This window comes from Canis lupus, chromosome 12 (assembly GCF_048164855.1).
Source record: "Canis lupus baileyi chromosome 12, mCanLup2.hap1, whole genome shotgun sequence".
Classification (NCBI taxonomy): Eukaryota; Metazoa; Chordata; class Mammalia; order Carnivora; family Canidae; genus Canis; species Canis lupus.
In genome coordinates, this window is record NC_132849.1 from 12,122,365 (window position 1) to 12,410,722 (window position 288,358).

Genomic DNA, 288,358 nt, shown 5'->3' on the forward strand with positions numbered 1-288,358 from the left:
TTGCTACCCCTGTCTTCCCCTCTATAATGTCTGCAAAGGGCTCTTATCTCATGCCATGATCCATGTTTTGTCAGTAACCCCCATCCCCACCAAATTTTGTCTCCCTTTAATCATACTCAACTCATCAGCAGTGGGATCTGTTTGAGTTCTGAAGCCCTCTATCCCTACATGGGAGAGGCTGCTCAGTCTTCATGTCTACCTTGGGAGATACTTCTACTGTGAAACTTTCCCTGACTCCCCCAAGGACAAAAGTTCCGTGTTACTTTGCTCATTTCTTTTACATAACACTCAACACATTTTATCCTTTAAGTGATAATTACAAAATTAAATCATTAGCTACTTATTCATTTCATTTAAATTCCCTTCCTGCCAGTTCCCTGCATAAAACCTCACAACAGAAAACTCTAGATAAACATGTGCTGAATTTATTCTCACTGTTGCAAGCCTGTCTACACAAACCTATAGTCCATTAATCATATTAATCCCAACCCTCTCACCACCCCCTTTCTGATCTCCTCTGTTTACTTAAACCCTACCCATCATTCATGGCTCACCTGTTTCTAAACTTGTGCATAGAATCCCAAAGGGCAAAGACCTGCCACCTCAATTTCATCTCCTTCTAGGACAAGATGATTCTAGACTGGATAATCTAGAATATGGGTAGGTTAGGGAATCTGACTTGGTAGTGAATATGATTACAATCAAGTGTTTGAAAAGCATTTCAAGATAGCCTCCAAGCATGGAAACAGAGCTAGATATTAGGATATACTACCTGGATAATATAACTAGGGCAATTAATAACTAATTGAATTATGTATTAGATGGATACAGCCCTCAGCCTTATACTTCAATTATGCCACAAATATTTATTGTTCCGTATTTTTATTAATGACTTAAATTAAGGTATACAAGTTATGCTTAATACCAATTGTCCTGACACAGGAAAGAGTATGGGAGGAGTTGGTCATGATTTATCAACAATGGATTTGAAAAATATCTAAGAGTTTTGACTGATATAAAACTCAATATGTCAGAATGAACGAAAGAAGAAAGGAAGGAGAGGAGAAGAGAAGAAAGAGGGGAAAAGAATGAAAGAGAGAAAAAGTAAGTAATTTCAGGTGGCATAGGTAGAAATCAAGCAGTGCTTTCCAAGGCTTTGGGCCACTAGGGAGGTTAACATGTGAAATTTTAACAAATAGCTCTGTGGTCAAATAAGTTTGGGAAACGCTAGGTTAGAAAGATCAACAGGTCTGCTCAGATCCTTCAGTGTTCTGAGTACATTCTAAATTCCTGGGAGATTATGGTAGTCCACAGGATTTCCTGAACATATTTGACTGAAACTAACTGACCACTCAGCCCTGACCCCCTAATCATGTCACAGGAGCTGGGATGAGTGAAACTCACTTTGAGAAGCAGAGAATTTCAGCTTCCTGGGCTGCTCAGAGCCTATCAAAAGGGCAGCATGCAGCTCTGGGTATCTCAAAGAAAGAGAAATAGAGATCAGTTGGACAGGATTAGGAAGGGCAGTTAGGCCGGCAAAAATATTCAAAACCATAATACCTGAGGAATGTTGGAAAAAAATTGACATGTTTTTCCTGGAGAAGAGCTGACTTGGCGGGGGGAAGGTGGGGGGTGAGATAATCACAGAAGGTTGAAGGCTTGATAATTGTAATTAAATATGTGAAGAGCTGGCATAGGAGGAAGGAATTAAGCTTGTTCATGTGTGATCTCAAAAGATAAAACTGAGACTAGTGGTTGGTATCCTAAATGAGTCATATTTTTGCTTATCTTATACAGTTTTCTTTATACATATTACTTTTGGCTAAAATTCTGGTGAGGTGTTTACTGCTCAGCTAGGAGTGTTCTATTCAGGAGTTTCCAACTTCCCTGCTTCTCATTCTTTTTTGTCTAGCAACAGGACTTGAGTCATGGGGGACCAAGTGGGGCACTCAAGTCCTATCTGAGGTAGTAAAAAATGATGAGTCCATGCATGGGTCCCAGCAAAGACTTAGAGGGAAATATAAGAGTCCAGCCAAGAAGAACAAAGAAAAACCCTAGTCCAAAGGACAGGAGACAATAAACAGGACCTAGAGCCAAGAATCAGGCCCAGGCAGAAAGAACACCGGAATGGGTGCAGGTCAAGAGCCTGGTCTGGGATCATTGCTGTGAATAGCAACTCATCTGTAGGAAACTAGCACATGAGATGTCAGGCTGGCATAAAGATACAGGATGGCAAGGGGCCCCAGACAGCCAAGCTGGGTGGCAGTGAGGAGTCTTTTTTTTTATATTTCAGGTAGATAATCTACCATAGATCATAAGCGGTTAAGTGACACTCATACTAAATAACAATATTTGCATAAATTTCATGGGTTTCCTTCAATTATTTTCCAAAGACTAATACTTCAAGAATCTTTTCATTAGTTTCAATTTCTTCAGGACTTGTACTAGTTGATCCAAGCTCCTTTTTTTACAAATGAAGAAATGGAGGCCTAAAAAAGGGCCATGATTTGTCACAGTGACAGAACTTGATAGATTATGGAAGGGCAGGGATGCCTGGGTGGCTCAGTGGTTGAGCATCTGCCTTTGGCTCTGGCATGATCCCGGAGTCATGGGATCGAGTCCTGCATTAGGCTCCCTGCAGGGAGCCTGCTTCTCGCTCTGCCCATGTCTCTGCCTCTCTCTGTGTGTCTCTCATAAATAAATAAATTAAATCTTAAAAAAAAAAAGATTATGGAAGGTCAGGGCTTGAACTATCATACTCTGAATCCCTCAGCCCATTTATGTCCCTTCGTATTCACCATGACACCTAATACAAAGATCAAGTCCCAGTCTTTGCCCCAAAAATGTTGGTTGAGGTACATTAAGTAGGCATGGTGTGTCAGGAACTAGTGTTGACTTTTCTATTTAAATAGCCAAAAAATGGAAGACTAAGCAACAAATGCAGCTTCTTCTCTGGATGAGGGTTGATGTCTCTGTTTGACACTAGGGAGTGAAGAGCCCCTGACTTGGCTCTCTTCCCCATAAGAGAGCTGGCCGGAACACTAAGCACTGGCCCAAGGAAAGCCCTGTGAGCCTAAATACACTGCCTCAGTTTCTGAAGTGATGCTGAAGAAGGACTCCTCTGGGGAGCCTTTGGTCCCTGGCTTGCCTGTAAATAAAGTACAATATTAAGTTGAAATATGGGCTATAGGCTTATCCTTGCCTGGCATTTGGGAATTCCCCCAGGCCCCCAGAGTCATGCCGCCAGAAGAAGCCATTAACTCCCACAGCTCAGGGGTAAGTGCTGCTTCCCAGCCAAGGCTCATAAAATTTCAAACAGAAACCCTCTGAACCCAGGAAGATCAGCCTCGTTGACAAGAAACACATGGGCAGAGCCAACACATGGAATGCATTTTGGTCTGAACGGCTTCTTTTGATGATGTTTCCAAGGACTGAGACTACAGCTCTCTGCACCTTCATGGCAAGTGCTCAAGTCTTACTTCTCTAGGCCTTGGCATCTTGTTAGAGCCCCCAGGCCCTGGGACTGTTGATTCTCAATGCCTTCATTGTGCCACAGGACTAGCCCCTGGCCCTTTGGGCATGGACAAATTGCACATTGTCAATATCTCAACCAGACTGTTTCCTCTGCCACAGACTCAGAGCTGTGAGTGTGGACTCTTAACTGTCTGATATGGAATGCTCACCCTTGCTTGTACTGAGGACCATTTTTCTGTTTGTTCCACTTCCTTAAATAAGTCTCTAGGCCTATGACGATGCATGACTTCTTTATCAGATTCCCAACTGCACGCTGACAGTTCCCACAATCCTTCTCTATTCTTCTAGCTAGCCCCCACCTGTCATTACTGCCCTCATTCCTGAGTGCCTGTTCCAAGTCCTAAGCCATGCCCACTGGCCCCTTCACCCCACCTCTGTGCCCCTTTTCTTCTATCCTGAGCACCCCTCCAGAAAACCTGCCCATGTGGACCTCACCTAGCCACGTTGTTGCCCTTCCCCTTTCATTTCCAGCCGTCTGGTCTTTTAGCCACATTATGTCAGCTTATATGCAGGTGGATGCAAGTTTGGGGCACATTACCACACTTACCTTCTAAAGTTGTCTCTACCGTTAAACCGTGGGTGAATGGATGGATGAATGGGTAAATGGATGGATGGATTAAAGAAATAGTGACTTCCACCAGGCCCTAGATTTTGTCTAACCCTAAATGTCCCATTTAGCACAAGAATCTTCAGCATAATACTCAGAAAAGTACTCAAGAAAGGGACTTTTCTCTGCCATGAGGCCAGTTTTTCTATCCCAGAACACTTCCCAATCTCAAGGTCCAAATCATAAAGTCTTCTTTGTTCTGAACAAAGCAATCAGAGGTCCTGGTCCTGGTCTATGTTTGGGTCACCATTCTCAGTAAGGATGAAGACTTATTCAGCTCTTCTTTCTGGCAATCACCAGCTACACCAAGTGGCCAACAATAGCCACCAAAAGCCTCCTGTCTTAGTTCACACTACTATAACAAAATACCACAAACCAGGTGGTTTATAAACAACAGACGTTTATTTTTCACAGTTCTATAGGCTGGAAGCCCAAGATCAAGGCTTCAGCAGATTCAATGTCTGATGAGATCTTCCTTCTTGATTCACAGATGGCTGCATTCTTACTGTGTCTTCACTTAGTGAATGGGGTGAAAGGAGCCCTCTCAGACCTCTTTCATGAGGACACAAATCTTATTCATGAAGATTCCATCCTCATGACCTAATAATCACCTCTCAAAGGCCCAATTCCTTGTACCATCACCTTGGGGGCAGGATTTCTGCATATAAATTTAAAGGGTTTACAGACATGCCAGCCGTAGTTCTTCCCAGGTCCCACTTACCGTAAAAAAAATTTTTGTATGTCTAACAACAATCAAATGTGTTAAATATTTTTCTGTTGGTATTTTTTAAGAATGAAGCTGAGTGGGGCCAAATAGCTCAACATCAGACATAAGCTGTCTAACCATGCCATCTAACCATAAAGGAGAGCAGAGAATTAAAAAAAAAAAAAAAAGACCCTGCCCAGAGGCTTGCCATGTAAATTAGACACACAGAGGGAGTGCAACAAGACAGGGCAGGCACCCAGAGGAATACAGGTGCCGGCCAAGGATAACTGTCTTTGTTCTTGGCCAGGCCAGCCTGTCATCTGCCACCTTTAAGGCAGCTCAAGGGAAGGCTCAAGAGAAGGGTTAAGAGAGAGGAGACAGTAGTGATAAATTACTTCCAATAATAACTGGAAGAGAATAAGTGGAATAAGGGCTGAGAGGGGTCCAGACATGTGGCTCCTGGCTCCTGGCTCCTGTCCTCCATTATGTTCCTATGTGTGAGAGAGGAGAAAGAAAGGACAGTCCTAATGAAACTGGTCTCCAACCCCCACAAGGCTAAGAGGACCAAATGGAGGGTGTCCAGGATTTGACACGGGCTTTGCTGTGTGTATGCGTAGGGATAAGTGTGTGTGTGTGTGTGTGTGTGTGTGTGTGTGTGTGTTTACCGTTCCAGTGTTGGTTTATTCTTCTATTAAATGTTATTGTGCTGAACCCTGTGTGTGGGTGACATCTTCCAGTCTCACCCACACCATAACCCTGCAGCGTTCGCTCTTCATAAATTCCAGGGCTAGAGCCAGAGGCATCTCAGTCCAACACATCTTGTCACATTGAAATAAAAGCAAAATTAAAGCTAGACATGGTGGAATGCCTCGTAAAGCTCCCCCAACACACCATTCAGGCTCAGATTTCCTAACATCAAGCTGCTGCTCCTAGGACAACCCTCTTAATATGCATGTGAAATATGTAGGTCAAGGATGGATTTCAATCCTTTTATTAGAAGAAATCACATCAGTTCAAGGCACAATATTGAAGAGTGTCTGGGGCAAAGTTGATGAAAGCTGACAAAGTCTGTTCCATATGGGACTCACCCTGGGTTCACTGAGGACACACTGGGACTTTGTTGGAGACTCATGACACCCATCTCCATCCTGTGAATGTCACATGTAAACTTCACCTCTCTCTGCTTGGATCAGCAATCTCGTAATAGAGAAGAAAAGCAGAAGCGTGTGAGCATCCAAGTCCTGGTCCTCAGTTTCACCTGACTCCTTCATTCCTTTGCAGTCACCCTCCATCTACGAAACGGCCACTCCCCCAATTACATATCAGTAAATTAGCAGTTTGTTGGAATTGAGTTCTTTGTATTTTTTGCTGTCTTTGCTGATTCCAAACCTGTTGAAGATGAGTGTCTAGGGTAAGCCAGCCAGAGGAAGGGAGAAGAGATTCCTAAGGTTTGACAGCTCTGATGAATGAATAATTAGAATGTCAGAGGCTGATTCCTCAGGAACCATGAAAATAGCTAGGAACCAGAAAGAAGCAAAAGCCTTTCTTGGAGAGAAAAGATTCTCCCTGATTTGTAAGGGGGGTGACAGCTTTCACCCCCTTCCAAGGTCCCCTACGGCATCAGGGATGGAAAGTGCTAAGACACAGGGAAAGAACATAGGCTCCCCAGAGGTTCCTGGGCCCTGAGGGCCAGCTTCCAGAGCTGAGGAGGGGCTGAACATGACACCCACATCCTCAATTCTTGAACGGTGTGGGGATAAAAAAGATAGAGCCACCCTGGGCCCGTGCTTCATTTCTCTGTGTCTCCCACTGTGAATAGGGGAGGTTTGGGGCAAGCCCTGATGTGTGCAATGAAAGCTGCCTTTCTGGATTTGCAAGTAGATTAATGAGGTTGAAGTTTTACAGAAAACAGTTTTCCAAACACATTAGCCATAGGCTAAACATCTCCTCAGAGGAATTTTATTCTTAGAAGAGCCTTAAAAGTATTTCCTTTACAGTACCTGAGACTAAAATCAATCCCTGTGACAACTTGACACTCCATTTACTGTAAACCTTTGGAGATCTTAGAGCTGTTTACCCCATCTCACCAGAGTTGAGGGCTCATTTGAGCACAAGAGTAAACCTCCCTCCATGAGGGCTGGGAGCAGAGAGGGGAGAGCCCTCCTTCCATTATGCTTATCAGTCTCCCACTTTTAAAGTTGTCTGCCAGAAAGCGCCAGATCAGAGAACCAAGTTCCTCTCTGGCTGTGTCACAATTTGAGGCATGTCACAACTTCTTCAAGTCTCAATTTTCCTATTTATATAAGAAAGAATTCCAAAAACCATTTCCTTCCTAACCCAAGAATTGCTTCCATAACCATGAAGACACACCGGAGGTTCTTTCAGCTTTGCAAAAGGCGCTTACTTATCAACAGAGATCTGAGTTGAATCATTTCTGGAGGTTTTATGTATAAAGTGAAAGCATTTGGGGTGACTAAGTGGCTTAGTCCATTAGGTGTCCAGCTCTTGGTTTTGGCTCAGGTCATGATCTCAGGGTCCTGGGATTGAGCCCCACATCAGGGTCTGTGCCCAGTGTGGAGTCTGCTTGAGGATTCTCTCTCTCCCTCTCCCTCTGCCTCTCCCCACAGCTCACTTTCACGCATGCACTCTCTCTCTCTCTAAAATAAATAAATAAATCTTTAAAACATTAATAAAGTGGAAAGCATTGTCATGATTGCTGTTTCAATTCTTTCAACAAACCTGTAATGTCTTATAGACGAGGAGGTTAGGACTTAGAGAGATTATGTAGTTTCTCAGTCCCAGAGCTATTAAGTGATAAAAAGGTAAAATTCATTTGTTTCTACTGCCAAAATTCCTCAGTATTTTCCAGTTGAATTCTTTGATCACAAAGAAGTTATCTGTCTCAATAGTTTAGTATTGAATCATAATTATAATAGTTGCTACCAGCTGAGATTCTACCATAAGCCATGTATTTGGATAGTCATGTGAATTAATCCCACAACAACCCCACAAGTAGTCAATATTGTCCTCATTTTATAAAGGTCAAATAAAAATACAAATATAAATGAAGTAAGGATTCAGATCTGTGCTCTGCTGCCTTCCATTCCACAATTAGGAGAGAAAGAATTCCATAGGTCTAACAAACTTTCCTATATCGCTAAGTTCTTGGGGACTTCAACTCAAGGTGCTTTTATCAGTGACAAATCTTTGAAACTCACTGAAATCTATTTGCTGTTGACTGTGGAACATCCAGAAGGTATGATAACTTCATAAGTCTTCTACGAAGGGTTCCTACCTGCGAGGGGAAGCTCACTCTTGTCCAGGGGAAATCCTTCCTTGTTAACCTTTTCCCTCTGACTACAGCACATTATAGCATTTTTTCAAAAGCAATTATTTGTGTGTTATTAAATATATCATTCTCCTCATGAGATTACAACTTTTGGGGTAACAGAGCAGATAGGTTATACTATATATCTTCCTTACCCCACATAGAATGTAAAGCAGGTCCTCCCTAAATACATCCAGCTGAGCTGGTGAATGGGTTGACTGGGGCTGCAGGAAAATTTAGGGGAGACTCCAGCTTATCTCTCCAGAATTATTTAAAAGGCTGTGTAAAGTAGGGGGTAGGGCACAAAGCTGCATTTGAAAGGAGCCCAAGCAAGCAAGGTGCAGACCATCTTATTAGGCCAGAGAGTTCAAGCTTATACTCACCCCAGAAGGGATAAAGTTAACATCAGAAACAATGTAAGAACAAGAGGACTTTTCCCCTTCAGATGTCTGGCAAAATTGCATCACTGCAAAATGTGGCTTGTTCCAGGTAACGAGTAGCAAGCATGCAGTCCCAAAGAGTGTCCAAGCTCTATTCTCAAGTCAGGTTCATAAACCACATGCTCCTAGAGTGGAGGGGCAGGACGGGGCGAGGGGCTTCTGTCAAAATTTTCAGAAGTCCACTAGTGCTTTGAAGGCTTCCTTCCCAGGAATATATCGATAAATTAATCACTCTAATCACCAACCACCTCCAGGATAAGGCTCATTCTCAGGGGCTTGAGAACCTACTTTGCATATAGAAGAAAGCCTGTTTTATTCCTACATCACCTAGAGAATTAAGAGGAATAGCAGCTTAACCAAGAGTTCACATCATATGCAATTTAAAAAGAGTACCCACATGTAGTAAACACCTCATTACATTTATGTAACTTCATTATTTCATTAATTTTCCACCCCATTTGCCGTAGCAGGGTGACAGCCCCAACCCCCACCCCGTGCCCACAAATGCTGCAGGGCATTCTCGCACCTGTCATTAGTCAGCAAGGACCACGGCATTCTTCTGTATTTTAATATCAACTAAAGCATGCATAGTACAGTTAAATCTGCTCTTTTCACTCCCCACCCCAGACACACACACACATACACACACACGTGAGCGCGCGCGCGCGCGCGCTAAAGCTAGTTATATATGATTTGGGGATTTTTCCAGAGCAGGGATAGTGTGCCTCACTGTTCCCCTAGAGTCAATTGCACTGTGGCATATTCTATTACCCTGCTTAAAGAAGCAGATCTGATATCTGGGCTCTGTTAGAAAAGGAAAAACAACAGGAATTTCACACAACTGGACCTGACCCCCAATGGCACAAATCTGGGATGTGTTAGGGATGTGAAAACAGCCCCACCTCTGTATGGTGCTTTCCATTCTCTAAGCTCAGGATGCATTAGAGATTTCACTGGGGCCTCACTAGCAAAGCAGCATCCTCTCCACCCATCAGCCCAAGCCTGACCACAAAAGGCCTCTCTGGCCCTCCGCAGGCTAGGTTGGACCACATCCCTGCAGCATTCCATTCTTCCAGGCCGAATTCCGAGCTGATAATCAAATCTCCATTGGTTTGCCTTCTCCACAAAATTTTAAATGGGAGATGTGCTCCTCTTCATTTCCTGTCTCACTCCCTCCACTGATTGTAAAGCAGTCTGCCACTTCCCACCTTGTGGAGATGGATGCCCTTCAGTGACCCACGGCACCACGTCAAGGTGCCATGCAAACTCCGGTTGGTGTGCTGAGCTGACAGCAGGAGTGGGGACCACAGGTGCCTTCTCCATTCAGAGCGAAGTCTAACCTATCGAGATGGAATCTGCTAGATCCAGAGGCAACCTCATTCTGAGCTGGAGATGGGGACAACTCCTGCAACCAGCTCTTTCCCCTTTCCACCCTGTACCTTCTCGCCTTCCCCAAGACTCACATCTTGGAGTCTCTCATGGTCTGTGCTAAGGAAAAGACAGGCATAATTTCCCGAATCACAGATTTGCTGATCACAAAGCGCAGGGGAGATAGAGATGGTGCCCTCCACATTTGTGGGAGATGAAGTGCACGCACATAGTTCCATTTTCGGTTCCTGGAAGGCAGGGTTCTTTTTTGGTTTGAATTCTCAAGGGAAGTGGCTATTTTGAAACCAGCCTGGGGGATATGAAGATAACTGACCATTCTCATTGTCCAAAAAGAGAGTGAGAATATCCAGAAGGTGAGAGGCCCTCTGTGGCTAGTTTGAATGCATTCTTTAAGTTTTACGTTGAACTTGATTCTTTTCCCATACTATTTCCATAATGTTCCTTTTCTTTATTTATTTTTCCATAAAAGCTATTCTCCTATACTCTACTATTGGTGACTCTCAGGGCTTATTCAAATATCTTCAGGATAAAAAACAGAGAACTCCCTCCAAGCATGTTATTAGTGCTCAATAATCTGAAACCTGAAACAAAGCTATAAAATAAGTTCAGTTTTTCTCCAACACTCAACATCTTCTACACTTACACACACATACACACACACACACATACACACACACACGCACACACTTTGCTTGCCTCTCTCCCCATCTTGATACCCCCTGCTCTCTCCTAGCAGCCTGGGGCATGCCACAGTGGCATAGTTTGCCCACCTACTTCCCAAGCAGCCCTGGTACCCAAGTTCACCTCTTGCCCCATCATTTAATTTTTTGAAATAATTCAAATGGATGTGTTAATGGACGATAATGGAAAATAACAATAACAACCTTTTACATTTGTATACAATAAGATACTTTTCAAAGCGATGGACAGTTTTCAAAGATTTTACACTAATTATTTCACCTGATATAATGTTTTTTCTATTGATTGGCCCATTGGGTATAGGGGGCTGAAATTTTCTGCTCTGTTTCATGGATGAGGGAATTGAGGGTGAGTTTAATGATTTGGCCCAAAATTACAGAGCTAGACAGATGGGGAGCTGGGACTTGGTCAGAGGGTTCTGGAACCTGGTTCCCACACTGACTGGATGGTTGCTCGTTCAGCCTGTGTGTCTCCTTTTTGAAAAGAACAGCTGAAATAGGCAAAGCCTTAATTATTTCTCAAGGCAAAGACATGCTTAGAAACATCAGGGTCCTTCCTCATAGTGCAGACTCCTAAAATGCACCTCAGACTTATCAAACTTGAATATTTGGGACTGGACCACAAGCCTGTAACTTCACATCTTAATTTCTAGGACAATTCTTAGGCACATTAATATCTCAGAACCTTTTTCTTGAGTCGAGGAACAAGATTTTGAACAGTGAAATTTCAGACTTCAGAGAAAAGAAGATCAAAGAGTTATTTGAGCAGTAGAAACTCTTATGTGGCAGGCACCTAGGTGGCTCAGTGGTTGAGCATCTGCCTTCGGCTCAGGTCGTAATTCTGGGGTCCTGGGATAGAGTCCCGCATTGGGCTCCCCACAGGGAGCCTGCTCCTCCCTCTGCCTATATCTTGCCTCTCTGTGTGTCTATCATGAATAAATAGAAATAAAATAAAATCTAAAAAGAGAGAGAGAGAGAGATTCTTAGGTCAAATGCCATTAATACTTTCTGAACACATGCTTATTTTGTGGTGGTCTGCACACCCCAAAATGGCCAGACTCTGCCTAAGTATTGTTCCAAGCCCTAACCCCCCAGCTCAAGGCTGCTTTACTCCAACCAGGAGCACTCAGTGTAGTTTGAAGAGAGGGGCCTGCCTTAGGCTTCTTCCTGTTGTCTGTCCTCCATCTCTGTGTTCTGCTTGATGTTAAACCCAGAAAGGAAAAGAAAACATAAAAGAGTATTTGGAAAACACTCTCTTCCTTCCTTTTAAGAATGTTTCTCTCCACCATTTTGCAAGAATAATACATTATTATCAAGAACTAATTCCCCACTGTGGCTACATTCATGTAAAATTCAAAAACATCTGGATAATTGATTGACTTTTTCTCTTTTTATTTGAATGTGCGGTATTGTGTACAACCAGCCTGTGTGTTCTCCCATGGGAACTGCTGAGGATGTAAATCCACCCCTCAGCTCTTTAATTAAAGTTATGAAAATATCAAGAGGGTCTCACCCTTGTAAACACAAGGAGCCTTTCCAGGAAATAGCTCTGCCTCTTGTGTTAACAGATGTCATGGGGCAGTTGGGTGGGAGAGTGTTGTTTTAAAATTCTCAATCTGCCTCACAAGAGTTTTTTCCTTAGATGGTTCCTGGATAGCATCACATGCTTTTCTCCTTTCAACTCTCACATCACTTCATGTAGCTTTTCTGCTCTGTCTCACTGCTATAGTCTGAGTGCTTGTGCCCCACCACCACCACACACACAAATACCTATGTTGAAGCCCCTAAGGCAATGGTGTTAGGAGCTATGATCTTTGAAATATAACCAGGTGATGAGAGCTTTGAGGGTCATGAATAGGATGCATGCCCTTGTAAAAAGACTCCAGAGAGAGCCCTTGCACCTTCCACCATGTAAGGGCACAGCCAGAAGTTGGCAATCTGCAGTCTGGAAAAGGGCAGTCACCAGAACCTGACTGTGTTGGCACCTTGATCTTGGACTTGCAGCCCATGGAACTGTGAGAAATAGATTTTTGTTGTTTATAAGGTTCCCAGTCTGTGGTATTTTGTTACAGCAGCCAGAACGAATTGAGACATCCACCTTGAGCACTTGTCAGGTGGACCAGAAATAATCCAAAGGCCAACTCCTTAGACCCATAAGAGTCATCATCTGCCATCTGATTTCCCTGGTTTGGGCCACATTCTCCTTATTTGCTTCCTGATACTGAGATAGGGAATAGCTTTGTAGTTATACAATATTGGATGTATCTTCCTGACTTTAAATACCTGGATGAAAAGTAGAAAATCCTTTCAGAAAATCAGGATGTTTAGCATCATAGTGACAAGGTTCCAGATACCTGCAGATTTATTCCTTCATTGAGATCCTTTTTTGGTTATTGGTTTCAATATCTCCTTGCATGTTGCTTTGTCAACAGTAAGCAGCCTTCCAGGCGAGCATTCTTCTGTTCCAAAGAAGGGCAGTAAGCTCTGGGAAGGAAGTGCTGAGCATCTTCACCCTGGGGGTAAATGGAGTCAGTACAGAAGAGATCTAAGAGAACACTGCAGAAGCAGGCAGGTGAGAAGACTGAACGTACAGGAGGTTGGAGTTAAAGATTTTGGACTCTTGCAGATAAGCAATTCTGAGTTCAGCCACGGTATAGTAATCAGTACTAATATGTGGCTGATGAGGAACTAAAGAGAACAAAGATAAAGATCACAGGAACTGACTCCATTAAGGAACTGGACTGGGAGGGCAGAGATACCTCCATATGGATGCCAAAGTCCCTGAGATGATACAGCATAATAACCTGTGCTCAAATCCTCAAGAACATCCATAGATCATCCACAAGATATCAAATGATAAAAGCAAAAGGCAGTAAATAGAATAGTATGAGAGGATTGGCCTTCCAAAGAGGTGTCGTGCCCAGAAGTTCAGAAATTAGATCCTAGACCTGACCATCACTAATTTCCTGATGACCTTATACAAGTCATTTAACATCTTTGAGACTGGGTTTAACTCATATGTAAGAGAAAAGAGCTAGTTTGGATGATCTCTATGGCCTTCCCTAGTTCTGACGACCAGTCCACTCTGGCTCAGGAAGGAGGGAGTTGAGGGAAGCACAGAGGTCCTAGATGATGGGTTATTGCTGCCAAAATCACCCTTTCCCCTCCCTCCTCCTGTTCTCTCATTGACATGCCCTTTATTATCTTGTTGTTGTTGATGTAGTGTTTTTTCCCACAGAGCTCTGTGGGATAGGACAGCAGAGAACACACAGAGCAGATAGGAAAGGAGAGCGGGAGTGGGAAAGGGGAGGAAGGACTTCTCCAGGATTCCCCAAGCCCCTGCTCTCTAGAGCCACAGGCCGAGGAGGCGTGTCTTCCAGGCTGGGAATCTGAGAAGGTGAAGATCTCTCAACATCCTCCAGCCCCTCCAAACTCTACAACCTTTTCCTGAGTCTTCCTGATTCCAGCACTAGATCACTGGCCATTGTCCTCCATCATGTTCTGTTTTCTTTCCAAGCTTCTTTGGAGGCTCTGGCTCATTCCTGTAAAGGCCAAAGAGCTGAATTGGTAGGATCTATAAAGCACAGTATACTTCTGGTAATAGATTTTTTTTTTGTTTTTGCTGCATAAGAAAACATGATAGAACTTAGTCATTTAAAGCAACAACCATTCTATTTACTCCAATTCTGTTGATCATCTGGGTGGTTATTCTGGTCTGGGATGGCTTGTCTGTGGCTAAACAGTCTAGAATAGAGCTGTCCAATAGAAATATAATACAAACCATGTCTGCAATTTGAAATTTTCTAGTAGCCACATTTAAAAAACTTAAAAGAAACAGGTGAAGTTAATTTTAACAATGTATTTTAAGTTAACCCGATGTCCAAATATTATTATTTCTATGTATAATTAACATAAAAATTATTAGTGAAATATTTTACATTCTTTTTATCATACAAGTCTTCAAAGTTGTGTGTATTTTACACTTAGAATACATTTCATATCATATGAGCCACATTTCAAGTGCTCAACAGCCACCATAAAATTATCTCTCACTCATATGTCTGAGGTGTCAGGTGGGTTGGTTCAAATGTCTGGAATGGCTGAGGCTTCTCTTCACATAGCATTTCATCCTCCAGGAGAGCAGCCCAGATTTGTCTGCAGGATAGAAGAAGAGTTCCTATCAGCAATAGAACCCTAATGCACAAGTGATTTTCAAACCTCCATCTGTTTCATGTTTGCTGAAGTTCCATTGGCCAGAGTGACACACATGAGCTAACCAAGAGTCAGAGTGGGAGGGATCTATCTGAGGATGTGGTTACCAGGAGGTAACTAAAGAGGCCATCTCCCCCTAGACCCTCAGGTTGGAGGGAAACATCCCAGTGCTGCCACTAGCCTCCTCCTCCTCCCTCCTTCTTAGGATATTTCCTTTAAAAAAGAAAAATTAAGATAATCTGTAATCTTACCTCCTGCAAATAACACAGATAATTCTATCTCCCACAAATAATCACAGATAATTCTATTTCTCACAAAGAATACAGATAATCCTATTTCCCAAAGGTAAAAGATACTTTTGCCTTCCCATTATTTTTTCAATGCATACATACACAGTCATTTTATATATTAGCAATCAAATCATAAAATACTAACTACTATCATTTAACAAAACATTTTAGCATTTTCCCACATTATTAAATATTCTTCTAAGAAGTGAATTTTAATGGTTTCATAACATTCTATTGAATGGTTATACCACAATTTATATAAACAATTCTTTATTGCTAAAGGATTATATTGTTCCCTAGTTTTCATACTTATAAATAATAAGGAAATTATCTTAATTCACACATTCTCCATTCATTCAAGCCATTTTGTGAAGAATGGATTCCTAGAAATAGAATTTTTAAGTCAAAAAATATTACACATTTCAAAATATCTGATTGATTGATTGATTTAACAAATAATTACTAACCATTATAATGCCAGACACTCTTACAGGTGCTGGGGATACAGCAGTATGAAAAACAGACAGAAATCCCTACTGTCTTGGAGGAAGTTACATTCCAATGGAGCAAGCCTTCAATAAGGAAAGAAGTATATTACCTCATATGTTAGAAAGTACTAAATGCTACAGAGAAAAGTAGATTGGAGATAGGGGAGTGTCAGGGTGAGAACAGGGCTACAAATATAAATAAGATAGTCACTTATGTAACCTTTGCTCAAAATAGGTTCTTTGGTTTCTTTTTTCAGAGTATATAAGATGGGGAGCACTGGGGAAATTACTAAACAGATGACCACAAGGTCAGAATCCAATTCATCTTCATCATAGGACTGGCCCAGGCTATTCTATTGGCCTTCACTTGTAAGCAACTGTAGGATTATAACTAGATCCCAGATAGTCAAGCTAGGGATGCATGGGGGAGGAGTCCCTTGCTGCTAGTCCCATGGAGATACATACACACTGGTACTCACATAACTCTTGGGGACAAATACAGCGAGGGAGATATTATGGAGCAGTGCTATCTTTGAGCCCCTGCCTCACCTCTTTGGTCAAGTGTTTCTTCTGATTGGCCAGAAACTTCCCAGAGGCTACAATCAGTACCCTTTTTTCTCAGAAATCTCAAACCACAAATATAAACCCTCTTCCACTATCATAGAAAGGCTTCCAGATATTAAACATTGATTATATGTGTTTGATGAAGGAATGGCAAATTAAATAACTGAGTGAATTTTTTGAGTTAAGAAAAAAGAAACTGCTTTATCTGAGGAGGAAGAAGAGTAGCAAACCTGTGGCATTAGGGAGGCAAAGTGAGATTTGAAAGATGATAGCAGTCTCATGAAAAAAGAACTTCAGTCTGGTTGTTATTCTACCACTGATGACTGCATTCATGTCCTCATAGAGTACTGATCTCTAGATATGCCATCTTTTTATCTGGACATAGATTACACAAAGCAGTATACATCTGTGCCGTTGAGGCCTGAGTCATGAAGGACATCCAGAAAGATCTCCCATAAACTATCCTTTGCCACTACTCACAAAAGCATTCATTCATTCAACCAGCAAACATTTATGATGTGCATGTTATATGCCAGGAATTTGTTCTAGGTATGCAGAATGACTGTTCTGGGTCAGAGATAAACAAGGAAGACCAGTCCAGATCTACATTCTATGGGGGGAGGTAAATATACAAGTATATGAATACAACCAGATAACAATAAGTACTGTTGAGGAAAGGGTGATGTAACAGAAAATGACTCAGTGGTTTCTTCAAGTTGGTGTTCAGGAAAGTCCTCTCTGAGGAAGTGACATTGAAGTTGAGATTTGAATGACAAGCAGGCACCAGACATGTGAAAATCAGAGACCACAAGGAGGCCCAAATGCCCTGAGACATGTTTAAGAAACATAAAGGATGACACCGGAGTAGTTGGAGTATGACAGGTGATGAGAAAATGGTGTGAAATAAGAGTCAGGTAAGGAAGCCTTATAGGCGTTTGGGTTTTAATCGAAAAGCCATTGAAAAGCTTTGAATGAGATATTGTGCATCATGGGGTGCCTGGGTGGTTCAGTCAGTTGAGTATCTGACTTTTGATTTTGGCTCAAGTCACGATCTCAGATTTCAACTCTGTCATCGCCATCTGTGTGGATGGGACCTTCCACAAATATGTCTTCACTCTTGATGGAAACTGCAACACAGAGGCTTTTGATGTGTACCTTGACATCTGTGATGATGATGACTTTTAAGGACACTGTGGAATGGAGCTCTGTGTCAGGCTCCACACCATGGAGACTGCTTAAGAGTCTCTCTCTGTACCTCTTCCTCTGTTCCTCCCCCCACAACCCCCATGCACACACACGCTATCTCTAAAAAAAAAAAAAAAAAAAGACACTGTGCATGTGTTTTGTGCATGAAAAATGGAGAAAGAAGTAGAAGGCAAGAGTGAAAACAGTAAGACCAACAGTAACTTTGATGAGAAACAGAAGAAGGATTCAGGTGGTAGCAGTGGAAAAGAAAGAAGTGGACAGATTTTGTTATATTTCTCAGTAGGTTACTGATGGACAAGACATTGGCTTCAACTAGAGGATGAATGCTGAGACCATTTACAAAAATGAAAAAGACTATAGGAACAGCAGATTTTTTTTGTATATTTTTTTTTATTGGAGTTCAATTTGCCAACATATAGTATAACAACCAGTGCTCATCCCGTCAAGTGCCCCCCTCAGTGCCCGTCACCCAGTCATTCCCCGCCCACCTCCCTTTCCACTACCCCTTGTTTGTTTATGGGAACAACAGATTTTGAGGTAAAACTCAAAAGATCTATTTGTCCCAGTCAGGTTGGAGAGGCCTACTAGACATCCAAAGACTATGTTATGTAGACATTTGGAAATGAGCCCAGAATTTCAGGTAGAGATCAAGTTTGCAAGTCACAAGTGTAAACTGGCAGGACATGGATGTGGTTCAGTGTAATCTTTCATTAAACTCCTTTCATTAAGGTGTCAAAGGATAAAATGAATGAGTAGTTGTACAGAGAGTAAAGAACACTAACTCAGCCTCGTAAAACCAGAACTGTTTGTCACTCAACAAGTCACTTCTTTGTGAAATGGAGTTAGTGGTGATATCTACCAAGAAAGATTGTTTTAGAACCAAAGGAGCCAACATTTGCAAAAGCACCAATAGAGTATACAGCACAACCTAGGCCTCTTTCAGCAAATGGCTGTCTGCTCTATTCAATCTGAAAAGCTTTCTAGAAAAATGCAAAAAAAAAAAAAAAAAAAAATTCAGGGACCACCCTCGGAAGGAGTCTACTCCATGCCTCACAGGCCCTTTTGTTGACAGCTTTGGTGAAGGCAAATCAACACTGTGCGGAGCCCTCACTTGAATCCTAAATCAGCTGCTTCTGAGGGAGAGGGGAACCCAGCAATGAATTTCTTGACAGCCATGCTATTTATCAGCTGATATGTATTTTTCACAGATTATTAGACTTGAGCCAAGGAAGCAACAGTAAAAATGCATTCTACAAATATTACTATTGCTTCTAAGTGGAGTTTTGTTTTAGTTTTCTCTCTCTTTCTCTCTCTCTCTCTCTCTCTCTCTTTTTCTTTAGGAAAGTGCCTGCATGGAGCTTATTTTGGGGGCTGGATTGAGCTGTTTTCCTGGCTGCACTCCAGGGAGCTTCATAGCAAAGGTTGCTCAAGCTGCAGATAGTGGTTTTGTGGGCTATTTGTTGCTGCTTTTAAGTGCCCAAAAGACCTCTCATTCCCACGTCTTCCTAGTTCAAAAAGGAGGTGCAGGACTCCTGACCACTAACAATGAGTGTAGATCCTCTGAAATCAAAGGGTTGAGGAGGGAAGGGGGAAGGGCTACTACTGAAGTCCATGGTCATCTGCTCCCTTCTCATGACAGTGGCAATTCTGCACTGGACTTGCTCCAGGATCCTGGTGGGAAAATCTGTAGACAAACTACCACAGCAAACAGCACCCTTGGGGAATGTTCCTGTGGTGTTTCTGTCATAAAGGGGCCATTTGCGCTCAAGAGGTTTCCACAGAGGACACTAACCCAGCATGGTGTGTCATGAAGGGGGCACAGGGCACGGGCCTGCTGTGAACCGTCTAAGCCTTCCACACAGGAGGTGGAGGCAGGGCTGTCGCCCAAGGCCAGGCGACCACAGGCCTGGACAGTCTGCAAACAGAGGCTGTTCAATGGCCAGCTCAACTGGGTACTTAATTCTGGGGGAATAAATTAAGCCTTCACCTGTCACAGACATGGCTTCTCCTGGAAGCACCAGCACCAAACCCCCACTCTGAATTTTCTGGGAACATAATAATCTCCCAGAGATTCTGTCCACATGGAGAATGCTTTCCTCTGAGATCTTTAGGAATGAGTCAGGTTAGGCCAGAAGGTGGGCGTCTCCTACTGGCAGCAAGTGGGGAAATGAGGAATAGGCAGGAAATTCAGGAGCCTAACCAGAGCCAACAGTTCTATGAGTTTTATCCTGATAAAGCATGCCCCTTTCAAGTGCTCCTGCTTTTGCCAATGTTTCATAAAGAATGCAGAATTACTGCTCAGGTAATCCCATGAATGCTAGAGGTCCTGATACATTCACAAACAGGAAGGGAAGGAATTCCTCACCTTACATTTTCACACTTTGAGTTGCCCTAGGGTGAACCTCCCTGACTACAGGGATATCTGTCAGGCACCAAGGTAAAACGGAAAGGGGGAGAAATCCATTGTGGAACTGAATCTGACTCTGGATTTCTCTGAGCAAACTTCATTCAGTTATTCAACAGATATAGATTGAGCTTCTTGCAAGTGCCAGAGATTTCCTAGAGGCAGCAATCCGGAGGCAAACTGCTTTCTGGGTTCATGCGTTAATGGAGCACACAGTAAGTACACCTCCCTGAGCCTCAGTTCTCTTGTTGATGGAGTGAGGGTAACAGCAACGGCATGGAAACACTGTAAATGACCAGCAGCGTATGAGTGCATCACGGGGTTATGATATAAGCTTGAGAATTCTATACAGCAGTGCAAACATATGAACTAGAACTACATTTGTCAATATGGATGAGTAAGGTAAGTGAAAAAAGCACACTGGAGAAGTATACATTAGTAGGATTATCCATATAAGTCTTAAAATGTGCAAAACAATAATATATTGTGGATACACCTCTTTGTAACAAAATCAAGAATTTATGCATGGGAATGGTATGTCAAATTTGGAAGAGGGTCTCTGGACTTATATATTCAGAAAACATAAAAGAGCTCTTGAAAGTTTAGAACATAATAGCAGAAGTTAAAAATTCAATAGAAATATGAGAATAGAATTAGAGAAAATTTTCAGAAAATATAGCAAAAATCCAGAGATGAAGAACGGAAGTGGGAATATACAAAGTTGGAGGACTCATCTAGGAGATCCAGTAACTGAGTAACAGGAGTTTACAAAAAAAAAAAAATTCTAGAGAAAATTAAGGAAAGGAAATTATTAATAAAATAAAAATCTCTAGAATTGGACTCTGAGTCTTTTGGAGCCATTATTTAGCCCAATTATTTAAAATAGGCTCACATCATAGCATATCCCAGGGAAATGTCAGAATATTGGTATATTTGTCAGGGTAATTAGTGCTGGCTCCAGCAATAGGCAACCTTCAAAAATCTTAGTGTTTTAACAAAACCAAAGTTTGTCACTTTTGCAAAGTGTGATATACTTTAGGTTGCCCAACTCTACCTTGTAAATATATCACCTGGATCAAGGGTACACTGAGGTAAGTAGTTGTAGGAGGAGAAAATAAGGTTGGAGAAGGTACACTGGCTTGTAACTTCTTAGCTTGGAGGGGACATGTGTCACTTCTGCTCTTACACCACTGGCCAGAACTAGTCACATGGTCCTAATCTAATCCAGCTAGGCTTGGAAACCTAGGAAAGGGCATGTAATACTTAAATGTTTTGCATATCAATATTTGGAAACAAAAAGAAGATCTTTATAAGTGGTCAATGACACAAGATCAAGAAGCAAAATGGCTTTGTATTTCTTTTTTTTTTTTAAGATTTTATTTATTTATTCATGAGAGACACAGAGAGAGAGAGAGAGGCAGAGACACAGGCAGAGGGAGAAGCAGGCTCCATGCAGGGAGCCTAACATGGGACTTGATCTCGGGTCTCCAGAATCAGGCCCTGGGCTGAAGGCAACGCTAAACTGCTGAGCCACCCAGGCTGCCCGGCTTTGTATTTCTCAAAACCAATACTGGAAATCAGAAGACAGTGGAGTGAAGCTTTCAAATATTTCAAAGTGATTTATAACTTAGAATTCTATACCTAACCAAACTATCAATCAAGGGTTAGTGTAGAATAAAGCCCTTGCAGACAAGATCTCTACCAATTTGCTTTCCATATACACCTTATTTGGAAGCAGCCAGAGAATGTATTCCATTATATTGAGAGAGAAAACTAAGCAGGAGAAAGATAAGGAACAGGACATAGGAGATCTAACACAGGAGAAAGGTGAAAATAATTCTCAGTACTAATGTGGGGGAGATCCTATGATAAAAGTGGGGCACCCAGCATTCAAGGAAAACAGAAGCAAGTGGGAAGACTCCAGGAGAGGCTTCTTCAAGACAATGCAATTGACAGACTACATGAAGTATCTGAATATATTGAGAGAAAAGTTGGCAATGATTTTGTTGCATTAATCATAGGTACTTAGGAAATAAAGAAAACAGGAAAAAAGAAAATTGTTAAATCCAGAGAAAACAAAAAGTTGCTCATGGAAGGAATTTAATTATAGCTTACTACACAGCTCAGCTGTGAATGTGCCCTGAGCATGTTAGAATGAAGGGGTGGGAAGAATGCATGGGGGAAGGTGGAGTGGGATGGAAGAAAGAGAGCCAAACTTCATCTTTTACTGTGGGAAATTAACAGATAATTCCTAAAACAAGCAAACAAAAACAAAGTAGCAAGCACGTTATTAAGAGGAAAGAGGCCAAAACCAAAAGAACAAGACAGAGGAACCAGCAAGTGATTGCTTATGGGAAGGAAGAAATGGTGGTGAGGAGGCTGGGGACCACTGTTTGACTTAATAAACTTTATTGGTAGTTGACTTTTCAAATTATGTGCTCATATAATGTTGTTAAAAAGTTAAAAAAAAAAAAAAAACAAGTTCTAGACTGATAGATATAGCCTGATACAATTTCTATGAATGCCACCGCACTATATTTTATAGGCACATACAATGTTTGTTAATGACTGGAGAGAGAGTCTAGGATATCCACCAAACTGGAAACCATTGTTCCTGGGGAGGTTAGCCTCTCATTTAAAGCTATGTATAATGTTTGATAGAGAATTTGGCTTTATTACCATAAAAATGTATTCATATGTTATCTCTGAAATTAAATGTAAATGAAAACCAAAATTTTATTATTTACAAAAGGCAAAAAAAGTATTTTAAGTCTGGAATGTAATAGTCTAATTAAAAAGCCCCATTTTGAACCTACTTCACTTTTTCAGAGCTGATGGTGAAATTGTCAACAGGGAGAGTCAGACTGAGCAAAAGGGCAACCATGAGAGGGAGTAATAGAAGTGTTATGGGGAAGTGGGACAACACAGGAAACTTGCACTGAACCTCATCACTATGTGTACCTGTGTGGCACTAGTTCAGTCCAAAGCCCACAGAGAGATCTACACATTTTCTTTCTTTTTCCCCCCATCCATTCTTCACTATCCTATTCATTCAATATCCATCTTCATTCATCATCCTTTCACCATCCACTTGCCATCCACCAGTCTTCCTCCACCTAAACATTAAACCATTCATTTACCATACACCCCTCACTACCTACCACCCAACTCCCATCTCTCTACCATCTACTCATGTACCATTCACCTTTCATACATCCATTTTCCATGATGTAGCTATCTATCATTTCATTACCAGTCATCCATCACCGAATCCTGTACCCACCACCCACCTTCCATTTGCACTTTCACAGGACACAACCCATTACTCATCAATCTAACAATCATCCATTTATTTGCCGTGTACTTCCTATTCATGCATCATCCAGCCACCACTTACTTGCCCACCACTTTCAGTTAGAAAGTCTGTTCAGGAGGAAGCTGATTGTTATTATCCTCATGTCCCAGGGAGTGAGGGAAAGCTGAGATATAGAGGGTGGGTGAAGGAGCTGCTTGGTGTCATGCACTGAATCAGGAAGGGTGCCAAGTGGCCCAGGAGTTACTTCCCAGGTAAAATTTCTCAAATGGTAAATACTCAGGCAACAGGACCTGGATTTGAATTCTGAGTCTCCATCTTATGGTCATGTAAGGTCTGCAAGTTCCTCAACTTCAATGAGCTTCAGTGACCTCTCTTAAAATGGTAATAATGCATGTAAAATCCTCAGTGATGATGTATCACATGCCTGGCATGTAGTAAGCACTCAGTAAATGTTGATAATAATAATTATCAGTACAAATCAGTAAGTCAAGTCTTTTATCTAGCCTTCCTCAGAAATTAAATGGCATGTTCTATACCCAAATAGGTATGCCTACAATTATTTGCTGTTTGGGTTCTCTATACGACTGTAGAATTGACCAATAATAGGGTTAAAAATTAATTATTCTTATGAGTACAATGTAGCATTCAATTCTTTTATTTCTATATATTTCAAACCAAAAGTTTAAATAATAAAACAAACACCCATGAACCTATTTTTTTAAAGATTTTATTTATTTATTCATAAGAGACACACAATGAGAGGGAGAGACATGAACAGAGGAAGAAGCAGGCTCCCTGCAGGGAGCCTGATGCGGGACTCAATCCTAGGACCCTGGGATCACGACCTGAGCCAAAGGCAGACACTCAACCACTGAGCCACCCAGGTGCCCATGGACACACCCATGGACCTATTAGCTCATTGAAAAGATAAAACATTTTAGGTTCAGTGAAAACTCCTGAGTGTACCTTCTGATAAACTCCTGAGTGTACTTTTCAATGCCTTTTCCTCCCCAGAGATTACAGTTTTTCTTTTTTATAAAAATCTTTATTTTAACATTTAAAAGAAGAATCACATGTTCATCCTGACAGTTTTACCAGATTTGGCCATCCAATAAGTTACACACACACGTAGCTACTTGGAAGGTTATTGCATGCGTCTTTCACTGATGGAGTCACGGCGAGGTGGCCACTCTCCCTGCAGTAGGACCCGGAGTGGGTCCTCCACAAGGAGGCCTGACTCGAAACAGGCTGTGGGGAGGTCCAGGTGATCCTCACCTCCAAATTGTGAAACTAGTGACACTGCCACAATTCCTGTGGCTACACTTTCACTCCTGAGCGTACTGTTCACTTAAGTAGACTCAGAGGGGGGAGGACGAGTAGGCCTTTCTCTGCAGCTCCCTCCCTCACGGGAAGGCCGTCAGCAGTATCAGCAGCCCTGCTTCTCAGATTTCTCCCCCTGCACAATCCTTAAAACTGTTTGCTAGTTGAGTCTTTGCTTTTTTGACTACTTGATGGTTTTGATGAGTTAGCCGTGATCCACAGGTACATCTCTGAGAGTTGGCCTTTGGCTGGGATTATGTTTCAACAGTCTTGAAATGAGATCCCTGGCTCCCTCCAGCACGAAGTCAGGGAATGTGAATTCAACTTGGAGTACAGTAAGTTCAGTCACAAAATGCAGCTTAGAGAAACAGTATGAATATTCAGCTCACAGCCAATGTTAAGGCTGATAAGCATTCTACCAGAAGCAACGGATCATTTCTCATTAGGTCTTACCTGTGATATTCTTTGTAGGTCTCTTGGTATGTGCTTGCCTCAAAAGGAGGCTTCCCAACTAGAAATTCATAGCAAAGAACCCCAAGGCTCCAGAGATCCACCTTCTCATCATGCATTTGGCCTTCAATCATCTCTGGGGGCAAGTAATCCGGGGTACCACATAGGGTTCTCCTGGAGGATGGAGCATGTACTGACTACCCAAAATTTGCAATCTTAAGCTTTCCAGCTGATCCAAGGAGTAGGTTCTCTGGCTTAATGTCTCTGTGAATTACTCTCTTTGAGTGACAGTAAGACAGGGCATCTGCCAACTCTGTGATATAAGTAGCAGTTCTCTGCTCATCATACTTTGACTGTTTCTGAAGTTCTCTGTAGACAGCTCCAAGAGGTGCATATTCTAGAATTAGGTAAACTCTGGTGGCATCATGGAAATAACCATACAGCCAAAGAATATTTGGATGCTTAAGGTGGGACTGTATTTCTACTTCTCTTCTCAGCTGATGCTCAACTCCTGCTTTCTCCAGTTCAGCTTTAAATAATACTTTAATAGCCAGGATAAACTTGCTTTGTTTTTCTCTTGCCAAGTAAACATTACCAAACTTTCCTTTACCCAGTGAACGGCCAATTTCAAAATCTTCCAAAGCCCATTGCCCTTTTTTTTTTTTTTTTTTTTTTGATTCTTCATTTTTCTGTTTTGTTGCCAGTTCCATTTCAGAATTATTTCCAGGGGCTGATGACGAGGGGTGCTCACTCTTTTGGGTATTATTCAGTGTCCTAGAGACTAGAGACAGGATGAGGGACACCAATTGCCTGCAATTGCTTCTGCTTCAGATTCTGAGCCGGTTTATGGCTGGAGACGAGCTTTTGTGTTTGTGGAGGAACTCGCTGGGAAGAATTTGAAGGACACAAGACCCGCTGGGCCTGGCCACTATTTGCAGGTAACGGATTCTGTGAAGGAACTTGCTGTGCCACCAGAACACATTTTGGACCATCACCAAGTGCAATTGTAGTCTTAACAGGCCCTGCAATGCAGTTTTCTTTAGATTTGTCCATCATGCCCATCGGCTCCTGCCTCCGACCCAAGCTGCCAAGTCCTCCAGAGAGCTCATGATAATAGTTTTTCTAAATTTGATATATCATTCCCATGCATAAATTCTTGATTTTGTTACAAAGAGATGTATCCACAATATATTATTGTTTTGCGCATTTTAAGACTTTATATGGATAATCCTACTAATGTATACTTCTCCAGTGTGCTTTTTTCACTTACCTTACTCATCCATATTGACAAATGCAGTTCTAGTTCATATGTTTGCACTGCTGTATAGAATTCTCAAGCTTATATCATAACCCCGTGATGCACTCATACGCTGCTGGTCATTTACAGTGTTTCCATGCCATTGCTGTTACCCACACTCCATCAACAGGAGAACTGAGGCTCAGGGAGGTGTACTTACTGTGTGCTCCATTAACGCATGAACCCAGAAAGCAGTTTGCCTCCGGATTGCTGCCTCTAGGAAATCTCTGGCACTTGCAAGAAGTTCAATCTATATCTGTTGAATAACTGAATGAGGTTTTCTCAGAGAAATCCAATCAGATTCAGTTCCACAGTGGATTTCTCCCCCTTTCTGTTTTACCCTGGTGCCTGACATATATTCCCTGTGGTCAGGGAGGCCCACTCAGGGCAACACACTGTGTGGAAATGTAAGATGGGAAATGCTGAATGAGGACTTAAAAAACTTGTTCAATTCATGAACAAAGTAGGAATTTAAAGAAAGAGATAAAATACTGAAAAGTACACAACAGAAATCATAGAGGTAAATAATATAATAACTGAAAGGAAAATTCAGTAGAGGAATTTAACAAGAGATTAGATCAAGCAGAAGAATCAGCAAACTCAAAGACAAGGCATTAGAAGTCATCCAATCAAAGAAACAAATGAAAAAGAGTAAAGATAGTTTAAAGGACTTCTAGAACACTAATGTATGCATTGTAGAGGTCTCAAAAGGAGAAGAGAAAGAAATGAGTAGAAGCTTATTCAAAGAAATGGCTAAAAACTTCTCTAATCTGGGGATAGAAATAGATATCCAGATCTATAAAGCCCAAAGAATACCAAATAAGGAGAACTAAAGAGAATCACACCAAGATACATTATAATTAATGTGTCAAGTTAAAGACAAAGAGAGGATCTTAAAAGCAGCTAGAGTAAAGCAACTTGTTACATACAGGGGAAAACCCATAAGACTAAGCATATTTTTCAGCAGAAACCTTGCAGGAATTGAAGAGAGTAGATGATATATTCAAAACCCTGGAAGAAAAAAACTGCCAACCAAGAGCATTTCACCTACCAAAGTAGTACTTCAGAATTGAAGGAAGGATAGATAAATAGTTTCCCACACAAACAAAAGCTAAAGGAATCCATCACCACTAGATTGGCTTAGACTAGTGTTACAAAAAATGTCAAAAGGAATTCTTCAAACTGAAATGACATCATGCTAAGTAGTAACATGAAAACACATGAAAGTATAAAACTCACTGGTAGAATTAAATTCAGAATAATCCAATATTGTGATGGTTGAAGGAAAATCATTTTTAACCCTTGTATAAAGGTTAAAACACTAAGATATTAAAATAACTAAACTAGGGATCCCTGGGTGGCGCAGCGGTTTGGCGCCTGCCTTTGGCCCAGGGCGCGATCCTGGAGACCCGGGATCGAATCCCACATCGGGCTCCCGGTGCATGGAGCCTGCTTCTCCCTCTGCCTGTGTCTCTGCCTCTCTCTCTCTGTGACTATCATGAATAAATAAATAAAATCTTTAAAAAAAAAATAACTAAACTACAATAACTCTTTAGTGTATATGCAATATAAATAGATGCAAATTGAAACATCAAAAACAGAAAATGTAGGGGAAGAGTAAAAATTTAGAGTTTTTACATGCATTTATAGTTTGTATCAGCTTAAAATAGGCAGTTAAAAGTATAGGATGTTTTAAGTAGGCTTCACGGTAACCACAAACCAAAAACCTACAGTAGATACACAAAAGAGGAAAGGAAGGAAATCCAAGCATCCTGCTAGAGAAAATCATCAAAACAGAAAGGATGATAGCAACAGAGGAAAAAAAGAACAAAAGAACTACAAAACAGCCAGGAAACAATTAACAAAATGGCAATAAGTCCATACATAACAATAATTACTTTAAATGTAAAAGGACTTAATTTTTAATCAAAAGACATGGTTGAATAGATATTTTTAAAAAGAAAAAAATAGACCTAAGTATATGCTGCCTCCAAGAGACTTCAGCTTTAAGGACACTTATAGACTAAAAGGGAAAAACATATTCCATGAAAATGGCAATCAAGAGAAAGCAAATTTATATGCTACTGCCTGATGTTTTATAAGGCCATTGTCCTTATACTTGAAGAAGAATGGAAAATTGCCCCCACACGCTTGGTCTGTTTCCTTAAGTAGCAAACCAACCTATCCTAGCAGCTTCTACCCCCAGGCAAAGGACTTCACTAACTAGAATGAATTCTTGCAAACTACTATGTCTCTTAGGCCTGAACATTTAACATTCTTCATCTTTCATTTTAATACCAAAGCACATTTTAAGGGCATGGCTGAGCAAGGTACTGTACCCAGCAAGTCAAGCACATGCAGCCTCTGTTGTCAAAGCAGAGAACACCATGAAGAGGGAATACAGATAATTTGACATAAACACTGAGTAATAATTCCTTTAAGTCTGTGGCCTACTGTGCCTACAGGATGCCAAACATCTGGATGGAAGATGCAACATTTGGTCAGGAGTTTCACTATTCTTCCAGATAATTGAATAGACTTTCATTGTGAATTGTATAAACCTAACAATTATAATAGTTATGCCAACTTATATTTCCATGATTTACAACTGCAGGATACATATATGTGTAAGTATGTGTGTGTGTTTATATAACTTCATTTAATTACCATATCCTTATGGAATAGGCTTAATTATCCAATTTTACAGATGAGGAAGTTGAGAGTCTTTGTTACACATGTATTGATCTCATACTCTGTGCCAAACACAAGACCTACAAAAAAGAAATAAAAAAGTTCCTGCCCTAAAGGTGCTCGGAGACCAAAGCAGAAGCTTGGAATTTGAACTTGACTTGCCCAAGGTCACATAACTATTTACTGTCAGATCTGGGACTCCATCCTCCATCCAATTTTTCTGGCACCAAATTCAGTGACCTCTTAACAGCTGTCATCAATAAAGTCCAGATGCAAGAGCAAGGAATAGATAGGATAAGGGATAAAGATGTGCTAGAGTTCGCTGGAATTGGAAGAGTCTTGTTAGTAACACCAAAATCAGAAACAAAGTACAAACAATTAAAGTTACAATTCTGAAGATTATGACCAGACATTAGAAAATGTTTTTGATGTAATGTTGGGTTAAAAAAACAAACAAAAACAAATGGCATGTGTCTACCCATGTTCACTTGGTACACATATGGACAGGTACAGGACAAGAGCATGCACAAATTTAAACAGCGAGATTTTCTTCATGTACCAAGGTAGTTAGTGGCTGAAATTTCCTTTCTTCATTTCCTTCTTTCTTTCTTTCTCTTTCTTTCTTTCTTTCTTTCTTTCTTTCTTTCTTTCTTTCTTTCTTTCTTTTCTTTCTTTTTTTCTCCTTCCTATTAGTTTATAGTTTTGTTGATGTTGCTAAAATACAAATTCTAGGTAGGAAAAGAGATAATATGGAAGTATTAAAGTTTTTGCAGCTGGGAAGACCTGGATCCAAATGGCAGTTTTGCCAATGACTAACTATACAATGTAGGGAAAGTTATTTAACTTCTCTGTGCCTCGGTTTCTTTGGCAAAGAATAATATTAATTTTGCAGGGTTATGCTAAAGATTAGTGATTGTGTCTTAGGACACTAAATAAACAAAGACCAACCACTCAACCTGTAATTTTTAAATTTATTTATTTATTTATTTATTTATTTATTTATTTATTTATTTCAGACAGAGAAAGAGAGAGAACACAAGCAGGAGAAGAGGGGCAAAGGGAGAGGAAGAGCATGAAGCAGGCTCCCCACTGAGCAGGGAGCCCGATGCAGGGCTTGACCCCAAGACCCTGAGATTAGGATCCAAGCCAAAGGCAGACACCCAACTGACTGAGCAACCCAGGCACCCCTCAACCTGCAATTATTTTATCATTATGATTATATAATATAAGCCAAGAAGCATGTCAGAGAACATGTAGACTTGCAGAGCCTACTCTGGGGCTCCGGTTTGGCCAAAAGTCTGCAATGACATCTTTAACCCAAAGAAGAGGAATGTGGAATCATCCTTAGCAGCAGCAAAAACACATGTTGAGCCAGGTCCTTAGAATACAAACATATAAAACACCACCTGTTCTAAAGGGATTTACCATCTATCTTTTTACCAACTCAATAAGCATTTATTATGAACCTCTTATAAGTCAGAGACCAAAAGAACAACCAGTGGTATAAAGATAAATAGGACTTAGTCCTTACCATAGTTTACCAGAAAGAAACAATCATGAAAACAGATAAATACAATATAACATAGAGAACATAATCACAAAGTTAGGCATTTGGAAGCATAGATAAACACACCCAACTGGAAAGGGAAGATTAGGGAAGTCTAGGAAGGATTTCTGGAAGCATTGGCCCTGGAACTAAGCCTTTAAGTATAAGCAGAAGTTGGTTAGAAAAAAGGGGACTGGGTGGGTGGCAGAAAAGCATCCCAGGAAGAGAGCAAGATATAAGGAATGACATGTTACATAACAGTTAGGTTTTTTTCCAGAGCACAGAATTTGAAGCAGGGGATGAGACTGGAGAAGAAGGTAGGAACCAGCTCAAATGAGGCTTCATATACCTCCAGAGGGTAGTGAAGAATTTAAAGCCAGGAAGGTGGGTGTCAAGGTGGTCAGCTTTACAGCTCAAATGAAGGCTCTAGAGCCCTGTAGAGGAAAGATGTGAATGGGACAATCAGGATGGAGGTAAGGGTCACCTCTAGGGGTTCAGAAGAAAGATGAGTGTGCACTGAGACAGAGATCGCTTACAAGGAGATGATGGTTATGGAAACCAGATGGAAGACAGTTCCTAACAATCCCAAGAGCCTGATGAGAAGTAGAAAGGAAGTACTTTCTTAAGCTTTGAGAAAAATTTTGTGACAGACTGTCTGGGAAAGCTTAGTAGAGGAGAGAGGAGTTGAGCAGCCCTTTAAACTTTAAAGAAGAAGAAGACATGGTGGAGAAAGAGGGCAGATCCCAGGGGAAGAAACAGAATTAACAAAGACAAGCATAATGTGTAGGTTGGGTTCACAAAAGAAGGTCAGTCAACAATAAGAATGTATGACCTTTGACCGGCCCTCTACATTGTAAATTCTCATCCCCATTACAGGGAAGTATTTGTGCCAGATAGATTATGTTTTCTCCCCCAAACTCCTACTTTCCTGAGGCATAAAGAGAGGTTATCATAAGCTCAAAGTAGAGAGATTCAGAAGTTCTTCTAGACTATAATCCAGAAAAGAGTCCCTCCTGATGGCATGAAACCTCTGGTGGTCTTGTGGTGACTCCAGGCTGTGGCCAGACAAGGGCAGAGCCTCCTTCTCCTGCTCTGGCTTTCTTATTCCCCACCTTCAGCTCCACTCCCTGCCATCCAATGGCAGACAGAATAGCTGACCAGTGGTGCCAAAGAAAAGAGAAAAGTGAGATGGGAAGAGGTGGGGAAAAAAACTGTTAAAGTGACCAAAGGGTCAAGGATGAAGGGAAGAAAGACAGTGTCAAAGGTGAGAGGTTCCTTTGCCAACCTGAATGCCATGGGAGTGCACAGGATCAGACAAGAAATATAAGACTTTGTGAGACATTCGCTCTTTGTCTCAACTTCTCATCTCTGCCACTTAGCATCTTGTGTCACTTAGCACAATTGGTAAATAAAGAAGCATAGCTATGTTTCAGTAAAACTTTGTTTTTGGACACTGAGATTTGGATTTCATAAAATGTCCACAAAATATTTGTCTTTGATTTTTTTTTTCAGTTAAAAACATAAAAGCCATTCTTAGCTCACATACTAGTACAGCCAGTGGGCTGGGTTTGGTGTGTGGAATGTGGTTTGCCATCCCTGGTTTAGAATAATGTTCTCACACAGAAGAGCTGGAATGGGTCAAGTAGCCTAGGGAAGTCATTCCTAAACCTACACTCCTGTGGGTTCTGACTGGGATGGGATATAGGGCAGAAAGTGAAGAACGGAACAGTTTCTCTACTTTCACTGGTGTCTCCCTAGATAATAAGTTATACAGTAACTGTACCACTCGTTTTCCCATCATCAAGGATGTAGCAGTGGGGTTTTATATTGTTTTTTATTAATTAAATTTTGAAATACTCCTTCCAATATTTCTATAAACCAAATCATGGTATAAAAAAAACCATAATACAACAATAGCCATACATATTTTGGCTATGATATGCTCCTCTGGATACTAAGGAAGTCAGGTTAACACCTAGAGGCATGCCCATGAACAGCTAGACCTCACGGCCCCAGCTGCCCATCTGGGCAATGGCAAAACTTCTTATGAAGCTGTGAGACCTGCTCTTGCCCAGCTGACTGCTCCCACTTGTAAGGTTCTCATATGTTCTGCAGACACATGATGTTTTATTGACCCTCCCAAGTCTCAGTGTCTTCCCTTACTAGATACTAAACAATCTATCCTAATTTCCAAAGATTTATGTGGCCTTGGTCGGAAAATACTTAAGAATCCTTGGGCTTTGCCTTTTCTCCCAGCAGCATAACTGAGGGGTAGCTGCGCATCAAAATAAGGTGATTAGGAAGATTGACATACGTGATTCTTGACAAAGAGCCCAATTTTCCTTGGCCTAGACATAAGTCTCCAGATTTCCTTAAAATAAATCATCAATATCATATCAAATTCAGATTCTAAAACACCCCAACCCCCACCCCCGTCCGAACCACTGCCCCCAGAATAAAAGGATCCATGTTGTTATACTTCCCTTCTTTTCTGCTCTCTGGAAGCAGTTATTCTTGCTTTTTAGAGAGGATGTTGGAGATGCTCCCGCTGACCTGTTGCTTTATCTATGCTCTAAAAGTTCTAACTCTGCAGCCACCAGCCCAGACTCTTTCTCCTTTGACACTCAAAATCTTTTAGAAGTGAAGACAAAAGGAAGGAGCAAAGGGAAGAAGAAAAGCCCTAGAAAAAATGAGGATACATATGGAGGTTTCTTGTTCCTGACACTCCTGACCTCAGCCAGCCATGATGGGTGGGAAAGGAGCCAGCCACACACACTAGTGTATGATCCACAGAACTCAAACCTGAAATGACCCTGCTAAAGGAATTTCATAGAACCAACCATGAAACACTTCGTTGGGTACATTTCCTACAAGTCAAAGCTCACAGGACTCACTTGGCTGGTAGTAGAGAGCCCTTCCCTCACTGCTAGGGTGTCAGGAAGTTGGATGCACTTCTCCCAACTACCCAGATACAGGCAAAAACCCACTTTCTGCCACGAGGCACAAGGGTGGTTCGGCTGGCTTCCCACAAATCTGGTTCTGAAGGAAGCACACAGCTCCTCTGAAAACACATTCACTCTCTTCTCCCATTTGATCTTTCTTCCACATGCTTTTTGGATTAATGCTGGCATTTTATTTCCATCTGTTTTCAACTCTGGGTTAGAAACGTCCGAGTCAGGCTCTAGCCTTCTATGTGGCTGGGGGATCCTTTGCAGGGATCTGCGGAAGATCCCTGCAAAGGAGCAGATCTGTGCTCCAGAGCAGGATCTGTGGAAGATCACCAGCATGTCTTCCTTCAAGTCCACAAACATTGAGTGAACACCTCCTATGTGCCAAGCATTGTGCCATTCATCAGGCACTTGGAGGTGCCATGTGCACCTGTGCCACTGTGCAAAATTCAGAACAGGTTCCCATGTCACTTGAGTAAAAGCTCAAGCCATTACAGTGATCAGCAATTCATAAGATGACCCTCCTTCCTGCCCACCATCCCTCTGATCTCACATCCTGCAACTTTCCTTGTGATGATCCAAAGCCATCCTTGACTCGTTGCTGTGCCGTGGCCATGCTTGCCACCTTCTGCCTGGGTGCCTTGGCACCGGCTGTTCCCTCCACTCCCCTCCCTGAATGCCCTTTGCCCACAGTAGCCAACTTCCTCACCTTCAAATCTTTGCTCAAATATCACCTTTCAACAAGGCCAATACTGACAATACTGCTGACAACTGCAACCCATCACCAGCACACCTGACACCACCTTTTACCCACTCTAAATTTTATTTTTTCTGCAGCACTTATCACCTACTGCCTTGGCCCAGTTCCCTGGAAAACATAGCTTAAAGGAATGCAATCCCAGGGAAGCAGACATGAGGGAAGAAGAGGTAAGGTATAGAAGCAGGGAGAGCAAACCTAAGGGAATATGTTTTCCAAATGACCATAGTATTGTAAAATGTGACAGCTGGGTCCCACAGGACATCTTCAGGGAGGCTAAGCAAAGCAATTCATCTCCGAACAATTTGCCCAGGGGAGGAGAGAAGAATGTACCCTTTGGTCGCTGCTCTCTCATTGGTCAAAGTCAGCCCCATGTGTGTCAACTCATACTTCTAAGTGATGTGAAAGCAGATGAGCCCAGAGGAGTTTTTCAGCTTCATGAGAACAGGAAACCCCAGTGTGGAAGGTGAGAATTAAACGATGGCAGGATAGGCACCAGGTGAGGGCTTCTGGGCCATGCCTGAGATCAGCCTAAAGGATGGCCCTTGCAGCTGGCCCCTTGCTGTAGGAGTGGCAGTGGTGGGTATCTCCAAGGACTGCACCAGTGTGCACGCATAAGTGGCTCCAGACTGGCAGGCACAGACGCAGCCAATGCCAGGCCTGCTCCCAGCCAGGCCAGGTCTGTGGATCTGGATGACATAAAAACTGAATCCTGTATAACCTTCCAACATCTCCCCCGACTAGAAATTAAACTCCTCAAGGCAAGACCTTTGTCTACTTGTGTTCCCCGATGCACCCCAGGAATCTAGGTAAAGGCCTGGCACATGATGGGTCCTCAGTACTTTTTGAAAGAACAAAAGGGCAGTGCTAATGAATGAGATAGAAACCCTGCCCTCAACGAGCTTACAGGGCCTGGGGGACACAGACAAGCAAACAGCTCAGTGCGGTGCCGAGTAGAAGTGTAGTGCTGGCGGTAGAACAGGCAGCTGCAGGAGCACTTGGCAGAGCTGTGAGTCCTGGTGAGTAGACTTTAGATGTGACAAGTTTTTCCCAGCCTGGCGTATCCCATAAAACAAGGACACTGGAACAGGAAGTCAAGATCTGGGCTCCAAACCCAACCTCAGCTGCAAATCAGCCGTAGGATCTTACGAAAATAATTACTATTTATCAAGTGCTCACTTTCCGCCAGATCACAGTGTGAGTAATTCACTGTCTCGGTCCGTTTGGGCTACTGTAACAGAGTACCGTAGACTGGCTGGCTTATAAACAACAGAAATTTATTTCTCACAGTTCTGGAGGCTGGGAAGCCAAAGATCAAGGCACCAGCAGATTCGGCGTCTGGTTCATAGATGGCTGTCTTTGTGCTGTGTCCCCACACGGCCAAAGGGATGAGGGAGCTCCCTGGGTTATCTTTCATAAGAGTGTGAATCTGGTACAGAAAGCAGAGCTCTAATGATTCCCCCAAAGGCCCCACCTCCTAACACCAAAGCCTTGGGTGTAGGATTTAACATATGAATTTGGGTCAGGGTAGGGATGTTTAGTCCATGGCATTTCCATATATTTCTTATGTCATTCTTGCAACAATTCCTTGAGACAGATATGATGGTGTTCATTTAATGGAAATCTAAACCAAATCCAGAAATGTTCAATGACTCTACCCAAGTTTTTCTGACTCAGAAATGGCAGAGCTAGGATTTGAACTCCCAACCTCCTCTGCCAAAGTCTAAGCTCCTAGTCACTGCCCTCTAACATTGTACAGCCAACTCTTAGTGCTCTCTTTTGTAAAATGAAAAGATTAGGCTACCTAATCTTTTTTTTTTTTTTTAAGGTCTATTTATTTCAGAGAGAGAGCACATGTGTGAGTTGGGAGAGGGGCAGAAGGAGAGAATATTCAAGCAGACTCCCTGCAGAGTGTGGAGCCTGACGCAGGGCCTAAACCCATGGCCCATGAGATCATGATCTGAGCCAAAAACCAAGAGCCAGATGCTAAGCCACCCCGATTACCCCATCTTTCCCATTAAGCCTCCTTCTAAACATGTCAAGGTCAAAGAGAAGTGATCCAGCTCAGACTTGGTGGCAAATGGTAGCATATTGTCCAGGACAAATACACTTATGGTGTACTGGGAGCGACCAACCAGATCTGGGTCACCAGGAGCCTCCTTCCAGCCCTGGACCAGTGAGCACAAGTCTATCTATGCTGCACATGGGGACACACACAGGACATCAGCCTGGCCAGGGAAGAGGTGCCACCTGACGGGACTTGGTGTGGGATCCCAAAGGTACACATGAAGACAGAGTGTTCCTACTATTCTCAGTTCTGGAACGTGATTTATGAAAGCCCACCCATTCACTCAATGCACAGCCTGAAGGGTGCAGGGCACCAGGACAAGTACACTCAAAGTCTATAACTCAGCTGAGGCATTGCAAAGTGTCCGTCATTGGTCCAGATCACCACTGTCCCACAGAAATGTACTATGAGCCACAAATGGAATTTCACGATTTCTAGTAGCCACACTTTAAAAAATAAAAATAGGTAAAATTAATATTGAAATGTATTTAGTTTAACCCAACCTATCCAAAATATTACCAATTCACAATGCAATCCATATAAGAGTTATTGAGATATTTTACATTTTATTTTTCATACTAAATCTTTGACATTGAGTGTATATTTTGCTGAAAGCACATCTTAATTCACAAGCCATATTTCAAGCGCTCAGTATGAATCAACATGAACCGTGTGAATGAATTGTGGCTGCTAAACTAGAGTGCCGGCCCCAGGGGCTGCTGGTGCTGCCGGAGAACACACACACGCATGCACACACTCACACCAAGCAGCATGGATAACGGAACTTTGTCAAATCCCTGCAGCATCAGGACCAGCAAATAACCCAAGTCACTGCCCTGCAGAGTGGGGGCCCAGGCGAAATGGATACCAACCTGAAATCACGCACATGGAATGCAGACAAATGAGAGGAAACCAGCCCTTCGTGGGGGAAACAAGACATCTGGCCTATTGCCCTTTGAAGTTCAGTTCACCTTCTGATATCAAGAGAGTAGCAGGCCAAGGGAAAAAAGTACTAGAGGCCTTTAAGCAGTTGAGGCAAGAGGTCAGAGTTCCTTGGTCAGTTCCTTAGGAATGAGATTCATTTGAGATCCGGGAGAGGGGAGAAAATTGCCGAAAAACCATCAAGTTAACAATTTGTCTATTTTGGTGGTGTCAAACCACAGGGGCCTGGCATCCTAACACATTAAGGAAAGCCTCAGCCTCATACTCATTTACACTGAAAAGTAATTGTGGCTCGAAACATCCACAGGAGCAAGGGGTAGCAGAGAAAATGTGTGTTTTTCAAAACTGAAGGACTTGGAGACTGCTTGGGGGAGGCGGGGGGATTGTGGTTTTCCAGGAATGGGCTGGAGCGAAAGAGATTTTTTTAAAAAGAAAGAAAGAAAAGAAAACATTTCCCAGCCTCCTTTGTAGTTCCCCAATGCCACCCCAACATGCAAAGCCCTGAAGGCAGGATGACTCCTCTGCCACCAGAAGGGAGAAGGCTGGTACCTCCCAGGGCAGACGTCCCCCGGGGCCCATCCTCCCAGCCTCTCCCTGCTCAAGAGCAAACCAGAGGGGCGAGGCCTCAGAGCTGCACCAGGAGTGTTTACTCGCCTGCGTTTGTGAGGCTGACACTGGAGCCACATGGAAGGCACATGCAGGAAGTGTGCTGTAATCATCTTATGTTTATAATTCTGAGAGAGGGATGGCAAAGTCGAGGATGGGATTGATCCGGTTCCAAATCGATTTCCTGGAGTCAGATTTAAAAGAGAGATGTGAAGGGCAAAATCTCTAATGATGCGGGTACGTCACAACAAGTTACAAGTTTATTTCTATTGGTGCTTGTCCTGATTTTTTAAATCTGTTGCTTTCTTCTCACACGCACTGAGCCAGCCCTGCCAGAGCTCGCAGAACTCTGAAAACTGCCTGCTCCGATACATCCTTATCAAATTCAGAAAATCGGATTTTCTAAGAGTTCATTTACAGAACAACAGACTCCTTTCACTGTAATGCCTTTATCATTTTCTTATTGTTATTGTTCAGATTTTAAGTGTTACCATCTGCCAATCTCATCCCTTCTCAGCGATGTTAAGCATCCGTCCGATCATAGTCTGGTTTCCAAATTTCTCCCTGAACAACTAAAGCTTACCACGGGTCTGCTCGCCTTCATTCCCTGGCACACCCATGTAAGACGTTGTAAGGCCAGAGGAGCCTCAGCAAAGCCTCTTGTCGGAGCGGGCCGCTCCCCTGGAGCTCCTCTGACTCATTGTTCTCCTTTGTCTCTCTCAATTAGGATGGGATGTTTTACAGCTCTTGCTGGGAAGTAGATTTTCTGGGCTCCCTAGCATTTCAGTCCTAGTCACATGCCCCAGGTAGGAAAGCTGCCAGGCAATGAAGGAAACAGGTGAGCTGAAAAACCGACTCTAGGGATGACGAAGAGTAATTCCTACCACTGGCACAGCACTTCACAGTTTACAGAGTGATTTTGCACATGATGTCTCACCTAACCTCGCAATCATCCAACAGTAGAGGCTTTTAACCTTCTCTTTACAGTGAGGAAACAGAGTCTGGGTTTGCTGACACATCTCCCTGAGGTCACACACGTAGCTCACAGTGGAGCTGGGAGTGGGAGCAGCTCTTCAGACAAGAAACCCAGCCCAGCTCTGTCTGTGTATCTTCTTCCCTTGGAGACATCAGCAAATAATCCAGGCAGCAGAGACCTTTTGGTTACTCAGTCAAACATAGAATAATAAGTACGAAATGTTTAATAGAAATGAACATACCTTTAAATTTTTTGAGGGTGGGGGGGATCCCTGGGTGGCTCAGCTGTTTCGCGCCTGCCTTTGGCCCAGAGCGTGATCCTGGAGTCCCAGGATCAAGTCCCGCGTCGGGCTCCTGGCATGGAGCCTGCTTCTCCCTCTGCCTGTGTCTCTGCCTCTCTCTCTCATTCTCTGTCTCTTAAATAAATAAAAATAAATCTTTAAAAAATTTTTTTTAATTTATTGATTCATGAGAGACACAGAGACAGAGGCAGAGACATAGACAAAGCAGGCTCCCTGCAGGGAACCCAATGTGGGTCTTGATCCCAGGACCCCAGGATCACACCCTGAGCCAAAGGCAGACGTTCAACCACTGAGCCACCCAGGTGCTTCTGAACATACCTCTCTTCCTTAGCATATTGCTGTGTCTCTTCCCTCATAGCTTTTTGATGGTGCTTGAGTAAAACCATTCCAGGGTTCATCCATAATGGATAGGAGGAAAAAAGTAAACCTTCAACCAACTACGTGTGGAGGGGATCCACTATGTGAGAAAAGACTTGATGCTCACTGTCTGGAAATTTCTATGGCTTGAGTAGAAAAGCTATAGATTGTTGATGACTCTCATTCAGGGTCCCAGAACCACAGCCATCACCTGGTCAAAGCATGAGATACAGCCTGGGCTGGGGAAGAACCACGGAGATTCTGTGGAGGAGGAACATGAGTAAGCCCTAGCCGGGACATCCCAGCTTCTCTAAAGACAGGTCACTAGGAGCGCTTGCTAAAGATACAGATTCCTGGATGCCCTAATCCTACCCCTCTCTTACATGTTTCATAACCCTTTTTTCGCTGTATTTTAATTTTGTATATTTTCTCATTTCTCAAATGAGACATGGAGTTTTAAAATTGAAAGCCCTAGTCTGAAAAAAGAAAAAGAAAATACAGATTCCTGGGCTTCCAACCAGAAGGCAAGAGAAAGGCCTGGTAAACCTGTGCCCCGGATGATCCCTAACTTAGAGAAGGCTGCGAGCCCTGGGAAGCATGAGTCAGCTCTGGAAGTGAGGGAAGGGCAGAAAATGTGGTGAAAGAGACTGAGAGAGGGGAGACTTACAAAGTAAGAGAAATACAGAAAGAAGACAGTGACAGTGAGAAGTAGGCAGGCAGCTGGACAGAGAGAGGGAGGGAAGGCTGGGGGAAAGAAGGACACCTCCCACCTGCCCCTGAGATGAGCTGAGAGGAGCCCTCACTTCAGGTGCCTTGCTTGCTGGGCTGTCCCCGTTTGTCCCCGGAGTCCATGCCAGGGACTGCAATCACCCCCCGCCCTCTTGTTTCCAGCCGAGGGTCCATCAGGGCAGCAGAGAGGTGTAAGTTGCTGAATGAACATAGGAGTTTGCTTGATACCTGATTTTCTTTTTCCTTTTCACTGGGATGTACCCATGATGGAGCCCTAGGAGACTCCAGGGACTTTGTCCCAAAGGCAACCTCTAGTAGCCATGGTGAAGGTGGGAAGGTTCTTGGCCTAGGGTAAACCTGGGCTCTAAGTCCACTTCCAGGAGAGCTTCATGGAGCAAAATCACATTTTGGTCCTTGGTTTCTTCCTAACACTTATATAGGACTTACTACTTGCCCATCATTGTTCTGGATAGATTTACAAGTTTTCGACCTTTGCATTCTCACAACAACCACGTAAGGAAGGTCCTGCTGTTGTCCCTGCTTCATAGATGGGAAACCTGAAGCCCAGAGAGTCTGTCTCTTGCCCAATAAGTAACTGACAGAGGCAAGATTCAAACCCTGGCAGTTGGACTCAGAAGCCCACACTTAACCTCTGTCCCTACCTCCTCTCAGAAGAACAACATCTGCCAACAGACAGAACAGGTGTGTGTGTACATGCGTGTGTTGGCATGTGTGTCATGTGACAGAGGAGAGTTGTTTTTTTTTTTTAAGATTTTATTTATTCATTCATGAGAGACACAAACACACACAGAGAGAGAGAGAGAGAGAGAGGAAGAGACACAGGCAGAGGGAGAAGCAGGCTCCCTCTGAGGAGCACAATGCAGAACTCGATCCCAGGACCCCAGGATCACAACCTGAGCCGAAGGCAGATGCTCAACCACTGAGCCACCCAGGTGCCCAGTAGATTCTGAGAGAGAAGAGGATTCTGGGCAGGGAGTGGGGTGGGGTGGGGGTTGGGAAGGCTTCAGGAAGCAAGTCTACCCACCTGACAGAGAAAGCCCAAAGGAGTGAAGAAGATGCCTCTGGATAGAGACTGGGAGAAAGGGGCCTTAGGGTGAAAATACGCAGCACCCGTGGGCTCGTTCGTTCAACTTGGTAGCTGTTAAGTGAGCACCCGGTGTATCCCAGACCCCAGGGCAGAAGCAGCAGGCACCTGGTGAGCAAACAGACCCCCTCCCTGTGTCTGCAGGGCTCAGAGGCTAGCAGAGGAGATGGCCAAAAAAGAACACCAACAAAGGACTGAAACTGCTAGAAAAGTGATGAACAGCACGGAGAGTAAGAATTAAGTGACTATTTTAGCTGGGGTGGAGACAAAGGCCTGGGGATGGTTGTCTCAGCAGTGACCTGAGGTGCAGGAAGTGGAAGATCAGTGTGACCAGGGAGCCCTAGATGAGGACAAGGTGACAGAAGAGAAGGCAGAAGACAGGCAGCTCCCCTCAAGGCTGCCAGGAGGAAGCTAGAGTGTCTTGCTTCAGGGAGACATAGCCCTTGGATCAGGAAACAAACACTATCCAATTCATGTTTTAAGAAAAACATCTCTGGTGGCTATCAAGAGAGTTACCCGCAGACACTCAGTGACAAGGGAGCTGCTGTTGTCCAGGCAAGGGCCGGTGGTAGCCTGACAGGTGGAGAGAAGGACCATGCCTGGAAGTGTACTTTAGAGGTAGAAGGGACGGACGCCTTGCCCCCACCACCATGGAAGACAAGTTGCATAGACAGTAGCAGGAATTAGACCCCAAGTGGGCGCCTTATTTACCAAGCAAAAGTCCAAAGGAGGTGGGCAAGAAAGACCACATCTGCACAGCGTGTACCGGTGGGAAGGACAGACAGACACAAAGGGACACCCTGGTGTTGGAACAAGTGGTTCTGTGCCACTCTGCAGGTATGCACCATGACTCTGAAAAATGGATGTGAGAGCCAGATCCTCTCCAGCACTTTCCAATGAATCGAATTTAGGGCAGTCATCCAAACAGGAACAATGGGTGCTCTGTGCAGGGCTGAGAAAGGTCCCCACGCTTTGCACTCAGGCAGACAGATAGTCACAGTGACCAAGGGTGTCCTGAGGCATGGAGCCAAGCCAGGAAACCCCAAGCAGCAAGCAGATTCACAGAGCCAGGGACAGGAGGTGGCCACCAGGGACAACCCAGCCGTGTGGGAGCTCAGGCCCAAGGGCTGGGTACTTGGTGCTCTCAGGGGAAATGGGGGTCTGGGGGCAACTCAATGTCTGTGGCTGTGGACCAGAGGCAGGGTCTTCTGCAAGTGGACTGCCATTGGACTTAGTATTTGCTTAGTAGTATTAGTATTGGCTTCCATTTTTAATAGAATTTTCCTTTTAAATAAAACCGGCAGTGTCTGAGCAAGGTATTTTGCTAGCCTCCTAATCTTACTCCTTCATTTATTTATTTAGTACACGGGTTTTTTTTTTTGTTTTGTTTTGTTTTAAAGATTTATTATTTTATTTATTCATAGAGACACAGAGAGAGAGAGAGGCAGAGACACAGGCAGAGGGAGAAGCAGGCTCCATGCAGGGAGCCCGACGTGGGACTCGATCCCTAGTCTCCAGGATCACGCCCCGGGCTGCAGGCAGCACTAAACCGCTGCGCCACCGGGGCTGGTACACGGTTTTTGACACAACGTTCTAGCCCAGAGCTTCTCACGGTTTTATACGCAAATGAATTGCCTGGACAAACTGGTTAACCTGCAGACTCTGGCTCAGTAGGTCTAGGGCAGGGCTTGAGATTCTGAATTTTTATTAGCACTCTGGGGACTCCGACCCTTACGATACACTTTGAGTAGCAAGGCTCCAGCCCAATCAGATGTCCCTTTCATCTTCCTTGAGTCCATTCCTCACTCCACTTCAACTTTAAAATAAAATTAGTCCATTCACTGTTTATCAGAGTAACGCTCTACAGGAGGCAATGGGTTGAGTGTTGAGAGATACAGAAACACACATGAGGCAATGTTACCTATAAGGCAAGTGCAAACTGGCTGGGTGGAGAGATGGGTGCTAACACAGAGTCTAGGGCCTGCCCTGTCCCACACCTCCTACTACAATGCAATTATAATGCATTGCCCCTCAGAAGCCTCACTGCACCCCAAAATAGGAATTGTCTCTATCTTTCAGAGAAGGAAAACTAAGCTAAGAAAAGTTAAATAGATTTTTCAAGTTCACACAACCATTGAAAAGCTGGATCTGCCTGGCCCCAAAGTTCAAATTCTTTCCATCAAACTATACCGAGGACATAGATCGAAGCAGAAATACACAAAACCCTGGGCATTATGTGATGCGTGCAAAACCAGAAGTAGACACACATTGCTACTAATTCAGCAAGTGGGGTGGCAGGTGACAGACATTTGGAGCGATAGTAAATTTACCAAATTGGACTGGGTTGCCAGAAAAAAAAAAGCGACAATGAAGACTTCATGTTGAAAACATTTTTTAACGTTGCAGAAGAGAGATCGGTTTCCTTGTTTGTTCATAAATTCTCCTTTTATGGACTGCAATTCTAAAGTCCAGGGAGCCGCTTGCCCAGCCAAGAGAAGCTGGCATCTCCGGCTCATGGCTCCAGATGCTACCCGGCATTTCGTCTGCAAACACCCGGAATGAGGGCTGCCCATCCCAGGAGCAATCTGCTATCACACGTCCAAACAGAGAGCAGAGGTCAGCCTAGAAACCCAGGACCTGAGCAAGCTTATTACCCGTAGTATTTGGCTAACTCTGTACCACGGTCACAGTGAGGTTTTCTTCCATTGTCACTCTCCCTTCTCAGGGCGCCTTGTCCCTGGTTTTGCCATCCTGCGTACACACAGATGCTCCCTCTCCTCCCGCCAGCCATGGCCAGCCGCCGGCTGACCACTAACAAGGAGGCCCCGGGGCAGCCTGTCTGGGCCTCAGAAATGACTCTGCTTTCTCTGCCGCTTAGTCATCGTTATTGGGATCGGGACAGGAAGACCAAAACCCATGAAAGCGCGAGTCTCAGTCACGGGGGCCTCCTTCCACTGCCACTCTCGGGACTCCACCTGAGCCCCATGTTCCTGGATGGTGGCAGAGTGATCCATGTCATATTTGGAACAGGAAGGACAAAGAGAAACAAGACAGTCTGTCATTAAACATTGAAATACCTGGAAGTCGGCGCCAGAGTCACAAGGAGGCTTTAGTCACATTTTCTATTTCCTGGATGCTAAAGCAAGCTTTCTATTTCCTGCAGAGAACAGAGGAGGCAGTGAACTGAAACAATGTTAATTAGGGAAAGCATCCCTGTAAACACTTGCAGACAGGCATTGCTTTCCCAAGGTCCAGAGCAGCCTCCTCTCTGGACCTGTCCCTGTCCCTGATCCCCATTCTGGGGACAGAAACCATTGCAGGTCACGGATGCAAAGGGCAGCTTGCGTGGAGGGTGTTCCCACATACCGGAGCACCCCCAGCCCAAGTTGTGGGGCCTCCCAGAGCTAATTCTGCAGTTGGACACACCCCCAGTGCCAACAGTACGTTTAGTCACCAAATAGTTGTAAGAGGGATCTGAAAGCACCAGCATTTCTTTTGCCAAACATTGTGGAGACACTTTCTGGAATCGCTGAAATCCCATTTCTTTCCACCAGCTGCTGACTACAGGGCCAAGGATGACACTTTAATACAAATTGAGCCCCTTCCATAATGAAACGAGCTGGGCTTTAGGGGTGATTTGTTTAAAAGCCACATCGTAAATCAGCTGTCAGTTCTTCTTTATTCCAGGCCTGGCAAGCTCACCTTTACACTGAATTAATCGCATCTGAAACTTGACCTCCCAGCCCCAGAGCCTGCTGGAAACAACATGTGTTCAACGGTTTCCAGTCAAAGCAGCAAGAACTTAAATTGTTCCACATTTTTAATAAATGGGCCAGGAACCCATGGGGTGATTCCCATTGACCTGGGTGCTCAGCATATTGATCTGATGAAGAGGATGGAGACAGGTCTGCAACAGCCAGATTTGCGAGAACATTTACTAACATTGGACAATGCCAATTCATGTTCTTAAGTACAACCAGAGTGAGTCTAAACCTGAAGAAAGGCCCAGAAACATTACCTGAATTGCCAATAACAGCTTGGCTGGGGGGGAGGGGTGAGTGGAAGTGCTGAGGAGTGAGTGGGGAGGCATTGCAGGACCACCTGCCAGGGAGAGGGGAGGGAGCTGGAGCTTTCTGTGAGGAGATGGGCCTTGGGGACTCCTTCCAGTTTCTTGATTCTCTGATGCTAAAAGAGAAATTTGAGATTATGCAGGAAGAAGGAGCTTTGGGGACAGGGCCTTGGAGTTGATGCTCTAAGTCAGCCTCAATAAGGAGCTCTTGCAAGCCAGGCCTGTGCTAACCCCTGCAGATGTGAAATAATGAAGGTAATAAGTTACATCCTCAAACATGAAAATAGATATGATGGGTTAATATGAGGAACAGCTACTACAAGCCAGTGCTAGTTCAGGGCTACAATAAAGTGCAGGATATAGAGCCCCTTCCCCCGAGATGCACACAGACCAGCAGGAACAAAGAGATGAAAACAGAAAGCAACTGCTCAGTGTGTATGATAGGGACTATGAGAAGGTGCCCCTGATGCCCAAGGGAGGGCCACCTGGACACAGGTACTCAGGGACATCTTTTCAGAGCTGAGGTGTTCAACAGAGGCTCAAGGATGAGCAGGGGCTAACCACGTGGAGTAGACGCACAGAGGAGGGACACGCAATGCTGAGGCAGAGATGAGAGGAGGCACAGCCCCTCGTGAAACGACAGGGAACATATGGCTCATGTAGGACTGGAGGAAAAAAATGTAGGGACCAGTGAGAGAGAAAGCAGGTGGCACACAGGGCCTCCATGCACAATGCACAGAGCACAACGCAAGCGCACAGCAGGAGCTTCATAGCAGCAGGATAGGTGAGCTGTGGGTTCACAGAGAAGCAGCCATGGAATTCCTTGAGGACCCCCTGGAGAAGCTTTCCAAACAAACAAACAAGCACACAAGAATGCCTCCTAAATGATGACCAGGCACTTAGCAGAAGAAAGGGGAAGACAGAAACCACTCTTGGCAGAGGAACCAGTGTGTGCAAGGGCACGGGGTGCTTTGAAAACCAACCCTATTCTCTCCCCCAACCCCAATGGGGTCCAGAATGAACAACACCATGTACCCAATTCTGTTCTGCAGGGTTGTATCAAGGTCAAGATTATGAAGCTCCAGAAAAAGTGCTGGGGGTGGGAGGGGGTGGGGGACTGGCAACAAGGAATACCTGCTTACTTAGGCTAAGGGCCCTATGCATGGGGACCCTCCGACTGAGAAGAGCCTACATTTCCGAGATCAGGAACACAGCCCGGCCAACTGGAACATTTCTAAGGGGAACTTCAGGGAATAACTCAAGAGGGAATCACTTCTTGATACCCTATAAAAAGATATTGCCTCATTAACAACATAAGAATACCCTCAAAACAAGAACCCTCTGAAATTATGCCAATTTAATCAGTGGCACCTGCACCAGGCACTGTGCTAATTGCTCCAAAGGCCATTTCAGTTCATTTCTTAGCAGCCTAATGAAGGGTTAAGTCTTCCTATCACTTTACAGATGAGAACACTGAAGCTAATGTCCTGCCCAGAGTCTCAGGATGGTTTATAAATGGCATCTGGGGAAGGACGAGGACTCTCCAGCCACATTTCCCACCACTCTGGCTCCCCATAGACAGGTAACAGCATCCCCAAACCACCTCGCTGCCATGCCACCGGAGGAAAACACATGGAGACCAGCAAGAGAATGATTATCTCATAAATGTGTATGTACCAAAGAGATTACTGTGGGGTTTACCTGAAGTTAAAGGCCTTTTATCTTCCCAAGCAGTGAAAGGCAGCCAACACTTCTCAATTTACTGAAGGTAAAGATGCCTCTCCCATGAGGGCATCTGGACCATCTTGCATGTGAGACCCCTTCACTCTCTTTGGCTTGTGTGTTCCTCAATATACCCATTATACAGGTGGGAAAATCAAGATTCAAAGCTGTTAAGTATCTTTTCTGAAGTCCGACTGCTCTTCTAGTACACGAGCCAGGACTCAAACCAGGCTTTGTTCAACTTCAGGAACTAAGCCTTCCCAAAGCACCTGCCACCTCAAGCAAAATGGAAGGGAATCGTGGATCTTCCCAGGAGGAGATTCCTCACAGCCAGTGAAATAAAGCTAAGGACCCACTATGCAAGGCCTTTCAGTAAAAGAAATTATACTTTACAAGATGCCGACATGTCTATCCTGCCAAACACAGGTTCTTCCACAAAAGAAAAAAAAAAAAGACAAAAACAAAGACAGTTAGCAGTGTCAAAAGAGAAAGAAAGGGAACACCTGCAGATGAATAGAATGCTTGCTCTCCCAGCCAAACTTATGGTTAAACTTTCCACTCTCAAATGCCACTGTTGGAAAGGAACTCTTACACTGAAGATCTTTATAATACAAGACAACATAAATAAGGGGCAGGGAAGGATGGGCCCCTAGAGACCTGGGGTGAAATTGCAAGACAGGTCACTTGGGGAGGGGAGATCTGCAGAAGGAGGAGCCCATCTGTGTACACTCGCATAGATGAAAGCTTCATTGTAGTTCATGCCCAACTGCATTGATTCCTGAGCTTCCTGTAATCTTGGACAGAGTGCTGAAATGTGATGTCAGAGAAAGGAGACGTGGGTTCAAGTCCCAGGCCCACCCCTATTTCGGGAATCTTGGAATCACCTCAGTCTCTCATTTTCTTTGTCTGAAACATGAAAAAAATCAATGATCTCTGTGACCTCTTCTAGCTCAAAAGCATGTGATCATGACCCTACCACCTTTCTCTCCACATTATTGATGTGGCCACAGAAGTGGGCCCCACCTGAGGGAGTATCCCACATAACTAGCACCATGAGAAGATATTACTAAGGATTTTGGAGCCTAAAGATAAGTTCTATCCATACCAAAGACCACCCTGTAGTCCTGCTATAAGCCCTGGTCACCAGACCTATGCAACACTGAAATCTCCCTCATGTTTGCAGCTATCTGCTATCTGCTGTGATGCTCTGTCCCTCCCTGTGCCTTCTGGACCAAAGAAGGTTGGGCACTTGGAGAAGCCAGAAGAGGAATGGCTCCACCTTGGGATCAAAATGAATATGCCTCCAAGAAGGCAGAGAATTTGCCCTGGGGTTGAGATAATACATGTGACCATTGAGAGCAGTAGGTTCCAGATGGACCAGGACTGTCTCTTACAGGCTTGTGATCTATGGGATTTCACCTCACTGAGCCTCAGTTTCCTGACATGTAACAGTGATGATGATAATATGGCCTGATGACAAATAGCACCCCTGGAACAGGGCTAGAGGCTGTTGTATGTGTGAAGTTCAGTACACACTTAACTGGCCCTTTGCCTACAAAATAGTCCCAAATTGCTACACATGTGATGGAAGGAAGAGGAATCTCTCTCTTCAGGTGGCAGGAAATGTGAAGTAGGTACATGGGAAAGGATCCAGCTACTCATGCCAGACTAGAGATCCCACCAGTCACCCACCCAGAAGCAAAAGCCCCATTGGGTTCTGGAGAGAGGGGAGTTTGAAGATGTGTCTCTTTCCTGACTGAACCAGCCTCCACAGAAAATGAGTCAGGACAGTCCCCCAAAGGAGGTCATAGGTCCCTGAGGGCAGGAGCCATTACCTGTGCACTGCTGGATCCCCAGCACCCAGCATGGAGCTGACACATTGTGGACATCGATTAAATATTTGTTGACAGAGTGAATGATTAGAAGTGGAAAGGCTGGTGGAACAGGAATCCCGGTGAGCAAATGAAATAGGGGGCTGAGGACCGAAAGTAGCAGGATTAGCCTCCACACCAGGGGTGTCCCTGAGGTTGGAGTGACCTGGAGAACTAAGGATAGTACTTGGAAAAATCAGAGAGAGGGTTACTCTGTGAGTCACCTGTCCTTCAAACCTGGGCTCTGACTGAGGAATGCACAAGCATTAGTCAGCAGGTTATCTGTGTCGCTACCTTCTGAGTCACTGCCTGACCCCCTGTGGCCCTGCCCTCGAGTGTGAGAGGGTGTGGGGGAATGTGTGTGGCCATGTGTTTATATCTATACCCACACACTCAGCAGACACCACCAGCCAGGATGAGTCAAGACTTTCTCTCACGTTTTATTTAAGCTATGTCCTAGGCTGTCCTGTCAGTGACTCACTGCTTACCTGCCCTCCCCCAGGAGAAATGCCTTCTAACAGAGGTGAAGCTTGGCATGCCTCACGGTGTGTCAGCGGCAATGAGATCTGCTTACTAGCCAGGTTCTGTATGTCTTCAGGAGCCACGTGCTTCCAGACTCTCTGTGGTGTCCCAGTGAAAATGAGGCCCAGGGCCAAAACTGAACATGGTGCTAACCTTAAGCCCTACCAGGAACTCTCTCTCCCTCCCCCAAAAGCCCTCCCTAGTCTGCCCTTCTTTTCCCCTTACTGCTACCTGCTTCTGTATTGTCTGCTAGGGTATAATTGTAGAGAAAGCAGCTCTTCCATGGCAATTGTGATCTATTGCTAGAAAATTCTTGAAGGCCCCAGTGCCTTCCCATTCCCTTCCCCCATCTTGCTAAAAGAATTTCTAGTAGGGGCACCTGGTGGCTCAGTTGGTTGGATGCTGACTCTTCTTTTCAGCTCAGAAGCCCTGCATCAGGCTCCGGGCTCATGAGGAGTCTGCTTGAGTCTCTGCCTCTGCCCCTTCCCTCTTACTTGCATGCACTCTATCTATCAAATAAATAAATAAATAAATCTTTAAAAGAAAAAAAAAAGAATTTCTAGTAAATCATCCCTCTCACCATTGAAGTCATTTCTGACATTACTACCAGATAACCTTCCTCAGATGTAGCTCAGTACTTAAAAACTCTCATCTCATACTAAATTCAGTAAAAATATCTCTTCCTAGCACTGTATAGTTTGTTGCCAACCACACATAGGATGAGGAGAAGGAACTTGTGGCAGCTATGTCTGCACCGTGTGGCCCTGGCCACAGCCAGGCGTTCAGGAGTGAGCCCCTGGCCTAACCTGGGCTGGTCTGAATCTCTTCCTGTGAAATTCTGAAAAGAGGTTCAGAAATTCCAATCCCACTCTGGACTAAAGGATTAAACAGGGGATGTGGAAAGACTCAGGAGTAGGGGTGCGAAGGGCAACTTTCAGAAAGAGAGTCCATGGTGAGAGCAGGATAAAGCTGACACCCACAGAGAAGCTAAGGTGAAAGGAAAATTTATTTCCCTGTCCCTTATAGCCTCCAGTTCCCTGGCCCAGTGCTACCCAAAATAGGTGATTAAGTATTTCTCCAGTTTTGATATATAAATATGGGGAGTAGTAAATGAAATAGTTAAATGCCCATGTACTGTAGAAAATTTAAATTAGAAAAATATTTAAATTACATGGTATATAAAATAATATTTTAGAAAAAAATTTCCATGGAAAGAAAGGAAGAAAGAAAGAAAGAAAGAAAGAAAGAAAGAAAGAAAGAAAGAAAGAAAGAAAGAAAGAAAGAAAGAAAGAAAAGAAAGAATAGAGAAAGGAAGGAAGAGAAGAGGAAGAAAAGAAGAAAGAAACTCATTCAACCTAATTTTACTGAGCACCTACTGCATACTAGCCAAGAATTCTGCTTCATTCTGTCATTAGAATTTCCAAAATCAGGTAGGCATGAGCCACAAATGGAGAGCAAGCTTGAAAGGAATGAAGGAAAGAAAAGAAAAGATGGGAAATTTTTAAAAAGAAAATGTATAGTGTCAGAAATGTTGTTTTTCATTCTTCTTGTAAGCAACTATTCATGATCTAAAAATGATCTTCAAAGGCCTTGTTTACAATTACATCCATCGCTTGCAGCTTCCTGCCTCGACTTCTTGTAGGAAAGTCAGGATGTCACAGGCATATTAACCTACTAACTGGATTTAACTCTACCTGGGAACCTGAATAATGGTTCATAATTTTTGCTGTAATTGAAATTTACATATTTTTAAGTTAATAATTGTCTCAGAGTTTAACAAAACTGGTTTACTATAAACAAATAAGCTCCCAGCCAAGATGTGAGGACCTCTGGAAACATCCATACTCTGTTTCTGTTTGTGTGTGTCTCTATCTCATGTTTTTGGTTCCCAGATGTGGAATCCTAGAAGGGAAGTAGGGCAGCAGCGGGGGGGGGGGGGGGGGGGGGGGGGGGGCAGGAACCAGAGGAGAAAAAAAAGAAAATTATGTTCTCTGAAAAGTCCTTTTATAATAGCAATAAAAAATAGCTAGTATTTATTGAGCATTTACTATAGGTCACTCATTGAGCTAGTTGCTTTGGGAATTTGTGTCATGCAATCCATACAAACAGCCTTAAAGGTGGTCATTATCCTCACACTCCCACAGAGAAAGAAGCTGAGGTCTGAGTCTACTCAGCTAGGAAGTGGCAGGGTCACTAAATTCAGAGTCTGGGCCCTTAGTCCCCAACTACACTGACTCCTATGGCCCATCTGGATGGCAGGCCTCAGTTATGACCAAATAGCATGGCCTGTGTCCATTAGCCCATCTAAAATCCAGGCCATGCAGTGGAGAAGGAATAAGAGTCATTGTGATTTGAGATGAAGAGAAAGCACATCACCACCTCAGAATAAAGGCCTGGGAGCTCAGACCTGAGCAACTCTCCTGCCATCCTTTTGTCAGGCACCTGACATCCTTTTGTCAGGCACCCACTGTCAGGCAAGTGGTCGAGTTTTTATCACTAAGATCCTGGAGTCTTGAACCCTCCCTCAGGAAGATCCTATAGGGAAAAGGAGCTGCCAACCAGGTGACTGTTCCAAAAGCCTTAGCCTAAATGAAATGGGTTAGATTGCTCTTGAAAAGCCAGAAACCAAAGTGACAGTGTCCCCTCATTCTCCATCCCCAGAGGCCCCTAAATGTCCCCAGGGAAGCAGGAAAAAGGAGCCACTGTGCCGAAGCATCTTGTTCTGATTGCACTGAAAACATCCCCGTCACAGGCCTGACCCTATGAAGACTAAAGGAGCATTCTCCACTCTGCAGGCAGAGCACAGGGCCGTGCAGAGAGCCCGTTCACTGCACTCGAGGGTATGACAGTCAAGAATGCTTTCATAGTTGCGCTTTGCTGCCTGATTCCTTCTGGAATGCACGGACTTTGTCCCTTTGATCTTTAATATGGTTGCGTGGAGGGGCCAGGATGTGGGCATTTGCAGCTACTTCTGTCTCCATTCTCCACCAATTGTGCCTCCACCCCAAGTTTTTGGACACAGTTCTGCAGCTCAGCATTTGGAGGCCAGTCCGTCCTCTTTCCCTCTCATCTCCCCCCACGCCTAAGAGTGTGCCCTCCCTCCAGACCCCTGACATCCTGCCGCCCTGCCAGGCAGGCCACCCGTGACCTTCCCCCTCTTCTTGAGACTGCTTCCACAGTGTTGCTTACACCCCCAAATACAAGGACCCAACATCTAGATGCTTAGAAACAAGCACCTGGTTTAACTGCCTGGGGGTTTTCTCATTTGTTTTTTGCTTTTCTTACAGATGTTGGTGTCATGTAGATCCAGCCTGGAAGTCCTGGGTTTTTTTATTATGATTCAGAGCAAGTTGTAATAACTAGAAGAAATAAGATGCCATTTGTCCCTTCTGGCACCATACCCAAGAACAAGACCTGGGGGCTTAATCTGCCCAAAGAAATTCAGTTGTGAAGATACCAATCTCTTTAAAAGGAGAAAAGAATGGGTGAGGTAAAGGCAAGATTCTGGAGTCTGCTTATAGTGGGACGAATGATGGCCCCAGAGATACCAGGTCCTCATCTCTGGAAAAATGTCTTTGCAGATGTGAATAAATTAAGGACCTTGAGATGGAGATGTCATTCTGGATTATCCTGGTGGGCCCCATGTGCCACCACATGTATCCTTATAAGAGGGAGGCAGAGGCAGACCTGATGCACACACAAGAGGAAAAAGCCATATGAAGACAGAAGCAGAAGTCGGAGTACTACAGACACACACCGGGAACGCGACAGCCACCAGAAGCTGGAACAGGCAAGGACAGAGGATGCCCTGCTGGCTTGGGTTTAGACTTTTGGCTTCTAGAACTGTGGGAGAATACATTTCTATTGTTTTAATCGACCAACCGTGTGGCAATTTGTGACAGCAATCACAGGAAATGAATGTGATGCTTATTTCCAAGAGCCACTGCAGACGAGCCTGGAGAGAGCAGTAAATGAAAGAGCACATAGAATAGACAGTAGGATCTACACTCGGACCTGGGTGAAGCCGGGACTCTTAGTTACAGCCTTGTCGATGGGCCCAGCAGTCTCAAGATCTGCTTTGGCTCAGCCAGCCCACTCCCTGTGTGTTCCTAAGAGAAATGGGAGCCCAAGGGAAAATAGCAAATGCAAGATCAACACACTTCTGTCTACACATCTAACTGGGTTTGGGCCTGAGATTCCACCGCCCACTCCTGATAAGCAGAGCTGACCCATTGTCCCAGTTGAATGGCTGAAGGATCTTACCACCTCTGGCCAGCTTCAGAGGACCAAAGTGATGTGCTCCCACAAACCTGTGTGAGTTGGTGAACACACCAGCCCATTGTCCTTAAAGTTCTACCCACGAGTAAATATGGCTCAATGTTCTGAACTGTGACTAACCTAATTAACAACTCATCTTCCCTGCCAGACACAAGAAGGGAAGTTGGAATAGAGCTAAGCTCATCCCTCGCTTACAAATAGGAATAATTTGGGAACCACAATTTCCCCAAGACCATTGATTGAGATCTCTATTTTGGGGTACAGATGATAAGAGTGAATCACCCTTCTGCCCATTTCAGCTTTCTTCTCTTGTCTCCCCCAAGGGAAAGAGACATCAAGCCAACTTTCCCTGGGTGCCTGTCTTATGCCAGGTACTATTTTAGGCATGAGCATAGAGCATTAACAGGACAGACACCATCCCTGCCTCCATTAAGGACATAAATTCTCTCCTAGGCTTACAAAGCCTTCACCACTCTGAAACACAGTGCCAGACAATTCACCCTAAGCTTAGTCCCTCCCAACTCCCCATCCCCACCAGATACACTTTCCATCTAGTGCCATATTGGTCTGAAAACCTGAGAACTCCAGCTCTTGAAAGAACCACGTCTTAAGAGTATGAGAACAGATAAAATAACCTTCTGTGAAGAGCATGAAACATTGTAAAATTACAAGGCATTTTTAATTGCAATCTATAACCAGTCAGGTCAGAGGATCAGAAAATTGTGCTGCTGAGGCCAAAACTTTGTGGTCTCATTAACTGCATTTATTCTCATGTCACATCCTGGACTTAAACCCCGAACAGCTGATTAAAACCAATAGAAATCAGCTGACTGCCATCTATCCTTTTTGAGGAGCAGCCAATAGCACTGGCTTCCTTTACAGAGGATGGCATGTTATTTTTGAAACATGAAGAAAGAACAAAAAGAGGACACTTTGCAAGGCCCAGGCAAATAAAATCCAGGAATAAGCAAGCTATATATCTAGGGGTGACAGAGGAGAAAGAGGAAGAGGAGGGGGAGGAGGATGAGGCAAATACTTCTAAGTGCACAAATGTTATGATATAGAGCTGAGAGCTCTGTGAGTGATCATTAAAGGAGACTTTGCTCTTTATTTGATCACTATATCCTTGAGCAAACACTAAAACTGAAGGTAATGGAAACCAAAACAGTTGTCCCAAAATGACGAAATATGAAAATTAAGTCTAATTGTTTAATGCTAGTCAAAACAAGTCAGTTTTGATGAATTCCGTGGGAAGTGGCACAAAGTTTTCCCGTCCAGTATCTGTGGTTACCTGGGTGGCACACAGCCAGAACCGAACGTCTTTGTTCTATTCCTTCAGTCCCAGCTCATCACTGACACTCATGAAGCTTCCCACGAGACCACAACACATTAGGAAGAACAACCATTGTTTGGGTCAACATGAGTGGAAAGGGCACCACAGTAGGAGAACCTACAATAGAGAAAAAGAAAAGAAAGAAGATGAAGTGACAGAGATAAAAACAGAGCAGGAACATGTAATTTGAAGAAAAAAGTGGGGACATGCCACTTCAGAGGTTTGGTTGACTGAATGAACTGAAGACAAAGGCCAGTGAAACATTCCCGTTACCCGGGGCTTCAACTAGGTTAATTATGTCCTCCCAGAACAGCCTGTCCAAGAGTTCACTGAGGTCTTTCACAATCCCTTCCTCACTCGCCCGCTCATTCAGTGAACAGTTATGTAGAGTGTGCAGGGCCCTAGGCTTAGTTCTAAGGAGGTAGATAAGGTGAGTACAAACCTGAAGGTAGAATCTTGTAGAGACACGAGACATAAGTGTAAATATACATAGCACTAGTGTAACCTTTAAATGGGAAGAGTAGGGATCCCTGGGTGGCATAGCGGTTTGGCGCCTGCCTTTGGCCCAGGGCGCGATCCTGGAGACCCGGGATCGAATCCCACATCGGGCTCCTGGTGCATGGAGCCTGCTTCTCCCTCTGCCTGTGTCTCTGCCTCTCTCTCTCTGTGACTATCATAAATAAAGAAAAGAAAAAAAATTAAAATAAATAAATAAATGGGAAGAGTAGAGCTGGAAGGGGTGCATTTTTAAAAATAAATATTTGGGGCACCTGGGTGGCTCAGTCAGTTGAGTGAGTGACCCTTGATTTTGGTTCAGGTCATGATCTCAGGGTCCTGGGATCGAGCCCCATATGGGTCTTCCCACTCAGTGGGTGATCTGTTTCTCCCTCTGCCCCACCCCCTGCTCATGCATTCAAAATGTAAATAAAATCTTTTTAAAAAATTTTTAATAACCATTTTATAATGTTTTTAGGTTTATGGAAAAATTGTGAAGAGAGCACAGACTTTGCATATATATCCCATACCTTAGTTCCTCATTTTAACATTTTACATTAGTGTGGTCCATATGTCACCATTAATGAAGCAATATCAATCAATCATTGTTAACATAACTCCATACTTTATTCAGATTTCCTTAGTTTTTTCTGAATGTCTTTTTTCTGTTCCAGGATCCCAGCTAGGATACCACATTACATTTAGTTACTGTGTCTCCTTAGGATCCTCATGACTGTGACAGATGAGAGTGTACATTTTAAAAAATTATTCATTTATTTATTTTATTTTAGAGAGAGAGAGAGAGAGAGTGGGTGGGGGAAGGCAGAGGAAAGGGGGGAATCTCAAGCAGACTGTGCACTAAGCATGGAGCCTGATGCAGGACTCAATCTCAGGACCCTGAAATCATGACTTGAGCTGAAACCAAGAGACAGACACTTAAACAGCTGAGCCATCCAGATGCCCAATGGCATACATTTTTAAAACAACTTTAGTTTTTCTTATGCTGTCTCTCCATAAAAGTTTAGTGAACTGGTCATTTCTCTGTCCCTAGGTAAATCCTAATCCTAAGCTGGCCCTAAAGCTTTTTCAGTCTCTCTCAAATAATACGTCCTATGAAATACAAAACATTATGCCCAGCACACTGTAACGATTGATCAAAATTGAGGGTGGGGAGACAGTAGAGGAATAAACAGAGAAGACACATACAAAGAAGCTCGAGGACACAGGAAAGTAGACTATCATGGAAGCCAGGAAAGAGAGAATCTTAAGAAAGAAAGGGCAATCAGATGCTGAAGTGAAGCCCTGATAGAGGAGGAGGAAGAGAAAAGGATTTGGCTGTCAGAAGTTCACTCATAACCTTCAAGGAAACCAATGTGTAGGGGCACTTGGATTGCTAAGTGGTTGAGCATCTGCCTTCAGCTCAGATCATGATCCCAGGGTCCTGGGATCAAGTCCTGCATCAGGCTCCCTACAAGGAGCCAGCTTCTCCCTCTGTCTTCGTCTCGGCCTCTCTCTGTGTGTCTCTCATGAATAAATAAATAAAATCTTAAAGAAGAAGGAAAGAAAGAAAGAAGAAAATAAAGGAAGAAAGAAACAAACAACAAAGAAAGAAACAAAGAAAGACCATTGTGTAGAGTGGCAAGAATGGAAGCCACCATGGAATAGGTTGAGTGAATATGTGGCCAGAAAATGGGGCTACTACCAATTTGAATCCCTCTCTTAGGATGCTGAGTGGGTAATATAAGGAAAAAAAAATATTGACATCCTAAGTGGGTAGCAGCAGATTTGAGGAAGGATTTGGGGTTGGGGTATATGGTAGGCAGCTTCTAAAATGTAACCCCCAAATCCCTCCTCCTGATACACTTCTGTTTAATCCAATCCCTGTGTACACAGGCCAGACTAGTGATTCACTTCTAACAAACATAATGCAGGAATGTTGGGATGTTATGTCTGAGATTAAGATTTAAAGGTCTGTGATTTTGTATTACTTACACTGTCTTCCCCTGTCTTTTCTCAGTTTGCTCACTCTGATGAAGGAAGCTGCCATATTATGAGCCACCTGTGGAAAGGGCCACATGGCAAGGAACTGAGAATGACCTCCAGCCAACATCCAACGAGGAACTAAGTGCTGCTATCAATGACATGAATGCACTTGGAAGTGGATCCTTCTCCGACTGAGCCTTGATGTGGACAGCAGCCCCAGCCACCACTCTCCAGCCTGTGAGAGACCCCAAAGCAGAGAATTCAGCTAAGCCACATTTTGAGTCCTGATCTATAGAAAACCATGAGATGAGAAATCATGGGTTTAAGCCCATGGGTTTATTTAGGGTTTGAGCCCCTAAATTTAGGATCATTTGCTACACAGCAATAGAGATCGAACATGGGATGGGGATCTTTGGTAAGAGATGCCTGGCCATGATTCTAGTTTCAAAATGTATTGTCCTTGAGAATTATTTGCGAGTCTGTCAAAATGCAGATTCTGGGCACCAGACCCAAAGATTTTTATTTAGGCACCGGGGGTGTGGCACTAACTGTGCCGCACCGGGGGTGTGGCACTAACCGGACAATACTCTTTGGAAAAGGATCCAAGGAATTGCACTTGTGGGAAATATCTGAGATGGTTGTGATGCAGGTGGGGGAAGAAGGGTTGCATCCAGTGAAACAAAAACACCAAGATATGCAATTCAGAGATTTGGGTCTTGATGCCCGAGAATAGGCAGAGCAAGAATCCAGAAACTATGGGGAAGTTGGCTTTCAAGTCTTGACTTCTTGCTCTGAAATAACAAGGAAGAACAAAATTAGGAGAAAGACACATAGGTATTTTGAGAGAAAAAGGAGGAAAAGCTTCATTCATCTCTGCAGGAAGGACATGGAGCCATCTACATAGTCTAAGGAAGTGGAACAAGTGTTCAAGATTTAAAGAGAGAAGAAAGGATTTGGAAGAAATTAGCTCCTTGAGGAAGCTTTGGTGAGTCAGTAAGAATGTTTCAAACAATAGCAAAAAGATGGTGAGGGCCTGAGGATGACTAATGAGTATAATCTGGAGGAAAATGAGGGAGCACGCTCACCTCACTCTCCTTACTCTGTGAGCCATTGTGAGAGGGAGGAGGAAGGTCTATGTTGGAGAAAGTTGCAGAAATAGTATCCAGAGAAAAGACTAGCTTCTGCTGTGACAAGGAGGCAGAAAGAAGGTTTTCAGGAAAGATGAGAGAAGATTTTGTCCTCAACAGGTTGCGGGTTCTCCTGGACTCAATGGAAGAGTCTCATAGGGGGAAGCAAAGGGTGAGAATGGGGCTGAACTAGATAGAAGGAGAGGACGACAGGAGACACTGCCTGAAGAGGTGAAGGCTGAAAATGGGCTAGAGATTCCCCATTATAATGGAAAGACAGAACTGATACCAGATAAATTCATTGATTTAACTCATCCCCATAATCTAAGATGAGTATTGATCTGTCTTCAACATTTATAGCTCCTCTAAGAGCAGATCCAAGATGAGGGCTGACAATGCAAGCCTCTTAGAAAGAGAGGCCTGTCTCTGAGAGCTGACCTATAGCAAGGTTCAGGTTTCAGGAGAGCAATGCAACATGTCCATATTCAAAATGTTTAAAGTCCTTTATCCTTTACAACTTCCCCATGCATCTCATAGAGGAACTTTCCTGTGGTTAAGCTGATATGGAGGAAAGATCTCTAGGCTAAGGGCTCAGAGACTTAGGTCCTTGTCCCAGCTCCACCCCGACAAGCTATGTGACCTTAAAAAGCCATTCACCTCCCTGATGCCATGTGTACAATGAGGAGGCTGAACCAGATGTTCCCTCAAAGTCCCTTCCAGCTCCAACATTCTAAGGGCCTGAAAACATGCAAACCTAAACCAGGTCTAGGAATCATATGGTTTCATTTTTGGAAATTTAGCTTCAAAAAAAGAAGGAAAGAATTCCTGCCCTTATCTGTCACCTTCTGGAGACTTCCTATTCATTGGTAGGATTCCCTGTGGGGAAATGTTTTGAAATAGTGGGCATTCATGAAATGAAATTCTGGGGATTAATCTGCAATAAGGGCTGACAATTTTCTGAGTGATTTTTCCCAAATGTATGAGAAATCTTTATCCAACTGGATGTGGGGCAGATTCTCTTCTGAAGCTTCCTGTTTGCATTCTCAAGGCAGGGTTTGGTAGGAAAAAAGCACTTAGGCCCAGATACCTTGCCACTTACTCATAAAGCTGCTGGGGAAGATGCATTGACAATGACTGGTGAATCACGTCTGGGTCATTTCGTGTCTAAGGTCTTAAACTATCTCCAAGTATTGCCACACACACATCTACATACACCTCACCACCAGAACCATGAGATGGATTGCGAAAGAACTCCTGTCACATGGACGAAGCGAAAGTGGGACTTTCTCCTGACCTCCAGCATCCCTGAGGAATGCTCTCTCTCACCATCACTCACTTCTCTGATGAAAATCTTGAGGTCATTTAGTCCCATCTTACATCTTGGAAACTCAGGATAACCAAATAGATGTCCCAACTCATATCCCCAAACTTTACATGAAAGAGAAAGGATGAAAAACAGACATGGAAACTTCTGATTTCCAAATGCGAGAATTTTGATTACCCTGGCCAAGTACTTAGGGATGTTGCTTACTTTTTCACAATATATTACCAGTAAAAATCAAAACACTCTTTACAATGGTACACTGTGTATTTTAAATATTTTATTCTTTTTTTCAATCATTTGACAAATACATATTTAGCATTTTGCTAGGTGCTGGGAGGGAACTCAGTATCTAGGCTATGAATTAACTGTAATGCAATGAAATAAACTCTATAATAGTGGCATGTGATAAGGGGTTTGTAATTAATTCTGCCTCAGGGTAGGGAAGCTGAAGAAGGTGAGTCTTAAACAGTAAGAGTTTGAAGATGAGTCAGAGCCAACCAGGTGATGAATGGGATGTGAAGGGCATCCAAGGCAAGAGAAATAGGGGTAAAGAAAAGACACAAAAATGTGATACTACCTGAGCAGTATTTGGCGACTCACTAGTAATCTAATGTGGCTATGGCATGGGGTTCAAAGCTAGAAAACAAAAGGATGTAGAAGATAAGCAGGTTTAGACCAGCCTGTGAAGGAACAACAGACTAAGGACTGGACTATGGTCTTCATTTTTTAGGCAACAAAGAGACAAAGATAATGATCATAATCAAACTGTATATTAGATAGGTCATTCCGATAGCAATGAAGACAACAGATCAGGAGGGAGAAAAGAAAGTCAGAGAAAGGTCATTGTAATAGCTAGGAGAGAAAGGATATATGTACAACATATCACATTGTACTGTCACTGTTTTTGTCTCCTCCAATTCCCACATACAAATAAGCTCCTGAAGACTGGTACCATGTCTTGTTCACCTTTGTATCCTAGCCCAGAACACAATGCCATGCATGTGGGCATGCAATAAATGCCATTCATAGGCGAATGAATGAATGGGAACTTAAAGTGGGCACTAACAGTAGAGATGTAAAGAAAGGGGCATATCCAAGAAATATTTTCCAGGGAAAATTCTGAAGAATTTGGTCTGAGGAAAATGGAAAAATTCAAAATTTCCATGTTGTGTGATTAATAAGGTCTTTAAGAGTTTTTAAATATAGAAGGCTGAGCAGGTTGAGAGAGAAAGGAAATGAATTGAGTTGAGAACACATTGAATTAGAGGTATCTGGGGGCTAGGGTCCAAAAGACAGCTGGAAATATGCATCAGGGCCTCAGAAGATAGTTTATTGGCTAATTTTTACTCATGACCATTCATATAAGCAGGTGTACCAAATTATTCAAAATCTAAGTGTTTTTTTTTAACATGTGCTGAAAACTTTGCTCCAAAGAAAAAGATAACTAAGAAAATAAAGACTGCATTCAAAGATCCCTGCTTCATGAAATAAAAGCAAATATGAGAGGAGAAGCCAGAGATAATTTTCCACACTTTGATCTTTGAATCGGTCACAGTGAAGTCCTCATATCTTCAAAATCCCAAGGAAAAAGTTCCCATGAACAGCAGTAGTTCTCCAAACATTAATTATCTGGAATACTGCAAAGCATTTAAAAAAATGAATTTTTCAGCAGAAAATCCTAAGGTTCTTCCCTTTGTTTTCTTCTCACACACTGCCCCTGAGAATGCTCAGGTAGAAGATGATTTCTTGAAGCCACAGAACATAATGGAACCCTAAGGCCATATGGTACCTGGAATGTGCACTGGATAAAGAGTTGGAAGAACTGGATTTAGTCCCTTCTCCACCACTAATTGGCCATGTGACCTTAGGCAACTCTCTTTATCCTTCTGAACCATGCTTCCTCATCTGTAAAATGAAGCAAGTCTTGATTTTCTGTGTGTGTGTGTGTGTGCGTGTGTTTATTTTCTTAAATATTTACCACTGATCTAGATCCTTCCATATATGTTAATCATTAACTTATCCCTAGAACAATAGAGTTTTGCAGGTGTGACTCCAACTAATTCAGGAACTCAAGTTGGAGCCAGATCATTCCACTGAAAGAATCAGTATGTGATATGCCAAGGCACTTCATTACTGTCCTTTGGTGAATTAGACTGCACCCAAGAAGACCTAAAAATATACACCTTCTAGTGTTTTAATTGGTGCAGCTTTTGGTACCTGGGAACAAAGTGCTGCCATAATAAAAACGAATTGTAGGAGTGGTGTGGGAACCAGTCAATGAACAGAGCTAGAATGGTTGTAAGGACTTTAAGGAAAGCACTAATGAAAGCCTGAGTTACCTTGAACAGACTGTCAGGCTCAGCTTTTGAGGAGGTAGCTGGTGAGATCTTAAAGAAAAGTGAGGAAAATCTTGTTAGAAACTTGGAAAAGGGGGGATCCTTGTTAAACATGGCAGAAAGTTTAGCAGCACTCTCTTCTGTAATAATGAGAAAGGTAAAAACATATACCTGATACACTAGCTTATTTAGCTAAGAAGTTTTCCGGCCATAGTGTTGAAGGTACCACCAGCTTCTTGTGGTACTTATACCAGCAGCTTCTTGTGACTGCTTATATTAAAATGTGAGAGGAGGGCACCTGCGTGGCTCAGTGGGTTAAGCAGCTGCCTTCGGTGCACGTCATGATCTCAGGGTCCTGGGATCAAGCCTCACATCTGGCTCCCTGCTCAAAGGAGCATCTGCTTCTCCCTCTCCCTCTGCCTCTCCCCCTGCTCATGCTCACAGTCTCTGTCCCAAATTATTTAATTAAATTGTTAAAAACAAATAAAAAATAAAATGTGGGAGGAGACAGATGAGCTTAAAAGAAGGACTGTTAAGCCGAAAGAAAATGAGATTTTCTGATTCTGAAGATTGAGCCTCCCCAAATGACAAATAATACTAAACTTAAATTGCTCCCACGCAAAGATCAAATCCAGGACATTCTCAGGAAACAATGTTCTAAAGGCAAAGCCAAGAGTATATCTGTAAAATCCTTTGTTAAGGCCTCAGAAAGTTAAAAGATGGGTCTTCAGGGTATTTTCAGACAGACAAAAGGCCCTCTAAAGAGTTCAAACGTTTGCCTCATGGCACCCATAAATAAAATAATATGGATCCTAAGAAACTTAAGTGCTTTGTCCTTCATCCACATTAGCAGAAGCCCAAAGTAGAGAGGATTTACCTCAAAGAGATTTGTAGGTGTGGGCTTGTCAAATGGAACAAACCTCGATGAGAGTCACAGGAGAACCACAAAGTTTGAGAGAATGTTATGGCCAGAAATACTGCCAGCTTGAACTGAAAAGGACAGAAACAGTATAAAATAAACAGAGGACTTGAACTCCAAAACTTCTACAAGCGAGAAACAGGCTGAGAAAACCACTCAGTTGTAAACACACAATAACTCTCATGAAAAGAAAAGGGTGATGCCAAAGGAAGACTAAGAGCCCAGAGAACAGAATCAACAACTACAGAAAGTCATTTCCAAGTAGAAGTAGTGTGGAGTCTTTATCAAGGAACTTACAACATTTGCCTAGCTGGATTTCAGAATTGCTATGAATTAGTGAGTCCTTTGTGCCTCAGTTTCCCCCTTTTCAAATGAGAGTGTCTATATTGGGTAACATCTGCTGTGCCAATATTATATGTTGTATGGGTAGAGGACCAATAACTTGTTTCCTTAGCTCATAAGTCTACAAATTGAGAGGAATTATACTCATAAAGCTGTATGAGGAATAACAGGAATAACACCTGAGAACCGTGATCTGCTTTAGAAGATGAAATTCTGAACTCAAGGCTGATGCTATAATGGGATGAAACTTTTATGTGCTTCAGAAGGGGGATAAGTATATTTTGCATGTATAAAGCATATGAATTATCAGAGGCCAAAGGACGACCGTGGTAGCCAGATCCCAAGATGATCATGTGTGATCTTACACTCCCTGGTATTCACATCTCACGTAGTCCCCTTGCACATTGTACAAAGGTTTGTATGTGTGATAGCATACAATAGCATATGGCAGAAGTGATAAGACATCACTTCTGAGATTAGATTATGAGCAACTTCCTCTCTTGCTCTTCCAGATCATTCATTCAGGGGAAATCCACGTCCATGTCATACTCAATTTTATATGTGGTAAGAAACTGAAGCTTCCAGCCAACAGCCACATGAGTGACCTTGGAAAATCATCTAGCCCCAGTTGAACATTTGGGTGACTGTAGCCTTGGCCAAGAGTTGACCACAGCTCATGATAGACTCTGACCCATAATTACCCAAATAAGTCATTCTTGGATTTGACCCTTAGAAACAGTGTTTGTTTGTTTTTTAATATGCTAAGTTTGGGGGCAATTCATTACACAATTGATAACTAATAAGATCAGTATTTAAAAATTTGTTGTATTTTTATGTTGTTAGAAAACAACTGGAAAATGAAATTTTGTAATATGATTTATAGTGGCATCAAAAAGCATAATATATCCTCAGGGATAAATTTGAAGTCCTACAGAAATTATACATTGCTGAAAGAAAATAATGAAGATCTAAACAAATGGAGAGATATACCATGTTCATAGTTGGGAAGACAATATTTTGAACACATCAATTTTTCTCAAATTGATCTATGTATTCAACAAATTCCAGAGTCCTTAAAGACTTCTTTGTAGAAATTGACAAGCTTATTCTAAAATTTATATGGATACATAAATAGCCAAAACATTCTTGAAAAAGAACAAACTTGGAGAACTTACTTAACCTGATTTCAAGGCTTATTATAAAGCTATCATAATCAAGACAATGTGCTAATAGTATGAAGATAGACAAATAGATCGAAAGACTAAACAGAGTCCAAAAATAGACCCATACTATACAATTAGTATCTTACCAAGGTACCAAAGCAAATAAATGGGGAATGGAAAATCTTTTTTTTTTTTAATGATACTGGAAAAACTGCCTTTCCGTGTCGAAAAAAACAAAACAAACAAACAAAAACTTAACCCATACGATGGATAGTATGCCTAATTGTAAAGCTAAAGCTACAAAGCTTTTGGAGAACAATACAGAAGGAAATCTTTACAATCTTCAGGTTTCTTAGATAGGACACAGAAAACATGAAGATGAAAAGATGAAATTGGTAGATTGGAAGCCAGAAAAGATGAAAATTGGTAGATAAATTTTAGCAAAATTTAACACTTTTATTCTTCAAAAGACACTTAAGCAAATGAAAAGTAAGACTAGAAGAAAATACGTATAATATGTATAATCTGACAAAAGACTTACATCAAGAATATATAGGAATATATTTTTCAACACACAACACAGTAATGAAAAGATAATCCATTTTTCTTAAAAATTGGCAGGAGACTTGACAAACAATGATCTATAAATGGCCAGTAAGTTTATGAAAAGATGCTCAAGATCGTTAGTCATCAGAGAACTAAAACTAAAACCATGAGTTACAAATATACCCACTGGCATGACTACAATTAAAATGAATGGCAATGCCAAATATTGTTGAAGATGTGTATGCAGCAAGTGGACTTCAAACATTATTTATTGATGGAACTGTCATTTAGCACTTTGGAGCTAAGTCTGGGAGTTTCTCGTAGAGTTAAACATACACCTACCCTAAGACCAAGCCACTCCACATCTAGGTATTTCCTCAAGAGGAATGAAAGCATATATTCACACAAAGACTTATATAAGAATGTTCAGATCAGCTTTATTCACAATAGCTCAAATTTTCATCAACAGGAAAATGGAAAATCAAATTGGTATCTCCATTCAGTGGAATACTATTTAGCAATATAAAAGAGAGAAGAACTACTGGTACACACACACACACACACACACACACACACACACAACAATATAGATGAACCTCAAGTATATTGTTAGATGGATTTTAACATTTTATGCATTTTACTGTTTATAAATTAAACCTTAATTTTAAAAAGGGAATGCCATTTATTAAATCTTTTAAAAAATATCAGATTCCTAGAAATTATTCTAATGAAAAACGTGTGAACCTTTTACAGAGAAAAAACGTAAATCATCATTGAGATAAGACCTAAATAATTGGAAGGATATTCCATGTTCACGGCTTGGAAGAACCATGTAAAGTTTTCAATTCTCTGTAACTTATCTTTAAAGTAAACACAGTTCCAATAAAAATTGCAGTTAGATAAAAAATTGCCAGAAATTTTCAGCTTTTAACATTCTTGGGCCCTGCCTGGACTCCCAGGGAAGCTATACTTTCGCATTTACCAAGGTCAAAATGACTCAGCAAAACCTCAAAGCACGGTCTCTATTTCTGCCCCAAGCACATAGTATATCGCTTTGTCAAGGAAAATAATCAAAAAAGGAGCATTCTGAACACAAAGAATAAGAAAAAGTAAGAAACTTCCCTGGTTCCCATAAGATTAAAGTCATACAGCCCTACATATACTAGAAACTTAAGAGAGGGTCTGCAACTTTCTGAAATGTTCTTAATCTAGGAATTTGTAACTTTTTATGTAAAAAATGTATATAACCCTACACCAAATGTTCCCTTGCCAGAGCACTCTCTTCTTTGTGAAGACTGGGTATCCTGCTGGGCAGCTATCCTAACTTGGACTTAAATAAAACTCTTTTCCTTTTTTTTTTTTTTTTTTTAGAAATGTTAAAAGGTTTGTTTATTTTGCATCAACAAGTAGGCTTTTGGGGTTTTTTTGGTGGAACTTAATGAGCTAACTCTAAAATAGAAGACCAAGGATAGCCAAGACACTCTTGACAAAGACAAAGAGGGAGGAGACTTATTCTAAAAATTAAGAGAGTGGCTTTGGATCAATGGAATAAAATAGCAATTTCAGAAATTCACACATATAAAAACACTTGATTTGTGACAAATGTGATATAGCAGATAGTTGTGGAAAAATATAATATTTTTCATAAATGGTGCTGTAGAGATTGGATATCCATATGGAAAAAAATAAACTGAACTCACTTCACACCTTACACAAAAATAAATCCCAAGAAAAATTCAGCTTCAAATGTGAAAGGCAAAATAAAGATTCTAGACATTAATAAACAGAATATTTTCATGATTGTGAGGAAGCATATATTTCTCAAGCAGAAGTTTAAAAATGCATCACCAAAGGAAATGATTGATAAAATGGGAATTAAAATTAAGAACACTAAAATTAAGAACATCTGTTCATCAAAAGACACAGTTAAGTCACAAAATAAACCAAGGTATCAGCAATTTATGTAACTGACAAAGGGTTTGCATTCAGAAAAAAAAAAAAGAAAAAAAAAAGAAAAAAATAAAGAATTCCTATGTATTAATTAAAAAAAGAAAAAAAATATATACGTATATATGTGTGTACATATACTGTATATATATGTGTGTATATGTATACATATACATATATATATACATATACATATACACACACACATATATATATACAGCCCAATAGAAAAATGTTAAAGAGATCTGAACAGGCACTCTACAAAGGGTAATAACCAAATGGCCGGTAAATAGGAAAAGTTGTTCAACTTTATCAGTCATCAAGAAAATGCAAAATAAAACTATTAACTGCTAGCTCTATATTTCCACCAGCATGACTACAATTTATGGAAGTAAAAATAATTAGCTTTGGTAAGGATTTGGAGCAACATAATTTCTCATACACTGCTGGTGGTTGTAGATTTTGGTAGAGCCACTCTGGAAAATAATTTGACATTAGGTAGTAAGATAAAGACACTGTTATCCTGTAACCTAGACATATACTCCAGATACATGGTCAAGAAGGTTCATATCAACTTTCTTAGCCTAAATCGAAAGCAACCCAAATGTCCATCAACAGTAAATATGTGTAAGTAAATTACGGTATATGTATACGATGCAACATTATGCAACAATGAGACTTACAAATCCCAGGTACGCTTAACAACATGAATGAGCCACAGAAACCATGAACATAAGAAAAATTAGGGTACAGTTCTAGCTAAATAACCTTCAAAACAGGCAAAACTAAGCTTATAGCATTAGAAGTCATTGGTTAACTTTGAAGAAGTCTCTAGTGTGCAAACAGATGAGTGGGCACAAGAAAGGTGCTAACAGTGTTCTATTTCTCACTTGGTAGCAGTTACACAGGTGATTTGCTTGGTTATAATTACCTGAGCACATTTATTTTCTATTAAAATGTATATATAGTATGTGTGTATATTGTGTGTGTGTGTGTGTGTGTGTGTGTATATATATATATATAAAATTTCTGTATGTGTTATATTTAATTTAAAAAGTTAAAATTAAGTGCCTGTCACATAACAAGGACTCAGAAAATAGTTTCTACTATTCTCTCAGCAGCCCCCTCTGCCCTGAGCATACACACAGACTTTGTTCTCCCAGGGGGCTCTCCAAGGAAAGTTACAAGCTGTCACAGGCAAATACTGACCTTCCTCTCCCTCTCCATTTGGGACCAGATTCCGGATGATGAGAGGGGCCCAAAAGCACATTCTACCAAGCTCAGACTAAGACAGGACTCACAAGCACCCTCATACGCCACTGCTATCTGTTCCACAACTTTGTAAACTGGTGCAACCAATATGGAGGGTAATTTAGCACCGCTAGTAAAGTCAAAGATGTACATTTCCAGTGACCCACCAATTCCACTTCTAAATATATATCTCGGAGGTACTCTTGCAGAGTACACAGGTACAAAGATATCTAACATAGCATTTATGTGTAGTAGCAAAAAGTAGAGAAGAAAAAAATCTGGAAGAACCTAAGTATCCATCAATCTAGCCATAGGTAAATAAATTACAGAGTAATTATGCAGTTGTTACAATGAGTGAACTAGATCTAATTTATTAACATGAATAAATCTCAAAAATATAGAGTGGAGTAAAAAAAGTTGTAGTAGGATGCAACTTATATACATTGATGAATTCAAGACAATCTATGTTGCTTATAAAGGTGTATCCATCGAAAGATGAATGGATAAAGAAGATGTGGTCTATGTATACAATGGAATATTCCTCAGCCATTAGAAACGACAAATACCCACTATTTGCTTCAACGTGGAGGGACCTGGAGGGTATTATGCTGAGTGAAATAAGTCAATTGGAGAAGGGCAAACATTATATGGTCTCATTCATTTGGGGAATATAAAAATAGTGAAAGGGAATAAAGGGAAAGGAGAGAAAATGAGTGAAAATATCAATGAGGGTGACAAAACATGAGAGAGAGAGAGACACCTAACTCTGGAAAATGAATAAGGGGTAGTGGAAGAGGAAGTGGGTGGGGGGTTGGGGTGACTGGGTGATGGGCAATGAGGGGGGCACTTGGCAGGATGAGCACTAGGTGTTATGCTATATGTTGGCAAAGTGAACTCCAATAAAAATAAATAAATAAAAAATAAAATAAAATTCAAAAAAAGGTGTAACCAATTTACAAGAGAGAACGAGAAAGTGGTTACTTATGAGATGGGAGGGTAATGGGATTTAGGGAAGATGGCTCCAGCTGAATCTCTAATATTTTATTTAAGTATCTGAAACAAATATGGGAGAATAGTAACAATCGCTTAAATCTGGTGGTGGGTATATTGGGTGTCTATTATATTATTGTGTGGTTTTATGTTTAAAATACTATCTAACTTTTTTAAAAATGATGGATATAAATCACCATTCTGCAAACATTCTCCAGGCTCCTTCCTCATTCACAAAGGATAAATTGTCTGATTCTGCCAGATTTTCTTCCTTCTTCAAAAGCAAATGGAAATTTATGGTGAACAAAAGTTGGCGGTAGGATCATCAACTCTCCTCCAGGCTGTTCCTGACAGAGAAGTGTCTCTGACCTGGGCAGACCTTCTCTCCACCCTGCTCTCTACCCTGGAAAGATGATCTGTAAAAATAACAGGCTCTTCACCTTTTGGCTTCAGATGGGGTTTGGTAAATGGGAAGCAGAAGCAAAGGTGGCTACACAGAAAGAAAAAAAAAAAAAGGGTCCAGGTATTTATTCCCTGACTTCCTCCTGTAAGCCTATATGTTGGAAGTGGTTGCATGTCTCTACCGAAGAGCACATCTCCTAAATGTGGGCCTCCCTTGGGCTTCGCTGTGGCTCTCACTGGGTTACAGCCACCCCCCACTCACCCCCATCTTCTTCAAGCCTGGGGTGTGCAGTGGCTCCTCGCTGTCACTAGCCAGTGCCTTCACCATCCCTTCTGGTTTCCTTCATTCTGACCACATCTTTATAAATAGACCCCTCCTTAAGCTCTCCTTAATTTCCCCCACTTGAATGTGCCTTCTCTTTCCCACTTGGCACCTGACCCCATGGAACAGAGGGAAGCTCATGAAGCATAAGAAGGACTGGGAGAGTCCAGGCCCTCCGGTGAAGTGCACAGATAAGGGTCATACTTGAGCAAAGGCTTGAAAGAGGAGCAGAAATTTGTCAACTGGTCAAAGAATGATGATGGAGGTGAGGGAGGATGACAAAAGCAACAAGACTGAGGGAACAGCTTCAGGAAAGGTTTTTATACTAGGATGACTGCAGGAAATTGCCAATTATTAGACCATTTTTTGACATACAAAAAAAAGTATATTTCATATGACTCCACCTAATAATGGGATTATTCTGTTCTATGACTTTGTACTTGTCTTCTTGAAAGGTACAATGACCTTAACAAAGGTCAGACTATGATGACTATGATGACCCCTTGGGGACGGCTCTACAGTAGCAGGAAGAATCAAAAATGACCCCGTCCCCATAAAAGTAGATGTCAAGGAAGGGTAAGGATAACATGATCTGAAGAGGATTTTGCTAAGAGGGATACAATGTGCTTTCTATGTTTTATTTCTTCAAATAGAACCTTGGATCTCTTTCTGTTCTCCTTATATCTGCATCTGCGGTCAAGTTCTTATAAAAGCGGTAGGTACATACAGATTTCCACATCTTGAGCCATAGCCCTGATATTCTACTTTCTCATTTTAAAGATTAAAAAAAATGAGGCACAAGAGTTAAGAGCCTTGCTCACTATCACACAACTATGTGATCCTCCAATTGGGTATCTTGATAATGGAAAACTTCTGGAAAGAATGAGTTTGGAAGGATTCCAATGACACAATTCTGTGGAGAGAGGGTGAAGATCATTACAGAGACAAGTCAAACCATGATAGAAATAAAGGAATACAAAGTTGCCCAGGGAGAGAGGCTGCTGCGAGCCAATTAGCTTGGCTGGAAGAGCAAAGAATGAATATGGCGGATGATCTCTTTTTATTAATCTTATCCTTGGACCCAAATTAATTTTTTCCTAGACTTTTCAGGCTGACCAAATTTATTAGATGTTTTCCCAGCTTTGGGGAGAGTTAAAAGATGTATGATATATTATTCCTGAGCTCATTCCCGGGTCCATAGTGCTGCTCTTCAGAACTAATATTTTGACATTTAACAAGCCAAGGAAATTAGGCCACAGGCCATGTAGTTGACATTAGCCAATTAAAAAAAAAAAATGCTGGTAATAAAGTTGGAGTTGTTTTCATCTCATAATTTCTCTCCTGACATTTGAGTTAATATATATCTGAAACCAGAGTTTCAGAAGCCTGTGTTGAGGGTGAGAGCAGCCTCTCTAGATTCCACACAGTTTGAACTTAACTATCCAAAGTCCAGACTTTATTGGAAGGTCCAGTGTGATGCAGCGCCTGGGGCTTTTGAAGCACTACTCAGACCATTATAAGCCAGGACTGTAGTGGAACTTTGCACTTTGAGAGTAGAGTAAGGTGACCTCTTATAGAAGCGGGGGATGCTGAGGGGGAATAGGGGATGGTGACTAAGCTCTCCCCCAGGTTGAGGAACTTGTAGACACACCTGTCTTGGTAGACAACTATGAATGTCAGCAGTATTCCCAACCAGGAAGAATGATAATGCAGTTTAAAGTCCTCCAGGAGGACATGACTCATGTGCCGGTCCATTGGCTCAACATAAATCGTCAAACCTGTTGTGGTGTTTATTGTCTCTGGGACTTATATTTCCAAGTAGATTACTGAGTTACTGATTTCATAACTAAATCACCAATCAGACTCTACTCCTAAGCCTTTGGGCAGAGCTGGAAAATGACCACAAGTCAACAAAATAATTGAAGAATTTTCCCCTAGACCTTGTTGACGACCTAGTTTTTAATCATCACCCTGAAAATGAGAAGACACAAGCCCAGGGATAGCTAGCCACTTGCTCAAGATCCTATAACTAGTAAGTACAGTGTTGCACTCCATCTCAAGTCTCTGACTAGGAGCAAGTCCTGGATCTTCCTTCAGTAATAGTCTACTATCTCACAAAGCCTAGAAACTTCTTCTTCATCCTCTTCTTTTATACAAATATTTTCCTCTCCTTTGATCGATTACTTCTATTCTATGACTTTGTGCCTGTCTTCTTGAGAGAGATTGTATGCATCTTAACATTAGTATTTCAATTTGCTGTGATTCAGATCACATTTATTCGGGATCTGTAAGTGCTAGGCCTATTAAGCACTCAGTCAATATTTATTAAAATGGACTCTACATGGGAAGCCATTCTAGCATCAGCACATGGAGGAAGAGAAAATGTGAGGAACAGTGAAGGGAAATATAACCATACTAGTGCACTGGTCATGACATCATTTGGTCTTAAAAGAAGATTATGGTCATCATGATGGGAATAAAAATCATAGAAAAAAATGTGGAATTCATTTCAGAGTAAAATTGGATTCAGATTATCTTTTACACATTTCAAACGTGAGGTACCAACTGGGCATGCATTTAGAGAAGTCCCACAAACAGGGTGAAATGTGAAGTGGGACTCAGGCAGGAGTCAAGGTCAGAGTCAAGAGAGAAGAGGGTTCAAACAGTGGAAGTAGAGCTTGCCTTTCTAGAAGTTAGCCCGTCTCTCTACTGAAATTCTCCTCCTGCTTTGAAATATTTGAACTAGATCAAGGACTGGCAAAGATAGCAAAAATAGACAAAGTGAATAGGACAAGACCAGTAGCCCATGCAGACTACCCCAGAAAGAAGGCCAGCCCTTACCCATTGGCCCCGCCAGCATTCTTTCTACCCATCATTGCAAATGCTCTGTCTCCTCCAGGAAGGCCTCCCATTTTTGATGAGTACCACTAACTTACCTGCCTCTTTTCCTAGATTTGGAAATGTCAGTCATCCTCATGTTTCTATTAGTGGTATACACAGGTACATCATGGTAAGTATTTCCTGGTCATGCTGATGGTTGCCAAACCACCCACACGCACATCACCCTTTCTTTAGCTGCCCATCCTCCCACTGTTGTGCCCTTTCTCAGCCCCTGCTCCCAATAGTCTTCTCCTCCAGGCTCCCTGGAGCTCTCCTAACTACCCTTGTTCTTCATAAGTTCCAGCAAAGAAGGAGTTTTATAAAACAAAATTTTTAAAACTGATTTATGTCGAAAAGGAGAAAGAAACCTGCTTAAAATAGGCTTTGGCTTTGTAAATAATCTGCAAATGTTACAGTTACTCCCTAAATGTGGCAAAGATCTCCATTTGATAAACCTCTAAACGCAATCTCATTATAAATATTTGTAAAATTTCCACTGGAACATGCAACAATGACTGGTGGCACCGATGATCAAAATAGAAGCAAGGAAATTGGTTGAAAACAGCAGACCACTCAGGCCACCCAAGCGGGGAAGCCAAACCACAGAGGAGCAGGAAACGTCAGGGACACAGCCCTCTGGGAAAAACCTTCAGCTTCCTCTTTTCCAGGACAAAACTGTGGTCATATGGTGGTTTAGCTTATCATGAAAGGGGTTCCCAGCCCAAATACTGGTAGGTCAGGGGCTTCATACACTGAACCCCAACAGCACCACAATTTACCACAACCATCAGTGTTTTGGAACTCATCACATGTAGTCTTCTAGATTACCCAAACCTACAAAATCTTCACCAACAATGTCCTGTTACTGGATCTTACAAGGAAGAACTTGAAATCTGAAACTCTCAAAGCCTATGACTCGAGGAGGTGTCCTCCCGTGTGCTTAACATTTTCTGGTTGGTGCATCACACCTGCCATGTGCCAGAGTGAAAGGAGCAGTTTAAGCCACCTCGAGCATTCTTCAGCTTGGCACTTTCATGAAGATAAGGAGCGTTCCCCACAGAACATTTCCCACCACCGCAGCTAACAATAGCATCTTGTCTCCTAAGGCAGCCCCTCCAGTAAGAGCCTGGGCCAGACCCCGCCACACCCAGTAATGGGAACTCCACTGACAAATGCTTCTCATCTGAACCCAATCAGTTTATAGGGTATTATAAAGAGCTATGAATGTATTCCATATGCGCTCCATCTCTGAAAATCTGAGGCCTCAGCCCCAAACCAAAATCATATTACTACCACTGTTGTTGTTAGTTAACATTTGTTCTTTTTTACAAGTGCAAAGTGTGGCCCAATTATTTCATTAGGGTCTTATCATCTGGAGCCCAGTCTCTGTTCACTGCAGACTGGCAACAGAGGTATTCTGGAGAAATGCACTGGTCCTGGTGTAGCCCTGGTATTCTTTCCTCACCCAACCCATCCACCACCCAACACCCCCTTTACCTTGCAAAGGAAAGGCTTGGTCTGAGGTCCATGCAAAGTTTTGTTCACGGAGCTGCCCTCATGCATAAATAAGAGATGGAAGCAAAAGAGCTCCAATCCCTCTAAACACCAAAGGGACTGGTAATGCTCACAACCCTTAGGCCACAACAAAGAGTGAGGCAGGAAGATGAACCAGAGTGCTCTCAATCCCTCTTGGGGAACATGTTCACCCATGGGGAAAAACGATGGTCTGTGAGTCTGTGCTTGTTGGAGAACCTTCCAAGAAGAGGATAACCAACTAGGTAATTTCTGGAGGGCAGTGGCCCACTCACAGCCTTAGCCCAAACAATTCCCAAAATCCAAGGGAAATAGCACCTTCTCCACCCCCGCCCTTACTTGAGCACACCCGGGCCAAGTTCATATGCCCATCACAGCATTTCAAATCATTTTGATAGTAACCTAAACAAAAGGGACCTGAAAGGTGAATTGTCTGCCTGTAAAATGGTAGGTTCTTTCAGAGTCTAAAAGAACAGATCCATCCTTTGGGATGAGCCCTCCCCAGTCCCCCAACACCTATGTCTACCATCCATGCTCAGTTGGCTCAGAATCCAGGTTCTGTGGAGGCTGGTGCCCCATGAGCATGCCTGCACTGCCCAGATCAAACACTAGCAGCTTTCTCAATGCTCTAAAAAAATGTGAACATAGACTTTTCTCAATTGTAGGCATTTCTCCCATAAATTTTTTCCACCCTCCATGCCTGTTACCACTTCCCTATTAGTGAGAACTAGCATAGGACAAAATAAATGAATGAGTAGACACTATAAATGAGAAACTCAGAAACAAACGCTCTCCTATCCTTCAGCAGTTTGTTTCTTGTGACCTCGGCGGCTGGTGTTTGTGGTTTAATACGATCGTGTTTGCTGGGGGAAATTGCTTCTTGATCATATGAAGGAACTCAAGAGATCGTAGTTTATGGCATTCAGAAAAAAACAAAACAAAACAAAAAAAAAAAAAAAACAAGGGTTTCCATGATAAGACATTGCAGAAGAGGATTTTGAGCCTGGTCTGGTTCCCACCGGAAGCAAGTGCTTCAACTGACTTGATCTCCCCAGGGTCAGTTTCCATATCAGCGAAATGGAAATAAAGAGTAAGCAATCAATGGAAAAATATTCTGAGGACTAAGTGTGACCATGCATTAACGTGACTGGTATGGGGCAGGCACTCAGTAAATGTTAGTGATTGTGATTATCAGGATAAATGAATGTGCATTTGAAATATCCCTAGCCCAATTCCTCACATTTGCAAGGTGATCCACAAGTGCCATGCCTTTCCCTTCCCTGTAGCCAAAGGGCTATTACTCTACAGCTGCTCTGTCCTCAGATCTTCCTGAGCTCTGGGAAGTGCTTTACACCACTTGGCTTCAAGGCTGGTTTGTGAGCTCCTGCCCAAAAGCCAACTCGTGATGGCCACAAACAGCCCCCAGAAAGCTCCAGGGAGCTGAGACTCAGGTACAAGTGAGGCCAGAGAGAGAGAAAGCGTCTGCACACCTACAACCAAAGGTGTCCTGCCCAGGCCAAACCCTGCTGTTTCCTCAAAAGACAGCCCAGAGCTCTCTCACATGGGGCCCACCTAGGCCCCAGTGTCACCCTCTTATAGCTTTGCCTGGACCAGACCCAGGAGTCTGGCACTCCTGGAGCTTTAATCAAATGCAAAAAAATGTAAATAGTCCTTCCTTAAACAAAGAAAAGTGCTGCCATGCAGAAAGAGCTAACCCCTTGGACATGCATAGCCTGGTGCTCATCACAAGGTGTTAATCAGTTGGCAGAAGAGCACAGATGAGAAAGGCTCTTCTTTTTTTTTTAATAATAATAAATTTATTTTTTATTGGTGTTCAATTTACCAACATACAGAATAACACCCAGTGCTCATCCTGTCAAGTGTTCCCCTCAGTGCCTGTCACCCATTCACCCCCACCCCCCACCCTCCTCCCCTTCCACCACCCCTAGTTCGTTTCCCAGAGTTAGGAGTCTTTATGTTCTGTCTCCCTTTCTGATATTTCCCACACATTTCTTCTCCCTTCCCTTATATTCTGAGAAAGGCTCTTCTTGAAGAGAGAAAAGCTGGCTGGGCAGGAGTGCTGGCCCCCGGCCCCCTCCCCAAAGTGGTTCCATTTTTGGCTTCCTTAAGATGACTCTAATTGTTTAAACAAGATTAAACAAGCATGGAATTTGGGAGGGAAAAAGAAGAAATTGAAAAAAAAAAAAGGAAGAGAATTTTTCTTACCAAAAGACCCAAAACAAATCTAAACTGTAAAAACAGTTTTAGCTCTTAGGAGCTAAAACAAAACAAAACAAAATAGAAAACAACAACAACAACAACAACAACAACAACTTCTAGGCTGAAAGTGTCAGTCTCCAAGGGAAATTAATTTCCTATGGCCAACATATTATAGAAGAATTACAAAGGAACGATGAACCCAGAGTCACCACCTTCACTTTGCTTTAAAACTAAGAAAGAAGAAAGGAAAGAAAGAAAGAAAAGAAAGAGAGAAAGAAAGAAAGAAAGAAGAAAGAAGGAAGGAAGGAAGGAAGGAAGGAAGGAAGGAAGGAAGGAAGGAAGGAAGGAAGGAAGGAAGGAAGGAAGAAAGGAAGGGAAAGAAAAAAAGAAAGAAAGAAAAGAAAGAAAGAAAGAAAGAAAGAAAGAAAGAAAGAAAGAAAGAAAGAAAGAAAAAAGAAAGAAAGAAATAAGAAGATTTCTAGTACTAATGCATTTCTACTTAGAACATCAGCATCAGCCACTATATAATACGAAAACCATGTGCTCTGTTAGAGCCCTGAAAACCTGATAATAGATCTACACAAAAGGATTCAGGATCAGACTCTTGATTCATACATTCATCAAGTTAGTCATTCAACAGACAGTTTCCAGACATCTATTCTGTGCCAGGTGCAGTGCTAGGCATTGGAGCTATAACCAGCAACCTGATGGAAATGATGCCTTCCTTCACGAAGCTTCAGGACTCATGGGGCAGAAGGCTTGTAAACCCACCACACTGGATGCTGTGCAAACAAAGGTAACACAATTGATTCTGCCCAGAAGGGTCATGGAGGTAGCATATTGCTTCAGATGAGAAGTGACATTTATCCTGGAAAGAGTAGGAGTTCTTCAGGAGGAAGAGAATCAGGAGCTCTAGGGACACAGAGGTGTCCCTAGGCATGCCATGTGCTGGGGAGGAAAGATGGCTATGTCCAGACTGCCAAAGCTTTATCTACCATTTTCCAGAGCTCCCACTTTGCCCTCTGCATGTTGGAACTTGTCAGAAGGCAAAATGACATAAAGAGAATACTGTATTAAGCACCAAGAAACCAAAGGATCTGCCATTTCCTAGCTGTGTGACCTTGCGTAAGGGACTGTCCCACTCTGATCCTCAGTTTCCTTTTCTGTCAAATTTTCATGAGAGACAAGTAAAACAAGCTGAGGATAGAAGCATGGTGTAGAAGCAGGTCATGAGGCTGTCCACTGGGAAGGTCCCCTTACCCCTAGGCCCTTCGACTATCATCTGAACCATGTGCATCCATATACATAACAATCCCACTCCTCCAATCTGTCCTCCATTTGCTCACCAAACAGCGAGAGGATTAAAGCGCTTCTAGGATCCAGAGCCCTGGTAGGGTAAAGCTAAAGCTCCTCAGCATGGAAGAGAGACTTTATATCTCCATAGTCGCACATCACAAATGTTTTAACTAGACATTCTGGCTCTAACTGTGCCTCTGATTCCCTGGCCCCAATGCCTCTAATACATGATGTGGCCTCACATATCTACTCCTTGCCCATGGGGCTTCATCTGTCTGGAATGCCCTTTCCCTACCCTTGCTCACTTGATAAACCTCTGTTCACTCTTTAAAACTTGCTCAAAAATGACCTCAGCAGGGGGGCCTGGGTGGCTCAGTCAGTTAAGCGGCTAACTCTTGATTTCAGCAGGTCATGATCTCAGGGCCATGGGATCGAGCTCCAGGTCAGGCTCTGTGCTCAGCCAGGCATCTGCTTGAGGATTCTCTCTACTTCTCCCTCTGTTCCTCCTCCCTTATTCCTCTAAAATAAATAAATAAATCTTAAAAAAAAAAAAAAAAAAAGAATGATCTCAGTAAAGCTCCCTCCTACCCCCACTCATCAGAGTATCTTGTACATACTTCTATCCATGCTTGGGACACTGGATGTAGCCACGGGCTTACATGACTTTCCCCACGGAAGATGAACTTCTCAAGAATAAGGGCTCCGAGAAAATGCAAATCAAAACTATGGTGAGACACCATTCTGGCTGGCATCAAAAAAGGTAAGAAATAACTAGTGTCAATGATATGGAGACAAACTTCATGCATGTTGGTAGGAATATAAATTGGTGCAGCCACTGTGGAAGACGGTATGGAAGTTCCTCAAAATTTTAAAATAGAATCACTATATGATCCAGAAGTTCTACTACTGAATATTTACCCAAAGAAAGCCAAAACACTAATCCGAAAAGATATATGCACTCCTATGTTCATAGAATTATGTAAAAAGCCAATATATGGAAGCAACCAAGTGTCCATCAATAGATGAATGGATAAAGAAGATATTATATATACACATACATACATATTACATGGTGGAATACTACTCAGCCATAAAGAAAAATGAAATCTTGCCATGTGCAACAACGTGGATGGACCTAGAGTATATTATAGTAAATTAAGTAAGTCCGAAGAAAACAAAAACCATATGATTTCACTTACATGTGGAATACAAAACAAACAAAAAACAGAAACAGACTTATAAATAGAGAGAACAAACTAGTGGTTGCCAGAGGAGAAGAGGGATGGATGAGATAGGTGAAGGGAATAGAAGTTCAGACTTCCAACTGTAAAATAAAAAAGTCATGGAGATGAAAAGCACAGCATAGGGAAAGTCAATAATATCGCAAAAACCTTGTACGGTGACACATGGTAATTATGCTTATTATGGTGAGCATCATGTACCAGAATTGTCAAATCACTATTTTGTGCACCTGGAACTAAGGTACCATTGCATATCAACTATACTTCAATGGTGCAATTTTTAAAGAACTAAAAGATTAAAAAAGAAAGAGCAAGGACTATGTCTCAGTGATTTTCATACCCCTAAGCTAAGCCCCTAGGACTGTCCCCCAGACACAGAATGCCTGCAGCAGACGTCCGTTGAGCTGATCACCTGCACTTTTATTTAACTGTTCCGACTGTATGCACAATATACAAGATGATCCTTTGATGGTCTTTTGGGAACCGGGGTCCCTGAGAGCTAAGTTAGACGCCAGAAAAGAACGACCCAGCATAGATTGAAGGCCCATCATCTTGTACATGCCCAACTTCTTACCAACTGCACATCAGACCATGGGAGGACATGGGTGAGAGTGGGACCCCTCACACTTGCCCAGCAATCTGTCATTTTCATCTCAGTTTCATTTCCTCGAAGCTATTGCAACCCTCTTCCCAGGGCCGAACACCTCTGCTATTCATCCAAATTTGACAGTCACACTCCGTTATGGGGGACCCTATCATATTAGGGACTGGTTAACAGAAATCACATCACTCATATAATCCCAGAGTTTCCTGTGCTCCTGTTGCAGTAACATCTTATTCCAGAGACACAGTCTTACAACCAAGAAGAGGTAAAGATGCAATTCAAAAAACAGCAAGGGATTTCTCAGAGATCATCAAAAAGCCATCAAGTAATCAACTATAAACAAGGTCTCACAATCCCCTTTCTATGTGACTCTCTTTTGATCTCCTACTCAAAGCAGATGACCCCCCCAAAAAAAATTTTTAACCATTTGAACCATTCCCAACAAGCCTGCCGGTGGACTGCAGCCTCTTACACAGCCCTCCCCCCACCTGCCCTCTGACTCTCGGGGATAATCTTAGCCTCTCTAGCTTTTTTTTTTTTTTTACTTTCTGTTGTTTTCTCTCTTAACCCCGCTCCCCAGATTCTGCACTACAAAAGAAAGCCCAGAAGCTTCCTTGATTTTGAAAGCACTGAAACTTTCTATTCCCCTATTATACTATTATACGGTGGTGGAAAGAACCACCCACTGATGGGAAACTTTCACATTTTCCCTACATCTTTTCTTCTGCTGTCTACATGGTCTCCACTGCTTCATCAGACACCTCCCCCAAATGCCACAACCATTCTGATCACCCTCCTTTTGATACCGTCCTTGGATAATTCCTATTGTCTATAAAAAGACGTGCCCATGACTGAACACAATCAGTCAAGTGTGGTTTCACAACACAGAGCACTGAGGAACTTTCCATGAAGAAAAACTCTATTAATGAAACAAAAGAATCCATTACTTTTTCAACATTTTCTACAAAATGAAAGTACCGCCCAATTCAAAACTAGACACTAGCTTTTGGAGGTGGCCACTACTCTCGGCACATAAGGTGAGCTTGGGATGTATGCTGATGGATGTGTACCTTAGCACATCAGAAGGGACTGAGCACTCATAGGGACCGTGGATGTGAGCGGAGGGGCTCCAAGGGCATCCCCACCCCTCCCACCAAACTGTGCCCATCGCCCACATACCACATGATTCAAAGGTATTGAAAGCAATTGTTAAGATGTGACAGGAGGGTGACACCCTCAAACTTTCTACAATTAGTGTCTTAGCTGGAGTGATTGCAGATGATTTTGGTTACCCCGAAAAGGAAGGAAAGAGAGGTATAAATGTGCCACAGTTGAGGGTTGTGGTGTCCATCCAAGGGAGCACGAGGGAAGGGAAAGGTGGTGAGAAATACAAAGGATGCATCTAACAGGAGTGACAGGGAGGCTGGTAAGGGCAGCACAGCTCCTGGGGAGAAACTAAGGAGGAGCCATCCTCTGCAGAGCTCCCCTCGAAGCACACGGCGACAGTGCCCTCTAGCGGAAGCAACAAGGGCTCACCGCCCTCAGCTCTGCACCCAGTGGCTTGGTCTATTGATCTGTCACCTTCCCTGGGCACTCATTCCACAGATACTGCTGGAATCTCCACCCCGTGCTAGCCACCACCATACACATGCAAGTAAGACATAATCACTCCATCAAGAGGGTTTGAGGCTGGCTGGGGAGGCTAGACAAGTCGTGGTAATTGTGTGTGTGTGTGTGTGTGTGTGTGTGTGCGCACGTGTGTCAAGGGCAGTGGTCATGCAAAGGCAGAAGTGGTGGCACAGGAAGGTCTTCCCAAGACAGGTGACCTTTGGGCTGAGATGTTTGCCAGACAGAGAAGTGGGAAGCAGGCCTTCCAGACGGAATAGCACACCCTGGAGGTGTGCTAGTCCTGTCTGGGAGAAAGAGAAGGTGGGGCCCGTGGCCAGAGGAGAGGCTAGAGAGAGAGGCGAACTGGGTCAGATAATGGAGGGTTTGACCTTCATCTCAAAGGTGATAGAAACCAGAGAGACATAGATCAGTTTTACAGATTTACAAGGATTTCTCTGGTAAAGAGGACAGAAGCTGAACCGCAAGGAAAAACCGAGGGCCTAAGCTGAGGCTGTTGATGGCACAGAGGAGGAGATGTGAAGGAAGGAGGGTTCACAGGCCTTGGCTGTAGACAAGGTGCAGAGGGTAAAGGACCCAGGTTATGTGATGGTGATGTCACCTGTCAAAGCAGAAACAAAGAGAAGGTGCAGATTGGGATGTGAGAAGGCAAGATCAGGTCTGAACAGGTAGGATCGGATGTGCCTGCAGGACAGCCCCAAGGAAAATTCTAAAAGGCAGCTGTTCACTGACTATGACGTCTGGAGCTCTGGGAACTTTGAGGGTTGGGAATAATCTGTGGCACTGGAAGAGAAGATGCCTCAAGGTGCACAGTCGATATGAAGAGAGGACAGACCCTTGGGGAAAGCTGATGTGTAAGTTGCTGGCAGAGGAAAAGCTGCCCCCGGGGAGACCCAAAGAGATTACTGAAGTGGAAGGAGAACCTGTGGACCGAAGCTGTGGAAGACAACTCAGGAAGCGTGTGATTGGCCTTGTCCAATGACCACCAGGACTATGTGTCTTGCAACAGGCGGTAGGATACCTGGAGCTGAGAAAGAGCATGGTCTTACTCCTCCATCTGGATTCTGAAAATATCAGTCTCTTTCCTTCTACTGCTCAGTGTCCAGGACTACCCAGGTAAACTGTTCCCTAGAGGATGCGAACCCTTGGTTTGATAACACTCCTTACAGGACTATAAGAATTCAATAAAACCAAGGCGCCTGGGCGGCTCAGTGGTTGAGCATCTGCCTTTGGCTCAGGTTGTGAATCCCAGGGTCCTGGGATTGAGTCCCACATCAGGCTCCCCACAGGAGGGAGCCTGCTTCTCCCTCTGCCTGTGTCTCTGCCTCTCTGTGTGTCTCTCAATTAATTAATAAATAAATATTTTTTTAAAAAAAGAATGCAATAAAATTATTCATGGAGAGCACCTAGAAAATCGCTCAGGACATAGTAGGCACTCAAAGCAAGCTCCTGGCCCCTACATTGATAAAACAATTAGGAAAATAAATCTAACAGAATACAGACCCACATTGGATTAGCTGGGGTCTAGGCTGACCAGGTCATGGCTCCCACCCCTGAACAGGGTGATGGAGAGTGGGCCCAGCTCACAAGGACAAGTCGCCACCAAGTGGACATTGCGGTCAGGTGGCCCACATGTTTAGCAAGGGGTCAGAAGTTGGGCCCTAGGATTTAGATCCATGAATGACCTGGGTGGCCCATCACAACAGTGGTACGAGGTGAGTGTTATCCTTGTTCCCTATGTACAGATGAGGACACTGAATTTATAAAGATCATGTAATTCTCCTAATGCCACACATTCTTTCTCAGGAACTGGGGTCTGTTTCTAAACTATGTCATCCCCAGTGTCCTTTTTGAAGATCTGGGAGGACTAGAGAGGAACATGCTCGCATGCATGCATGCACACACTGACTGTACCGGGTGACAGCCACTCTGGTGGAGCAAGGTCAGCTCTATAGCAAGGTCATTGCCTCACCCTTATTAAGCTCCTCTCATTCCTCAGTTTCACAATCTGAAAATGGGATGAAACAGTCCTATGTCTCCCGATTCCCTCCAGGGAGTGGCTCTGATGAGATCATGTCTGGATTTTTGCCTTGGACAGAAGGAAGGCCAGTCCTCCGGATGTGCAGACCGATGTCATAATGGTTGTCCAATCGCATCCCTCACATCTGAGGCCTAGAGGGAACAGGGACGTGGAAGGGTTGATCATGCTTCTCCACAATGAGCAGCAAGGAAATAAAAGCTCGATTTCAATGGCAAACCTTCAAGAGGAAAGGTGGTAGGCCAGCCGGCCAGTCTCAGCCACATTCTAGTAAGATCTGTAAATCATATGATTCTGGGAACCCGAGTTCTTTACTCTGCCCTCACTCCTAACCTTATCCCTTCTTCTGATTTTAATCTCACCCCAAGTTCAAGTCCTGAATCCAAACACAGAAGCTGGGACATCTTTATTGGACATCATGGTTCTTGATGAGGTTTCTCTGGAACATCTCACACCTAGAGTTATCAATCTCACACTTTTTTCATCACTCAACCTACTTTCTTATCCCACCTCCCTGTTTCACTGTCCTCCTCCTTCTCTACCATCCGCACACACTCACATATATCCACACATGCACAAGCACGCGCGCGTGCGCACACACACACACACACACACACTCTCTCTCTCTCTCTAGCCACCCCAAGCAATCTGAAGAAGTGAACCACCCTAAGGGCACCTCAGCACCTCAGCCTGCAGAAACAACACTCATGTGCTTGGAATGTTCCCTGGCCACCTCTTCACCAAGCCTATCTCTTTCTCCAATCTATCTGCTCCTGAAAGCCCACTTCCTCTACAAGATCTTCTTAGATTAGTCATATATGCCCCTGCCCCACCCTGCCTCAATCCATATCTTAAAGCTGTTCCTGCAAGCTACTTTCTTACCTCAATTATTCACTCATCACTTTTTCTAACCTCCAGAATGCACTTAACCTTTACGTGTAACTGATGTTTCTTCTCTACCGGCACATTACATAACTTTCTGGTGCCTTCCCACGGGCGTGTGTGTGTCCATACTCATCTGTCAGCATGGCAGGAAGGGCAAGCTCTCTGTGCAGCACCAGAGGGGCATTAATAAGGAATTTGTGAAGGTGGGAACAACAGAGATCACATTCAACAGTTATTTGAGTTGCCCCGATTTGCCCATCAGAATGCTAATTTTGTAGGGGTGGGGGTTGTGATAGGGCCAGTAAAAACTATAAAGCAAAATCCTTACAAGCAGAATATAATATAGGGGCACCTGGATGGCTCAGTGGTTGAGCGTCTGCCTTCCTCTCAGGTCATGATCCTAGGGTCCTGGGATCGAGTCCTGCATTGGGCTCCCTGGAGGGAAACTGCTTCTCCCTCTGCCTGTGTCTCTGTCTCTCTGTGTGTGTGTGCCTCGTCAACAAATAAATAAAATCTTTTAAAAAAAGAAAAAAGAAGAACATGATATCAATCCTCAGATGTCACTGTTCCCATTTTATAGGTGGGAAAATAGAGGTTCAGAGATACTTACAGCTTGTCAAAGGTCCCACAGCATAGAGTGCCCAGGCAGGAACTCCTGACTCTGGGAAGGTTCCAGTCCCAGGGTTCAGGGAAACAAAGAAAGCAATATAACTACCAACACAAACACACACCTCTAAGAGCAGTGAACAAACTGTAGGTGGTGGGGGCCAAAAGGGTGTGTAGAGCTGGGATGTGTTAAAGGTATTTTAAGTGAAGAGGAATCCACCTCAGTGGAGGGTCTCAGGGCAGCCGAGGGAAACCCTGCTCAGTGAGTCGCTGCCCTTCTGGCCCCATGACCCCTGCTCTGGGATGGCATCACGCTGCCCACGTCGGACAGAGAACAGTATTAGCATTCCTCAATAAATCATTTTCTGGGCACAAGTATTAGGAAACAGTTTGACTTTAAATGACATCTACATCAGGAAGGAAACTAAAATTAGCAGTTTCTATTGCCATGACCCACTTGTTCTTCCAACTGGACTATCCAAGAGAGGAGCCTTGCTTTCCTTGCCAAGCCTGTCCATGCCCCATCACAGCTCTGCCGCTCCACACTTACAGAACTTCCTTATCGTGAGAAGTCTGTAAAATGCATTTAAGTCAAGATGCACATGGGTCACCTGGGTGGCTCGGTACATTAAGCATCTGCCTTCAGCTCAGGTCATGATCCCAGGGTCCTGGGATCGAGTTCTACGTCAGGCTCCCTGCTCTGCAGGGAGTCTACTTCTCCCCCTCCCTCTGCCTGCTGCTCCCCCTTGCTTGTGCTCTCTTTTGCTCTCTTTCTTCCTTTCTCTCTCTCTGTCAAATAAATAAATAAAATCTTTTTAAAAAATTAAGATGCACACATGTGTGTGCATATGTCTATGTGGTTGTGTGTGCACATATGGATATCTCCTGACCTTCATTCTCCAGGTTTCTAGGAAGTTAATGAGGCTAATATATCTGTTGTTTGTATGAGACTGAAGCTGACTGATGCTTCCTCTCTTCATGGGAGTTTCTTGACAGGTACATGGATGCAAGAACCAAGGAAGCCAAGCTGCCTGGCATCAGGGGAGGGGCAGCACCTGGGTGTTGCTTCTGGATCTGCAGCAGCCCTCAACAGCAGGTTGCATACCTTCCAGCTCCTGGGCCACTGTTAACATGATTTGGCTCCCTTCTGTGCCTTCCTCTCCTTTCCCACCACTGAGCGGCTCTGGTTGCCTCTACTCTTTGCAGTTTCTCCCCACCTCACAGGTTCTGCTTCTCAGAGAGTCTTGCACATGTCCATCCCCACCATCCTCCCATCCCACGTCGCAATCTCACAGCTTCAGCTTCCACGGTTAGGTCATTCTTCAGCAGTTAGAGGGGAATCTCACCTGGCCTGGTTCACCCTTTTAGACAAACCAAGTCACGGGCAGTCTTGGAGGTGAGTTGCACTTAGGGTAGATGCCCTGTCCGATCTGGGTCAGCCTTGAGCAAAAATGAAATCCTTGGGCTATTTCCCAGAGTGAATGGAGGCTCAAGGGAGACAGGCGGATCAACACAGTGACAGCACGGCCAGTGCGCTCACATTCACAGGTGACCTACGGCCAAGCTTCTGTCCTTCTGTCCTCACTGGGACTCTACAGCAGCCCTTCAGTCCAATCCCCGCTCCCCACATTGAGCCAGGATTCAAACTCTGGTTTTGCCATGTATTTTTTTCTCTTTCTCTCAGCCTGTAGATTATTCTCTGGTGCTCCCATTTGCCCATCTCCGTTATCTGGTTGACTCATCAACCAGACTGCAAAACCCTCAAGGCCAGGGAGGATCTCACTTTTCTTGCATATGACAAAGCACCGAGTATCATGTGCAGAGCAGGCCAGAGGCATGAGTGACTGAACATATTAATTTAGGGAGGAAAAAAGACTGACCAGATTACTTTCTAAAGCCGGTGAGCCTGCAGCTCCCTGGACAAACAGTGTGTTCCTCTGCCCTGCTCTGGCCTCGGGGGCCCCTGCTCTGGCTTCCCTGGGGCCTTTAGGCTGCAGGCAACTGGGCCCTCGGCCACCCCAGACACCCTAGCCTACAGGGTCTGAAGAAAAGGCTTTTTCTGGTCTTTTAGTTTTTGCTTAGAACCCACATGGAAAATTAGCCATCTCATTTGGCTACTGGAACTCAAGCCAAGTCCAGAAAGAAAGGGGCCTGAGATGTTAAGAAAAGAACGTCTGGAGGAGCAGGGCAGCAGGGAATTGCAGGGAGGCAAAGAGAGGGCTGGCCTGGGGCATCTTCAGTGCAGCCACCAGCTGGGCCTGTGCCCTGGGCCCAGTCCTGTTGCTACCCCAGCTGTGTGCCCTTGGCCACCAATGCCATTCACCTGATTCGTCCTTCCTGCCTTCGAGGGATACTGCGAAAGTCAGATGCAATCCTAAGTGTAAGATGGGTGTCGTTAGCATCAACATGGCAAGGCAGAAACCAGGCCTAGTGTGGCCCTGAGTCCCCCCCACTCCGCCATCTGGGGCATGCACACTCACCCAGACATACATGATGGAAACATAGACAGTGGGGAGACATCAAGACAAGGCACAAACACTCATGTGTATGTATATATCACGTATCAAATGAAGCTAAGTGGTTGTTTATTTAAAATACAGAATTGTTTACAGTGTGAAGCCCATGCTCTGAGCACACAGTTGACTTGAAAGGAAGAGGGGGGAGGCGTGATAGCAAGCCATCATCCCAGCCTCAGGTGGTCTGTGTGCAAGGCTCCGTTTATACCTCAGAACAGCCTTGATACTATCATCTTCTCTTCTGCAGAGAAGGAAACCGAGCGTGCAGGAGAATCGAGGCTTGAACCCAGTTCTCTCAGACTGCAAAGCTGGTACCTGCCCACTCTAGGAAGCTTCCAGGTCCACCACCCCTTGGAGAGGTCAGTGAAAGCCACAGCAGGTTCCTCTGGTGACAGGCAGCTCACTATGTCCTGGGGCAGCAGAAACCATGCTCGTGGACACCTGGGACCATGAGAAACACGGCTGTCCACCAGCACTGCCGAGGGACCACATTCACCCCTAGGAAGTGACACTGCTGCAGTTTCCCACCACACTCTGTATGAAGGGACCCACATCAGTCCCCAGAGGAACCTTAGCAACCTGGTTTTCATGACTGCCATTCAAATCCCAAGCAGCATGTTCTGTTTTATGAATGGCCCCTGTTCTAAAGACTGAGAACATCGGTGGTATAAATGCTTAAACAAATAAAAAAGACAAAAAAAACAAAAACAAAAACAAAAAAACCACCCAGGAAAGGATTAGTGACCCAGTGCTACAGGATCTAAAAGTCTTCCCAACAGCCAAAGGGAGGTTAGTGACCTGTGAACCAGTCTCCACTTTCCGGGCCCTGGTGAGACACCTACATGCCTAAAGTGGGTTCCTGATCTTTTCAAAGATCCTAAAACCAAAGCCCTGCTCTTCTCCCCACGAAATCAGGTGTCCTGGGGTAGGCCTAATGGTGAGAAAGGCACAAAGTGAGAGTCCAAGAGGAAGTTGGAAAAGCCAGACAAGGGCACTTCTAAGGGGCAGCTGCAGGCACTTCATGCTGAGGCCTGAGGACTCTCGATCCAGACATGGCCCTGTGTGTTGCACGCTCCTGATGTTTATAATCAGCAAATCCATTTTCATGGAGTTGGCTTGTTTTTGCTTAATCAACAAGCACTCTTACTTTCCAAATATGTGGAAAATAATGAAAATGCCTTAAATAACTGGAATGACTTTTTTTTTTTTTTTTTTTTTTTTTTTTTGCCATAGCTTCTCCCAAAAAGATGTGTGGAACCCACAAAGAAAGGTCAGATAAGAAACAAGTGGGGACCCATTCAAGACCAACCTGCAGGACAGCTGGTCCTCTCCCCAAATCTGGCAGGCCCACTCCAGCCCCCAGCCTGCTCCCCTTGAGTGACCCAGGCAGAGGAAATTTCCATCAAGGCGGGACCTGACTCAACCTCTCCCAAACAAACCAGACACCAGCCACCAAACCGCCAGCACAAGAGTTTCCATAATGAGAAGCTTCCAGGAAAGCCCCATAAAACCTTTACTGTAAATTCAATAAACTGGATTTCCAACATGGTGGCTGGGCTGGGGAAGCCTGGGGCTACACACCACCCTCCCCGCCTCCACCATCTCTGTGCACAGAAGTAGGCCATCCCAGCCCTGACGGAGTTGCAGCCCCACCCTTCTCTCTCCTGCCAGCCCCCTCATTCCCCAAGTCAGCTTTCCAGGCTCGCCCTGCACCAGCCACACCGCCAGAGTGGCACAGGCTAGGCACGTGGAAGAGCCAACTTGAAAGAACCTCCAAACAATGCTCAGCCCCTCATTTCGTGTGAAAATCCAGCCCTTGGACTCCCTCAAGCACACCCAGGTGCTTCAAGGACTTACCTCCCTGATGCTTGGTGGATGCTCACCTGCCTTGTCCGTTAGCCCAGTCAAGGAACCGGCCATCCAAGACCATAAAATGAAAATACACTCCCTGAGTCACTGAGTCCAGATCCAGATGACACTTGGCCCAGGGTGATGGAGTCACAGCATTTCTTCCTACCCTGGTAGAAAACCTCACTTCTCAACACTCCCACGCTGAGACCCTGATTTTCCTGTCTACACAGCTTTCGCCCACACCCAGCCTCACTGTGCCCTCCCACGACTGGGTCATGCAGGGGATCCAACACTTGCAGAGGGGTGTGGGAGACCCAGCCTGAGTTCTGCGTGAAGATGCAGAGGCAAAAATAGGCCTTGGGCCTCCAGCTCTGTGCTCAATGCACTTCACCAGGGTCAGGTGGGTGTCAGAAAGGGTCCCAGCAGAGTCTGAACAGACTAGGGAGGTGTTGGCTACATTGGCAAGAGCTAGCAAATATGGGTTTGGTCAGAAAGTTTTGCCCCTTGGGGCACCTGGGTGGTTCAGTGGTTGTTGACCTGACCTTCGGCTCAGGTCATGATCCCAGGGTCCCAGGATCAAGTCCCATGTCAGGCTCCCTGCAAGGAGCCTGTTTCTCCCTCTGCCTGTGTCTCTGCCTCTCTGTGTCTCTCATGAATAAATAAATATTAAAAAAAAAAAAAAAAAGGAAAGAAAGAAAAAGAAAGTTTCACTCCTCAAAGCTTGAGAATGGGAAGGGACTCAGACTCCAGAGAGTCTGTAACTCCACACTTGCATTGTGCAGATGAAGAAACTGAGACACAGATAAAGCAACTTGCCCAAGGTCATGTATCAGTTCTTTCACATAATCAAGAGGCCACTTAGGGGCCAGCACAGTACCACAAAGGTCGGCCTCCTGCCTCCAGAGCCCTTACTCCCAGCACTTCTCCTTCCTGAGATCAGGCAGCTGGGACCCCCGCTCCCCCCCCCCCAGGACACACACACACACACACACACACACACACACCACCACCACCCCCCCCTCCCCACCCCCCCACCCCCCACCCCACCCCCGCACCGGGTGACTGAGATCCAACACCGAGGCACACAGTCCAGCAGGAGGGACGCTGGACTCAGGAAGGCTGAGGTCTCTGTGGCCCTGGGCAGACACCTCCCCTCCTGAGACCCAGTACTGTTTACCTGCTACCCCACTCCCCCGTCACCGCAAGGGTCAAATGAGATGGCACATAACCCACTAGGGTAGGAAGTGAGGAAGAGACCGCAGGGAGCCCAGGCGCCCCCGCATCCGCATCCGCATCCGAGAGAACAGATGCACGTTCCGGGTCCGCACTGAGCACCCGCGCTCTGCCTCTGCAGCAGCCTCTCAAGGGGCTGTAACTCCCCCGGGAGCCGAGTCCCCGACGCCGCCAGGAGCGGCAGGAAGTGACAGGTACAGGGTGCGGGTCTCCTCTCCCCCTGGGCCACGGGGCTTCCAGTCCGCTCCTGCCCCCTCGCAGGAGCTCGGCGCATCCTCCCTCGGGCTCGGCTCGGCCAGAGGACTTCCCGCCCCCACTCTGCAGACGCTTGGGGTGCGGATTTTTTCCACATTTTCTGCAGCTGCTTTTTTGGGAAACTATTTTCCTCCAGCCCTGGCCCAAGGACAAACGAGTCAGCGCTTGCAGTTGTGAGCACGGGGGGCGCAGCGCGGCGATTGCCCGAAGGCCCGCAGGGACCGGCGCCGCGGGTGCTTTTCCATGAATGGAGGGGAGGGGGCGGCAGCAGGGCTGGCTCCGGGACGGGACGGGACCGGGAACCCCGCCACAGTGGCCTAGCATCCTGGGGACTTTCCCAGTTGGCTTGAGGGAAGGCACGCCCATCGGATCCAGCTGTGGCGGAGGCCCCGCCTGTAAGGATTCATTCAGCCCGGCTCTTAAAGCGGGAGGTGGCCCTGCTCCCGCCAAGGGCTCTATCTCCCTGCTGGCCCTGCGTGCTGGTCCTTCAGCCTGGCTTCCTGGCATCCGGCTATCTGCCTTCTAAGCACCTACCCATTATTTGCATGTCTTTTTTTAAAAGATTTTATTTATTTATTCATGAGAGATACACAGAGAGGCAGAGACATAGGCAGAGGGAGAAGCAGGCTCCCTGCAGGGAACCCGATGTGGAACTCGACCCCAGGACCCCAGGATCACAACCTGAGAGGAAGGCAGACGCTCAACCACTGAGCCACCCAGGCGTCCCAAACTAACTGCATAAATATTTAATAGCCAAGAGATCTATTAAAAGCATCTACAAAGGATGCTACTAAAAGAGATGCTCTCTCCTCCGGGCGGGGGGGTGTCAGCCACTCCCTGGGTGGTGGCCTGTGGCCCCTGCGCCCACCCAGCTCTCAGTGGCCTCCGGAGGACCTAGGGAGCACATCACTGCTAACCTCTGAGCACAGGCCACCTGGCAGACAGCTGCTCCCAGGACTCCCACCACAGATGCTCCTGCTCCTGCTCCTGCTCCTGCTTGCTTGACAGTGAGAGCACACACCAATTTGGTGCAAGCCACAAAAGACACAGACACAGTCCTCAGAGCACATCCTCCATCCCCTAGCTGTCCGGCTCCGTATTCTACCTAGGGGGAATGAGATGGGGTGATGCATCAGGGAGACCTCTGGAAGTCGGGGAGACCGAGGCCCACCAGCAGCTGCAATCTCAGCTTGCCACTTGCCACACCTTGGAAGCAATGGGTGCCTGGGTTTCTTCACGGAGAAACCACCATGAGGATACAAACATTCATCATTTCACTGTTGGGTGAATTTTTAAGAAAAATGTAGGTGCTACTAAGCACAAAGCCTGGCACCCCAAAGGTACTTACCACATTTTTATCCCTTATTCCCTTTAGTAGCACCATAAATTATTTTTATTTTCATTTATTTATTTTTAAAGATTTGATTTATTAATTCATGAGATACACCAGGGGGGGGGGGCAGAGCACAGGCAGAGGGAGAAGCAGGCTCCACGAAGGGAGCCCGACGTGGGAATCGATCCAGGGACTCCAGGACCACGCCCTGGGCCAAAGGCAGGCGCTAAACTGCTGAGCCACCCAGGGATTCCCCAAATTATTTTTATTTTATTTATTTATTCATGAGACACACAGAGAGAGAGGCAGAGACACAGACAGAGGGAGAAGCAGGTTCCCCTACAGGGAGCCCGATGTGGGACTGGATCCCAGGATCACAACCTGAGAGGAAGGCAGACACTCAACCATTGAGCCACCCAGGTGTCCCTGCGTGTCTTAAGTATCCTCAGCATTAGGGCTTGTTCCGCCCCCTCGATCACCTGCGGGCTTATCTCAGTGAGGCCCTGCCCCAGAGTCACATGAAGAATGTGAACCCCTGCTGCTAACAGCCCAGGACATCTCTGGGGTCACAGGGCAGGTGCAGGAGAGGGGAAACACGTGGAGTTTGGGGGCTGACATGCTCAAGTTGCACTGCCTTGTCACTTTCTGGCTGCTGCTACTTTTCTGAGCATCAGCTTCCTCAACAGTAAAGGGCTGGTGTGACTTAGCTCAGAGAAGCGTAGGTGGGATTCATTAAAATGACCCACATAAAAAGTACTTGTCGCCATGCCTGATACAAAATCGGTGATGTACTGTAATTATGAACAGGTGGGGGAGGCTGAGGTACACAAGCTACCCGTCCTCTCATGCCAGAATTATGACCGAGGGAGGGAGGAAGAGAGGCCCCCAGAGCAGCACGGAACCAGCTCCCACACTAGCAGTCGTTTGGAGAGCTGGGGTGTGTTTTGTCACGAAGGCCTACAGCCGAAGACAAGGCAGTGGCTCTAATCTGTTCCCTGGAGAACCCAGGGAAATGAGCATCTTCAGAGAGTTCACACGTGGCTCACCAGCATCCTTCCCAAGTGGCCTCCTAAACCCATGGCCCAGACATGGCCCATACTCCTGCTGGGCTCACTCCCTGGAACAGAATGGGCTTCTCTCTGTCCCCCATCCAGCCCTCAGGGTTCTTGGTGCCTCACCAGTGTTCATTCACCTCTTCCTGCAAAATCTGGAACAAAACCACCATGTGACACTCTGTTTCTTAAGTGCTGATTGACAAAACACTATGCATAGGGTGATCATTCTAATTATGCTACAAGTATCAAATATCTATCAGTGATTGGAAAACTATAAGCCAAGATTGCTATATTCCAAGATTAACAGTGATTACCTGTTGTCTTCAGGCAGTGGGGTTAAGGTGATTTTTATTTTCTACTTTGTGCTTTTCTGTGTGTTCCGAATGAACAATATGTGGGTTTTATATTCATAGAATAGAATTATTTTTAAAAATAATAAAATTCATCACTGGCATTTCTCTTTTTTTTAAGTTTTTATTTAAATTCCATTTAGTAAAGATACAGTGTAGTATCAGCTTCAGGTATACAATTTAGTGATTCAACACTTTTTTACATCTCCCAGTGCTCATCACAGCAAGTGCCCTCGTTAATTCCCATCACCTATTTCACCCATCCTCCACCCACCTCCCTTCTGGTAACCACCAGTTTGTTCTCTAGAGTTAAGAGTCTGTTTCTTGGTTTCTCTCTCTCTCTCTCTCTCTCTCTTCCCCTATGATCATTTGTTTTGTTTCTTAAATTTGACATGTGAGTGAAATCATATGATATTTGTCTTTCTCTGACTTATATTTCCCTTAGCATAGTACTCTCTAACTCCACCCTCATCATTGCAAATAACAAGATTTCATTCTTTTTACAGCTGAGTACAATTTATATATATCACATCTTCTTTATCCATTCATCTGTTGGTGGATACTCAGGCTGTTTCCATAATTTGGCTGTCATAAACAACACCACTATAAAGATCAGAGTGCATGTATTCCTTTGAATTTGTATTTTTGAATTCTTTGGGTAAATACCCAGTAGTGCAATTGCTGGGTCATAGGGTAGTTCTATTTTTAATTTTTTGAGGAAGCTCCATATTATTTTCCAGAGTGGCTGCACCAGTTTGCATTGACTCCAACAGTGCAAGAGTGTCCCCTTTCTTTGCATCCTCGTCAGCACCTGCTGTTTCTTGTGTTGTTGATTTTAGCCATTCTGACATGTGTGAGGTCCTATCTCATTGTAGTTTTTATCTATATTTCCCTGATGATCAGTGATGTTGAGCATCTCTTCATGTGTCCATTGGCCATCTGGATGTCTTCTTTGGAAAAATGTCTATTCATATCTTCTGCCCATTTTTAATTGGGTTATTGAGTTTTATAAGTTCTTTATATATTTTAGATACTAACTATCAATATGACATTTGTAAATATCTTCTTGCATTCTGTAGATTGCCTCTTAGTTTTATTGACTGCTTCTTTTGCTGTGCAGAAGCTTTTTAATTTTGATGAAGTCCCAATAGCTTATTTTTGCTTTTGTTTCCCTTGCCTCAGGAGACATACCTAGTAAGAAGTTGCTACTGGCAATGTCAAAGTGGTTACTGCTTGTGTTCTCCTCCAGGATTTTGATGGATTCTTGTCTCACATTTAGGGTTTTCATCCATTTTGAATTTATTTTTGTGTGTGGTGTAAGAAAGTGATCCAGTTTCATTCTTCTGCATGTTGCTGTCCAGTTTTCCCGACACCACTTGTTGAAGAGACTGTTTTTCTCCCACTGGATATGCTTTCCTGCTTTTCTGAAGATTAGTTGATCATATAGTTGAGGTTCATTTCTGGGTTTTCTCTTCTGTTCCATTGACTTATGTTTCTATTTTTGTGCCAGTGCCATACCGCTTTGATCACTACAGTTGTAGTATAACTTGAAGTCTGGAATTGTGATGTCTCCAGCTTTGCCTCCCCAATTTGCAAGGTTTCTTTGGCTATTTAGGGTTTTGTGGTTGCACACACATTTTAGGATTGCTTGTTCTAGCTCTGTGGCAAATAGTGGTGGTATTTTGATAGGGATGGTATTAAATGTGTAGATTGTTTGGGGTAGTACAGACATTTTAACAATATTTGTTCTTGCAGGATTGATCCATGAAGGCAAGAGAAACAAAAGAAAAAATGAGATAAGAAGCTTTTGCACAGCAAAAGATACCGTCAACAAAACTCAAAGACAACCTACAGAATGGAAGAAGATATTTGCAAATGATGTATCAGATAAAGGGCTAGTTTTCAAGATCTATAAAGAACGTATTAAACTCAACAGCAAAGAAACAAACAATCCAATCATGAAATGGGCTAAAGACATGAATGGAAATCTCACAGAGGAAGACATAGACATGGCCAACAAGCACATGAGAAAATGCTCCGCATCACTTGCCATCAGGGAAATACAAATGAAAACCACAATGAGATACCACCTCACACCAGGGAGAATGGGGAAAATTAATAAAGCAGGAAACCACAAATGTTGGAGAGGATGTGGAGAAAGGGGGACCCTCTTGCACTGTTGGTGGGAATGTGAACTGGTGCAGCCACTCTGGAAAACTGTGTGGAGGTTCCTCAAAGAGTTAAAAATAGATCTGCCCTATGACCCAGCAATTGCACTGCTGGGGATTTACCCCAAAGATACAGATGCAGTGAAACACCGGGACACCTGCACCCCGATGTTCATAGCAGCAATGTCCACAATAGCCAAACTGTGGAAGGAGCCTCGGTGTCCATCGAAAGATGAATGGATAAAGAAGCTGTGGTCTATGTATACAATGGAATATTACTCAGCCATTAGAAACGACAAATACCCACCATTTGCTTCGACGTGGATGGAACTGGAGGGTATTATGCTGAGTGAAGTAAGTCAGTCAGAGAAGGACAAACAGTGTATGGTCTCATTCATTTGGGGAATATAAATAATAGTGAAAGGGAATATAAGGGAAGGGAGAAGAAATGTGTGGGAAATATCAGAAAGGGAGACAGAACATAAAGACTCCTAACTCTGGGAAACGAACTAGGGGTGGTGGAAGGGGAGGAGGGCGGGGGGTGGGGGTGAGTGGGTGACGGGCACTGAGGGGGACACTTGACGGGATGAGCACTGGGTGTTATTCTGTATGTTGGTAAATTGAACACCAATAAAAAATTATTTTATTAAAAAAAAAACGTGGAGGGACCTGGAGGGTATTATGCTGAGTGAAATAAGTCAATCGGAGAAGGACAAACATTATATGGTCTCATTCATTTGGGGAATATAAAAAATAGTGAAAGGGAATAAAGGGGAAAGGAGAAAAAATGAGTGGGAAATATCAGAAAGGGAGACAGAACATGGAAGACTCCTAACTCTGGGAAACGAACTAGGGGTGGTGGAAGGAGAGGTGGGCGGGGGTGGGGGTGATTGGGTGACGGGCACTGAGGTGGGCACTTGACGGGATGAGCATTGGGTGTTATTCTATATGTTGGCAAATCAAACACCAATAAAAAATAAATTTAAAAAATAATAATAAAAAAATATTTGTTCTTGCAATCCATGAGCATGCAATGTATTTCCATTTCTTTGTGTCCTCTTTAGTTTCTTCATGAGTGTTCTATAGTTTTCAGAGCACAGACCTTTTACCTCTTTGATTAGGTTTATTCTTAATATCTTATGGGTTTTGGTATAATTGTAAATGGGATCAATTCCTTGGTTTCTCTTTCTGATGCTTCCTTCTTAGTGCATAGAAATGCAACAGGTTTCTGTACATTGGTTTTATAGCCTATGACTTGACTGAATTCGCATCACTGGCTTTTCTACTTATACAATGAATCATACACTCTCCTGCCTAAATCTTTTCAGTAGTTTGTCATGACACACAGAATTAAATTTAAACTTCTTTTCCACAGCCTACACTCCTCTCCACTATCAACAATCCCCATTTTAAGAAATGCATCAAAGCGAGACGGAGGTATGAAGTCCTTTGTCAAAACTTCAGGAAGTTTCAAGACTGTGCCACTAGACCAACAGCTCTCCACCAAGGGCTTTTTTTTGTCCCTCCAGGGCACACATGGCACTGTTCAGAGACACTTTTGGTCGTCACAACTGGGGGAAGCCACTGGCATTGAGTGGGTAGCAGGTGAGGATATCACTACACTCCCTCCCGTGCACAGGGCCGGCCACAAGAGCAGAGGATCATTTGGTTCAAAATGTCAATAGTGTTGAGAGACTTACCTTAGACAAAAGACCTTCTGAGGATGTTTTTTTTTTTTGAAGTATAGTTGACACCCAGTGTTACATTAGTTTCAGGTGCTCAATGCAGAGACAAGACAATCTATATCTTATGCTATACTCCCCACAAGCACAGCAATAAGGGTCCATCTTTTCATCCCACAAAACGTGCAGCTCGTCCCACGTACTGGATGCCATACTAGGTAATGGAGACACAACAGTGAGTATAAGTGGTCCCTGCTCCTGCCCTCAGAAGACTACCACTCAAGTTGGGTAAACAGAGGCTATCATAGGAGAATAAAAGTAATATTGGATGTTGGTTATAGTGCGAATGGTCATAGGCTAGGCCTCACCTACTTCGAAATGTTTTAGATGGCTTTTCTTTCTCTAGTGTCTTTAAGTGGATGGTAATTTTGACTTAAGAGAGATTTTTTTTTTCATGTGTTTACAACTTCAACACTACCTTCACTGCAAACCATGAGTTTGGGTATAATGTGTTTTTATTTTCATTCATCTTCAAGCAGATTTGTGATTTCTTCTCTGACTCACTGGTTATTTAATAGCGTGTTGCTTGCTTAATTCCAAATATTTACACATTTCCCAACTCTGTTTCTGTTATGGGCTTCTGATTTCATTCCATTGTGGTCAGACAACATATTTTATGTCACTTCAATTGTATTAAATTTATTGAATTTCGATTATTTACAATAGCCAAGTTATGGAAACAGCCCAAGTGTCCATCGACTGATACATGGATAAAAGAGATGTAGTGTATATATACAATGGCATATTACTAAACTGTAAAAAAAAAAAAAAAAAGGAACAAACTCTTGCCATTTCCAATAACATGTATGGAGCTAGAGAGCAGTATGCTAAGCGAAACAAGCCAGCCAGAGAAAGACAAATACCATATGATTTCACTCACATGGAACTTAAGAAACAAAACAAATGAGCAAAGCGGGGAGGGGAAAGAGAGAGAGAGAGAGACAAACCAAGAAGCTGACTCTTAACCAGAGGGGAGATGAGTGGGGGGATGGGAGAAATAGATGATGGGGATTAAGGAGGGCACTAGTGATGAACACCAGGTGTCATATGGAAGTGTTGACTCACAATACTGTACACCTGAAACTAATATGCTACTATATGTTAACTATACTGGAACTAAAATAAAATAAAAATTTATTGAATTTTGTCTTGTGGTCTATCCTGGAAAATGTACTCTGTGCACTTGAGAAGAACACGTATTCTGTCCTTGTTAGGTGCGGTGCTCCATAGATGTTTGTTAGATCATGTTGATCTGCAATCTTGTTCAAGTCTTGTTCAAATCTTTCTCAACTGTCATTTTCTTAATGAGATGTACCCTGACCTAGTCCATTTAAATTGAAAATTACCCCACCAGCCCTACCATTAATCTCAACTGTCCTTACCTTCCTTTATATCTCTCTTAGCACACTAGATAACTACTATTGATTATTGTGCTTATTGCCTACTGTCCATCTCCTCCCAGAAGAATGTAAGCCACCACAGAACTGGCATTTTGATCTTTGTGTTCACTCCAATAGCTTGAACACCTAAAAGAGGACTGAGTGTCAACTAGGATTGAATGAAATTTTTTCTTGAATAAGTGAACAAATGTCTGCATCTTTTCCAGTTCCCTATGTTAACAGACTTTGCAATTCCTTCCAATTAAACAGATAAATGTTAACTCTCTGTTGTCTTAATTTATTTTTCCTCGATAACTAAAGAAGCTGAATACCTCTTTGTGTGTGCTTTAGCCCCATATATTTCCTTTTCTGTGAAACCCCTATTCGTGTGACTTCTCTATTTTTTTCTTGAGTTGTTTGTTCTCTCTTTATTGAATTGTAGGTGTCATATATATATATATATATATATATATATATATATATATATATTTTCTTCTGTCATATGTACTACTAATCCCTTGCGAGCTACATGCACTCCGAGTACCTCCTCCCAATATGTAACTTGTCTTTAAGATGCCTAATAAACAGAAATTCTTTATTTTAATCTAAGCAATGTTGTAGTAAATTCTTTTTATGTCTTGTTTCAGAATAAACTATTCTTCTCATGCCACAGCATCTGTGCTGGGCTCCAGTCTTTCAAAATCTCTCTTTTTAATTAAAAGCTTACTTTATTGCCCACATAGGGGTCCATGCATGAAACTCAAGGTATTACAAAGGACCTTGGGCCCCTCCAAAGAGATGAGCCCACTCATCCCCTTAACCCAGGCCCCCTCTCTCTCTTTTGGCATCATCACTTTCTTTCTCCCCTCTAGCAACAGTTAGGAGAGACAACACCATTAATCACTCCCTGGGAGCTGCCAGGTGGGCAAGAGGTGGGGGGAAAGTGGGAAAGAGCCCAAGGGAAGGGCTGCAGTGTAAAAATACCAACCTGTGGGAGGAGCCCTCCCCCTACCAGAGGGAGGGGGCGAGTCCCAACACAGGATTCTAAGGGGCGCTTAGTGATTTGAAATGGAGCCAAAAAGTTGATAATAAAGGAGGGTGGGCATAATGCACTAAAAAAACCTCAGGCTAGGGACGCCATCCCCTCTCCCTCCCCTGCCTTGGATGTCCCCTCATTTCCAGGAATCTGTGTCCATGTGCAGATCACCCCACTACTGGTTCTTTTAGAGGCGCAGAAGTCACCCCAACTATCCCTGCCTCAACGGGGCCCAACTGACAGGGTATCTCTTTCTTTAAAAGTACAGCCTCTCCTGCTTTAGCTTGAGCTTAATTGCTTGCTTGCTTTTTAAAAGAGATTTTATTTATTTATTCATGAGAGACATAGAGAGAGGCAGAGACACAGGCAGAGGGAGAAATAGGATCCCTGCAGGGAGCCTGATGCAGTACTCAATCCCAGGACCCCAGGACCATGCCCTGAGCCTAAGGCAGACACTTAACCACTGACTCACCCAGGAATCCCTATCTAAAGAGGTTTTGAAATGAAACACAAGCTAAAAAATTGAAAGGCCGTTGAGCAGAGAATGAAGTCCAGGCCTGATCTTTATCCTATACTACCTGCCACAGAAAAGTATAAAGTGAACCATGAGGTACCCAGAAGGAGCTCTCTCAGCTCAGAACCAACCTCCCGGCCAGGAGGCATCACGAGACCTGTGATGGAGGGGGTTTCCTCTCCAGGTTTCCCGGCTGCTCACCAGCCCATATGGCTATTTCAGGAAATGCAATCCCTCGAGCAGGCAGGACACATGTGGGTTTAGCTCTGATGGGTAGGTCTGCAAGAAAGCGATGTTGTTCACAATAAGCCCAGCCCTGGAGCCCCAGCTCTAGACCCTACACACACAGGGGGGCTTACCCGGAGCATCTGAAGGCTGGGAATGGGAGACAGGGGTGCAATTTGTATCTTCAAGGATCTCCCAGTCTAAGGAAGACGTCATGGGTAACAAACCTCCTAACCTAAAAAGTTGAGACCAAGTCTTTGCTGTCAGAAGAGCCTCCTCTAGAAAGTTCCCAGGCCCCTAGAGGCCCCTGATGGAGCAGATGAGAACAGAATTGCCAGATTTAGCAAATAAAAACATAATGCATCCAGTTAAACTTCAATTTCAGATAAATAAGGAATCTTTTTTTTAGTATGTAATATATAGGCCATACTTAAACTAAAAAAAAAAAAAAAAGATTCCTTGCCTATTCGAAATTTAAATTTAACCAGACATCGTGTATTTTATCTGGCAACCCTGGAGCAGAACAAAATCACAAGCCCTGGATATGTTTCTGTGTATGTGGCGACACATGAGCAAATGAAAATTAAAAAGTCACAGAGTCAGATGGCTGTAGGGACAGAAATTAAGGCTAGCTCCAAGTCAGCAGGGTGCTGCTGAGTCTGTGGGTGGCAGGGGAATGCCTCAGACTCTGACCCATCATCCCAGGGTGCTGCCAGCTGCATCCCTGTGTGGTAGGCAGCTTGGGACCCAGAGAAAGAAGTCCAGAGGCTTGGCAGCCAGCTGGGTCCTCTCAAGCCAGAGCTGAGGCCAAGCACGCTGGGAGAGAGAAGATTATGGGTGGGCCCTGGGGGAGGGCAGGCCAAGATCTGGGGGACCGCAGATGGGTGCCCAAGGGACAGGGTGTGCTTTCAAAATGAATGATGGGAAGTCTTCTTGGTTGCCAGGAAAGAAACCTCCCTGAGAATGCTGCTGCTAAAGGTGCTGGTGCTCGTAAAGGTGCGGGAACCTGAGAGTGGGGGGAACTGGGAAACAGCAAGCAGGAGTGATTCAGAGCTGAAGCCATAGACTGAAGGTCTGAGCTCCCTGTGACACTGGGCAACCCAGGCCCCAGGAGCCAGGCACCAGGAAGCACCCTGGGCAGGTTTCTGCCCCCACACCCATGGCCCATGGATCCCCCTCAGCGCGCACACATGGGGCCCACACAGGGAGGCCGAAAAGCAGGTCCCCAAGGCCAGACTATTCTGAGATATCTGACTAACCACTGTTCTCCGTCAGATCAGTGAACTCAGAGTGCCTCCATCTAAGGAGGTCAGGGGTCTCTCCTCGTAAAAGGGGACCAAGATGCAACCTGCAGAGAGACAGACGTAGTTTCAGCAACCTCAGCTCCCAGGGGCCTGAGGCTTGAGGCCTGAGAATCGCCAACACTGAGCAGTTAACAGACCAGATGCTGATGTCGAGGGAGGAGGGAGCCGCGTGGTACACACCTCGGCCCAGCGCTCTTCCTCTTCCTCTCCTCTTCCTCGGTTTTGGGCCCCAGGCTCCCTGCTCCTGGTGCACTCCCATAGGGCTGAGGATGACTCAATGCCCCAGAACATCCCAGAGTCAGGGCAGCTCTCATCACCGCTGACAGTCCCAACCAGGGCTGCCTCCTTGGGGAGCTTTGAGAAGGATCACAATGATCACTACTGTTATTGCCATTTACCAATGACACTAACTGGATGCCATGCATGTTAAGGACTTTATACCCTGCCTTGCGGAAGGTGCAGCCTGTCAAAGGGGCACCATCGACGCTATCTTACAGATGAGGACCTGACAGCCACAGGCATCTACCGATCTAGACAGCTAACACTCGGGGGTAGAGGACATCAGGGAGACAAAAATCTCAGACTTTGGAATTGATCCTGGGGGTTAAACGCCTCAGTTCTTGAAAGAACAATATCAGGACAGAAGATGCTCAGAGCCAGCTGGGAGTCCTCACAACACTGCTCTCTGACAGCAGGGGGCACCAATGTCTGTGAAAAGCTACTTGCCACAGACAGTTTAGCCGCCCTTGGTGCAGAGGAATACAGATACCAAGGGGAAGGAGGAGACCGGATCCCTTGATCCCTATGGGCCCCAGGAAGGAAACTCAAAACAAAAATGGCCTGTGCAGTAGGCCCAGATTTAGACAGAGCTTGATTCTGGCTTACCAAGTCTTCTTATCAACCCCCACCACCACCACCACCACCACCACCACCACCCCGGCCCCTGCAACACTCTATGGAGAAGAGCAGGAGCCTTGCCTTCAGAGCCTCTCTGGTTTCTCTGTCCCACCGGCCCCTGGAGATGGCCACATCCTCTGTGGTTTCTCTTGTTTTCTGTGGAGTCTGCTCACTCAGATCAAGTGCATTCCCGTGCTCAAACCAGGTAAGTGCCCTCAGGGAAGAAAATGAGTGGGCATCAGCTGGCCTGGGAGATGCTCTTCTTTCTCTAGTTTTGTTGCTTCCTACTCATCGCTTCCAAAGCTCTCTACCGTCTCGCCATATGGGCTTTGAACAATGTATCCCGTTCTCTTCTAGCTCCTGCCGTATTGCAACAGTCGTGGTGGCCTGCTGCAACTCTATATCTTACCCAGAAGCAGAGAGTCAAGTTCTCTCTCTCTCTCAGTTTCCACTTCCTCGTTTGTGAAACGACAATGATGGTGTGAACTTGAAGTGAACAGAGGTACCGCAGTCAGCCAACACAATGCCCAGAGCACAGTGGGCACTGAGCAGAGTCTGACCTGAGGTCACTACAGGTGACCCTATAGGCCCTGCTAAAGAGCACTGGCCCTGGAGTCTGTGGCTTCTGATTCGAATCCCAGTTCCCCAGTTTGCAAGTTGTGTGACCTTGAATAAGTTGCTTAACCTCTTCTAGCTTCAGTTTTCTCCTCAAATGAGAAAAACTCGTGTCCATCTCATAGTCTTGTGCACATTAAATGAGATGACATAAGTGAAGCCCTCAGCTCTGTGCATGCCTGGCTCTCAGTGCATTCAGCAGTAACTAGTAGTCTATTTTCTTTCACTTACTAGATGAAGTAAGGGCAGGTGGGTTAAAGCATTATAGCATTTGGAGAGTGCCTAGAAAAGACTAAATGTTATCATGAATATCAGAAAGCTATAAGGCAGTAGATAAATATTTCTCACATTTTATATCCACTTAGCAATTTTCCCAAATCTTTGACATTATCTCTTCACATTCTCATCACCACCAGGCATTAGACAGTAGAACAAATATCACCCCCATTTTAAAGATGAGGAAATTAAGCTTCAGAGAGATTAACTGAATTAGCTACTCAGGCACAGAACCAGAATAAAGAATTAGTTTTCACAATTCTATTTGCTGCCTTCAAGAATCTAATAATCCTACCATGAAACAGGCCTCCATAGGAGAATATAATCAGGTGGTATAAGGTGAACATTAGGCAGGTCTAGGACAGAGGGTCAAAGAGAGGAGAGTTGCAGGAACGCTTGTTAACTACAACTATGTTTATGGGTTTGATTAGAACTCTGGCCATCACTGCCCAGTGTAGACCAGAGCCCTAAAGAGAACAGATGCAGCCCAGAAATACTGATAAAAAGGGAGACTGGGAGTGAATTCATATCTCAGGTGGTCTGGCAAGGTCAGATTGCACGGGTTTTTTTGTACTCATTCAGCAAAAAGGTCTTGGACTCTTACCGCATAGCAAGTGCTGTGTTAGGGACAAGAATACAGTCCGCGACAAAAACAGAGCTCCTATCATCATGGATCTTATGGTCTAGTGAAGGAGACAATGATCAAATGAGCCACAGAGAGATATATAATTACAGAATACTTGTCATCATGAGGAAGTACCAGGAGTGTTAAGAGAGCCCCTAGCCCACCAACCTGGGCAAGGGTTGGGAAGGGTGTGGGAAGGCTGATTCCAAGAGCCCCACAGGCAGAAGGCAGCACAAGTGAGTGGGCACATGAGAGGGCATGGGACACACAGTGAAGGGGACAAGGCAAGGGAGGTAGAAGAGAGAATGGTCGCCCATGGAGGCTCCCAGAGCCCATGTGGGCTGGGCCCGCAGGCTGCTCTGGGAACAGGGGCTTGCTCTTAACAGAAACATGAAGCCACCAAGGCCATAAGCAGGAGAGGAGCTACAAGAGACGGAAAGAAGGGAGCAGAGGGTGGCCTTTTCTGGGTGCTTTGATCATAAACAATAGCAACAAGAGTCTGGCTTACTCCAGAAAAACCTAATTTATTGGAAGCAGATGTGGGGGCATCAAAGGAAAGCCTAAACCACGGGGTTTTGAAAAGGAAAGGAACAAAGGAAATGCCACCAGGCCCAGGAGCAGGGATTCTAGCCATCACCATCGTCCCAAAGAAGCTGCCTTGACCACCTTCCGGTCCTGATGCTGCAGCTCTCTTGGCCTCTGACTCCCCAGCGGCAGACTATGACAGCTCAGTCTGGATCATATGCTCACTGCCCACTGACAGACTCTCAATAAGACAGCTTCCAAGGGGGAGGAGTGTTCCGCTAAGGAAAATCGCAGAGAAATTGGAGTGATAATTCCAAAGAAGTAGGAAGGGATTCTGCAACGCCCCCCCAAAAAAAGAGTCTAGCATAGACTCTGCAAAAAAGGCTAGAGGATCATTAAGGACAAAGTGAATTTATGTGTGGTTTAGTCTAAGAAACAGAGTCAGGCAGCACTGTGTCAAGAGGTGGGCACAGAAGAGGTTTGGAGGATGGAGAGAAGAGAAAGAATGTACCAGATGGCACCTCATATCAGGTCACACGCCACGTAACCCTCCCCAGGCCTCGTCTGACTCATCCTTAGCACTCAGAGAGATAAGGTAACCAACCACGGGATAAATAAGCCACCAAGGTATGGAAAGGTGGCAGAGGATACCGAAAAGAAATTTATTTATTCCACCAATGATTATGTATAAACATGCCCCTCTAAAGAAGGCTGCCTCTGATTCTGAAGTGGCCCCCTCCTTTGGGAGGATGCAGGAAGGGATAAGTGTTACCCATCCAGGAGATTCGGATGTCAGAACAAAAAGCCAGAAAAATGAGCTGACAGGCTATAGGCAGGAAGCACTGGGAGACAGGCTCGATTCCCCTCTCCTCCCCAAGACCAGTTGGAATAGCACTGTAGTGTCCTTCCTGGACAGGCAACTTCCCTTGCCACATGCTAATCCAATCGTTAATTTCTCACAGGAAGAACATTTCGTTGTGGGTTGCAGCATCTTAAGAAATCCACAGTGCCTCAAAGAAAGTAGACATTGCCAGAGAACAAAAATAAAAAGGACACAGGCGTGGACATTAGGGTGGGATGGAAAGCCTTTGCTTGCCTCCCCGCTATGTTGTTTCACTGGGATAGAGCTCAAGCTTCTTTGTGTAATGTCAAGGCATCAGCCTGACAGTTTCAGAAGGTCTTATCCTCCGCCCCCCCACCTCTTCCACACACCCCCGCCCCCCCCCCCCACACACACACTTTTCATGGAAGACTTCTTTCATTGCAACGAGACAAAAATCTTTGGTGCAAAAAGAATGGCACTGATTCTAAGGAAAGGAGCTCAGAGAGGAGACTGACATATAATCTGTCAAATCTTCAAAATACCACCACCCAAACCGGGAGGTGGCTACTTGCAGAAAGGCAGTGGGGGAAACTTCCAACAGCACGTGTTGCCTCCACGTGAAGCAAGCTGATGAATTTACAATAAGAACTTGAGCAAATATAGGAACGTGTGAAGGAAAAGCAGCACATGTTCCTTAAAGAGGAAACTCTTACTACTAATGCGTTACAATAGTTTCCTTACTGGTCTCTCCAGCCTGGATCACTTTTTCCACTTTACACGAGCTTCCAGATTGATCTTTCTACCAAAGCACAACTCTAAAAAACTAGTGTGCCATCCCTCCTAAATCATTCTAAACTTAGCCCAATTTCCTTGGGTTAATTTTTCCTCGACGATTTTTGTCAGATCTGTGCCCCATCCAAATCATTACTTCATGAAAATTGATTAAATTGCCTCATTTTCTTTACTTTCCCTCATTGTAAGCAATGTTATCATTACTGCTTAAATATTTCCACTGTACATTAATATAAATGCCTGACTGATGAACTCTAAAATGTCCACCAAAAACCATCTCATGCATCCCCTAATGGCACTTCAGTGTCCCTGGTTCCCACCCACTAAGCACCCTTCATTCATACATCCTGTACTGTGGCCAAATTTTGTGAGGGGGCTATTACCCCCTCACACATACACACACACACACACACACACACACACACACACACACACACACCACTCGCTCCGATGTTTGTCCCACCCCCCAACTCAGCCTCTCAAATCATACTACTCATTCAAGACCCTCCACTGTCACCCTCTCCTGAGGTTTTCCCAGACTGATGCAGCCTGAAGGAATCTTGCCTTCCTGAGCTCTCACTGCACTCAGAGCATCTGGGACTTCTCACTTAGGACTCTCTGTGGGTCTCTTTGAAGTATAAGGCTTTGGTAGACTCCTTCCCTTTCAGAAAACCTGCTGGCTTGCGGAGACCAGAAGTCATATCTGGTTGTTTTGCATAGGGTCTTGCTTAGTTAATGCTTGCTGAATGAATGCATTCTCCCTGCTGTCCAGTGCTCTTTTTGACAAAACACAAATCTACTCAGATCATTCTCTTCCTCCCCACAAAATAAAGTTTCAATAACTTAGCAGACATAAAGAGACCGGATCCTTCATGATTCTGCTTGAGTTGTGAGGAGAAGCATGTCTTCCCTCTCCCCTCACTCTGGTGGGTTGAGATGGACCCTTTCTCTCCACTTTGTCCATGTATTTTTTTTTTTTTTGTAAGGTCAAGGTGATGGGGGGATACCCTTGGCTAACAGATTAGGTTTCATTTCATCCCTTTGCAAGTCTTGCATAGACAGTACAGTAGTTATTTTTATGTGTCAACTGGACCAGGGACAAGGTGCCTAGACATTTGGCCAAACATCATTCTGAGTGTGTCTCTGAGGGTGCTTCTAGACGAGATTAACAGTTGAGTGTGCTTCTGGATGAGATTAACAGTTGAGTTGGTAGAGTGAGTAGAGCAGATTACCCCCCCTAATGTAGGTGGGCCTCATCCAAGTAGCTAAAGATTGGAATAGAACAAAAGGATTGAGTAAGAAAGACTTCTTCCCACCTGACTGCCATAGAGCGAGACACTGGTCTTTTTCTGCCTTTTGATTTCAAATGGAAAAATCAGCTTCGTTTCAATCTTAAACCTGCCAGCTTTGGGACTGGAATTATACCATTGGCTCTGCCTCTGTAGACAGAAGATCTTGGGACTTCTCAACCTCCACAATCATGTGAGCCAATCCTATATATGTTTACACATACATCCCTTTGGTTCTGTTTCTCTAGAGAACCCTACTAATACAGACAATCATTCACCTTGCTTTATAATGTAAAGGTCCCTAAGATTTTGTTCTCAGTCTGTGGGGCCTCTGTCAAAACTTAGAAACAACAAGAAAAGTCACATTAAGATGATGCCAGCTTATTATTCTGTGATTTTTTAAAGTTTTTCCTAATCCAGGTGATGAAAATGGGGATCATCTATGAGATACGATAAACATTCAGACTTAGAGCTGACACCTGAATTGGTCATGTTCTCTCCCTTCCCGACTCCCTATAAAAGTAAAAACAAAAATGAGTAGGTTATTACCATAGGACCCTATGGAAACAGTCAATTATCCTTTGCTTTTGTTCCCTCTCCTGTTTCACGGTCCCTCCTCTTGCTTCACTCGTGCCTGCACAAGCAAGTGTACACTCCTTCCTCTCACCAGCAAACACAGAAGCAAAGCAAGGATGAAAGGGAGCTACTGCTCCCTGAATGCTACAGAGGAAACTTTGAAAGAGGAGAGCCCAGGGGCACCTGGGTGGCTCAGTGGTTTAGCCTCCGCCTTCCGCTCAGGTGATAATCCTGGGGTCCTGGGATCAAGTCCCCCATCGGGCTCCCCACAGGGAGACTGCTTCTCCCTCTGCCTGTGTCTCTGCTTCTCTCTGTGTGTCTCTCATGAATAAGTAAATAAAATCTGCCTCTTCTCTCTCCAGCCATCCAAGAACTGACTGGTTTACAAACCGGGCTCACAGACTATTTTCCAGCAACAATGGCATAGCAACAGGATTTGTACCTTGCAAACCCAGAAGTCAAAAACTGTTCATGTCCTGTTTTATCAAAATCAGTTACAGTAGCAGGCACACCAGGCTTTTTTTTCCAGCAGTAGGGCAAACTTGATATCCCAAGCCACTTTCTCCATAGAAATTAAACATTGGATAAAATACATCAGCATCTTTTTAAAAACACGTTGCTTAGCTAGCACAAAAGAGAAAGAATATACAAAGGCCAAAATGACATGAAGGCAAGAATGCTGCTGAAGTAAAGGTGGCGAGGCCACCTCTGGCTCCGAGGTTCTGTTTTAACAGCCGCAAAGTCTTTTTTTTTTTTTTTTTAATTTTTTTTTCTTTATTTATTTATGATAGTCACAGAGAGAGAGAGAGAGAGAGAGGCAGAGACACAGGCAGAGGGAGAAGCAGGCTCCATGCACCGGGAGCCCGACGTGGGATTCGACCCCGGGTCTCCAGGATCGCGCCCTGGGCCAAAGGCAGGCGCCAAACCCCTGCGCCACCCAGGGATCCCAACAGCCGCAAAGTCTTGCAGTTTATCAAGTAAAGTGTGAACTCCTACTAAGATAAAGAGTCTATCAGAAAACCCTACCCAGACCTGGTGTCCCCTCCCAAGGGCTACACTCTCAAGGCAGAAATAGAGAGGAAATAAACCCATCACAAGAAAGGGGGCAACAAGAAAATGGTCATGTTTTGATCTTGAGGTTTGCAGGGGGAGGCTTCAGGTGAAAATGACCCTGGGAACTTGCAAAACCAGCCTTGAAATGGTTCTACAGTGGTACCTTGAGATGACTGATTTGCAAACGTGAAAGTCTATCCCCTCCAGAGAAACAAAATCTCAACTCAAGACACAAAGCATTTCCCACAATTTTCCAAGGAAAACGAGCAGCTGACCATAAGAAAAGTGAAAGAAATCACACAATTCACAAGGAAACAAGATACTAGCTAAAATCAATGGGTAGAAAGTTCCACAGGCAGCAAAATCAGATCGCAGAGGGTTTGAGGATTGGGATTGGGCCACCTTGACAGCCACCTTTTCCTATAACGCTGTCCTTGCCTGTGTTCTCCTACCTCCAAACATAAACCTCCATCTGGGTCCTGTCTCTCCACCCACTCCCAGATCTCCCAAGACTCTGCTCTTTTTCCACCTTTCTCCACAGGCACCTTCCCAAAGCACTAAGAACATATCCAAATCTTTACATTGAGGAAGGAAGGAAAGAAAAGAAAACTTGCCCCCTCCCCATCTTGCTCTACCACTTTCATAGCTGGGCTTCCTGAAGAGCAACTAGGGTGACTCCCCAGCTGCCCATTCACCCCTAAACTGCAGCCCAGCTTCCACACCCAACCCACCACTCTTCTGAAGCAGCCCTTACCCTTACTTGAGTTACCACAGCACCAAATCCAATCAACTCTTATCTCATGGCTTCACAGATTCCTGCTGAGGTACCTGCTGAGGTTCCTGCACTGTGGCTATTCCTCCCATTCAGAAACTTCCTCCCAGACCTTCCCTCCCCACCCCCCAACCAGCCTCTATGACATCACTTTCTTCTGATTTTCCTCCTACCTCTCCGGTCATTTCCAACCAGTCTCCTTTGAGTGCTATGTCTCCTCCGCCCACTTCTTCAAATGTAGTTATTTTAAAGTTTCCATCCCCAACACTTTTCCCCTCCTCCCTGACCATATCATCCACTCTTCGTGGCTTAGAGCAGCCATCTCATCTCTGGGGCATGCATCACCTGGCAATGTAAGAAATATTTCCAGAAGGGATTCCAACATGAATAGTTTCAAGAGAATCCATTTCCAGAACCTCCACTGCCATGTGCATTCATTCCCTAGCGTCAATCTGCCTGAGAATACGCCTGTGATCAAGCTATGTTTCTTCATGAGCTTCTTCTCACTCATCCTAAATCTAAGAAGGGTAGGTCTCTTCAGAGTTTGAGGAAAAAATCTTTGGACCAGCAACCTGAAAAACTGCTGTAGGAGAAAACAGTCTGATGGTTGCCAGAGGGTAAGGGGGCAGGGGAATGACCAAAATGGGTGAAGGGGAATGGGAGACCCAGGCTTCCAGCTATGGAGAGAATAAGTCAAGGGAAATGAAAGGTACAGCACAGGGAATAGAGCCAATGGCATTGTAGTAGCATTGTATGGGGACAGAGGGGAGCTACACTTGTGGTGAGCATAGCACAAGTGTATAGACTGGTCAAATCACTACGCTGTGCACATGAAAGCAATGTAATATTGTGTATGTGTCAACTATACTTCAATTTTTTAAAAATTGCCATAAATACCGAGACTATCTACAGTGACGATAATTCAGTGAATGACTATAATATGGATAATAAATGCTCTTGTAAGTTAAAAGACTTCCAACTCTATTTTCAATTAAAAAAAAAAGAAAGATCAAATGGAGTGGCCAGCTTATTGATCAGTTGATGATAGGTTTTGAGGATACATCCATATGTGAATTGGGGTTTATAATTCAGAAGAGGTTTAAAGAACTGATTGGCATTTCTATAACAAATTTTTCCATCCTCATCCATTTATTTACCCACTATTTACCTAAACAGCATTTCTCGGGGCACCCGGGTGGCTCAGTGGTTGAGTGTCTGCCTTCGGCCCAAGTCATGATCCCAGGGTCCTGGTATAGAATCCCACATCGGGCTCCCTGCTCAGTGGGAAGTCTGCCTCTCCCCTCTGACTGTGTCTCTGTCTCACTCTCTCTCTATGTCTCTCATGAATAAATAAATAAAATCTTTAGAAAAATAAAATATAAACATTTCTCAGCATTAATATCAGAACAACAAAAAATATTAAGGGAATTTATGCTGAGCCCTGTGTTGTTCTAGCAATAAGGATTATTCATCCATGAATACAAGAACTAACAGAAAAAAATTCCAGCCCCATCAATCTCGTTAAGAGATGCAGCTCCAATACTATTTTATTTTTATGTTTAATAATTGTGAATTTAAACTCTATTGTTATTTCAATCAGGAATCAATTGTGTGCTAAGAATAATTTTAATGATAACTCAAGCTAGAATAAGTTAATTAACACTTAGAGCGTTAGGGTCTTAGGAGGCAAAATTTTAATAAATATATAATTATATTTGTTTGGACAAGTATAAATGGAGGGGGACTCAAGAAAAATCTTCCAAGCATAAAAATTACTTTAGGATTAGATTTCATGGAAAAGATGGAGTGGAATTACAAGTCCAAGGAAAAAAAGGAAAGATGTCAAACTTTTACTCTGTTAAAGAGGAGCCTATGTATATTTTTGTTTAAATGGACCACAAGAGATCCCTGGGTGGCACAGCGGTTTAGCGCCTGCCTTTGGCCCAGGGAGTGATCCTGAAGACCCAGGATTGAATCCCAAGTCAGGCTCCTGGTGCATGGAGCCTGCTTCTCCCTCTGCCTATGTCTCTGCCTCTCTCTCTCTGACTATCATAAATTTAGAAAAAAAAAAAACATAAAAAAAAATAAATGGACCACAAATATGTACAAATAGCCAATCTTTATGCTGTGCACCTGAAACTAATATAATGCTTTACATCCATTGCACCTCAGTAAAAATTTATTTTGAACTAATTTTCTCATATTTATATATTTAAAAACTGAGAGATCGGCATCTGCAAGCCTTGATAAAAAATTTCATGTTGTCATTTCAAACATTAAACCTGATACATTTAAAAAAAAAAAAAAGGATGATGGCAGGTAGCAGATCACACAAGCACTAAGTTTCTCCTCAATGCATTAAAATGAGGTGGCTTTCCATTTTTTTAATGTCAATATTTAAAATACGATAGAAACAACATCTTTTGCAAACTTAAAAGTTAAGGAATTTTACACACCAACTTAAAAATATTTGAGGGTAAATACTGTACAATTCCATTTATATGATGTTACAGAACAGGGAAAATTAATCTATCATGAAAAAAGAATCAGAACAGTGGTGGCCTCCAGGAGAGATGAAGGCATAGACTATAGAAGGGCTCAAGGGAACTCTCTGGGGTGATAGTAATGTTTTATACTTTAACAGAGCTTGGGGTTAGAAAGGCAAAAGCATTTGTCAAAAATCATCAAATGGTGTACTTAAGATGTGTACATTTCATTGAGGTAAATTTGATCTCAAGAAAAAAAACTGTAAACAAATATATGTACTCTCGTCCAAGTTATGCATGCTAGAAAATTCAGGAGTGAAATGTTTTGGCGTCAAAAATTTATATGGAAATGTATAAAAAATAAGATAGATTGACAAATGGACAGATGTAGAGATAAGTAACGTAACTAAAGCAAAACATTTAAGGTAGAACCTGGGTGGCATATATATCTTGTTCACTGCTCAATTATTTCAGCTTTTCTGTATGTTTGAAAATATTCACAATAAAATATTGGGGAAAGTGTACAACAGGAATATATTTTATCATAATTCTTTAAAGGATGTGTGGGCAGAAGTTTGGAGACCATTGGTTTCTATTATCACCATTTGCTAATGAATCTCTAACCCATACTTACAGCCCAAACCTCTCTCCAGAATCCCAATCATCTTTCCATCTGTCTCCTGGACGGCTCCATCTGGATTTCCCATCAGATCTAAAACTGAACAAATCCAAATAAGAATTTATTGTCTTCCTGTGTCAGTTAGAAATATCATCAGCTACAAGTAACAGGATAGAACAAACAAAACAAGGGTGATTTTTCTTACATAACAAGAGATTGGGAGGTAGGTAGCTGCTAGTGTCAGTTCAATAGCTCCAACAATCTCCTGGCTGGCAGGTCTGCCATTCCCTTGGCCTTCCTTCCCAGTCACAAAGTTTTCTACAGCTCCAGGCATCATGTCTGAGTTTAAGATAGGAAAGAAAGGGAAGGAAGGAATGCCAGTGACAACAGAACTTTTATCAACACAGCTTCATATTTTTCCAGAAGCCACCTAGCAGACTTCCACATAAATCCCATCCATCAGAGCTGTTGTCCTAGCTGCACAGGAAACCAGGAAACACCATACTTGACTTCCCTATCCTTTAACTTGGCTGTAGGATTGGGTGATGGGTTAGCCCGCCTGCAGTATCTGTAACATTCTCCCCCAAACCCAGTCTACCTCCTATACTGCCTCTCTGTGTGAACAGTTCAGGACCTGACTAGTTCCTCAAGGAGCCCAGGAATTACCCTTCCCTCTCTTTCTCCTCTACTCCTCATATCCACTGCCTTGATCTTTTCTCAGTCTTTGAATCTCTCTCAAATCTGAGCCTCCTTCCTATACCCACTACCACTGTCTTGGTTCAGGATCTCATTTCTTCCCTGAATGACTCTTAGCCTCTTAGTCTCAAGTCTTCACTGCAAACCATCCTCTGTGTGGCCCCAGCTTGACCATTCTAAAAATAGACATCTACCCATCTTATCCCCTGCCTAGATCTTATGTGTGGCTTTGCATAATACCGAGTTTAAAGCCTTACTTCCTCAGTATGTCATGTAATGTAGTTCCCCACTTTTGTATAATATCCTCTTCAAAATGTGTCATCAGTTAGGAGCGCCTGGGTGGCTCAGCCAGTTAAGCATCTGCCTTGGGCTCAGGTCATGATCCCTGGGTCCTGGGATTGAGCCCTGTATCATACTCCCTGTTCAGTGGAGAGTCTGTTTCTCTCCTCCCTCTGCCCCTCCCCTCTCCCCTGCTGTGCTCTCTCTCTATTTCTCAAATAAATAAACAAACAAACAAACCATTAAGAAAAAGAAAGAAAATGTGTCATCAGTTAGAGTACTTCAACCCTGTCAAGGATCAACTCCCCTAGAACACAGCTTTATGGAGAGAGGATCTGGGCAAGTCAATACTCAAAATCTAAACCTGTTGTGCTAGGCAGGCAACCATGTCTCTAGTATATTTGTGCTAAAATTGTGGTAAGCAACAACAATAGATTTATATGTTATATTAGGGGTTCTGTTCCCAGGGACTATAGACTATATTATCTCTAAATGCATTTTTTTTCTGGGAAACATAAAATTCAACAATATATTTAAAGTATAATATCATTGTTGTTCATTCGATTCAGAGATTTATTGAATACCCACAATGTACTAGATACTACTCTTTAGTTCTTTTCCTTTATAATAGAGCAGAGATGACAGATCTAGAACAGTGTTCGATTGAAGCTATCTGCCTCTTTCTGCATACCTAATGATTTCCATCTTTTTCTCTATTGCGCTATTTAAAATTTATCACCAGAATCAGCACTTTCATTTTTCTGTCTTCTACTCATTTTCATAAATAAAATTCATTAGATATTCAAACAAATGTCCAAAGACACAGATGGAGGCAAAGATGGCAATATGGTAGAAACTGGTTGATTGATAGAGTGCAATGTGATAATAGCTAAGCTTTATGGAGTACTTACTCTGTGCCAGGCACAGTTCTAGGCACTCTACAAATCGTAATTCCTTAATCTTTACAATGTGATGCAGTAGGTTCTATGAGTTTCATGTTGCAGATAAGGAAACTGAGGCCCATGGGTAGTTTTGCATCTTTGTCCAAACAACAGCCCCCAGTCTCATCTGTCTGCTGCACTTGAGCTAAGTACATTTCTCTTAGTTCTGGGGGACGGGGGCGGGGGGGGGGGTGTCTTCGGTGTCTCCGGCCCTGTGCACATTGTGTCCCATCTGCCTGGACTGCTCATTCTGTGCTCAGGCTCATTCTTGGAGACCAGATGAGGCCCACTGTGCTCAGTAAAGTCTGCCCTGTCCAGTAAGGTGGGGCCAGGCTGTGCTGACCAGCACCTTACCCAACCTCCTCATCCTGTCATATTTATGCGCTTACAGCTCTCTCTCTCCACCACCGGAGATGATGCTACCAGGCCTGACTGTCCCCTCATTGTTGAGTCCCTGGGGCTTGCTACTATGGTTGGCCTATAATTGGCACTTACAATTTTGCTGAATTAATGCACAGAATCCCTGGATTTTACACCTTCTTGTCGCCCCCACGCCGTCTGGCACCACATATTGCAGACACTTCGTCAATGGGAGCGGGAGCCTGGTTTTCCAGCCAGCAGCCTAACTTAATAAAACAGAGCAAAACAAAACCCGCCCCCTTTCTCTCATCTCCACACCACAATTAATCCCAGGGGGTTTGAATTCTTTTCCAAGCCCTTCCATCAGCCGAATCCAGGGGGCCCCGAGGGGTCGGACGGACTCCCCATCCCCCGCCCCCGCCGGCTAGCGGAGCAGGGTGGGGAGCAGCCGCCAGCGCACGGGGCAGCCGCATCCCGCGCCCTCCGCCAGTTCTGCCCTATTAAGGTAAGAGTTCGAGGGCGCGGGGGGGACGGAAGGAGGGTCCCCAGAAGGGCGCTCCGCGACGGTGCTGCCGGCGTCAGGGCGGCCCCGGCCCCGCTCCGCTCTGCTACCCGGGCCACTTCCTAGGTTTCCATAGCCACCGGGGCCGCGTCCCCATTCCCTCCCGCCACCGCAGGCCTCAAATGAGTCTCTGTGCAGGGCGCTGATTAAATGGGTCTCGGCTCCCCAGTGGACCGCCCTTCCCAGCAGCTGCCCGCGGAAGCCCCGAGGGCGCTGCGCCCGCCGGGCCCCGCATCAGGGGCACCGACCCGCGTGCGTGCGGGGACAGAGCCCGGACGCGTCCTTCGGCCTCGGGACCTCCGCCCGCTCTGCGCCCCCACCCCCGCCAGCCTCTCGGGGTCCCCGGGGCCCGCCCCGCCCCGCCCCGCCGGCCCCGCCCCGCCCCGGAGGCCCCGCCCCGCCCCCGGGCCCTCGCGCTCCGCCCCCTCCCCGCCGGCTCCCGCCGCTCCGGGCGCTCCGAGCGCGGGCCTGGGGACTCGGGATCCCGCCGCCGGGGCCGCAGCATGGGGCGCTTCCGCGGGGGCCTGCGGTGCATCAAGTACCTGCTGCTCGGCTTCAACCTGCTCTTCTGGGTGAGACCCGGAGCGGGCAGGCCGGGCAGGGGAGGGCCGGGCGGGGGCCGGGGCCGGGGCCCGGGCCGGGGCGGGGGTCCCCGGGGAGCTGGCCGCCGCGGCGTCGGAGCCGGGCCCCAGAAGGCTGGGCGTTCAGAAGGGCGGAGGTGAGGAAGAGGCAGACAAAGAGGGAGGAGAGGGATGGAGGGAGGGAGAGGTGGAGCAACAAGAGCCGGTGGGAAGGGGGGACACCTTGAGGCTCTTCCCTTTGAGGAGCCTCTGCCTCAGCTGGTGACTCCAGGTGCGGGGACACCAGCCCCTCTGGCCCCCGCTCCCTCCGGGGCACTCACCCCCGTCGCCTGCCTTCCGCTGCAGCCGGGGCCTGGCCTGGGCTCTGGGAGAGAAACCCCTGTGCCCCTGCGGGGCTGCCAGCGGCGGTGCCCCAAACGGCGTGTGTGGGGACACCACCTGGCGGTGAGGGTTTTCTTTAAGGAAATTGGGGGTAGGAGTGAAAATGGTAGGGGGGGGGGCAGGTGTCGTCCTTATTCTGAGGGTCAGAGGAAGGTACCGCGGGCTGGGAGGAGGCGGTGGTGCTCTTCTTTCTGTCAAGGGGATGGTGAGAAGATAGGGGCTTCCAAAGGGCAGCAGCATCTCCCCACAGCCCCTAGCTCGCAGCCTCTGCTAAACACCACAGATGATCTCATTCAACTTTGCATTGAACAAACATTCCCCGTATTAGCGGTTCACAGAGAGATAGGGCCATGCCCCTTGTCTCCTATGTTATTGGGACAAGGTTAGGGCCAGACCATCCCTAGATCCCTGGATACCCTGTCTCAGGCCCTGGAGGACTGTAAGACAAGGTCTAAAAATTGTCTTGTCTGCACATTCCTCCTGGGTTTTCTCGGAAACTGTCAGTCAGACCCTGGGGGAAAATATAAATCTTATTTTGGGGAAACAGGTTCCTAAGGCTAGTGGGGAGCAGCAATGGCCTGGATGCTTTGAAACAGCTAGGAGAGAGGAGGATGGTGACTGTCTGTCTGCTCCAGGGAGTTTGTCTTCCCATGACTGCAACTAATTAATTATTGAATGATGGGCTCTGCCTGTGTCTGCCAACCCATTAGCCCAGATGCCTGGGTGACTCCAGGAACTCTAACGTCTCAGAAGACAACTTGCCATGCTCAGCATCCTTCAGCAGGGGAAGGTATGAAGGAGGCACCCCAAAGACAGCCCCTGAATTTTAAAAACACACATGATTTTTGTACATAGGGCATTTACATTCAGCATACTATAGGGAGGGACATTTCTAAAGGTCCTTTATGTTGTGCTGCTTTTTCATAGTCTGGCTTAATTTTAAAAGCTGTTAATTCTAGATGTCATGCTTCGGTGACACCCTTCGCTCTCACTGCTTACAAATTCAAAACAAGTTTTCAATCAGTCTAAGAAGGAATTCTCAGGCTGGGCTCAGTGCTTATTTAGTGACTGATGCTGTGCCAGCCTTTCTAGGGATCATAGGGAGCATTTATTGAATGTTTTCAATGTGTCAGGGACAGTGCTAAGCACATTGCATTCATTATGACACTTAATCCTCACAACAGTGCCCATGTGTATAATATTTTATCCCCATTTTTATAGATGAGGAAACAGGCTCACGTAGGCTGACTTGCCCAAGGTCACATAGCTAGTATGTGGCAGAGGTGGGACTCAGACTCAGCCTCTGTGGTCCCAAGCACTGTGGTACATTACACTCCTAAGTGGTGGTTCTCAGAGGGTGGCTCCTGGACAAGAGCATCAGCATCTCCTGGGAGCTTGTCAGAAATGCACATTCTCAGCTCCATGCTAAGCCTGCTGAAGCAGGAACTCTGTGTTAGCAAGCCCTGTAGGTAATTCTGATGCTTGCTCAAGTTTGAGAACCACTGTTAAGCAGTTATTAAATAAGTATTAGATAATTTATAATATATAAATATATGTAACTTGTAACTGTAAAATGCTGTTCTGTTAGCTGCTAATGTTGTTAAGAAAACAAGTCCAATGCATATAGAACAAGTTAATAAGTACATAATCAACTGACAAATGTCACACTTTGGCCATAAGCACAGTAAAGAAGGGAAACAGAGGGAACAAAGCGATGTTTGACTGTCTGGCATGTGTTAGCTACTGGGGTTAGACATGACCTTTTATATATATGATCTAATTAAGGAGTGCAGAGAAAGTTGGAGGGCCTGGGTGGCTCAGTTGGTTAAGCGTTCAACTCTTGATTTTGGCTCAGGTCATGACCTTAGAGTTCTAAGATTGAGCCCCACTTGGGCTCAGCATTCAGTGAGGAGTCTGCTTGAGATTCCCTCTCCCTGCCCCTCTCCCTTGTGCACACGCTTTCTCTCTCTCTTTCTCTCTCTGGAATAAATAAATCTAAAAAAAGGAGTTCAGAGAAAGGATCATAGCAAGAGTGAGGAGCCAGGAAAGTTGGTCCTGAAGAATAGGGTGTTTAAGCTGGACTTCCCAAGACTGGTAGAATGAAGGTGGGCAAGGCAAGGGGGCTGACACACCACCCACCGGCAGAGGAGCAGCACAAGGCTGGGTGGGATTACCGTATGACACAGGGGTTGGGCTTGAGTGCAGAGATCCCAACCAGGGTGTGCTCGAGTAAGTTACTCTTACTTCTAGGTGTCTGTTTGCTCATCTGTACGAGTGGGGTAACAGGGTTGTGAGGAGGATTAAAATGAAATGTATAAAGTGCCTGACCTCATCTTCCTGTGAATCTAGTACATAGTAAGGGCTCAAAAAACGTTATTGGTGCCTGCACATAGGAGCATTCAGTAAAAGTTAGCTGTCTTTCCCAGGTCCCTTTTTTTTTAAAAAAATTTTTTTTAATTAATTTATTTATTTATGATAGTCATCAGAGAGCGAGAGAGAGAGAGAGAGAGGCAGAGACACAGGCAGAGGGAGAAGCAGGCTCCATGCACCGGGAGCCCGATGTGGGATTCGATCCCAGGTCTCCAGGATCGCGCCCTGGGCCAAAGGCAGGCGCTAAACCGCTGCGCCACCCAGGGATCCCCCCCCCAGGTCCCTTCATTTGGGGGAATAGCATATATATTTGCCAAGTGACCTGCAGCTTATCTTTGTTTTAGGATGACACATTACCCTCTCAGTTTGCACTGTGAATTTTCCCCACTAGAACTTGGAATGCTCTGAGAGCAGGCTTGTTTTTTGTTTTTTTGTTTTTTTTTTTCTGTATGTTCACAGTTATATCTCCAGTGCCTAGAACAGAGCCGGGCACACAGGAGGCATTCAGTAAATATCTGTGGAGTGAATGAATCTGCACGTTAGAGCACTTGGTACAAATGACCTTCCCAATTTGCCCCAATGATCAATGTTGATCAATGATCTAGAGGACTGATCCTATCTCTTCTTGCACATTACCTGTTGATTTGTTCTTTGTTTGCCCAGACTGAGCCCAGGAGGAAAGTATGGGGCCTTCCCCTCTCTCACCTCCATGGGAGAGTAGATGGGCAGCACCACAGGAAAGGGCTAATGGAAACTGACACATAATGATTTAGGGGAAAGTGATTATTTGGGATAAGTTATTTAGATATCCACCTTCTCTGTAACTGAGGGAACCTGATTCCAGAAAGGCCTCACCCTAGTTTCTGAAGTTGTTTTTCCTGGCTGGAGGGGTTCATGAAAAGTTTGGGGAAGGGGCAAAGGATGGGGGCTGCAGATGAGGCTGCAGCTGTGACTTCAAGTGTCATGTTCACTCACACCTTCACATGCTCGGGTGCCTGCCCTTCTGAGATAAGGTCCCCCTCAGTGACCGGTGACCACACTCTCTTCCCTATCAGAAACTCACCAGAAGGCAGGCGAGGAGGTGGGGGCGGGTGTGTTCTGTGATCTGCAATTTGTGCCCTTTGGTGACCACACTGTCTTTCCTATCAGGAACTTACCAGAAGGCAGGCAAGGAGGTGGGGGCAAGTGTGTTCTGTGATCTCCAATTTGACAAATCCATTTGCAGCCTCCTCTGGCAGCTTGGTTTCAGTAAGTTTCCCTAGGCTACTCTGATTTTATAAACATTCAGCTAGATCCTGCCAGAGCCAGCACACTGCCTGGCTGACTGTATTCACCACTACATTTTTAAAAACAAAAGCAGAGCCTAGCCCTGAACCCCACTAAATTCACTTCTGTTATCATGGTTGATGTCTGCCATGGAACCCCTCCCAACATCTGTCATGTCTAAATTCGGACACTGCAGTCAGATAGCACAGCATATGCCCATGCCTCTCACTGAAATCACCTTTATTTTTTTTTCTTCTGTTGCATAGCAATATAAATAAAACACCACAGTACACCAAGCCACATATGTTGGTTTAAAGAAAAACCTAGGCACTGTTTATTCCTTGCCTTATTGTTGTACGCTCAGCGTTTTCCTATCATTGTGCTGTACTGAGCAACTCAGTGATAGCGACCGACAGGAAGCAGGGCCGTTCATTGTTGAAAGTCACATGCCATATATGGCTTGTCTGAAGTTTCTCTACTTTCCTTCTCACCAGTATTCATGCAGCTTTGGAGGTTCAGTCAGTGATGCCTAGCAGGTACTGTTGGGAAAGACTGTGTCCCTTGAGCTTGGGAGTGAAAGATGTTTGGCACTGCTGCGGCTTAACCAGGTGGCCTCCTCCTCTTTGTCAAACTTCTTTCAAACAGTAATTTTAGAGCTACCACCTGTCTGGAACACTGTTTTGTGTTTTTTTTTTTTTTTTTTTTTAACTTTCTTTGGGATCCACCCAAAAGCTAGACCACCCCAGAAGGCAGATAAGAATTTTCTTGGTCTTCTTGGAGGATAGTCTTTGTTTCTGATTTCTGTCAAGGTGAGAAGACAGCGGTAGAGGCCGGCCTCCCCTAAATGGATGAGAGGGGCCTGGCATTGCCGGAAGGGGCCACAAGTCTGTGATAGGGGCCATTGTGCAAGGTTAGAGATAGAATGCCAGCAGTCCAGCAGACAGGTCTAGACAGGATGACCATCCAAATCCAGGAACTTGAAGCCGGGAAGGTGGATACTGACATTGCACTGCCTGGATTGATTCTTGTCTGTGTTATTTACTAACTAGGGGACCTCGGACAAGTTGTTTAACCTATTCGAGCCTCAGATTTCTCATCTGTAAAATGGACATAATTAAGTACCAACGTCATCTGTGATTTTTGTGTGGATAAAATGAGTTAATGCATGGAAAGTAGTAAGTAGCGTGGTCCATATGCATAGTTAATACTCAATAATGTAAGATAATAGTAGTAGTCATATTTAAGAATTGGAAGCATGAGTAGACACCAGAATCCAAGAAGTTTATAAAAGTAAAGAAAGGTGGTAAATAGGTGTCCAACCAAACAAGAAAAAGAGCAAGAGTTTCATAGCTTCTCAAGGGCATGGAGTCCAGAGAGATTTCTGCCTCTGAAGTCATTTGGGAAACATATGCTGATGACCTACCATGTGCCTGGCATCCTACCAAGTGCTTAGGCATTCAAAAATACTGAAGACACAGGTCCTTGACCTTGAGGCATTCACACCTCTATTTAGTGCTCCATTTTGCCTTTTATTGTAGTTTATTTCCTCTCTAGTGTCTTTGCTCCTTGAGGCAGTGACTGTTTCTTGCTGGGATCCTCCTCCTTTCATCCCTTGGCTCCTAGAAGAGGTTCAGCAGTCAGTGGCAAAGCTCCAGCTCACAGGATTATGTGCACCGACTCCTGACACCAGCACAGGAGCTGCCTATTTGTACCCTGCCCTGCCTCTCTGCTACCAAAGTCTTGGGAAGAGATGGGAAAACCTTGGTGACTGGTGCCCCTCTAATTTCAGGGTGTATGCAAATCATCTGAGGATCTTGTCCAAGTATATATTCTGTTCAGTAGGTCTTTTTATTTTTTTTGAGATTTATTTATTTCAGAGAGAGGGAGAGAGCAAAAATGTGCATGAGGATGCAAGGGGGAGGGGCAGGAGGAGAGGGAGAGAGAGAATCCAAGCAGACTCCTTGCTGGGCACAGACTCGAAGCTCAATCTCAGGACCCTGAGATCATGACCTGAGCTGAAATCAAGAGCCGGACACTTAACCGACTGAACCACCCAGGTGCTCCAGTAGGTCTGCATTTCTAATAAGCCTCCAGGTGATGCTGATGGTGCTGGTCTAGGGAATACACTTTGAGAACCATTGGTTAAGACCTACTGCTGGCTCTCACTTCTGAATGGGGCAGAGAATGCCCTTCATCTTGGCACTTCTCTTAATTCCAGTTACTACTTTACCATTATTATTTTAAGCCTTTTTTTATATTAAGGCTTGATGGTTTCTAGAATTACTAGGCAGCCACGTGTTCATTGTCCACTGTATTTCACTGTGTAATTCTAGAACATCCATGCAGTATCTTTGGATCTCCAGCTATGTATGGCAAAAGAGAACATAACCTACATCCCCTACCTTAATATTCACAATTAATATCATACCAGGGGGGCAGCCCAGGTGGCTCAGCGGTTTAAGGCCACCTTCAGCCCAGGGCATGATCCTGGAGACCTGGGATTGAGTCCCACGTTGGTTTCCTTGCATGGAGCCTGCTTCTCCCTCTGCTTGTGTCTCTGCCTCTCTCTGTGTGTGTGTGTCTATCATGAATAAATAAAATCTTTAAAAAAAAATATCATACCAGGGCTGTTTGCCTGAAGTAAGTGATGCTATACTGACCATTGAGACAGTTTCATGGTTGCTAAGGAATCAGGAGAAGAAATTGAGCAAGAAGCAAGTAAAATGAGAATATCAGATTGGTTGGGAGCACATCTTACAATAAGTAAGGGTTACTTTGGCCCACCTCTTCATCTTTTTTGGATTTAATTGGGAACAAAAATAATAATGCCAATTAACATTCCTATGATGTTTTAGTTTACAAAATGCTTTCACACTTATTATCCTATTTGATCATGAATTGTAGCAATCCCATGAAATACTATAATTATCTCCATTTTGCAGACATAGAAGCTAAAAGTCAGCTCAGTATATGAGATAAGCAGGAGAGCTAGGTTGAAAATACTACTGCTCAGTTTAAGGCAGAGGAAAAGCAAGAAGGGAATTGAGAAAGGGTATATATCAAAGAAAGAGTTTTTAAATTTAATTTCAGTAGTAAAAACTTGAAGAATAGTAAACATTATATAAATGCAAGGTGTGTGCCATTGCTTTCCTGAGCACATTTCCTTTAATGCTCACACTGACCCCCTGAAATTGCAGCTATTGTCACCCCTACTTTATACAGGAAGGAACAGAGGTACAGAGAGTTTAAGAGACTTTCCAGGGACTCAGAGCTAGCCAGCGGCAGAGCTGGGATTCCTTGTGTGGCCCGAGTCTATGTTGTCCACCCCTCCAATCTGCAGACGCACAGGAGAGAAGGCTGGAGTTATGACGAGCATGTTACTTTCAATACGGTGTCTATGTTACTAATCATGTGTGGCTATTCAAATTTAAATTAATTAGTACTGAAAGAGATTTCATATTTATTTAGCTCCTAAGCCACAGTAGCCACATGTCGAGTGCTTAATAACTGTGGCTAGTGGCTGCAATATTGGACAGAGCAGATTGAGGACGTTTACATGTACATCACTGGAGAAAGAGCTGTTGGGTACCTCTAGCCTAAATAGAGTTATTCTTTCTAAACAATTTTTCTCTTTATCTTTTATTGGGTCTTATAAAACTAAAGAGAGAGGGGGAGCATAGCTTCTAGAAAGGGGCACTTAACATATTGAGTATAGATGACTTAGAGAACTCAAGGGATTCTAGCCATCCTGGAAAGGGCATAGAGCTAAAATAAAAATGAGTAGAGAAAGGCAGCAGAGGACTTGGTTATGGGCACTATGCGAGTGGTTTTTCCGACCTTGGGTAGGATTCAGTTTTCGATTTGAATGTAACGTTAACAAGTCTACCACCATAGTAACACTAAGTACCAGGCACTCCCCATTCTAAGTGTGAAACTCAAACTCATTTAACCTCTTAGGGAGGCACTATTATTACCTCCACTTTGCAGAGGAGGAAACAGAGAGCAATCAGGTGTCTTGCCCAAGATCACAGACTAGTAAGTGACAGAGCCTGATTAAAATCTAGGGATGCCTAGAACCCCTGCTTTTATCTGCTGCAGCCTCTCGATACCATGATACCACAGCACTATACGGTGGGTGTTTTTGTTATTATCCAGCCTCAGGGCATCACTGTGCAGTCTGAATACTCAGAAGAGGTAAAATTTTCTAGAAGAGCAATTGGCAATGTTCCAAAGTGCATGCCAAGTGGTCCTCCCCATCAAAATGGCTATTGGGAAAAGAGTCAGCTTATAAACCAGGGCCGGGGAATTGGGTAGGGATGGCAGGGCCCCCAGCACGGCAGGGCCTGGTGCCTGGCAAGCTGCTGACATGGCCGGGGAGCCCACCTGCTTGCCCCAGGCGAGTGAGATGAATAGCACACTCTCAAATCAGCCCTTCCCGGCAAATGACCCAGTGCTGCCTGCCTTCGGGACACAGATGGCTTCTGGCAAAATTGCTGTTAAGTGAAAGCTCTCTAGAACACCAATCTAGACTTTCACAATTTCTCTGGGATTCCATCCAAGCTAACTTTTTAATAAACCAAAGCTTTTAGGCTTACTCCAGTCTAACCTGAGTTCTACTAAAATGTTTTTTTCTGCCATCGTCTCTCTGTCACAACTAAAACTGGGTGTAGACCATTATCATTGAATATGTAAGAATCCTATTTATCTCAAGAGTAGTTCTCTCAAACTACCTTGGAAAATATTAGGCTGTAAAACAAATATCGTTAAATGCCCAGTCCTTGCTCATGGAAAGCTTGATACAGGTGAGATGTCAGGGTAGGCATTGTAGCTCTCAAGGGCAAATGTTTGCTCAGAGGGCAAGCCTGAGATAAGAGCCAGCCAGTGTTGCCAGGAGGAAGTTAGAGAATGTTGGAAAGGTCATCATTGTCCTCCTGGAAATCTTCCGCGAGGTGAGGTAGGGCAGACATCGGATTTCATCCGATTCGGACACTTGAATTGAATCTTAGCTCTGTACATATTTGATCTTCACTTGATCAAGCCATCTGCTCACTGGAATCATTAGCCAGCAGCCTGTGATATTTGTGTTGCTGTCAAAGACAACTATACCGCCATCACCTCTCTCCTAATTCTTGCTGACTTTTCCTCCCTCTTCCTTCGCTCTGTATTTCTTTAGAGAAAAGGCATTGTGTAGACCCACCAAATAAATCCAACATGCTTTCCACCACCTGTCTTGTATCTGCTTTGTCATGACAGCAAGCTTTCCTCCACCCCAGGTTAGTTTCCTTCCCCTGAGCCCGGAATGGTCTGAGCACTTCCACACCGCCTCCCAGCAGTGCCAGTCAATCCACACAGGTTAACTTCCTAATGACCTAAACAAACAGAAGAAGGTATGTTCGGCTCTTGTACATAGCCCAGCATTCTCTTCAGAGATGAGTAGCATGCTGCTGATACTGTCGTGGTTTTGATTGCAGAATGCTACCATCAGTGTGGAGGATTCAGCATTGACTGGCTTTAAAATATATCCTTACCTGAAGGAAGTCTTTCAGGAATTTCTTAGCATGAGCTTGTTCTCATGGAATCATTATGAGAATAATAATAGGAAAAGCCAGAAACCCTGGTCTCTAACCAACACATTGTCAAGCCAACAGCCGCTTCATCATACGCTGCCACAGCACTGCCTCCCGCTTCCACCTCACCTGCTCCTGACGTCAAGGCAAAGGCAGCAAGCTTCCACGGATATGGTTTTACATGGATGTCCTGTGGCATTTGGCTCTTGTATTTCTTCTGACAGAATCCTTGATTTTGAGAAAATGCCGCCTGACTCCTTGCCTTGCCCTCACTGACTAAGAGGATGAAAATCTTGGGAACTGGCTTTCCTCTTTGAGAAAATTAGTGTCATCTTCCAGAGCAAATGTGCTTCTCACTCTCGCCTGCTAAAAGGATGGAACTCCATTACCCTTATGGTATCATAATGTGGCTCGCAATCAGATCAAGATTGTGAGTGCTCATTACATGATTGCATCTGGGATGAGAATTGCCACCAAGAGCAAGTATTAGCTTAAAAGCTTTTAATGACAACTCTAGGGTTAAAGTGTCATTTCCAGCTTTGAATGACTTCATTGCAAAGAAGAGAATTGCAAAGGAGTTAGGTTGTACATGCACCTGGTATTCACCCTGGGGAGCAAGAATACAAAATTGACCTTGTTCATTCTTGCATTCGAGTGCATTGTGTGTGTTGCTATAATTGCATTAAGTGTTCATATACCCCTGCCTATAAAGGGCATGTACAGATGTACCCTCTGTGTCTGTGCATAACGCACAGCACAGATCTAAAGGCTAAAGAAAACACAGGCTAAAGAAAACACAGAACTGATACTTCATGCACTAGTTTTGTTTTGTTTTTCTGTGGGAAAGTATTTTGCTGAGTATATTCAACAGTGTGTTCACACACTGCCTTCCAAGGTGTCTGGTATAGTGTTTCTCAGGTACGGATGTTTTTTAAAACAGTGCTTTGCAAAGGATTCCCTTGGGGGGCAATCACTCCTGTCAGTCTGTCTTAGTCAAGTCAAGCTTCCATTAAAAAAAAAAAAAAAAAAAAAAACACACAGAGTGACTTACACAACAGGGATTGACTTCTCACAATTCTGGAGGCTGGAAAGTCAGGATCAAGGTATCGCCGATCAAGGTATTGGTGAAAGCTTTCCTCCTGATTTTCAGATGGCTGCCTTCTCACTGTGTTCTCACATGGCAGAGAGAGAGAGAGAAAGAGAGAGAGAGAGAGCACACGCGCTGTCTGCAGTCTCTTAAAGAGAATCCCAACATGGGGGCCTCACCCTCATGACCTCCTCTAAACCTAATCACCTCTCAAAGGTCCCACTTCCAAATGCCATCACACTGGGGGCAGGGCTTCAGGAAGACACAATTCAGTCCATAGCACAGCCTGAGAGGTACCTTTGTGAAGGCCCTCTACTCGTTCATTTAACAGATGTCTGTTGAGAGTCTGCTCTGCACCACAGAGGGGTAAGTGCAGTATACACCCTATCCCTACCCCCATGCAGGACTTAATTTGTTCTTAAATTCCAGAAATATTTAAATAGAAATGGTTATATGAGACATGAAGGCAGGTACATACCCAGGTCAGGGGTGGCTTTCCAGAGGAAGTGACTTCGCAGCTGACGGGGTGGGGGGGGGAGGGGAGCAAGTTGTGAGCTAGGTGGAAGGGAAGGGGAGGATAGCTTTCTAAGCTAAAGAAATAGCAGAAGCAGTGATTTCCAGGTGGGAGAAGGAACCGAAACTGTGTGGATAGAGCATCAGAGCATCAAGGGACAATTGTCCCCCATCTAGGTGAAAAAACATGTGCTGTCCAAGGGCTTCCCCAAGTAAACTTTTTACCCAGAAAGGAGGCTTTCTGCTGGGGTTTGTCATCCGATAGCAGAGTGGAATGTATCAGGATGGTGATCAGGGTTGGCTGACCTCCTCTGGGGGCAAAGAGTCTGGAGAGAAGCTGGGCAGCCCCCGGACCCAGGTCTGGGGAGTGATCTTGGCATTTTTGCATCTCAGCACTATCCACCTTCCAACTTAGTGCCTTCCGAAGAGCCATGTTTGTGATTCACGAAATTTTTTTTTAAGTGAAAAAAAAAAAAATGTGTCCTCAAGATAGAACTTTCATCAGTGATCCTAGGAAAGTAGAAGTAAATACAGTAAAATAAAATTGATATCCTTTAACAAGTTCTGCTTCGTGCTAAATGACCTGCTCCTGACCGATAGCCATTACTTAAAGGAAACTTCTTGCCCATTCACTTTGCTTTAAATACTTTCTGAGCAGGTCCTTAGTCGTCTTTTCTGCTACTTCAGTTTTGAAACACAAACTGTCTTCTCTAAAGACATATGCTTACAATTTGCAACTTTGTGTCCTGCGGACTCTCTGGAATATGATTAGAAACTGAAATAACTTGCCTGTGAAGATGCATAATTGAATCTGGTGACCCACTATTTAATGATGTGCATTGATATGTCACTGTTCCTTTCACTGCTACCTCTTTTTTTCTATTTTATTTCCTTTTAAATAATGGGCACATTTTTGCCCTCAAAGTCCTGTTTCATCACATTCTCTGAATTCCTGATGCACGAGTGGTACTCAGAAAACAAATGTGACACAAAGAATGATGATATCTGGCAACTTCTCATGGCCTGGTTCTGTGATTGAATTCTTACCTGCAAGATTAGTGTCCCTCCTGGACCACCCAATGGGAATCAGCTTCCTCACCAGCCCCTGAGACCCTCCTGAGAAGGAGCTGGATCTTCCTTTCCTATGAATCCTTGGCTCCTGCTCACAATAGATGCTCAATAAATGTTTATTAAGTGACTAGCATCAAAATCCCACTCATGCTATTGTACAAAAAAGTCCATTCCTGGGGCACCTGGGTGGCTTAGTGGTTGAGCATCTGCCTTCAGCTCAGGTTGTGATCCCAGGGTCCTGGGATTGAGTCCTGCATTGAGCCCCCCACAGAGAGCCTGCTTCTCTCTGCCTGTGTCTCTGCCTTTCTCTGTGTGTTTCTTATGAATAAATAAATAAAATCTTAAAAAAAAAGTCTATTCCTGGAAAAGCAACATTTCTAGTGATAATTATTCCAAGGGCAGGGGATTGGTACTAGTCCTAGAAGCAGAGCAGCTCTCAGCAAAGTTCTTGAGTTGTTAGCGTGGCTCCTTCATGGTCCTCACTGCTCACCACATCCACTCCCCAGCATCCCCGCTCTCACCTTCAGCCATCGGGTCTTTATCTCTGGCTCCTCACTCTCTGGCATCAGGGAACCCTCATGCTCCTGATTGTTCCCATCAAAATGAGTTGCTCCCATCTCCCCTACCCTCAAGGCCATACCATAGGCTTTCCAAGATGATAACAAGCTAAGTAGAAGCCGTGGGCCATGCATGGTCTTCCCCAACTTGCCTTTCCAGCCCTGGATTCCTCTCTGTACCCATCAAAGGCTCCAGGTAAGGAAGCAAAGCCTTACCCATGCTGTTCCCTCTGCCTGGTGTTTGCTCATCCCTCCAGTCCTCCCCTGATCGGGGACTTCAAACTCATTCTTCAGGGTGTAAACCAAAACAGAATGTCTTCTACTGAACACCTGTTGTCACGCTTTGCTCTGCACCCCAAGCTCTTCCACTGAGCACACTTCCTGTATTATATTGCATGTACCCATTTACGGGATTATCTCCCATGTGAGACTACGAATCCTGTCTTTCATCATTGATTCCCTAAAGCCTAGCATGCCCCTGACCCAGACTGCAGTTGATTCCTTAAAAAACTGGTAGGGAGAGGAAGGAGATGAGATTAGGGGCAAGGGAAGGGGCAGCCTCTTATTCCTTACTTGTCTAATATTGGCTGACATGCAGTGTTGTGGCTGAGATCAGAAGAGAAGAAAGAATGGGGTGATGAGGGAGGGGGTTGGGTCTAGAAGGGATTAAAATTTAGGATTCTTGGGCCTGAAGCCCCGCCCCCGCCCCCCCATCATTTAGTGAGATGTCTCTTTCCCAGGTTTGCTCCTGGCTGGTTTGGAACTGGGGTGAATTTTTTCAATTCAGTTCCATTTTGAGGGTGAGGTATCAGCCTGAGTCCAGTGACCAGAGTATAACAGGAGCCTCATGGGAGTGGTGAGTTAGTTCAAAAGGACCAACAGGCTACGTGGTCTCTGTTGATCCCACTTTCCAAAGCAGTGATCACTGTTGTCATGAGCAACCTTGGGCCTGATGGGTCCTCACCCACATATTCCTGACATGGCCAGTGGCTGTGCTGGGAGGATTCCCTGCACACAGTGATGACATTCAGTTAAGCCACAGTTTCCTCACCCTGGGAGGAAACCCGTGTGGTTTGGGGTTGGGGCTGTGGATGAGCAAGCGCAGATTTTTTTTTCTTGTTGCCCCGTGGCTTGAAATTGCAACCTCTCTTTTAATTTTCCATTATGCATCCAATACATCTGTGCCAGAAGTGGACAAATGTATTCCGTCTGGGAGGATGATCCCAGACAGCAATAAATTAGAGTCTGTGTACAGACATGCCAAAAATGTGGCCGCGTGGTAGGGTGTCCCTGGGACCAGTCACCTCCTCCACAGTCTGCTTAGTGGCTGCATGCCTTGGCCTGATGCCTCTGTCAATAGATTTTGCTTTGTATTTGGAAACTGTCTTTCCATCAAGTCACCATAGAGGCAAGATGGGTAAGGTGGCCTGTGAGGCTTTACTAGGCACATCTGTCCCAGGCAGGCAGCGTTGGGGAGCTTTTAGGACAGTGCCTTCCCGAGGGCATCACTCTTTCCTGCACCAGAACAGCAGTGACCTCAAAGCCGATTTCCTCCCAAACTAGAGCGTGGCCCAAGAAAACCCTCCTCACTTTTTCTGGATTGAATGCATCCAAAAAACAGCATTTTGAAATTTATGAGAGTAATATAAGCTTACTGCAGACAAGTTAAAAGATAGCATGAAAAGAAAAAAAGCCACCTCTAATCCACCTTCAAAGATAAATACTGTGACTGTTTTAGCAGGACTCCTTTCCATATTTTTCCATGCCATGCCACCCTTTTAAAAATGCAAAACTCTTCTAAAGCTGATGGAGTCCAGCTCCTTTAGCTGTCCCTCACATTATCCAATTAGTGCTTTCCTCTGAGTACTGGAAACTCTTACTTATTCCACATGAGAGAGTCCAGCTGGTAGAGCTCTAGCCCCTCCGACTCCTCACTGAAGTCACGCTGCTCTTCTGAAGAAGCGGGCCACAGAGCGAAACAGCTTGGAGGGGAAAGAAGAGAAGGACTGAGTCTTTCTATGAGTCCAGACTGAAAGCCCCAAAGGGTAGCACCAGGTCCTTGGGATATAAGCCCTGCAGACAGAGGGACCCTGCGTACAAAGGGCTCTGGTCCAACCCTGACCTTGATACCATTTTCCTTATTAAAGCTCTACTTCTCTGCATCCTGTCCTGTCGCCAGCATCTGTGTCTGCTCTTCTCTGTTGGGGCAGAAGCAGCCTCTAAGCTGTTCATCTGTTCTAGCCACCCACCCCCCAACACACACACTAACTAGATGGGTTGACAGAACCAGAAGGCAAGCTTTACATCTACTTATTTCCCCGAGTCCAGAAGGTGCCCGGGAAATATCTGTTGATTGATTGATATGATGTAATTCCAGATGGGTGCCTGTGGCAGGAGCCTGCTGGCAGGCCATTGTGACAGTTCTGAAATGGTAGGAAAGCCTCCCAGCATTGACAAGGAGCCTCACAAAAGCCCTCAGAGTGGCCTGGAGGAAGCAGGCAATGACTCCACCAGCCGCCAGCCTGCCCAACTGCTGCCTGCGCCAGCCACACAGCCTCACCAAGAGCCACACAGCACACAGACCATGCTTTTTCAGAAAATTATTTTTTCCCTTCTCACTTTCCATGGAAACTCAAAATAGCAACCAAAAAAAAAAAAAAAAAAACCCCAAAACAAAACAAAACAAAAAAAAGGCGAGTTCCTTCAATGCCTGGCAAAACCATCCCTGGGCAGTACAATGACCATGGAGGTCCCGGGAAGAAAGGGTTCTAGATATCTCTGAGACAGCTTTCTAACTGGCCCTGCACACTCAGGAGGTGTGGGCGGTTCTGAAGTTTGTGTGTTTTCTTCCAATTTAGAAAAGTGGGTTCCCCCTCAGGTCTTAGGATTCATCTTGCTGTTGGTGACTGGAGGTGGAAACATAGTCCCCTCTCACTGTGATGTTGGTGAGGAGGTCCAGAGTGCCCAGCAAGGGACAGCGTGGCAGGGGGCAAATCCCTTCCAGGGGGACTATTATTAGAACATTCTTTCTGAGACGCCTCCCAGGCCATGCTGTCCATACCTGGCAACCACAGGGCAGTTCCAGCAGAACAGGATAAACTCACCTTGGAATCAGGAACCCCCAGTTCTGATATCACATTGGGGACCTGGGGGGCTTGGAGCCCATCATTTCTCCTCCCCCAAGAAACGTGAAGGGCAGACGGACTGATTTCTAAAGAGATGCCCTCTTCTAGCCCCAGCACTTGGGGTCCCCCACCCACCCCTGGCTCATGCGAACACTGCACCTTTCCACCCCCTGAAAACCATGTTGTTTCCCTTCCAGCTGGCAGGGTCGGCTGTCATTGGCTTTGGACTCTGGTTTCGGTTTGGAGGCACCATGAAGGGCTTCTCATCAGAAGACAAGTCCCCAGAGTATTTCTACATGGGTGAGTGACCTCAGCTGCCCTAAGCCCCACTTAGCGCCGCCCCAGAACCTGTACCCGGACTTCTATGTGAGGGCAAGTGAGGAAGCAAAACCTGGTCCGTGCAGACTCCGCCCAGCCCTGGGGCTGTGTGGCCAGGGCCAGCGGGGATCCTGCACCCCTTCACTGCCCGCTCCTCCCGTGGTTCCTCAAGTCAAGGAAGACCAGTGTGGAGGGACTGGCCTGCCGAGCGAGGGGGTGCAGCACAGAGTCTGTTCCACAGTCAGCCCTCTGGGCTGTGGGGTCCCTGCTGACTCGGGGTTTATGCTGATCTTGTATTTTAAGTTGTCTATGAGAGAGATGCAATCCCAAGTGCAGGGACATCTCAAGGTTCAGAGGTACCTCCCAGTCCCCTCAACTAGGGACTGTGGAGGGCAGGGTCGAATTCAGAGAAAGGGGAAAGGGGTAAGAGGTGGCCAGGGAGGGGGGGTGGCCTGCAATTCTGAGACAACATGGTAAGCCTGAGGTAAGGGGCTGAGCATTTCCCTGGGTTCAGTCCCTGCGATCTACGTCTCATCCTCTTCTGCAGACTGTACTCACCCTCTAGCCGAGTGCACCTGGCTTCTAGACTTCAGAAAGCCCGGGACTGTTGTCACTACCAGTGAGAGCCCTCCCTGTGGGAAAGGCTGCTCCACAGCCTGCACCAGCTATAGAGTGCAGAGGGTACGGGGAGAGGCAGGGTCCTGTGCAGGTCGTTTGCTCCCAGTGCCAAGAAGAGCAGTGTCTGCTTCCTGGGAGGGACAGAGCACCCAGGCTCACTCAGAGCCTCGGGGAAGGCTCCTCACAGCTGTGCTGCTCCCCTCCCCAGCACCCAGCCCACCCTCGGCCTCCTCAGAAGAGCAGCATCGCAGCCAGGATTCTTCTGGAGGAAAGTAACAAGGAACATACTCTAAGATGGGCGGCAGGAAGAACGGTCCACACACATCTCATCAAATCTTAGAGGCAGTCTTTTGTAAAACACACGATTATTTTAATTTCCACTCAGAAAAGAAGAAATGCTGCCAATTCAACCATGACATGCCCTAAAACATGCATCCTGGGGTGCCTGGGTGGTCTGTGGTTGAGCATCTACCATTGGCTCAGGGCGTGATCCTAGGGTCCTGGGATCGAGTCCCGCATTGGGCTCCCCGCAGGGAGCCTGCTTCTCCCTCAGCCTGTGTCTCTGCCTGCCTCTCTGTGTCTCTCATGAATAAATTTTTAAAATCTTTTTAAAAAACCAATGCATCCTAATTTTAGGGACATTTAAATGTGACCATGTCAGACCTGTATTGAAATTGATGAAGCACAGTAAAAGAAGCATGGAGATGGGGACTCTCCAGCATTCACTCAGGATTCCACAAAGTCATCAAGGACCCAGGTTTTTTCCATCTCTCCCCTGGCTGTCCTCGAGATGACCTCAAACACGTCCCCTTAGGTTTGAAAGATAGCTACGGTGGCTCCAAGGGTCGTGTCCTCAAACGGCAACGTCCAAAAGAGAAAGAAAGGACATTTCACCTCATGTGGCCCTTCTTAGGAATGACTACAACCTGTGTCAGAAGACACCCAGCAGCCTCTCCTTGCAGCATATTGGCCAGAACTGTACTGTGTGCTCATGCCTGAGCTCATCATGCCCAAGAAGAAAGCTACAATGATTGGCTCTTCTGACTAAAGAAGAGTAACCCTGGGCTTGGGAAGGGGCCAAGCTCCCCAGGGGGCCTCTGACACTTGGATAAAGTCAGAGTTTTTATAGGGAAGAAGCAGAGGAATCTGCCATTGTACTTCGACACTGAAATGCTCTTTGCCACCCATGTGGTTTCCAGGTAGCACACGTCCCTCTGTCCAAAGCCTACACACACATTTAACATATTTCTCCTTGAGGCTCTCCTGGCTCCACAGACCTCCTCAGAACCGTTCTCTATCTCAGAGAGGCCCCTGTGCCCCAGATAAAGCTCAGCCTGTCCTTGTCCTGCACTGCCTCCAGGAGACGTACAGAAGAGTCAGGGGAGGGTAGCAGAAGGAATGCATCTCCCCTCATGCTGCTAATGGGCCAGGGGCTGCGTATTCCATAACTGTGCCCTACAATTTCTAACTCCATTCACTATAATCACAACCTCCGTGCCCACTGGATTCATCATAGCAATGGTTTGATCCCGTCGTAATGGGACTCTGGCCTCTCCAGCCATATGCAATGGTAAATAGCAGACAGTAATCCCACGCATATGTTAAGTACTAACATGTGGTACAAACATAATCACTGAATTAAGATGTGAGAAGGGGCACCTGGCTGGCTCAGTTGGTAGAGCATGCAACTCTTGATCTCGAGGTTGTGAGTTCAAGCCCCACATTGGGAATAAAGATTACTTATAAACAAAAAAAAAAAAAAAGTCTTGTATGGGAACAGTGGTGGTATATGCCTGTGACTATAGCAGTCACATTTAAAAAGCATCACAGGTTTAGAAGAAGCTTCTAGCAACCTCTTGGCTGGCTCAGTCAGTAGACCATACTATTCTTGATCTCAGAGTCATGAATCTGAATTCCACATTGGGCTTAGAGCTTACGTTTAAAAAAAAAAGTGGGAGAGAATACTGGGAGACTGCAGGACAAGCTCAAGGTGGAGGGGTGCTTGAATGGTGCCTCGGGAGTCAGGTGGGTTTCTGATAGATTGCGTTAAGGAGATCCTTATTGATGACTCTGAATTAGCACTGACCAGTATAAGGCAGGCAGCTACTCAATTGTTTCCCCAGCCCGAGGAAGGGATGGCTAATCGTTCAGGATACTCCTTTAGGGGCATCTTCCTAACCTAGCCCCTCCAACCATATATAACTGATCCTTGGGGTGAACATTATTTGCTCTCCCTACTCTGAATTCGGTAGTTACTTAATGTCCTAACATGATGTCAGTCCCAATAAAAGCATGGAAATAGTTTGCCTCTGAAACTCGGGCACATAGAGGTTCAGGGTATTAGCCTTCAATCTGTTTTCTCATCACATGCTGTTGTCTCTGTGCTGGAACCCTATTTATCTCCTCTTCCTCAGGTAGGACTCTCAGGACGTTCCATCAACAGCTGCATCTGTGCCCCCAGGGATGGGGAAGGAGTCTACCCTTTGTTGAACTAAAACGTGGGAAACATCCACCAGCTCACTTACAGGCAGACCTTCTCCTTCAAGTTGTTTGGCAATAACTAACTGTCTAACACCCAGCCACGTACCCACGTCACCACTGAGGTTGAGGTTGGAAGACGTAAATCTCTATAATGTAATTTCTGAGCTTGAACTGGAAATTTTCAGCAATAGTGAAGAAAAACCATTTTTAAAAGACCATGAAAAGGGACGCCTGGGTAGCTGAGCAATTGAGCGTCTGCCTTTGGCTCAGGGTGTGATCCCAGAGTCCCAGGATTGAGTCCCACATCGGGCTCCCTGCATGGAGCCTGCTTCTCCCTCTGCCTGTGTCTCTGCTTTTCTCTCTCTCTTTCTGTGTATCTCTCATGAATAAATAAATAAATAAAATTTTAAATTAAAAAAAATAAAAGACCATGAAGACGTGAGTTATATGAAAAACATGTAAAAAAGGCTGTCTCTCTTTCATTGAGGATAAACATCTGGCCATCTAAAATTCTCTTCATGGTGTTTTTATTTTTTTATTTTATTTATTTATTCATGAGAGACAGTGATGAGAATGAATGCTGTACTCACTCCCTTGTATCTTTGTAATCTATTTAAAAAGACTCACAGAGTTAACAATTTAAATTCTGATGGAAACTAGTATATAACTAAAGCCAGCTAAGTGGTATTTGCAGTGGGCACATCAGGGGTCATTCTAAACTGGTGAGGCAAGGATCTGATTTAGGTTTGAAAGACCAGGCTGTCATCAATGAGTGGAAGCAAAATGAAGACAGCAAAGGCCATAGGGCAAGACCACAAGAGGCGTGTCCACAAGACAGTGATCAGCAAGCCCAGGCCAGGCAAAGGACTCTGGTTAGAGGGGAACAGATTGGGGCAAGGTGGGAGGTAGGATTAGAAGTGTCAGGGAGGGAAGGGGGGTGGACAAGCACACAGGGCCCTGACTGTCAAAGCTTGTTAAATTAGTAAGCAACAGAGGGATAACTAGGGTTTGGGCGAGGTATGACCCACAATGCATTGTGGAATGAGAGAGGAGACAGAAAAGAACATGCTAGGTTACTGATACACTCAGACATAAGGGCATCGCCCGTGGTGGTTGTCAGCAGTAGGAACTGTGAGCAAAGAGATGGGAAAACAAGAAACATTATTAAACATTATTATCCTACATTATTAAAGTCAGGGCCAGAAGGAATCAAAACGATAAAAAAAAAATCAGTGATAGAAGAGTCAAGCCTCAAAGTAATAATTTTTGATTTTCGGTAGGAACCTGAGTTGCACAAGAAAGGGTTCCAGTCCAGAGGCGGGGGCGGGGTTGTGGACCTGAGATGCAATCTGGGGAGCAGGCTCCATCTACCTTGTCCCACAAACGAAGTGCCCATAGCAGGTACACAGGCGTAGGTTTGGGTCCAACGTAAGAAAACCTTTTTTCATGATTTTGTAAACCAAAGAAGCGACAGATAAAAGCAAACTTTCACCTACATCGGTCTGTAATTGGCCACTCACGTGGCAAAACCCAGAATGGAGTGTCTTCAGTTCAGGGGAATCCTGGGTTGAGTAGGGGGGGTGAACTGGTTCCATGCAGATATTCCTGGTCCTATTTGCTAATCTAAACTGAGGCAATGTGAGGGGCCCAAGAGGCAAGAAATGCCCTGTCAAGACTCTTGATTGCAAATCACAAAAACTTGACGCAAGCTATGTTGAACAAAACGAAATTTCTTGACTCACAAAACTGAAAAGTCCAGGATTAGTACTGGCCTCAGGGGTGCAGGTGATGTGCTCAAGTCCTGCCTATCCCCTTCTCTTAGCTCTGCTCCCCTTTGGCTCCATGCTCAGGCAGGTTTCCTGAAGACGATAATGTGGCTGCTCCCAGCTCCGATGCCATCTCCCTAGTCACCCTGGCACCCTTCTTTCGTTCCAGCAGCTCCAGCTAAAGTCCTGACCCTCGCTCTTATTGCCAATCCTGGGGCCAGTGCCTATTCCCCCGCCAGGCATTAGGATGGGCTTGTTGGCTGAAGCCTTGGCTTCATGTCTGCCCTAAAGGTTAAAGTCCACAGGGACTGAGCAGAGAGGGTTTGTGTCTTTCACAGATATGAAGAGGAAGTGAATTCTGGCTAGGGGAAACAACAGTCTATACAGCCGGGCCTGAGTCCTTCTTGTGTGCTCTTGGGGGCCTGGGGCCTGGGTGTGGGTTTGCCCACCTCAGTTCTTCATCCTCAGCACACCTCCCTTCTGCCCTTAGTGAGTGGCTGGTGGTGAGACGCTTAAGCCCAGGGCTGGAGCTTCAGGCAAACGTGTTATCAAGAATCTTGGCGCTACGTATACTAAGGAGAGAGAACCAGCAGATAAAACAACAGCAGGTTGGCAGTCGGCCAAGGTTTCCAGCTCTTCGTGGCAGGGCTCAGCCCACAGCCCAGGTCTGCTGACACCCCAGCCTGTGCTTGTTCTGTTTGTCTCTCTGGACAGTGGTAACGATAAACAGTCCTGTGAAGTCAGAGACCTCCTCCTCACTTCAGATATTTCTTATAACATAAACAGAGTGATATACATGTTGGCAGAGACTAATTCTTTCCTCAATAAATAATTTTCCAAATAAGAAAGATACCTACTCTCTGGCAATAAAGTGAGAAGACAAATATACCAGGACACCACTTATGGACTTACATAGCAAAGAGTGTGAGGTAATAGGACTTTAAAAAAGAAGTAGGCCCAGATTTTGGAAAATCTCACTTCATGTCACAGGGTGGCAGTCACTAATCTGTGTGTTTTCTTTTCAGAATAAGTTCCAGAGCAATGAGCCCACTAAACTCTTATCGCCCCTTTGTTAAAGAGTGTTGGTGACCGGGCTTGGCACATTCAAGTGGCTGTTAAAGAAATAGAGTCTCACAGCCTCGAGTCCCCTCTGCAGGAGGGGTCTTGGGAGCACACGTGGTCTAGCTGCCTGCTTCTGGGCAGGTGACTGCTTAGGTTTTGTAGAACTTCCTCTGTCCCTGGGGGAATACTTTCCTGTCTGGGATCTTTGCTTCCTCCTCCTTATGATGGAGAGAGGTTCCCTCTTGTGATAAAGACCCATCCTGACATCACAGCTGGCGCCAGGGTGGAGAGATCCAGCACTGATCCCTGAGGGTGAGCAGGAGCTGGGGATACTGAGGGCAGGGGGTAAGGGCAATCAGAATGCCACTTGTTGCCCCTTCTCAGGGTCCTCTGAACCAGGGCAAGGTCTGGAGGCTGATGTAAGCTGTCTGTGTCCCTGGGGTGCTGATGGGGAAAATAGAGAGCCCAGCAAGAGAGGACCTGCTTGGACAACTTGGGGTTTCCTGCACTCTCTCTGCTGTAGTCTCTCTCAGTGAACTCCTGGGGGTAGCTCCCCTACCTCTCGTCATCCAAACTCCATCAACCTGCCCCTCTGACTTCCTTTTTTTTTTTTTTTTAAGGATTTTATTTATTTATCCATAAGAGACACAGAGAGAGGCAGAGACACAGGCAGAGGGAGAAGCAGACTCCACACAGGAAGCCTGATGCAGGACTTGATTCCAGGACCCCGGGATCACGCCCTGAGCCAAAGGCAGACCCTCAACCGCCCAAGCCACCCAGGCGCCCCAGCCCCTCCGACTTCCTACTGCAATCCCCAGCTAGGGCTGCCTCCTAGAGTGACAGGGCAGGGGCTCTTTGTAGGAGTGCTGAGTGGGGAGCTGGCCCCTCCAGCCTTGGAAGCCCAGACAGGTGGCATGTGCTGGGGCGCATGAAGTCCTGTCTGTGAGCAAGGATGGTGGCAGGTCTTTCTGCGCACACAAATAGCAGCCCTGTGGCTCCTCAGGGTCACAGGCTGACGGTTGTAGCCTTCTCTCTGTGTTGAATGCAGGGTCTGGGAGCCTGGGTTTGATTGCAGCCGGACCTTGTGTGGAAGGAAAGGGTTTCAGAACTGAATGCTGAGGAGCTGGCTTGCCGTTTTCAGAACTCTGACTCACTCCAATAATACTGTTTTACTTCTTGTTTTTCAGTTTTACCTGAGAGTTGTAGGGGCTGCAGAGTGACATGCTATAGCTTACGTGGTTGAGACGGTTTCTCCAAAGCATTTTTACAAGTTAGGTTCTTATTTCCAAATCGCAGATAACAAAACTAAGGAATTCTAAGAGGACGCACCTAAAGGTCAGTTGACAAGTCCAGAGATCTGGCTCCCAGCCCTGTATTTTCAGAGGAAAACCCAGACCTCATCCGTTAGAGATTCCTCAAGCACTTTCCTCAAGGAAAAAGAAAGAGCATCCTCTTGGCATGTATAATTGCAAAGTGAACAGCTTTTTAGCTGAGAGTCCCCATTCCTCTGAGCTCCTGCTGGAATTGCACCAGAGGAGTCAGGGTGTGGATTTTGGAGCAGACTCTCCAGCTTTGCCCCTCACTAGCTGTGCAATCTCAGGTAAATGCCTTCACTTCTCTGTGTCTCTGTTTCCCCGGTTGTGGAATATGAACACTAACATACCACTGACCTCATGGCATGAGGTGATTTAACAGAAGAGAACTCATAAGTGTGATATCTGCTGTAGGTTTTGTTCTTCTATGTAAGTAGGTTATTGTGTTCCTCAATATGGAAGGAGCCCGCCTACAGGAAGCCTAATTACATGGGGGGATATGAGGAGAGACAGATACAGGAGTGGTTTAGAGCCACATCATCAGAATGAGAGAATAGTTGACAGCATTGATACTTCTCAGGTGGCAGGTTTCCGAGCTGATGCCTATTAAGTGCAACACGTGGATGCAGCACAGAGTAGGCCAAAGTGGCAGGAAGTGGTGGTTGTCACTCTGGTACTGAATGACTCCATGACTAAGACATGTCAAGCTACATAGAACAAGACGCACTAACCCATCACTGTTGCGATTTACATAGAGCCCAAGTCTTTACCTTCCCCAGAAGCTAGGTCCCTTACAATATTATATATATATATATATATATTTAATATATATATATACATATATGTATATGTATATGTATATGTATATGCACACACACATATATAATTACGTGCATCCAGGGCAAGCTGGAAGGGAGGGAGAGTTGTACAGAGGCAGAGAAAAATATTCTCAGATGAAAAATGATTATTAGCTGGGTATGTAAAACCATCTACCACCAAAAAGCCACAGAAATTGATGAGCGTGCCTCATCCAGTCCCATGGCGGGCGGGGGTGGGGAGCCACTTTAAATGAGTTGATACAAAGCTTTTTGATTGTTGGGGAGAGGCCTCAGGAACTGGAGCTGCTAGGTCAGTTTAAGGATGTTTTTCCTCTGAACTCTAGGATTCTGATAGCCTAAGAATGGACTACAGTACAAATAAGCAGATTTTCTTGAGGAGATCGTTATTCTAGAAGGACAAAGATTGTGGCCCAAGGGACTGAGTGAGCTTATCTGCAGTGGGGAACAATTGTGTCCTCCTCAGGCCCTGTGCCTATGTCCCCCACACCCTAACCTCCTCAGGAGCTGCCTTCTTTCCTCCATTCCAGACTCTCAGGCACCCTTTCTCAGTGTGTGCATCCCTGTGCTCATTTGCCTGGCCTTGAGAGAGCCCAACCCTATGGGGGCTCCATGGGTGTTTGCTGAAATGTATTCCTAGCATGTATCTCTAAGCAAACACATGACAATGGCGGACAGCCAGTCTGGTCAATAATTCTGTCTTGTGCCGAGCATATCTTAGATAGGAGGAAGAAGGTTAGTTAGTGGACCTCAGATCCTCAGAGAAAGACAAATAAGAGCACCCGCAAAAGCAGAAAATGGAAGGGAGCCAGCCAGGTCATATCACAGTAAATTCCTCTGTGGCTAGAACCCAGGCTAGATAAGGATCCAGGCAGGCCGGGTCCCTAGGCTGTTGCTCTGAGCAGAATCTATAGACTGTAAACACTTTAAATGGGAAATTAATATAATAAGGCAGCCCACCCCTGAGACATTTTGTGGGGGGACTGAATAAGGTCCTGCACAGCCTCTTTGAAATAGGATGGGAATCAGGTCTCCAGGCCTGTGTGTCCTGCCTACAGCCATCATGCCCCTCTGACTCTCGTTGGCAAAACAGAAACAGAACACTTGCCTTACCTGTGGGGGTTGTTGGAGAAACCAGGGAGATGATGGCAATGAAAGAGCTCTGAGAAATAAAATTTTTAAAACAATGAGGTGTTAGGCAGTGGAGCTAACAGTAGCACTGTTTTTAATACGGAATCATTTCTCTCATTACTACGTCCAATCTACATGAAATCATTCTTTTGGTTTTCACCAAAAAGGAAAGGGGAGGAAGTGGCCAAGTAGGCAGAGCAGGAAAGCAATAAATACCTACCAGGGGACTGCGGATACAGCAGGGCTTCCCCGTCCCAGAAGCCCTGAGAACAGCCTGGGTGGTGCAGGAAGCCCAGCAGCCTGGCCTGCCACCCCAGGCACTAGATAGATCTGCCCACAAACCACCGGCAGCACCCCAGAGGGCCCCCCTGGAGGAGGCAGAGGTACCCCGAGGGCAGGCTTTCCCCGCAGAGGTGGAACGCTGGCTCCCCACCCTTTCTGCGAATGGGAGGGGTTTCAGGTGACTCACATGAATAAAATGCAAAAAATAAAATAGGGACAATTAGCATTATTCCAAGCAAGCCAAGTACCAGGCGTCACATTGTGTTCTAACTTATCTCAGGATCAGAAAAGGAAGTAAGAAAGGGCTTGGCTTTATTTCTCTCAGAACAAGAACATATCTGTCCTTTTCTTTCTCTGTGAGAACCACAGTTCCTATGGCCTGACTTCAGCAGTAAGGGAAATTAGCACCCAGGTTAAGGGTGCTGTTACTGCTGGAGAGGCAGTGCCCCTTAGGGTGATGGTGATGAGATGGCTTTAGAGGCAGATGGGTATTTTCATCTCAGCTCATCCCAGCAATTTTGGGCAAATCGCTTAAACTTTGGGGGCCTAGTTTCTCTAGAAAATGGATATAAAAATGGTACCTTACCTCAAGAAGATTAAATTAATAAATCTGTGCCAGTTGCTCAGAACAGTACATAGAAAAAAAATCAGCCCATAATAAATGCAGCTAATATTGTATTAGTAATGGTATTTGGTCTGTGTCACTTTGTCGCCTTCTCTCCTTGGCTGTTTTCTTGGAACATTGCAACCTCTGGTGTGTTCAGTGTCCATGGTAATGCCCTCTCAAGTCTGATTCTCACAAAACGTGATGGCTTTATTGCTGTGTCCTCCCAACCCCGTCCCTAACCAAAGCCTCCCTCTTCTGTCCCTCTCTGTCCCTGCTTCCCCATCTGGGCAGACCATCAGCCCTTTGCCCTCCCACTTGGTCCTCAAGGACTCTGTTATGACGGAGATAGTCATGAAGTCCAGGGTGTCACAAGAGTCCAAGGGGCTCCTGGAGGGGAGCGGGTTTATGTCCCGGCTCTGGCGCAGACACCTGACCTGCTGCATCACTTTCATGCAAAGAAGAGTACTATCCACTTTATAGGGGGGGCAGAAATCTGAAAGGTAAAGTGCCTGGCCTGTGGGAGGCGTGCCAAGGTGAGTAAGAGCATCAGGTGTGGCAGTCGGACACGGGAGCTCTCGGAGCCTTGCCGCTCAAGTGACAGTGAGGGGTCCTTTCACCCCCATAGGTATCAGCTTTCTCTGTTCACCGGGGGCGACGGTAGCCCCTGCCTCTCGGGATCCTCTGCAGGTTGAGTCAGGTGCACTCAGCGAGGGTCACCCGTGGGTAACACACTATCAGCAGCAGACACAACACGGTGCCTGTGCCGGGTGGGGACACCTGGAGCGGTGGGGCAGCGAGTAGGCTGAGCGGTCAGTGTCTCCTGTGACTCTCCCCACAGGGCTGTATGTGCTGGTCGGAGCGGGGGCCTTGATGATGGCCGTGGGCTTCTTTGGCTGCTGCGGGGCCATGCGGGAGTCGCAGTGTGTGCTCGGATCCGTAAGTGGGGCGTCCGGGGCGGAACTGGCCCAGAGGGGGGGCCAGAGGTCTGGCCTCCAGCGCCAGTTCCTCAGGGCCACGGAGACCTTGGCACTCACTCCCTCTCCCTGAGTCTCCATTTCTCCATTTCTCGCTTAAGAATAATATTGTCTTTGTCCCTGCCTCATATGGAAAGTATGAAAAAAAAAATGAGGTCATTAGTGTGAAGATGTTTGGGGAGTTAAAGTGCCTAATAATTGTATAGGGTCATTATGATCATTCTATCACAATTATTTCGCAGTGAGGTGGCTAAGGTTCCTATAGGCAGGGAGGTGCTCTTAACTACAAGAAAAAAAATGCTCTTGGAGATCAGTACCTTCACCAAACGCCCCTCTGGTGGTTTATTTTAACAAGAAGCCTCTGTCTTTAAAAAAAAAAAAAAAAGAATTTCGGTTACTGCTATACATCCAATGGCAGAGTGACCTGAGAGAAACAGGAGAAGGAAGAAGGGCCAGAAGAGAGAAAGATTTTCTTTCTCCGTGAAGAGTCAGAAACAGCAATTTTGGTGGGCAGTCTCTCTTTACCATAATTGCTGATTTTTAACTGTGGCTCCTCCTCCTGACCTCTTGCTGTATAAAATCTCTAAATCATCTCCACAGTCCTCCTTTCTACCTGTCTTTCCCCTGTTGCCGAGCATCCCTGTTGCTTATCACTGAACACAGAGTAGACCCAAGAGACCAGAACAGAAATTGGTCCAGGAGAATGCCCCTCCCCGCCATTCCCACCCCCCAGAGAAGCCTCTCAGCCCACACAGTGTGGGTCACACCTTCCCCAATCCAGGCCCAACCAGTCGCTCCCTATCTCCCAGTCTTGTTTTAAATCTTTATAAAATCTCTTTTGTTCATCAAGAATTCATTGAGCGCCTAAGTGCCAGGCACTGTTCAAAGTAGTGGGATTTCTTTATCACTACCTGGAATTATCTAACTCACTTTTTTATTCCTTTCTCATTTATCATACTTCCCATTTTCTAATAGGAGGTCTGTGATAGCAGACATTGGGGTCATATCTTATTCACCACTCTATATCCAGTGCCAAGGACAGTGCCTGGTACAGAGTAGATGCTCGATGAACAATTGCTGAATAAATTAACGAGCAAATGAAAGAATAAACAAACTACAGGGGGTTGGGGGTAAATGCTTCCTACCAGATCAATGCAAACGAATAACCTTGCCTAATGTTTTTCAAATGGAACTAGTATTAAAGAGGCCAAATAAACTGAAAAGGCGTTGAGTTAATGAAATGTGTATTTTCTCTCCTCTGCAGTTCTTTACCTGCCTACTGGTGATATTTGCTGCTGAAGTAACCACTGGAGTATTTGCTTTTATAGGCAAGGGTGTAGTAAGTAGAAATTACAATTACTTTTTATGATGGTTAAAGTGTTTCTTCATGGCAAAGGCTATGAGAATATTTCACCCACAATGATATTGAAAAACTAAATAACCCCCACATATATCATTTACACAGAACTTTTTAACCTGAAAGTATTATACAGGCCTATATATGTTGTATGTGTAAGTGTGCATACATATATGTGCACACATTTTTCTGAGGAGGTAATTCATAGCTTTCGCTAGAGTTATAAAGGTGTCTGATTTTTTTTAAAGGATCTCTAGTTTAAAAAAAAAAAGGATCTCTAGTTTAAGATGATCCCATTTGTAACAGGAAAACAAGTAGATTGCATATATGAAAAAGAGGGATGGAGAGGAACACACATTTTCATCCCTTGTTAGACTATCATTTGTCCATCGGGCTTGGCCTGGAAAGAGGCCACGTTACCCTCAAAGACTAGAGCCTGGCCTGCTGCGTGCTGGTGAGAGTTTATTTAAATTGGTGCTCAAACTATAGGTGTCTAAAATAGGTTATCAGGAGAACTCACAGAGGAAGAGGCCTTTTTAGAAGGAACACACTGTGTTAAGACACACGGTGGGAAAGAGGGGAGTGAAAAGAAGGAAGGAAGGAAACTTAATTTACTGTATTTCACATAAATTCATGTGCTACCAATATTGTGTTTATGAACTCATTATAGATTTTTTTAAATGGTAAACATGTGGAATAAGTAACACCTCCTCTGGGATATTGCTAAAGTATCTGGTTATATTTGTAGGTTGGAAGAATTGGATCTTTGGACTTTTTGAGATCTCTATGGATGTCAGATCACATGCCTTTATACCAGAAAAAGCATTCCCTGAGTTTCATGATATTTGTATGCTGAACCAGTTTTCCTTGGTCATGAACATCTTTCAAACCACGTCATGAATAGACTCGAGTACTTTTAACCAGGGTGGTACCAAGAATGCCTAAGTCCCCACTCGTTGTACATGAGAATCTCCTGGGTAGGGCTGATGGGCCTCAAACCATTCAGGTTTGAGAAGCTTCACTCTAAAAAAAATTTTTCTAGGCTATGAAAGTTATTCTTAGTCTATCCTTCCATCTCCAAAAGTATCCGAGAAATTCCAGAATCTATAATCCATCCCATATATGCAGAATTATCTTAAAATACAGATGAACAGGGATCCCTGGGTGGCGCAGCGGTTTGGCGCCTGCCTTTGGCCCAGGGCGCGATCCTGGAGACCCGGGATCGAATCCCACGTCGGGCTTCCGGTGCATGGAGCCTGCTTCTCCCTCTGCCTATGTCTCTGCCTCTCTCTCTGTGTGTGTGTGACTATCATAAATAAATAAATTTTAAAAAATAAAAAAAAATACAGATGAACATAGGGAAGGACTATATTTTCCAAGAGTAAGGAATAGGGGATTTTCCTTAATGAAAGGAGAATATTTAAAACTTCCCACTCACTGTCCCCTTGGTATGTTTTCAGGCTATACGACATGTTCAGACCATGTATGAAGAAGCTTATAATGATTACCTGAAAGACAAGGAAAGGGGAAATGGGACTCTTATTACCTTCCACTCAACAGTAAGTAACTTTCATTCTTCCTTAATTCCTTCTAAAGATCATTCATTAACCAGATTCTCTCTCATCACCTGGATTAAAGATCAGAATAAATTTGATGAAGCCAAGCTTTAGCACAGTATTTCAGCCCTCATGGGAGCCACAGTTGGCATCACGTGTAGAACCTAGAAGAAGAGGCCTAGCACACAGAGTTCACAAGAAGAAATCAGGCATTGTGCCCCCAGAGAGACAAAAGAGCACAAATAAGAACACCCAGAAAGCAGCCCAAATAAATACCAAGTTCTCTCAAAAGGTGGCATTGTGGTGTAACAGAATCAATTACAAAATGAAAGGCCGCAGAGACAGCGATGCTCCCTGTATCCTAGTACATTGGTGGGATTGTGCTGTCAGTGCAGTGCTGAAAGCTACACATAGTTAACCAAGAGGGGCTTCCACAGGAGACGGGCCAGGCTGGAGTCGTCCCAATTTCTTAACCCCTGTGATGCAGAGAAGTAGCTATGAAATCCTAGGCCATATGCTTTCAGGTAGCTCCATTCTTGTTTGTCACAGGAATGTCCTGGAAGGTGCCAACCCTGGATCCTGTTCAGCCTCAGCTGCCCCAAGGACACCAGGCAGCACACCTTGTCCTTTGTCTTTGAGGGGCTGGCCCCAAGGCAGGACACCTGTTGGCTGGCCAGCCTTCAGGCCCTGACATTTTAGCACCCAGGCTTTATTTACTATGACCACTTCTCCTCTCTGTCCCAGCCTGTCCTCAGTTAAACAGCCCTACCTAAAGCTCATAAAACATTAGCTACTCAGCAGGTTAAATGACTCCCAGGCTGAAAAACAAACAAAAAAACCTAAAGACACAATTCCTGTCTAAAAAATAGCAATTTACACAGATATCATCAATTGGCTTCTTGCTTTGTTTGGGTTGCCTCGAGTCACTTCCCATCCTCAAACTCAGACAACTTGACAGAAGTCCTTTGTGTTTTGCTAGCATGAGTATGCGACTCTTCTCTTTTTCTAGAAATGGCATTTTGGGTTGCTCAGTCCTCCAGTCCTCAGTAGTGATGCCCAGACTTGGAGCTCCTACTTCCCCTTCCTGGGCCCTAAAAGCTCTTTTCTGACTCTCTAGTTTCAGTGCTGTGGAAAAGAAAGCTCTGAACAGGTCCAACCCACATGCCCAAAGGAGCTTCTGGGGCACAAGGTAAGCTTCTCTTCCAGGGTTCCTATCCTACCTCTAGTGTAAGATGGCTCTTGCCCGTGGGGTGACAGGTGTGATTCTCAGAGGCCCTCTCCCGGTGGCTTCTCTGCCTCAGCTTTATTCTATATAAACTAAGTGAAGCAATGCTGAGTTCCAGTATGCTGGTCCCCTGGGAAATGATGGCATGCTGACTTGCCCATGATGGTACAAATGCTATGGCATTAATTAAATTTGCCAGGGCCAAGGATGTGCACCCTGAGAATGTCACCCCACATCTCTCCATGGAAGTCGCTGATAAATGCTTCATTTATTAAGTGCTGTATGTCAGGCACTGTGCTGGGTTCTGAACACTCTAAGATGAAAACCATGGTTCTGCCCCTTGTGGCCTCCCTAGTCAAGGGAGACGTGCTGTGTGTAATGTCTGTACAGAGTACAGTGGAGACACAGTGGTGTTAGGAAAGCTTCACGGAGGTTGGAATCCATGGGCTGCGCTTTGACAAAGGACGGTCATCCCAGGCCAAGCTGGCAGCGGGAACAGAGGTGTGGCGGTGAGGAACTCCAGGACGGCAGGGAAGCCAGGAGTTCAGAGGAGATGGTGCCAGACATTCTTGGGGAGGTAGACAGAGGCGTGACTTTACACCTGGAAGTTTGAGAAAGGTGTTGCTTTTAGCAGACGATTGACATGGTCAGTTTTGCATTGTAGAAACCATAGTCAGGCTGCTGAGTGTGCCAGGTAGAAGAGAAAGCCAGAGAGTGACGGAGGGAGCCATTTCGGTGGCACTTGTGGTCACCCTGGTAAGAGATGCTGAGGAGGGACGCCTGAGGGGCTCAGTGGTTGAGCGTCTGCCTTTGGCTTAGGGCATGATCCCAGGTCCTGGGATCAAGTCCCACACCGGGCTCCCCACAGGGAGCCTGCTTCTCCCTCTGCCTGTGTCTCTGCCTCTCTCTTTCTCTCTCTGTCTCTTGATAAATAAATAAAAAATAAACAAACAAATAAAAGAGATGTGAGGAGCTAATGCAAGTTCACCAGCAGTGGGAAGAGAGAGGGAGCAGTGGATTCTGAGATGTTCAGTGGTAGAATCAACAGGCCTGGGAGACCTCTTGTATGTGAGTGGGGAGGAGGGAGGAGGAAGTTAAGACTTCAGACTTCTGCTTAGGCACAAAGGATGGGTAGAGACTCCGCTCCCCATGAGAGGTGAATATAGGGAAAGGAGCAGATCCTGAGTCAGTTTTGGTCAAGTTTACACTTTGGGTACCTTTGGGACTTACAGGTAATCTGAGCTGAAGATCGGTGTTAGAATCCCAGCATAGTGGTAGTAGCTAAAGCCATAGGAATAGAAGGGAATGCCCAAGAAGATTGTGTAGAACAAGGTAGAGGTGGGCTGAAAAACTTGTCACAAAGGTAAGCAGAGGACAAGAAGCCAGAAGTCTGTGGAGGAATTGAGTTGGGAAGAGTCCGAAGACAGTGAAGTGGAGGAGGAGATAGTTGTCCATGGAGTTCAGTGCTGGGAAGAAGACAAAGAAATGAAGGCTGGAAATAATGTGTTGTATTTGGTCCTAGGGGATCATTAATGGTGTGTGCTATGCAGTTTCAGTTCTGAAGGGCTTGAGGAAAGCACAGACTCAATGTGGGAAATAAGAGAGGGAAATATGAGCATGTGGGGACAATGACATGGATGCTTCTAAGCATATAGCTGTGAAGAGACTGATGAGATCCTAGGTCTAGCTTGTATCATGGGTTGTCCATTGAATGCTTATCGACTCCCTGAGACCTGGAGGACATGAATAAGGCACAGCCACTGCCCTCAAAGTTCTCACCATCCATTGGAGAGACCTACAAGGGAGCCAGCACCCCCACACTGTAGTACATGAGTGAGCCTCCATGAGAGGGAGCACCACAGACCCAACAGGGGTCATGCAATTTGAAGGATTGCAGAAGGACCTCCCCATTTGATTGTTTTTTGTTATTGTTCAAGTACCATTAACATATGGTATTAAATTCACTTCAGGTGTATATTATGATTTCACACATCTGTACATTACTCAGTGCTCATCACAAGTGCACTCCTTAATCCCCTTTATCTATTTCACCCATCCCCCTACCCACTTCCCCTCTGGCAACCAACAGTGTGTTCTCTATATTAGAGTCTGTTTTTTGTCTTTTCTTGCCTTTGCTCATCTGTTTTATTTCTTAAATTTCATATATGAGTGAAAGCATATGGCATTTGTCTTTCTCTGACTGTGTTTCTCTGTTTCACTTAGTTTATACCCTCTAGGTCCATCCATGTTGTTGCCAATGGCAAGATTTCATTCCTTTTGATGGCTGAGTTACATTCCATTATGTATATATACCACTGGTTTATCCATTCATCTATCGGTGGATATTTGGACTGCTTCCATATCTTCGCTATTGTAAATAATGCTGCAATGAACTTCGAGTACATATATCTTTTTGAATTAGTGTTTTTCGTTTTCTTTGAGTAAATACCCAGTAGTGGAATAGTTGAATCATATCATATTTCTATTTTTAATATTTGAGGAGCCTCCATACTGTTCTCCACAGTGGCTGCACCAGCTTATGTTCCTACCAACAGTGCATGAGGGGTCCTTTTTCTTCACATCCTCATCAACCCTTGTTTCTTGTTTTTATTTCAGCCATTCTGACTGGTGTGAAGTGATATTACATTGTGGTTTTCATTTGCATGTCCCTGATGATGAGTGATGTTGAGCATCTTTTCATCATCTGGCTGTCTTCTTTGGAGAAATGTCTATTCAACCTCTCTGCCCATTTTCTAATTGGATTATTTGGGGGTTTTTTGGTGTTGAGTTTATAAGTTCTTTAGATATTTTGAATATTAACCCCTTATTTTGTCATTTGTAAATATCTTCTCCCATTCAGTAGGAATAAAAATTTATTTATTTATTTTATCATTTATTCATTTTGTTGCCTTTTAGTTTTGTTAATTGTTTCCTTTGCTGTGCAAATTTTTTTTTATTTTCATGATGTCCCAATAGTTAATTTTTGTTTTTGTTTCTTATCCCTCAGGAAACATATCTGGAAAAATATTCTACAGTCAGTGTCAAAGAGATTACTGCTCATGTTTCTAGGAGTTTTATTTTTCCAGGGCTTCTATTTAGGTCTTTAATCCATTTTGAGTTTATTCTTGTGTATGATATAATAAAAAAGTGGTCCAGTTTTCCCAGTACCACTTATTGAAGAGATCATCTTTTTCCCCTTGTGTATTCTTGCCTTCTTTGTTATAGATTAGTTGACCATAAAGTGTGGGTTTATTTTTGGACTCTATTCTGTTCCATTGATCTATGTGTCTCTTTTTGTGCCGTGACATACTATTTTGATTACTGCAACTTTGTAGTGTATCTTGAAATCTGGGATTGGTTTTCTCCAGCTTTGTTCTTCTTTCTCAACATTGCTCTGGCTATTGGGAGTCTTTTGTGATTCTAAAGAAATTTTAGGATTATTTGTTCCCATTCTGTACAAAATATTGTTGGTATTTTGATAGGGATTGCATTAAATGTGTAGATTGCTTTGAGTTGTATGGACATTTTAACAATATTTGTTCTTCCAGTCTATGAGCATGGAATGTCTTTGTGTCATATTCAGTTTCTTTCATCAATGTTTTATAGTTTTCAGAGTACAGATCTCTCACCTCCTTGGTAGTTTATTCCTAAGTATTTTATTATTTTGGGTGCAATTATAAATAGGATTGTTTTCTTAATTTCTCATTCTGCTATTTCATTATTAGTGTATAGAAATGCAACAGATTTCTATATACTGATTTTATATCCTGTGACCTTACTGAACTCATTTATCTATTCTAATAGTTTTTTGGTGGACTCTTTAGGGTTTTTTTAATATATAGTATCATGTCATCTACAAGTAGTGAAAGTTTTATTTCTTCCTTACCAGTTTAGATGCCTTTTATTTCTTTTTGTTGTCTGATTGCTGTGGCTAGGACTTCCAGTACCATGTTTAATAAAAGTGGTAAGAGTGGGAAAAAAGAAAAAGAGTAGTAAGATGGGATATCCTTATCTTGTTCCTGATCATAGAGGAAAAGCTCTCAATTTTTTCCCATTGAGAATGATGTTAGCTGTGGGCTTGTCACATATGACCTTTATTATGTTGAGGTATGTTCCCTCTAAATGTACTTTGCTGAGGGTTTTTATCATGAATGGATATTGTACCTTGTCAAATGCTTTTCTGCATCTGTTGAGGTGACCTTATGGTAAAACTCTCTTAGTGATGTGATGTATCAAGTTGATTGATTTATGAATACTGAACCACCCTTGCACACCAACAACAAACCCACTTGAACATGGTGAATGATCTTTCTAAATATATTGTTGGATTTGGTTTCCTGGTATTTTGTGGAGGATTTTTACATCTTTGTTCAACAGAGACATTGGCCTGTAGTTCTCTTATTTTGTAGTGTCTTTGCCTGGTTTTGGTACAAAGGTGAATGCTGATCTCATAGAATGAATTCAGAAGCTTTCCTTCCTCTTCTCCTTTTTTGGAATAGTTTAGAATAGGTGTTAACTCAGGGAGCCTGGGTGGCTCAGTTCATTAAGCATCTGACTCCTGATTTCAGCTCAGGTCATGATCTCAGGATCCTGTGATCAAGCCCCACATCAGGCTCTGCACTGAGTGTAGAGACTGTTTAGGATTCTTAGTTTCTCTCTTTCCCTCTACCCTTCCCCCCACTCATTCGGGCTCTCTCTCTCTTTCAGAAAAAGAAAAGGGTATGGATTAACTCTTCTTTAAACAAGTGATAGAATTCACCTGAAAAGCCATCTGGTCCTATACTTTTGTTCGTTGGGAGCTTTTAAATTATTGATTCAATTTCATTGCTAGTATTTAATCTGTTCAAATTTTTCATTTCTTCCAGATTCAGTTGTAGGAGGTCATGTTTCTAGAAATTTATCCATTTCTTCTAGGTTGTCCAATTTGTTGGCCTATGATTTTTTATAATATTCTCTTATAATCTTTCATGTTTTTATAGTTGTCAGTTGTTTTTTCTTCTACTTTGTTTATGATTTTGAGTTCTCTTTCTTTTTCAATGAGTCTCACTAAAGGTTTATCAATTTTGTTGATTTTTTGGAAGAACCAGCTTCTGTTTTCATTGATCTGTTCTACTGTGTTTTTAGTCTCTGTTTCATTTATTTCTGCTCTGATGTTTATTATTTCCTTCCTTCCACTGGCTCTGGGCTTAGTTTTTCTTTTTTCTAGCTCCTTTCAGTGTAAGTTTAAGTTGTTTGAGATTTTTCTTGCTTCTTGAGGTAGGCATATATTGCTATAATCTTTGCTCTTAGAACATCTTTTGCTGCATCCCAGAGATTCTGGAACATTGTCTAATCATTTTCATTTGTCTCCATGTATTTTTGTTTATTTTCTCTTTGATTTCTTGGTTGACTCATTCATTGTTGACTAGCATGTTATTTAGCCTCCATGTATTTGTGTTCTTTCCAGATATTTTCTTGTGATTGATTTCTAGTTTCATACTGTTGTGGTCAAAAAATATGCATGATGTGATTTCAATCTTTTTTAATTTATTGAGATGTGTTTTGGGGCCTGATATGTGACTGATTCTAGAGAATGTTTCATATATACTTGAAAAGAATGTGTATTCTATTCTTATTGGATGGAATGTTCTGAATATATCTATTATGTCCATCTGGTCCAATGTATCATTCAAAGCCACTGTTTCCTTGTTGATTTCTGCCAGGATGATCTATCCATGGATGTAAGTCGGATGTTAAAGTCTCCCTACGATTATTGTAAACTATCAGTTTCTTCCTTTATGTGTGTTAATAGTTGCTTTATGAATTTAGGTGTTCCCTTATTAGATGCATATTTACAATTGTTATATCCTCTTGTTGGATTGTTCCCTTTATTATTATGAAGTGATCTTCCTTTGTCCTATATGATAGTCTTTGTTTTAAAGTCAATTTTGTCCAATATAAGTATTGCTAGCCTAGAATTTATTTATTTTTTTGCTTCCATTTGCATGGTAAGGTTTTTCCACCCCTTCTCTTTCAATCTGCATGTGTCTTTAAGTCTGAAGTGAGTCTATTTTAGGCAACATATAGATGGGTCTTGTTTTTTTTATCCATTCAGTCCCCTTTTGATTGGAACATTTAGTTCATTTACAATCAAAGTCATTACTGATAGGTATGTACTTATTGCCAATTTGTTACTTGTTTTATGGTTGTTTGTAAGTCATCTCTGTTCTTTCTTTTGGTCTCTTCCCTTGTGATTTGATGATTTTCTTAATGATTTACTTGGATTCCTTTCTCTTTATTTTTTGTATATTATTACAGGTTTTTGATTTGTGGTTACCACTAGGCTCATATACAACATTTTATGCATATACAGTCTATATTAAGCTGGTGCTCACTTCAGTTTGAACCCATTCTAAAAGTACTAAATTTTTACTCCTCTTCCTCCACATTTTATATGATGTCCCACTTTACATTCTTTTATTTTGTGGATTCTTTGACTGATTTTTATAGATATAATTGATTTTACTGCTTTTGTGTTTTAATCTCTATACTGTTCTTTATGTCATTAATCTGCTACTTTTATTATGCTTGTATTTACCTGTGAAATTTTTTCCTATAAATATTTGAAAAGTTACTCAGACAAAATAACAGGGCATAAGCAACACACATAAGATACTCTCCTGAAGTGCCAGGACCTCTTTTTATTAAAAAGCAGTTTCAAGAGCAGAGAACACAGCTGACTTTCTTAACACAGAAACAACCACAGAGAGGCAGACAATGTGAGGAGACAGAAATCTATCCCAAATGAAATAACAGGACAGAGCCATAGCCAGAGATCTAAGCAAAACATATATAAGTAATATGCTTGATAACATATTTAAAGCAATGATCATATGAATACTCACTGGACTTGAGCAAAAAGTAGAAGGCTTAAGTGAGACCCTAAGCACAGAGACAAGGAATAATATAGCAGAGATAAAGAGCTCAATAAGCAAAATAAGAAACATGCTTGATGTTCTTGAATAGCAGGATGAAAGAAGCAGAGAAATGAATTAGTGACGTAGAAGACAGAATAATGGAAAATAATCAAGCTGAACAAAAGACAGAGAAAAGAATTATGCAAAATGAGAATAGACTTAGGGAACTCAATGACTCTATCAAACATAATAGCATTCATATTATAGGAGTCCCAAAAGAAGAAGAAAAAGAAGAGAGAAAGGGGGCAGAAAATTCATTTGAAGAAATAATAGCAGAAAACTTCCCTAATCTTGGGAAGGAAACAGATATTTAGCTCTAAGAGGACACCCATAAAAATCAACAAAAACAGCTCCACATCAAAACATCTTGTAATTAATCAAAACATCTTATAATTAAATTGGCAAAATATAGCAATAAGGAAAAAAAATTTAAAAGAAAGACAAAAGAATTCAGTACAAGCGAAAACCCATAAAGCTAGCAGGAGATTTTTCAGCAGAAACTTTCCAAGCCAGAAGAGAAGAGCATGATATTTCATGCTGAATGGGAAAAATCTTCAGCCAAGAACACTGTACCCAGGAAGAATACTCTATCATTCAGAATAAAAGAGATAAGGAGTTTCTTGGGGAAAAAAAGTTAAAGGAGTTCATGACCACTAAACCAGCTCTGCAAGAAATATTGAAGGAGACTCTTTGAGTGGAAAAGAGAGAACAAAAGTGACAGTATAAAGGTAAGAAACACAAAAGGAATTAAAATGAATATTTCTGTAAAAAAATCAGTCCAGGAACTCACAGAAGAAGTATATGAAATATAATAACATAAAGTATGAGGAGGAAAGGAAAAAACAATCCATTCAAACTTTAACAACCATCAATTTAATATAGACTGCTACATGCAAAAGAGGTTATATACAAACGTAATGGCAACCATCTATCAAAACCACTAATAAATATGCAAAGAATAAAGAGAAAGAAAGCCAAATATATCACTAAAGAAAATCAGCAAGCCATGAGAGAAAGATAAGAAAGGATCAGAGAAAATCTTCACAAGAAATCACAAAACAAATAATAAAATGACAATAAACATATAATTATTAATAATTACTCTGAATGCAAATGCAATAAATGCTCCATCAAAAGACACAGGGTGAAGAATAGATAAAAAACAAGTCCCATCTATATGCTGCCTACATGAGACTCATTTTAGACCTAAAGACACATGCAGATTGAAAGTGAAGGGATAGAGAAACATCTATCATGTAAATGGATGTCAAAAGAAAGCCAGAGTACCAATACTTCTATTGGACAAAATATTTTTTTTATTTTTTTTAAAGATTTTTTATTTATTCATGAGAGACACATAGATAGAGTGACAGAGACACAGGCAGAGGGAGAAACAGGCTCCATGCAGGGAGCCTGACACGAGACTCGATCCAGGATCCCCAGGATCACACCCTGGGCCAAAGGCAACACTAAACCGCTGAGCCACCCGGGCTGCCCCAAAATACACTTTAAAAACAAAGACTATAACAAGAGACAAAGAAGGACACTATATAATAATAAATGGGACAATCCAACAGGAAGGATCTAGCAACTGTAAATATTTATGCACACAATGTAAGAGCACCCAAATACACAAAACAGTTAATAGCAAATTGAAAGGAACTAATCAAAAATAATACAATAATAGTAGGGGACTTTAATATCCCAATTACATCAATGGGCAGGTCATCTAAACAGAAAATCAACAAGGAAACAATGGCTTTGAGAGACACACTGGACCAGATGGACTTAACAAATAGAGTCAGAGAATGTTTCATCCTAAAACAGCAGAATACACATTCTGTAAGTGCACACAGAATATTCTCCAGAATAAATCACATATTAGCCCACGACAAAGCCTCCAGAAATTCAAAAATCAAAGTCACACCATGCATCTTTCTAACCACGATGCTTTGAAACTAGAAGTCAACCACAAGAAAAAAAATTGGAAAGGCCACAAATACATGGAAGCTAAGTAACATGCAACTAAACAATGAAAAGGTTAACTGGGAAATAAGAGCAGAAATTAAAAAGTACAAGGAAACAAATGAAAAAGAAACCACAATGGTTCAAAACCTCTGGGATGCAACAAAAGCGGTTCTAAGGAATTAGAAAAACCCTAAAGACTCCACCAAAAAAAAAAAAAAAAAAAAAAAAAACTGCTAAAAACAAATTCAGTAAAGTCTCAGGATACAAAATCAATGAGTAGAAATCTATTGCATTTCTCTACACCAATAGTGAAGCAGCAGAAAGAGAAATTAAGAAAACTCCCATTTATAACTGCACCCAAAATAATAAAATACCTAGGAATAAATGTAACCAAAGAGGTGAAAGATTTGTGCTCTGAAAACTATAAAACACTGATGGAAGAAATTAAAGACAATCAACACAAAGAAGTAGAGTGGCATTCCATGCTATGGATTGGAAGAACAAATAGTGTTAAAATGCCTATACTGTGCAAAGCAATATGCATATTTACTGTAATTTCTATCAAAATAACCAAGAGCATTTTTGACAGAACTAGAACAAACAATCCTAAAATTTCTATGGAACCACAAAAGACCCTGAATAACTAAAGCAATCTTGAAAAAGAAAAGCAAAGTTAGAGGCATCGCAATTCTGGACTTCAAGCTATATTACAAAGCTACAGTAATCAAAACACTATGGTATTGTCATAAAAACAGACACATAAATCAATGGAACAGAATAGAAAATCCAGAAATAAATCCACAACCAAAAAGCCAATTAATCTTCAGCAAAACAGTAAAGAATATCCAATGAGAAAAAGTCTCTTCGGGCAGCCCGGGTGGCTCAGTGGTTTAGCGCCGCCTTCAGCCCAGGGTGTGATCCTAGAGACCAAGGATCGAGTCCCACATCAGGCTCCCTGCATGGAGCCTTCTTCTCCCTCTGCCCATGTCTCTGCCTCTCTCTCTCTCCTCTCTCTCTCCTCTCTCTCTCCCTCTCTCTCTAATGAATGAATAAATAAATAAAAGAAAAAGTCTCTTCAACAATGGGTGCTGTGAAAACTGGACAACAAGCAAAAGAATGAAATTGGACCACTTCTTACACCATACACGAAAATAAATTCAAAATGGATTAAAGACCTAAATGTGAGACGTGAAACCATAAAAAATCCTAGAAGAGAACACAGGCAGTAACTTCTTTGACATTGGCCATAGCAACGTGTTTCTAGATATGTCTCCTGAGGCAAGGGAAACAAAAGCAAAAATAAACAATTGGAATTTCATCAAAATAAAAAGCTTCTGCACAGGGAAGGAAACAATCAACAAAACTAAAAGGCAACCTACACAATGGAAGAAGATATTTGCAAATGACATATCTGACAAAGGGTTTGTATCTAAAATATATAAAGAACCTATAAGCCTCAACACCCCCCAAAAAAACAAGTAATCCAGTTAAAAAATAGGCAGAAGACATGAACAGACATTTCTCCAAAGAAGATATACAGATAGTCAACAAGCATGTGAAAAAATGCCCAACATCCCTTATGAGGAGAATGCAATTCAAAACTACAATGAATTGTCACCTTACATTTCTCAGAATGGCTAAAATTAACAATACAAGAAAGAACAGGTGTTGGTAAGGATGTGGGGGGAAAGGACCCCTCATGCATTCTTAGTGTGAATGCAAACCGTCACACCACTGTGCAAACAGTATGGAGGCTCCTCACATAATTAAAAATAGAACTACCTTATGATCTAGCAATTTCACTACTGGGTATTTACCCAAGGAATACAAGAATACTAGTTCAAAGTGATACATGCACCCTGATGTTTATAGCAGCATTATCGACAATAGTCAAAATTTGGAAGTAGCCCAAGTATCCATTGGACTAAGGAATGGATAAAAAAAGATGTGAGATATATCTATATCTATATCTATATCTATATCTATATCTATCCACATATATATACACACACACACACACACACAATGGAATATTATTCAGCCATAGAAAAGAATGAAATGTCCCCATTTGCAATGACATGGATGGAGCTGGAGAGTTTAATGCTAAGCAAAATAAGTCATAGAAAGACAAACACCATTTGATTTTGTTCATATGTGAAATTTAAGAAACAAGCCAAGGAGGATAAAAGAGAGACAAATCAAGAAACAGACTCAACTATAGAGAACAAACTGCTGATTAGCAGAGGAGAGGTGGGTTAAATAGGTGATGGGGAAGTGATGTATGGAAGTGTTGATTACTGTATTGTACACCTGAAACTAATATAACACTGTATGTTAAGTAACTGGAATTAAAATTGAAAAAGAAATTTAAAGCGACTAGTGAGCTAAGTGTGTGTTCATGCCCTTTGATTCAGAAATTTCACTCCTTAATTTATTTTAAGGAAAAAAAAATCAGATATGGACAGAGGTATGGTATCACTGCAGTGTTATTCATAAGAATAAAATACTGAATAGGCCATTGATATTGTAACAATAGGAGAATTATGTACTATCATATGATGAATTGTTTTAGAGCCATTAAAGGCCACTATTTCAAAGAATTTTTAATGAAAGTAATTTTGAAGTCATAATTTTAAGTCTAAAAAGCACATAGTTGTATATAAATAATGAACTAAGTGTATGTTTGTGTTTAAGAATACACCAGGGGCACCTGGGTGGCTCAGTCGGTAGAGCATCTGACTTTGGCTCAGGTCATGGTCTCAGGGTCCTGGGATCAAGCTTCACGTCAGGCTCCATGCGTGACAAGGAGTCAACTTGTCCCTTTCCCTCTTCACTGCCCCTCGCCATTGCTTGTGCTTTCTCTTGCTCTCATTCTCTCTCTCTCCCAAATAAATAGAATCTTTAAAAAAAAAAAAAAAAAAGAATACACCAACAAAGGCGGCTGGCTGGGTCGGGTGATGGAGCATGCAGCTCCTGATCCTGGGGTTGTGAGTTCAAGCCCCACATTGGGTGTGGAGATTACTTATGAAAAATAAAATCTTCAAAAAAAAAAGCAAAAGAATACACCAACAGTGTTAGTGATTATCTTTATTATAAGAATACAAATATGTCTTCTTTTCTTTCTTTTAATCTGGAATAGTTCCCCCTTACCTGCAGAGGCTATGTTTCAAGATCCCCAATGGATAGGTGAAACTCCATGGGTGACACACTGCAAAAGCCAAACCACAGATAAGGGGGAACTACTGAATTTCCCAGATTTCAACCGTAAGCACATATTTCCTTTACAACTAAGCAAACCAGTACATGTGAGTTGTTCACAAAAAGAAGCTGACTGTGAAAGCAAGGAGGGAACGTGGGCAGAGCTAGAGGAAGACTGCAGTAGAGGGGATTGTTTTGTTTTAGGCTGAAGAACACAGGCATGGCATTATATGATGAATGGAAATATCAACAGAGAAGGAGAGGCTGAATGCACAAGAAAAGGGGAAGATAACTGACAGTACAGGCTTCCTGAGGAGATGAGAGGGAATGAGATTTAGCTCCAATAAAGGGTTAACTTTCAACAGAGAAAGGTACTTGGTTGGCTTTGATGAGATGGAGGTAAGGGGCAGGGCTGCCTTGTTCACTTTGCATGATTGCTGCCTACAACAGTGCCTGGAACTGAATGGAGCATAGAAGTTTATAGGTGAAGAAGAAGGTTGAAGGATTTCTATAGGTTGACTATAGAACCTATGGAAACCATTTACTCCAGTTTAGTGAGACAGCCACTATTTAGTGCAGTGGTTCTCAAACTTTTACCAGAATGTATTATAGTGTGTTACTTTTTGTGAATCTGTATCCTTTTCTAAACTGTGAGCTCCCTAAGGGGAGAAGAAATCATGTCTTATCTCTATACCTACCATGTCATTCCAGTAACTCACTGAGGCGAGGTAGATGCTCAAGAAATGATTGTTGAATGAATGAATGAATGCGGTTATGACAGGAGACCTAATAATAGTGATAGGGATTTCATACAGCTTATGTGAGTACTAGAGGGAGCTGACGAGTGACAAGTAAAAGGACGTAGACAGCCTAAAGACATAATTGCATGGAGAGCATACCTCTATACGTAAGAGGATTCCAAATAGAAACTGGAGAAATTAATTGTAGTGACAAGTGATCTGTTCTGCTCCCTATCCAATTATCCCTCATTCTTTGAATCTGACCTCCACAAGTCTCTATGGGGCAGATGAGACGATAGAGACCCACCCAGCACAGCCATCATAGATAAGAGTGGTCGTCTAATTGCTAGAGTTCTATTCCTTTGTTTAATTTAAACCAGTACAGACTTTTAAGCCTCTTACTAGGTAATACCTACCTTGCATAGTAAATTGGACCAAGTATATAGAAAGTCTTTTAAATTATTAATGACAAGACAAAAGCAAGGAGCTATTATTTGGGGGATATTTTACTTATTTTTATATGCTGAAAGCAAGAAGATGCCCCAAATTTTTAAATGCTTCAGGTCCTAGAATAGCTTCCTCCAGCCAGGTTTCAGGGCTCTGAAAGAGCTGTTGGCCTAAATAGGAACATTCCACCAAAAGAAGAGGATTGTATTTTTTTCCCCGATATACATTTTTGCTTTAAGGTTATCAAAATGGTGCTAAGAGAAGCGCTTTAAATGTGAGCAAGAAGCTGATGTGGATTAACTTTCACAGGATGCTCTGTAGAGAAAGAGAGGGTTGGATCAGAGTGATAATTCACAGATATCATCGTTTGTTATTCCTGACTTTTTTTTTTCCAAAACAGAATTGCATTGATGAAATTGAGGCCATAATCAGTGTTAAGCTCCAGCTCATCGGAATTGTTGGTATTGGGATTGCAGGTCTCACGGTGAGAAAGTTCCAGAACTTATCTTTTTTGCTTTCTAAGAAGCCTTTGCATCTTATTTGCCTTCGAGTGTGATATGTCAGTATTTTAGGAGAGATTTCTCATAAAAGACAGACACTTGTTGACAGGACATCTTCTAAGAACAAAACTCATTAGATATTATAGCAACACTCAGTTCTCTAAAATATGATACCAATTTTAACTTTAACCTAATTATGACCTTGAGTTTATCATTGCAATAACTTCATATTTTAAGGCCAACAAGCTTAAACTAAACAAGTGATTTCCAATTCTGGGTCTCTTCTTACTGTTAAACATTTAAAATAGCCTACCAGGTTAATCTCTCTCACCTATGATTTGCAGAAGCAGTGTAGTGCAATGATTAATAGTGCAAGCTTTGGCATCACACTGTCTGGGGTCACCTCTTACAAGCCCTGGGATCATGGAAAGTTTCTTACTTTCTCTATTCATCAATTCCCTCATCTGTAAGATGAGGATTTTAATGTACTAACCTCATAAGATTGTTGTGAAGATTTCTGAAATGGGGTAATCCATATAGAGTATTGACTCATATAAAGTGTCTGGAAGATAGCACTCAGTAAATGCTAGCTCTGTACATAATCTGGGTGCTCCTGAACCCAGAATCCAGACAAAGAAAATAACCTATGTAGAAGTGTGAAGCATAGTGCACCTAGGTACCTGCAGGAGGCTCAGTGCCTCTACAGTACAAGGGTGTGCAAGAATTGATAGGGACCATAGGACTGGCAAGAGAGAACAGTGAGGAGGATGTGAGGATCCACATAACTGTGCCCTTTTGAGAGGTTAGGCTTCATCCTTAAGGTAGAGGGAAGCCACCAAGGGACAAAAGGACCTGTGTTGCCATGTGGAGGTAAGTTGGAAGGAAGTGAGATTTGAGTCAGGCTAGTAAAGAGATGATTTCCACAGTCCAGGGGTTGAGTGATAATAGCTCATGCTAAGGTAGCACTTACCCTCTAGCTCTCTATGAAGATCAATTCATGGCATAAGCTAAGGCAGAGGCAAAGGGAATTGCAAGGAAAATCATGGAATTGGCAGTTTTCTGGGACACACAAGCATCTTCCCTCTTTTCTGCATTGAGAACTCAGAGGGGTGGGGCAGTGGGTGAAATACTATGCTGAGTACCTCCTAATGCAGGAACATCTCTCGGCCCTCCTCATCTTCTATAGGGGTAGCCTAGTTGCTATTCTGTTGCTTCCTGAGGACAATTTTGAGGCAGAAGATCTGAAAATGTGCTGAATAATAGAGGTATCAAAGAGACACTCATAACAATTCTACAATCTCAATGAGCGAGCATCCTAGAGACAGTAACCCCTGACTCACGACAGTAGCAGGACAATACTGAAAAAGTTCCTTTCTGAGGGGATCCCTTTAGAATACAACCAGGACGAAGTAAGGGCTGTATCCAAGTTGACAACCACACTAAAGGGGGAAGGCTCGCTACTGGTCATCTTGAATCAGCACCCCCTGAGCTTCTGTAATTCCTTTCTTCTTAAGGTAAGAGTTGCACAATTAGCCAAATGTCCATTAGGTGTCTCTCCTGCCATATGTGGTACTGAGTTGTGGCAGCCAGAAGCTTGGAGCCCTGCTCCAGGTTCTCTTAAGCCTACCTCTTCCCTTCCGTAATAGCAGATAAGTCATGTCTTTTTAAGTTTAGCATTTATAGATTCTAGTCTGATGTAGGTTAGGATTGTGGAGAGAATCATAAGGTCATGGTACATATTTCTTTAAACAAACATTGACAGTAGTTTATTAACATGGTACCCACAGATAGCATTCCATAGGCTCTGAGAAATTGTAGGGGAAATGATTGACAACAAGAAAGATCTTTTGGTATCCTTGTATTCAAAACCATTGGTTTTTCCCAGTGTTTGGCTTTTCAAAGAATTATCCAGGAGGCAGAATATGTCAGTAATACCATATTTCAATATCTCAGTTTATACTTTCAGAATACTATTGAGTTAAATAGTGAAGCAACATTTATACTTTAAAATGAAGCAGGGAAAATGAAGAGATGCTCTACTTTGTAATATGTGGTCACTGTGGCAAAAATTCAGAGCTTTTCCAACAATAGGAAACTATTTAGACCAAAGTGTAAACAGCCAATAGTTGACATGTTAATATGGAAGTCTTTAATCAGCAGCCATAATTAATATATATAAAAATGCCACTTAAAGCCAGTAATTATTGGTATAATTATTTGTTAGACACCCATGCAATTTACTGACTTTTTAAAAAATCAATTTCTATCATTTGAATGTCATTAACAAGTGGTTCCCTCTGTTTCAGATCTTTGGCATGATATTCAGCATGGTCCTTTGCTGTGCAATACGAACCTCGAGAGATGTGATATGAAGCTACTTCTACATGAAAATTGCAACCTAGAGCTTTCATATGACTGTCAGCAGAACATTCTCCTGGCTCATTTTTAATATTCAAAGGACATTAGGATCTAAAATAATATGCTGTTAATTGTACATTTGCACATGTATGTATGTTTGGCTTGTTACTCATTTACCCCTTGAGTGAATGCTGTGTATGTTGACTGAGAGCATATTCGTGTGTGATCTGTGTATTTCTGGTGTATGCATTGTATATAATGAAATCTTTGCTGGAGATTCCTGATTCTTGTTATGTTAGAGGAACAACCTATTTGACTCTCAGAAACAAATGATAAATTTTTGATAAACTTTAAAACAACGTAGCTATTCAGAAGAAATGATAATAGGTCATTTTCTCAGATTTTAGCCATAGAAAGTTAGATACAGAGAATCTAGGGATTTCTGGTTCACAGAAGCAATAAGCTACAAGAATTGAGAGATCTTGGTGTAGTGCTAAAATTGACTGCATCTGAGTTAGATGTAAGGGTTTCCTGGGATTTTTTTTATATACATACTCTCCCCAGAACACAGTAAACCACAGTTTTAGAACTAAACACATCTGTAAAACTAAATATAGCATGGAAAATCTAATTTGAAGAAGTCATACTTTCCTCGTATTTAAAAATAAAAACCTCCCTCTGGAAAGAGTGGTCACACAGACAATCATGTGCCCTATAAAACTGAGTGTCTTTAGGACTTTAAAAAAAAAAAAACTTTTAATAACTTTTTAAGGAAATTTTTTGTTCTTATATAAATACATTTAAATAATGCTTTATTACTTTCCTTTTCTGACTCTGCTCTGAACTATAGCAATCCTCATATGAACAAAAGGGCTTTTATCTCAAATTTTTCTGTATTTCTCCAAATGTACAGATTGAAAGATTAAAGCAAGAGATCTGGCAGTTGCAAATAGTGGGAAAGAGAATTTCTACTGGCACTGTATCTATGAAATACCTCATAACTTGAGTTTACATATTTTCCTAATTTTTTGTATTTTTCTTATTCACCTAGAGACTTCATAGATTTTGATCTCCCATTTTCATCCTTTAGAATAAAACAAAATCCTTAATTCAAATATTATATCATAAGCACCCTTGACCAAACCAAAAGAAAGAAAAGAAAAAAAAAAAAAAAGAAAGAAAAGCATCTACCAGTTGTGCGCACACGCAGAAACAAGCTAAGTAAATTAAAATACTTAAACACACAGAACAGAGATATGTTTTTTCTGTGTAAGTCTCCTATAAAAATAAAATTTTCATATTCTTTATGGTCTTGATACGTCAATTTAGGTGTGTAAACCCAAATTTAGGATCTAAATTGATATTTTGGCCAATTTTTAATAACAGTACATTTAATAGATCATGGAGCGGTTTTTAAATTATATTTTAAAAGACTACACAAAAATGAAAGTACTAGGGACTTTCAAAACACACACACTTGTGAGAACATAAGTCTTCGGGTGTGCACTAAAGGAAAATGTACACCCCCAAGAAACTTTTACAAAACATTTTGCTGAAAAGACTTAACCACTACAAATAGTCTCATTGGCATAGAAAACCACACTTCTGCCATACTTTTGACTGCTACTAACTTTGGAGGAAGCTTTTCTAGAAAAAAAGATTGAAAGCAAGTTAAAAATTGAATTATACTTTACTGTGTCCATAACTAAAGAAAAGATATTTTTAAGAAAATCACTTCTTGAAATAGATGTCTATACCCTAGTAGGTGAGAAATAGAACCTTTTAAGCCAAGACTAAACAGTCCATTTCTCTTACTGGCTTTAGTTCATCCTCTACCTGAACATAGGTCCAAGTGCTTAGGTTTCTTCCACCTCAGAGTTATCGCTGATTCAGGTATAGAGTTTCATTCTATACCTGAATTAACAACCCTAAAGAAGACTACAATACTTAGAAGTATAAGAGTAGGAATCTGTTCCATCTATGGTTAATGTATCCCTCTTGGGAGTAATGTTTCCAAAATATGTACCACGAGTAAAATTAGAGAATCCCACCCCTGAGTGAGGGTAGATTTCTATATATCATATATATATATATATATATATATATATATATATCCTAAATCTATATATATCTTGAATTCCTATATATCTTGAATCTATAAGTGTTTTGATTCTATATATCTTGAATATATAACTCTTGAATATATATATAACTTGAATATATGTATGCATGAATGTGTGTGTATGCAGACATGTATACATATATGGGTACATATAAATGCACACATATATATAAATTTTTGGTTATGTGTGTTTACCTGAACTGATTTGAGATCAGACCCAAACATATTCTTAAGCATCTGGTACCAAGGCACTAAAATTAAAATTTCTTGATGAACATTTTAAATTATTTCAAATTAAATTTTCTATGTACTGGAATTGCTTGTTTGATTTATCTTAAAAGTCTATCATATACACACGTTTCACAACTTATCTAAATGTCCAACTACCAAACAATGTAGTGTAAAAAAAAAAAAAAAGAAAGAAAGTGTAGTAACCCTTCTATAGTGTTACTATGAGAAGCTAAACTTAAAAGCAACACCCTAAGGACCTTCATGCAAATAGTTATATTTCAATTAGCATTGTCTCATCCAACTTCTACATCTCTTCCCCAGCATAGCTCCTTTGTTTCCATGTTTCGCTATGTAAAGCTGCACACCTGCACACTGACATGGGGGCCATCGTGGTCCACCACACAGTCTTCAAGGATAGTTACTCTCCGTTCCCCATGTGCTCTGTTAATAGGTTTGCTTGATGAGAACAAGGCTTGTGGGAAGAAGGCAGTGAAGGAGATAGCATATCTTCCTTTCTGAAGTAAGTATCAAAGATTAAAAGGAAGAGGCACCCTTGGGAATTCAGGAAGTGCACCCCAACTTTCCTGGTTCAGTGCTCTGTTGACATCCCCTTTTGACCACCACCCCATGATACCAGCAACCCTTTTTTACCCACCCCTATGTGGGGGCATTCCTAGGCCCCTGAAGCTAATCAATTAACCACATCATCTTGATTTGGATTCATCAAAATCAAATTTGTATTAAGGTGTATTTTAAGGGGAACAAAAGGTTTCTACTTTCTTTCAACATGATTCTTTTTTTCCTATAAAATGTATCAGTAAGTTATTATATGTAGGTGTCCATTGAAAAGTAAAAAGACTACACTAATGCAAAATGTTATTAATCATTTTGTTGGTATCCTCACTGTCAACAAAAGTTAAATACATTCCAGGAAACCACTATTTCAATGGCTACCTCCTAGGGATATGGAAAGCATGAAATTCAGAAGTAAAATGTCCTGAATGTTACAAAGCAAAAGCCATGCTGATTTCATAAAGTTTTTAAAAACCCATCTGAAGCTTTGGGATTTGTTTTCATTTTTTTTTCTTGTATAATTTAATGATGGTTTTACTTATATTAAATAGAAGAAATTTAAATTAAATTAAAAGAAATAACCAACCATGAAGTTAGCAAACCTGGCAACTAATGAATATTATCTAAATTGTTATAATTATATTGATGAGAGTTTCTGTTAATTATAAATCAAACATGCATCATCATGCACAACTGAAGATCCTTCTGCATGATACCAAATACCTATTTGAACCATTCACTTGTTGGATTAATGAATAGCTTTTGATGTATTTCCCAATTCTATTTTAATTCAAAGACTTGACATCAATAGCCATAGCCAGAATCCCTATATTTACCTCTGGGCCTGCTCTGCCTTATAAGATGCAACTGACTCTAATACTAGATTTTTTTTTTTTTTTTTTTTTTTTTTACTTTGCTGGGAGTACTATTTTATATGTTTGAAAAAACTCTTCAGGAGATAGTGATATGCTAAGATGAACAAGAGAAGTCTGCCTTCAAGGAGTTTAGAGTGGAAAAAAAGCAAATATAATTCCCGTGATATGATATCCATTAACCATGAGTAGACCCTCTCTACCTTGGAAAGGATGGTCCAGGAAGAGAGATTTTCCTGAATTTTGAGATCTCTAAACTGAGTGCTAAAGAACTCATACAAATTAGCCAAATAAGAAGTAATAGCAGTAGAGAAGAAAAGCAGATCACTGGGGGACAGACATCAAGTAGGCCCTGAAACAGACAACCTGAAAACATTCCAAAAGGGCATGTCAAGAACTAGGGAGATAAAGGACCCCGTTAAACTGTACCAAGGAGTCTTATCTTTGTATAGCTATCATTGGAAAGATTTTAAACAATGAGTTACAAAATCAAATTTGAACCTTTTAAAAATCAGTTAGCTTTAGCATGAACAATCATTGGAGGGCAAGGGCCAGAGGATTTCATGAGGATTCCCAGCTAATATACTGGGATTCCTATCAAGTAGACAGATACAGGGGAAATCAAGGGAAGGAGGAACCTAGAATCATTCCCAGGTCTCCTGATAGCTAGAGGATGGTGGTACCCAGGAGAAAAAGGAGACTGCAGTGATGAAGCAATTTGGAGATGACTAGGACATCCAAGAGGAAACATAATCAGGCACTGGATACATGCCCTGAGCTCAGGAAAGGAGACTAGGCTAAAACTATAGTTTAGCAATCTGCAATATAAAAGTAGTAGTGCCCATATTTGAACAATATGGGTAGTTTCATGTTGAAGACCTCAGTGAGAAAGTCTCAAAAACTAGAATCCTCTACTCCAGTAAAATTTAAAGCCCAAAACAGTTCTTTACTCCCCATCCATTCCTCCATCTAAAGCTAGAGGGTCTCTATCAGGTACCTGCTTTCCATCAATAGCTGCCATCTAAACCATATTTTATTGAAATAGGTAGTTTCTCATATGTTCTACATTTAACAATGTCCAAAGGGCCAGTAGGACACATAAGATTATCACAGCACTATTCCTTCTTTCACAAAATGTGCAATCACTCCTACAGCACAAAGCAAAATTACATTCCCAGAGGAAGTACAGTTCAGAACTACATTACAGTTGCCCGCTAGACCATCGCATGGATTTCTAGACATCTTAGAGAAGGGTAGCAAGAAAAGGAATGAAAAGAGAAAATGTTGACTTTGGCCTCATTAGGACTTATTGTAAATGCCATAGGTGTATCATGTTGTGAATCCAAATATATGACCATCACTGGGCCCTCTAGGGTAACAGAAAGGTCAGAGAAGATCAGGACCTATATATTGCACCATTAGTAAGTCATTGTCAACCTTACTGGAAACAGTTTCAAGGGAAGATAGGAATAGGAGTCAAATCATAGTGGGTTGAGAAGAGAATGAGAAGTGAGGAAATAGTGTAGGAAAGTTGGTATAGTCTGCATGTTTGTTTCCCTCTAAAATTCATGTGTTGAAATCCTAATGCCCAATGTAATGGTATTAGGAGGTGAGGTCTTTTGGAGGTTCCTAGGTCATAAGAGTAGAGCCCCCATGAATGGGATTAGTGTTCTTATAAAAGAGACACCACAGAGATCTCTTGCCCCTTCCACCAAGTGAGGACACAGTGAGAAGGACCAGCTATGAAGTAGGAAAAAAAATCTCTCACTGAACCATGACCACATTGAGCACCACAACCTTGAACTTCCCAGCCTCCAAAATAGATTTCTATTATTTATAAGCTACCCATCCTGTGGTATTTTGTTATAGCAGCCCAAACAGATTAAGATGGGATTTTTACACACAAAAAAAAAATTTGGAATAAGAACTCAAAGAGAGAAAAGTAAATAAATAGAAGGCTGTACAGGCTCACAAGAAGGCTGTTTGCTTGTTTTTGCTTTTGCTTTTTTATTTAGGAAGGACTGAAGGATAACTTATGCTGAGGAGAAAAAGTCAATAAAGAGGAAGCAAGAGAAAAGAGAAAATAACAAAGTCCTAAAGGAATGAGGGATGGGATCTTTTGAAACCAGTGAGAAAGATGCTAAATCAGTCAGTACTTTTCAGTTGCAAATGTCAGAAACACAACTCTGACTAGTTTAGCAGTTATGATTAAAAGTTACAATTTCATTAAGAGTTGAAGCCAGCTTCTGATCAGACTTAAATGATATCATTAGGTCTCTCTCCTTCACTCTTTCTTGCTGTTGTCTGGGTTGACTTTATTCTCAGGCTGGCTATTTCTAGAAGATGCCAAAGATGGCCAGCAGTGGCTCCAGGCTCACAGCTTACAAACCCCAACAGGCCAACATTCCTCTTTGTCCAATAATTATAATAAAAGCCCTGAAACCGACTCCTACTGGAAGAGATTAGTTTACATGCCCATCCCTCAGTCTGTCAGGCCTCACTGAGCCTAAATAGCACGCCCACCTCCATCATTTGAATTGCAAACGTTGGTGGGGGTAGTACAGGGTGAGGGGCACTTGGAGGGATGACAGGTGGAAGTCCTGGCTAGGAGGTAAAAGTTGGGATGGGAACAGAAATGGACACCCCAGTGGAACTCACTACGCTTGTGGTCCCAGTGAGAGTCAACCCCTACTTGATCATCAACATCACACCCTTCCAGGAGGAGCAGGCCTTGTCCCCAGACCCAAATGCTGAAGAACAAAGCATGAATCTGCCCATGCCCAGCAGGTGCTCTGTGCCCTGTGGCTGTGCAGCACTCTGCAACCCGCCACTCCTCTTTGCTGGCCTACTCCAGCCCTGTTGTCAATCACTCTGGGTCCCTGAATGAGAAAGTACACTCCCAAGAGACAATGACCTTAAGCATCATACCTTGTAACCTGAGGATTTGGAAATCCTGGCTGGAAAAGACAACTCCAGAAAGACTCTGATGTCATTGGACAGGCCTATAATTATCAGGAATTGCTAACCACCTTTGTGCTGCAAAACTCAAGGGAATAGACTCTTGGATTTGTGTGATACATCTAAAGAAAGCACCAAAGCCTGACTGCACACTGTCCTGTGACCTGAAAGTAAAAGTTTCTTGGAATTGAAGTAGACACATCTGATGAGACAGCTTTTCCAAGATGTGTGGACAGGTCTATAAACCTTTTTCTTGCTGTTGCTTCTTCTCTCTGCTTCTTCCATGGAAAGACCCTGTCCTTGTCCTCATTTCCCAAGCCCTTGCAAAAGAGGAGAACCTAGTCTTTTAATTATGGCCTTTCAGAAACAGCTTCATCATGATCCTGGGACACATTAATTTTCACTTTTTTCTGAAGAGTTAGAATTTTCAGAATTCACAAAAGTCTCCTTTCATCTAAACTGGTTTGTGGTTTCTGAATTTGCAACCTTACAGATTGTATTATCAATAACACATTTGGCTCCAAACAGTCCTTTTGAGATAAAAATAGTGTTTTAAAGCATCTTTCAAGTTTTGCTATTTTTCACAAAGTTCATCAGCTATTGCTTCATGTTTATATCTGCTTGTATCTTCCAATGTACTCAGTTCATTCTTTCAGTGCACTCCTGCAGTATTCACTAGTGCGCTTTCATGGTCGCTATCAACAGAGACTTCCACTTCCCGAGGCATGCATGACTCCAGGTTTGCCTTCATAGGCAAATTGGAATAAATGCCAATAAATATTTCAGTTGGCTATTCTCATACCTAGAGTCCTGGTTTAAAACCATCATACAAGTTGGAATTATTTCTTCTGCGTATAATTAAGTTTTATATTTTCTTCCTGTCAAACTTCTTTAAGAAACCATGTACCCAATAAGGTGATGCTGGCTGGCTCAGTGTGTTGAGGTGACTTCCAACACTTACAACCTTGAAAAAAATAGGCTTTTTAAAAAGATTTATTTATATATTTGAGAAAGAGAGCCTGGGGGATGAGGGAGAACCTCAAGCAGACCCTCTCCCTTCCACTGAACATGGAGCCCTACACAGAGCTCAATCCCATGGCCCTGAGATCATGACCTGAACCAAAATCAAGAGTTGAATTCCTGACTGAGCCACCTAGGTACCCTGAAAAGACAGGCCTTAGATGAGAAGTAATTGAGAGTTTCTCCTGCTAACCTTCCTTGTTGCTTAGATGTGGCCTTAAGTGGTTCCTAACTGCTAAGCACTTCCCTCTGACATAGGACATGACAACCAGGAAAAATCCTTCCTGGTATCAAGGGACAAAACCATTAAATAGAAAGAACTTGACTCTTGATCAATGGTGCTTTCAATGAAATATTCTGATCAAAATGTGAAAATTAATAAAAGGAAATCTTCTTCAGAATGTCATCCACCAGCTAGGAGAGGGAGTTCTCATGGCTCAACACATCTTGTCAATTTCAGGTTCCATGAAAGTTATATGTGATTAGTGCCAGTTAGATATGAATATTAGACATTTTATTCATTAATCAAAGATCTGTGTTTGATATACGGTTTTTAGAAGGGGTGTTATAACTCTGCAGCTTTAAGTGTTCATGTTTACCTAGTGATATGAGAACACAAACGCCCAGATTAATATTTGAAGACTGATGTCAACCTCAAATATTAAGGTAAGCATAGGGGCACCTGGGTGGCCCAGTTGTTGAGTGTCTGCCTTTGGCTCAGGTCATGATCCCAGGGTCCTAGGATCAAGTCCTGCATCAGGCTTCTAACAGGGAATCTGCTTCTCCCTCTGCCTATGTCTCTGCCTCTCTGTGTGTGTCTTTCATGAATAAATAAATTTAAAAAAATAAGGTAAGCATAACATGGATTCCTGACCTTGTATGTAAATGTACTACTATTCCCTCCCTATTGGCAGGTAATAATCCATCTACACTACCTCACCACTTGCATGCACACACACAAACACACACACACACACACACACACACACACACATCTGGGGCACTGTCCGCATGTAGGCATTTACAAGATGCCCAGCTGAATGCAGCCAGTGACTGTGGGATACAGCAAAGCCAACCATCCCTGCTGATAATTGATTTTTACCCTAGTGGTAGCAGTTTAAATGGAGAGAAATGGGAAAATACAGGATAAATCATCTTTTTGAGGTCAAGTCTGCAGGGTACTAGGTCTGTCTCACTTCATGCATCTGTTGAAACTAAATTCATGAAAGAGTACCCAAGGAGAGAAAAGATAATAAATTGCCACTTACCAAGTGCATTTGCTGGAAAACAGTGTTTCAATATTGATGAAGGTGTAGGTTAGAATTTAGGATGATTCTATACTATTTAATCCCTTAGTACTCGCTCCCTGTCCCTAAAATCTTTCATAATCATACTAGTTTTTCAGGACATCAAAAGCCAAAACAGCATAAGTTGCTTTTGGTATAAATACTGAAAAGTGTCTCCTATTACTGGAAAGAATACAAAGGATTTAGACCTCCACATGTAAAATGATCATGGCCTCTTTTCTAGGCTTTTGGGGTATAACTTTCATAAGTCAATTGGCCCATCAGAGTAATTAAATTAATGAGAATAGTTTTTAGAATAGAATATACTGTCTCCTGAATTTTGGTGAAGTTTTATCCTGTGCATTTGAATAACTAGAATAAAGTGCCATTTGCAGATTTCACATATTCTTTACTCTCCATCTCCTTTCCAGTTCTGCTTCTAGCCTTTGGAATTAAGTGTCTCCAGTACGCTGATGTGCTATGTTTCTTCAGCTTCTGATCACATTACCCTTATAACTCCATAGCATCCCCACATTCATTTTCTGTCAAGACAAACCTCGTGTCATGGCCTTTTGTTAAGGAAACATGCTCAAGGCTCTTTTGTTAGTATTTTTTTTTTTGACAGAAAGTTTTTATTTTTTATTTTTTTTATTTATTATTTATTTTTTATTTTTTATTTTTTATTTTTTTTTATTGGTGTTCAATTTACTAACATACAGAATAACACCCAGTGCCCGTCACCCATTCACTCCCACCCCCCGCCCTCCTCCCCTTCTACCACCCCTAGTTCGTTTCCCAGAGTTAGCAGTCTTTACGTTCTGTCTCCCTTTCTGATATTTCCCACACATTTCTTCTACCTTCCCTTATTTTCCCTTTCACTATTATTTATATTCCCCAAATGAATGAGAACATATAATGTTTGTCCTTCTCCGACTGACTTACTTCACTCAGCATAATACCCTCCAGTTCCATCCACGTTGAAGCAAATGGTGGGTATTTGTCATTTCTAATAGCTGAGTAATATTCCATTGTATACATAAACCACATCTTCTTTATCCATTCATCTTTCGTTGGACACCGAGGCTCCTTCCACAGTTTGGCTATCGTGGCCATTGCTGCTAGAAACATCGGGGTGCAGGTGTCCCGGCGTTTCATTGCATTTGTATCTTTGGGGTAAATCCCCAACAGTGCAATTGCTGGGTCGTAGGGCAGGTATATTTTTAACTGTTTGAGGAACCTCCACACAGTTTTCCAGAGTGGCTGCACCAGTTCACATTCCCACCAACAGTGTAAGAGGGTTCCCTTTTCTCCGCATCCTCTCCAACATTTGTTGTTTCCTGCCTTGTTAATTTTCCCCATTCTCACTGGTGTGAGGTGGTATCTCATTGTGGTTTTGATTTGTATTTCCCTGATGGCAAGTGATGCAGAGCATTTTCTCATATGCATGTTGGCCATGTCTATGTCTTCCTCTGTGAAATTTCTGTTCATGTCTTTTGCCCATTTCATGATTGGATTGTTTGTTTCTTTGGTGTTGAGTTTAATAAGTTCTTTATAGATCTTGGAAACTAGCCCTTTGTCTGATATGTCATTTGCAAATATCTTCTCCCATTCTGTAGGTTGTCTTTTAGTTTTGTTGACTGTATCCTTTGCTGTGCAAAAGCTTCTTATCTTGATGAAGTCCCAATAGTTCATTTTTGCTTTTGTTTCTTTTGCCTTCGTGGATGTATCTTGCAAGAAGTTACTATGGCCGAGTTCAAAAAGGGTGTTGCCTGTGTTCTTCTCTAGGATTTTGATGGAATCTTGTCTCACATTTAGATCTTTCATCCATTTTAATGTGATTCATCATATCAGCAAGAGAAAAACCAAGAACCATATGATCCTCTCATTGGATGCAGAGAAAGCATTTGACAAAATACAGCATCCATTCCTGATCAAAACTCTTCAGAGTGTAGGGATAGAGGGAACATTCCTCGACATCTTAAAAGCCATCTATGAAAAGCCCACAGCAAATATCATTCTCAATGGGGAAGCACTGGGAGCCTTTCTCCTAAGATCAGGAACAAGACAGGGATGTCCACTCTCACCACTGCTGTTCAACATAGTACTGGAAGTCCTAGCCTCAGCAATCAGACAACAAAAAGACATTAAAGGCATTCAAATTGGCAAAGAAGAAGTCAAACTCTCCCTCTTCGCCGATGACATGATACTCTACATAGAAAACCCAAAAGTCTCCACCCCAAGATTGCTAGAACTCATACAGCAATTCGGTAGTGTGGCAGGATACAAAATCAATGCCCAGAAGTCAGTGGCATTTCTATACACTAACAATGAGACTGAAGAAAGAGAAATTAAGGAGTCAATCCCATTTACAATTGCACCCAAAAGCATAAGATACCTAGGAATAAACCTCACCAAAGATGTAAAGGATCTATACCCTCAAAACTATAGAACACTTATGAAAGAAATTGAGGAAGACACAAAGAGATGGAAAAATATTCCATGCTCATGGATTGGCAGAATTAATATTGTGAAAATGTCAATGTTACCCAGGGCAATATACACGTTTAATGCAATCCCTATCAAAATACCATGGACTTTCTTCAGAGAGTTAGAACAAATTATTTTAAGATTTGTGTGGAATCAGAAAAGACCCCGAATAGCCCGGGGAATTTTAAAAAAGAAAACCATATCTGGGGGCATCACAATGCCAGATTTCAGGTTGTACTACAAAGCTGTGGTCATCAAGACAGTGTGGTACTGGCACAAAAACAGACACATAGATCAGTGGAACAGAATAGAGAATCCAGAAGTGGACCCTGAACTTTATGGGAAACTAATATTCGATAAAGGAGGAAAGACTATCCATTGGAAGAAAGACAGTCTCTTCAATAAATGGTGCTGGGAAAATTGGACATCCACATGCAGAAGAATGAAACTAGACCACTCTCTTTCACCATACACAAAGATAAACTCAAAATGGATGAAAGATCTAAATGTGAGACAAGATTCCATCAAAATCCTAGAGAAGAACACAGGCAACACCCTTTTTGAAATCTTTTGTTAGTATTTTATATCCCTCTTTGCCATTTTACCTGCACTCTGCCCTTTCAGTGGAAACTATCCCTCATATGAGCCCAAAAGGCTCTTTCATTCACCTTTTCTTCTAAAGCCCTTAAAAGCTTTAACTTCTAGAGAAGTTAAAGAGCGTAGTTAGAGCGTAGGCTCTCTAACGCATGTGTGGGTATGGACTTGGATGAAATAGTACTCAAAATGTACACACTGTGTTGTGAAATATATTGATATTTTATTAATTTTATTCCAGGTAAACACACTTAACCGAATTGCAAATTACATCACTATTGAAGTTAGATAGAAAATCCCACCACATAGGACTTCTGAGGTTTGGTACAATAGTTTGTCTTGATGGCCTCATGTATACAGTCACTATAGTCAGTATTACACTTGCCACACTTACAGCTTACAGCTACAGGGTAGGAGAAATAGGGAGTAACATGGCGCGGGCATCCTGGTATTTCTACAGTCTTGTACATAAAGTCTCTATATGTACAAACATCCTGGGACAGAGCATATTTTGGAAGAAATAGTTTGCCATTGATATCCTGAGGAAAGAACAGAAAAGGAAGAATAATGTTAATTCATTTATATTCCTTTGATACAAATAAGACTAGGGGAAGATTCCTTAGTCTCATTCCCCAGTACCAATTCAACATATCCACACTGAATCCTATAGAGACAAAATACATACATACGTACATATGTACGTACACACACACACACACACATACACACACCTTTTATCCTTGATCATGGAAACAAGATAAGGTTTAAATAAATTCTGGGAGTAAAACTATTATAAAATTATCTATATCATTTGTGCTAAGTAGACCCATATAATATTATAATCTTGAGACTCTACCCCTAAGGAGACAATAACTATTAGATTTGGGAAATGAGGTTGTTATTATCTCATTTCCTTTCTGAATAGAAATGGACTGAGTCTAGGTTTATCTAATTTACAGCTAAAAGAAGGGAGATGAACTACATACCCGTGTCATACAATATCCAGCACAGATGGTGGTGTTGATGGTTAGGCAGTAAGCACACTCTTTCCTTTCGACATGCATCGTATACTCAGTAGGAAAACAAAAAGACATTGCTTGCCCACATGCTAGGCCAAAAAGCATGGACATCAGGTAGATAGCAGTCATGCTAAATCAAAAATAAAATTAAAGAATCTATTACATATATGCTTTAGGACATTCAGAGGGGACATGTGAAAAGAGCTAAAATGGGTGTATGTGTGTGTAATTGTTTGTATTTAGTAAATGCCTACTTCATCTTAGGGCCTATATTAGGTGCTTTTCCATAGTTAATACTCTCAATAACCTTTCTTTATGCATTTAGATGTGGCTATGAGCCATATACCTCATAATGTAGGAACTCACACAGTGAAGGTTCTGCTTACAAGTGCCACTTAGCAGCACTGGGCAGTGAAAAGGACAGCCTAAAAAACATCACAACAGAACAGTGGCAAAGGCATATAATGTCAACTAAATGTAAAACAATTCATACAGTGGAAACAGTCCAAATACCTGCCTCTAATTATAAGAAGTCAACTAAGAGCAAGACCTCAGTAGGGGCTTTCTCAGAACTGTAGTTTTCTAAAAACTTTGGTTTGGTGGCTTAAAATGCCAACAGGCTGGTCATAATCAGAAAGCCTGAAGAAACCATAAAAATGTATAATCAAACTTCAGTACCATTTCAATGCAAAGCATCTGCATATAATTCTATCCAATGTCTGTCAAGGAAGACAAGATGAAGCCAGAGAATTTCCAGAATAGGTCAACTAAAATCACCACTGGTATACCATCAAGGACAAATCCACTGTGGGTTAGCCCAGAAAAGTAAAATAAGTTTTGGCTGTATGAAAGACAACAGAGGGCCTCAGACAGAAGGAGAATATGTATCCCAACAGAACCTGTCTAATGGAGAGTTTGTTCAATATCAACTGGTTATTATAATGAACTGGATAATATAATTATGACTTATGGCAAATAAGTTAGATAAACATATAATGAGCATTTGAACCAGGCAATGAGAAATATAAAATGGATGAGCTGTGGTCCTTGACTTCAAGGGCTGACAGTCTAAGCAGAGGAGATAAGTATGAGCACTAATAAGAAAAATATTGGTCTAAATATTCTGAAAGAGTACAAACTATGACTCTGAGATGCAATATTATCAAAAATTTCTTCTATATAAACAAGAAAGTGAAGTAATTCACTAAAAAGGGTTTCCTCATTTACTCATTTAGATAAAATGTTGCATATTCAAATATTCTTCAGAATTTTTTGGTATTTCAATTAAAGGAGCAAAAATATAAGAATTCCTTGTTTATGGAGCCTGGTTTCTTAAGTGCTTCACAAATGTGAGCTCCCTTTATGGTACAGAATTGGTTCTGTTATTTTAGAACCACAGACCTAGAGGATCCTCTAAAAATGATATAAAATACTCAGCTGTCATGGCCTCTCTAGCCAGCCAACCACTGGGGTTTGCATTAAAAATATTTAACCCACATATTTTAGCTCTGTAATTCTATATAAAATAAATGTGTGGTGATCTAGTGGTGAGTCCTGGACTTAAGGAACAGAATCCTATGTCAAGATCTCTCATGGATTTATGAGAAACTAACTAAAATATTTAATCTGTCTGGGCCTTATTTTCCCATCTGGAAAACATAGGAAGATAAACCTTTTTTAATTGTAGGATAAAACACTGTTTTAGAACTTTTACCCATTGTTGTCATATTCATTAAGGACATTATATTTTTTCAAGGTTCCTCTTTTATAAAATGTAAAATTCTAAACTAACAAAGGGAAAAATTAAAAGTGCTGAATTACCAGCAATAGTAGCTGTATAATACTATGGAAATAAAAAAGAATTATTCTTTTCTCTATTGCAAATAGTAAAACTTTACCTAGAGAATCTTTCTGAGCCTCAATTTCCTCATCTATAAAAGGAAGGCTTGGAACCAGAAGATGAACAAAAAGGCCTTATTAGCACAAACAGACTGTGATTCTATGTGATAAATTAGTGTCAGGTCCCTATTCTAAAAGGGGGACCCTATTCCAGATTTCATTACAATTCTGTGTAACTGAGCAACTTAATATATTCTTGCCTTCATTTTTCCATATGCTCCTTCCTAAAATCATAAAAAGAATAAAATATATGTGAAGCTTTTAGAATGGTATGGAAGAAAGACTAGTAACTATATAACACTATATAAATCAGTACTAATTAATACCTCCCTATAGGATCTGCCATAATTTCTCCTTTATTGTCACCTGAATTCTAATCTCTAAACTCAATTGCCTCTTTTAAAATAATCATAAATGATGTATTGAGGACCTAAAAACAGAAGGCATGATATGACTTCAGGCCCTAAATAATGAGAGAAGCCTTTTTCAGTGGCATGACCATTTGTCTACACTTTCAACATTTTTCCTTATTATACGATATCTTCTTTCCTTTGCCACTTACTCCACCTTTCTCTCCCTCCTTCTCTTTTTTGTTCTATCTTCACTCTTAATAAACACATTGCTCTCTACTCTTCTAATTTCCTTTGCCAATCTTTTCTCTCCAAATTCCTTACTATGCTATATAAAGAATCAATTGCTCACCCTATGAGCAATCCAGGAACTTTACTAAGGCAATATATTTTTCTAGAAACCAAAATGTACTATAAAGCAGGTGTGTACATTAGACATTATCCAAAGTGAATGTACTATAAGTTTTCCCAGAAGTATATGATCATCAAAGTACAGATTATTCAGTTGATAAAAATGTTAAAATCAAAAAGTAGCTAGAAAGGGAAAACCATGAACATCAATCAGCCTTCATTAGGAAACTGACCAGTTGTTCCTCTTACTTTAAGTCAATGAAATTTTTCTTATCCTTATATATGCAGTTCACCAACATTTACCAACCACTGAACAATTCTGGAGCAATAATTAGAATTCTTAGAGTCTACAGAAGCAAATTATCATTTAGCATTTGCCATTTTTAAATATCGGCTGAAATGGTAAAAATGAAAAAAGAATTAGAATAAGAATGTTTCATTTCACAAAGCCTCCTCAGTGTAGATACCTACCTTACTTTGCATTGGTGAGCTGGTGGTATAATGACCCAGACTAAAAGCTCTTGGTTCATTTTATACCCTTCAGGATAATTCCTCTCTGATCTTCTCGTTTATATAATTGCATTTGAATTACTGCTTTCTTATCTGAAAAAAACATCTATTGAAAATTCATACTGAACCCCAAATAAAATATGTTTAGACAAACAATTTCACAACATACTGCTCTGGAAACTCTGACATTATTACAGCATGAATTTTCCTCTCTCCTATTTCAAAATAAAATTACCCTCTTAAATACATCCTTTATTAATATTTATTAGTATTAACAAAGTATATACACAGAAGGAAATAAACAAAAAAAGTCAACATCATCTAAGTAAGTTTTGGGAATAAAAAAATTATTTGGAGCTTGAGTGCCCAAATTTTGCCTAAATGCTCATTTACAAATATATAAAATTATTGCTTATCTACAAAACAAAGTCAACTTTTTTTTAAGACTTTATTTATTAACGAACAAAGGGTAGTGAAAGGGGAGGCAGGCAGGGGGATGGGGTAACTGGGTGACGGGCACTGAGGAGGGCTCTTGATGGGATGAGCACTGAGGTTATACTATGGGTTGGCAAATCAAACTTCAATTAAAATAAATAAAGATTTTATTTATTTAATCATGAGAGATATAGAGACATAGGCAGAGAGAGAAGCAGGCTCCCCACAGGAAGCCTGATACGGAACTTGATCCCAGGACCCTGGGATTATGCCCTGAGCCAAAGGCAGATGCTCAACCATTGAGCCACCCAGGCATCCCACAAAAGCAACTTTTTAGTGGAAATCCAGGACAATTCACATATGTGTTTTTGATTAAAACAAAAAGAAATCCTTAATTAGTTCAAAATATTTTGTTTTATCTTTGAATTTGAAAAAAAATAATAAATATAATTACTTAATAAATACACTTAAGTAAATGACCAAATCTGACAAGATGTTAAACTGATCTGAAATCAGATCCTGGCTCTGACATTAGCATGCTTGAGCTTTATTTCAGTTTTGTCACCTATTTAAAGGTAATATCCGTGTTTATGTAAAGCACTTAACAGTGTCTGCCATATAATAAGTGCTCAATAAGTGATAGCTAATAATTCAACACTTATTTGTTTAATAACTATTTAGTCAGAATGTCTAGAATGTAGCAGGCAGTCATTATATATGTTTAATGCTCAATGGCTGAGGGATACATGAATAAATAAATATTGAATATCTGAAACCAACATACACTTTTCTCCATCTCCATGGATGTAACTCAATTTTACTTCTTTCAATCCATTCCTCTGTGTAACAAGGTAATATGCCAAAAGTTCAATGAGAATTTTCCATTGCCCTCAGAAAAAAGACCAAACTCCTTAGTATCATTTACGAATCCCATTTTACCTCTCTGGTTTTATCTGTCACTCTCCCCCCTATACTCCCACCCTCCTTCCACTTTCTATGTTCTTCAGCCAAACTGAATGGAAGTCCTCAAATTAGTTACATTCTTTCTTGCTTCCAAGACCTTTTTGTATGCCATTCTCTCTGTTTAGAAATTTGCCTGATCCACCATTCCATGCCTCATCTCACCTAATTCCTACTCATCTTTTATTACTTAAGTGAGAAAGCAGCCCTTCTAGAAAGCCCTCTCTGATTCTCCAAGGTCTTCCTTTGATTAGTGGTTTTAAAAGAGTTACAGAAAATAATAGAACATATGGCACATGGGAGATACTCAATAAATCATAGATAGTATTCTTGATTATTGACAATCCCATTGATCTTCACTTATCCTAGTCTTTATCAAAAAGATAATGAAAAAAAAAATGAGTCCTGGCATAGGTGAGTCTCCCTGAAGGTGGGATGGAGAGGTCAAGGCAGAATTTGGCATATGTACTAGGAATAGCCATTCCAGAGGCCTCCACATCTCAAAAATATGTTACTATATAGTAAAAGAAAAACTCCAAAAACAAGTAGAAATGAAGATACCAAACTTAACCTGCTTTATGTGATTCCAAGCAAGATGTTAAGATAGAAGTACAGTAACTGGGAACATTAGATGTTTGTTTCTAATGGAAGTAGTACCTTTATTGTATAAATTATTGATTCAGGAACTCAGTTTCTAGCACATTTATATACATATCCCTAGGAAATATATATACAAATAATAGAACTGATATATACTTGGCCTATTACTTTAAAAACTACTAAAATATATATTTGAGTAATGATTTTCTTTTCAAAGGGAATATCATGTATATGATCCCATACTCTTAAAAGAATCCAGGCAGATTGAACTTTCACTTCTGGCCCAGATCTATACTCTCACCTAAAATAACTAACAGGACAAAATATATGAAACAATGCTTTGCATATAGTGGACATTAGGCAACAACAACAATGAAAAAGTGATCTTGGAGATATAGGAAACAGACAAGAGGACTACAACTAACTGCCTGAAGAAGGTTTCTGGCAGATAATACAGGGAGAGATGCCATGGCTGAGGCCAAAACTGTCCCCAAAGTAAGGAGATAAACTTGGCAGTCCTTGGAACCCAAAGTCCTAGAGTTCACAAAGAGGAATAGTGGAGGGGAGAGAATTCTGGATATATGTAGAAGATCTCTTTCAGTATTCAGTTGAAAATGATAAACTCATGCTTGTGATAAAATTAGATAAGGCTAGGAAAAGAAATATCTAAAAGGACTAAAGAGAACAGTCCAGGGGCTTACACAGAGATAGGCATAGTGCTTGTACTCCCAACAGCAGTGGAAATCTCTTTATTCAGGGGAAATCAGGTAGTATACTCAAAAGAGTTTTGCTTTAGTTAGGGGAAAAATTAGCTCTAAACTAAATGCTATTCTGACTCTGCCTACAAAAACTTAAAAAAAAAAAGGATCAACTGTTGGCAAGTAACATAACTATGTCTATAAACAAAGCTGAAGAATATTTATAGAAATATTTGGCATCCAAGAAGGTATAACCTACAATACGTGGAATTTAACTAAAAAGTTAGTAGACATGCAAAGAATCAAGAAAAAACAATTCATAGTGAAAAGGAAATTAATTGAAATTGACCCAGAAGTTGTACAGATAATACAATTAGTAGACAAAGAACATCAAAATATGACACCACCAAAGGAATACAAAATTTTCCAGTAAATAATCCCAAAGAAATAGAAATTTGGGAGTTACTGAAAAACAATCCAAAATAATTATTTTAAGAAATAATTAAATAAATAATTATTTTAAGAAAACTCAGCATGATTCAAGGGAATGTCGACAATTCAGTGAACTCATGAAAGAACAAGAAGTTCAACAAAGAGATGGAAATAATAAAAAAATAATGAAACAGAAGTTCTGGAACTGAAGAATATATAAATCATATTGAATACTAGTATGTAAGTTAAAAGACCAAACTGCTGAAAAAAATTTGTTAATGGATACACAATATAAAAAGATGCAAATTGGGGCACCAAAAATATAAAATGGGAGAAGTAAACATGTAGAACTTTTTATACAAATGAAGTAAAGTTGTCAGCTTAAAATAGACTATTACAAACATTAGATGTTTTATATAATTCTCATGATAATAACAAAGAAAAATCCATAATAGATACACAAATAATAAAGAGAAAAGAACCAAAGCATACTATAAAAATCATCAATTCACAAAGACGATAAGAGGGAAAAAATACAAAACAATCAGAAAATAATTAACAAAATGGTGATAGTAAACACTTACATATTGATAATCACTCTAAATGTAAATGGTTTAAATTCTCCAATTAAAAGACATAGAGTGACTGAATGGGAAAAAAAGAAAGACCCAGTGATATGCTTCCTATAAGAGACTCACTTAAGCTTTAAGGACACTCATACGCTAAAAATGAAGGGATGGAAAAAGATAGTCCATGCAAATGGAAACTAAAAGAGGGCAGGAGTTGCTATACTTGTGTCAACAAAACAGATTTTATGTCAAAACCTGTAACAAAAAACAAAGAAGGTCATTATGTGGTGATAAAAGGGTCAATCAAAATGATGTAACAATTGTAAATATATATGTATCCAGTATCAGAATACCTAAATACATTAAACAACAATGAACAGATCTGAAGGCAAAAATAAACAGCAATACAATGATAATAGGAAGCTTAAATACCTCACTTTCAAAAATGGATAGATCATCCAGACAGAAAATCAATACAGAAATAATGGACTTGACTACAAGTTGGATTAAATAGATCTAACAGACATGTATATATACAACATCCCATCCAAAAGCAACAGAGTACACATTCTTCTCAACCACACACAGAACATTCTCCAGGACAAACCATGAAACAAGTGTTAACTAATTTAAGAAGACTGAAATCATATCAAGAATCTTTTCTGACCAATAAAAGTCAATAAAAGGAGGAAAACAGGAAAATTCACAAATGTGTGGAAATTAAACCACACATTCCTGAACTGCCAATTGGTCAAAGAAGAAGTAAAAAAGATCTTGAAACAAATGAAAACTAAAACACAACCCATCAAAACTTATGGGATACACAGCAAAAGCAGTTCTAAGAGGAAAGTTTATAGTGATAAAAGTTTATATTAATAAAAAATATTAAATATAGAACTTACAATTATGCCTCAGGGAACTATAAAAAGAAGAACAAAGCCCAAAGTTAGAAGAAGATAATAAAGATTAGTGTAGAAATAAGTGAAATAGAGACTAGAAAAAGCAATATAAATCAATAAAACTAAGAGTTGAGTTTTTGAAAACATAAAGTGGACATATCCTTAGCTAGGCTCACCAAGAAAAAAAGGGAGATGACACAAATAATTATAAATAAAAGAGGAGACATTACAACAGACAACAGAAATACAAAAGACTGTAAGAGACAATATGAACAATGACAAACCAACAAATTAGATTACTGGGAAGAAATGGATAAATTCCTGGAAACATAAAAGTTACCAAGACTGAATCATACAATATAAAATCTGAATAGACCAATAACAAGTAAGGAAATTGAATCAGTAATCAAAACCTCCCAATGGGAATATAAAAAATAGTGAAAAGGAATAAAGGGGAAAGGAGAGAAAATGAGTGGGAATGAGTGGGAAATATCAGTGACAGAACATGATATGATGTTCTGTCTGACATGACAGAACATGAGAGACTCCTAACTCTGGGAAACGAACAAGTAGTAGTGGAAAGGGAGGTGGGCAGGGGGATGGGGTGACTGGGTGATGGGCACTGAGGGGGGCACTTGACGGGATGAGCACTGGGCATGCTATATGTTGGCAAATCGAACTCCAATAAAAAAATATGCACACACACAAAAAAACCTCCCAGTGATAAAAGCCCATATGGCTTCACTGGTGAGTCCTATAAAATATTTAAAGAATTAATATCAATCATCCTCAAACTCTTCTCATATAATTCATTTTATGAGGCCAGGGTTAGTCTGATACCAAGCTAGACAAGAACACTACAAAACAAGAAAATTATAAGCCGGGGATCCCTGGGTGGCGCAGCGGTTTGGCGCCTGCCTTTGGCCCAGGGCGCGATCCTGGAGACCCGGGATCGAATCCCACATCAGGCTCCCGGTGCATGGAGCCTGCTTTTCCCTCTGCCTATGTCTCTGCCTCTCTCTCTCTCTCTGTGACTATCATAAATAAATAAAAATTAAAAAAAAATTAAAAAAAAAAGAAAATTATAAGCCAATAATGAACAAAGATGAAAAATCCTCAATGAAATGCTAGCAAAAAAATTCAAGGGCATATTAAAAGGATTACATACCATTATCAAGTGGGATTTATCCTTGGGAATGTAAGGATGCTTTAATACATAGAAATAAATCAATATTAATATATTAGCAAAATGAAGATAAAAATCACATGATTATCTCAATAGAAGCAGAAAAAGTATTTGACAAAATTCAACATTCTTTCATGATACAAACTCTCAACAAATGAGGTACCTCAACATAATAAAGGTCATATATGACAAGCCTACAGCTAACATCATGCTCAAAGGTAAAAAGTTAAAAGCCTTTCCTCTAAGATCAGAGACAAGACATGGATGCTCACTATTGCCAAGTCAATAAAGTACTAGAAGTCAGCCACAGCAATTGAGCAAGAGAAATAAATAAAGGCATCCAAATCAGAAAAGAAGAAATAAAAGTATCTGTTTGCAGATGACATAATCTAATATGTAAAAAACCCTAAAGTCTCCATCAAAAACATATTAAAATAATGAATTCAGTAAATTTTCCAGATATAACATCAAAACACAAAAGTCAACTGCACTTCTATACACTAACAATAAACTATCTGAAAAAAATTATGAAAGCAATCCTATTTAAAATAGCATCAAAAATAATAAAATACTGAGGAATAAATTTAAGCAAGGAGGTGACAGACCTATACACTGAGAACTATAAGACACTGATGAAAGCAAATGAAGTCACAAACTAATGAAAGATATCCTGTGTTCACAGATTGGAAGAAATAATAGTGTTAAAATGTTCATATTACCCAAATCAATCTACAAAGTCAATGAATTTGTATCAAAATTCCAATGAGATTTTTCACAGAAATAGAAATAATCCTAAAATTTGTATAGAACTGCAAAAGACTCAATAGCTAAAGCAATTTTGAGAAGGATAAACAAAGCTAGAGGGATCACACATCCTAATTTCAAACTATATTACAAAGATATAATAACCAAAACAGTATGATACTGGCATAAATACAAGCAAAACAAGCATGTAAAAGAGTGGAACAGAACAGGAAGCACAGAAATAAACCCATGTATATATGGTTCACTAATCTTTGACAAGGAGGCAAGAACATACAATGGAAAAAGGATAGTCTCTTGAATAAATGATATTGAATAAATAGGACAGCCACATGTAAAGAAATGAAACTGGATCCCATCTTATACTACTCAAAAAAAATTAACTCAGAATGGATTACAATTTAAATGTAAGACCTGAAATTAGAACTCCTCAGAGATAACATAGGAAAAAGCTCTTTGACATGTATCCTGGCTATGATCTTTTGGATATGACTCCAAAGATGCAGGTAATAAAAGCTAAAATAAAAAAAAACTTCTGCAAAGCAAATGAAACCGTCAATAAATTGAAAAGGCAACCTAGTGAATGGGAGAAAATATTTGCAAACCAGGTATCTGTTAAGGAGGTAATATCCAATATATATAAAAACTCATACAACTGAATATCAAAAAAGCAAATAATATGATTAAAAAATAGGCAAATGACCTAAAAAGACATTTTTCCAAATATGGCATACAGATGGCCAATAGGTACATGAAAAGGTGTCAATATCACCAATCATTAGGAAATATAAATCAAAACTGTGAGATATTACTCAATATCTGTAAGAAAAGCTATCATCCAAAAGACAAGAGATACAAAATGTTAGCAAGGATGGAGAAAAGAAAATCCTTATATATTGTTAGTAGGAATATAAATTGGTGTAGCCACTATGAAAAACAGAATTTTGGTTTCATAGAAAATTAAAAGTAGAACTAGCATTCAATCCATTAATCCTACTCCTGGATATATATCCAAAGGAAATGAAATCAGTATCTCAAGGAAATATATGCACCCCCATGTTTACAGAAGCATTATTCACAGTAGCCAAGATATGAAAACAACCTAAGTGTTTGTCAACAGATAATGGATAAAGGAAGTGTGGTAAAAATGTATACAGTGGAATATTATTCAGCCATAAAATAGAAGGGAATCCTGTCTTTTTTAACAAGATGGAATGAACTTGGAAGACATTATGCTAAGTGAAATAAGCTAAAGACAAATACTGTATATTATTATATGTGGAATCTAAAAAGAAAAAAGAAGTCAGTTTCACAGGAACAGAGAATAAAATGGTGGTTGCCAAGAGCTAAGGATAGGGAGAAATGGGGATATGTAGGTCAAAGGGTGTAAACTTCCAATTATAAGAAGAATAATTTCTGAGGATCTACAGTACAACACAATGGCTACAGTTAATACTCCCAGTATTTGAACTTTGAAAGTTGCTGAGAGTGGTAAGCAATGTTGCTGAGAACGGTAAGCATTCTCAATACATAACAAAAAAGACTTAACTATTTTAGATTGTGGATGTATTAATTATCTTGATCTTGGCAATTATTCCACAATGTGTATGTATGTGTATAAAATCATCATGTTGTATATTTTAATATATACAATTATTTGGCAATTGTTCCTCTATAAATAAAGTTGGGAAAAAGATATTATAACTAACTTTTATATAGTCAAGTAGTTAGAGGAAAGATTAAGGATATAGAAGCATGGAGATATAAAAGGCCAAAATTGAACTTTTAAAGATGAAAACAACAATGGTTGTGATGGAAAATATATTTAAATGAGTTGACAATAGATGAGACATTGCTGAGAAAAAATTAGTAAAGCTAAAGACATAGCAATACAAACTATTCTAAATAAATTACACAGAGGAAAAAAGAATGAAAAGAAATGAACAGTAAATGATTGAGTTGTGGAACAATCTCAAGATCCCAAATATGTATATATTTGGACTCCTGAAAGGAGGGGATAGAGAATAAAAATACTTGAAGATATAATAGCCAAACAAGTTTACAAACATGAACAAAACTGTAAATCTACAAATTCAAAAAGCCCAGTGAGCTCTAAACCTAAGAAATGTGAAGAAAATCAAACCAAGATACATTTTATTAAATTGCTTAACACCAGTAAAAGAGAAAAATCTTAAAAGCATCCAGAGAAAAAGACACTATTATAGAACAAAGTAGAACAAATATATGGATTACCAGGAGATTCTTACTGGAATAATCAAATCAAACTGAAAGGCAGTGGACCTTCATCTTTAAAGTACTGGAAAAAGGAGGCGGGGCAAGCTGGCGGAAGAGTAGGGTCTCCAACTCACCTGTCCCCATCAAGTTACCTAGATAATTTCAAATCATCCTGAAAACCTACAAATTCGGCCTGAGATTTAAAGAGAGAACAGCTGGAATGCTACAGGGAGAAGAGTTCGTGCTTCTATCAAGGTAGGAAGACAGAAAACAATAAAGAAATAAAAAAGCATCCAAGGGGGAAGGGCCCCCACGAGGAGCCGGGCTAAGGCCCCGTGGCGGGTGCCCCCAGGACAGGAGAGCCCTGGCCCAGAGAAGCAGGAGCTTCACCAATCTTCCGGATGGAAAAGCGCTTGCAGGGAGCTCGGGCAGGATCCCCGGAGGGGCGGGGATGCCCTCAGGCTCCCAGGGGCACTAACAGAGCACCTGCGCCCCGGGGGAGAGCGAGCCACACCCTGCGGCCGGCCGAGCTCCCTATAGGGCTGCAGCGCATGCCCAGAGGGGCCCCAAGAGCAGCTCAGGCGGCGGCTCAAGCGGGGGCTCCATGCGGCTCAAGCGGGGGCTGCACAGCCCGCGAGTGAGATTCTGGCAGCACAGGTCCCGGAGCCCAGGGCGCTGGGGGACACAGCCCAGGATCCTGTGCTCCCCCCAGGGACAGGCGGAGGCCGGGAGGACACAGGGGAGCAAAGACGCTCCTGCCACAGGGGGCCAGACCTGTGCAGATCAGTGACCCCCAACCTGGAGCATCCAGGCCCCTGCGGACTGAGAGCTGCAGTAGTTAACTGCGGGAGCTGACTCCAGGGATGGAGAACTGGCCACCGCCACTGTTGTTGTTCCTCCTGGTGTCACCTTGTACCTGGGACTGAGCAGGGGCCTCACAGGATAAACAGCTCCCACTGAGCCTTGCATCTGGCAGGGGGCTGTGCAGCTCCCCCAGGTGCACACAGCTGAGAATCAGCACAGCAGGCCCCTCCCCCCAGAAGACCAGCCAGAAGGACAGGGGGAAAGCAAATTATTGACCAAACAGCACTGGAAAGTTCCAGGGGAAGTTGAGGGATTTACAGTATATAGAATCAGAGGATACTCCCCCTTGTTTTTTGTTCTCTGTTTCCCCCCCCCCCACTTTATTTCCCCTTTTTTTCTCTCTCTCTCTTTTCTCCTTTTTCCAGTACAACTTGTTTTTGGCCACTCTGCACTGAGCAAATGACTAGAAGGAAAAACTCACCACAAAAGAAAGAATCAGAAACTCTTTCTGATTCTCTTTCTCTCTTTCTCTCTCTGATTCTCTTTCTCTCTCCCACAGAATTACAAAATTTGGATTATAATTCAATGTCAGAAAGCCAATTCAGAAGCACAATTATAAAGCTACTGGTGGCTCTAGAAAAAAAGCATAAAGGATTTAAGAGAGTTCATGACTGCAGAATTTAGATCTAATCAGGCCAAAATTAAAAATCAATTAAATGAGATGCAATCCAAACTGGAGGTCCTAACAACGAGTGTTAATGAGGTAGAAGAACAAGTGAGTGACACGGAAGACAAGTTGACAGCAAGGAAGGAAGCTGAGGAAAAAAGAGAAAAACAATTAAAAGATCATGAGGACAGGTTAAGGGAAATAAATGACAGCCTCAGAAGGAAAAATCTATGTTTAATTGGGGTTCCAGAGGGTGCTGAAAGAGACAGAGGACCAGAAAGTGTATTTGAACAAATCATAGCTGAGAACTTCCCTAATTTGGGGAGGGAAACAGGCATTCAGATCCAGGAGATAGATCCCCCCCCCTAAAATTAATAAAAACCGCTCAACACATCGACATTTAATAGTGAAACTTGCAAATTCCAAAGATAAAGAGAAGATCCTTAAAGCAGCAAGAGACAAGAGATCCCTAACCTTTATGGGGAGAAGTATTAGGGTAACAGCAGACCTCTCCACAGAGATGAGGCAGGCAAGAAAGGGCTGGCAGGATATATTCAGGGTCCTAAATGAGAAGAACATGCAGTCAAGAATACTTTACCTAGCAAGGCTCTCATTCAGAATAGAAGGAGAGATAAAGAGTTTCCAAGATAGGCAGAAACTGAAAGAATATGTGACCTCCAAACCAGCTCTGCAAGAAATATTAAGGGATATTCTGTAAAAGAAAGAGGAAGTCCAAGGAAACAATCCACAAAAACAGGGACTGAATAGGTATCATGATGACACTAAATTCATATCTTTCAATAGTAACTCTGAACGTGAATGGGCTTAATGATGCCATCAAAAGGTGCAGGGTTTCAGACTGGATAAAAAAGCAGGACCCATCTATTTGCTGTCTACAAGAAACTCATTTTAGACATAAGGACACCTACAGCCTGAAAACAAAAGGTTGGAGAACCATTTACCATTCAAATGGTGCTCAAAAGAAAGCAGGGGTAGCCATCCTTATATCAGATAAATTAAAGTTTATCCCAAAGACTGCAGTAAGAGATGAAGAGGGACACTATATGATACTTAAAGGGTCTATTCAACAAGAGGACCTAACAATCATGAATATTTATGCCCCCAATGCAGGAGCTGCCAAGTATATCAATCAATTAATAACCAAAGTTAAGGCATACTTAGATAATAATACACTTATACTTGTGACTTGAACACAGCACTTTCTACAATCGACAGATCTTCTAAGCACAACATCTCCAAAGAAACACAAGCTTAAATGATACACTGGACCAGATGGATTTCACAGATATTTACAGAACTTTACATCCAAATGCAACTGAATACACATTCTTCTCAAGTGCACATGGAACTTTCTCCAGAATATACCACATACCGGATCACAAATCAGGCCTTATCCAATAACAAAAGATTGGGATTGTCCCCTGCATATTTTCAGACCATAATGCTTTGAAACTAGAACTAAATCACAAGAAGTTTGGAAGGATTTCAAACACGTGGAGGTTAAGGACCATCCTGCTAAAAGATGAAAGGGTCAACCAGGAAATCAGAGAAGAATTAAAAAGATTCATGGAAACTAATGAGAATGAAGATACAACCATTTAAAATCTTTGGGATACAGCAAAAGCAGTCCTGAGGGGGAAATGCATTGCAATACAAGCATCCATCCAAAAACTGGAAAGAACTCAAATACAAAAGCTAACCTTGCACCTAAAGGAGCTGGAGAAAAAACAGCAAACAGATCCTACATCCAGCAGAAGAGAATTAATACAGATTCCAGCAGAACTCAATGAAATAGAGACCAGAAGAACTGTGGAACAGATCAAAACCAGGAGTTGGTTCTTTGAAAGAATTAATAAGATAGATAAACCTTTAGCCAGCCTTATTAAAAAGAAGAGAGAAAAGACTCAAATTAATAAAATCACAAATGAGAAAGGAGAGATCACCACCAATACCAAGGAAATACAAACAATTTTAAAAACTTATTATGAACAGCTTGTTCATACACCCATAAATTAGGCAATCTAGAAGAAATGGACGCATTTCTGGAAAACCACAAACTACCAAAACTGAAACAGGAAGATATAGAAAACCTGAACAGGCCAATAACCAGGGAGGAAATTGAAGCACTCATCAAAAACCTCCCAAGACACAAAGTCCAGGGCCAGATGGCTTCCCAGGGGAATTCTATCAAACGTTTAAAGAAGAAACCATACCTATTCTACTGAAGCTGTTTGGAAAGATAGAAAGGGACAGAATACTTCCAAACTCATTCTATGAGGCCAGCATCACCTTAATTCCAAAACCAGACAAGGACCCCACCAAAAAGGAGAATTATAGACCAATATCCATGATGAACACAGGTGCAAAAATTCTCAACAAGATACTAGCCAATAGGATCCAACAACACATTAAGAAGATTATTCACCATGATCAAGTGGGATTTATCCCTGGGATGCAAGGCTGGTTCAACACCTGTAAAGCAAACAATGTGACAGATCATATCAACAAGAGAAAGAACAAGAACCATATGATCCTCTCAATAGATGCAGAGAAAGCATTTGACAAAATACAGCATCCATTCCTGATCAAAACTCTTCAGAGTGTAGGGATAGAGGGAACATTCCTCAGCATCTTTTTAAAAGCTATGTATGAAAAGCCCACAGCAAATATCATTCTCAATGGGGAAACACTGGGAGTCTTTCCCCTAAGATCAGGAACACGACAGGGAGGGACGTCCACTCTCACCACTGCTATTCAACATAGTACTAGAAGTGCTCACCTCAGCAATCAGGCAACAAAAAGAAATAAAAGGCATTCAAATTGGCAAAGAAGTCAAACTCTCCCTCTTCGCAGATGACATGATACTGTACATAGAAAATCCAAAAGACCCCCCCCCCCCAAGATTGCTAGAACTCACACAGTCATTCGGCAGTGTGCCAGGATACAAAATCAATGCCCAGGAATCAATGGCATTTCTGTACACTAACAATGAGACTGAAGAAAGAGAAATTAAGGAGTCAATCCCATTTACAATGGCACCCAAAAGCATAAGATACCTAGGAATAAACCTTACCAAAGAGGTAAAGGATCTATACCCTAAAAACTACAGAACACTTCTGAAAGAAATGGAGGAAGACACAAAGAGATGGAAAATATTTCATGCTCATGGATTGGAAAAATATTGTGAAAACATCAATGCTACCCAGGGCAATGTACACATTTAATGCAATCCCTATCAAAATACAAAATACAAAATCTGGACTTTCTTCAGAGAGTTGAAACAAATCATCATAAGATTTGTGTGGAATCAGAAAAGACCCCAAATAGCCAGGGGAATATTAAAAAAGAAAACCATAGCTGGGGGCATGCCAGATTTGAGATTGTACTACAAAGCTGTGGTCATCAATACAGTGTGGTACTGGCACAAAAACAGACACATAGATCAATGGAACAGAAGAGAGAACCCAGAAGTGGACCCTCAACTTTATGGTCAACCAATATTTGACAAAGCAGGAAAGACCACTGGAAAAAGGTCAGTCTCTTCAATAAATGGTGCTGGGTAAATTGGACATCCACATACAGAAGAATGAAACTAGACCATTCTCTTACACCATACACAAAGATAAACTCAAAAGGGATGAAAGATCTAAATGTGAGACAAGATTCCATCAAAATCATAGAGAAGAACACAGGCAACACCCTTTTTGAACTTGGCCACAGCAACTTCTTGCAAGATACATCCATGAAGGCAAGATAAACAAAAGCAACAATGAATTATTGGGACTTAATCAAGATAAAAAGCTTCTGCACAGCAAAAGAAACAGTCCACAAAACTAAAAGACAACCTATAGAATGGGAGAAGATATTTGCAAATGACCTATCAGATAAAGGGCTAGTATCCAAGATCTATAAAGAACTTATTAAACTCAACAGCAAAGAAACAAACAATCCAATCATGAAATGGGCAAAAGACATGAACGGAAATCTCACAGAGGAAGACATAGACATGGCCAACAACCACATGAGAAAATGCTCCGCATCACTTGCTATCAGGGAAATACAAATCAAAACCACAATGAAATACCACCTCACACCAGGGAGAATGGGGAAAAATAACAAGACAGGAAACAACAAATGTTGGAGAAGATGTGGAGAAAGGGGAACCCTCTTGCACTGTTGGTGGGAATGTGAACTGGTACAGCCACTCAGGAAAACTGTGTGGAGGTTCCTCAAAGAGTTAAAAATAGATCTGCCCTATGACCCAGCAATTGCACTGCTGGGGATTTACCCCAAAGATACAGATGCAGTGAAACGCCAGAACACCTGCACCCTGATGTTTATAGCAGCAATGTCCACAATAGCCAAACTATGGAAGGAGCCTCGGTGTCCATCAAAAGATGAGTGGATAAAGAAGATGTGGTATATGTATACAATGGAATATTACTCAGCCATTAGAAATGAAAAATACCCACCATTTGCTTCGATGTGGATGGACCTGGAGATGGAGAGTATTATGCTGAGTGACATAAGTCAATCAGAAAAGGACAAACATTATATGGTCTCATTCATTGGGGAATATAAAAATTAGTGAAAGGGAATAAAGGGAAAGGAGAGAAAATGAGTGAAAATATCAGTGAGGGTGACAAAACATGAGAGACATCTAACTCTGGGAAATGAACAATGGGTAGTGGAAGGGAAGGTAGGCGGGGGGTTGGGGTGACTGGGTGATGGGCACTGAGGGCGGCACTTGACAGGATGAGCACTGGCTGTTATGCTATATGTTGGCAAATTGGACTCCAATAAAAAAAATTTTTTAAATAATGAAATAAAAAATAATAATTATAAATAAATAAATAAATAAATAAATAAATAAATAAATAAATAAATAATAAAGTACTGGAAAAAAAGCTATCAACACAGACCTCTGAAGTCAGCAAAAATATCTTTCAAAAATGAAGGAGAAATAAACTTTCACAGAATGCACAATCACAATCTGAAAGAATTTATCACCAACAGATCTGCACCATAAGCAGAAGGAAATGATACCAGATGGAAACCTAGACAAAAGAATGAAGAGCACTGGAAAGGATAATTACATGGGTAAAAGATTTTTGTATCATTATTTACGTATCTTTAAAAGATAATTGGATGCTTAGGGGAAAATAATAATAATATGGGAGTCATAATATCTGAATAAGCAAATTATATAACAATTATAGCACAATGGCCAAGAGGCAGGAATGGGAGTATTCTGTTATAATGTTCTTATGCCCCGTGTAAAATGATATAGTATTACCTGAAGGTAAGCTAAGATTAAGTTAAAGATGGATAAAGACATAATACTTAAACTATAAAAATAACACAACAAAGAATTACAAGTAATAAGCCAACAAAGTAAATAAAATAGAATTGTAAAACATGCTCAATCCAAAAGAAGTCATAAAAAGAAAGGGAAAAAGGAATAACAAAACAGATGGGTCAAATTTAGAAAATGGCAAGATGATAAATTTAAATCCAACCATATCAATAATTACATTAATTTAAATATTCTGTGGTAGGCAGAATCTCAAAGAGCCTCCCAAGATTCCTGACTCCTATTATGCACAACTTACATAATTCCCTCTCCTTGATTATGAGTAAGTTCTTTTAAAAGAACATCAGAGGGGCACCTGGGTGGCTCAGTCAGTTAAGTGTCTGCCTTCAGCTCAGGTCATGGTTTCAGGGCCCTGGGATCAGACTCCCTGCTCAGCGGAGATTCTGTTCTCCTTCTCCCTCTGACCCCTCCACCCCTCCTTGCTTGTGCTCTCTGCTCTCTATTGTGCTCTCAGTCTCTCAAATAAACAAATGTTTTTTAAAATATATCAGAAACAGAAAAAGTCAGAAAGACTCAAAGCTATAGCAGATGTCCTCCTTTTGATCTTGAAGAAGCAAAGTGCCATGTTGAGAAAGGGCCAAATGGCAAGGCCCTGAGAATGGCCCCAAGGAGCTGAGAGTGGCCCCTGATCAGAAGCAAGAAAAAGAAAACTCCATTCATACAACTGATAGGAATTGAGTTATACCAACAACTTGAGGGAGCTTGGAAGTGGACCTTTTCATAATCAAGTCTTCAGATGAGGATGCAGCCAACTGGCACCTTCATGTCAGCCTTATAAAGCCCTGAACAGAGAACCCAGGTAGGATGCACCAGACCAGTAATTCATGTAAACTATGAGTTATAAATTTATGTTGTTTTAAACAGCTGTTTGTAGTAATTTCTCACTCAGCAAACCAATATGTTATAAAAACACTAATTAAAAGGCACAGACTGTCAGAATAAAGGGGGAAAAGCCCTATTCAATTACATGCCACTTACAACAAACCTATTTTAAACATGGTTACAAGTTGAAAGAATATAAAATGACATACTATACTAGTATCAATCAAAATAAAGCGAGAATAAGTATATTAATATAAAACTAGATTTCAAAAAATATTACAAGTGTTAAAAAGGGTCATTTGAAAATAATAAATAAGCCAATCCATCAAAAGGACATAGCAATTCTAAAAGCTTATGCACATAACAAAGCTTCAAAATATATGAAACACTGATTGCACTTCAAAGAGAAATTTGCAAATCCATAATTTTAAGTGGAAATTTCAATACCCCTCTCTCAATATCTGATAGACAAGAACAGAAAATTATTATAGAGAAGGTTTAAACAACATTATCTAACATTTCCTAATTGCTATTTGTAGAACATTCCATCCAAAAGCAAAATAATACACACTCTTATAAAAAGATTCAAGTCACACAAATATAATCTGACAAAAATGAATTAAATTATAAATCAATAATAAAAAGTTATCAGGAATAACCTCAAATATGAGTGCCTAATATGAGGAACAGGAAGGAAGAGCAGAGAGAGGGATTGCAAAGGGACGGGAGGAAAATTTTAGGGAGTATGAATATGTTTATTATCTTGATTGTAATGCTATCTTGATTGTGACACTATTACATATGTCATAACCCAGCGTACTTTAAATATACACAGTGTTATAGGTTATGGTTTGAACTGTATACCCAAAATTTCATACATTGAAGTCCTAACCCCTAATATCTCTGAATGTGATCATATTTGGGAAACAGGAGAATTGCAGATATAATTAGTTAAGATGTCATTCTGGAGTAGGGTAGCCCCCTCAACCAATATGAATGGTATACTTATAAAAAGGGGAGTTCTGGACACAGACACATGGACAAGGAGAATGTTATATGAAAATTGCAGTTATGCTGCCACAAGGCAAAGAACTATCAGAAATTAGGATATAGACATGGAACAGATCCTTTCCCAGCACCTTCAGAGTGGGGCCTACTAAGATCTTATCTCAGACTTCTAGCCTCTAGAACAGTGAGACAATAAGTTTCTGTTAAGACAGTTTGTAGTACTTTATTATGGCAGCCATAGGAAACTAAATCATGCAGTTTACTGTATGTCAACTATTCCTCAACAAGGCTGTATTTAAAATCCAGTATGTAGAAGTGACCCGTGCCCACTTCTCTGGCTTCATGTCATATCAGTCTCTCACTCTATCCTTTACTTACAATGTTCCTTTAAACATTCTAACCTTGTTCTTGCAACAGGACTTTTTCATTTGCTATTGTTTCTTATGAAGAGCTCTTTCACCAGTTCTCCAGATGGCTTCCTCATCATCTCAGCTTAAAAAATACTTCCTCAGAAAAGCCTTCCTTCACCACCAAATCACTCTGTCACTTTTTAAAAATATTTTATTTAATTTTTGAGAAAGAGGGAGAGAGAGAGAAAGCGCTCACAGAAGCACTGGGAGGGGGTGGGGAAAGGGAGCAAGGATTCCCTGCTGAGTGGGGAGCCTGTCACAGGGCTCAATCCTAGGACCAGATCTGGATTCAGACACTCAACCAACTGAACCAGGCAGGTGTGCTGACCCTGTTATTTTCTAATCCCTTATCTCATACTTTCTTCATAGCACTTAAAACTTTGATATTATTTGTTTACATGTTTATTCTGTTTCTGCCCTTCCAACTAGGATGTAAACATCTTAATTGGAAATTATCTGCCTTGATCATCACTGTATCTTTAGAATTCAAACCAGACTATTACATATACTAGATGTTCAATAAACATTCATTGAATGCATAAACAACTGGAAATAGATATGCTTTTCCTAGAGCTTATAATTAGAAACATAGAGATGTTATTACAACTGCTCTGATGTTCTGGATTTTTTTCTGCATTTTTTTTCTTTTTTAAGTAGGTTCCATGCTCAACAAGAGGCTTTAACTCACCACCCTGAGATCAAGAGTCACATGCTCTACCAACTGAGCCAGCTATGCACCCTAACTGCTCTGATGTTCTATAGATAGTTACAGGCAAAGGCAGGCTAAAACTCAAGTTTCCTGATGTCCTTATATTGCATTAAGTTTTTAACTCATTTTCAAAGGAAAAAAAAAGCCACCTACAGTCTTCAGTTGGAATTGGAATATGAATCAGATTTACTAGTATTTTCCCCTTGTCAAAGAGAGGGTAATTTTCTAGCTTGCTCTACTTACATAAAATTCTAAAAACCCTGTGCAACAGTTCTTTTTTAAAAAAAAAAAATCAGTTCATCTATCTGAATTCTGAGCTATCAGTAAGGGTCACATTAGAATAGCCTGCCATTTGAAACAAAATCTGAGTTTTATTAAACTCTTTTTAATGCTTTTTTTCTTAAACAACACAGATAATGATAGCAAGTAGAGTAGGGCCTAATGTGCATATTGGTCATTTATTATCCTAAAGCTCCTAAGTGGAGGGACAAAACTGATTTAGTAATATGTATAAAAATTATGTCATTTTGCTTCTCTCTTCTGGGAACATGCTAAAGCCCATAAAATGCCAGACTTCTATGAATTTACACAAGCTTTTTCCATCCATTTCAAAACATTTTTTTAAATTAAGGTTATATATAAATGTTAATAGGAATTGCTAGCATCTTCAGTAATAAAATTCATAGTGTTATAAAGTCAGATCAGTATCAAGTTTTCTTTCCTGTTTATAAAAAATTATTTCTTGATCCCTTAGTGTAATATCATTCACTCTATTTTTGTTACTTTATAAAAACTCTTGGTAATTAGATATTATTTCTCTGGTTGAATAATATAAGCAGTATTAACTGTACTCATAATAACATGTGTAGCCACTTCCTAGCAGCTAATCAACAATATTAATATTAATTTTTCATTACTAATCTCACAAAAAATTATTTCAACTTTTCTCATCTTTGTTTAGTACACCTTTTATTTTAAAAGAAGTTCACAGTATTTTATATGCAAAAATCAAAAGGTTGTTTGCAAATTAATCTGTGGTAGCCAAAAAACAATAGTGTGATTAACTTCTTTCACTACAGGCATATATAAAACAATTGAAGTGAGAGAAGCTAGACACAAAAGATCACATATAGTGCAATTCCATTTATGTGAAATAATACAGAATAGGTAAATCCAGAAAGACAGAAAGCACACTAGTAGTCACCAGGAGCTGCAGGAGTAGGAATAGGGAATAACAGCAAATAGGTAAAGCAAATGGGTATCCTATTGGGATTATAAAAACAATTTGGCACTAGATAAAGGTAGTGCTTGCATAACATTGTGAATGTATTAAATGCCACGGAACTATTCACATTAAAATGTTTAATTTTATTATCTAATTTTCACCTAACTTAAAAAAAAAAGACAATTGACAGCTTGAAGCAAAAGTAGCAAGGTATTGTGTGATTTATAACATATGCTATAAAAAAGTAAATTATATGTCAAGAACAGAACAAAGGACAGGAATGGAAAATGAAAATATATTTCTGTAAGGGTCTTATATAAAACATATGAAGTGGTATAATATTATTTGAATGTAAGTTATGATAAGTTATATCTTAGAGCAATCACTAAAAATAAAAGTATAGCTAAAATGCCAAGAGTGTTTAAAGAATGAGAAGACAGACTGGGAGAAAATACTGGCAAAAGAAGGATGCTTGGGTGGCTTAGCGGTTGAGTGTCTGCCTTTGGCCCAGGGCGTGATCCTGGAGTTCCGGGATCAAGTCCCACACTGGGCTCCCTGCATGGAGCCTGCTTCTCCCTCTGCCTCTGTCTCTGCTTCTCTCTCTCTTTGTGTCTCTCATGAATAAACAAATAAAATCTATATATAGGCAAAAGACACATCAAGTAAAGACTGCTATCTGAAATATACAAAGAATTCTTAAAACTCAATAGTAAGAAAACAATCTAATTTTTAAAATGGACAAAACACCTGAACAGACACTGCAACCAAGAAGACACGCAGAAGGCAAATAAGCATATGAAAACATGCTTCATTCACATATGTCATCAGGGAAATGCAAATTAAAACAGATACCACTACTCATCTATTAGAATGGTCAAAACCCAAAACAATGACATTACCAAAAGATTTTGGAGCAACAGGAACATTCACCCAACTAGGTAACTAGTATCAAATCATACTAAATACCTCCAGAAATCAACCTGAAGACTAATAGAACAAATGGCATAACTAAAGGGAGAGAAGAGGCCATGAGGAAGGTAGGAAGTGTAAAGATGCAGTATGAAAGGAAAATTGATCATAGGTGCTGCAAATGGGAGGTAACTGTGGTCATGGAGAAGGGGGAGAGAGAGAGAGAGAGAGAGAGAGAAAGAGAGAGAGAGAGAGAGGGAGGGAGAGAGAGAACACAAGGAAACTCACAAGGAGAACATTTCCCCAAAACTAGTGGCTGGGAAAATTAGAGGAGTTGACTTTTGTGAGTTCTTGCAACCAGCAGAGTTTAGACTGGTGTTTTAAAGGTTACGGGGCTTGACAGCAATAGAGCCCTGAGGGTACTCCCCAGCTCCTAGAGAGAAGGCAGACAAAAAACCTGGGGGCAGACCATGTAGAAACAGGGATCTGAAGAATACCTGGAGCACGCAGAGGGGAGATTATTCACTCTTCTTGGAGCACATCCCTGATAAGTTCACACAGATGCCTCTCTGAAGACAAAGGAGCTGGCTGGCACCATTTCCCTCCCCTGCCCCTCAGCATAAATGCAGAGCCACCTGTGGGAAGCAGCTCAGCCTCAACACTGACTACCTAACCTGCTTACACCAAGTCCAATACCCCTGTACTCTGGCACAACTGCCCTTCTCAGTCAAGCCTGTCTCTGCCCCAGCTGAGTGACAAGACACTTCCCCAGAAGATCAGCACAGTCCCCTGACCACACCACATGCCTAAAGCCTGGAGTTTTAAAACTCAGCAGGTTTGGCTGGTATAGGGCCTGGAGGGCACTGTACTGCTCCTGGAGAGAAGGCCTACAAACAACCCAGAGGCAAACAGTGTAGAAACACTGATCTGAAAAATGCCTGGGACAAACCAGTGGGGAGATTATTTGCTCTTCTCAGAGTGCTTCACTAAGAAGCAGTGTGTATGGAGACTCCTCTCCAGAAACAGAGGAACTGGCTGGCATCATTTCCCTTCCTGCACCCCTCAGCACAAATACATAGCAAAGTGTGGTAAACAGCACTGACACTGGCTGTGTACCTGCTTATACCAAGTCCCACATCCCTACACTCTGGCAGTCCTGCCCTTCTCAGTCAAGTTTGCCTCAGTCCCAGTGTGGTGGCCCCTTCCCCAGAAGGTCAATAGAACCCCTGCCCATACCACATCTCCCAACCAGAGAGTTCTGCAATGCTTCAGTTCTAGTGGAAGTAGTATCAAGTACCATTTAACAAGCAGACCAGAGCACACCAAGGTAAAACTCACCACATTCTGGCCAAGGACCAAACACTGCCCACCTCAAGCAAGGAGAGCCTGGGCAGCCAACCGGCCTGAAGGATAGTCGAAACACAATAGCAGAGTGCATGCAACACATACCAGAGATACTCTCAGAAGCACCAAGCCCTGGACTCTATATGACCTCTTCATAAAGCAATTCTTCTCAGGAGCAGAAAACATAATGGGCTTTTCTAACACAGAGAAGACGACAGAAATTTAGACAAAATGCCAAGATGGAGAAGTTCATCCAACATGAAAGAACAAGATAAGGCCTTGGCCAGTGATCTAAGCAAAACAGATATAAATAACATGACTCGTGAGAATTTAAAGCAACATTCATAAGAATACTCAGCAGGCTCAAGAAAAAAAAATGGAAGACCTTCATTACAGAGTTAGTACAAGAGCTAAAAAAAAGTCAGAAATGAAAAATATAATAACTTAGATTTAAAACAGACTTGATGCAATAAACACAAGGATGGAAGAAGCAAAGGAACAAATGAGTGATATAAAAGATTAAAAACGGAAAATTAAAAAATTAAAATTAAAAAATGGAAAATGAAGCTGAACAAACGAGAAAAAGAAACTATGGAACACAAGAACAAATATAGGGAACGCAGTGAGTCCATCAAACATAATAACATCAGTATTATCGGAGGAGAAGAGGGAGAAAGAGGAGAGGAGGAGGAGGAGGAAGAGGAGGAGGAGGAGAAGGAAGGAGAAAAAGGAACAGAAAATAATAGCTGGAAACTTCCCTAATCTGGGGAAGAAAACAGCATCCAGATCCAGGAGGCACATAGAACTCCCAGCAATATCAACAAAAACAGACCAACCCCAAGACATATTATAATTAAATTTGCAAAATAGAGCAATAAAGAAAACAATCTTAAAGCAGCAAGACAAAAGAAGTCCCTAACTTACAAGGGAAGACCCATAGGCTAGCTGCAGATCTCTCCAAAGATATATGGCAAACCAGGAGGGACTGGCATGATATATTCAATATGCTGAATGGGAAAAAAATCTGCAGCCAAGATTACTCTATCCAGTAAGGCTATCATTCAGAATAGAAGGACATAAAGAGTTTCCCAGACAAACAAAAAATATGGGAATTCATGACCACGAAACACCTTGCCAAAAATATTAAGGGGGGTCTCTGCGTGGAAAGGAGATAACAAAAGTGACAGTATAAAGGTAGGAAACACAAAAGGAATAAAAAAATATTCTGTAAAAAAAATCAGCCATGGCATTCACAAAATAAAAGAATGTAAAATACGACAACGCATACATAAAACGTGGGGATAAGTAAGGAACGGGTTCCAACTTAAACAATCAACTTAATATAGACTGCTATATGCAGAAGAGGTTATATACAAACCTAATGGCAACCACCTATCAAAAACCACTAATAGGGACAACAGAGTGGCTCAGTGGTTGAATGTCTGTCTTTGGCTCAAGGCGTGAATCCAGAGTTCTGGGATCAAGTCCCGCCCGCATTGGGCCCCCACAGGGAGCCTGCTTCTCCCTCTGCCACACATGTGTCTCTGCCTCTGTATGTCTCTCATGAATAAATAAATAAAATCTTTTTTAAAATCTCACTAATAAATGTGAAATAATAAAGAGAAAGAAAGCCAAATATATCACTAAAGAAAATCAGCAATGAAAGAAAGAAAGGATCAGAGAAAATCTCACAACCACAAAACAATAAAATGACAATACATAACTATCAATAATTACTCTGCATGTAAATGGAATAAATGCTCCATCAAAAGACACAGAGTGAAGAATAGATAAAAAAAACAAGTACCGGGATCCCTGGGTGGCGCCGCGGTTTGGCGCCTGCCTTTGGCCCAGGGCGCAATCCTGGAGACCCGGGATCAAGTCCCACGTCGGGCTCCCGGTGCATGGAGCCTGCTTCTCCCTCTGCCTGTGTCTCTGCCTCTCTCTCTCTCTCTCTCTCTCTCTGTGACTATCATAAATAAATAAATAAAAATTTAAAAAAATAAATGGAACAATCCAACAGGAAGGATCTAGCAATTGTAAATATTTATGCACACAATGTAAGAGCACCCAAGTATACAAAACAGTTAATAGAAAATTGAAAGGAACTAATCAAAAATAATACAATAATAGTAGGGGACTTTAACATCCCAATTACATCAATGGGCAGGTCATCTAAACAGAAAATCAACAAGGAAACAATGGCTTTGAGAGACACACTGGACCAGATGGACTTAACAGAGTCAGAGAATGTTTTATCCTAAAACAGCAGAATACACATTCTGTAAGTGCACACAGAATATTCTCCAGAATAAATCACATATTAGCCCACGACAAAGCCTCCAGAAATTCAAAAATCAAAGTCACACCATGCATCTTTCTAACCACGATGCTTTGAAACTAGAAGTCAACCACAAGAAAAAGAATTGGAAAGGCCACAAATACATGGAGGTTAAAAAACATGCAACTAAACAATGAAAGGATCAATTGGGAAATAAGAGAAGAAATTAAAAAGTACAAGGAAACAAATGAAAAAGAAAACACAATCATTCAAAATCTCTGGGATGCAAAAAATGGTTCTAAGAGGGAAGTTTATAGCAATACCGGCCTACTTCAAGCAGCAAGAAAAATCTCAAATAAATGAACCAACCTTACCCCCAAAGAAGCTAGAAAAAGAACAAACAAAACCTAAAACCAGTAAAGGAAGGAAATAATAAAAATTAGAGCACAAAAAAGTACATCCATTCACGATAAAAATCCTTGACAAAGTCGACTTAAAGGAAACATACCTAAACATAGTAAAGGCCATATATGAAAAACCCACAGCTAACATTATCCTCAATGGGGAAAAAATTGAGAGCTTTCCCCCTAAAGTAAGGAACAAGACAAGGATCCACTCTCATCACTTTTATTCAACATAGTACTGAAGTCCTAACCACAGCAATCAGACAACGAAAAGAAATAAAAGGCATTCAAATCAGTAATGAAGAAAGAAATAAAATTCTATTTGCAGATGACATGATACTGTTTATAGAAAACCCTAAAGATTCCACCAAAAAAACTACTACAACTCATAAATGAATTCAGTAGAGTCACAGGATACAAATCAATGTACAGAAAGCAGTTGCATTTCTACACACTAATGAAGCAGCAGAAAACAAACCCATTTTTAATTGAACCAGAAATAAAAGATACCCAGGAATAAACCTAACCAAAGAGGTGAAAGACTTGTACTCTGAAAACTAAAAAACATGGATGAAAGAAATAGAAAGAAAGAAAAAGAAAGAAAGAAAGAAAGAAAATGAAAATGAAAAAAAAAAGAAATTGAAGACCACACAAGGAAATGGAAATACTTCCATTCTTATCGATTGGAAGAACAAATAGTGTTAACATGTCAATACTATACAAAGCAATATACATATTTAATGCAATTTCTACCAAAATACCAACAGCGTTTTTCACAGAACTAAAACTAACAATCCCAAAATTTGTATGGAACCACAAAAGACCTCGAATAACTAAAGCATTCTTGAAAAAGAAAAGCAAGTTGAAGGCATCACAATTCTGGACTTCAAGTTATATCACAGAGCTGAAATATGCACCTAGAACAGAAATATGCAAAGAGAAACTGGACCACTTTCTTACACCAAGGAATTAAAGACCTCAATGTGAGACCTGTAAGCATAGAAGAAAGCATGGGCAGTAACTTCTTTGACATTGGCCCTTGCAACTTTTTTTCTAGTTAGGTCTCCTGAAGCAAGCAAAAATAAACTATTGGGACTTAATCAAACTAAAAAGCTTCTGCACAGCCAAGGAAACAATCAACAAAACTAAAGGTAGCCTACAGAATGGGAGAAGACATCTGCAAATAACATATCTGATAAAGGGTCAATATCCAAAATATATAAAGAACTTATGACTCAACACCCCCCCCAAAAAATCAAATAATCTAATTTAAAAATAGGCAGAAGACATGAACAGACATTTCTCCAAAGATAACATACAGATGGCCAACAGACATGAAAAGATGTTCAACATCACTCATCATCAGGGAAATGCAAATTAAAACTACTATGAGATATTACCTCACACCTGTCAGAATCAACAAGAAACAAATGTTGGCAAAAATGTGGGAAAAAGAACTCTTCTACACTGTTGATGGGAATGTAAACTGGTGCAGCCACTATGGAAAAATACCATATGATTTCACTCGTATGTGGAATTTATGAAATGAATGAACAAAGAGGAAATAAGAGAAAGAAACCAAGAAATAGACTCTTAACTATAGAGAACAAACTGATGGTTACCAGATGGGAGATGGGTGGGACAGGTTAAATAGGTGATAAGGATTATGGAGTGCACTTGTTATGATGAGCACCCAGTGATGTAAGGAATTGCTGAATCACTATTTTACACCTAAAACTAATAAAACAATGTATGTTAAATAAAGTTAGTCTTTTGAAAGAAAAAGATATATACATAAAAAAAGTACAAACAATGGACTATTACCCAATCATAGAGATCTTGCCATTTGTGACAACACGGGCAGACCTCGAGGGTATTATGCTAAGTGAATTAAGTTACAGAGGAATAAATATCATTATGATTTCACTTAAATGTTAAAAGAAAAAAAAACAAAACAGAAATAGATTTATAGATACAGAGAAAAATCTGGTGACTACCAGAAGGGAGGGGTGCGGAAATAAGGTAAGGATATTAAAAGGTACAAACTTTCATTTATAACACATAAGACATGGGAATAAAATATAGAGAATACAGAATATAGTTAAATAGTTAAATATATTTAACATATTTAACATATATTTAATATATTTAACAACTTTGTGTGGTGACAGATGGTTGCTAGATTTATCATGGTGATCACTTTGTAATGCATATAAATATTGAATCTCTATTTGATACACCTCAAACTAATATTGAATGTCAACTACACTTTGATTTAAAAATACATATCAGGGTTATCAGAGATTGAGGGAAGGGAGGGATGAATGAGCAGAGCACAGAATTTTTAGGGCAGTGAACATATTTTGTATGATACTGTAATAATAGGTATCTGTCATTATACATTTGTGAAAACCCATAAAATGTATATCAAGAGTTAACTCTTGTGTAAACTATGGGCTTCAGATAATAATGATGTATTGATAATCATTCAACAATTTTAACAAATGTACTAGTCTGGAACAAGATTATTGATAGAGAGGAAGACTACGCATGTGTGGGAAGCATGTGTATATAGGAAATTTTCATACTTTGAATTTTGCTGTGCACTTAAAATTACTCTAAAAAATAAAATCTATTAATTTTTTAAAAAATCAATGAAGATAAAATGAAATGACAATAAAAACCAATTAAAAATAGAAACAAAAAGAATAAACAAATAAAACAAATAGTAAATAGCACAGCTTAAACCCAACATCAATAATTAAGTGTAAATGGTTTAAACATTCAAAATTACAACGCAAGATTCTCAGATTAGATGAAACAATCAAGTATTCCATATACAAGTAACACCTTACCTATAGAGATACACATAGGTTGAAAATAAAAGGCTGGAGAAAAATACACTATGCAACTGTAACCTCCAAGTTAACTTGGGAGAAGCAGGTGTGTGGTAATAATGACTGCAGGCACCAGTCTGGTAATATGGGTTCTGCTGACATTTCAGGTATTCCCAGGACAGGAAAGAGGCTTCTGAGGTTGGAGTAGTGTCCACTGGCCAATATGGACTAGGAAACTTCTAGAGTATAGGTCTTCCTTTTTCACTGTCCCTGTTGAATTTTCACCTTCATATGGTGAGTCAAATCCATTAAAAGCCCACCCGTCTTGGGCATTCATAAGACTGGTTTTATTAATTAAAATGAGAGCTAACCATGATTAGCACTTGCTTTGTGCTAGACACTTTTCAAAATGTCTATTAGCTCATTTTTGCTAGTTATAAGTATCATTTTATAGACCTAAAAGCACAGCTACACAGAGGTTATTATTCACAACATGAACTGAATGGCAATGCTAGGGTTCCAAATTCAGTCAGGCCCCAAAAAACAAACTGTGTGTGTGTGTGTGTGTGTGTGTGTACTGACACATATAACATGCAGCCTGGCCTGAAGAATTCATTTTGACTTAAGTAAACATGATAATCTAATAAACTATAATTGTGATTCAGCTGATAAACAGATATACAAAAATCTCAGATATTATTATAAGGGCTAGAAAATTTTTAATGTAATAGTTGTTAATTTAGTATAAGCTGATAAAGGACTGAGCACTATTAAAAATATTGTTAGTGAAAAGAGAAATTCTCTACTTACTGAGACTAGGTCATTTAATGACTATCAATTTACTGGAGAAGTCATTAGAAAAAAATTAATACATTTGCCAAATCATAAATCAGGGAGAGGCTTCTTTTAACAGCCACCTCAAGCAAGTAACACAACAATACTTTTTAAAAATTAAAAAATAATTTGGAAATTATTAGAATAATTAGACAATTTATATTATAGTTTATATCTCTTGGTTAGCACTTTTATAAGAGAATAATGTTTACTATGTAAATCCATTTGTGTCACAGAATATATTTTCAACTTTTAATTACATAATGATTTATACATTTAATATACATTTCCATACCAATGATTACATACTTTTACTATCACTCCTAGACATCTATTAAAAATTTTAATATACATTTCTGTAGGCCCATCAATTCCAAGGTTAATAATTTACAGAAATAAAAACACTAATATTAGCATTGTTCACAGTGCAGAAAAAATGGAAACAAAGAGAATGCACATTATAAGAGTTAAGATAGAGTAGGTTATGCCAACAATCATAGACAACTCCAAACTCTCAGGGGCTTAACACTGCAAAGTCTTCTTATTCATACTACCTGACCATGGTAAGTTAATGGGTAAATTTTATTCTATGTAGTTTTCATTCATAGATATAGTATGACAGGAATTTCATCAACTGTAATGTCACAAATTGCTACAGCAGGAGAAGAGTGTGATAGGTCTCACACTACTAATCAAATACTCTGGCACAGAAATAATTAATGCACAACAGTTCTACCTAACTTCATTGGCCAGAACTTATCATATAGGCTCGCCATGATGGGAATGGAAATACAATCTTTTCACGTGCCCAGAAGAGAAGAAAAGAACTAGGTATAGGTGATCATAAGAATCTCTACCACATTTTATTTAATAAATAGCTGAATTATGGTTCATCCATGAAATATTACTACAACCATTTAAAAGAATGCATTGGAAATATATCGTTAGAGAGATTTTCATGCGAGACTGAGAAATGTTAGATTCTGAAAAGTATATCTCATTTTTGTAAATTAACCATGACTAGAGAATCTTGTGTGCATACGTGCATGCATATGTAAAAAAAATGCAATTAAATATTTATTATTTTCATCCGCTATTGAGAAAAAGAAGAAAGGATTTTTTTCCCCTAGGAGAGAGGGATTTGGCCTAGGGGGGGACCCTGATGTGTGTAGAGAGGGGAAGAAAGAGGGTGAGGATAAAAGCAAAAGGGAAAAAAAGAGGGTACTAAGATTTTATATGATTATATTTATGTACTGATATAAATTATGTGTATGCATATAGAAATCAAGTCATTTTTCAAATCTTTTCTTTTTGATTGCTTTCATAGGCCTCAAATTACTGATCTGTTGAAATTGAATCTTTTCAGTTCCCTTCAGTACTAAACCCTATGATTTCATAACTTAATGTTAAGGCTTATCTGTCTCCTGTTTATTTCCTATTTCTAACCCAGAGCTGACCTGCCACTGATTAAGGTTCTGGATGTACTTCTATAGCCTGTGGACTATTAATTATACTGAATTCAGGTTGCCTGAATTATAAATAATTTATTTCTAACCTTTATTATCAACCAAAGCAGGTTGTTCTTTGACATCATGAATTTACATTTACATGAAGCGGGAGACATTTTATTATCACTAACGTGACAAAATTATGGGTATATTTCTTAGGCTAGGTATTAGATATAATCTAAAAGTCTGGAACTTAAATTTTTAGTCTAAAATTTTCCCATCTACCACCTGGTCTCTTCCAATTGCTGCAATAGCTTCACCCTGTTCCAATTTACCTTTAATGAGCTTTCTAAAGATTGCTATTTCTTCTGTCTTAATTTTCTCATCCTTCTTATACATCAATAACATTTTTTTTAAGAGAGAGGGTGAGCAAACATGCAAGCGGATGGGGAGGAGGAGACGGAGAGAGAGAATCTCAAGCAGGCTCCATGCTCAGGGCAGAGCCTGCCACAGGGCTCAATTTCATGATCCTGAGCTCATGACTGGAGCAGAAAACAAGAGTCGGTTGCCCAATCAACTAAGCCACCCAGGTGCTTATTCTTATTCATGTCCAAAACTCATCTCTTCTAGAAGGCCTTCTTGGAAACCAAGACATGAGATTATCTTTCAGGTCTCTGTATCTCTTACATTTACATACTCCTGAACTACTTACATTGTAAGTGATTCATTTGTTTACACATTTATATTTGCTACTGGACATCAAGTCATTGAGAGCAGAGATTGTATATCATATAGATAATCCTAAATCCAAATATTTATGCTTTCAGGTATTGCCACTCAGAAGAATTTGACACAGAATATCCCCTTCTTGAATCACTTTATTCTTTAAGTTTCCATGATCCCCTTATATTTCACGTCTCTCCTCCTTAGTCTTTGCAGCAACTCCTTTATTATTTTACTTTTAAATGTTCCAGTATCACAAGGCTCAGTATCAACTCTTTTCTATAACTACACACTCCTATCCATAAAAAGAGTGCATTCAGTACTATGCTTTATTTTAATTTTATTTAAATTCAGTTAATTAACATATAATGTATTATTGGTTTCAGAGGTAGAGGTCAGTGATTCATCAGTCTTATATAATACCCAGCGCCCATTACATCACATGCCCTCCTTAATGTTCATCACCAGATTAGTTATCCCCTGGCAAGAGCGGTGCAATTCTCCCTTGGGCAGACCCTGAGAATCAACACAACAGGTCCCTTTTCCAGAAGATCAGCAAGAACAGTCCTATGCTTTAGATGGCATATATATGCCAATGATTACTAAATAATGACCCTTCTGGAGAACTCCAGATTCATTTGTTCAAAGACCCATTTAACTGCTCCACTTAGATATCTTAAGATATCTCAATTATTACATAGCACCAATATTACATATCTCAAAACAGAACTTTGAGACCCAACTTTGCACCTTCTCTTTTCCTCACATCATCCTTATTTTAGGCCAATATGTCAGCAAATCTTTTTGGTGTTTCCCCTGTTGCAGCAACCTTGGAAGCCAGCTGTTGAATGAGGCAGAACTAAAAGTTGGAGGGAGCCAGGTTTCCTGAATCACTGACGGGAATGCTACTCACTAATTAGGAACATTTATGTTGGACTTTTGAGAAGTGAAAAGTTGACAAATGATCAGCCAGAGAAGCAGCATTACCTTAACACACTAGTCTTGTTTTATTTAAAAACATTTGAAAATATATAGCTAAAATATGAAATATCACATTATCAAGACTAATAATCCTCTTAAAAATCTTGCTAAGGAGACTAATTATCAATTTTCAATGAAGATATCAGAAGCTGGAAGTCCTAAAACCATCTCCAGTTATATTTATTTATTGCCTATTTCCCTCACTAAAACGTAAACTCTAGAAGAACAAGAGGGTTTATTTCTCTGTTTTGTTCACTGTCGTATCGCCAGTATCTAAAACAGTGCTTGACTCTTAGTGGGCACTCAATATTTACTTAATGAGTGTTGAATAAATAACATTAGGAAGCCGTACTGGTATAGCCTTTTTTTGCTACAGCTAAAAGCCATGTGTCAATTTTATAAATAGATAAAGCTGCTTAAGAACTGTGAAGCCTCGGGATCCCTGGGCAGCTCATGGGATCCCTGGGTGGCTCAGTGGTTTAGCGCCTGCCTTTGGCCCAGGGCGCAATTTTGGAGTCCCAGGATTGAGTCCCATGTCGGGCTCCCAGCATGGAGCCTGCTTCTCCCTCCTCCTGTGTCTCTGCCTCTCTCTCTCTCTCATAAATAAATAAATAAATAAATAAATAAATAAATAAATAAATAAATAAATAAATCTTAAAAAAAAAGAACTGTGAAGCCTCATTAAAATGACCTTAAGATTTTAAAAATAAATATCAAATTATGATCAGATTCAGATGACTTTACAGAATCAATGAAAAGCATTTATTTGCATCCAAAATATTTTAATAGTAAAGAATAAAGAGTAAATCTCAATATGCTCCTAGCATTCAATGGATAACTTCACAAATTTGAAAACTTAGCTAAAACAGTTTCCATGAATAGAAGAAAAGATAAAAAACAAAACAATCATCTTATTACCTAAGTAGAATTACAAGTTTTCGGGTAACATGTGGTAATTTACGCCAAAACATAAAAATCATAAGGAACAAATTATGCAAATATAAAAAAGTCTCAATGTCAGAAAATGGTTCTTCAGAAAATAAAAAAATTTTAATTAACTATAAATTTGATGTTATTAGGTTCCTTAATCACACTGATTTTCTGAAATTAAACAAATAGCTTTTCTGCATCCTTTAGTTTTTTTTTCCTATCCATTTTAGCAATTACAGCCCAACGATCTTCCCGCATTTTCCTCATCGCTCCAAACTTCAGCGTAGATCCAGGGGTTGTTAGAGATGAAGGGGTCTTGAATACAAAATCAAATCAAATCAAATCAAAATATGTCTAATTTAAAAGATAAAGTCCAGCTTTTGAAATTTTCTTTCTGAAGTAAAAATTAAAAACTACCTTTAAAAAGCCCTACCTTTTTTGGTGTCCTGACACAAAGATGAGAAGTTGTTGGATAATTATTATTCTTGTATAATTTTTTCAATGTCTCTTCTTCTGAAACCATGCTCTTAAAGAAAAATACAAAAGAATAATTTGGAGTCTGTCATCACTAATATTAAAATTTTGCCTACATATCACAGAGAGGAGGAGAAAGATGAGAAAGGGAAGGGGGAAAGAAAGGAGGTGAGAAAAGGGAGGAGAGAGGAAAAAGAAGAGAGAAAAAAGAAGAAAAATTGAAGACAATGACAAAATAAATACTCGACATGCCAAACAAGGACATAGATTTAGATTCTATTAACTATATTCCTGAAAGGTCATATGAGATACACGATATCTATGAATAGTACTTTTCTACTGTTTTCTAGTTCAGTTTCAGTCTTTATACTACTACTTTACCATCCCTTTCCCCCTAGCCTACTTACTCAAACTCACACTTTGGCCTTAAAATAAGCAGTTATAAGCTTATAAAAATTATAATGTTATCAACTATCAATTTATGAGTATTATAATTCCCCCCAAATAATAATAGCTAACATTTATTTACTACTTTCTATATTAGGCATTGTTTTAAGCACTTTGCATATTTTAATTAGTTTTAATCCTCAAGATAATTTCATGGAATAAGTATACATTATCACCACTTTGAAGGTGAAGAACTGAGACAAAGAAATGTTAAGTAATTTGCCTAAAATAATACAGCTAGTTAAGAGTGGAGCCAGGATTCAAATCTAGGAAAGCAGGCTCTAGAAATCCATTCTTTTAATGAATATGCTACACAGATTTGGTCTGGTAAGCAATCAGTTCACATTATCTTTTCCTGCTCACTAATGTCACATTTACAGAGGTACATGAATAAAAATATTGAAACAGATTTTCATGAATTCTAAGATTTCAGCAGAATTCAGTACGTCATAAAGAATGCCTTTTGGGACACCTGGGTGGCTCAGTGGTTGAGCGTCTGCCTTTGGCCCAGGGTGTGATTCTACAGTCCCGGGATCAGGTCTCACATCGGGCTCTCTGCATGGAGCCTCTCTCTCTCTCTCTTTCTCTCATGAATAAATAAAATCTTTAAAAAAAATAAATTTAAAAAAACCTAAAGAGCTGCCTTTTCAAATATACTCAGAACCAGTATGTACCAACTGATCTGCTTAGAAAAATTATTTTAAAATCATCTTAAAAGCTATTAAAATTTTACTCAGTGCACAGTAATTTATTATTCGTTAATGACTGCCCATTTAAAAATAACAAATTAACCCAATTTAAAACAAAACTTTATCCTTATAACTCTGTAACATTCATCTTTTCATGTGTTTATTAGCCATTTGTATATCCTCTTTGGAGAAATGTCAATTCATGTCCTTTGCTCATTTTTAAATTGGGTTGTATGTTTTTCATTGCTGAGTTATGAGAGTTCCCTATGTATTCTGGACATTTATCCCTTTTCAGATATATGATATGGAAATATTTCTACCATTCTTGAGCTGGTCTTTCTCCTTTCTTAATAGTGTCCTTTGATTCACAAAAATTCTTAGTTTTGAAGTCAAACTTATCAGTTTTCTCTTTTCTTGTCGGTGCTTTTGGTGTCATACCCATGAGGCCCTTGCTAAATTTGATGTCATGAAAATTTCCCCAATATTTGCTTCTAAGAGTATCATAGTTTTAGCCTTAAGTTTTGGTTTTTGATCCATTTTGAGTCAGTTTTTCTATGTAAAGTAAGAGTCTAACTTTATTCTTTTGCATGTGAATATCCAGTTCTAACACCATTTGTTTAAAAAAACAAAAAACAAAAAAACAAAACAAAACAAAACAAAAACGTCTTTTGCCCCTGCTGAATGGCCTTGGCACTCTTACCAAAATTAATTAACTACATATGTGAGAATTTATTTCTAGGCTACTGTACTCCACTGGTCTATGTATCTGTCCTTAACCTAGTACTAATCTGTTTAAATTACTAGCTTCTGGAAAGTTTCAAAGTCAAGAATCAGGAGTCCTCCAACATTGCCTTTCTTTTTCAAAACTGTTTTAGCAATTTGGGGACCCTTGCAATTCCATATGAATTTTAGTAACAGATTTTCCATTTCTGCCAAAAGGCTGTTGGAATTTTGATAGAGATTGCACTGAATTTGCAGACTGCTTTGGGTAGTATTGATATCTTAACATGCTAAAGACTTAACATCCATAAACAATTTTTTCCTATTTCGTTAGGTCTTCTTTAATTTCCTTCAGCAATGTTTTGTAGTTTTCATTGTATTTCAATGTTTCACCTTCTTGGTTAGATCTGCTCCTAAATATTTGCTTAGATGATACTGTATATGGATTGTTTTCTTAATTTTTTCTTAATTTCCTTTTGGATTAATCACTGCTGATGTATAAAACCATAATCAATGTCATGTGTTCTTATGCCCTTCCACACTGCTAAGTTCAAATGAACTTTTTATTAGCTCTAATAAATAGCCTTCTTGTGATCTTTGTGATTTTCAGTGGATAGGATAGAATCATGGATAGGATAGAATCATGGCATCTGCAAATAGTTTTACCTCATTCCCATTTGTATGCCTGCTTTCTTTTTCCTCCCTCCCCCCCCTTTGTTTTTGTCTAATAGCCTAATAGTTCCTGCTAGAACTTCCACTACAATGTTGACTAGCAGTGGTGAAAGTGGACACCCATGTCACATTTTTTAAAATATTTCTTTATTCATGAGAGACAGAGGAAGAGAGAGAGAGAGAGAGAGAGAGAGAGAGAGAGAGAGGCAGAAGAAGAAGCAGGCTCCATGCAGGGAGCATGATGTGGGACTCAATCCTGGGTCTCCAGGATCATACCCTAGGCTGAAAGCAGCGCTAAACTGCTGAGCCACCCAGGCTGCCCTCCCATGTCACATTCTTAATCTAAGGGGGAAACTTTCAATCTTTCACCATTGAGTATGATGTTAAGTTGTGGGTTTTCCTAAGTACCTTTTATCATGCTGAGGAACTACCCCTCTATTCTTAGCTCTATAATAGTTTCTAAAATGAAAAAATGTTGGATGTTGTCAAATGCCTTTTCTGTACCAAATGAAATGATCATATGTGATTTTTCCCCCTTCATTATATTAATGTGATATATTACACTGATTCTCTTCTATTGAACCAGCCTGGCATTTCTTAGATAAATCACACTTAGATAAAACTCATAGCACTTTCATATGATGTGGAATTTGACTTGCTAATATTTTGTTAGACATTCAGAAAGGATAATAACCTTTAATTTTCTTTCATAGTAATGTCTTTATCTTGCTTTGGTATCAAGGTAGTGTTAGCCTCATAAAATGAGTTATCAAGAGTTCTCTCTTCAAATTTTTGAAGTCTGAGAAGGTTATGTCCTCAAATGTTTTATACAATCCATCAATGAAGCTATCTGGCCCAGGACTTTTCTTTGTTGAGACATTTTTGATTACTAAGTCCAATTCTGCAATTACTATAGTTAGACCTCTTGAGGTTTTCTATTTCTTCTTGAGTCAGTTTAATTCATGTGTTTCAGGGATTTTACCCATTTGTCCATTTCTCCTAGGTTCTAAAATTTGTTGGCATATAGTAAACAAACTATTTTCTTTTTATGTGAGTGATTAGTAATAATATACCCACTTTTCATTTCTAATTCTAGTTATTTACATCTTCTTGTTAGTCTAGCTAAAGATTTGTCCACTATTTAATCTTTTCAAATAAATTTTGGTTTCATTGATTTTTTTCTATTGTTTTCTATTCTCTAATTTATCTCCCCATGAATCTTTATTATTTCCTTCCTCCTGCTCACTTTGAGTTTGCTCCCTTCTCTAGCTCTATAAAGTTTAAGTTATTGATTTGAGATCTTTTTTAATGTAGGAATTTAGAGCTACAAATTTCCTTCTGAGTATTGTTTTTGCTGTAACAAATAAATTTTGGTATATTGTGTTTTCATTTTTATTTATATGAGTCTTAATTTCCTTTGTGATTTCTTATTTGATCTACTGGTTGATTAAAAGTGTGTTAATTTTGGGGCACCTGGGTGGCTCGGTTAGCATCTGACTCTTGATTTCAGCCCAGGTCATGATCTCAGGGTCAAGCCCCATATCAGGTTCTGAACTCAGTGGAGAGTTTGCTTGAGATTCTCTCTCTCCCTCTCCTCCTTTCCTCACACTCTCTCTAAAATAAATAAATATTTAAAAAATAAAAGTGTTAATTTACATGAATTTGTGAATTTTCTAATTTCCTTACTCCATGATTTCTAATTTCAACCCATTATAGTCAGAGAAGATGCTCTGTATGATGTCTTTTAACAATGGAAAAAAGATAGTATCTTCAACAAACAGTGTTAGGAAAACTGGACAGAACATGCAAAAGAATGAAACAGAACCACTTTCTTACACCATACACAAAAATATATTCAGAGACCAAAATGTGAGACAGAAAACCATCAATCCTAGAGGAGAACACAGGGAGAAACCTCTTGACCTCAGTCATAGTGACTTCTTACTAGACATGTCACCAGAGACAAGAGAAACAAAAGTAAAACAAACTATTGGAACTTCATCAAGATAAAAAGCTTCTGCACAGTGAAGGAAACAACAAAACTTTAAGGCAGCCTATGAAATGGGATGAGATACTTTCAAATGACATATCTGATAAAGGGTTAGTATCCACAATCTATAAAAAACTTATACAACATCCAAAAAATAAATAATCCAGTTAAGAAATAGGCAGAAGACATGAATAGACTCTTTTCCAAAGAAGACATCCAGATGCATAACAGACACATGAAAATGTCACTCCTCAGAAGGGAAATACAAATCTAAACCACAAAAGATACCACCACACACCAGTCAGAATGGCTAAAATTAACACAAGAAGTAACAGGTGTTGGTAAGGATGCAGAGAAAGGGGAACCATCTTGCACCATTGGCGAGAATGCATACTGGTGCAGCCACTCTGGAGAACAGTATGGAGGTTCCTCAAAAAGTTAAAAATAGAACTACCCTATGACTCAACAATTACACTACTAGGTATTACCCAAAGGACACAAAAATACAGATTTGAAAGAGTACATGCACCCTGATGTTTACAGCAGCAGTATCAACAATACCCAAACTATGGAGGGAGCCCAAATATCCTTCGACTGATGGATGAATGGATAAAGATATGGTGTATACACACATGCATGCACACACACTGGAATATTACTCAGCCATCAAAAAGAATGAAATCTTGCCATTTGCAATGGCATGGATGGAGCTAGAGTGTATTATGCTAAGTGAAATGTCAGTCAGAGAAAGACAAATACCACATGATCTCACTCATATGTGGAATTTAAGAAAGGAAATAGATGAACATATGGGAAGGGGGAAAAGAAAAAAAGGAGAGAGGGTAACAAACCATAAGATACTCAACAAAAGAGAACTGAGAGTTGATGAAAGAAAGTGAGTGGGGATGGGCTAGATGGGTATTAAAGAAGGCATTTGTTGGGATGAGCACTGGGTGTTGCATTTAAGTGGTTGGATCACTGAATTGCACTGTGTATTAACTAAAGTTTAAATTTAAAATAATCCGTTAAGACTTGTTTTGTGGTCTATATGGTTTCTCCTAAAGAATATCTATTAATAATGTCTTTCTTTGCCTCTTGAACTTTTTGATTTAAAGTCTATTTTGTTGGTCATAGTATAGACATCCCAGATCTTTTATGGTTACTATTTGCATGGAGTATCTTTTTCCAACAGTTCACTTTCAATTAGTGTCTTTGGCTCTGAGTCTCTTTTAGACAGCATTATATGTATTATAGTATATTCTTTAAAATCAATTCAAAATAAAATAAAAATAAATTCTATAAACCTATGTTAATTGGACAATGTAATCTATTTACATTTAAAGTAATTACTGATAGAGATTAACTTCTTATTTGCTTTTTGTTTTCTATATGCCTTATAGGTTTGTTTGTTGTTTCTCATTTTCTCTGTTACTATCTTCTTTTGTGGTTAGGTGATTTTTTTGGTAGTGAAATATTTTTATTCCCTCCATATTTCCTATTCTACAGATTTCTTTGTGTAGTTACTATGGAGATTACATTTAACATCCTAATGTTATTAACAACCTAATTTTAATTTACAGCTTTACTTCAATAGCCTATAATAATTCTGCTTTTATATGACTTCATGGCCCTTTTCTATTATTGATGTCACAAATTACATCTTTATATATTGGGTGCCAAGTAACACAGATTAGCCATTTTAATGTATTACTTTTAAATCCTGTAGAAAATAAAAAGTGAGGTTACAAACCAAATTATAATACTAGCTTTTGTAATTTCCCACATATTTTTTTTCAGAGATCCTCTATTTCTTCATATGGATTTGAGTTACTGGCTAGCATCCTTTCACTTCGACCTGAACAATTCCCTTTAACATTTCTTAAAAAGCGGTTCTAGTGGTAACTCCCTCAGCTTTTGTTGATCTAGCAAGGTCTTATTTTCTCCCCCATTTCTTAAGAACACTTTTAGCATATATCAAATTCTCAGTTGATAATTTCAGTTTTTTTCAGCACCTTGGATATGGAAAACTACCACCTTCTGGCTTCCAAGGTTTCTCAGTGAGAAATCAGCTGATAATTTTATTAAGAGTACCTCATCTGCAGTGAGTTGACTCTCACTATTTTCAAGATTCTTTGTCTTTGTCTTTAAACAGTTTGATTATAATGTGTGTAAGTCTATTTGATTTAATCCTACTTAGAATTCACTGAGCTTCTTGGACTTGTAGATTCATTTCCTCCATCAAAATATGAGAAGTATTATTTCTTCAAATATTCTTTCTTCCTTTTTACCCCCTCTCTTTTTCTGGGACTCCCACAAAGCATATATTGGTCTGTTTGATAATGTCCCACACGTCTCAGGCTGCCTGTTCACTTTTCATTCTTTTTTTTTTCTCTTCTTTACTCAAACTCAAAATAATTTCAATTGTCCTATTTCATCAATTCTTTCTTCTGCTTACACAAATCTTTTAAAATTCTCTAATGAACTTTTCATTTGTTATTGTACTTTCAACTTAATTTCTTTTTGGTTCTTTTTATAATTTCTCTTCATCGATATTCTCATTTTAGTCATACATCATTCTTCTTTGTCTGTCTTCCTTTAGCTCTTTCAGCATCTTTAAGACAATTTTGAAATATTTGTCCTGTAAGTTCAACACTGGGGCTTCTTCAGAGACATTTTTGTTGACTTGTTTTGCTATGCTTTCCTTCTTTGTATACCTTGTGATTTTTTTGGTGGTTGGAACTAGATATGAATCTTCTAACTGGATACTACAAATCAGATTCTTCCCTTTCCCCAGGATTTGCTGTAGTGATTTAGTTTTGTTTTGCTTTATGTAGTATAAGTTTCTGTGCCATGGATCAGCCTGGATTAAAATTTTGAGATCTTCTCAGTTATTTTTTTTTTGAGCCTGTCTTTCCCTGGGCATGTGCAATGGTTTTAAATACCCCAGAAATGTGATTGCTCTTGAATGTCCTAATTCTTAAAATGCCTGGTCCTCCAAAGAAGAAAAGTGAAAAAAAGAAAACCAGGTACAGTTCATTTAAATCCTCTGTGAGACGCTTTCAGCCAGTGTGGGTTGAAATAATGGTAGCCAGTTTCTGTGCCTGCACAATGATGAGAAGTAGCAATGATAATAAAAAACACTGAGTCTTGATATTCAGAGAAAAAAATCCTTATTTCTCACCCTGGCTACAGCAAGACATGAGCATGGCTGCCAACAATAGAGCTATGGATTGAATGAGAGGCAGTCACTAACATTCTTAAGGCTGAAATTGACCAAAATTAACTATAATTTACTAAGTTTCAACCTTGGAAGTTGCAAGAATCCAAACAGTCTCCAGAGTTCCAAAATAATCACTTTAGACAATTTCTGAAGTACAACTGCTGTATAGGTAAAGAAATAAATTCATGGTATTTCATACTCCACCATCTTCTGTAAGGTCACTCTAGACAATCTATTTTTTAATCTAATTTTAAAATTATTTGGATGTTCACCAACATTTATATGCAACAATAAGAAAATTACAAAAATAGTAACTTCAAGTGATAATTATAATCAAATAGACTGTGAAATGTCTTTTTAGGCAAGTATAAATAATTGTGCATACTTATATAATACTGTAGTATGTTTATTGTGTCACAAAGTTGTGATGCTCCATTTAAAAATGAAATCATGAATCAATCTGAATCTCATATCAGCTAAGAAACTAGACTAAATCCACACTGCTAGAAAAATAGTATGGATTCCAACACTAGACTAATTCCAGAGCTCATAATCTTTCTACTAATTCTCTTTAAATTTTTGTATATCTGGACTTCAGTTTGAGCTAGCAGTTATTATGTATAATGACTTACATAGTCTATGGAGCTAAACTATCTGTGTTCAAATTTTGGTTCCGTGACTTACTAGCTATGATCTTGGGCAAGGTACCTCTGTGACTCAGTTTCCTAATCTGTAAAACGAGAATAGCAACACTGTATATTTCTAACATGAGATTGTTCTAAGAAATAATGTATGTAATCTTTGCAACAGTGCTTGGTTCACAGTTTTAATCATTAAAATATTAAAATATTAATCGTCATCTATAAAACAAAGAGGTACTTAAGTAAGGATGTTAACTTCAATAATTCATGTTTTAAGACTTCAGCTACTCATTATTCCAGAATAAATGAAAATAGAGAGTCCCAAAGCAGTAAAAAAGCTTGAAGGATCTCAAAAGCTATAAGTGGCAATAATGAAACAAACAAGTGCCTTTAACTGGAATTTTGTAACTAAGACTCTTTGGTATATTGCTTCATTTTGTGTGATGAGGTTTGTTTTAGAATTAATCTAAATTTAATTATTCTCAATAAATCAGTATTATAACTTTAGAAAATACTGGTATGTGTGGATACACTCATGACGGCATAATTAGTAATATAAACTGCTAGGGGAAATATCTTCCTTAAACAACTCATCTTTAATACATTAACTCTTCAAGAATGATAGAAATGTTATACTTGTCAACCAATAACTGGATATAGATTTCAATCAATAAGTGATATAAAATAAGGAACATGAATAATACACAAAATCAAGAAGGGCCCTAAATAACAAATTTGGTTATTTGCAAGATTCACCTAACCTTCCTTAAAAACAAAAAAGAAAAAGAAAACGTGGTAAAAACTCCTTTATACCACTCTGCTGGAAAACAAAATGATTTCATCATCTCGTGTGTCAATTATGTTACATCAAGTATTTCACAATGCTGTTTTCTGAAGTTAGATTCTTTGAACCCTACTTCTCCAAAATGCACAAGCATAGAGTTCTGAGTTATAGAGCTCTATTATGTTTTAATATTGCAATGGTAGATACTATGTGCATACATCATATATATACATCAAAAAATGTATAAAAATTATATAAACAAGTAATAAATACTGATTTGTAGTTTTTTTACCAAAAGATCAGTAGCTTCTGAGCTATCCGAATTAATATCAAACTCAAAGACCATTTTTCTCTTTTTATTACTTTCTTCAGTGGGTACATTCTTGCTTTCTCTTTGCTGAATTTTTAGTTTCGTTGGTGTCTTCACAGTATATGCCTATCCAAAAATAAAAACATATTATCACATCAAACCCTATATTATTGATAAATATAAGTTGAATCTTTAGTAATAAATAAGTCATCATTATTAATGGGATGTATAGAGAGATTTTTGATAAGAATTTCATTCAGATATTTTTGATACTAAAACTTCTTTCTTCAAACAAATTATAATATTGGACATTTTCTTTGTCCTTCCCTTCAACTGACTAAGGAAAATAATGGCATGAGAGAGGGGGTAGAGGGGCTCTCTAGCTTTAGCAGTCAACAAACTTAAGAAAAGAGGGACTTAAGACCAAAGAACTGAATGAGCTTTGCTCTCTCTACAAAAATACTGATTTATGAGAAAATAGGTATGCTTATATTTTGTTCATAAAGTAATTCACATTAGTAAGTGTTTAGTATTCCATATTATCCTGTAAGTCTTATAATTTTTTTTAAAAAGTACCTTTAAAGAGTTAGATCAGTGACATCAGCAAAAAACGGCAGAGTAAGGTACTCCAAAAATTTGCTCTTCCATAAAGCAATAAAAATACTAGTAAAATGGTCAAAGTCAGCTTTTTTAGAACTCTGAAAATTAACCAAAAGCTTGCCACAAACTATAGTGCTGCTTCTTTTTTTTAATGGCTGAACCCCTGAAAGAACATTAAGTTTTGTGGTATCTTAACTTTTCTTCATCCCAGCCCCGGTTTTCTATGTTATCCTCAAAAAATAATATCCCACAGTCCTGGTCCAGCCTGAGAGCCACTAGACAGAGAAGAACAGAATTGAGAGCTCTTTCAAAGCTTTATTCCCAAAAAGTTGTCATTAACTGTCTAGTGGCCCCTGAAAGACCTCACTGACAAGGCTGTCTGTATTTAAACTGACTTAGAGCTCATTCAGTTCAAAGAGCTTTCTCCTTGGTGTGGAATACAGCACAGCATTTGTCAAAACAATTACAGGCAAATGTTTTAACTTTGCAGCTCCAGGAGGCAATGATTTTAAGAGGGCAAATGATAGACTAACCAAAAAGTTCAAAAGAACAGGTGGGAAATGAGACATCCATAGAGGCTTTGAAAAGCTCTGACATTGGAAAAATCAAATAAAATCTAAAGTTTTGTTAACAGTAATGTGCCAATGTATGTTTCTTAGTTTCAACAAATGGTAATGAAGGTGTTAACAATGTGGAAAACTGGGTGACAGATATAAAGGAATTCTCTGTACTACCTTTGCAACTTATCTGTGAATTTAAAATTATGGTAAAAAAATGCTCTTTTAAAAAAAATGCTCATGGGGTCACCACACCCATGAGAACAGCTAAAATCAAAAAGTTAAAAAACACCATGTGGTGGCAAGGATGTGGAACAACTAGAATACTCACTCACTGCTAGCTAGGCTGTAAACTGGTGCAATTTTTTAAAAAAGAAAAACATGATTGGCAGTATGATACAATGAGAAATATATGTTTAGTCTTTGTCCCTGGTTCCTGAAACAACTTCTAAAACCTGTGTAATTTCCTGAGTGATGGGGTGATCAGAGCATCTTTTGGTACAATATTTGGTTTTGTCCCCAGTAATGTAACATGAGTCTTCTGTTATTCAAAATAAGCTCCTTTCGGGATCCCTGGGTGGCGCAGCCATTTAGCACCTGCCTTTGGCCCAGGGCGCGATCCTGGAGACCCAGGATCGAATCCCACGCCAGGCTCCCGGTGCATGGAGCCTGTTTCTCCCTCTGCCTGTGTCTCTGCCTGTGTGTGTGTGTGTGTGTGTGTGTGTGTGTGTGTGTGTGTGACTACCATAAATTAAAAAAAAATTTAAAAAAAAAAAAAGCTCCTTTCAACTGGACCAGAATTAAGGCTAATGAAATAACTGGCAGTAAGCGGCTCCTAGATAACTTCAGGATAATGGCGGTCACCAGAAAAACTAAGGCTTGATTAGAAGTTTGTAACCTTTCAGCTATACCCCTTGACCTCCTCGGGAGGGAAGAGGGGTTGGAGATTGAGTTAATCACCAATGGCCAATGATTTAACCAATCATGGTGGGTAATGAAACCTCCATAAAAACCCCTAAATGAATGAGGTTCTGAGAGTTTCCATGTGGGCAAACACATAGAGGCACTGGAAGGGTGGCACTCCTGAAGAAGGCATGAAAGTTCTGTACCCCTTTCCTTACACCTTGCCCTATTCATCTTTACCATTTGACGGTTCTTGAGTTGTATTCTTTATGATAAACTGTTAATAGTAAGTAAATGAACTAGTAAGTAAATGAACTTCCTGAGTTCTGTGAATCATTCTAGCAAATCAGCAAACCTGGGGAGGAGGGTTATAGGAACCCCCAATTTAGAGCCAGTTGGTCAGTAGTACAAGTGGCAAACCAAGGTTATGCCTGGTGTGTGAAGTGGAAGCAGTATTGTGGGACTGAGCCCTTAACCTGTGGGGTCTATATTAACTCCAAATACTATCAGAATTTAATCAAATTTTAGGACAACTAGTTGTTGTCTGGAAAATCAGAGAACTGGCATAGGAAAAAAGAACCCCATATGTTTTGTATCACAGTAAAAAACAGCAGTAAAAAACAGCTCAGGCACTATCTATTAAGATGGAACATATTATGCATAACCTTATAACCCACCAATTTCATTCCTAAAGACATACCCAACATATATGTCAAATATTAGACTTTTTATAGCAAGACTATGCATAAAAATCCAGTCAGGAAAGTACCCAAAAGTCCACTAACAATACAATAAATAAGTAAACTGTGGCACATCACACAATGGAATACTATATAGAAATATAAACAGAAAATCTACAACTTCAAGCAACAATATGGATAGTGAGTCCCACAAACATAAATATTAAGTGAAAAAACTAAAAACAAAAATGATTCTCTGTATAGAAAATGCAAAAATGGGGAAAATGCAAAAACTGATACATCTATTAGAGTTGGGACAGTAGTTGGGTCTTGGGGGAGAAACTAGTGATTAAAAGGGGCACAAGAAAATCTTCAGGAGTGACAGTAACATGTGTTTTAATCTGAATGCTGGTTACAAAGTCATGTTTAGTTTGTAAAGAATCATCGAGTTGTATAATTAAGAGCTGTGCATTTTTCTTACATATATTTCAATATAAAGTTTTTTAAGTAAAGTCATTCCATATAGAGATCACTTCATAATCTGAATAATATAAATATAAAAAATAATTTTATATCAAAGCCTCTCAAAGCTATGTAGTTTACTAATCTTCATAATTTCCATAGTGTGGATAATATTGTATATGTAACAGGATGTGAGAGAGACTCTTCCTTTTGCTCTGAAATTGTCAACTGGAGCACAAAGCTATGGAAAAAAATGCTAATAACCCATATTCTAAAGAAAGCAACCTATGATTAAAGCCAGATCCTTCTCTAGGGCTTATTAAAAGGTGGTTAAACTGGCCCTACAATCACCAAACACCTTTTTTCCCCAGTTATTTTAAGGAAACTAGGAGGGGAACGCATGAAATTTCAGGTTAGAGGAATAGAGAGGTCAAAATATTTTTCCCTTCAATTTCCAACGCAAATGAGGAGATAACCCTTAACAGCGGCCTTACAAAAAATAGACCTTCAAGAAGGACTGGCATCTCATTCCCTCAATAGATATAAACTAAGGAAGAAATTTTATAGCAGCAATGGCCACGATAGCCAAACTGTGGAAGGAGCCTCGGTGTCCAACGAAAGATGAATGGATAAAGAAGATGTGGTTTATGTATACAATGGAATATTACTCAGCTATTAGAAATGACAAATCCCCACCATTTGCTTCAACGTGGATGGAACTGGAGGGTATTATGCTGAGTGAAGTAAGTCAGTCGGAGAAGGACAAACATTATATGTTCTCATTCATTTGGGGAATATAAATAATAGTGAAAGGGAATATAAGGGAAGGGAGAAGAAATGTGTGGGAAATATCAGAAAGGGAGACAGAACGTAAAGACTGCTAACTCTGGGAAACGAACTAGGGGTGGTAGAAGGGGAGGAGGGCGGGGGGTGGGAGTGAATGGGTGACGGGCACTGGGTGTTATTCTGTATGTTAGTAAATTGAACACCAATAAAAAATAAAAAAAAATAAAAAAATAAAAAAAATAAAAAAGAAATTTTATCTCTTTGTGCCTGTCTGGATAGCTTAGAATAAAAAGAAATGAGAGAGAGATGGGTGGCAGGACATGGGGTCAGAAATAGAGTATTCTGTACTGCTATTTAGCATGCAAAGGTTGAATGAATTCCCCATGGATTAAGTGGATATGTGGAAGGTAGCTAGTAACTGAGCCTTCTTGTTGGTGGCACCTGATCCACCAAGGGCTGACTGCTAAGTAAAGGACTCTAGCAGGAAGATAATACAAAGTAACTGGGGTGATACTGAAAAATGTTAAGAACCAGATTTCTCACATCAGGGAATGCCATCTGGTGAATGACAGAAAGTTATGGAATCTACTCAAAATGTCATTCAGTTGAGGACAGTGATACAAAAAAAAATTTCACAAGATTGAATTGGTTTTATATTTATATGTGTGATTCCAGATATATGGTATATGATAGCAGAACCTTACTTTTTAACTAAAAATATTATGACCTTCCTAGAAATTTTAGCAACCAACCTTTGGCAATGGTGTAGATAAAGTACTTTTAGTCGGTGTCCACGAATAGTCTCTCTTATCTTTGGATTTGCTATGGTCAGCTGATGTGAAGTTTTGAGATACATTTTGTGAAGGAGCTGCTTTAGAATCAAATTTCCAATAATGAGTTTCAGGTGTTTTCAATAAAGGTGTCTGTGTTTTCTGTATTGAACAACAAAAGGGAATAAAATCATCACTACATGTCATTTTAATTAAAGTGTACCAATTAGTAGAAATAACACTGGAATAAACTAGAATTTATCCTCAAATTTATTAATAATTAATAACTTTGAATAAATTACCCTTGCCACTTTATTTTTCCACTTAAGATGAAAATGGTATCTGTCTGTCTTCACAGAGCTGCTATGAAAATAAATAAAACGTCTCAATTCTCTAACCAACCAAAAGCTGAGGATCTGCTGAAGACAAATCTCTATTCCTGGTGGCAAAAAGCCTTTCTTTGTGGTTCATTACAATAGCCTAAAAACCAGAGGGCAGTTTATTTTATTCTTATTTGTATCCATTCTCTTTTATGCTTTCATATTTCCTCTCTCATCTATAAAAATATCAGCCCTTTCCTATCCACCAGCCTTACTCCTCACAAAAAAAAAAAAAGAAGAAGAAGAGGAGGAAGAGGAGGAGGAGGAAGAAAGAAGGAAGAAGGAGGAGGAGGAGGAGGAGGAGGAGGAGGAGGAGAAAAGAAAAATAGAGAAGAAAAATTGTAAAAGTAAAGAATCAGAAACTTTTTCCAGGAGGAAAAAAATAACTACTTTCTTCAATTCTGAAGATAAACAAATTACAAATTTACTCTAAATACTTAGGACTTTACTTGAACTCAATTTCTTCCATTTTCTTTCTATCTTTATATGTATCTTCTTTTCAGCGCCTGACCTATCTTTCTAGTAAGAGTTCATAATAACTGCTTTGGTGGAATTGTGCTAGCTGCTTTCTAATTTTATCACTTCCTTTGGTCACCACCATCTCCATGAATACAATCATGGCAATTACAAGAAAAAACAAGAGTGCATGCACAAACACACAATCACACACACATACACACAAAGGGCTATTTTCAAAAGTTCAGTGGTTAAATATGCAGTAAATTTAAGTTAGGAGAGTACAGGATGCAAGATTAAGAGGTGACCACATGTGCTATAAAAACACTGGACTGATTGATGGACAAATGGATAAGGAAGATATGGTACCTACACACAAGAGGAATATAACACAACTGTAATAAAGGATGACATTGTGCCATCTGAGACACCATGGATAGACCTAGAGGGCATAATTATGCTAAGTGAAATAAATCAGACTGACAAAAACAAGTACCATATGATTTCACTCATATGTGGAATCCCAAAAAACAAGTGAATAAACAAACAAAAAGCATAAGCAGACCTATAAATGCACAGGACAAATTGATGTTTGTCAGATGGGGGAAGGATAGGCAAAATAGATGAAGGGATGTGGTAAAAACAAGGTTTCAGTTAGGGAATTAATAAATCATGGGAACAAGAGGCACAGCATAAGGAGAAAAGTCAATGATATTGTAATACCAATTAAACAGGACATACAGTATCTACATTTGCGATGAACACAGTATAACGTACAAACTTATTGAATCACTATGCTGTACACCTGAACTTATGTAACACTGTATGTTAACTGTGTGTGTGTGTGTGTGCGTGCGCACTCGTGTGTACACAAACAACCATAGGACCAGGAGTCAAGTAATATGCTCTTTTCTCTTGGATCTCATAATATCTTGTTGGATGATATTAAGTAAATTTTCAAGCATCCCTAGGCCTGAATTTATGCATCTGTATGATGAAGGGACTAAAAATGAGATGATGTGTACATTTCTGCCCAGTTCTAGTCATCTCACTTCACCATCTTTTTTCCAGCAGGTATAAATTTTGGGAGCATTACTTTACACAGCTGTATTTTTTGTATCCTATATTCCTGTTTAGGAAGGCCTATATATTTCTACATTATAGTTGATAACACAATTTTGATGAAAGCAAACTTTTTCTGCTCTCTAAGTTCACCAGGAGTCATCCTCAGAATCTCCAAAATATAACTGTTTTCAGGGACAAATTTTTCTCTCCTGAAAGGACTGAGAATGACAACTACACCACCTTGTGGCCAAGTCTGGGAATTTAACATTTGAAAGAAAATGCACTCCCATTCTAGAACACTGAAATAGACCTCTTCATTATAAGTCATGGAAATGTACTTTCCTATGAGTTACATTCTTCTATGAATGTTACAAGAATATTTTATTGTATTTCACTTTATTGCACTTTACAGATTCTGTATGTTTTTTGGTGTTTTTATTTTTTTGCAAATTGGAAGGTTTGTGACAACTCTGACTCAGGCAAGTCTATCAGCACCATTTTTCCAAAAGCATTTACTCAATGCCACTTGTGTCACTTTGTGTCATATTTTGGTAGTCCTTATAATATTTCAAACTGCTGGATTATTATATTTGCTATGGTAATCCATTATTAGTGACCTTTGATGTTACTATTGTAATTGTTTGGGGGCACCATGAACCACACCCATATAAGATGGCAAACTTAACCTAAGTGTTGTGTGTGTTCTGATTGCTCCACTGACCTACCATTCCCCATCTCTCTCCCTGTCTTTAAGCCTCCCTATTCTCTGAGGCACAACAAAACTGAAATTAGGCCAATCTTCATGCACTCGTAAGAGAAAAAGAGTTATCCATCTCTCACTTTAAATCAAAAGCTAGAAATGATTCAGCTAGAGAGAGGAAGGAATGTTAAGAGCTGAGACATGGCCAAAAGCTAGGCCTCTTGCACCAACCACTTAGCCAAGTTGTGAATGGAAAGGAAAAGTTCTTGAAGGATGCTAAAAGTACTATTTTCAGGGAGCACACGAACGATAAGAAAGTGAAACAGCCTATACTGATATGGAGAAAGTTGCAGTGGTCTGGATAAATCAAACCAGTCACAACATTACTTTAAGCCAAAACCTAACCCAGAGCAAGGCCCTAACTCTCTTCAATTCTAGGAAGGCTGAGAGAGATGAGAAAGTTGCAGAAGAAAAGTCTGAAGCTAGCAGAGGTTGGCTCATGAGATTTAAGGAAAGAAGACATTTCCATAAGATAAAAGTGAAGGTGAGGGGTGCCTAGGTGGCTCAGTCAATTAAGCATCTGCCTTTGGCTCAAGTCATGATTCCAGGATCCTGCTATCAAGCCCTGCATTGGGCTCCCTACTCAGCAGGATGTCTGTTTCTCCCTCTCCCTTTGCCCCCACCCCACTTATGTTCTCTCACTCACTTGCTCTCTAATACATAATTCTCTTTTTAAAAAAAGTGCACAGTGAGCAGCAAGTGCTAATGTAGAAACTCCAACAAGTTATCCAGAAGACCTAGCTAATTAAGTACTGAAGAGGTCAATACTAAAAAGAGTTTCAATGTAGACAAAATAGCCAAATATTGGAAGAAGATGTCATCTAGGACTTTCATAGCTAGGGAGCATAAGTCAATGCCTGCCTTCAAAGTTTCAAAGGACGGGCTGACTCCCTTGTTAAAGACTAATGCAGCTGGTGACTTTAAGTTGAAGCCAGTGCTCATTAACCCTTCTGAAAATCCTAGGGCTCTTTAAGAATTATGCCAAATCTACTTGCCTATGCTCTATAAATAGAACAACAACCAAGCCTGGATGACAGTATATCTAATTACAACATGGTTTACTAAATATTTTAACCCCACTGTTAAGACCTACTGCTTGGACAAAAAGATTCCTTTCAAAATATTATTGCTCACTGATAATGGACCTACTTACCCAAGAGCTCTGATGGAGATGCACAAGATAAACGCTGTGATACCTGCTAATACAACATCATTCTGAAGCCCATGCATCAAAGAGTCATTCCGACTTTCAAGTCTTATTATTTAAGAAATACATTTTGTAAAACTATAGGTGCCATAGATAGTGATTCTACTGATGGATCTGGGAAAAGTAAGTTGAAAACCTTCTGAGGGGACCTGGGTGGCTAAGTGGTTGAACATCTGCCTTTGGCTTAGGTAGTGATCTTGGAGTCCTGGGATTGAGTCCCTCATTGGGCTTCTCTGCGGGGCACCTGATTCTCCCTCTGCGTATGCGTCTGCCTCTATCTGTGTGTCTCTCATGAATAAATAAATAAAATCTTAAAAAAAAAAAAAGAAAACTTTCTGGAAAGAAGGCACCATTCTAGATGCTATTAAGAATATTGGTGGGGCAGCCCAGGTGGCTCAGCAGTTTAGCGCCGCCTTCAGCTCAGTGTGTGATCCTGGAGACCTGGGATCGAGTCCTATGTCAGGCTCCCTGCATGGAGCCTGCTTCTCCCTCTGCCTGTGTCTCTGCCTCTCTCTCTCTCTCTCTCTCTCTCTCTCTCTCTCTCTGTCTCTCATGAATAAATAAATAAAATCTTTAAAAAAAAAAAAAGAATGTTTGTGATTTGGGATGCCTGGGTGGCTCAGTGGTTGAGCATCTGCCTTTGACTCAGGGTGTGATCCCAGGGTCTGAGATCAAGTCCCAAATCGGGCTCCTTGGGGAGGGTCTGCTTCTCCCTCTGCCTATGTCTCTGCCTCTCTCTGTGTATCTCTCATGAATAAATAAATAAAATCTTTTTTTAAAAAAGCATATTTGTGATTCATAGGAAGAGGTCAAATATCAATTATTAACAGGAATTCAGAAGAAGTTGATTCCAACCCTCATGGATGACTATAAGGGGTTCAAGACTTTCCTGGCAAAAATAACTGCAGATGTGGTGGAAACAGCAAGGAAACTAGAATTAAAAATGGAGCCTGACAACGTGACTTAATGGTTGCAATCTCATGATTACTTCAAAAAGTGAGGAGTTGCTTTCCGTGCCGATAGCGCTCTCGCAAAGATGGTGAATGTTCCTAAAACCCGCCGGACTTTCTGCAAGAAGTGTGGTAAGCACCAACCCCACAAAGTGACACAGTACAAGAAAGGCAAAGATTCTCTTTACACCCAGGGAAAGCGGCGTTATGACCGGAAGCAGAGTGGCTATGGTGGGCAGACTAAGCCGATCTTCCGGAAAAAGGCTAAAACTACAAAGAAGATTGTGCTGAGGCTTGAATGTGTTGAGCCCAACTGCAGATCGAAGAGAATGCTGGCTATTAAGAGATGCAAGCATTTTGAACTGGGAGGAGGTAAGAAGAGAAAAGGCCAAGTGATCCAGTTCTAAACTTCATATTTTGTTATGAAGACAATAAAATCTTGATGCTATGTTCAAAAAAAAAAAAAGTGAGGAGTTGCTTCTTATAGATCAGCAAAAAGAAGTGGTTTCTTGAGATAAAATCTACTCCTGGTGAACATGCTGTGAAGATTGTTAAAATGACAACAAAGGATTTAGAATATTATGTAAACTTCACTGATAAATCAGCAACAGCATATGAGAGGATTGACTCTGATTTTGAAAGAAGTTCTCCTGTGGGTAAAATGCTATCAAACAGTAATCCTATGGTAAAGAGAAATCATTCACAAAAGGAAGAGTCAATGAAGCAACCTTCACTGTTGTCTTATTTTACAAAATTGCCATGGTCATCCCAACTTTCAGCAACCATCAGCCCTGATCAGTCAACAGCCATTAATATCAAGACAAGATCCTCTACCAGCAAAAAGATTACAACTTATTGAAAGCTCACATGATGGTTAGCATTTTTAAGTAATACAGTATTTTTAAATTAAGGTATGAACATTGTTTTTTAGACATAATTCTATTGCACACTCAACATACAGTGTGCATATAACTTTTATTTGCACTGGGAAACCAAAAACTCATTTGACTTGCTTTATTTATTGTGATACTCACTTCACTGCATTGGTCTGGAACTGAACCCACAAGATTAAGGTATGTCTGTATATAGAATATTTACGATTTTTTTACATTGAAGCATAATTAACATATACTATTATATTTGTTTCAAGTGTAATATAATGATTCAACAATTCTATGCATTACTCAGTGCTCATCATTCTATTTTTTAGAATGCTTATATGGCATTTCCTACATGCCAAGCACTGTTTATTTATCAATGCCTTAAAAATATTATCTCACTTAGTCCTTTTAACAACTTTAAAAAACAGATACTATTAATTAGTCATTTATATATGAACAAGCTGAGGCCGAAAGAAATAACTTGTCCAAATCAGAAATGTTTGATAAAACTATTAATTATTATATATAAGGCTTATGATACTTCAATATCATTGGAATAAAGTATAGCAAATAAAGGCCTATTTAAAATGTTTTTATTATTTCCTCATCATTTGTAATTTATGTATCTAGGACTTCAGATAAACAGTTGTGGCATTTACTAATCTACTTGAAAACAGAAATAAATAATGGGTGTATTTTACTAAAATTATACTGAATCAAAACAACTCCATACAAAATGTGACACCTATTTTCATAATCTGAACACATTCTATATTTGAAATGAATATTAGATGTTCCTTACCTATTTATGAACAAAAATTTTTCCAAGTAGAGGTTAGAAAACAAGTTGACTTACTAAGAAAAATCAGGAGAATTATATAAAACTCTTACCTTGTCTTTTTTTTCAAGAGTAATAACTATGTTTTCTTTTGCCTCTCTTTTGAGTTTTTCCTATTAAAAATGAGTACACACAATTAAGTCACTATTATTATCAAAAACTAATGCTATTATCAAAATACTTCTAAGAATTACTAACAAAGAATAAACTCTAAAATCTTATAATGAAAACAAAACAAGAAAAATAAATTAGTTTCTTTCTACAGAGCTTGTTATTACTTTTAATTACCTTTTTAAAAAATTCTTATCTATCCAGTATGTATCTATGGAATCTTGGGTAAGTCTTTTAACACTCTGAATCAACTTTCTCATTTGTAAAATGATCAGATTATAAACTAAGGAATACACATAAGTAACTAATTGTGAAGAGCTATTAAGAGATCCAAAGTATTATGGGCCTTTAGAGACAGAATTCAATTTTTTATGTGCATTGAGGAAGGGCACATTTCAGTTGAACCTTGAATAATGAATTTTTAACATGAGATAAACAAGGATGGGGGAGGAAGTACAAGAAAGTACAAAATACTTAGGAAACAATACATCATTTTTGCTAGAGATTAGGGTGTGTGTATATTCAGTAGAGGAAAAAGAAAAATTAACCCTGACCTACAAAAAAGAATATGTACTATGCCTTTAATATGATAGTCACCCAGAGAAGAGAATTGTTACAGCCCCAGGAAGCCTTAAAGGACTCAGAGAAGATAAAGTTCCAACACAGAATTTTAAGCAAACTTGCCTTGCCTACCCATGATGCCTATGCCAATATCAACCTCACTGAATGCTTTGTATATACCATATTATCTCTCCCAGAGTGTTGCTCCTAACTGGAGAACTCACTTCACCATGAAGCTGGTAGTAAGCTAATGTAACAATAGTCACTATTCTTATTATGTACCCTATCAATGAACAATAGTTGATCTTCAGTTACAGTGACAACTGGGGTCTACAATAAGGGGCTAGAACGCTGTCTTTTAGGATAAATTATATCCTCTAAACTAGCAAAATTGCACTGCCTCTCAGAGGACCTTCCAGAGGCTTTTAGAGGACAGAAGAGAGAAAAGCACCTTCTATGATTACATTTTCTCTCTAGATTCTGGACACATTTGCTAGTCTGGAGACCTTACAATCTGTTCTAATACAACATATGTTTCCAAGGTGTGAATTATTAGCTCATACACAAACAAATATCTTTGGTAGTGGCTAACTAATCATGAGTTCCCTAAGACCAAAGAGATAGGCAGTCTACTATGGTCCCTATTTAATCTGAATAACTCAAATATGCCTATAATATGGCATCAAATAGATGATTGACTTCAGCCACAGAAATAAAAGAATGATAGCCCTGTACCCAAATTTCAGACCTCAATAAATTTATAAACCTAGAACCCCTCAAATTAAAAGAAAGCCTAGTAACTCTTATAGAAGGATTTTGCAATAGTATCACAAATATATACTGTATCCTTTCTACTGTCTTGTGCACCAAGATACTAAAACTTATGTGTAACTGGACATTGACTATTAACTAGCACCAATTATTATAACCTAAAATGTTGCTATTTTTTCATTAGTTCACGTGTAAGTGTATTGGGGTCAGGTGATAAATGGCATTTAATCCAAGTCTACCTCATAATGAGCCCATGGAACCACTGACCTAATCTGTGGTCATTTCTTTAGATCCTAAATACAAAGTCTGAATAAACTCAGTAATGCCATAATCCCTATATTGGTTCTCACCACAGAATGAAGTTTGTTTGTTTGTTTGTTTGTTTGTTTGTTTGTTTCAGAATGAAGTTTTTAAGTTTAGGAGGACCAACTAGAAGACTCTGAAACCTTCTTCCATTTCAAGAATGTAAACAAATGTATCAAATGCCACATCTTACCTAGGTAGAGATTCAGGTCCATCGAATCATGAAAGATGTAGAGAAAGTGATTTATCACAGTCCCACAAAACCAACTTAATTGGAAAATTAAATTGACTGTTATCCAGTAACAGTTTTGCCATACTGATGGGCAAGTAACATAGGTCAAAATAGGGATTGTGTATTAACTAGGATCAAAATTGAGAACTAAGAAAAAAGTTTCACATAAAAGATGAACTGAATATATGTAAACATAAAGTTCAAATTAAACAAATACCAGAATCATGGTTACAGAACAAATATATATTTTTATTAATCTTGAAAACATAAATTAACCAAATATATATAAAAATCGTATATGTAGAGGAAGAGGCAGTAGGAGAAAGTGTTAGATATAATGCTTAAAAATATAAAGGTTATCAGTAAAATAATTCAAAATACTACACACACCTTTATTTATTTATTTATTTATTTATGATAGTCATACAGAGAGAGAGAGGCAGAGACACAGGCAGAGGGAGAAGCAGGCTCCATGCACCAGGAGCCCGATGTGGGACTCGATCCTGGGTCTCCAGGATCACGCCCTGGGCCAAAGGCAGGCGCCAAACCGCTGCGCCACCCAGGGATCCCTACACACACCTTTTAAATCAACCAGATACACACAATTTAGAGAAAAGGAAAATACTAATATGTAATGTAAAATAATATGACAAAAACATGATTCAATTATATATCAATAGGGAGTTAATATCTAGAATACATAAGGAACTCCTATAAGTCAACAATAAAAAACAACTAAACAATGGGCAACAGAATAGAAACTTTGAATAGACAATTCTCTAAACAAGATATACAACTGGCCAACAAGGGAAAGGAGTAATTAAGAACTTCAAAAACAAATTCAACAATAAAAACACACAACCTTATGCCATAATTTGGGATTCTAGTGAGGCTCAGCATGACAGCCACAGAGTATACTTGTGCTAATTTGGCTCTAATCAATATAACTCTTAATCTAATCATCATGTGCATAATATTGGTGAAAGTGGACACATACAATAATGAGAATAACTGTCAATAATATACTTGAATTGATAAGAAGTATCTGAGGGGATATATAAGCAGTCTATTAAAAAAAGGAGGCCAAGAAAATGCACAGAGAGTGAAAGTTTTGGGAAAAATAACTAAACTTTTTCACCTTGGTCTCTCTGTCTAGACAAAGAAAGCACATTATCCTTGCCAATAAATAGAACACACTAGCAATAAAGCCAAAAGACAAGCTTCAAAAAAAAAAAAAAGAAATAAAAGATCCCTATGAAAGAGCAGAAAACACAAAAAAAGAAGAGATTCATTGAAAAAACACATGAATTGTGTACTTTTCCATGGTTCCCTCTCATCACCCTGTAAGTAGAATATATCAAACCATAGTATTCTTATCTTTTCCCTCATAAAACAGGCTAAAGAAATACATCTTGAAGATAGATTGGTAAAATGGCAAAAAGCAAATAACCATATGTATATATGTATATGTATACACACACACATGAAATATTACTCAGCCATGAAAAAGAACGAGCTCTTGCCATTTGCAACATGAAGAGACCTAGAGAGTATTTTGCTTAATAAGTCAAAGACATATACCATATGATTTCACTTATATGTGGAATCTAAAAAACAACTGAACAGACAAAGCAGAAACAGACTCATAAATACAAAGAACAAATTGATGGTTGCCTGAGAGGAGGTGGGTGGGGGCTGGCAAAATGGGTGCTGGAGAATAGGACATACCAGCTTCTACTGGAATGACTAAGTCACAGGGATGAAAGATACAGCATATAAAATAGAGTCAGTGATATTGTAATAGCACTGGATGATGACAGATGATAACTACACTTGGGGTAAACATAGTATAACATATAGAGTTGTCTGAATCTCTCTGTTATACTCCTGAAACTAACATAACATTGTGTATCAATGATACTTCAATTTTAAGAAAAAGAAATACCACAACTTACCCTTTCAGATAGATATATAGGCTCTAGAGCTTCACACTGAGTTGGTGAAAAAAATCTGAAGCCTAAGGACAAAACATCACAAGAAAACTACAGACCAATATCTCTTTATGAATAGGGATGCAAAAAATCCTCAACAAAATAGCAATGAACTGAATCTGATGGAATATAAAGATTAAACATCATGACCAAATAGGATTTCTCCCACGAATGTAAGATTGGTTTAACATCTGAAAATCAATTAATGTAATACTTCGTATTGATACAAAAACCACATGATCATCTCAATATACACAAAAAAGGCAGAAAAAACACAAAACCCAGCACCCTTCTATGATAAAAACATTCAACAAATTAGAAATTTCCCCAATTTGGTAAAGGGCATCTAGATAAACTGAACTTCATCAGAATTAAAGGTTCTGTGCTACAAATAATACCATCAACAAATAAAAAGATAATCTACAGAATGGAAGAAAGCCCTTGCAAATCTTATATCATATAAGGGACTGATATCTAGAATATATAAAGAATTCTTAAAATTCAAAACTAAAAAAACACAGAACCAAATTTTTTAATAGGCCAAGCATCTGAATATACATTTCTCCAAAAAAGATTTACAAATGGCCAACAGCACATGAAAGGATGATCAACATCACTAGCCATTAAAGAAATATAAATCAAAACAATGATGATATACCATGTCATACTCAATAGGATGATTATAATCCAAAAAGTGTTTCCGAGGATGTGGAAAAATTGGGACTTTCATGTGTTGATAGTGGGAACCCAAAATGGAAAAACTGGCTTGGAAAAGTTGGGCAGTACCTTAAAATGCTAAGCATAGATATATTATATTAACCAGCAATTTGGAACGCCTGGGTGGCTCAGCGGTTGAGCATCTGGCTTTGGCTCAGGGCATGATCCCGGGTCTGGGAATGGAGTCCCTCATCGGACTCCCTGCAGGGAGCCTCCTTCCCTCTCTGCCTAAGTCTCTGCCTTAAGTCTTTTGTTACAGTAACCCAAGCAGGCTAATACAAAAATCATACAGACTGTGTTCTCTGAATCAAACTAAAAATCAGTAACAGAAAGTTTACAAGAAAATCTTAGAATACATGAAAATTTTTAAACATACTTTTAAATAACCTATGGGTCAAAAAAGTCACAAAAAAAATCTAAAATTATATAGGACTGAATGAAAACAAAACCACAACATACCAAATGCATGTGGAATGTAGCTAAAGCAGTAGAGAGAAAAAAAATCTATAGTGCTAAATGCTTTCATTAGGAAAAAGGGAAGAGTGACATCAGCAAAATGGCATGAATTTTCTATAATTCTAGAATAAACTATTCTAAAACTTGTATGGAAACAGAAAAGACCCCAACAGCCAGAGCAATCTTGAAAAAGAAAAAAAAGCTGGAGGTATCACTATTTCAGACTTCAAGCTATATTAAAAAGCTGTATTCATCAAAACAGTATCGTACTAACACAAAAACAGACACATAGATCAATGGAAGAATCCAAGAATGGACCCCTCAACCCTAAGGTCAACTAATCTTCAACAGAGCAGTTAAGAATATCAAATGGAAAAAAAAGACAATCTCTTCAACAAGCAGCGTTGGGAAAACTGGACAGTCACATGCAGAAGAATGAAACTGGACCACTTTCTTACACCAATCACAAAAACAAATTCAAAATGGATTAAAGACCTAAATGTGAGACAGGAACCTATCAGAATCCTAGAGGAGAATACAGGCAGCAACCTCTTTGACCTCAGCAACAGCAACTTCTTACTAGACACGTTGCTGGAGGCAAGAGAAACAAAAGCAAAAGTGAACTACTTGGATTTCATCGAGATATAAAGCTTCTGCACAGTGAAGTAAACAACAAAACTAAAAAGCAGTCTATGGAATGGGAGAAGATATTTCCAAATGATATATCTAATAAAGAGTTACTATCCAAAAATCTATAAAGACCTTACCAAATTCAACACCAAAAAAAATAATAATTCTGTTAAAAAATGGGCAGAAAACATGAATAAATATTTTTTCCAAAGACGACATCTAGATGGCTAACAGACACATGAAAAGATGCTCAACATGAATAAATATTTTTTCCAAAGATGACATCTAGATGGCTAACAGACACATGAAAAGATGCTCAACATCATTCATCGTCAAGGAAAGACAAATCAAAACTACAATGAGCTCTCACCTCACACCTGCTAGAATGGCTAAAATTAACACAGGAAATCACAGATGTTGGTGAGGATGTAGAGAAAGGGAAACTTTCTTACCCTGTTGATGGGAGTGCAAACTGGTGCAGCCACTCTGGAAAACAATATGGAGGTCCCTCAAAAAGTTAAAAATAGAACTACCCCTATGATCCAGCAATTGCACTACTATGTATTTATCCAAAGAAACAAAAATACAGATTCAAAGGGATACATGCACCCTGATATTTATAGCAGCATTGTCAACAACAGCAAAATTATGGAAACAGCCCTAATGTCCATCAACTGAGGAATGGATAAGGAAGATGTAGTATACCTATACAATGGAATATTACTCAGCCATCAAAAAAGAGTGAAATTTTGCCATTTGCAATGATGTAAATGGAGCTAGAGTGTATTATGCTAAGCAAAATGAGTCAGTCGGAGAAAGCAAATACCCTAGATTTCACTCATATGCAGAATTTAGGAAATAAAACAGATTGACATGGGGGGAGAAGAGGCAGGCCATAAAACAGACTCTTAATTACAGAGAACAAACTAGTTGTAGTTGTTGTAGGAGAGGAGGTGGGCTAGGGTATGGGCTAAATGGGTGGTGTGTATTAAGAAGGGCACATGTGAAAAAATAAATAAATAAAAATAAAAAAAAATAAAATAAAAAAATAAAAAAAAAGAAGGGCACATGTGATGAGCACTGGGTGTTATATATAAATGATGAATCACTAAATTCTGCTCCTGAAACCCATATTACACTATACAATAACTAACTAGAATATAAATAAAAACTTAAAACAACAATACAAAAAGAAAAACATTGTGCACTGTTGGTAGAATTTTAATTGGTACAGCCATTATAGAAAACAGTGTAATGTTCTTCAAAAAATTAATAATAAAACTGCCATATGATTCAGCAATTCCATTTCTGGGAATATACTCAAAAGAAACAAAAACACTATGCTGAACAGATATCTGCACCCACACGTTCACTGCAGCATTATTTCCAATAGCCAAGATATAGAAACAACCTAAATGATACCAATAGATTAATGGGTAAGAGTGATTGATACACAGACACATACACACACAATGCAATATTATTCAGCCATAAAGAGAAGGAAATCCTGCCATTTCCAATGACATAAATGGACCCTGAGAGCATTATGCTAAATGAATTAAGTCAGAGAAAGACAAACACTTGTACAATCTTATTTATATGTGGAATCTAAAATTTTAAAAACTCATAGAAAAAGAGATCAGATTTGTGGTTACCAGGGGCAGAGGTTTAGGGGTTGGGGAATTAGATGAAAAGTGGTCAAAGCTACAAACTTCAAGTTATAAGATAAGTACTAAGGATGTAATTTTACAACCCAATGTCTATAGTTAACACTGCTGTATGGTATGTTTGAGATTTAAGAGAGTAAATCCTAAATGTTCTCATCATAAGGCAAAGAACATTCTTTTCTTTTTTTCTTATATTGAAATGATGGATATTAACTAAATCTATATGATAATCATTTCACAATATATATAGGTCAAATTATGCCACATAAATTTGCACAGGGCTGTATATCAATTATCTCTCAATAAATCTCAAAAACATTTGGAAAAAAAGAACATTAATAAGAATAGTTAGAGACAATGAAGCCTTCTACTAAAGCAGTAGTATAAAGGTAAGTATGTGTTACCATTATAGGTGAAGAGAAGCCATTTATTTAGTTATTCCTTTAACAACATTCATTAAAAACAAAAAATTTTCAAAATATTGTGCTCAGATAAAGGGAAAATAAGAATAAGACACAATCCTTACCTTTGAAGAGCTTGAAACATAATGGAAGCACAGAGTGACATAACTATTTTAATATAAAAACAAAGTGCTATGAGAATATGTAGATATAGTAAGCTCATCTTTGCAATAGGAAACATGTGTCAGATGTTTAAGAGTGGATAAAGGAAGAAAGGAATTAAGTACAGGAAACAGAACAAATGGACAGGGTCTTGAAATTGAAAGTGCATGTTACCTAGGCTGTTGCTGAGGGATTAAGATAAAAGGTTTTGGAATCATGCAAAACCTACATTTGAATTCTAAGCCATTCTACTTTTTCATTATGTGATCATGAATAAATAACCTAACCTCTGTAAAAATGAAAATAATAAGTATTGCTTTTAGCATTGTTCTAAGAACTAAATTAGATGTAAGTAGGATAGCACAGTGCCTGTCCAATAGAAGTAAAAAAATAAATGGTATTTGTCATTTTAAAGTAAGTCAATTCATATTGTAAATTGCAAAACACTATACAAATATAAGGCATTATTTTTTCTAAAATCTGATGAACAGTTTAAAAACACATCTAAATATATAAGTATTTTATAACATTTGAGATTTTCCCAAGTACTTATATTTAAAAGCACTTCTACCCTTAGAGTATGCTTATATATTTCTATGTGTTTAATATTTAAACAAAGGAATATACTGTATCCTTCTGAAAAAAAGCTAATGGGGTAAAAACTATATGTTTTAATCCTAGTTACCCAAATATATTTTCTAATATGACGTGCTTATAAAAACAAAGTTGCAGTTATACTTAAGTTAAAAAATTTAATTAAAAAAACTAGAAAGTTGCACCTAAATGTTATTAGTTACTTTACTATAATGCCACAAAATCTACCTTTTCTTCTCTTTCTATTTCAAGTTGTTTCTTAACAGACAAAAGTTCACTTTTGAGATTAGACAATTCAGACTCCTAAAGAAAAAAAACATGAAATGTATAAGTGTATCCTTGTATTTCTCAAAACAGTGAAAATGCTAACAAATGCTTTATATTTAGTTTTACAGAAAAATGAATTCACTCATAAAATATATAAACTTGAGGTCTACTGATATGGAGGCTGCTAGTTGAACATGACTAAAGATTTCATTTAGACAAATTTCATATGGTTTTCTCTAAAGAAATATTTAACACTATATATCTTCCTTACCTTCTCCCAATCTATCCCATTCCTCCTCTCCCAATCTCTATCAGAGCTCCAAATTTATTTGTAACTGGAGTTTGTATTTATTCATTTGAAAAAAAGAGTCTATTCTACCATTTCAAAAAATAAAACTGGAAAGCCATTTACCTATAAAACCTATATTTTTCAAATCTAAAATTCTTTGATTCCACAGCTCAAAAATTTTATTTAATATTATTCTTTACCCTAGCCATGCTGATATGAAAATTGGCTTTTACTGTTCTTCATTCTGTATCTTACCAAAGATGCTTTCATTGATGACTGTTCTTGTTCCTTGCTTTTATAATGTCCTAATTCTGAGTCTCTTTCTTCAACTATTTTATCATATTGGTGCTACATTAAACAGAGAAAATATTTTAGGTATATTAGAACACAGATTATGTTTAATAATACTGTTATCCTTATGCATTTAATATTGGCAAAAAATGTCAATGAATTCAGTTATATACACATTTGAGCTTTTTCTAATTTTTCAAGTCATTTTTTATTCAAATAATAAACAATGAAACATAGAAAACAGTCTTGAAAGTAATCTAACATAAGAACAACAAAAAGTCTTTTTAATTGGAAATGCTGAATTTTATAATTTATAAAATAGGCTAGAAATACCAAGACCTCTTAGAAATGTAACTGATTTCAGATCTGGGGCAGGAAATACAAGATGAGTCTTGAACATTTTGTCATAATAAAAAGGAAAAAAGCTGTCAGAGATTATTAGGGTCAAGTCAAAAGGACCGGCCAGCTAGTTTGAAGAGCCTCCCACTGGCCAAAAGAGGAACAACTTGAGTATCAAGGATTAGACTGAATTGAGACATACCAAATACAGTATTCAATTTAAATCTCTGAATTCCTAGTATTTTAATGAATTTTGTTAATTTTTATTGTTAAAATACTTTTTAATCTTCATTTGTTACCTCATAACTATGTTATATCCCACCAACAATTTTAAAGATGAATAGGTAGGTAGATCCCACCTCTTCTCTCCAGATCTTGAAGGGAATAAAGCTGAATTCCATTAACAGAATGATTACTTTTAAAACAACAAAAAATAAAGCATACTCACAAACACAAAAAACATCTATTTATACCACTTTCATCTATTTATACCACTGATAAAAATTTATTTAGCCTAATATATGTTAGGCACACATAGAGGGTATAAGTATCTACCAGATACATATTCCGGGTGATCTACTTAAATAAATATAAGGTGAAAAGCGCTCTAAGAGACTATTAGGAAAATTCAGAAGGAAAGTAATTACTTCTAAACATCACTGATGACAAGAAGAGATATTCTGAAGGAATATACCCAAACTCAGCTTTGTGTGGTTAAGACCTGAACTTAGGATATTCTTGATCTCCTATTTCTCTATCTGTAATCAGTCATCATTGTATAATTTTCTGACAAATCAGAATGCTTTCTTGATTTTAACATTTTATGCATAAAATGGTTCTAATTAATAGTTCTTCATTAAATACACACGTTACCTTATGTTTTTCCATAAGTGCTACCATTTCAGCTATTTTATGTTGACATCGTATATCAATTTCTTTCTGTAACTTTACTGCTTCATCAGCTACTGCTTTTGCTTTCTCAACCTATAAAATAGTTTCTTAAAATTAATGCACAAAAAACAAATTTAACTTAAATGTAAAGACCACACACACTATTTACATAAAGTGCAAAAAATCAAATACCAGGAAATTAGGAAAGCCAAGTAAAAAATGCATTACTATTTTGATTTATTTTAGGGTGTCCTATCAAGTGAGATGACAGTATAACACTGTAATAAGCATTTCTTTTCAAAATAATACACTGCTCAATACTCAAATACTTAAAATAACAAAGATACTTTTAAGCTTCCTCAGAAACTAGTTAACTCTCATATAAATTTATTAAATCTTTTAAGTTATAATTTTAAAATTAATAATTGTTTTTCTCTTAAATTGCTAATAAACAAATATAGAGCTTTAATATAACAAATTTTCAAATATGTTTAATTTTTCCTACCTCTTGCAAAAGATTTTCTTCTGACATCTTTTTTTCCTCAATTTCTTTTTGATAGCTGCCAGTCATTTCTTTAAATTTTTGTTTGGCATCTTCTAGTTCTAACTCTAATTTACTGACCTTTGAGTAAAGAAAATAGCATGAACATTAGTTAATGATGTGGATTTCTTGAAAATATTCTGCGTTCAGTCAAGATACAAAGTACACGTACCAATTTAAAGTCCCAGCAACAGTGTGTTAGGAGCTTTGCCTGCTTCACAGCCTCATCAATAGTTGATAGTAACAGTCAAAAGTACTTGCCTGAAGTTTTGTTATTTAATTTGTATTTTCCTAAAAATTTTATGTTTAATTCTTCATTTTTTTCCATTCTGTAAAATTTCTATTCAGATCTTTCACTTATCTATTTAGTTGTTTCATCCTAATTACTTATAGAAATTCTTTAATTATGGATTCTAGTATTTTGTTCATTATATGTGTATAATGGATATTCCTCCAAAGTATGAGGTTTGTCTCTGTTTTCTAAATAAGCAAAAATTATTAATTACAGCATATATGGGTTTATCAACATTTTGAAACATGATTGTACTTCTTACACTGCTTAGGAAATCTTTCTTGACCACCAGACTACAGGAGATACTCTGTAATTTTGCTCAAACATTTTGAAGCCCTGCCTTTAACATTTACATCCTTAAGCAATTCATTTTTGTATGTAGCATAGAGGTACAATTTCATGCTTATATATGAAGAGTCAAATGTTCCAGCACTACATATCTATAATACTACCCACCCCTGTATTATATCAAGTTATCACTTATGCATGGATCTCTTCCTAGATTCTCTCTTGTGTTAAACTCATCTGATTACCCCTCTGCCAGTACTATGCTCTTTATTACTTTAGCTTCACAATTAATCTTTATACCTGGTTGGGCACATTTACTCCCCCTTGTTCCTTCTGAGAACTGCCTTAGTTATTCTTAGCCTACTGCTCTCACATTTAAATTTTAGAACCAGTTTGTCAGTTTCTACAAAAATCATTGGTGAAATTTTAATTGAATATGTAGATCAATTTGGAAAAAAACAGCATTTTCATATAAGTCATATATTTTTTAAATTATATATATATACATATATATATATATATATTTTTTTTTTTTTAGGTAGGCTCCACACCCAGTGTGGAGCTTGAACCTATGACCCTGAGGATCAAGACCTAAGCTGAGATAAAGAGCCAGACATCTAACCAACTAAGCCACCCAGGCCCCCCTAAAATTATACTTTCTAATAGTAAATTATATTTTCTAATAATTTTACAAATTGAAAATTTGTACAACTAGTAATATTTCTCTGTAATGGCCATATATCTAACAACTTTAATAAACACACTTAATAATTGTATAATTATAGATATACTACATATACAACTCCCATCTAAAACTACCTGAGTTTGTTTTTTTTTCACTTGAGTTTAAAGTATGCTTTGTTAAAAGATATTAAATTGCTGATTCAATTTCTGTAATAAGACTAATAGCCAGGCTAATTATTTCTTTTTAAGATTGTTTTTTGGTTAATCTACTTCATTTTAAGTTTTTCAAATATATTGGCATAATGATGTTCATAGTAAGTCAACTATACAGGTTCCTTGAAAAAGAAAAGCTGGAGGCATCACAATTCCAGACTTCAAGTTATACTACAAAGCTGTAGTGATCAAAATAGTAAGATAATGGCAAAAAAAAAAAAAAGACATATAGATCAATGGAACAGAATAGAAAATCCAGAAATAAATCCACAACTACATGGTCAATTAATCTTCAACAAAGCAAGAAAGAATATCCAGTGGGAAAAAGATGGTCTCTTCAACAAATAGTGTTGAAAGCAACATGCAAAAGAATGAAACTGGACCACTTTCTTACATTATACGCAAAAATAAGTTCAAAATGGATTAAAACCTAAATTTGAGACCTGAAACCATCCATATAAAAGCTAGAAGAGAGCAAAGGCATTAATTTCTTAGACACTGGCTATCGCAACTTTTTCTAGATAGGTCTCCTGAGGCAAAGGAAACAAAAGCAAAAATAAACTGCTGTAATTATATCAAAATAAAAAGCTTCTGCACAGTGAAGGAACAAGCAACAAAACTAAGAAGCAGCCTACAGAATGGGAAAAGATATTTCCAAATGACATATCCAATGAAGGGTTAGTATCCAAAATATATAAAGAACTTACAAACTCAACACCAGAAAACAAATAATTCAATTGAAAAATGGGTGGAAGACAGGAGACATTTCTCCAAAGAAGACATACAGGTGGTCAAGAGACACATGAAAACACGCTGATCATCACTTACTGTCAGGGAAGTACAAATCAAAACTACAATGAGATATCACCTCACACCCTGTCAGAATAGCTAAAATCAAACACAAGAAACAAGAAGTCTGGGCAAGGATGTGGAAAAAAAGGAACCTTCTTGTACTGGTAGTGGAAATGCAAACTGCTGCACCCACTCTGGAAAACAGTATGGAGATTCCTCAAAAAAGTTAAAAATAGAACTACCCTATGATCCAGAAATTGTACCCAACCAATAAAAAAACACTAATTGGAAGGGTTATATACACATAATAGAATATTACTCAGCCATAAAAAAGAACAAAATATTGCCATTTGCAATGACATGCGTGGAGCTAGAAGGTATAATGCTAAGTGAAATAATTCCATCAGAGAAAGACAAATACTTCATGATTTCACTCATATGTGGAATTTAAGATACAAAACAAATGAGAGCAAAGAAAAAAGAGAGAGAGACAAAGCAAGAAACAGACTCTTAGCTATAAAGAACAAACTGATAGTCACTATAGAGAAGGTGTGCAGAGTGGATGAGTTAAATAGGTGATGGGGGTTAAGGAGTACCCTTGTTGTAATGAGCACCAGTTGTTGCATGGAATTGTTTAATCATTATATTGTAACCCTGAAACTAATATTACACTGAATGTCAATTGGAATTAAAATAAAAACTTAAAAAAAGAATAAACAAGAGAAGGCACAAATAACCAATACCAGGATTGAAAAGAGAACATAACTATAGATACTGCAGACAATTTTATAGAAAACACAGATGAACTCGGCAAAATCCAGAAAAATATTATTTACCAAAATTGAACAAATAATAACTAAATAATACTACAACTATTGATGAAATTGTATGATAAATTACAAACCTTTCCACAAAGAGAACTCTAGGCCCTGGAGGTTTCATGAATGAGTTCACCTTTATCAAGATATAATGTATATGCAATAAAATACAGAATTATTTTTAATGTAACAGTATGGTAAGCTTTGACAAATGTTTTTACAGCCATGTAATGACAACATCAATCAAAACATAGATCATTTCCATCATCCCAGAAAGTACCCTTAATGCCCTTTTGCAGTCTAAGCCCCATTTCTCAAAGGCAACCAATATTCTGCTTTCTGTCTCTATAAATGGCTTTGTCTATTCTAAAACTTCATTTAAATGGAATTATGCCAATCATATCCCCTTGTCATGTGGATTATTTTGCTATGTTCTAAGATTCATCCATGTTTCTGTAGAGTCAATAGGTCTTCTTTACTGCTGAGTAATAATATTCCACTGCATGAATATATAACAAATTTGCTTATCTAGTCTCCTGTTAATGGATATCTGAACTCTTTCTAGTTTATTATAATTATAAATAAAGCTGCTATGAGTATCTTGTGCAATACTTTTAGTAAACATATTTTCATTTCTCTTAAGTAAATATCTAAGAAAAGAATCACTGGATCATGTATGCTTAGTTTTTTAAGAAACAACCAAAGTATTTTCAAAGTAATTGTACTATTTATACTCCTAATAACAAAATTTGAATGTTCTGGTTAATCTGTATCCTCACTAGCATTTGCTGCTGATGGTCTTTTTAACTTCAGCCATTCCTGTGGGCAGTGCCCTGAGCTTAGTTTCCTGCTCTGTTATAGTCATCTTGAAATTTTTGATGATTTTTGAGCTAGATGCCCACCTTTAAATTTGCACTGACCCCTGAAAATATATAGCTGGTTCTGCTTGTGGGTGTAGTAATATCCCCTTATGGTTTTATTTTTCATTTCTTATAACCATAGTGTTGAACATTTTATCATGAGCTGATTAATCTTGTACATTTCCTTTGTGAAATGTCTATTCTCTTGCCAATATTTTTATTTTTTTATTGTGGTAAAATACCTATAACATACAATTTACCATCTTAACCTTTTTAACTGTACAGTTAGTTTATATTGTTATGGAACCAACTCCAGAACTATTTTCATTTTATAAAACTAGACCTAAGTACTCATTAAACAACAACTCCACTTTCTCCCTCCCCACAGCCTTTGGCAACCACCATTCTCTAGCCTATAAATTTGGCTACTCTTAGGTACCTCATATAAGTAGAATACAGAATTTGTCCTTTTGTCCTCAAATTTTATCCATGCTGTAGCATCTATCATAATTTCCTTCTTCAGGCTGAATAATATTCCACTCTACATATATACCACATTTTGTTTGTCCATTATATATGGACAATAAATAAATGTTGAGTTGCTTCTACCTTTTGGCTGTCGTGAATAATGCTGCTTGTGAACATGGGTGTACACATATCTCTTTGAGACTCTGCTTTTAAATCTTTTAGGTATATACTCAGAAGTGGAATTACTGGATATATGGTTAATTCTCTTTTTAGTTTGTTGAGTAATCACCAGACTACTTTCCATGGCAGTGGTACCATTTGACATTCCCACCATTATACAAAAACTCAAAATGATCTACAACTTCACCAACACTTTTTTTTTATAGTATCCATTCTAATGGATGTGAGGTGGCATCTTATTGTAGTTTTGATTTGCATATCCCTAATTATTAGTGATGTTGAGCATCTTTTCATGTACTTATTGGACACCTATATATCTTCTTTAGGGAAATGTCTATTCAAGACCTTTGCAATTTTTTAAATCAAGTTGTTTGTTGTTGTCTTTAGCTCATTTTGAATTGGAATATTTACCTTTTAGTGTTGAGTTTTAAGAGTTCTTTATATATTTTCAATATAGGTCACTTGTCAAATAAATGTATTTCTCAGTATTTGCACCTTCTTTGTATCTTGACTATTTTCTTAATGACACCTTTGAAAATACAGATCTTTCAGATTTTGATGGTCTAATTTATCATAATTTTATTAATATTGCTTTCTGCACCCTAAGAAATCTTTGCTGACCTCCAAGGCATGAAGATACTCTCCTATATTTTCTTCTAGAGGCTTTAGAGCTCACTATTTTTAGGTCTATAACTCATTTGAATTTAACTTTTGTTTCTAGTTTGAGGTAGGAGGGTTTTTCCCTCCATATGGATATCCAGTTATTCTAAAACATTTGTTGAGGAGAACCTGGGTGGCTCAGTGGTTGAGTGTCTGCCTTTGGCTCAGGTCATGATCCTGGAGTCCCAGGATCGAGTCCTGCATCAGGTTCCCCTCAAGGAGCCTGCTTCTCCCTCTGCCTATGTCTCTGCCTCTCTCTCTCTCTCTGTCTCTTATGAATAAATAAAATCTTTTTAAGGATCCCTGGGTGGCTCCATGGTTTAGCGTCTGCCTTCGGCCCAGGGCGTGATCCTGGAGTCCCAGGATCAAGTCCCACATCAGGCACCCTGCACAGAGCCTGCTTCTCCCTCTGCCTGTGTCTCTGCCTCTCTCTCTCTCTCTCTCTGTGTGTCTCTCATAAATAAATAAATAAATAAATAAATAAATAAATAAATAAATAAAATCTTTTTTAAAAATATTTTTTAAATAATAAAATAAATAAAACATTTGTTGAAAAGACTTTCATTTCTCCCATTGTATTTTTTGTCACCTCTGTTGAAAAATCAACAGACTATATATCAACTAGTGTATTTCTAGTTGTATTTCTAGTTAAGATAGAACTAGAAATACAACTTAACTATAATAATACATCTTAACTATAATAATACACTATCTTGATTACTGTAGCTTTACAGCAACTCTTCAAATCAGGCAATCTAAATCCTCTGACTTTATTTTTTTTCCTCAAAATCGTTGGGTCCTTTGCACATTCATATACATTTTATAAGCCGCTTGTTACGGTCTATATAAAAAAAAATAAGTTTGCTGTAATGGGGATTGACTGACTCTCTAGATCAATTTGGGAAAATCTGACATCTTTAAGATACCAAGGCATCCAATCAACGAACATGAATATGTTTATTTTTACTTAGTTAGGTCTTCTTTGTCTCATCAATGTTAGTACTTCTTAGTGTATAAGTCTTCAACATACTTTGTTAAACTTGTCTCTATTATATGGATTTTGATGCCACTGTGATATTGTGTTTTAAAATTCATTTTTCAGTTAGTAGTTGTCAATAGACAGAAATACAATTGATTTTTGGTAATCAACACTGTATCCAGTGACTTTGCCAAGTTTACTTACTAGCACACTAGCAACTTATAGGAACCTTAGTATTTTTTTTTAATATAGACAAATATATCACTTAAGAAGATAGTTTAAGGGCACATGGGTGGCTCTGTCAGTTAAGCATCTGCCTTTGGCTCAGGTAATGATCTCAGGCTCCTGGCTTAGCAGGAAGTCTGCTTTTCTCCCACTGCCCCTCCCCTTGCTTGGGCTCTCTCTCAAATAAAATAAAAACCTTAAAAACAAAAGAAGAGATAGTTTAACTTATTCTTTCTAATCTATAAATCTTTTTCTTAATGTACTAACCTCCAATACAAGTACGGGTGATTAGAGCAAAAATCGTTCTTGATATTTGAAAAAAAGGGATTCAGTCTTTCATTGTTAAGCATGATGATGGCTTTAAATATTTTGTAGGTGCTCTGGGTCAAACTGAGGAAGTTTATTTCTAGTTTACTGAAAATTTGTTATCAAGAATGAGTGCTGGGGAGCCTGGGTGGCTCAGCAGTTTTTCCAATGGAAAAACAATTTTTTAGTATCGGCTTTCACTAGGTTTCTTTTCTTTTCTTTTCTTTTCTTTTCTTTTCTTTTCTTTTCTTTTCATTATTTTATAGTGGCTGCTCTAGGAAGAATAATATGCCACTTTCAGCTCAGGGTGTGATCTTGGAGACTCGGGATCGAGTCCCACGTCAGGCTCCCTGCATGGAGACTGCTTCTCCCTCTGCCGGTGTTTCTGCCTTTCTCTGTGTCTCTCATGAATAAATAAAATCTTTTTAAAAAATAAAAAGAATGAGTGAATTTTGTCAGATGCTTTTCCCACAACCACTGAGATGATTATGATTTTTCCCTTTCATTATGATACAGGAAATTACAATAATAGTCTTAAATTTTAAAATTACTTTCCCCAGAAAAAAATCTCCACTTGTAGCTTTAATATACTGCTGGATTATATTTACTAATATTATAATTACGATTTTATATCAATATTTATAAGGGATATTGGTCTGCAATTTTCTTCACTTGTAATGTCTTTGTCAGGATTTGGTATCAAAAAACTAGTTGGAAATTTTTCTTTCTCTTCTATCTTTAGGAAAAGTTTGTAAAACCCTGGTATTATTTCTTTAATTTTTTAAATTTGAGTATACAGTGTTACATTAGTTTAAGGCATACAATATAGTGATTCAATGTCTCTATACATTATGCTATGTTCACCACAAGTGTAGCTACCATCTGTCATCATAGAATACCATTAGAAAAACACTGACTATATTCCTAATCTGAACCTTTTATCCCATGACTTATACATTCCATAACTAGGAGGCTATATCATTCATTTTGCCCATCTCCCCAAGACTGGTATTATTTTTTCCTGAAGTGTGTATTAGAATTCACCAGTAAGACCTTCTAGATCTGGGTATTTCTCTAGGAAATTTTTTATGACAAATTCAATATCCCTGGTATATGGCTCTTTAAGTTTTTCTATTTCATCTTATGTCAGTCTTAGTAAATTGGATTTTCCAAATTTTCCCATTTCATCTAAGTTTCAAATTTATTGCCATAAAGTTGTTCATCACATTCCTATATCTTACTATTCATAGTATCTACATTAATAATGTCCTATTTCATTCCTACCCTACAGTGAGTTTTATCCTCTTTTTGTAATCAATCTTGCTAGGGGATTATCTATTGTATTAATATTCTCAAAGAATCAACTTTTGATTTCATTGATTTTTTCCTTTTTTTCTCTTTTTTTCTCTATTCTTTACTATTTCCTTTTATCTATTTTCTGTGGGTTTAATTTGTTCACCTTTTTTAAGTGTCTCAATAAAAATCTGAGTTATTTCTTCTGTTCTAAAATAAACATTTTTATACATTTCCCTCCAAAATCTGCTATAGTTTCATGCCACAAATTTTGACATGCTACATTTCTATCATTATTCAGATTATTCATTAAAATAATTTCTGAAAAAATAAAATAAAATAATTTCTGATTATTTTCCTTGTGATTTCTTCTTTGGCCCATGAATTTATTTACCAGTGTGGTATCTAAATATTCAGCCTTTTTTAGGTATGTTAAGGTCACCTATTTCTAGGATAATTCTGATGTAGTTAAAGAAGAGACTCTGTAAAATCTCAATCATTTTAAACATAGGGAGACTTGTCTTATGGTTCAGCATACGGTCTTTCCAGTAAACATTCTATGTGTCCTTCACCATTATAGCTATGGTGCTCTATAAATATAAATTAAGTCAAGGTAATAAATAGTGTTGTTCAGAATTTCTACATTCTTACCAATTTTTCACTACTATCAACTGCTAAAAGAGGGATATTACAATTCCCAACTATGATTAGATTGTCTAGTTCTCATTTTAGTTTAAGTTTTTATTTCATGTTTTTTGAAGCCCTTTCACTAAATACAAACATATACATGATCGTTACATCTTCCAGATGAACTAAGGCCTTTATCACTGTGAAATGCCTCTTTGGATCTCTGATATTTGTATTTCAATCTATTTTGTGTGTTCTTAAAATAATCAATCCAATTTTCCTATTCTTACTGTTTGCATGGGATATGATGTATCTTTTTAAAATCTTTATTTTCAACTTCCTTGTAACTTTATATTAAATAAAGTGTGTCTCTTATGGCCAGTTTATAGTTTAGTCTCCATTTTTTATTCAGACTAATAATCTCTGCCTTTTTATTAAAGTAGTCCACTGATATTTAGGGTAATTATTGATATGTTTCATTCAGATGTATCATTTTGCTCTTTGCCTTCTATTCATATCACCTTTTTTTTCTGCCCCTTTTTTGGGTTTATCAAAACTTTTTAGTGCTCTAATTTTTGGCTTTCAGCTCGAAGGAGATGAAGGTGCAATGTCTTTGGTCATCCCAAATCTGGGTTCATCTGAAAGAAATGCCTCCACCATGCTGCCTAAGGTCAGCCCCGATGAAATCAAAGTCGTACACCTGAAATGCCACTGGGGAAGTTGGTGTCACATCTGCCCTAGGCCTGAAGATCAGCCCCCTGTATGACTCAAAAAAAGGTTGGTGATGACACTGCCAAAGCAACCAGTGATTGGAAGGGTCTGAGGATTACAGTGAAACTGACCGTTCAGATCAGAAAGCCCAGATTGAAGTATCTTCTGCCTCTGCCCTGATTATCAAAGCCCTCAGGGAACTGACAAGAGACAGCAGAAAAACATTAAGCACAATGGAAATACTAATTTGATGAGATTGTCATCTCATCAACAAAGCCAAACAGACATAGCACCAATCTTCAGCCAGAGAACTCTCTGGAACTATTAAAGAGATCCTGGGGATTACCCAATCTGTAGGCTGAAATGTTGATGACCAGCCTCATGATATCACAGATGACAACAGTGTGTAGTGAAAGCCCAACTAAGTTAAGAACTCCAAAGGAAAATATTTCAATAAAGGATCATTTGACAACCGAAGGAAAAACAATTTTTTAGTATTGGCTTTCTAGGTTTCTTCTCATTATTTTATAGTGGCTGCTCTAGGGAGAATGATATGTATCAATAACTTACCATAGTGTACTTAAGACTTAATAGTGTACTACTTCATGCATAATGAAAAAATTTTATAACAAAATAGTCGTATTTACCCTCCTCCTGCCCTTTGTGTCATGGTTATCATATATCTAATGCACTCTATATAGCATTTCTTAAAGAAGCCATATACATACCTTAAAAATTAAGAAAAAATATATAGCCTTTTATATTTATCTACATATTGTTTATAATTTTTTTCATTCCTCCCATTGATTCAAATTTTCATCTGATGTCATTTTCCTTCAGATGAAAAAAAAATCCTTTCGCATGTCTTTGGCATTTAGTATAGTTTTCAAGGTCCTTATTTTTGCAGCATACAGAATTGTGGCTTGATAGTCTATTTCTGGCATCATTTTACAGATGTCTTTCCTTTGTTATCTGGCCTTCACTGTCCTGATTGAAGGTCAGCCCTCATTTGTGTCAGTGTTTCCCCTTTCTCTGAGGGAGAAACTTTTTTTGTTTTGTTTTGTTTGTTTTTATTTTTTTATTGGAGTTCAATTTGCCAACATATAGCATAACACCCAGTGCTCATCCCATCAAGTGCCCCCCTCAGTGCCCATCACCCAGTCACCCCAACCCTCCGCCCACCTTGAGGGAGAAACTTTAAAAGTTTCTCTTTATTTTTGGATTTACCACTGTGCATAGGTGGTATCATTGATACCTGCGCCTAGGTATCATTTTCTTTATCATTTATCATTTTCTTTCTGTTAATCTTGCTTTAGAATTGATAAAAGCCATAGATCTGCAAATTTATGCTTTTATTAAATGTGGTAATTTTTTCAGAAATTTTTCAAATAACTTTCTTTTGCCCTATTCTCCCTCTCTTTCCTCTCCTTAGGGTCTCCAATTACACATTTATACCTACTTGATATTGTTCCACAGGTGACTAAGGAAACTTTCTTCTTCTTTTTAATTTTTTTTCCTATGTTTCTCTAACCATTTCTACTAACCCAGCTTCAAGTTCACTGACACTCTTTTCATCTACCTTCAATCTACTACTTGGACCTTTGAAGTTTGTAAGATATTTTATTTTTCAGTCTAGAATTTCTATTTGATTCTTTTTTAAAGTTTCCATTTCTTTGCTGAGATTCTCCGTTTGTTATTTCATGATAATCACACTCTCCATCTTTGAATATACTTATAAAAACTAAATAAATGACCTTACCTCCTAATTCCAACATCTGGGTCATCTTAGAGTGATTTGCTATTGACTTATTTTTACACTAGCAATGGTTACCATCTGTGTCATCTTCATTTTAGGGCTACTACAACAAATAATGCTGTTATGAATATTTTATATATTTCTCTTTATTCTACCTATAGAAGGCTGAATTTATAGGATATCTGTTATCAGTTACTTTTCTATATACCAGCAATATGAGAATTCTTTTCATTTTTATTACAATGTTTATATATTTTAATTTCAAAAAGTATTAAAATAAGATATAAGATCTTTGCTTTCCTAGAAAAGGAACATCATTCAAACACTGAGAACCATTGTTTTCCATTCAAGACTCAAAAACTATTTGAATACTGTCAGTTGTTGTTCAGAGACTTGGGAATATGAAAATAAACAAATTAAGGCTTTGACATCAAGAGCTGACATTTCCTAACTTTGTTTCTACAAAATCAATGGTTCTCAAACTTCTTGTGCAACAGGATAATCATATATAGACCTTCTATAAAACACAGAGGGCAAGGCTCCACCTCAAACCTACTCATTCTCAAATCTGAAGATACGGGTAAGGAATGCACACATATACCACACATGCTCATATATTTAAGCTGCTTAGATTGTTCTAATACAGCTCAGTCACAAACAAGCACTCTATTACAACTAAAAGGATTCCTACAACCTCAAAAGATAATTTTTCAAAATAACTGCTAAAATAAAGTATAAAATTCCTAAGTTCTCATCTCCTTACTAGTATTTTAAAAACAAAAATAAAGATTCCAAATACCTTTATCTCATAAACATTCAGTTGCTTGCTTTCTGCTGTACCCTTTTTTTTCAAGGCCTTATTCTGTAAAAAAAAAAAAAAAAAAAAAAATTAAAGAATTATGCTTACTAACAATGTGATTCAATTCTGCACTGCCACTGACTTAGACTGAAATTACTAAAGAATTATTCTCTAAAAGTATAGTGAAAAAAAAAAGTTTTTCTTTAACAGTTTAATTTTGAGAATCAGTACATACCTCCTGCTGGAGTTCTTCAATACACTTGCTTTTATTTTCAACTTGTTTCTTTAAACTGTTACACTAAAAAATTATGAGAAACTAATAATTATCTTATTCAATATTCCAGTCAACATAGGTAATTTCAAACTAACAAAAATATTGCATAAAATAACATAAAGGTCACTTCAAAAATCATTTAGTTTAGTAATCCCATTAATGTAAAAAATTATGTGATTAAGTATAAATTTTAATAAAGATTTTCTCAATGTAAATTTGAAATTCTTAACATTTCTCAACCTATTTAAAGAATACATGAATTCAATTACTTTAAGGAAAATGTACTTCTTGGTCAATTAATTCTATATAAATGGCTGAATTATATCATTAATTGGATTTTGAAAAGCTACAGCCAGAAGTAAGATTACCTATAACTTGCCTTCTTCCTTACTCATTATTCTCCATTTCTCATTTCCGAGTCTCTTATACTTTTATATTTGGGGAAGGGGAATAATATAATAATCTACCTCCTTCTAAATATATTCTAATATAGAAATACCACCTAAACCAATTTTTATATCTCACTTTGAGAGACTATTTCACCTGAGTACACACACAATTAGATTAAGAGGCATTAGGCTAAGAAATATTTGGAGTACCATAAAAGCAGCACAGATTTCTAAACAGTCATAAAATGCTACAGATATGTAAGTTGTCCTAATTTCCATCTAGAAAGACACTCCAATGGAAAAAAATTAATCTCTCAGCACAAAATACTCTGTTAAATATTTTTATTGCAAAACCCATGTACAGTCACAGTCTGCTATTTATTCTAAAACTGAGTAATACATGGCACAGCTATTTAATATCTCATTTTTAATATACCCCACCTCTATATGGTCTACTTCAGAAAACGCAAAAGAAAACTAAGGAAGAAAAGCTATAGAAAAATGAGAAACATTTTAGTGACTTTCATGCCAATTTTACTGGTATAAACATATTAGCAGGTACAACTATTATACAATGTTTATTTATTTTAAAAATCTACAATTTCCAATTTTGGCAGAAAAGCCACCTATATACTCTGAACAACCTTCCTAATAAAGATAATTTAAAAGGAAATGGCTACAAAATAAGGAATCTGCTTACTTGAAATGTAACTTTAAAGTGGCAATAATAGGTTTGGGGGTAGCACCAAAGCTAGCTAAGGATATTTGCTAAAACTACCTAGGAAAAGGGAGATAGGAGATAAAACTTAGAGCTCACTAAAGGAAAGGAATTGAATAAGACAACCCTGCACAAAGCCACAAACTCAAAAGACTACCTACTCCATGAAAATGTAAAAATAAATAAATAAATCTGTCACACAGAGGGGCACAAGAAAACTTGTCTGCCTTGATGTTAGCACTAAGTGAAAGGTATCAAAATGGTCTCAGAATTTTAGCCATGAGGTGGCCTTATAGGAGTTTATAGCCTGAATTCATACTATTACTAGGATTTGGAAAAGCCTAAAATGGAGAATTTAATTTAAAATGGTTCCTGGTGAAAGGTGCTCCTAAAGAAATCCTTTTGGGGGATCCCTGGGTGGCACAGCGGCTTGGCGCCTGCCTTTGACCCAGGGCGTGATCCTGGAGACCCGGGATCGAGTCCCACGTCGGGCTCCCGGTGCATGGAGCCTGCTTCTCCCTCTGCTATGTCTCTGCCTCTCTCTCTTTCTCTCTGTGTGACTATCATAAATAAATAAAAATTAAAAAAAAAGAAATCCTTTTGGGAAGATATAAACTTTAACACAAGCCTCAAAGAATTCCCATAGATAAAATTCCAAAGAATCATAAAGAACACAAAGAATTCATAAGAATCAATGAGTAAACATCAGCAGAAAGAATGAAAATCAGACTTACCCCTGAAAAGACTTCAGATATTGATATTCCTATAAAGCCAACTTTATAACTCACATTACTACAGTCCAAAAATAAGTGCATGTCTTACTAAAATAATGACATCAAAACTATCAACTTTGAATGTCATTTGACTGCTCCATCTTACTCTTTTTTTTTCTGAATAAACTAATGAAAATTAAAATAACTTGTCACTCCTTTTAAATTTAAATAATCTCCAAATTTAGGGCTAATGAAGATAAATATATTTGGTAAAATGTCCAAAATTCTTGAAAAGGATTTAAACTACCATAGTTTTTTTTTCCCCAATCACAGTCCATTTCTTTTTTTTTTTTTAAGATTTTATTTATTTATTCATGAAAGACACAGAGAGAGAGGCAGAGACATAGGCGGAAGGAGAAGCAGGCTCCCAATAGGGAGCCCCATGTGGGACTCACCAAAAGCAGATGCTCAACCATTGAGCCACCCAGCCGTCCCACAATCACAGTTCATTTCTAAGTAAAATAGCAATAAAGAATTTCATTTACCAGAATTCTAGGCAGAAAAAAAATGGTGTTGATTATCAGAGGTCAGAACTTCAGAGAGAACCATACTTTTCCAGAGCATTACTTATGTAGAAGGTCAAGTTTAGGACAAATGTATAGAGATGAGAGAAGTGAATTGGGATGGGCAACCAGGCAGTAAAAACACTTCACAACTTCACATAAAGAGAGTAGAAAATTTTCTGTAGCTCCTTTGATTATAAGAATGAGAGAAATGTCTAACAACAATGTTTAAAAGCATCTTGCCATTCTAAACATATCTGCAACAAATGCAGCTGCTGAGAGTGTAAAATTTGGGGAAAGGGAAAAAGATAACTAAAGAGGAGTTTAATGAAACTTTGCTCTTTGAAATTTTGAAGTACAAAACTCCTGAAACCAGAGCTTCTTCAAAGAAATCTGTGGTAAAATCCAAAATTATTCCTTTAACGCCTTCAAAAGAGAACTGAAATCTCCCTGTACAGGACAGTATAAAGACTGGTCAGAATCTAGTCATATATATATATTGTTACAAAGACTCTTCTTAAAAACATTTCTTGCAATTTGATAATACCTTGTTTTCTAAGATCTTCATTTGTTTCTCTTTTTTTAAAACTTCACATTCAATGCTGCGAGCCTAAGAAACATTATTTGCCATCAGATTTAAAATGTTAACAGAATTTCTATTTTCTTCTATGAATATCTTTCAAAAGTGGAATTACATAACTTAGTCTTATATTTCTACATAAAATATCCAGACTCCCAGTTTAATGCAGTATCCTTTTTTAAAAAGAAATTATCTTTAATTTTTTTGTTAATGTTCATCATTCTTATTTTAATCTTAGCCCAATATTACTTTGTAATATTTAATCAACTTTCCCAGTTTACCCTGAATTTTTTAAAGTTGTCTTGTACAGAAATGTTTATAATCTTTTAAATGTATCTTTCACAAACATCTGTTAACCTGAACCTCAGAACAACCCAATGATAAAGGGCAGGTATTATTATATCCATTGTAGAGATGAGAAAATAGTCTGAGAGAGAGCATGTATAAAATAATATAAATGTCTGAACTAAGGTAGCGAATTGGGGAGAAAGGTGTAATGAATTTCAATATCAGGCAAACTTCTGAGAACTACTTCCAAATTGGATTCTTTTGGGGAAACTGTTTCAATAAGTAAATTGAAATCCGACCACGGAACAAGCTTAAAAGTGCTAACAAAGTGTAAGTGTTTCATTTTCAGCTTTTTTCCTTATCACTAATATCTTGTACATTGGTGAAATACATTTAAATTCCTGGTAAAGGATTTTTATTTTACATTGAACAATAAATTCATATTTTTCTCCATCACAAAAGAACTAGTGTCCTGAAGCAGCCTGTGATGCAAATTTTAAAGTAGTATATTACATAGCAAACCTTTGGGAGATTAAATTCCATTGTCTAGTTGAACTTAATAAATATAAAGAAAAAATACCTTTTGGAGAGAAAAAAAGTGTGGTATAGTCTAAACAATCAATGTTAAAAGGCCAGCACCACTACTTCTTAGTCATGTAGCCTTCCTTTCAAGGCTTTTTCACTCTTCGGAGGCCTAATTCCTTAATTTATAAAACGAGGAAAAAATAACTTGCAGTTAACTAAGAATGTATATAAAGAACTACAATGTTCCTGGTACACTGTCAGCCGTTAAAAATATTAGTTCATCTCATCCTTAGTCGATATAGTCTTACAACTTTCTAAAAATAAATATGACACTTCTCAGGTCAAAATTGTTCAATAACCTCAAATTCCTAAATATAGTTTATGAAGCCTTAAATAATCTGCCCTCATCTCTCTCAATCTTCATTTCCCCTATCCTTCATCTCTCCATGCTCATCTCTCTACTCTCATCTTTTCCTACTCCCTCCACTATTACTACTATCTTAAACTCCACCTTTTAGCCAAGATGAACTTTTCATAGTTGTTTAAATATGACACTCTCTCATACTCTGCATAGAGTGTATGTGTGTGTGCTTATAATTTATAATACTCTCTTCCCTGATATATTTGTGTCCACTCCTCTGCCTTCCACTAATTCCTATTAATCTTAGGTTTCAAACTGAATGTCACTTCTTCCAGTAAGCTTGTCCTGACTCAATTTTTGATTAGATGCTCCCTGTATAGATTCCAGTATCATTTATATAGAGAACCTGCTTTGGTTTGGCAACCATCCTTTCCTGAGAAGACACTATTAGTATAAATTCCATAGTAATCTGGCTTATTAATCCATGTGGTTTGATGGAAGCTGATCTGTCTCTAGGAGTAGGTAGGTACACAGCTTAGGCTTCACCAAATTACTTTACCCCTTAACCACAATTACTGACTCAAGAATAAGTAAGTAAACTAAACTAGGCCAAAGTCCTTTCCAAGATTTTTTTTCAGAGCATTCAAGATGTTTTTTTAAAGCCTTCCAACTGATTCCAGTGCCTTTCACATCTCCCCAATCCATTCTTAAAAATTAAAAATGTCATTTCCCTAATTTAAAAAAAACCCTTAATTAGATTACATATTATCCACCAGAACAAATGAAATCCAAACTGGGCACCTGGAACAATGCCTCACACATGTACGTAGCTAAATATGTGTTGAATGAATGAAAAAACACAGTCAAGGCCTTTACAATCTAGCTTGATCTTTCTATTTAGGCAAATTTTTCCCCCACTACGTATACTGAATACTATTATCATGTCACATATTTTGTACTATTCCACTTCTGTGACATTCTTTGCTTAAAAATCTTCCTATCTCAACTTGTTGAAATCATATCCACCAAAGCACAACACAAACATCAATTTATCAGTATGTTCCTTACTACTAAAACATGAGCCCCTTTAGCCTAAAAATGTAAATCAACATTAAATATTGAACATTTATGAGGTTTTGCTTTGTGTTTTTTAAGTAGGCTCCACATCAGCATGGAACCTGACTTGTACTCATGAGCCCGAGATCAAGACCTGAGCTGAGATCACAGTCAGGTGCTTAAGTGACTGAGCCACCTAGGTGCCCCTAAATATTGAGCATTTATGAAAGAAATTTAAAATTATGCCACTATTTCTTCTAGATATAAACCATGTAAGCAAAATAACCCAACTCTGCCTATAGTTTAAAGGTCAATAGCCTACAAGAGTCCCTATATCACTATTTATACTATAGCATACTTTACTTCTTTTTTAAACATGTGCTGTTTATTTTAGGACTTGAAATTCTGTTATACAATTTATTATTAAATATAACATACATTTTCTTCACTTTTGTCCAATTTACATTTAACTTCATCTCCTTTCCGTTTTAGTTCTTCTCTCACAGATACCAATTCATTCCTTAAAGGAAATGGAAGAGTGACAGTGAAAAAATTTTTATATTTTTGTTTCACTCCTTTTCTGGGATTTCTTAAAATCATTGACTATTATATTTTCTCTTGGTTTAGATTTTCTTTTTCTTTTTTTTTTTGGTAATTTTTCATGCATTAATGTCAACAGGTACACTTCCTCTCCTACACTTAAATTACTTTATACATTTAATTTGGAACTAATCATCTAGATCCTTTATCCATTAAAAAAAAAAAGAAATACTTTTTTTAAGTCAAGATTTCACTTTACTCGTAAGTCATAAACCAGTCATCATTCTAACATGTCACAATTTTATACAAATAAATTAGGGACATAAATACAAGTGATTTTAATGAGATATTTACATAGACAAATATCCTTACATATAGAGATAGTATCTCTGGAAACACACAAGAAACAGTGATACTTCTGGGGAAGGAAACTAGATAGCAGGGAGACAATAGGAAGATAGTTTTCTTTCCCTATGTGCCGCTTTGTCACTTTGAAACTTGTGCCATGTTTGTATAATCCTTTCAAAATTGTTTAGATTAAAAATCTGCCTGTTACACATTAAAGCAAAGGTACCTTTGTGTCAGATCCTTGAAGCTATTTCTAATTACAGTCTCTCTGGTTAGCACTAATACGTTGCTGGGTCTAGCCTGTATGCACAGAATATCATTCATTCATATGGCTGGCCATGTAAAAACTGAGTCCAGGATATTTACTCTTTAACTGAGAATTAATTTTTTTTTTATGATAGTCACACAGAGAGAGACAGAGAGGCAGAGACACAGGCAGAGGGAGAAGCAGGCTCCATGCACCAGGAGCCCGACGTGGGATTCGATCCCGGGTCTCCAGGATTGCACCCTGGGCCAAAGGCAGGCGCTAAACCGCTGCGCCACCCAGCGATCCCGAGTATTAAATTTTTAATTGGCATTTTTTTAATTGGCATATTCTTATTATTCTTATGTATTTATATTTAGGTTCTTTAAGTCTATAGGTACATGTACGAAAAGCTATTAACCAAATAATTTGAATCCTCTTAAATAAACAGCAGCTTTCCCTAAAATAGGTCTTCACTTTTTATCCTCAAAATATACAGTGCCTTAATCACAGAGATTGAATCTAAAAATAATGGCTACTTCTGAAGGAGAAAATTGAGCAAAAACAACAAAAGCAATCATTAGAAGTATGATAAAAAATGACTTTCTAAACCTAGAAAATAACGAGTTATGTGTCCAGGAACTGTACGCAGCACTTTGTCCACATAACCACATATAACAAAATGTTATATATTAACCAAATATAAAAAAAAAACTTAATATGTCAGAATATAAGTACGAACAAGAGCCCCCAAATATTTGGAAATCATCCAAATTACTAATGGATTAAAAGGAAATAAAATACAAAAACAGGTTACTTAGAAAATAAACACTAAAACACTATATATCAGGACACCTGGGTAGCTCAGCAGTTGAGCGTCTGCCTTTGGCTCAGGGTGTGATCCTGGAATGGATTTCCACATTGGGTTCCCTGCGGGGAGCCTGCTTCTCCCTCTGCCTGTGTCTCTGCCTCTCTCTCTCTGTGTGTCTCTCATAAACAAGTAAATAAAATCTTTATAAAATAAAAAAAATAAAACACTATATATCAAAACCCAAGTTCATAGATCCATAGCTGTGTTAAGAAGTAAACTACTATCTTGAAATGTTTTTATTATTTGAAAAAGAGAAAAAAACCTAAGTATCAATATATCAAATTGAAAAAGAACTAAAAAAATTAATATTTGATTTCAAGCAGGCAAAAAATTTCTAAGTAGACAAGCAATGGGAAAATTTACACTCCCCCCCAAAAAAGACAATTAGACTTAATACAAAAATCAAAAACCTTGTGTAAGACAAAAATTGCCCAAAATAAAAGGAAAACAAGTTGGGGGAAATATGTACTATAAATTAAACAAGATAAAGGATTACTATATTTTTTAAAGCTTAAATAAATCAGTAAGAAAACAATTGAGACCTCAAAATATTAATGGGGAACAGATAGAAGCAATTTCAGAAATAAGAAATTCTAGCAAGCAAACAAAAAATTATAAAGTTTTTGGATAAAGTTTATCCAAAAAACTAATATTATAAATCATAAGAGTATTGAGTTGTTTTTAGCTATTATATTATCAAATAAGTTAATGATAATATCCAAAACAAATTAAAAGGCTTTGGAACTAGCATTTTCATACAAAAATCATTGAACTGTATGGTTTACAACCAGTAAAACCTATCAGAAAACATATGACTATCAAAAGTCATTGAAACAATTATTGCAGTGACTCAGAAAATTTTACTCCTTGAAATGTACTCTATCAAATTCAAAATAAGGAAACAAATCTGTAGGCACCAAGATGTTGACTACTGTACTATTTATGATAATGGAAAACTAGAAAACATAAATATCTAAAATCAAAAAGAATTAAAATAAATAGTTATATCCACTTAACTAGTTTAGAAGCAATAAAATAGATGATTGTGAAAACACACAGAAACATGGATAATGTTTAAAAATACTAATTTTTTTTTAAATTTCTAAATTTTCTTGCATATAGTTACTTTCTTAAATTTTAAATATAAGAAAGTTTAGGATGCTTTAAAATTAATTTCTATGCCTAATCTTACTATTTCAACACTAAGAACAAAAGATATTATTACAATTTTATTTCTAAGCAGAACTCCAACGTAGTAATTCTAATTTTTTATTTTATCCCACATTCAACATTAAGTATTATCTAAATTAACTGTAACAGATTAACAGAAAAGAAATACTAAATCTTCTGCCAGACAAAAAAAAAAGCCAACTCATTGGTCTTGCCTTAACTGTGTTTCTGTTTCTTCCAGTTTTTCTATTTGTTTCAACATCATTTCTTCCTGCTTTTTGCTATTCTAAGGAAATAAAGGTGTTTATATTAATTATTTTGTTTCAACAAAAATAAAATTGAAACTTATCTAAAACCTTTATCTGTCAGCATAAAATTCATTTAGTTATATATAAAACAAGACAATGGGTTATTTACCTTGCATAGTTCCACATTATTTTTCCAGCCTTACTTTAATTACTCCCCTAACAATCTCTATATAGGAGCTAAAAAAACAAGTCTTACTTGCTGTTTCCCAGTGATAATTTAAGCCTTCTATCCTCTCTTCATATTTCTGTGGTTTCAAGGAATGCTTTTCCATTCACTGTTACCTACTGAACTCATTTATCTTTTAAGCCCAAAATCAATGCTATACTCTCTGAAGCCTTCTCTTCCACCAAGGCCGAAGTAATCCTGTCAACTCTGGCAACACTTGATCCCAAAAACAACACATATAGTATTTTAAGTTATTTGAGCCTTTGGTTTCTATTGAGCCATAAGAACTTTAAGAGGAAGGAAGAGGTTATTCACCATTGTATCCTCCACATTCTTACATAACTTAATAAATACTTCACAAAAATCTTGATGCTTAAAACTAGATCAACTTTATCAATCGGTAGTCTATATATTCTGTTGCTCATTATCACCATCTAAATCAATATGCAAGTTTTTCTTTTGAAACAAAGTATCAGCTCTAAGATAATCAGATTTGTAAAGGTGAAAGAATCTTGGAAGGTCATCTATTCTAATACCCTAATTTTAAAGGTTAGAAAACTAAGTCACTGGTACTTTTTCAACTCACATCAATATCTTCTTGCTGTTTCTTGATTTCTAGGGCCATATCACTTGTTTCTTGTGCTAGTTCTTTGTTCTCCAGTGAAAGCCTGTTGCAGCTTGCATTTAGTTCAGTAGTCTTAAGCCTATTTTTTAAAAACATGTCAGACCTAAATATTTACCTATTAAATTATATGATGTGGAATTTAATTCAAGATAATCTTAGGGTAAAGGAAGAAAGAGCTGGGAGTATAAATAAGATTGGCCATTAGTTAATAATTTCTGAATCTGAGTGATAGGTACATGCTGCTTCATTACATTATTCCCCCGACTTTGTACACGCTTGAAATTTTCTAGAATAAATTTTTCAAGATGTCATATATTTCCTTGAATATTCCCTACACATTTCATGCCCCATATTTTTCCACACATTTTGAAGGATATATGATTATTTTCATATTATTTTTTCTCTCTAGTATACTGTCTTTTAGAAACTATTCCAAACTTCTGGTGATTTGATTAAAGTAGTACACAAGGTATGAACTATTTTTAACAAAATATTTAAATTAAAATAAATAAAATTTGTTTAACTTCTATACACAACACTTGAACAGCTCTTACAAGATCTCAAATGCTCTACACTGGAAGAGAGATTACTGCAATTATTGGTTGCAATCAAAATCAATTTTAAATGAGAGAAGGGGACTGTGTGTCTCTATGGAATGATTTCAGTAGCACCTACTATCTTCTTCTACTTACCAGTACTGGAAAATCATTGAAGAGTAGATTAAAAAAAAGAAAGGTTGAAAAAGCAAATATACCAAGGATATCATAAATTTATACTGAAGTATAAATAACTAACCAACCCATTTGTTAAAAGGAAATTTGGTTGATAAATTTTTACCGATAATTCAAAGACCTGTGTGTCACCAAAACAAATCTATGAAATAATTTAACAAAATAACCAAAATAACTATGTAGAACTGCAAATGATTATTTTTATCAGGAACCAGATATCTCCAAGAAAAGTAATACAGTGATCTTATAAAGAAGTTTTCAACTTTGTAACGTACTCTTTTTATGTTAATAATATGTATATATCATTGCTAAAGTAATTAACAATGGAATTAATAAATTATTTTGATCTCTAGGAATAAAACACAACTTTAACCCCATTTAAATAAATATCAAATATAACTAATTTACTCTTAACTATCAGAAAGCTTAGAAATTGAATATATAAGTTATTTATAGACAGAAAACTTACTTCTCATTTTCAAGCTCAGTTTTCAGCTCTTTAACCTGTTTAGAATAATGCTGTTCACTTGTCACAATGGCAGTTAATTGTATTTCCAAATCATGTACTTTTTCCTGGAAAGTAAATGTATATAATGACAGCAAACATTTTTTTACTATTTTCTTATTTAAAAGTATGGCCACTTTGTAATCAAGTCATATATTTGGCAATATTTTGATAAGAAAATGTCAAATTTTAAAACTTGGATTTAATGCCAAAACCATTATAATTTTAGAACAAGGATCAATGACAAATTTAAGTAAATTCCATCTTGATATTCTAAAGCTCAACTAGTAAAATTATGTTCACATATAAAATATTTTCATCAATTTTGCTCTACAAGGTAATTAATCTCAATTAAAATGTTATATTAAGAAAAAATACATTAATTAATGAAATCAGGCAGTATCTTAAAAACTAAGCTCTTCTGGGGGTGCCTAGGTACTCAGTCAGTTAAGGATATAACTTCAGTTCAGGTCATGATCAGGAACTGAGATCTAGCCCCACCTCCAACTCCACACTCAGCAGGGAGTTGGCTTGTCCCTGTCTCTCACCCTATGCCCCTCCCCCACTTCTGCTCATGCTCAAATAAATAAAATCTTTAAAAAAAATCTAAGCTGTTCTTATTATAAAAAGATAGTTACAATGTAATGCTGAAAAAATACTTCTTTTAAATAAAAAATCTATTCTAAAATTATAGTAAGAACACTATAAAATTATAAAAAAGAACTTAAAAATTAAAAAGAACTTAATAACGGTGAAATTTTAAATGTATAAATTAAGAAATACTAAAGAAATTGAAAATGTGATTGTTATAAACCATAGCATTATGCATACTATTGATATCTATTGAGATCTCAATGTTGACCTTTCTCTCCCACATTATAATATGAAAATTCTTTAGACTGGTTTCAAACAATCATTAGTATATTATATGTAGCATGAACACGTCCTTTGAAAGGAATTTTGTGAAGAAATCTCTCACAAAGCTAACAACTATACCACATTCTGTAAACATGTACTCTACTAATAAAATGTTGGAAAGAAAAATGTATTTTTTTAAAGCAAACCTCTCTGGTTTGGAGAAGACCAGTTAGTTCTTGTTCTGTTCCTTTTAATTCTTCAGCAATTTTCTCAAATTGTTTCTTTTCATCTAAAAGCTTTTGGTTTTCTGCCTATTTAAGAACATTAACAAATCATGACGGCCAAAGCACACATGTATGCAAAATAATCAAAATGTCTAACTGTAGCAAAAAGAATTATCAGTATCTCTTTGGCTAAATTTTTTCAAAATGAGAAAACAAGTCATAATTAAGTAAATTTCAAAACTAAATATGACAATGGACAGAGCCCTGAAATTTTTTATTTAAAAAAAAAATACTGGTTACTGAATTCAAACTTTATCTTATGTATAAATCACTCCAATTTATTAAATTTATTAGTCACTCACTATTTCATCAATCCTGCTTCTCGTTATATTATACTAAAATGTGCTTCCCTATAATTTTCATGCAATGATCATTGTTCTGCCTTCCTTAGTCACATAACTCTAATTTCTTTTTTACATGACAGCTAACAAATATTTTATCTTCACTATCTATAATCTCTAATTCTATTATCATTCTTCCTATGAAATGGTTTTACTTTATTCCCTCAGGATGGACCTGAGTAGCCATCCTTGTATCAGACAAACTAGATTTTAAACCAAAGATTAATAAGAGATGAAGAAAGACACTATATCATAATAAAGGGGTCTATCCAACAAGAAGTTGTAACAACTGTAAATATTTACAGTATTTAACACTTCTTAACTTGGCAGCCAAATATATAAATCAATTAATAACAAAATTAAAGAAACTCATTGATAATAACACACTAATAGTAGAGGATTTTAATAACACCTCACAGCAATGGACAAATCATCTAAGCAGAAGATCAACAGAGAAACAAGGACTTTGAATAACAAACTGGATCAGATGGACTTAACAGATATATTCAGAGCATTTCCTCCTAAAGCAGCAGAGTACACAATCTTTTCAAGTGCACACGGAACGATCTTCAGAACAGATCAGATCACATACTGGGGCACAAATCAGGACTCAACTGGTACAAAACAGACTGAGATCCTAACCTCAGTATTTTCACACCACAATGCTATGAGACTTGAAGTCAAATGTAAGAAAAAACTTGGAATGGGGCAGCCCAGGTGGCTCAGTAGCTTAGCATCACCTTCAGCCCAGGGCATGATCCTGGAAACACGCCCACATCAGTCCCACATCAGGCTCCCTGCATAGAGCCTGCTTCTCCCTCTGCCTGTGTCTCTGCTTCTCTCTCTCTCTCTCTCTCTCTCTCTGTGTGTGTGTGTGTGTGTGTGTGTCTCATGGATAAATAAATAAAATCTTAAAAAAAAACTTGGAAGGACAACAAATACATGGAGATTAAAGGACGTCCTCCTAAAGAATGAATGGGTCAACCAGGATATTAAAGAAGAACTTTAAAAATACATGGAAGCAAATGAAAATGAAAATATGACACCTCAAAACCTTTGGGATGCAGCAAAGGAGGTCCTAAGAGGGAATTATAAAGCAATAGAGCCCTTCTTAAAGAAGCAAGAAAAGTGTCAAATATACAACCTCACTTTACACCTAAAGGAGCTGGAAAAAGAACAGCAAATAAAGCTTAAATTCAGCAGGAGAAGAGAAATAATAAAGAGTAGAGCAGAAATAGATGATATAAAGATTTTTTAAGACAGTAGGACAAATCAACAAAACTAGGAACCAGTTCTTTGAAAAAATTAAGACTGAGGGATCCCTGGGTGGCGCAGCGGTTTGGCGCCTGCCTTTGGCCCAGGGCGCGATCCTGGAGACCCGGGATCGAATCCCACATCGGGCTCCCGGTGCATGGAGCCTGCTTCTCCCTCTGCCTGTGTCTCTGCCTCTCTCTCTTTCTCTCTGTGTGACTATCATAAATAAAAAAATAAAAAAAAAAGAAAAAATTAAGACTGATAAACCCCAAGCCAGACTTATTAAAAAGAAAAGAGAAAGGACCAAATCTTTAAAATCACCAATGAAAGAGGAGATATCACAATCACAGAAATACAAACAATTAAAAAAGTATTACGAGCAATTATATGCCAACAAATTAGGCAATCTGGAAGAAATGGATGCATTCCTAGAAACATAAACTACCAAAACTGAAGCCAGAAGAAATAGAAAACCTGAACAGACCCATAACCAGCAAGGAAATTGAATTAGTCATCAAAAATCTCCCCCCCCCCCAAAAAAATCTCCCAACAAACAAGAGTCCAAGGCCAGATGGCTTCCCAGGGTAAGCCTAGCAAACATTTAAAGAAGGATAATACCTATTCTTCTGAAACTGTGCCCAAAAATAGAAATGGAAGGAAAACTTTGAAATTCATTCTTTGAGGCCAGCATTACCTTGACCCCAAAACCACACAAAGACCCCACTAATAGGGAGAATTATAAGCCAATATCCCTGATCAATACGGTTGCCAAAATTCTCAACAAGATACTAGCTAATAGGATCCAATAGTACATTAAAAGGATTATTCACTATGGCCAAGTGAGATTTATTCCTGGGCTGCAGAGGTGCTTCAACATCCACAAATCAATCAACATGATACATCACATTAACAAAAGAAAGGACAAGAATCATATGACCTTCTCAGCTGATGCAGAAAAAGCATCTGACAAACTATAGTGTGCTTTCTTCATAAAAACCCTCCACAATATATGGATAGAGGGAACATATGTCAATATCATAAAAGCCATATATGAAAGACACAGTGAATATCATTCTCAATGGGTGAAAAACTAAGAGCTTTTCCTCTAAGATCAGGAACACAGCAGTGATGTTCACTCTTACTACTGTTATATAACAGTACTGTAAGTCCTAGCCTCAGCAATCAGACAACAAAAAGAAATAAAAGGCATCTAAATCATGTCTTCCCAAACAACATGATACTCTATATAGAAAACCCAAAAGGCTCTACCAAAAAATTGCTAGAACTGATATAGGAACTCATAAAGTTGGAGGATATAAAATCAACACAAAAAAGTCTACTGCATTTTATACACTAACAATGAAGCAGCAGAAAGAGAAATCCAAGAATTGATCCCATTTGCAACTGCACCAAAAATCTTGATACCTAAGGAATAAACCTAACCAAAGAGGCAAAACACCTGTACTCTAGCAAATATATAACACTTATGAAAGAAATCGAAGAAGACACAAAGAAATGGAAAAATGTTCCATGCTCATGGATTGGAAGAACAAATATTGTTAAAATGTCTTTGCTACCCAAAGTAATCTACACATTCACTATTTCTATCCCTATCAAAATACCACGAGCACTTTTCACAGAGCTGAACAAACCATTCTAAAATTTGTATGGAAACAGAAAATGCCCCAAATAGCCAAAGCAATCTTTAAAAATAAAAGAAAAACTGAAAGCATCACAATTCTGGACTTCAAGCTCTATTACAAAGCTGTAATCACCCTAACAGTATGGTACTGGCACAAAAACAGACACATAGATCAAAAGAACAGAATAGAGATCCCAGAAATAGACCCTCAACACTATGGCAAAAAATATTCGACAAAGCAGAAAAGAATATTCACTGGAAAAAAAGTCTCCTCAACAAGTGGTGTTGGGAATATTGGATAGCCACATGTAGAAGAATGAATGAACCTGGACCATTTTCTTACACCATACACAGAAATAAATTCATAATGGATGAAAGACCTAAATGTGAGACAGGAATCCATCAAAATCCTAGAGGAGAACATAGGCAGCAAACTTCTTTGACCTCTGCCGCAGCAACATCTTGCTGGACACATGAAAAAATGCTCCACATCACTTGGCATTAGGGAAATACAAATCAAAACCACTATGAGATACCACCTCACACTTGTCAGATAGCTAAAATTAACAACTCAGGAAACAACAGATGTTGGCAAGGAGACAGAGAAAGGGGAACCCTCTTACATTCTTGGTGGGAATGCAAGCTGGTACAGCCACTCTGGAAAACAGTATGGAGCTTCCTCAAAAAGTTAAAAATAGAATTACCTTACAACCCAGCAATTGCACTACTGGGTATTTATCCAAAGGATACAAAAATAGTGATTCAAATATTTAGAGCAGCAGTGTCCACAATAGCCAAACTGTAGAAAGAGCCAAGATATCCATCAACAGATGAATGGATAAAGATGTGGTGTGTGTATGTGTATGCATATATGTATATACACACACACATACATATGCACAATGGAATATTACCCAGCCATCAAAAAGAATGAACTCTTGCCATTTGCAATGATGTGGATGGAACTAGAGGGTATTATCCTAAGTGAATTAAGTCAGAGAAAGACAAATACCATATGATTTCATCCATATGCGGAATTTAAGGAACAAAACTCATGAACATAGGGGAACGGAAGGAAAAATAAGAGAGGCAAACCATGAGAGACTCTAAAGTATAGAAAACAAACTGAGAGTTGCTGGAGGAGAGATGAGTGGGGGTATGGAGTAATTGAATGATGGGTGTTAAGGAGGGCACTTCATGTAATGAGCAGTGGATATTAGAGGCAACTGATGAATCACTAAATTCTATCCCTGAAACTAACAATATACTATATGTTAACTAAATAGAATTTAAATAAAAACTTTTTTAAAAAACCTACTAATTGTACTTAAAGAGTCTGAATTTTATCTATAGGCAATGTGGAGCTATTTAAAATTTCAATACAGCATATAATATGATCATATTTGTGATTTAAAAAGCTAACTCTAATAATATATAGAAAGATCCATATACATATATATGTGTATATACACACACACAAGTATCTACAAATATAAAGACTAATATAAGTTGAAAGATGCACCATGCAAATCATAAACTTTCTTCAAGACAAAAGGATACTAAAAAAAAAAAAAAAAAAAAAAAAAAAAGACAAAAGGATACTATCAGAGATAAAAAAAGATATTTAATAATGATCAAAGATCAATTTGTCAGGAAGATATAATAGTTATATATGAATGTGAGGCTTATAATAGAAATTCAAAATATGTGACGCAAATATTGACATAATTAGAAAGAAACATTACTAAATCAAAATAGAATGGGCAGCCCTAGTGGCTCAGCAGTTTGGCGCCACCTTCGGCCCAGGGCCCGGTCCTGGAGACCCGGGATTGGGTCCCGCGTCAAGCTCACTGCATGGAGCCTGCTTCTCCCTCTGCCTGTGTCTCTGAACCCCCTCCTCTCTCTCAGGAATAAATAAAATACTTTTTTTAAAAAAGGAGATTTTAACACTTCTCTCTCAATTATAGAAAAAAGGACAAAAAAAAAAAAAAACAGAAGATTTTCACAATACAGTTAATCAACTGAATCTAACTGACATTTATAAAACACTATACCTAACAATAGGAGAGTACAAATTCTTTACAAGTACATGTGGAACATTTACTAAGATATATCCTTAATAAATTTAAATAATATATTCTCTGATCCATAATGGAATTAAACTAAAAATGAATAACAGAAATAAAACAGGAAAGTCTCCAAATACATGGAGAAATTAAGTAACAAACTTCTAAATAACCCCAGGGTAAAGAAGAAATCAAAAGAAACTGAAAATATTTCAACCTAAATGAAAATGAAAATATAACAAAATTTGTGGGATGCAGCTAAAGAGACGATTAAAGGAAACTTATAGCATTAAATGCTCATTTTGGAAAAGAATGGTCTCAAAACAACGATCTAAGTTTCTATCTTAAGAACCTAGAAAAAGATAAAAATAAACAACCCAAAGCAAATAGGAGGAAGGAAATAGTAAAGAGCAGAAATCAATGAAACTGAAAATAGAAAAACGGAGAAAAATAAACAAAATGGAAAGTTGGTTATTTGAAAAGTAAAATTAATAAATTTCTATCAAGACTGACAAAGAAAAAAGAGAGCATACACAAATCACCAATATTAGTAATGAAAGTAAGGGTAAATACTATAGATTCCATAGACATTCAAAATATAACAAATGCTACAAACTCTATGCACAGAAAGTTGACAACTTCAATGAAATGGAGTAATTCCCTAAAAACCACAAACTACCAAAATCACCTAAGATAAAACAGGTAACTTAATAGTTTTATAATAATGAAAGACATTAGATTCATAGTTTAAAATCTTGCCAAAAAAGAGTCTCTAGGTTCAGATGATTTCACCAGAAAATTCTACCAAATGTTTAAGGAAGAAATAACACTAATTCTATAAAATCCCTTTCAAAAAAATGGAAATGAAAGAAATGCTTCCCAACTCATTTTCTGAGGCCAGTAACAGCCTAATTCCAAAACCAGATAATCGAAGAAAACTATAGACTTCCCATGAACACTAAAACAAAAATCCTCAACAGAATATTAATAAAACAAATTCATTCAATGTAGAAAAAGAAAAATATGCCACACCAACTGGGATTTATCCCAAGAATGCAAAGCTAGTTCAATACTTGAAAAATCAATGTACTATACCATATTAAGATTCTGAAAAAGAAAAACCACATAATTGTATCAAAAGGCACAGAAAAAAGCATTTGACAAAATTCAACATAGATTCACATTAAAAGCTGTCAAAGGGACGCCTGGGTGGCTCAGCAGTTGAGCACCTGCCTTTGGCCCAGGGCATGATCCTGGAGTCCCAGGATCAAGTCCTGCATCGGGCTCTTTGCATGGAGCCTGCTTCTCCCTCTGCCTATATCTCTGCCTCTCTATGTCTCTCATGAATAAATAAATAAAATCTTAAAAAAAAAAGCTGTCAAAAAAACTATGCATAGAAGGGCATTTCTAAAAATAATAATAATAATAATTAACATCACACTTAAGATCAAAGTATCCAAGATGTACATGCTCACCACTCCTATTCAAGAATGTCATATTAGAAGTCTGATCCAGTGCAGTTAGACAAGAATAAAAGAACTACCACTGTCCTTATTTGCCGACAAAGTGGCTGTCTACATAGAAAATTTAAGGAATGTGCAAAAAACTCCTAGAATTAACAAATGATTTTAGGAAGACTGCAGGATACAAGGTTAGTGCATAAAGCAATCATTTCCCATCTACTAGCAAAGTACAACTGGAAAGACACTTTTAAATAAATGCAAAACACCTTTCAGAAAGGAAATACTTAGATATAAATGTAACATGAATAGATCTATACACTGAAAACTACAAAATGCTAATTAAAGATTCAAGGACAAATAGATACCATGTTCAAGTATTAGAAGACTCAACATAAGTAATCATAACAATTCAACTCAAATTGATCTATAGATTTCACACAATTACTATTATAGGATTTATTTATTTATTTATGATAGAGAGAGAGAGAGAGAGAGAGGCAGAGACACAGGAGGAGGGAGAAGCAGGCTCCACGCCAGGAGCCCGACGTGGGACTCAATCCCGGGACTCCAGGATAGTGCCCTGGGCCAAAGGCAGACACCAAACCGCTGAGCCACCCAGGGATCCCCCCCACAATTACTATTATAATTCTGATGTAATTTTCTTAGATACAGACCAGCTGAAAATTTATATGATAAAGGAACTGGAATAGCTAAAACAATTTTGAAAAATAATGAAGCTGGAGGAATCACATTACCAAAATCTAAGACTAATTATAAAGCTACAATAATCAAGACACTGATATATTGGTGAACTGATAACAAATAGACCAAGAAAACAGAAATAGTCTAGAAACAGATCCATACAAATATGGCCAATTGATTTTTCTATAAATGTATAAAAGCAATTCAATGGAAAAAGAAAAGGAATCTTTTCAACAAATGATAATACCCCCCTAGATCAATCCAAAGTATTTAAATCTTAAATATCTCTCAAAACCATCCACTTTTTCTCACCACCACCTCCCAGCCTAAGTTATAATCAATCTCTCCTCTAGCTACTTCGGTTGTCTGTCTACTTAACTGTTGTATCTTAATATACTGTTCTCAATATTACAAGCCAAATAAGCTTTTCAAAATGCAAACTAAGTCACTCTCTACTCAAATTCTTTAGAGCTTTCCATTCCTCTTAGGATAAATACAAAACTATCTTGATATGATTCAAAAGGCCATCAATTGCCACACTCCTACTACTTAACTCTTTAGCCTCATTTTGTACCACTCTCTTCTTTTCACTCCACATTGCACTTACCATACTCCTTCCTATCAAAGGAACTTTACAAACAATATTTTCTCTTCTGGATAAGCTCTTCCCTTCCTTATCTGGATTTCAGTTCAATCTTTACTTTTGAAAAAAAAAAAAAAAGGCTCTCCTTACCTAACTAGTTCAAATCCCTTTATTATAGGCCTGATAGCACTATGAATTAATCTTTTACTACCTTTGTCACCATTTTAATATTATCTTTGAATGATTGCTTATATTTAAGTGTGATTATTTCATGACTATAGACCCATGCAAGCAGCATATGCATCCATTTGCTCCCAATTATACCCCCAGAGTATAGCATAATAGAAAGTCAGTATATGTTTGTCAAATGGTTAAATATATTGTTTTATTTTTTTCCTTATAACTACCCCATTAGATTTGTACAATTATTTCCCCATTTCACAGATGGAAAACTGAGGCACAACAATTATTTTGTAATTTTTAATTTGATTTTTCAAAGACAGAAAATTTAAACCTTAAGAAAAACTATTCAGTTCCATTTTGCAATTCATAGATATCTAGAAATGTAAGGAACCTAAGAGATGTTCGTAGTCTGTTTTGCTAAGTATGGGGGAGTCAAAAGGGTGAATAAATCTTTAAACAATTATACCAAAATAAATTAATTCCATTTGTGATACGTGCTATTAAGGAAAAGTTCAGGGTGGCTATAGCCATAGGCCATACAGAGACCTAAACTAGATAAGAGGGATTTATAGATAATATCAAGAGATTTTTCCTAAACTGACATTCAAGGTGAGACTTAAAGTATAACAAAAAAATAAGTATGCATTATGAAATCTAAAAGCAATATAAACTTTATTATTCACAAGAGCTGGAGTAAAGCAATTCAATGGAGAAAGAATTAGCATTTGGAAATAATGCTTCCTGAGAGAAGAACCAGGAGTTGCAAAATCAAGTAGAGATACAATAGGTTAAACCCAAAATCATGTATCTGTAATCATAAACAGTATTATATACCAAAGGTTAGCAAACTACAGCCTGCCAGACAAAATCAGCCTACAGTCTCTTTTTGTAGGCCCTTAACCTAAGGGTCATTTTTATATTTTTACAAGCTCGTTAAAAATAAAAGACAGGAAAAGGACAAGAAGGGGAAGGGAGGTGTGGAAAGAGGAGAAGAAAATTAACATTTTCTATGTAGACTAAAAGCCTAAAATATTTACTATCTAGTTCTTTAAAAAAATGTTTGCTGCCCATGCTCTGTATATTGTAATCAATTAAAACATAATGAAGCCTATCTTAACAAATTCATTAAACATGATTCTATCTGAATATTAAACATAGTTACTGAACATATAACATATATATCTTCCTCAAAACTGTAGCTTGGTAGCTTAAAGGTATCAAAGGCATACCAAACTTACTATCAGTAAATCTGTAGTATCACATGAATATTTAATATTTAATTAAATGTAATGTCAACACACACTCAAATAATATAAACACCTTCACCAAGACAGTTTTCAAAATGTATTAAACTTGGTACAACTAAGAATATGACTTCATTAAAACACAATTTGTTTTATATTTTAGCTGAAAACACTAATATAAAACATCTATAATGTGAGAGTCTAAGTTAGTGGATTCAATATTACTTTGAAAAGTAACTGCTCTGTATTAACAAGAGAAATTATATACTTACCAAGATTATTTTCAATTCTTCAAGTTCTACTTCTCTGTTATTTTTAAGCTTAGTCATCTCTTCTAAAATAAACAAACAAAAGATGTTAAAAGTCAGATTAAAAGAACATGAAAGGAGAGACAAGAAATAAGAATACCATCATTTAAAAGGGAAAAAAAACCAAGAGATGGTTTAGTCCAATTAAAGCACCATAAAGCTTTATGAGGCAGTCCAAATGGAACTAATGCAAAAATAATAGATAAGTATTAATAGGAATGTTTCTGTTTCTATAAAGTCACAATCAAATGAACTCAAAGTTCACTAATCAAAACAAGCAATGAATCTATATAAAATATATTTGGAATGAGGTCATCCAGCATGTGCCTTTACATTTACTTCATCACTATCTAAATATCTACTCTTAATCTTCAAATTAAAAAGGAGAAGCAATCCACTTTCTCAAGCTAATTCTGACTATTGTACTCTAGACCTCAATGTTCCTACCTCCTCTGAGACTTTAGTTGTTCTATTACCGATATACATGGAACCTCTGTAGAGGAATCTTTAAATTCCCCCATCCCATCTAAACATCCATTTGAATACAAAACAATACCTGATTGACCTTTCTGCCCTTTCATACTATTGTCAAATTTCTTACTTTGTTTTGCAGACAAATTCCTCTTTTTTATCTACACATTTCTTTCTCAGACCCATGCAAAACTAAAGCTACATATCACATCTTATTACATTAATGAAAACTATGATTTCAAAGATCAATAACCATTTTGTGGAATAATTCTCAGTCCTCTTTATTGTAGAGCTTTCTAATATTTGATGCTATTAACTACTCTCTACTTTTCTCCCTGTCATTTTCAAAACCTTGCATTATTTGCATTTCCTATCCTCTCTAATTCCTACTCCTATTTTCTTTGCTGACATCCTTTTTTTCTACCGTAAATAATAACACTCTACAATGCTTTTCCTTCTACCTTCTATTAATTCAGTATTAGGCTAATTAATTTTTAAGACTTTATTTAAGCTAATTAATTTTAAAACCTTTCCAATTCAAACCTCCTGCTTTTCATTCCTTTATTAGATTTTTTTTAGCTGCCTACAAGGTTCCCAAATGATGTTGGTCACCTAAAATTTTGTTGTATCCAAAACAGTGTCCTCCCTCACTGCTACATGTTTTAATCATTGAAGATATGAGAGACTTGCTAGAAGTTTCCCAGACTCTGTACCTTAAAAATAAGCAAAAAATTTGCAATTGCCCGCCGTTTTTAAGGAAAAATCAACAAAATATAAAATGTCACTATGGAATCTGAAAGAAAAGCCTGTCACATGCAAAGCTTATTTAATAAGCACATTTCATTTTACACAAAAAGAGTTAATTTTTTCAAACTTAAGGACTGATTAAAAATAGAGGGTGAATCTGTTACCTAACAGAGCAAAAGCAACAAGGGTACATAGAAAAATGACCACAGGAGTAAAAACCTGTTTAGAGCAACATTAGACTAAACTGAAGAGAGAAGACATATGAAGAAGCAAAGTAAACTGTCCCAAGTCAAAAACTGAGAATAAATTGACAAAGACTTTGTGTTTACCGTTGGTTTTAACTCACTTCATCTGCACTACCATACTCTTAAATGAGCAATAAAAAAAGGTGATATTTAGAGAGTTTGAACTCAAGCAATGAGATGGCTCTTAAATTTATAACACAGAATAGCCAGATTTGTATTTTTAAAGGAACACTCTAGCATTAGTGCAAAGAATGAACAGAAGGGAGACAAGCCTGGAAACAAAAGTACCAATTCTCAAGCTATTACAATTATTACTGGTCAGAGGCATGTGGTCCAGACCTAATACCAAGATATAATAGGTAGAGCAGCCTTAACTACACAGAAAAAAAAAGTGGTCTTAGTGTGAGTCAATGACTGAGACTGCTGAGGAAATGACAGAGGCTGATGGAGGAACATTCTAACCAAAATGTTAGCTTAAGAATATGTCACCAAGGAAGAATGCAAAGTGTAATCAGGAAACAAAGCAATAAGAATAAGGGCTATTGGAGTAAGAAAAAGGTTATGAAAATAAGGCAAAGCTTCCGCTGGTCTTCTATTCAATGTATTGTGTATTGAATACAACAAGGGATGAACAAAAATGAGGACAAATGAGGGCAATCTGAAGCATGGTTTGATGATTAATCTGCCAAATACAATTTGTGTTTCACTATGTTACTCACATGCATCCCTCTGGTAGACTAAGAGAATGTGCTGGGATCTTAAAACCAGGAAAGAAGAAATAGGGACTAGAACTGTTCTAAGTGTATAGAGATGAAGAAAAATGGAATGATTCAAAAGATAGAATTACATTAGTTAGGTTTTATGAAGTAGATATTAAATGTTAGAAACAGGGGATCTCTGGGTGGCTCAGCGGTTTGGCGCCTGCCTTTGGCCCAGGGCATGATCCTAGAGTCCCAGGATTGAGTCCCAGGATCGAGTCCCAGGATCGAGTCCCAGGATCGAATCCCACGTTGGGCTCCCTGCATGGAGCCTGCTTTTCCCTCTGCCTGTGTCTGTGCCTTTCTCTCTCTCCCTCTCTCTCTCTCTCTCTCTATCATGAATAAATAAATAAATAATCTTAAAAAAATAAAAATAAAAGTTAGAAACAGAAGAACTAGATAATCAATTAGAAGTGAAAAATAAGTGGGGAAAAAAAAAGAGTATCATCCAAGATTTTGATTTTGAAAACAATACTTTTAACCAAAGAAGGAAACAGCCTAATGCTGAGTACTTACATCATTGTTAATGCTGCTCTCCTACACATAATGCTTTCCACGTTCCACCATTCTCTACAACTACCCAAAGCCTCTTTATATCTGAAAGTTTACTTTTAAAATCTACCTCTTCTACAAAGTCTTTTCCAATTCTCCAGTCCACAGTGATACCTTTGGCTTCCTCTTATCATCAGCATTAAAACATATCCATCAGTAACAAATCTGTGAGCATTCACCGCAAATATATAAGTATGTATAAAACACAAATATATATTTATATATCATATAAAGTTTTTTTTAAGATTTTATTTATTTATTCACGAGAGAACAGAGAGAAGGAGAGGCAGAGGCATAGCCAGAGGGAGAAGCAGGCTCCATGCAAGGAGCCCAATGTGGGACTCAATCCTGGGACTCCAGGATCACAACCCAAACCAAAGGCAGACACTCAGTCGCTGAGCCACCTAAGCGACTCTCATATAAAGTTTTAAAATATAAATATGTGTATTGTGATATTCATTATAAAATATATGAAAAGCATAAAATAAATAGAAGTTCCAATAATACCTTCCCCTATCCTAATTGAATTCTTGCTCATCCCCTCATTTTGGAAACACTGCTCTAATGATTTTATGTGTTCAACATTTCTCTCACAATAATTAGAGATTTCTTCAAGAGCATAGTATTTTACATCTTTTATATGTTTCCATAGCACCTGAGATGATGCTAAGAAACACACACAGAACTGTTTCACAGTTCTCGAAGAATTCCTTATGCAAACTTTTCTTAATCCATTGCTCTATTGTGAGGAAAATCACCTTATGCATTTGGTTTGCTAATCTGACAATAAGTGCCACTTAATTGCAATATCAGACTGAGTCATTACAAATAAATATCCATTAAAAATATTTTAAGGACTAAAATTATTCCTTAATATACAACACTTAATTGAAGGAAGATTTAAAAATTCGATGAAAAATGTGTTTATAATCACTCTAATATAAAGTAATACCAAAGAAAGTATTTATCATTGTATAATACAATTTTGGATGTTCAAAGATTGTGGTCTATAGTAGGAAATTAGGCATTGCCAAAGGGAAAGCATAAATAAGTTTCAAAAGTTCAACCAAACATCCTGACAAGGCAAAATTTCTTGCAATTATTTTAATTATACAAGTATCCAAAGCTAGTAATAAAGCCTACAGAAAGTTGTATAGTCTAGAAAAACACCAGCCAATTCATGAGTTATTTTAATTTATAAAAATAATTCTTTTCAGGGCATCTGGGTGGCTCAGTTGGTTAAGCAACCCAACTCTTGATTGCAGCTCAGGTCATGATCTCAGGGTCATGGGATCAAGCCCGATGTCAGGCTCCACACTGAGGAGGAGTTTGCTTGAGATTCTCTCTACCTCTACTTCTGCCCCCCACCCCGCTCTTGCACATGCTCTCCCTCTCTCTCTTTCTAAACATAATAAATCTTTTAAAAATAATCATTCTTTTCACCAAAATTGGAAAAAATGTTTTTATATATTTGTAATTCTCCTCATCTGTACCTATCTGTAAATATGAAACATAGGAGTTATTAGGATTAGCTAATTAATGGGTCCTTAAATTCATAAAATAACTATAGAATTTCTCGTTTGGCCATGAAATCTGTTGAATATTAGCAATACCATATGACAAAACAGGGTAGCATTTTCCTATAAATAGTTCATAATCCAACATGACAAATCAATAAAATTTTAAAATTCAATTAAAATATGAGACATTTTCCAGCAAGAATTATTAAAGCCTCTAAATCCTAATATAAGAAAAACAGACTACAAACATCTCTTAGGTTCCTTACATTTCTAGATATCTATGAATTGCAAAATGGAACTGAATAGTTTTTCTTAAGGTTTAAATTTTCTGTCTTTGAAAAATCAAATTAAAAATTACAAAATAATTGTTAATTATTAATGATAGAGGAGAAACTACATTTTATTCTGAAACAGGGTGTTTTTTAAATAATTTTTTATAATCAGCTAATATCATGTATATGTACACATGTACACATGTTATTCTCTAATTCTAATTCTCTAAATCTTACCCAGTTCACTTGATCTCTTCTTAAGCTCCATGGTAAGTGTTTTCAATTGATCGTCACTTTTTTCCAATCTTGTAAAATATATTTTACAAAATGTTTACAATGTAAAACGTTCTTTTAATCAGAATTCATCTTGTAACTAAAATTGGTACAATTTAACAATATATCTTGGATTCACTCATTCAATTTTTAAACATTTTTTGAGTACCTATCATGCATAACACTTCAAAAGAAGACATTATTATAAATACATAGTTGTATATTAATTTCATCTGCACAAAAACCTTAAAGCTTATGGTGACAATTTATCTCTTAGCTACTGATGATAATCAAATTAATACACCTTAGAACTTTGAAAGAGACTGAATATGTAACTATTATTACATTGAATTCTGCCTTAGGAACAATATAAATGTGAGAATTGTGCAATTCACTTAATTCCTCCAGGTTTTGGTCTCCTCTATAAAACTGGTAACTGGAGGTAACTGGAACAGATGATATCTATTACAATTGCAAAATTTGAAAACTGCTTAGAAAGATCAATCAAGAATACATAAGATGAGGTGAACTTTTTAGAAAAGCTAGATTTTCTTTCTATACATAAGCAGTAGAGAAGAAATACTGGTCATGACTTTACAGAAGAGTTTGCATCTACCTCTCTTGCATCCTACCAAACTTAATTAACCCTAATGTTAATGGGAAAAAATAATTACTTAGGCCTCTTAACACAGCTTTATAAATACAAAGTATGAAAACAGAGTAAGTTTTTAATTCAAGTTTTAGACAAACTGTTATTTAGATGAAATGTAAATGAGTTTTTTATATAATCATATTCATTATTTTAATAAAAGTATTTGCATATCTACTCTGTTCCAGGCTAGTTACTAATATCATACATCAGAAAGGTTACAGACCCCAGCAAAACAAACCCACACCCTAGGAAGTTATTTCTATGAAGCTAATAAATAATCTACAACTTAATTAAATATATTCTATCACTGCATCAGCATTATGAGCTTAGCTATATAGCTTGATTCCGTGGCAAAGTATGCATGGCAACTATCCCAGAGAACACCTGCCATCTTTTCTTAGGAAACCTGCTTACCTAATACAAACTTTTAAAATGTATTCCCACTTTTTACATTAAAAAAGAGACTTGGTTTCCAATGTTATAAGAATTAGAGTTCAGTTGACAAAGAAGAGAGAATACAATGAATATTGGAAATAAATTGTTTTCATTCAACTAAATAAAAAATATTTTTACCTTTGCTGTTCTGTTGTCAATAGTTCTTTCAAGTTGTAGATAGAAGTTTTAAGTTCAGTAACCACAAATGAATGAGCAGCTTTAGCTTTATTAAATTCTTCCATCTGATCTTCTTTTTCTCCAGTGAGTTGATATATTTTTTGTGTTGCCACCTGTAAATCTTCCTCTAAAGCCTTCTGAGTACTCTAAATGAAATAAAGTAAAAAACACATGCTATAATCCATGGGCCTTAAAAAAAAAAAAAAAAAAAAAAAAAAAAAAAACCTGAACTCCTCTGCTTCTACGATTCGCTGCCCTTCCCTCTCTTCTTATCACCCACCTCCTTTACACCACCCTGGGCAATCTGGAATGCCCACTCAAGTACTCCTATTTCAATTCAGTATTCTCCCAATGCCAATCTATAGTCCCAACTTCCCAATGGAGTCCTCCTGGCCCATAGGGTTCTTTCAATTTTTAGAACTAGTGTAGCAATTTTTGCCTGAATCACTCTATTGGTACCTAGCATGGTCTTAACTATTTTAGTTATTACTTTTGATGTGTTTTTATCCAATGTTTTTAATTGAACTATAAGCATTTTATAGACTAGGATTTTATCTTCTCTACTTGAAGTTCTGGTTCCTTGTATATAGTATTAGCATTCAATAAATATTTGATTCATAGTATGAGGCTTATCAGACACTAATAGGTTTTTATATCATACCACACTTCTTTGCAAAGACATTTTAATATCTTCTAGTTCTGATATCAAATGATTCTGCTTCTCATTTGACTCTTTTAGGTTTTCATTCTGTAATTCTAAAAAAGAGAGTTGTGAATTGGTAGTACTTAATAAAAAATACATACCAAGAAAGCGAATTATCTGTTACAACTACTTTTATTCTTCTAATGAAATACTCTAAAATGAAGTATAATTATACAAATACAAATGCTCTGATATTGGTCATCATCTACTTTTACTGACTTTTCAAGATTATCTCCCAAGCACTCAACAGTGAATATACAAAGATTTTTGGTGCTACGTTTTTAATAACAGCTGAACATTGAAACAACAGGAGATAGATTAATTACAATGGTACATACACACAATGGCATACCATGTAGCCACCAAAAATGATGACTTATTAATCACCAATTTCAATACACATTCACAAAAGGGCAAGTTTAAATGGTAGTTATATAAATAGTGCACGTGAAAGGACACACAAAAATATTACAAGTAATTTATCTCCTAATGGTGAAATTATTCCATATTTTATTTTCATCATTGCCCACCTTGATTTTTAGATTTTTCTCAAATGTTACATTCAGGGGTACCTGGGTCGTGCAGTTGGTTAGATCTCTGACTCTTGACTCCAGCTCATATCACAATCTCAGGCTTATGAGATCAAGTCCCACATTGGGCTATGGAGTCAGCTTGCAATTCTCTCTCTCTCTCCCTCTGCCTCTGCCCCTCCTGCTCATTTTCTCTCTCTCTCTCCCCCCCTTTCTCTCAAATAAATGAATGAATAAATCTTTAAATAACTAAAATAAAATATTATATTTATATGCTGAAATATTATGGGGAAAAAGCTTTTGACTCTACAGCTAACATTCACTAAATATTAAGTGTTAGTTACTAGTCTATGTGCTTTGTATGTGTGCATTCACTTTTAAACATCATAAAAACAATAGAGAAAAAAAAGAAGTTCATGCTCTCTTCCCTGGGTTCAAATTATTCTACGTCCTCTTATTAGCTACCTAACCTTGCCACAAAGACATTCCATGCTCTTGAACTACAAGAATTAATATCGTTAAAACATCCATACTAAAAAAAAAAAAAAAAAATCCATACTACCCAAAGCAAACTACATATTCAATATAATCCCTATCAAAATACCAATAGTATTTTAATAGAACTAGGAAAAATAATTCCAAAACCTGAATGAAACCATATAAGACCCTGAATAACCAAAGCAATTTTGAAAAAGAAGAATGAAGCTGGAGGTATCACAATCCCAGATCTCAAGATACACTACAAAACTGTCGCAAACAAAATAGTACGGTACTGGCACAAAAATAAGACACATAGATCAATGGAACATAATAGTGAGCCCAGAAGTAAACTCACACCTATATAATCAATTAATCTACAACAAAGGAGGCAAGAATATATAATGGGAAAAAGACAGTCTCTTCAATTGGGACTGGCGAGACTAAAAACTGACATTTAAGAGAACAAAAGTGGACTACTTTCTTACACCATACACAAAAATAACCTAAAAATGGATTAAAAACCTATATGTGAGACCTGAAGCCATAAAATTCCTAAGTGAAAACATAGTAGTAATTTCTTGGACACTGTCCTCAGCAGCATATTTTTTTAATTTTATCTTTTTATTTTTTATTCGTTTCAGAGGTAGAATTCAGTGATTCATCACTTGCATATAATACTTAGGGCTCATGACATCAAGTGACCTCCTTAATGCTCATCGCCCAACTATCCCTTCCCCCAACCCACTCCTCCAGCAACAACCCTCGATTTGTTCCCTAGAGTTCAATGTCTCTTATGATTTGCCTCCCTCTCAATTTTCATCTTTTTTTCCTTCCCTTCCCTGTATTAATCTATTTTGTTTCTCAAATTCCATGTATGAGTTATATCATATGGTATTTATCTTTCTCTGACTGACTTATCTCACTTAGCATAATATCCTCTAGTTCCATCC

The 288,358-nt window shown here is 39.8% G+C and overlaps 4 protein-coding genes, 1 long non-coding RNA gene and 1 pseudogene across 13 annotated transcripts in view; 2 read left to right on the forward strand and 4 right to left on the reverse strand.

Moving 5' to 3' along the window:
- Nucleotides 1-23,896: 23,896 nt before the first annotated feature.
- On the reverse strand, nucleotides 23,897-26,768 carry LOC140600645 (aurora kinase A-like; annotated as a pseudogene).
- Nucleotides 26,769-44,265: 17,497 nt separating this feature from the next.
- Nucleotides 44,266-110,443, reverse strand: LOC140601118 (uncharacterized). Of its 3 annotated transcripts, none has more exons than XR_012004171.1 (3): nucleotides 110,339-110,443; nucleotides 55,029-55,187; nucleotides 44,266-44,432 (listed from the first exon to the last, which is right to left on the reverse strand). It is a non-coding gene; the product is annotated as an uncharacterized lncRNA (long non-coding RNA). The 3 variants fall into 3 exon arrangements; XR_012004170.1 differs by lacking the exon at nucleotides 110,339-110,443 and adding an exon at nucleotides 83,590-83,785; XR_012004172.1 differs by lacking the exon at nucleotides 110,339-110,443 and adding an exon at nucleotides 57,558-57,918.
- A 177-nt stretch (nucleotides 110,444-110,620) lies between these two features.
- TSPAN2 (tetraspanin 2) lies at nucleotides 110,621-167,908 on the forward strand. 4 transcript variants are annotated; one of them, XM_072769663.1, is made up of 8 exons: nucleotides 110,621-110,877; nucleotides 133,009-133,111; nucleotides 144,064-144,161; nucleotides 145,464-145,538; nucleotides 147,017-147,115; nucleotides 148,230-148,301; nucleotides 162,047-162,130; nucleotides 164,453-165,322. In XM_072769663.1, the coding sequence occupies exons 1-8, from the start codon at nucleotides 110,734-110,736 to the stop codon at nucleotides 164,516-164,518; spliced, it is 741 nt and encodes a 246-aa protein (XP_072625764.1). In that variant the 5' UTR covers nucleotides 110,621-110,733; the 3' UTR covers nucleotides 164,519-165,322. The 4 variants fall into 4 exon arrangements, with proteins under 4 accessions (XP_072625764.1, XP_072625762.1, XP_072625761.1 ...); XM_072769660.1 differs by lacking the exon at nucleotides 110,621-110,877 and adding an exon at nucleotides 116,713-116,865 and having other exon boundaries at nucleotides 164,453-167,908; XM_072769661.1 differs by lacking the exon at nucleotides 162,047-162,130 and having other exon boundaries at nucleotides 110,662-110,877; nucleotides 164,453-167,908.
- An 8,940-nt stretch (nucleotides 167,909-176,848) lies between these two features.
- TSHB (thyroid stimulating hormone subunit beta) lies at nucleotides 176,849-180,869 on the reverse strand. Its single transcript, XM_072769674.1, has 3 exons — nucleotides 180,738-180,869; nucleotides 177,634-177,796; nucleotides 176,849-177,186 (listed from the first exon to the last, which is right to left on the reverse strand). Exons 1-3 carry the CDS (start codon nucleotides 180,794-180,796, stop codon nucleotides 176,932-176,934), a joined length of 477 nt encoding a protein of 158 aa, XP_072625775.1. The 5' UTR covers nucleotides 180,797-180,869; the 3' UTR covers nucleotides 176,849-176,931.
- The window catches only part of SYCP1 (synaptonemal complex protein 1), a 144,876-nt gene continuing 37,255 nt past the window's right edge, over nucleotides 180,738-288,358 (reverse strand). For 2 of the 4 annotated variants that reach the window (XM_072769666.1, XM_072769667.1), the window contains exons 13-33: nucleotides 286,357-286,451; nucleotides 285,657-285,841; nucleotides 284,396-284,463; nucleotides 279,558-279,619; nucleotides 269,730-269,834; nucleotides 268,630-268,733; nucleotides 267,391-267,508; nucleotides 266,546-266,616; nucleotides 263,596-263,677; nucleotides 260,895-260,957; nucleotides 257,926-257,988; nucleotides 257,691-257,753; nucleotides 245,704-245,820; nucleotides 245,181-245,291; nucleotides 243,933-244,025; nucleotides 243,350-243,424; nucleotides 234,579-234,638; nucleotides 227,971-228,150; nucleotides 223,213-223,356; nucleotides 213,717-213,809; nucleotides 213,093-213,598 (exon numbers count right to left, since the gene is read on the reverse strand). In XM_072769666.1, coding sequence (XP_072625767.1) covers nucleotides 213,461-213,598; nucleotides 213,717-213,809; nucleotides 223,213-223,356; nucleotides 227,971-228,150; nucleotides 234,579-234,638; nucleotides 243,350-243,424; nucleotides 243,933-244,025; nucleotides 245,181-245,291; nucleotides 245,704-245,820; nucleotides 257,691-257,753; nucleotides 257,926-257,988; nucleotides 260,895-260,957; nucleotides 263,596-263,677; nucleotides 266,546-266,616; nucleotides 267,391-267,508; nucleotides 268,630-268,733; nucleotides 269,730-269,834; nucleotides 279,558-279,619; nucleotides 284,396-284,463; nucleotides 285,657-285,841; nucleotides 286,357-286,451 — 2,090 coding nt within the window. In that variant the 3' untranslated portion in view covers nucleotides 213,093-213,460. Of the gene's footprint in view, nucleotides 180,870-213,092; nucleotides 213,599-213,716; nucleotides 213,810-223,212; nucleotides 223,357-227,970; nucleotides 228,151-234,578; nucleotides 234,639-242,490; nucleotides 242,534-243,349; nucleotides 243,425-243,932; nucleotides 244,026-245,180; nucleotides 245,292-245,703; nucleotides 245,821-257,690; nucleotides 257,754-257,925; nucleotides 257,989-260,894; nucleotides 260,958-263,595; nucleotides 263,678-266,545; nucleotides 266,617-267,390; nucleotides 267,509-268,629; nucleotides 268,734-269,729; nucleotides 269,835-279,557; nucleotides 279,620-284,395; nucleotides 284,464-285,656; nucleotides 285,842-286,356; nucleotides 286,452-288,358 lie in introns of those variants that run through there. The other 2 variants (XM_072769668.1, XM_072769669.1) reach the window with 2 other exon arrangements.
- LOC140601120 (large ribosomal subunit protein eL42-like) lies at nucleotides 232,862-233,272 on the forward strand. The gene has a single exon (XM_072769664.1). The coding sequence runs from the start codon at nucleotides 232,893-232,895 to the stop codon at nucleotides 233,211-233,213; it is 321 nt and encodes a 106-aa protein (XP_072625765.1). The 5' UTR covers nucleotides 232,862-232,892; the 3' UTR covers nucleotides 233,214-233,272.

What these genes read in the sequence shown, in the direction of transcription:
- TSPAN2 (XM_072769663.1), top strand. Translation starts at nt 110,734, where the DNA reads ATGAATAGTTTCAAGAGAATCCATTTCCAGAACCTCCACTGCCATGTG. An exon ending in TCATCCTAAATCTAAGAAGG is followed by an intron (nt 110,878 to 133,008) that starts GTAGGTCTCTTC and finishes TTTCCCTTCCAG; the next exon opens with CTGGCAGGGTCGGCTGTCAT. An exon ending in AGGAGCTTCTGGGGCACAAG is followed by an intron (nt 148,302 to 162,046) that starts GTAAGCTTCTCT and finishes TTTCCAAAACAG; the next exon opens with AATTGCATTGATGAAATTGA.
- TSHB (XM_072769674.1), bottom strand. Translation starts at nt 180,796, where the DNA reads ATGAACCAAGAGCTTTTAGTCTGGGTCATTATACCACCAGCTCACCAA. An exon ending in GCTCACCAATGCAAAGTAAG is followed by an intron (nt 177,797 to 180,737) that starts GTAGGTATCTAC and finishes TTTTTGATTTAG; the next exon opens with CATGACTGCTATCTACCTGA. An exon ending in CTGGATATTGTATGACACGG is followed by an intron (nt 177,187 to 177,633) that starts GTATGTAGTTCA and finishes TTCTTTCCTCAG; the next exon opens with GATATCAATGGCAAACTATT.
- LOC140601120 (XM_072769664.1), top strand. Translation starts at nt 232,893, where the DNA reads ATGGTGAATGTTCCTAAAACCCGCCGGACTTTCTGCAAGAAGTGTGGT.